The sequence below is a fragment of the Aptenodytes patagonicus genome, chromosome 1, assembly GCF_965638725.1.
Source record: "Aptenodytes patagonicus chromosome 1, bAptPat1.pri.cur, whole genome shotgun sequence".
In the NCBI taxonomy this organism is placed as follows: Eukaryota; Metazoa; Chordata; class Aves; order Sphenisciformes; family Spheniscidae; genus Aptenodytes; species Aptenodytes patagonicus.
In genome coordinates, this window is record NC_134949.1 from 123,701,549 (window position 1) to 123,989,906 (window position 288,358).

General features: G+C 42.1%; 6 protein-coding genes and 2 long non-coding RNA genes across 16 annotated transcripts; 4 read left to right on the forward strand and 4 right to left on the reverse strand.

Moving 5' to 3' along the window:
• Positions 1-63,814: 63,814 nt before the first annotated feature.
• On the reverse strand, positions 63,815-75,747 carry SETD4 (SET domain containing 4). Of its 5 annotated transcripts, none has more exons than XM_076353701.1 (11): positions 75,700-75,747; positions 74,924-75,026; positions 74,369-74,464; positions 73,373-73,410; positions 71,754-71,842; positions 70,623-71,052; positions 69,642-69,816; positions 68,871-68,952; positions 68,453-68,533; positions 67,302-67,425; positions 63,815-66,393 (listed from the first exon to the last, which is right to left on the reverse strand). In XM_076353701.1, the coding sequence occupies exons 2-11, from the start codon at positions 74,991-74,993 to the stop codon at positions 66,259-66,261; spliced, it is 1,320 nt and encodes a 439-aa protein (XP_076209816.1). In that variant the 5' UTR covers positions 74,994-75,026; positions 75,700-75,747; the 3' UTR covers positions 63,815-66,258. The 5 variants fall into 5 exon arrangements, with proteins under 5 accessions (XP_076209816.1, XP_076209808.1, XP_076209825.1 ...); XM_076353693.1 differs by lacking the exon at positions 75,700-75,747 and adding an exon at positions 75,567-75,614; XM_076353710.1 differs by lacking the exon at positions 75,700-75,747 and adding an exon at positions 75,321-75,439.
• LOC143167843 (carbonyl reductase [NADPH] 1-like) lies at positions 75,714-83,866 on the forward strand. 2 transcript variants are annotated; one of them, XM_076353735.1, is made up of 4 exons: positions 75,714-75,783; positions 76,849-77,168; positions 80,689-80,796; positions 82,615-83,866. In XM_076353735.1, exons 2-4 carry the CDS (start codon positions 76,883-76,885, stop codon positions 83,049-83,051), a joined length of 831 nt encoding a protein of 276 aa, XP_076209850.1. In that variant the 5' UTR covers positions 75,714-75,783; positions 76,849-76,882; the 3' UTR covers positions 83,052-83,866. The 2 variants fall into 2 exon arrangements, with proteins under 2 accessions (XP_076209850.1, XP_076209858.1); XM_076353743.1 differs by having other exon boundaries at positions 75,726-75,799.
• Positions 83,867-88,680: 4,814 nt separating this feature from the next.
• LOC143167874 (uncharacterized) lies at positions 88,681-90,581 on the reverse strand. Its single transcript, XR_012996615.1, has 3 exons — positions 90,365-90,581; positions 89,870-90,003; positions 88,681-89,774 (listed from the first exon to the last, which is right to left on the reverse strand). It is a non-coding gene; the product is annotated as an uncharacterized LOC143167874 (long non-coding RNA).
• A 470-nt stretch (positions 90,582-91,051) lies between these two features.
• Positions 91,052-145,188, forward strand: DOP1B (DOP1 leucine zipper like protein B). Of its 3 annotated transcripts, XM_076353766.1 has the most exons (38): positions 91,058-91,103; positions 93,130-93,173; positions 94,005-94,179; positions 103,756-103,937; positions 104,038-104,208; positions 106,664-106,853; positions 107,725-107,823; positions 108,571-108,694; positions 109,407-109,507; positions 109,962-110,076; positions 112,597-112,717; positions 113,207-113,326; positions 113,929-114,034; positions 114,521-114,712; positions 115,564-116,257; positions 117,764-118,032; positions 118,817-118,969; positions 119,997-120,097; positions 120,782-120,972; positions 122,705-124,319; positions 124,958-125,069; positions 125,691-125,879; positions 126,539-126,664; positions 127,285-127,419; positions 128,086-128,141; positions 128,973-129,077; positions 129,164-129,230; positions 130,578-130,719; positions 131,126-131,208; positions 131,438-131,547; positions 137,604-137,750; positions 138,173-138,234; positions 139,161-139,289; positions 139,799-139,935; positions 140,277-140,332; positions 140,833-140,982; positions 144,124-144,253; positions 144,931-145,188. In XM_076353766.1, exons 3-38 carry the CDS (start codon positions 94,042-94,044, stop codon positions 145,186-145,188), a joined length of 6,876 nt encoding a protein of 2,291 aa, XP_076209881.1. In that variant the 5' UTR covers positions 91,058-91,103; positions 93,130-93,173; positions 94,005-94,041. The 3 variants fall into 3 exon arrangements, with proteins under 3 accessions (XP_076209871.1, XP_076209890.1, XP_076209881.1); XM_076353756.1 differs by lacking the exon at positions 93,130-93,173 and having other exon boundaries at positions 91,052-91,103; XM_076353775.1 differs by lacking the exons at positions 93,130-93,173; positions 131,438-131,547; positions 138,173-138,234; ... (4 more) ...; positions 144,124-144,253; positions 144,931-145,188 and having other exon boundaries at positions 91,052-91,103; positions 137,604-137,697.
• A 117-nt stretch (positions 145,189-145,305) lies between these two features.
• On the reverse strand, positions 145,306-150,795 carry LOC143167879 (uncharacterized). Its single transcript, XR_012996617.1, has 3 exons — positions 150,420-150,795; positions 145,781-145,835; positions 145,306-145,377 (listed from the first exon to the last, which is right to left on the reverse strand). It is a non-coding gene; the product is annotated as an uncharacterized LOC143167879 (long non-coding RNA).
• A 36-nt stretch (positions 150,796-150,831) lies between these two features.
• Positions 150,832-182,269, forward strand: MORC3 (MORC family CW-type zinc finger 3). The gene is made up of 17 exons (XM_076353788.1): positions 150,832-151,006; positions 156,120-156,192; positions 161,906-162,038; positions 162,836-163,050; positions 163,329-163,476; positions 164,807-164,954; positions 166,173-166,304; positions 166,567-166,686; positions 167,117-167,214; positions 171,484-171,588; positions 171,699-171,821; positions 171,948-172,022; positions 172,890-172,932; positions 174,252-174,439; positions 175,036-175,867; positions 176,322-176,485; positions 179,727-182,269. Exons 1-17 carry the CDS (start codon positions 150,968-150,970, stop codon positions 179,878-179,880), a joined length of 2,790 nt encoding a protein of 929 aa, XP_076209903.1. The 5' UTR covers positions 150,832-150,967; the 3' UTR covers positions 179,881-182,269.
• A 1,590-nt stretch (positions 182,270-183,859) lies between these two features.
• Positions 183,860-204,469, forward strand: CHAF1B (chromatin assembly factor 1 subunit B). 2 transcript variants are annotated; one of them, XM_076353810.1, is made up of 14 exons: positions 183,860-183,926; positions 184,786-184,916; positions 188,769-188,901; positions 189,644-189,761; positions 191,307-191,410; positions 193,672-193,768; positions 195,468-195,552; positions 196,557-196,650; positions 197,277-197,346; positions 197,430-197,521; positions 199,005-199,167; positions 199,458-199,880; positions 201,380-201,471; positions 201,982-204,469. In XM_076353810.1, exons 2-14 carry the CDS (start codon positions 184,791-184,793, stop codon positions 202,092-202,094), a joined length of 1,710 nt encoding a protein of 569 aa, XP_076209925.1. In that variant the 5' UTR covers positions 183,860-183,926; positions 184,786-184,790; the 3' UTR covers positions 202,095-204,469. The 2 variants fall into 2 exon arrangements, with proteins under 2 accessions (XP_076209925.1, XP_076209935.1); XM_076353820.1 differs by lacking the exon at positions 183,860-183,926 and adding an exon at positions 184,025-184,066.
• A 25,357-nt stretch (positions 204,470-229,826) lies between these two features.
• Positions 229,827-231,352, reverse strand: CLDN14 (claudin 14). Its single transcript, XM_076328871.1, has 2 exons — positions 230,589-231,352; positions 229,827-230,440 (listed from the first exon to the last, which is right to left on the reverse strand). The coding sequence occupies exons 1-2, from the start codon at positions 231,293-231,295 to the stop codon at positions 230,296-230,298; spliced, it is 852 nt and encodes a 283-aa protein (XP_076184986.1). The 5' UTR covers positions 231,296-231,352; the 3' UTR covers positions 229,827-230,295.
• Between the last annotated feature and the right edge of the window lie 57,006 nt (positions 231,353-288,358).

The following is a 288,358-nucleotide window of genomic DNA, read 5'->3' on the forward strand; positions in this document are numbered from 1 at the left end:
GACTGTAACATGAAAAGAAAGCATGTAAGGCTCTAGGGTAGATATCCCAATAGAATCATAGAATCATAGAATATCTTGAGTTGGAAGGGACCCATAAGGATCATCGAGTCCAACTCCTATTTTCATGACATGTCTTTTGAGCAACGTACAAGCTAAGAAGAAATTATTGGACAAAAAATCTGCAAGCAATGGATAGGTTTAAGAAAAATCTTGATCAGTTTGCAGGTATTTCATAAACCAAAGCAACAGCTGTGGACAGATGATAAAGTCTGGTATCTGGAGCGTGCAGGAGAAAAGCTAGGGAAGAGGTACTGCTGAAACTCAACACAAAGGCTGGATAGAAAATTGAAAGTAATGGTCTGCCTCTTGGTCTTGCTGAGAAGTGGTGATAGCATCCATGTAAAAGGAATGGCTGTGTGAGTGGCAGTAACTCCCTTGTCATTTTTTTTCTCTATCTGAAGTACCCTGGCAAGGGCATCCTGAGGACAGGCTCCAGCTCAGGCTCCAGGCGAGGCCACATCAGCACCCCATCGCCAACATCCCAGATCCAGCTGGCAGGCAGCCCAGGAGCCGTCCATGAAGCCGACAGCTGATGTGAGAGCGGGGGAAAGTGCAGAGCACCCCAGATATGGCCACTCCACCCAAACTACTGGGCAAGGGAGAGGTACCCACACCAGCTGAAGGACTTGACTTTTTGACAGGGAAGAAAGGGTTGACAGAAGCCCGGAAGGGGCTTCGCCTTGTAAAGTTGAGCGAAGAGCAAGAGGAAGTAGAACTGAGACTCTGGAGACCTAAAAAAAGAGAGGAGTACATCCAACTCTGGATACAGGAGGAGTCTTGGAGAAGGAAAATTTGGGGCCTAAAGATCCCTGCTGAAGGACCCATCCATCACTAAATGGCCTGTCCAGCCAAGTAGGTATTAAGTCTGAGACTTTTCTTGTGTCTTTATCTTTTTATGCCAAAAATCTCAGCTATTTAGAAAAACATGTTTTTGTAGAATTTTCAGACATTTCCTTTGAAAAACAGTTGCTGTTTTTAAACATTTTTTAAAGTCCAAAAGTTCTAAAATATTTCCCCCAAAAGCTTTATTTTTACAGTTCATAGACTCTCTTCTCACAGCTCCATTTGTGGACATATTTTGTAAATTAATGTATTTAGCAGGGTGTAGCTGACAAATGTTAAGCATTTCAATCCCTCCAAAGTGACTTTGCACTCAGATTTTAATTAGAAGCCGTGCCAGGTTCAGGTGGAAAGCAATCTTTTTTTGCCATGCTTGATTAATTACATTGTATATAGCACTTCTCTGTGACTCCATAAGAAATTCCAGGTTGGGAGGTTAATCCATTGTCTTCAAGAAATCACAGCCAGGGTTAAGGCTGCTGAAACACGCAGCCTCTCTCACAAAAGCAGACGAGAGAGAGGAAGGCCACAAGAAGGTAAGATGCTCACATCTCCGGTTTCACACACTTCATGAGCTTTCTCCTTCCTGACTTGATCCGCGCCAGATCACATCCCACGTATTCTTCAGCCAGAGTGCAGAGACGCCGTGGGCCACCTCGTCGCGTTTACTTGTTCATGTTTGGCACAGTCTGCTGATTTAATAGGGAACCAGAGAGGTTCCCCTCCATAGCACTATGCACAAATGCTTTTCTAAATCATCTTATCACCAGTAGAGCACCAGATTGCAAAACTATGACTGCAGAAGACATTTTTCTGTGAAGCTCAATAAAAAGTCTTTTATTTTCTGAATTGTCCCTCCTTGCCTTCATTTCCTGCCTCCTTCAGAATATAGCCTGGTTTGTTTGCTTTTCAGTGAATGGGGGAAGGGAGTGGGAATGGGAGAAGGAAATTTGTTTCTATTTACTTGGTTTGATTTGATGATGTTTCCACGATTAACGTCCTTAAGAAATTTCTTCTTTCCTGAGGCAGAGGCAGCAAGGAAAACTGCTTTATTTGGGGAAATGCAGGGAAAGAAAATTCAGAAAAATGCTTTCCCTGGCCAACCATTATAGGAAAAAATAGATAATGAAACACCAAAGTACAGAAAAAAATGAAGTTCCTTTTGTTTACGTATAGAAGTATAAAAATAAATATCAAATGGGGAACATTTTCTATAACACACGGGAGGAGAAATTGCTTGAGAAATGGCTGGTGCCAAGCAGATCTCTCTGCTTGATGCGTCAGCAGTGTCCTGGCAGCAGCCCTTAAAAAATACAGTGCATATTTGTGTGCATTCAACACCCCCTTTGGGAGACCCTCTTTCTTCAGACTGCTCTGTGGGCTCTGTTCAGCACCCAACACATATCACAAGTGCAATATCTGCTTCTTATCTACTGTAGAGAGGTTACTAATGTCTATGTAGGTAACTCTTTCCTAGGGAAAATTAGCAGAGAGCACGATGAGAGACCCTGAGCACCTTTGGAATGAACCAGGGCTGTGGTGATAAAGCTGACCACACAAAAATGTGAATCCTCTGTGACAGAAATAGCATAACTCAAGGAAAACATAGTGCAGCAAAGTGTACAGACAGATTAAAGTCAAGACCAACACCAATACGCAACAAATGCAAAGCTAAGATGGCCATAGTCGTCTCCCAGAAGGGTATCTGCAAAGTCAAGGCACAGGACTATAGTTGAAATTAGATAATGTCGTAGGCAGTGTGGGTACTAACAAAACCTAAATGGTGGAGTGCTCAGAGAAGGTAGTTTTGATGGCTATTCTTTAAAAAAAACTCGTGTCTTTAATCCTGTGAGACCGGTGTTAACTAGTGCTGTTGACCACAAGCTACGTAACTCCCACTGCTCAAAGGGACCCCTTCCCAAGAAGAGAGCTTTTTTTCAGCTCCTTGTATGGTTTGTATTTTCTCACATTCAGAAATGGAAACATAAGAAGGTACTCTTCCTATCCTGCCCAGACTCACTTCTGATGCTCTACCTGAGGAATAGTCCAGGCTGGTCCCAGATGTCAGAAGTAATGCTCTTACATCATTTTATACACTGAAATGAACACACTTCTCAGCTGTCACAGAGACTGCAGGCGAGCTAAACTGACAGAAATGTTCCCTGTGTGTTGTGGACACCCCTTTGGGAATGCCCTTCTAGGCTTGTATGAAATGGGAGGGTGGGGGATATCGCCTTAAACCTGACCACTTTTTGACAAGCTGATCCTATACTTAACAGAAGCTTGGTAAGTGAAAGCACCATTACTTCAAGTGGTAATGGCAGCTGAAATTGATCTATTACGAATCCTACAAATTTGAACAGTTATGCTAAATGCTATTAAAATGTATGGAACCTCTTTGTCTTCAATTATTAAATGGAGTAATTTATGAAACTCAATCTCAATAACCTCACTGTCCTACTGGCCATCCCCGACGAAAGGAAGAGTAAATATAGAGAACAGTGCTATTGATCTTTTCTTAAAGGGGGAAAGAAGAGGATCAGGCCTGTTAACCCTTCGCTGCAGGAGAAAGTGGTTCATTCGTGGTTTCTTTTCCCCCCAGAGGTCACGTCCTTCCTTCATTTCTGGGGTCAGGTTTCAGTCTGACAAGTGGTAATTGATTCCGCTGCTGGTTAGACTGGGGATAAGTGGGAGATGAAGTTTCAGTGAAAACAAATAGCACTTCACAGGTCTGACCTTTCCTCTTTAAGCTTTTGTTGTGGTTTACTTGGGATGTGCAGCTTAAAGACTCTAAACCAGCGGTGTCTATCTCACAAAGTTTCAGATAGTCGCTCCCAAGCTTTTGGCCTGGAGTTAAAGCTGGCTTTTGTCTTTGGGTCTGCTGGCAACCCAGCATAAAAAGTGGTTTTTTTCATCTTCTTTCCCATGACTTTGCGTAAGACATGAGAACGCGGTCCAGCAGTAGCCATGACATTTTGCCAATAGGCTGAGGTTCACAGCTTAGGGTTTCAGTGTTCAGCAGTGCTGTTATGAGACAAAACATGTATTAAAATATAAAGGCAGCCACTGCTTCTCAAATCAAGCCATCCAAGGAGGTGGCAAATCTCTACCACCTCTTTTCTTGCTACAGCCCTCTCCTTCTACCAACACGGCAGACCACATATATGTATGGGTACACATACATATGTATGCTGTCTTGTGTACCTAATTTACTCTGTCATTTAAGCCAGCTCTGAAGCAGGTCCCTCTTGCTCAGTGTGCACTTTTGCAATACATACACATTTTGTCAAGGATCCCTGCTGGAAAGTGGCACTGGATTGCAGGACAGTGATTTCAGCTACACCCAGTTAATGAGAAACACTCTAATTCAAAAATCAAAAAGCGTCTTGACCTGCTTGTGAATCTTTATTCTGTATATAGCAGAAAGGAAAATAGCCTCGGGGGCTCTGTTCAAATGCTTCCAGTTAGGGATAACATTTCTCAAAAGTAAACCTCTTTATTTACAAGCATGTTGTTATTGCCAAAGTCAGCCTTTATTTTAAGGTGTTCTCAGAAGAGTGTACACAGCTTAAGTCTTAGCAGAAGCAACCAAAATGTTGCAACCCGTATGATTTGCCAACAGTAACAAGAAGTTTGCAAGAGGAAAGGTTTACTGAATCTTTTTTTTTCCTCTTCTCTCAAGTGTCCTGAATTTCTGAGAGCCCTGATGGTCCTCCTCCACCGCCTACAATTTTCTCCTCTGTCCCAGAGCAGCTGCCGTTCCCAGTAGCACCAGCTCCTCCTTTGGCGGGGCTGCAATCCGCTTGGCGTTCCTCGGCGCTGCTGCCGGCCCTCAGTGGTCTCACCCAGTGACACGAGGAGCTAGAGCCAGTTCAAATAAATCTGGGACCATCTGCGTGTCAGGCTTCCCAGCCCCTCAGCCAAAGACACATGCTCAGCCTTCCTCGGCAGTCACAGCCCTGCCACGAGCGTGCCTGCCAGGCGGGATCAAAGCCACATGGGAAGAGGTGGTAAGGGACGCGCCATGCGAAAGCATTTTCGGGGAGCCAGCTAGTGGGTGACCCTTTCCTTTTGAACAGGAGTGCAAAATGCCAAAGTCAGCATGCCAATGCCAGGAGAAGTGGGGAGGCTGTTGGATGTGCCACGGGGCAGTGGTGCAGAGGGAGCAGCAGGAGGCCAAGGGGTCCATGCAGGCACACAGGGTCCCCTGTGCTGCTGCCAGCCAGCTGTGGCGGCCATGGCTCTCTGTGGCTTTGCACCATCAGCCCCACCAGGCCAGGCCTTGCTATGCAGGGCTGCACTCTAGCCCCTCCACTGCCCCCAGAGGTAGATGTCTTCAGAAACTTGATTTCTCTGAGGCAGCTTGCAGTGTGCTGCAAGAGCCCTGTATATGGCCTCTAGATCTTTTGTTCTGCATCTGAGGAGCTTCCCAAAGGAGCTTCAATATGTTGAATACTTGTTTTGGGGTCCATACTGCCACTTTGCTCCTAGCCAAGAGCAAAAATATTCAGTACTTCTGCTTTCAACGATTTCTCCTCATTTCCCATTAATATTTTTCATTTACTATGCATGATAAGCCACAGACCCATGGTTGCCTGGCCTCTCTTTTATAAGGCCAAACTAGGGGAAAAAAAACCTACTCTTTTGCCAGGATGTCTTGAAAGAAAGGTCAGATACTGGCTGCCTGTGTAATAACCTATGTGAAGCAAACTCAGACTCATTACACATTGGTATTATTGCTTCATTTGCTATGTGGAAGAACAATATGCCTCAGTCACCAATGTTTTGGATGGTATATCCACCAACCTCCACCTCCCACCCAACAAAGACCCCCTTAGCAACTGTGCTGTCTTACTGGGAACAAAACTGCACGTCGGGACACGTTCCCATGCAGCCGTCCCTGCCTGAGCACGGTGGTCTTGAGGGAGGGCGGTGGACGAGTGATGCTAAAAATAAGACTCCCCACAAAACTCCCACGCGGGGTGTGTGGAGCAGCGAGGGAGCAGCAGCTGCAGGAGGCTGCGCCATGGTGAGACGGTCCTTCCAGCCGCCCGGCAAGAGCAAAGAGCAGGGCACATCTGCTGGGGGTGCCGGTCCTCGGTTTGGCCCAGAATATTCATATTACAATATGATTTGAACTGATTGTCAGGAGTGATTGGAAAAAGAAACAGGAAGATTGTGAGACTCTTTCCATGTTAAAGTAACCATAATCAAATAAAGTAAAAGAAAGTAAATCTCTGTCCTTTAATCTGGACAAAACCATTCCATAAACACTGGAATGTTTCTGAATTGTGCGATTGGGGCAATAATTTTTATTTAAAAGGTCTGTATTTAAAATATATTGGAGAAAGTGTACCAGCACATGCAGATACAGTAAAATGCATAAGATGAGGGAAAATGACAAGGACCTTAAATCACATGATCCAAATTGTGCATCCAGATGTGCCGGGGATCTTTTAGGCTAATAAAATCTGTGAGACTTTATGTATCATACAAAAGCTTTTATATTTGAAGGAAAGGGAATGAAAGGACATTCTGAAAACTATAGTCATAATTGCTCAGGTCAAATCCTGATCTATTTTAACACAGGCAGGGCTAAATCTAACCCAGGAAATATTTAAACATTTGCTATAGTAGTCCTGCATACCATGAGATACATATATTTTTAAATGAGCAGCACCAACTTTTCCATCCTGATGAAAGAGGAATTTAATTGGATTGCTAAAAAAAATAATAAACAGATGTAATAGAAAACATTTCTGAAAAGGAAATTTATGTTACAAAAAACCCTCGACTAATCATAAAGTGATGCAGCTTTGAAAGGAAATACTTTGATTGCATTTTTACTCCTCTGAGAAATCAGATGTTTGGAAATACCCAGGATTTTTAAAAAATATTTCCTGCTGTGCACATAAAACAGATTGTAAACTCAGGAACTAGGGTCTGATTCTTATCTTTTTTTTTTTACTCAGGTGAACCACCTGTGTTTCACAAGACTAACTCCACAAACTAAGATGGAGAAATTTCTGATTTTCATAGATGAGGAGCCTAGGAGAGAATTCACGGAATAAGGCTGGTAACATGAGTCCTATTTGTCTACTTCCCTGCTACAACCGCATTGAAAATAGTGCAACTATGTCAGTGTTTCAGTTCAGCAACACAATGCCAGCTGATTGCAATAGGCATTCTAAAGTAGGGGGGTATATAAATTAATGAGCTTTTTATATATTTATGAACCGGAGTTTTTCCCCACTTGCCTTAAAAATAAAGGAAAAAAATGTATTCTGCATCCTCTCACCAACCCAAATAGGAAGCAAAGTGATGCCTGGTGTGGTGTCCCGTGAGTTACCTTGGATTTACATCAGTATCACTGTGAGCAAAGTGTATTACTATGAGCAGCAAGGAAGTGCAGACAAGCAGGGACCAATAAAGGCAGGCATTCATACGTTCTGTTTTGTATTAATATTTGTCAGATGCTATCCTTCACACTTAAGTGAAAGGAGTAAAAGCCGTGTTGCGTGCGGTATGTTGTGTTGTAGCCGAGGAGCTTCCAGCCAACTGGAACTGTGTCAGGCTGAGGAAATGCAGCATTATTGTCTGAGCATGAAATGGTCTATATCATCACAAAAACTCTAAAAAAGGCTGTCCAGCTACCTCATCCCAACCCACTGGTTGTATACACTATCAAAATTATTTAACATACCGTGCTCCCTTTTTTAAGTATATCCTATCAATACACAGCTAAATAGAAGCAACAGCATTTGCCAAACAAGCTGGCCTGAGCCATCGTCCAAGGAGAAAAGTAAGAAAATAAACTGTCAGGTGATGCCTTGTAGTTGTTGGTAGCGATGCACCCAGGGTGGGAATGACTCGGCTGGTGACTCCATGCCCTGACATTTGTGACCAAGTTAAGCTGTTCACCTGCAGGAATAACATCCCTGAGTCACATCTGACTCAGCCCCAGGCTCCGCTCGGGTGACATGAAGGGCTGGTCCATGCCACTAGCTGGCTTGCAGGCACTTCCACTGCTGCCTCCAGGTCCAATAACTTACATTCTTCCCTGAGCCACGGAAAATAGAGGAGAGCCACAGTGCGGAGTATTCAGGCTACATTTCTGACACCAACCATATATCTCCTTGCCCTCACGTCTGCCCTGATGGCCGGGAGCAGGCTCTGCCCGAGCTCTGCCTTAGTCAGGGCAAGACGGGAACAAGCAATCTGTCATAGCCGTTCTTACCAATTCTAAGATGCTTTTGCATTGCCGAAGTCAAGAAATGAAAAGCTGCGGCCCGAGAATGACATTGAATGGTTTAGAATGTACCTCCTAAGAGAACAGTAATTAATATTCTTAAATTAAAAATTGAAAGGTCATTCATCATCTTCAAAATTCAAGCATGACTTACAGCTGGAGCTTACAGCTTCACACTCACCCCCATATTTTTCCTGTTCACACAAGACCCCTTTTTTAACAGCCTCCCGGTTTTGATGTTGGGCAAAAATCCTGGACTCACTGAAACCAAAAGATCTTCCCATTGTCTTTGGTGTGTCTCTCTTTCCATTTCAGGCCTTAAAAAAATTATTTGAAATCTGGAAGTCTGGACGAGGGAAGTTAGCGGGAATTATAAGTCTGACAAATGTTTGTCTCGATAAAGGCACCACACGCGAGACATTCAGAGCCAAGTGTTTCCTGCTTTACCATGCAGGCAAGGTGCGTGTGACAAGGGAGCAAGAGAAAAGCCAGTTCTGTGGATGACAGCTAGCAGCAGACTTAATGTAACCTCACGTACCCTCTTCCAAAACTGTAAGTGGCTACATGGAATATCCCCGGCTTCTGAGCCTTTCAGTCCTCCCCATCGATAGCCAGGCAGCCCAGAAGTGACCTGTGCACACGCTCATGGCAAGTGGCTGGGAAGAAAGACTGAAAAAAACTCCTCTGTACAACACAATCCACCTCCTTCTACACACAGGTGGCCTAGGAAAACGCCTTTCTCTGACAGAAAGTTGTGGAAAAAGGTATTACAAAAAGTGATATCCAAAACCATCTGAGTGGAGGAAAGCAACTCTCACTAGGTAGAGTACGAGCCAGATTGCAAAAACGTTTAGCTTTTACTTAGGTAATAAAATAAGGGGCCAGGACTCTAGTGATGAGTAGTACTAATGTGTTGTGTGAGGAACTGTTTTGGGAGAAGAAAACCTTCAACTGAATGTTTTCATAAGTGCTGTTGGGTTCAGAGCAGTCCTGCAAGCCTGAACCTTATTTGTATGTTTGAATGGAAGCTGAATTCCTTCAGAAATCTCACGGGATTATGAGATCTACGTAACAAAGAGTTTTATAGAGAGGTACAGCTTTCTTTCCATTTTGTGTAGAATAGAGCACACTGCATGAGCCCTAAAGACAGCAAACTCTAATAATACTGCAATAATAGAAATACTGAGATTTTGGTTGTTTGCCTGCAAGAGAAGAACATAGGGTGCTGCGTTATGACTGGCAGAAAAAGAACAGAAAGAGACCGTTATCTGCATTTATATCATTTTTTATTGGGGGGGGAAGTAAAAACATTGGAAAGCCTGAAGGATTCCAGGCAATTTATCACAATAATCTTTAGAATGGAATCATCCTGTCCTTCTACACTCCAGCAACAGATGGTTGGGAGATAAAGTATCTTTTAAAGAAGCAGAGCTATGCAGAAGACAAAGTATTACTCAGTGGTCTCTAAACCAATAGACGTGGTTCATTTTTAAAGATGCTTAAATTTGGTGATAGGCCATTGGGGAAGCTGGCATTTTCCTATTTATAAATATCTTTGTTGCTTTGACTTTTGTTCTACTTCTGGGTATTGCATCAACTCCCATAGGGAAGGGGCTGTCCTTTTTATATCCTTCTTAGATGTTTATTCAGCATCTGATACCGCAGAACAGGGCATTGTCAATGATGAACTCGGGTCTGACAAAATAAACTCTGCCAATAACCTTTGCCCATCTGTTGCCAAGGTCCAAGACACATGATGCTGCCCACTGGGGACCTGGCATTTCTTGCTCTTCCCCAGATAGCAAGAAGTGCAGTTTCAGGCTCTCACTGCTGCTCCCAGGCATGAATGTAGCAGTTCCAACAGATTTAATATCAAAAGATTTGGCAAAGTGCTTCCCACTTAGTCAATCTCAGTAAGATCACACAGCAAACCTCAGAATAAATGGAGTAGCCTGCCACCTGAAGTGCCAGTCATCTGTAATGCATCAGTTTCACTTGTAAAGACAATTTTTATCTTTTCCATACCCAACGTTAACCAAGTGAACAAAGTTCAGGGAGTCTTTTTTCAATAATGCAAAAGTAAAAAAGTAGCAACCCACCTGGCAAAGGGTGTACGCTCCTTTACTGTATGTGAAAAGGGTGACAAGAAGCACCACTGTAAGTTTGCTCTGTGCAATTTAGCTTTTCAGAAATTCTTCCAAAAACAAGCTCTGGGTTTAACATATATCGCACATATCCACGTCTATTTATCTACAACTCACAGTACATAGATCATTACAGTACAATATATTGTACTAGAAAGCTTTACATGATATGGTGTATAAAATTCTGACTTAACTACAATTTAATGTAGAAAAACATAGTTTGTTAGTTAGGAGACACTTCCCTAATTTGCACAACAAATTTGGTTCTGACCACTAAAATTAGCAGCTCAACTTAATGACCAAAAGGAGGCAGTGACTTCAATTTGACAACTCAGCTTGTCTTGCCTGCAGTGGTATTTTAATCCCCACTGGCCACATTTAGCTAAGTTAAGTGTGCCCCATCCTTTACATGATTTTTGTTGAAGTGGTAGAACATCATCCACGAGTGGTCTCTCTGCAATGCTCCTGTACGGAAGGGTCACAGGAAGAGGGTAGGATGAACAATATTGGGGAAGGCTTCACTTTCTGACCATCGGCACTGCTACAACCCAGGAAGGGAGAAGGAGCACGTTACACCAAACGCCATCAGGCAAGCCAGGAAACGAAAGCTGAGCATGCAAGGCCCTACCCAAAGCTTTTTGAAGACAAATGAAAACACGTCTGTTGCTTTGGACAGAAAAGCAAATATATCAAAACATTTTGGTTCAAGCTTTTAGGAGGGAAAAATATTTTTTAGCATTATTTGTGCATTCAAATTTATATCAATACAGGCAGTAGCTGTTTGATTTTCATGAACTTTCCAGTTTGGTCACCTGAAAGTTTACAGAAAGCATCTTTCAGATGTATGTAACAATAAATGGAGGCTCATTTATCAAAATATAGTTCAAGTAACAGCAGAATTAATTTCCGAAAGCTGGACCATTGACTTCACAGCCTTGGAGTGATACGACTTGACTTAGCTAACCAGCCACACAATTTAGATACCATTTGTTCACAGAATCATTAAGCCAGTAGTCTTCTGTAAAGATTCATCATTCTGCGTAAGTTGAATGTGTACTGTACATATATGGTTAAAAATACGAAGCCTTTGTGCCCAGGCTGGCACAAAAAATGCCCTCCAGAAATGCCATGCTCTGAATATCTTAATTCAGCTTCCTTAGTCTGTTGCTATGCTTTTTAACCTTTACTTTTTTTCAGAAACAAATCAAGGCAACCCCTTAAACTGATTTACACCTATGAAATTATTTTCTCTGCTAACTTATTCCATATGTTTATTCCCTTTTGGTGTAATTTATTTCAACCCAAACTCCTATCTTGCCCATATTTTCACATTATATCCCGTAATTTTCCACCTGTTTACTAATGTAAATAATTTCTCTCTACCAGCCTCGTCAGCCTTATTCCAATTTTGATGATGTATACCTTTTAGTTTGCTGGACAGGTGGTTAGCCATTTTACCAGTATCTTAGCTAACAATGAATTTAATACTAAAAAGGTAGATGGGTGTTCTGACCCAAACTGGGCTGCAAACCTTGAATTTGCAGGAACAAGAGGGTATCTACTCAAACACTTTTCAAGCAATGAAGAGCATTGATCTACATCAATAGCTAGATTTCATTTTTAAAGGTTACTTATGGCTGAAAGCAATTCTTAAGATGTGATGGATCACGTCACTAATGTGTGCACCTATTTTTTCAGGATACAAATATCTCTCTACCTTTATTCTCCTACACATGCCAACAATTTTGGAGCAAAAACATGATGGCTGAAAATACTGGAAGGCCACTTTCTTCCTCCCTCTCCCCACCATGCCTGCGACACCGCCACTGTCAAAAATAATGCTTTTCGTAAAGACAGCTCTAAATACGACACACACTAAGATTTTTCATGAGCTTTGTATCTCAGGCTTCCCCATTTTGCACAAATGACTGAAAAGTTTAATGTGTACGGGGGTGGGAATTCACACTGTAACTTTACCATAAAATCCCTCTTTCTCTTTCTCTCTCTCTTTTTAGAACACTGGGCCCCAGGGATAGATACGGTACAAACGTTTCTCTGTCTTTACCTATTTGCTTTAAGAAAATCATGCTACACCCCAAGAAATATCTTCTGAAAACTCTTTTGCTGATCCCCTTCAGCGTGAAATTACTGCTTGCATAAACCCAGGAAAGTAGTAACAACAATTATTTTTCAGAACAACATCTCAGTTGAATCAACATAGAACAATATCTGGAGACATAAAAACACACAGTTTTCGGACTACAATGCATAACTAGGTTGTTCCTCCCACTGATCGTATAGCCTGGTTTTGTAAAATGACAAACCATTTTTAGGTGTTCTAGTTTTTAAGTGCTCACATTGATAGACTTATCTAGAACTTTATCAAGAGTATGAATACTCAACATTTTCTAAACTTATATCATGTGGCTGGGGCCAAGGCCGTCTAATTACAGTCTCTAACCTATGATACACATCAAATACATGTTGAGATAGGGATACAAGGAGTTAGCAGTTCTAGGAACTGTGTCTTTTCTTTTATAGAGAAAAATGGCCATCCCCAATACTGTTAAATCAGACTTTCTTCAAAATATTTTATTTTCCAGGGAAAACAAGACTAGCATAACAACTTTAAAATGTTTTGCAATCTTTGTATTTGTTTTAAAAGAGAGTAAAAACTATCATAGCATGACACATGAATTATAATGAGATCTTTGAGACACATTAAAGTAACTATTGAATTAATAAATAATGTTTTTTGGTGAAAGATTACTTCTGTCTGTGCTGGTCACTGAAACCTAATGAATTTCAATGCCCAATGAAGAAAGGAAAAGAAATCCAGCTCATTCTGATGGTTTTGAAAAGTTGGACTAACAACTTGGACTAAATAGCACCTTGATAAATACAGAGAAGCTTCTAGTGTTTTAACAGAGATTTCCTACTGGCATTACCTCAAGGAAATTCAGAAACAAAGCCTGTGAGATATGTTAACACCAGTATTGCAATGCATAAGGAATACTGCTGACCCATTTTACAAACAGCCCCCTTTTTTTCATGTCATATCTGAGTAGGAAATCCAGGCACCAGGAGGAGTCTTTCTGTCAAATCATACTAACTCTCACTTAACAGGATCCTGACTTCTCCTTACCTTAACCAAACGACTAACACTGAGTAGTGGTTAATAAATCCTAAGTGTTAAAATAAGTCTCAGAATTACAGAATCATGTTAGCAGATGATAAACATCAGTAGATCATACTCTGAAATTACAGGCAAGCAGGCCAAGTTTCTAACAACAGTTCTCTCTGGAGAAACATCAAGGCAAACTCAGTTTGAGAATCTGAACTTAATTTTTCAGAATGTATTTTTCTAGATTATTTTTCATCTCCGGTATTTCACTTTGTGCTCTGCCCTTAAGAAGCAGATGTATGTTTTCTATGTTTTTCCAGTGACCCTTTCCCCAGTGCAGATTTCCACACAAGCATCAAAACAACCAGAAAAATATGAGAAAAAAAAATGAGCAGTGAATCACTAACGGGAGCAGTAATAGTCCTCTGGGATCGATTTGAACACTGAGAATGTAAGGAACCATAGGAACATATGGGATTTTTATGGAAAACCTCAGCAGGCAGAAGGAGCAGAGAGGGAGATGGTGGTGCTGTCACACCACTTGGTGTTGACAGTCCAGCAGATGCAAGGGGAGGCATGCTAAATCAGATTGGATGCACGGACGGAGGCAAAGCTGCACGGGTTTTTGAAAGGGAATGCAACAGCTTGAGCAGAAAAATAATTTTTCCAATTCAGGGCTACAGCTAAACTTACCATTCCTGTGAAGGTTGATTTACAGTTTGTTGGTGTGTAAAAGGAAGAGGAGCATGTAGCAATCACACCACCATGCAAGGGGAACAACACAGGATTTAACATAATCCAAATTCCAGACTTGGCAGCTCTTGATATCCCTGGTTTCAGACAACTCTAGGGCAAGCTAAATATTTCAGAGATAGACCAGAAAGTTCTGCATGCCGCTGTGTCTGCTTTTCTACTATATAAATCACTTGAAAGGAGGTGAAAAGGATGAAGATCAGTTGACTACAATAAAGCTTTCATGATTTACACATCCTGAAATTCTGGCTCACTAACTTTTTTTTTTTTACTTTTTTTCATAACTATTCATATCAGGATATTGTGAAGCCTGATTGTCTGTTATCTTGTTTTTACTGGTCATAGCAAAGTATAAACATCGCATTCCACTTTCCTTTCATACTTGCTCATTTACAGGCAATTAGAGGAATAAGAAAATTAAAAAACAATTGTCCCCCTTCCAGTCTCACAACTAAAGCTGTAGAAAAAGCAGCCTGGGACAGCCAGAGTGACAGTGCAAACCCAGCTCCTGAGTGGGTTGCTGTCATGCATGCAAGTGGAAGTGGCCGTGATCCACCACAGTCCTTAGGAAGGTAGCAGGGATTCCTCTCCTCTGCTTTTCAAAGTGCTTCATAATGATCAGCAAAGCTCACACATGACTAGAATCATCAATGTTGCAAAAAAATTGCAGAAGAGCTGCTATAATTTCTTTTGCTTGCCCAGTCTAGCCATCTTCTAGGAAAATACTGGGAGTCTTTCTGTTGCCTTAACGGAGGCTGAATCATGGCATACTTAATTATATTTAATCCCACAGAGTTTTCACCTTCTGATTTTTTTGACCTCACTAAGTTTGAGAATAATTCATCTACTAAAATGCTACCCAAAGAATTATCTGTGGTAATGTTTTCAGCAAGCTCCTTCATTGCTAGCCCAACAGCACTTTTGTTGACTGGGATTGAGACAAGATCCTGAGAAGTTTACAAACTCAATGAATTTCAATGAGTTTACGATACTTAGTTCCTTTAGGGTCCTTTGAACATCTCAAATGCAAGGTTTGGAGTCTTACCATTTAATTTTACTTTGAGCAGAGGAACAAATAAAGCATGGTTTCTTATAGATGTGTGCCCTTCATTCCTACAGCTTCCCACTAGGCTGCAGTAGCCCAATTTCTCATTGCATTCACTCTGTTCCTTGACTTTACTCCTTCGGCCACATCTGTAACTTCCCTCCATGCCAGTAGACCTTAGATTCATCCGCTCTCCCTAGGATGTAATTACTGGCTGACAACAACATGGCAGGGACCGTAGGCTGAACTGTGCTGAGTGGGCGGCTGGCAATCCGAACAAAGCATGTAACCGTGGAGTTTGTGCTGCGGCCCTCCTCTCAGTGGGGTATTAATGCAGATCTCCTCCACCCAACCTTAAATTTTCACAAATACATCATCTGTTTGAGACGTTAACTTCCTCCATTAATTTAGGTGAAATTCGTCCAGTTTTAAGGCAATGTTGTGGCTTAACCAAAACCAGTACAGGCAGACAGGCAGCATGGTTCCAGGAGCTGTCCTTGAGAAAACAACCCAGAAAATAGAACAAAAGCAACAATTCCTCATTACACAGGCTTTATAAGTTTAGCTAATCAAATCAGGATACCTTTTGCAGCCTCAAGCTAATATTAAATGCAGAACATACTAATCTTTTCCCATGTTTCAGAACACTAACTTGAAAATTCATATTTGTTATCATTTTAATACTTTCATTTAATTGCAAATGCTTGCCTAAAGTCCAGTAGCTTTGAACCTGTAGTGTGCATATTTGGCTTTATTCTATATATGTGTTTGTATCAACCTTTGTAACCAAGGTAGTAACACATGTAGAGCATTTTGTGTCATGTCAAACATCTGACAAGTGTAGCTTGTTCTTGCTCTTATCAGCTCTACACAGAAAAGTTGTACACCTGTTGCAATGTTTTATTGGGGTTAAATTGTTCTTAATATCAGCACACCTTAGATTTAAGTTAGAGAAAGCACATTAGAGATAATTGGAATTAAAGACAGTGAAGCCCAGGATCATTCTCAGTTCTTGCAGGGGTTTGTCCTGAATTCTCAGATCAGCCCTCAAAAAAAAAAAATCATGATTTATGGCAAAAGTCTCCATCTTCACAAAGAGCTTCATAGCTGCTTGCCTCCCAGAGATTTAAGTGAACATTTAGAAAATCTGTGTCCAGGTCAGTGAGTTCCCTGAAGATAAAGACCAAAGCATTAAATTTGACTAAGTGTTCCTTTTTGAAATGTCCTACAAGGTTTCTACCTCATGGGTAGAAGCAATGAATGAGGAAATCAAGAACACTCCTACATTAACAAAGGTAAGTCATTTTCACCAAAGAAAACTGCAAACTGTTCGTCAGCTCATTTCCTCTGCCAGGAAGGCACCACCAGCACAACCTCCATGCTGCCTGTGTTCCGCTCAAAGAGTTATTCTTCAGCTGTTCTTTTTTAAAAAAGGAAAATAGTGACATGGGAAAAGCTCAAAACTTTCACTGCATCTCCCTTAGTTTCTTACGGGAATGAAAGGAAGGCTGAAGATCTCATAGATGCACTTTCTCCTGTGAGCCTTTTCCTTAAAGATGGTCCAGAGATGCTGTGACAGCCCCCTTTCCTCCAGCATGGCATACATTTCCAGTCACAGGCAGGACCCAGAGGTGTAAGAAAATGGAAGACAAAGTTGCAGAAGGATTCAAAACAAGCTTAGGCTTCTTTTGAAGTTATGAAGTTTATGGAGGAACATACAACGGCTTTATTTCGTACAAACCAGCTTCTCCACACTGAGCACACAATTTCAGCCCATATAATGCCTTAGACCTTTCCAAAGACCTCTTTCACCAAATGAAGAAAAATCCTTGTGATGGCAAGAACTAATTTTCCCTCACGGAGGAATATAACTTCTCCCCGGCAACACTAGGAGGAATCCAAGCTCAGAGGAAAGTGCCATTCAAACCAGCTAATCTAACAATGACACAGACCTACATGGAGGACATATCCTTTACTCAAGGAGACATTGTTCTCTTCCTCCTGAAACAATACTCTCAATAGCAAAGCAATGTTTTTTACTTAAGTATTGTAAGAAGGATCCTAAGCCGTGTTTCCTTATGTATATTCAAGGAGTAACTTTTATCCCCAGGACAACCTCACTCATAGAATCACAACATTGGAGTGAGCTGACTTTAACGGAAGATCTGCATTTAGCCTGGGACTTCATACAAAGCTAGTCTTCTCCAGACAGCCCAGCCTTTCCTCTAAAACCATTTGCAATAGAGTACAAGTGAACCACTTCTTTCACTCTATGGCAAAGAGGGTTCCTGCTGCCTGAAACAGCCCCTGTGCTGAGCAGTCTACACAGCAGAGCTAAGAGGGTCCAGCTTTAGCCACCTCCTTGTTATTATAGAATCTGCCAGAATTGTGGGTATCACCTCACATCACAGCAGTAGCTCCGAAAGCTCCATCCCACTTTTAGCCTAAGCACCAGAAAGCACAAAGGGTGCATAAATAACAGGGGGATTGTTGCCCAGTGCTCATTTTAGAAAGTGGAAATCCCAGTAAACATTCCTGGGGCAAGACATGAGCAGACACGAGGGGCAAGAGGTTTGGGCACCATCCCATCCCCTCCTGCAGGGCTGAGACTGATGCCAGCAAAGCATGTACCAGGCACGCGTGTTGTGCATGCTCATGGCAATGCAGTCAAGCTGAAGAGCTAGTGGCAAGCATGGGTAGGAGTTGTTTATGGTCTCTGCATCAAGGAACACAGAGGTTTATTTCAGGTGGGATGGAGGGAGTTCCTCACTCCATAGTGATTCACAACTTATCTACACTCTTCTGGGTGATCGCTTCTTTCTTTTTAGAAATGTTATGAAAGCTCACCTGCTTACATGCATCAAAAGTCTTTAAAACACAGCATCAGGCCACTCTGAAATAAATGTAACTCCTTAAAATCTTATGTTCATCCACTCATGGTGTGCAAATGTTTCAAGGTAAGGGATGAAATGCAGCACTCTCAGGCTTTAAGCTGAGAAAAAAGATGTGCAATAACTCACCTGTGGGCAGCGAGGCACTGTGGGCAGTGTGCATGTCTAGTGAGAACAGCAGAGGCGGCATTATTTTGCCAGTCCTTTCAAAAGAGCACAGAAACCTGCCAATCACCATAGTGAATAGAGCTGCATCCTGGAGACACCACAGCACTGCAAAACTGCAGGATGCTCATGTGCCAAACACCACTCTCCACAGTGGGACATCAGCCTCATGGGCTGCACAGCTTTTTGACGTCCACTTTTTGCCTCCTTCTCTGAATGAGTACGTTCACCTAACCCCCTGCATCAGCTCTCCCCTTCAGCCAGTTACTGTTTCAGGGAGCTGCAGGCAGGATTCCAACATTCCTGTTTTTCCCTCCCCAGACTGTCTCTCTTTGGATGTATCTTTGGCTTTGTTCCTCTTCTGACCACACACTGTTTTGCAAAGCTCCTTCATCTCTCGGCACTTCAGAATAAACTGAATCTTTTACCTAACGTGCGGTGTGCACAAGGACAGGTATCAGGACAGTGTGAGACCACCTGCCCTGGTAAAAGCAGAGAGGAGTGAAGGCTTCCAAGGGCTCAGGAGAGGCACAAGGAGTAGCCAGCATGTCCCCAGGCCATGTCCATGTCTCCTACCTTCAGGAAAGGAGGCACGCCCCTGCAAGAGAAGCTGACACAGAGCCCAGCAGCGAGTGCCATGTCACCAGCAGCAAGGACAGATCCCCCCACTTAGGGGGGGAAGGAGGTGACATTACCAGTGCCCTCTCCTCTCTGGAAGAAAGGCAGATGGGTAGGGCATCATCTCATCAAAATCGCCTTGTGATATGGAAGGGCACGCCCTGAAATGCAGATCATTGCAGTGCTCAAGTTCCTGATGGGTACCTGCAAGCTAGAAAGCTGCAAAGGTAGCTTCACCAGCTCTTCACCAGCCCCTTTGCTTCTGGGTACCTGCCGACACAGCCAAACCATGTCATGATGCCCCATCCCTGGAAACATTCAAGGTCAGGTTGGACGGGGCTCTGAGAAACCAGATCTAGTTGAAGATGTCCCTGCCCACGGCAGGGGGGGTGGGCTAGATGACCTTTAGAGGTACCTTCCAACCCAAACTATTCTATGATTCTATGATGAGGGCCAGCACCTGAGAGTACCAAGGAAAACAGGAGGGAGCCCTGGGGAGCCCAGAGAGGCTATTCACCTGGAGGAGGAAGCACATATACTGAGTCTCTAGTCATCTGACTCTTGTCTTTTCACACGGTGCCTTTTCACATCTCTAGCACACTTTATAAAGAAAGGAAATGTTCTTCTGCAAATGACGTTTCTCACAGTTGTCTTTAATTGCTCATGCCCTCTGGATAGGAGTTTTTATTTTTATCCTTAGCTGATTGAAGTTGTGCCTAAAATCTCGGCCCCAAATTGCCCAACCAAGCAAAAGGCAAGCAAATTAAATCCATGCAAATAGTCTATTCTTGTTTTGTTATTATTTGGGTTGGTACCACATCCCATAGCACACTTTCCCATTAGCAGTGTCGGGAAAATGTCTTTTTAGCAGCCACTTGTGGGCCTGGTGTTATTTGTTTTGCTCCTAAATAGTATAAACATGTAAGAAAGAAAGATAGGTAGATTGACAGGCAAGTATCTGTTTGTATTTCTGCATGACTCCAATAGCTTTTTACATGCTTTAGCTTTATATACAAAAGCAAAACATCTGCTATCATTAAAGATTAATTAAAGAAACCGATCAACAGGAAAGAAGAGACACTCTCCCGTGATAGAGGAAACAGAACATCTTGCTTGTTCTCAGGATATTCCCCCCAAACCTCCTGATGCTGCCCTGACAGTAGGGTAGGCAAACCCCTGACATTTAAAGTCCCAATACAGGAATCATATGTGCACATACTACTCTTGGTTTCCCTGCAGGAATTACTCCTCCTATTTGATCTACCAGAGAAACTAATTGTTCTTGCAGTACCTCTGTCATCTACTCTCCCGGGGTACATGAATGAAAGGAAAGAAATATAAAATAATGGTGAAATGTAGTTTACTTTAAGCCCTCCAACATTAAATCCAGCTTTTATAACCTAATGTTCTTTTGCCTCTTCACACATTTTCATCTGCTGCTGTCAGCTGTTTTGCAGTTACAAAGAGCTTTCATTCCCAACACTGCTGCTTTTCCCTCTGATCCTTTTCTCAGTCTCAAATGAGAGCAGGGTTGGACTCATGAGTTCAGGGTCTGAGTGATTTCAATGGGAGAAGCATTGTCCTACTCTCAAGGAAATTATAGGAAATTCTTGCCAATACATCTTGCAGAGGAAGGTAGAAATCCCCACTACTGCTACAGCACATCTGTCCACAGCACAATCCTGTTGACACCAAAGCTCTCTTGGTGCTCCTTTTCCATAACCACAAGGAGACTACTGTGCAAGGCAGAGGAGAATCAGGCCAATATCATCAGGGCATAGGCACAAGCGAAAATGAAGACACTGTAAAAAAGGATGCAAGACAAACTTTTCCAATCCTTTTTTGCTTTTTATTCTTTGCAGTAAGCCTTACTGAGGGACACCTTTGGCAAGAAGGCACCAGGTGCTGTGCGAATGCATGGGCAAAGGTTCCGCTTGCATCCACAGAAAAAGCAAGAGAGATGAAGGAGCAGAAAGCCGAGCAGAGCTGCTGAAGGAGCCCAACCTAAGGTACTTCAGCAGGCCAGCAGCTGAGCGGGGTGCAACGGCAGCTAGATCTGCCTTCCCAGTCCTGCACCCCACTTACCTTGGTGGGGCAGGGCACTCATCTGAGAGTCTCAGATGAGCTTAGCTTTTGAGTAATGTTATCCTAGTGTTCAATAAAAAGTGTCTTCAGGGAAGCCTCGCACAGGAAATACCTTGCCTGGAGTCAGAGGACACAGGGAGGTGTGACTTTCAAGCAACAAACACTGGCTCCAGGTTTTAAAGACCTGAGATTCACCTACCTTTCTTCTCATACAGTGGACACATCTTGAACCATCGCAGTAGCTCAAAATTATTGTTTAAGGATCATGATCATAACTAAGATAAAGAGGAAGGAAGATTAAGAAGTTATAAATTAGGCACAAGTATGAGCTAAGGCAGATATATGCTCAGTAAAAAATACACATCCTTCTTAGACTAGCAACCAGTTAAGATGCTGGTTAGACAGAATAAATCTCCTGATAGGATTACACATTTTTTTTAAAAAGCTTCTAAACCATGGCACTGTTTTATGAAAACTGCATGTGTATATAGAAAACTTTCCCTTTTTGATACAATGTGACTGTTTATTTCATCAATGCTTTATTTATAGAGGTCTGCACTTGGCCTTACAAAACATCTATTCAAACACCAGTGACTCAGATTTTTGGGACTTTCCTGCTTGTCTGGGAATATTGTTTATAATACAAACATCTAGTTAATGAAATGCCATTTTCTGCGTGTCACTGACCTTTGTGTTCTGTAAGAAGCAGGGAAATAGAACCAGTCCTTCTCCTTTATTCTTGGAAATACAGAATGACAATTGCAGTGTTTCATTAGCAGATGACAGTGACAGATCCTGTTTTGATCAAGCACTACTTTTTCCACACATGCCTCTGCAACCAGAGAAGTTAGCACAGCGTTTTCTAAGTTAACACACTGCTTTCCCTGAAGTAGTAAGACCCTTATTAGATTGAACTGGAAACTGTGCTTCTGGGGATAAGGACTATCTTTTTTCCTGTTTTTACACTGCCGAATCCATTGGGGCACGTAACAAAGGTGGTTAAGAATTACAGTAATATAATATTATGATGTAAGCAATGACATTACATGAACACTTGAATTAATTACAAAAAAAAAGGATAAATCCTCTAAATTAGTTAGGATGCTTCACAACTGGAGCCCAGATTCAGAGATGCACAAAGAAGAATTTTAACTGCTCCTGTCTGAGACAGGGAAGAGCCCCTTTTTGACTCATCCAGCAAGTGTTTCTTCCCATGGGTGAGAAGGATCTTGTTTGGGAGCTGGGACAGAGGCGGTGTCTGTGCATCCCGTTTGTCTCTTTGAACACAGCAAATTCCTACTGTCACCACTGCTCTGTGACAGTGAGCCCCACAGCTTCACCCCACACCACTGTGCTGGGATGTTTTTGTTGACTGTAAAGCTTCCATCTGCTAGTTTAATTTGTGCTCCCCTCCTGCCTCCCTGCTTCTTGTATCAGAAGAGGCAGCAGCCTTGTTAATTTTCCTTCCAGGACTTCATTGGCTTTTCCGGTCATGGGTGCCAATTTTCCTCTTCTCTTAAATGTCTTAGTATTTCCCACTTTGAAAATTCTATCTCCTCTGACCCCTCGTGTTTTCTGTTGGAGGAAGAGCCTACGTAAAGGTGACAATAACACTGAAACCAACATCAGATTTTTTAGCATTTTATTATATTATTGTAATAGATTATTATATATTTTATATGTATCATATATATTATATTTTATTATAGTATATACAAGTGCCCGGACAGATCCAGCATCGACCCACATTGGGAAGAGGGCTGGCCGCTGACCATGCTGTGAGCAGAGCTGGGCCCTTGGTGTGCCTGGATTAAGGGGATGTAAAGGGGATAGGATTTGTGGCAAATGCCTCAGAAGAATCAAAGTAAAGCAACCATAACTGATTTATGGTGAGACAAGACCTGGAATGTGGAACCATCAAATTTTCATGCACTTAACACAAACCTGAAGGAGGACACATGGTACAGCCCCTGAATTGGGCTCCTCACAGCCCCTGCTTCCCCCCAGGGGCCACACATGTACCCCAAAGGTCATCCAGTAAGCAGTAGTTCCTACATACTCATCAGCAGCACAGCAGTCTCTTGGTTTACTTAGTTTTCCTAATGGGCTAAAGCGTAAGGGAAAGGAGCTAACTGCCCCCACCTCCCGAAACTTCTCCCGAAACCTCTCCAGTGTCAAACTGGGTTGTCATTGGCCAAAATGCTGAAAAAATCTGCTGCGGTCAGGATATACTGATAAACAGATAGACAAAAAGTTAGCATCCTCCCCGAAGTTCGGTTTCCACTGCAACCAGACCAAATGTTGTGAGCCGTTATGCTGCAGCAGTTGGAGGAGAAAAGTAACAACCAAGAAACGGCAGCCCGAATTAGCAGCCGTGGCTCTGCTGCTGGACTGGTAGCCAGTCTTTAGCAGCCCATGCACTATTGTGAGGATTTGCTAAAGGCAGAATATCCATTTGAAATCTAGCCAGTTAGTTAAAAAGAAGTCATGCTTTTAACTTCATTCACACCTCACACCAGATTCTGAGTCTTCCTGTCAGCACTATATTCTTCTCAGGTTTGTTTTTCTGGTTTTAAAACACCCCATATCATTACTACTGAAAGTTAGACATAGAAGAGGAGAAACCAACCGGCTGATCAATAGTCGGTGCAAAGAATAAAATGGATCCTTGAAAAACATGTGCCAAACACATAAATCAAATAAACTGACAAAGAGGAAGCACTCTTTCTGCACTCTTTCAGTACTCATATATACTCCATATGAAAAAAAAAAAAAACATTTAAAAAAATCAGCACAGGCTAAATGGGCTACTTTATATTGTACACTGTTTTGAAAATACAGAGCTTTATCTCACTCTTATGTTATCAGAGTTTCTCCAGTTCTTTCAGGAGAACAGAAAGTACTTACAGGCAAGGGTTTAAAAAAGAGGGAGTCTCTCAGATGCGTAAGCTATTGGTAGACAAATCTGTGTGGATACCGTGCTAGACAGCATGCTTAGTTTAATGCATGGTTTGGTTTTACGGTTCTTTCAATATATGGTAGAGGAAAGCAGCCATTAACCAACTCATAATTTGCCGGTAAGTCACCTGTAACCTGCGTAATGAAAAATAACCACATGACTAAAAGCACTGAATGAACAAGGATTCATCCATGCAAGTTATTTGCACAGTTTACTTACTACGTGCAGCATGTTACATGCATTCTTTTTGCTGCGCCGAAGACTGCTTGCAAGTGCTTAAGTGACAAGACATAAATTGTAAGACAAATGCTGGCGATGGAGCCGCTAGATACAAACACTGCTTTGGCGTCCTCGCAGAGCGGGAATAAACAGCTGTAGAACCCACTGGAGTATTATGGGAGCAGGAACCCCATGGGAAAAGTTAAAAAGAATACATTTTTTCTGAGGTTGTTCTCCTACTTGTAGCTAAACAATGTGCACTTAAATCTGCCAGTGTTTTCTGTGTTTCCATCAGCTTGTCTCCCATTGTTCATTATCCAATATCATTCAGCCTTATAACATCTAAACAAAACCAGGGCAGCAGGCATGACAGTTTGTTACTGCTGGTGATTAACTGCCTGGTCCCCGTCACCCCCAGGGAAAGCAGAGATTGAGCTCAGGGGAATTTCTCTAATTAATTTAAACCCTATAGGCTTAAGATATGCTTCTCCAACTGCCGTCATTTGGAAGTGCAGCGCCGTGAGCCAAGGGCACAGGGCTGGGAGCCCTGAGCTGATGCGGATATATATACACAGCATTCACTGAAAACTTGTTTTGAGCCTTCTCATATTTTCTTACTACAAAGGATTTCTCTGGGGGCTTTCTGACACTGTCATTGATCCTCTTCATGCCTCCAGCTCTCTGGGGATGACATTTAGCCCGGGAAACAGAGCCAGAGAAGTACTTCAGCACCACATGTCAGCCTTCAGAAGGCTAGGATAGCCCTGAGTTAACACACAGACTGGTGATAGCCCTGTGCACTACATGGCAAAACCTCCCCTTTCCCCAACATACTCATTAATGCTAATCGGGCACGGCTACTTTTATACACCTACACCAAGCACCAAGTATGCCCCATGGCATTTGGGAGGTAAATGATACTTAGCAATCTCCTTTAAGGTGGAAACCAAAGGAAGTGATTTTTTCCTGGCTACGCTAAAGCTTTCACTATAAAAGAAACTTTCGTACCTGTAACATGTGCCCCCTTCGCACCCTGTTAGGATCATACCGATGCTAAATATTGCTCCTGACAGAAATGGGTTATTTGTAGCCTAACCAAGAAAGGAGTGAATTAATGCCCCAAAGCCATGAGTTACTTCTCCTTTGTCAGACCGTCCTGTTCAGGCAGACATGAAATGAGAGCCCCTCGGCGCCAGCTGGCTGGAGGCTGCCCAGTGGGGGCCAGGAGACAGCCGCAGAGGGAAGGGGCATCCCTGGACGGGGCTCTGGAAGCGCCCAGGGGCAGCCATACGGGGCAGCCACCCCCTTCCACCGCCCCCGCGGGGACACCCCCGCGGGCAGCCCCCTGCGCCCTGCCACAGCCCCTTCCCCAGGCAATGCACACCGTGAAGCCCACCCTCCTCATGCCTTGAATCAGTCCAGAGTTCAACCCCTTTTTAAAACCTGGTGCACATCCTGTGCTGTACAGGAGGCTGGGGGGACTTCCAAAGCGTAACTGTGAGATAAATATGCAACACCATCGCAGCAGCTGGGCAAAGAAGGGTAACGTTCGTTAGGTTTGTTAATTATGGAAATTTTGCAGCTCAGTGCTTAATATTGAACAAATTGCCAGTTTGGGTCTGCACAATTACTGTCTGATTGATAAATACCTCTTTAATTGGCAAAGCTTGCGTGAGATGAACTTTTAAATCACAGCATTTCCACACAATACAGTGTGAAATTTCTTTCCTTTTTTTTTTTTTAAATGAGTCACAAAGAACTTGATTTAAGATATATTGCTATCTTCTTTTAAAGTGGAGTCAGAATGGCTGTACCATAGCCTAATATTGCCAGTATTTGGTGCCAACGCTTTGATCCATACACATGAACTGGATATAGACATAAGAGCTTACTAAACAAACTGGACAGAGTCCCAGTGGGAACACTCAAAAATGTATTAATCAAAGTCAAGCGGCAGAGCAAATTGAACCAGTTCATTAATTATGAAAATTCTCTCACGAAGTGACACGTTGTTAACTGTGTGGATACTTAACACATTTGAATCTGTAGACTTCTCTTCATACGTGCAAAGTTTAGTTATAAATGGAAGTTTTCTTTTTTCCTTCTCCTTGTTTGAATTTAAAAAAAAAAAAAAGAGCAGTATAAATATCATGTGGGCATAACTGCACACAGCATACTTATTGCAGAAAAGCGGCTTTGCAAAGGTGGGTGCATCAAAGAGTCAGGAGGCCAAGGAAAAAATGTTATGGTCAGCGATTTTGGGAAGCATACCCTTGAAGGGAAGAGCAGACAACCTGTCAGCTGTACTGTAGGAAACGGTGAGGCTCTACAAGCAGTCACCAGTGATTGCAAGGCCTTCCAGCAGCACCATCTACCCAAGCTGCTGAGCTATTCCACCCCACGCTCAGAGGCAGGGAAACTTGAGGTCTGGAAATGCAGGCAGGGGACAGTGACTAGGCAGCCAAGGATTAGGACAGGCAGGGAGACCAAAGTGGAAAATTTTGGCATTTCCCTGGGGCATCCCCTTGAATCCCCCATCCTCCTGTCCATCTTGGAAAGGGTCAGGCGGAGCCAGTGAGGGAGCACCAGGAGGAGTGACCAGGCACGTGGGGAGCCTGGGCAGAGAAGAAACTAGAAACCTGCTGGCGTTGCAGCGGGAAGGAGCGGGATGGCTCATGGGGGTGCCCCCTCCACCTACACCACAGTGCCCCGTGGTCCAGCAGCCGGTGTGATGACCCTGGGCCAGGCTGCTGGCAGGCGTCCACGTCCCCAACAGGGACTAACCCCTGCGCTTACACTGCCTCCCCACCTGGTCCTCGCCAAGGCAATCTGGGCACCGAAAGCCAGAGGGGGAGCTCAGGTTAGCCAGTTTTGCCCGTTTTGAACCAAAACTGTCCTTTAACAGAGGCAATTACACATATGTGAGACGCAGAATGACTTTTGCAGCGGTTGGTAAGTCACAGTATGGCTCTCTGTGCTTCAGTCACTTCATCTGTAAAAGAAAAAGAGCAACATTATCTTTGTAAAGCATCACACACCCTACTGATGACTAATGTATATAAAAACTATAAAAAAACCATGATAAACCCCACCTTTATAGGCTTTTTATTGGCTTAGGGAAAAATGACATAAGAGAGAAAGTGTTTCCTTACTTTGCTCACTAGTATACAAACTTCATAGGCAAATGTTTTTCAGTTGTTTGTGTTTGATAGATTCTGTTACCTTTAGCAGTCCTCTTAAATAAAGAGCAGAAGTCCACAGAGGCCCACAGATTACAGGCTAAAAACAAATGCCAGTCAATATTTTTTCCCTTTCTCCCAGCAATAGAAGCGAAACAGTTGCCCGCAGACTAAATTCTGGAGCAAAGTGGTTATTTTTTAGGGGATCTTTTGCTGAATATGGTCTCAGCCTCAATGACGAGAGAGAGCCTGAGATTCCCAGGAGGGTGTAAAACACATTTACTTACAGTCCCCTTAGAAAAGGAGAGCAATGTGAGTGTGCATTATCAAATCCTGTGAAGGAAATCATACTGGCGTTTGAATGCTGGGATTACCAGCCCTATAATACATACTTTTTCCTAGTTTCCCGGTCTTTAGGACTTCTGAACATCATGGACTTTAAAAAAAAATAAAAATTAGAAGAACAGGGTTTCAGATTTTTCTTGCCTTTCAGACTGATCCAAATAAATTATCTTTCTAGTGCAGGAAAGAAGAAACAAATTATATTTCTAAGGTAAAGAACAGTGATATATTAAAAGATTTGGATAGCCCAATTCAGCAAGCTCTTTCTGACAATAGCTGGTTTTGAGAAAAATAGAGAACCTGTTTTTTATCAGACAGATACAATTTAATTGAAAAAGTGCATTTCATTCAAAGTTTTCAGATTTATTCTGGGTATTTTCTGCTTCTTCTCAAGGTTTCTTCTGAGTCCTTCTCTTTTCCATTTTTTTGCAAGTTCCCTGCTGCCTATCACGATTTGTCCTGGTCAGAGATGTTTATTCTTTTTCTTCTCTCCTTTCCCTGTCCCCTGAGAGCAAATGGCCACTCACATATTTCTTGGTTTAGGAAATATACTCATCAAAAAAGAGCAAAACATTTTGTTTCCATACTTTTATCATGAGAACATGTAAGAATGAAGGAAAAGTACTAACTGCCATGCCTTGGCATTTTTTATAGAAAGACTCAGCCTCACTTCAACTAATTTCAGCCTTCCAGAAGTTAGACATTTAGTGAGCCAGCCATTTGGGCTTCCTCTATAGTCAACAGAGACAGGCATGTGCCCAGGTGAATTCATCCTCACGATCTCAGTCACCTCTCCTAGGATGGGATGAATCACATTTGCTAGAGCTGGGGAGGCTGCACTGCTGGCTTAGATTAAGCCTTGAGACAGCCAAAGTTTGGCTGGAGGATTTCCACCCACAGTGAATATACACATTATGAAAAATATCACTGTTTTTGACACAAAACATTCAAGTACATTTAAGCAAAACATGTGGGCATTTTAACTGCTAAGTCTTTGTTTCTGTATTTAATCCAAAATTACTTACATAAATGCTCTACTCCACACTTCCTAATTTTTTAAAATTGTTCTGTAGTTTTTCCTGAAATTGTATGTCTTCATCTCCAATTCGAAATTAAGTTTGAAGTTAAGAATTCAACATCTTGGGTGAAATAAAATTTACTTTTATTTCAAGTAGCAACAATCAATCAACAGCACAGCACTGTTGATTCATTATTATTCACTGAAGTACTCCACTGATTTCAAGACGTGTCACTGGTATACAAGCTGTTGATATGGGAAATATTTCAAGAAAAGGGCATGTCTCAGCAGTTAAAAAAGAAATGTTTGTCATATATAAGTCCAATGGTATGGGAGTTATGAATTGAGAGACTAAGCTTTGCTTAAACTTTGGCTAAGATTTCAAGCTTTGACTAAGGTTTAAGGAGCACTTCTGTTCAGGGAGTTCCTGAATATTATCTCCACAGGTATCTGGTGACTCCAAGGTAGAGAACAGTGACCACCCTTTTGCCTTTCCGAAGGACTACTCAGATGAAAGAGGATAGCTAGCCCATACTCCTTATGTGACCATAACCCGTTAGCCCAAAATCCTCCTGATGATACCCAAACAACTGCAATATTCTTGCAAAATCCCTTTTCTAAAACAGTAGCGATCAGCAATTAAAGAGACTGTTCGGTACATCTAGTTTATATATATTTAAGTATAACTGCTTTTATCCGGCTGTACTGGGAAGCATTCACATACTGGGAATATTAAACATGTTTTACTTGGGAAGCCACAGAGGAGAAAGGTCTCAGGAGGAATAGCTGACTCTCCAGCAGCCTGGGGGAAGGCGAGAGGTCCCCTGGTCGCATTGCGGAGCCGCAGTAAGGTCGTACCCGTTGTTCCTCATGGGCCATGCTCAGGTCCCAAGCAGCAAAGGCTGTTTGCCTAAATCCTCATTTCCGCAGAGAAAATAAAATAACATTTCCCAAAATATCTGAAGTGTTAAAAATTAAATTCAAATTTGGGGCGATGGGGTAATCTGCTTTGCTCAGTAGAGTCCATTAATATGGAAGGACACAGCTTTATCATGAAAGGAGGCAAGTGGGGGCTTTTTTATTGATAACATTTATAAACTGAGTGAAATAGCTCTTTAAGTTGTTACAGATACTAACGTTCTCTTCTTATACCTATAAAGCTGTATAGTTAAACCAGCCAAAACGACTACTAACGTAGATACCTAGCAACATCTAGTGATCAGATCAGGCTAATGCAGGAAAATATTAGGAATGAGCTCCTGCACAAATAAACTTAAGTCTGAGGCCGAAGCTAAAACCCTGATTTTATGCTCTTGCTTCATCAAGGTTTTGTTCTAGCTAAAAATCATTCCAGTTCTGCATAAAATGCACTAGTTTTAAAGTAGCCATTTTCTTTAATCAACATTCAGATTTTAAGAGAAAACTCTCTCTGTAAAAAAATAGTTTCCCAAATCCCACACAACTGAATGGGTCAAAAAAGGAATGTGAAATTATTGGAAACTGTTGCTACATTAAGAAAAAAATCTGCTTATTATACCCTGCTTTTAAGCAGCAGTGATGGTGCAGAACCATTGAGATCTCTGTGATATGGACTGAGAACTATGCTGTATCTTAATTTAGGGGTTCAGAATTTAATACATAATCTATTAAAACATAGGTAATAAGATGTTTTAAGCAATATGTTTAACAGATGGTGGCTACCCTGACTGCATGTATGGGTGCTGGAATTATATATAAGCAGCAGAAGTCTTCTTTCCTTTTTTTTTTTTCACTTTTTAAATATTGCTTTTATTTGATGGAAAATGTAAATGAGGGCAGAAAACTTTCTTCTGCTTTTTTTAACCAGTTCCACTGACCAGCTGTTTCCCGTATTAACTGTATCTAAGACCCGTGGGGAAAAATGTGCAATTCCTTGAGTAAACAAATTACCGGCAAAAAGACAAAAGTGGCAAATTTGTGACTGTGTACGTCAGCAATTTCAGATACAAATCTCTGGGGCCTAATCCTGAATTTGTTACACACTCACAAACCTAAGACCTTGTCGACTTTCGAAAATTAATGCCAACTAAGATAGAATGTAAATTTAAAGAAAAATAGCCCTTCTTGGATACCACCCCACATATACAACTCTTAGCTCAGAATAACAACGTCTTGTTCTCGATTAATTAGTGGTTTTCAAACTACAATAACCTTTTGAGGATGGCTCGCCCAGAAGGCACCCGAACACAGGCAGCGAGTCCTCTGGGGCAGACTGAACAATAAAAATCCCAGAAGGAAGCCACAGGGAGCCGGACTGGGAATATCTCCTCCCAGTGTGTGACAAATTCTTCCCTCCTGGCTTGGTTGCCCCATTGCACTCCTGGATGTTGGAGGTCGGGCCACAAACACGGTTCAGCCCCCAGATACGTAAAAGGCCCCCAGTGCTGCTTCACCCCACGAAGCCAAAGCTTCCTCTGGGTGATACGAATTTCTAAGTCCCTTCCCAAACCTCCACGTCAGGTGAAAAACCCCCAGGGACAACTGCTTCTTACCTGTGCTTAGAAACTGCAACTAAATGAGCACGGCTTGTCTGCTGGCTTTTCCACTGACTTTTTTTTCTGCCAAATCAATCCCAAAATGTGGGGCAGGAAGAACGTATGGAGTTGAGTGACTCAAAAAGATGGACAGGCACAGGCACACAATGAGGATCTTGGAGGCTTTTTGGGCTTTTTTGTATGAAAAAAATTAGAAGTGGGCATTCAATTCAAACGTGCTGAGCAACGCAGTTTCCTAGCATGGCTAATGCTTTGCTCACGTTGCTTTCTTTCAGTGGCCTTCAGTGAGTTTCTGCTTTTTCCCTGCATGGTAATTCATTTCTCAGTTATGTTTCTGTGCAAAGACACTAAAAGACAAGCTGATTTCTCCACAGTACAATCACGGCAAGGCTCCTGGCAGGAGCCTACTTTGGAAGAGTTTTACGTATATTTAGGAGAGGAACGATATGAATGACTCCCACATTGTCAGCCAGAAGGAGCAGAGCCACCTTTGTGTCCATCACTCATGTGGGACCTACCTGTCTGTGTGGCAAATACACACAGGAGTTGCGTAGGGGTAGCACTAACAGCACTAAAAGCTCAGGTCACCCCAATATCATCAGGCAAGAACGAATGTCTCATGACCCAAACCATGCAGGTCTGCATCCACCGAAACCCAGCACCCCACCAGTGGCAGGGGAAGCAGACAAGGCGGCAGAGGACGGGCTAGCGGTACGAGCCCTTTCACACTCTTACCTGAAAGGCAAAGCAAGACAAAGGAGAGAAAGGAAAGGGCTTTTTAAAAAGAAATTTTCTGCCCCCCCCCCCCCCCCCTTCAGGTAAAGCTTGAAAATAGGACACCGAAATGGTGTAGCTGCAGAAAGCCAGCAAAAGGAGTCCAAAATGTTTTGACCGTGGTATTTTTTATTGCTCTGCAGAAAGGAAAACAAAAATACTTGATAGTTACATGCCTGATGTCACAAGATTGCTACCCCAGTGGGGTACAGGAGAGACTTTTCTGTCTAGCCTTCCTCCCCTCCATGGGTTACCGACCATCCAGCCCCGAGCTTCCAAAACCATCCAAAACAGCCTGCTCAGCCACAGGGAAGATCCCCCTCAAGAATTAAGTAACCTGTACATTGCTACCCAAAATAGCTTCTGCTCCCTGAGCTTCTTTGTTATTAGAAATGTATCATCTTGTTCATTCACATCATCTCTTTCTTCATCTAGGTGTAAAAAATGACAGCCCAGGAGAAAAATGAAATCTTGGAAAGCAGTCTGAGGTCAGATTGTCAGTGTTGTGTGGATGAGTTGAGGTCAAAGACATCTTATGCCAGAGCACTGGACACCCTTAAATTCAGGCATTGCCTTGGCAAGACAGAAAAAGTATTTAGGGTCTGTTCCAAAGACTCTCAGTACCCTCCATCCACTGTGGGTGAAGAGCTGATTTTCCCAAATGATGTGTGCTGTATATATTTCTAAAGGTGAATGCATAGCCTGATTATCACTTATGTCATGGGGAGCTTTTCCTTCCCGGCCACATGAGGCAACTCATTAAACAATTATTGATCTTTTTAATTCTGGGTGAATGAAATAGAAAGTTCCCATGAAAATTCATTTGACTATTTAAATGAATTCCCTATGACTTTTTGAACACACGTTCTCAAAAATAATTTTACTGGCAAAAATGCTCACCAAGACAGCAACTCTCCAGTGAACACTGCAGGATATATCAGGAAGCAAATTTGCATGCACAGTCAAGAGCACCTGCACCAGGAACCCATCACTAAGAGGCAGTCAGGGGATGCAGGACTCCAACTACATACCATACTTGGTCAAACCAGGTACAACTTCAGGTTTGGAGTCTGCTCACCTGATCCTGGAGGGACAACTTGCATTTCTGCCTGTGATCCCTGACCAAGGGACCTTTTACGCACACAGTCCCTCATGCCACAGCAGGAGTCTCATCTCATGGATCATCGTGAACCTCCACCTGCTTCACGAGGAGCAGCCTGTGGCAGGGGCAGCACAGGACTGCTGCCCTTCTGACAGCAGCCAAGGCTCCGATTGACTCAAAACACTTGCAGAAGTGCCCATCAACCCTACGTGGGGCCATCCTCCACAGCTATGGGTGGAGGGCTCTCGATGGAGATCTGGAGGAGCAGTCACTGTGGGACGACGGGGCTTTGACAGCACACTGATCTGCACCAGAGGCTCTCCCCATCATTTCCAAGTGCCTTCTCACAACTGTACAAGCCCTTTCATGTACGCTCTCTGCTTGGATATCGCAGTTGATACTACCACCTTGATGTCCAGCCTTGAAAGAGAGCCCTAGAGGTTCCTTCTGCACATCTTTGCACATCCAATGAGGGACACAAGTCCCTCCAGTCTCCAGAAATTTCTAAATATGTGAAGAAATTTATCCTGAGGCATTTCTGTTATGATTTTGCCGAAATATTACTCAAAACCAAAGGCTGACTAGTCTGCCAGAACAGATGAAACTCCAGTTTTGGAGAGTGGGAAGATTCCCCTGGGTAGTTCAGTATAAAAAGCAGGCTCAAAAAATATAATGAAATGAAAATTCAGGTAAAAGAAGTATCTGAAATCTATGAAATCTAACTATTAACATGTATGTAAGATAAAATCTTTCCGTTAACCTACCTATTAAATAATATATCTGGCACAAAACTATATAGTCCAACCATGTAGAAAAGAAAAAAATTAGTTAATTATTGTAATTCTGGGGGGCAGGAAGGTGAAACATCTCAAATCCTCCCAGCCAGATGCTTTTCTGGTAATGTGAGGATATTCACAAACCTCCTTGCAAATGCCGTGCCGTATCCACATGTGCCAATTTTCATTCTTTCAAAGACTTCAGAAGTCAGGCTTAGTGCATATGAGTGCAGCTGATGCCTTTGATTGAGGATATCGTTATTACTGAATGCACTTCTGTCACATTTGCTCATCTGAATGCAACCTCTGAGGAGTTATCTGCACACAAGCTGCTTTGGAGAGCGTGCAGCGCAGACCTTTCCTTTTTGATATTACATGTGTTTGTTCTCTTGAAAGGCTTTTAGCCCTGAGGTAAGGATTAGACAACAATTTAGCAGCCTTAAAAGTCATCATAAAAAAATAGACTCAACTGTCATCTTCAGAAGAAAGAGGCCTCATTTGGTTTTCAAGGGTGTTGCGTTGTTTTCCACACTAGGGTTACTGCTGCTTACAGCAGATGCAAAACAGAATCGTTTTGGCAAACGAAGTCATTCTAGAAAACCCACTGCTGTACTGTCATTGCAACAGTCTCTTTTTTAATCCAGTGCTCATCACACATTTAATTTGTAGTTCACCTGAACAACAGAAAAAAAAATGTTTCAACCAACACACTTTGAAGTGAAACACCAAAATGGAGCCCACGGCATCACCAGCCTGGGCATCAAAAGCAATTCACGTCCAGTCCGGAAGTCAAAACCAATTTGCATGAATAGTCACTCCCATTGCTCTGGACAGAGCTCCCACCCCACCCCACCCCACCCCACCCCACCACCTAGCAGTATGCTTTTTTCTGGAGTACTGACTTTCTGCCGAAGCCCCTCAGATGACTGTATTTACCTTTGCACAGCAGAGATGTATTGCACAGCCTTCTTCAGACAGTGTTGGTGGTGCAAAAAGTGCACTTTTACACAATTTTTACACTGACAGCAGCGCACAGGCAAGCACAACCCAGGTATGTCTGCAAAAACAGGCTCAGGGTTTGGTGTGTGTGAAATATTGATATGAAATGACTCAACAACAATTTGTACATTAGAAACAGCAATTAGTGCAAGAGAAAAGGTACTGGTTTAAATCCATGACATGCCAAAAAATCGTGCTATAGATTAAATCAGTCATAAGTGTAATTAATACCCAGGTTTGATGCAGAGATACGTAAAGAAGCTATTAAGCTCGTTTATGGAACCAGGCAACTAAAAGAGTGAGAGCAGCCACTGTTGGTCAAAGCATCGGTATAGAGCTAGTACTGAGTAGAAACCACCTGGCTTAAAGGCATTTGGTTTTGATACAGAAAAAGGAGAGGTTAGGCTACTGATCAGTGGAGCTGGCTTTTCTTTTGCTCTTTTGCTAGGAATTTCAAGGAAGCAATAGCAGAAACAAATCTGAAAAGCTAACAAAAGCGGCAGCAAGGAAGCACCAAACAGGAGCTGTGGCAGCATGGTGCAGAGAAAAAGTTGAGAGAGTGAGTTTTTAAGGCAAGCACTGTCAGAAAAGTCTTGAATCTGTTGCAAAGATGCTACTCTTCCTTGATCCAAAGACATAAGAGATTGATTCAAGCCTCAGTTTCTAATGGAAAACACCTGGTGGGGCCCAAACTACTTCCCAAATGTCTGAGTCCAAAAAGGGGATAACAGGATATTCTCACCAACATTTGGGAGCTGCTCCAGAGCATTATTTTTCAGAAACCATTGCTCTGATCATTGTAGCAAAGAGGTAGACCTCATCTAGGTGACAAAGTTAGAAAGCTTGTCTCCCTTGGATCCTCTTGGTACTATCATTGGGGACTGACAGGCTTTAAACAGGCTCTAAATGAGCTCAGCAGAGGCTCAGCCCATGATGTTCCAGTTATTATACCACTGTGGTTACAGTTTGACATGTCATTAACAAGGTTTGCAATGAAAGATATATTTCGTTTCATTCTTTCCTCACCAAAGAACAAGGGGAATCCATTGTGCAAAAATCACTGGTTCTTCCTCAAAGTTCAGCCATTTTCGGAACAGTTGACCAGACAGCCTAGACTACTGCTAAGTCCTTTTAGCCTACAACAGGATAAAGATTTGCTTGTTAATGTTGCCACATTTTACAGCTAATCATGTCGTTAAGTATGTTCTGCTGCAATACTGCTGGGGGGGAAAAAGAGATCCTCCTTGAATAACTCAGGTTGGAAGGACCTTGGGAGCTTCCAGCCCAACCTGTTGCTTAGAGATCAGGCTGGACACAGAAACCCGTACGGGATTCTTTGGTCAGTACAGAGGCTAATCATTGCCGCAGCACTCAGCACATCATTTGCAGCACTCTGCAAAAGAGACCAGAATGAGTCAAAACAGCATAGCTCTGCAATTAAATACATGGAAAAATATGTGGGGAAGTGCAGGTTATGCTGCATAGGGTGAGTTTATCAGAATATGCAGTGCAATGAAAAGCATTTGTAGACTATTTCAAAGTAAAATTACTCCACTGGTGTTATAGGAGAAAATTGTTCTTATTTTAAAGTATATAGTAAGCTCCTTTGGAGGATTATTTTTCAAATTGTAATTGCAAGAAGATATATAAACTGAAGTTAAAGTATAAGGTGAAGTAACAAAAAAAGGAATAAATAAAAGAAAGTTTTAGGTTAGATGTATCCACCAGCTTACCACATACTACTGACATAGGAATGGAAATTGTTGGAGGTTAACAGTAGAAATTACTTGACCTTAAAAAAATAGATAAAAATATAAATAAAAAAACCTAGATAAAAGACAACACTTACTAACATATAGAGTTATGAACTTGAGGAGCTCATCATAATACACTAGCTGGAGCTGACAGCTTTCTGGTTCACACACTATATGATATAACCTGTCTTCCAACACCCAAAGAAATTAGTTTTGCTCTCTGCCGTGTAAGGCACACACCCGTCTATTTGTGTGCAGATATATGGATTCTGATATGAGGCCTGCTGAAATTTGTAAGAAGGCTCTTATTCATCTCAGTGGAGCTTTGGATCAGTCTGTAACTGACAGGAATTTAGACTTCATTAATATTACACATTGGCATAGTTGAAGATTCATATATTTCCACAATGAGCAGTCAACACCAAGCCCCTGAAATATATTTATCAAATCATATCTTTCCTATGACACCACTGCTTTCATATTTTTTTTGTTTTATTTTATTGCTGATGCCTTTTTCTTCTGTATGACTAACTGCCATGCTAGTAATAAAAGCTCAGAGTCGGAGGCACCCCATTAGCACGCTGTCCCTGACGGATCAGGGCAGCTCTGCCCCCCAGACAGTACTTATGGAAGAAGACTGAAGAAGCACACCTGCATCCTTTCTTCTTCCCTGAAAAGAAAATATCCATCTAGCCTTGCAAGATGTGGGCATTAATCTTTATGGAAATCTTATTACAATGAGTCGGCAAAGCTGCTATTATTGGTCACATGAACATTACAAGAGAGACATCTAAACAAAATTGGACATTTTGATTTTTAAACCAGGATTAGAGTTAGATTTCAGTGATTATGATTCCTGGCACAAAGTGCTCCAAACACCATATCAGCATGTTTTTTCTTTCCTTTCATTTATTAAAGCATCTAAATGAGATTTCATCATGCATGCATAGGGAAACACAATCTTAAGATAGCACTTAGGAAATGGTCTTCGTTAAATTATAATTTATTGAGCTTCACTCTATATTCCAGCTGTCATTAGAGAGATTGAAGTGTATATTTTCTGTGCCTTGTTTATTTTAAACATTCAGGATTCAAAACCGTATAAACGGTAGGATTTACTGTACCAAAACACAAATGCATAGTGTTGTTTGAGGTAGACAACGGAAGTCTCTGTATATGCTGCCACTGATACATTAACCCCGATTTGGAAGTATCCCACGTGTTTATTTCAGCCATCAGAAGCCTTCTTAATTTACAAGAACAGTTAGAGTTCACTTGTTATCCAGCTTTTTTCTTTCTTTTTTTGGGGGGGGTGCAAGATCGGAGTTTAGCTGTACATTCAGACACAGAAGATACTGTCTATAGTCACCAACGTGAGCAGTGCAGCAACCAAAAACAGTGCTTTGACATCATGGCGGAGAGATGATCTGATCCCAGCCTGGTCCTTGTACTTCAGGACACCACCTGTATCTCTTCTTCTGGGGGACCACCCACACCCTTTGCTCTGACATTGTCCCAGACCTAGGAGACCCTTTCCGGAGCTCCAGCCCTGCCTGTGGGCAGCCCGTGCCACCCCGCAAAGACAGCTTCATGAGTTCGTGGGGAGATCAGATATCCTTGTGCCTGCCCTCGGACACCTCAGCCTCACAGCTTCCCTTCAAACCATCTGGGAGGAGACAGTGCCCTACGGACACACTGGGACACCACTGGCCTTCAAGCACGGGGCACGCACATCGCCCAGCGTGCATTTTTCTGGGCTACCGCTAAGGGAAAACACCTATGCGCAAACCCTGGAAGAGTTCATGGGTGTTCCCCTGTTCAAGGAAATCACCTGGCTTCCCCAGTGCATTTGGCATTGTCAGCATGGTGTGTGTTTCCCTCAACTCACCGGTGCTGCCCTTCCATTTGGGAGATGCATATGGCCCTCCCATGTGCTCTCATGGGTCGTTTCAGACTCTCTGTGTCCCCCCACATCCTCGCTCCCTTCACAGGTGCTGCAAGCTTGCAGCTGTCCCCCACTCCCTTTCTAATGGTGTTGGCAAGGCAGGCACCGTGCGTGTCCGCACACCAGTGGAGACGCACAGTCCAGGTACCCTCTGCAGGGCGATGAACAGCAGCAAGGGGTCTGGCTACCAAAGCAGAAGGACCCTGAAGATGCCAAAGTCCACGCTACCATGGGGATGTGAGGGAAAACTGTGAAGGAGCTTAAAGAATGGAGGGAAAACTGGCAGACAGAAAGGGAAAAAGAGCAAAGAAAGCATTAAGAATCCATGGATAAGGATAGACTGAATAACGAGGACCCAAATATTATGGAAGAGCAGAGAAAGGCAAGAAATGATTAAACAAATAAAGCTGAAAGATGTGAAGGAGAGTATATGAATAAAAAAAATTAGAGAGAGAAAGGAGGACGGTAATGCTCAGTGAAACAAGGTCTAAGGAGTGGCTATTTTAGGGAATGGAAGAATTCATTCAAGGTCGATAGTCATATCCCCAGGCAAAGCCAATCAGCATTGGATGAAGACTTTGTATCACACCTACCCAGGCAATGCGGCACACTGTTTATGCAACAATGAGTCTCTGAGATCTCCTTATTGTACAGGCTTCCCGGGGAAGGGACATGCATATACCAGATGCTGCATCCATTATTATCAAGTTACACAACTAGAACAGCCACCTGAACAAGAACTCAAACAAAATGGGCAGTGAGGTTTGCAGAGAAACGCCTCATAAGAATAGGGCATGTTGTAAACAGATTGGTAGATCTGCATTTTGCTTCCCTACAAGACTTGACAAACACCTGAAAACTGATGCCTTACAAACTTCCTTTAAAATTGAAACCTGTCCTTTTTTTGATACCTGTCAAGTCCTGGAAGAAGGGTTACACAAATTCAGATACTGCAGGATTAGGATCAGACATTTCACAGAATACATTAATCCATGGTTTTCTTTTGAGCCTCAGTTTTAAGCAGCTGGTTCTGGCCTTGAGGACAATGTCCTAAAATATAGCCAGTCCGTGTATACAAAAATAAGGCTCTCTACCTCTAAAGGGATACACTGAAGAGGATGTTGAGTGAGAGGAATCTCGGAGGGAGGTTTGATTTTATTTTTTTAGTGGTAAAAGCATAAAGCATTTTTGTCATAACAGTTACCGTTATTTCTCATTGCGCTTGTGTATTCTTATTCTGAGTTTTTACTAATAAGAATGATAAATTGCAAATAATTTTTTACTCTTGAGATATTTCAAAAAAATAACTGACATTTAAAATCTGCATGCTTAGCAGGTCATTAATTACTTCATTTAAGAGTTGACAGGTCTCATGTCATGCTATATGCTGTTTTTCAAACTGTCACACCCACACTCTGCCTAAAAGCTGTTGAGTATAAGTGTCATCATTTATAATGCAAAAAGGGTATCATTGATTATGTCCTGATTATTCATCATAATGCTTTCTTTCATGTGTACTTAATCATTGCGGTTTCTTGGAATATGCAAACCTTTCAGGCAAATCTTTCTACAGAGCAATCCAAACAGCGCTCTGAACTGACACCAGCTGGGTAAATAGGGCTCGGGACTTTGGGAACAATGCGGCGGCACAAACCCCACCTACAGCCGAAGGAAGCCAGCTTTGGAGGGTGGGTCTCAGGAAGGAAGGACACGCAGGGTCTGCAGAGCTGAGGTCCGATTTGCACTGCTGAAGCAATGCATGGCACCGCGACCGGGTTTGCCGTGATGTCTTCAGGATGGCCGTGGCAAACACAGCCCTCTGTGCACAGGTAGCTTCTGCGGTTCAGCCAACAAGAGCAAAAGCATCAGAAAAACATAATGGTGAGATCAGGTAATGATTTCCACCAAAAAAATTATTTCATCACAACTATTAGGATGTGATTTTTCTAGGAAAAGCTGATGAAACAGCAAAGTCCATACACATTTGGCCTTCAAAGAAAAGGGACCATCCACTAGCAACTGGCTCACAAATCACACTGCTCCCCTCCTGAGGACTCCTAGAGGGTTTCTTTTACAGAGGAGATTTACCAGGGTGAGCATTTCCAGTAGTGACAGAGATATACACTAAAAAAGAAAGATGAACTATCATGTTCTAGGGCTTTACGAACCAAGACAAATATAAATGCCAAGTACAAACATCTAACCTCTAATTAACTAGTAAATGAAAGCTACCCAGTATATTTCTAACTATGAAATTTTTTAAAAATCACAACTCTGTGGAGCTAGAACTGTTTCTTGCTATGTTTTGGGGGTTTTTTTCACTAACAAGTGTAATGGTGATCAATACCTTCCTAGAACCCCGTGGAGCTACTGAAGTTCTCGAGGCTGTTGTTGCTGCCAGCATCGTACCTGTGCAAGTACAGACCCATTGCTTTGGAGCACCCGCGTTCACCGCTGTGCTGACGTGCCCCATGCCAAGGATATGGGACTCTCCACAGGCTGGAGCCCCCAGCCAGCATCATGGGCCATGCCCACCATTTTGGGCTCATGCTCATCCCGGAGCACCAAAAGTCAGAGCAAAGTGGGAAGCTTACCTCAGAAATGAGATCCACTGTGTTTGGAGCTCAACCTTTGCTTCTGCAAATGTGTTTTCGAAAGGAAGCTCAAACCTTAAAATATTTATCAGTTAGAGAAGAGCCCTGCGATCCCAAGTGCTTTCAGCCTTGGGGGAAGGGGCCTGAGGAGCCAGTTTTTCTTCATCTAAAAAAAGGGAGCGAGAGCATCTCTAAACACTGGCGCAGGCAATGCTTCAGCTGACGGAGAGGAAATTATCCCCAGAGGAGCTGTATTTCTCCTATTAAAAAAACCTTGCTTTTCACATCTGTGAGCATGAAGCTCTGGCTATTTGGCAGATGCCTAACAAAGCTATTTTAAAGGCAGAACATCATCTCGTGGGAATATCACTACGCGGCGCTAGTCAGAGCAGGAGGGAAAGGTTTGCCTTTTCATTACTTATGACCTGGGCACCAAGGAGCCTTGGCTCTCTCCTCTCCTAAACTTGCCAGCCGCCATAGTCAAGCGAGGGGCAGATACAACCCTGGTGTGATGGGGGGCAGGAGGGCAGCAGCTGCGGGCACAGGAGGAGGAAGACACCTGCCTTTTCAGACCCTGGGTACAGCCGCAGGCACCCAAACCATGGATGGCACCTCCACTCTGGTGTAGGAGGCAAGGAAAGAGGGGGACTTGGAGGTTTGATCCTACAGGAATCTTTGACACTTCAGGCAGGCCCAAAAATGCAATACCTCAAAGGGCAGTACAAGGAAATGAATATCATTTTAAAATGTTCTGAAGCATCTGCCATATCTTTACCAAAAACAATTAAATGGCATATTTCAAATTATCTTCCTATACTTTATTTGTCCTAAACAAGCCACAGCCTTATTCAGGGGTCAAGACTCTTTTGTGCTGAACTATGAGGGCTAAAAGAAATTGCTGGTGGGCTTCTCAAAATCAAGCTGCAAACAAATTTCTTCCTGAAGACCTTAATTAAACATTTTGAGCTGATTAATATGTTAGACAGGCCCGCACCAAAACTCCAGACCTGGTCACTCAAGGCTGAATTTGAACAAGGAAAGATGCAACCACCTAAAAAATAGGCTGTGGCCCCTTTCTTCATGAAAAAATGCAATTAATAATTCCTTCTCCAAACACCCACCCTATCAATGGTGAGTCTGAAGGCCAGATTTTTCAGCTACAGAAAGCTTTCCCCAGGCCACCTTGTAGACCATTTCACTTAATATTAATGAACTTTTATTTAAAACAGAGCTTGAAAAAATGTGAATTCCCTATTTGAATAAAACCTACTTAGAGGAAGAAATATGCATCCACAATACGTGTATATCTTTCTATGGGTAATTCTATAGTCCTCGGAGGATACGATAATGGAGTTTTCCAATTTTGCAGGGGAAAACTGAGACCCACAAATATTAAAATGTTGCCCCCATCCATGGAGGAGAATCAGGGAGCTGAGCAGACACTGCACAGTTTGCTACCTGATCAACTGGACTCTTCCTCCCTTGCAAAATGCAGTCTTGGGGACAAGGGGGCAAGGGGACAAGGGGGCAAGGGGAAGCTATTAAGGGGTCTCCAAAACATGCAGGCCAAAAAAATTCACCACCTTTAAACACTGAAGTTACTCAAGCAGTGTCAATGTTAAGATTAAAATGGAGAACAGCGTTACCGTTCATAATGGCAGAAAAAGTAATGCCGATAACATTATCTGTAAGGTTAATTAATGCATAATTGTTCCTTGGAAGCCTTTTTCTTTTGTTCCAAAGCAGGTTGTTTGCCAAGCAAACGCCAATAGATGTGTGAACCACCTACAGCAAATGTTCATACAATGAAAGTTTCAGAAGTGACTGGTGATATTTGCTCAGGTATTATTTTCAGCCACCTGGGCTGAGTTTACAAAGCGGGCGGGCAGCCATGCTATCTTTTGTGTTTCCAGCTTTTGTTGCTGAGCTACCACAACTCATTCCCAACAGTGAAAATAAACCTGGCTGGTTTCTTCCTCTGCCTGAACCTCAGGGCTTCCAGAAAGAGATCGTGTACCCGAACCACACGAGGGGACTCCCTTCCTTTGAACTCTTTTATGTGCCCAGGGAGAAGCTGCCTTTTGAAATCCACAGCAGCGGATTGTGGTCTAGGGGATGTTTTCCAGCACATCGAAGATAAGAAATGGTCCAAACAGCAACATCAAACCTCCAGTAAGTTTTCTCTGACCACATCTTCCTGTGGCCTTGAGGCCAGCTCTGATAAGCCAACATGGTTATGCTATTCCCACGTGTGAAGAATTAAGGAAATTATTGCGACAGATTATGGGTGCCACTCTTATTACAGAAAGCCATGACAATCTCTTTTTAAAAGTCACCTTCAGTGTGACTTTACAGCATACATTTCATAACAGGGAGGTAATAACTAACCTAAGTCCAGGAAAGGGTGGCAAAGGAGTCAAGGGCCAGCAATGCCGGGGGCTTCAGTCCAGCAGAGGAGCCAAGTTTTTCACCCACAGTGACTTGAAACAACTTTTAATACAAGCGTAAGAGCGAAGGAGAAAAGAAGCCTGGAAACTGTGCAAAGCACATGGATGGAGACAGCAGCCATGGCTGATAGGAAACACGACTGTTCCCTGCTAAGAGAGGATAAGGGAGAGAGCAAGGCAGCTGTGCAGAAAGAGACTCAGGTTAAACCATCATGGAAGTGATCAGAGGAGAATTTGCGGAACTGCATTCAGGGGTTCATTATTTTCCTTGGGTCTCTGTCTCTTCTGCTTTTCAACAGTGAATGCATCAAGAAATTTTTTAACAAGGCTAGCTATTCCTTAGTTTATTGTCACTTGAACCCAGGAGGATACAAATGGAACATCTGACCTGCCTCAGATGCAGAAAGCATCTTAATAAAAGACATTTGGAAAGCCTAAACTACATGCTCTAGCAGCTCAGTAGCTAGATAACAGAGTCACACTGCCGAGGAAAGGTACCAGGCACGTAAAGGAGCTCAGTGATGGCCCAGAGTAAGGGCACATATTGACTAGTCAATATCCAAGCCCAGCTTACTATAAATCATATAGGATTCAAAGGTTGGTGCCTATCACAACAGTTTTGGCTGTCCAGAGTGTGGGCTGAGGCCTGAGTTGTGATGCTATACGTACATTTGTTGACATGGTCATCTGCTTTGTAAAGAAGTATAAGATTGCCTTTGCTGTCTGCCTTCTGAATAACAAAACGGTAGTGATTTTGCAAAGTGAATCTCTTGTAAACTACAAGCATCAGCAAAAGCATTAAGTAGCCCTTTTCCTGCAGTTGTGCCTTGGAACAGGGGAAAAATGTCCTAGGTTGAAAACCAACCTGAAAGATTATTTTTTAAAACAGTTTTCCAGATAAATTTCCAGATAAATTTCACAGACATATTAAGCACTGTAGATCAAAGCAGTTTTCAGACACAGCCCATGTCACTGGGTGCCTGCAATGCCAGGAAACCTCAGAGTGCTTCATAGCAGCAGTGTGTCAGCACAGAAGACCCAGTCCTTCAATCTAAGTAGTAATTTTTTGCATAAATGAGAACTGAATTAAGGACACAAGGCCCTTTTTTTTACATAATTACAACAGATCAGCAAGTTAAAAATGACCAGGCTCTGACTCTGCACCGTGGTTTAATAGACAATACTCCACAGTGCTCTTTATGGACTTTATGTGGATTTTGGTTTTCAAGTGTCCTCAAACCTTTCTCTTGGACTAGGACACAAACATGCTCAGTACTGTACAACCTTAGCACACAAAATCCTCCCATGCTCCAAAATGTTTACAGCTGAAGTACAAACCAAGAGACATGCAGGCATGAAACACAAGGAAACAAGTGTAATTATTTGTAAGCAGCAAGGCAAAGGAGTGACAAGGAGGTGGCTTGGCAGATATAGGCATCTTGTCCTGTGTGTAATCTAGCTTGCAGTTAACAGACAAAGACCTATTAAAACCAGGGTAAGGTGCTGAAGTTGTTCCTGAATATCTCTGGGGCTTTTTGGTTTTTATTTGGGGGGGAGGATTTTGCTGCTGTTTGAATCTGATGAGAAATTGGCCCCATATCAATATGCAGATTATAAACTGAATGACAGGCAAAATGATGCCATTGTACACTCGCAGTGATGCTTTTGTTGAGCTGACAGCTACAACGCCCATAAGGAGATTGCCAAAGGGCAGCCAAAATTTTTGTTTGGACAGAAGGCGATGACCTGGATTAGGGAGATGTACCTCTGACTCATCAGTACGAAGATTAATGTTGTGTTTACAAGTGAGAATATCCTGGGAGAAGATGTAGAAGATTATTTCACAGACTCCAGGAGAATTATTTGTGGGGTAAGAGTCTAATGTTCAAAGTGAGTAAAATTATAAAAATTTGGCTTATAGAGGTACATCCAGCACAAAGAAAACTTCAGCAGAACAGCAGCAGCTACCTTTCTTAACCCTGCCACTTATTTGCCCCATGATCTGTTTGAGCAAATTCTTTATTATGTTTTATATTGCAGCAGGTACAGACAATTCATATGAGGCAAAAGGGAGGATGTGTTTGTTTTGGAAAGTGCTGTGGTAAATTCCATATTTAACATTACAATACCCAAAAAAAGAAAAAAAAATGCACTGCCCTTTTAAGTAAATAGCACTGTTGCCAAAATACAGCTAATGTCTCAGTGTATGAACTCACCCTTGGTCCTGACCATCTTCCCCGCCACCTGCTGCCACTTTCCTCAGCACTGGGATGTACAGCTCTCCACCACTGCATTGGGAAGGAGGAGGCTATTGACATGTCCTATCCAGTGAGCACGTTATCAGCCAGGGCAGCAGCTCTTCCATGTGCAGCGCCTGATAGCAGAGGACACGAGCAATCCTTTACTACAGAAAACCATGATATGTCATCAGAGATCTTATCATCAAGGAGTTGTTTGCTCTTCAGAGCAGAAGTGTGCAGTTATCTTCAAATATTCAAGAGGCATGTTGCCCACATCCCTTCAAAATGAGTGAAAACAGATGGAAACCTCAACATGGGAAGAGGCGCACTTGCCAGAGTGGCTTTTTCTCATCCAGATGCACATGTTCAGCGTGGTGCTCTGGCAGCATTGAGCAGTGGGTGGGCCACATGACTGGCTGCTACTACTTCAAGAGCTAGGGTTATTTTTTTTTTAGCTCAGGCTGAAGAAGTTGGCATTTTAAGGTCCCAAGGTCAGTACTACTCTCAATGACACCCTGAAAAGCACAGCATCTTCTATTCACAGAAAGAATGTGCTCTGCAGAAAATGGCAACAGAGCCCTTGCAGATGCTAAGAAACCTGCTTAAGATCCACACCATACACATCTTAGGGCCTTAGATACCTGCATGTATCTATCCCGTAACTGTTGCATCGTGCATGTGGCATAAGAGGCGATTGGCTCAGGATACTAGCAGGTCCAAAATATCCTGCATGTAAGCAGAGCTAAGACAAATGCAACTGCAGTATTCTATTACTGGACAGGGGTCTGCCTCTCACCATTTAGTGGTACAAAGTCAGGACACAGTAAAATGGCGTTTGTTCCATAGAGCTATAAAGTTTCATCCAGTGTTAGCATGCAACTGAAACATATAACTGCACTGTGGACAAGCACTGTGGACTGAGCAGTGCTCAGCTGCCAGGTGAACCTAGAGAGTGCCCAAATCCTGCAGACTGCACATTAAAACGTGTCATAGAGTGAGGACGCCCTGGCAATGCAAGAGGCATTGAGTTGGTTGTTTTGGGATTCATGCAGGCCTCTAGGTGTGTGCAACACGGGAATGAAATGCAGCCATCCTCGTCTGGTACATTTTAACCCTGCACAGGTTGCACAAGGCAGTATGAGACCCAAGGCAGTGCTGACCAAAATGCAGCAGCTTGTGTCAGTACAACTTATGGTAAGTACGTTGATACTGCAGTCAAAAGTTGTGTCTATGCCTTGTTGTAGGCATAACCAAGATAACTGCCAGGTAGCTAAATCCAGTTCTGATTAACTGGATAGCTAAGCAGGATGGAGCTCTAATCATCTGTGGATCCATGAGATCATTAACATCTCTAATGATCTGAAAACTGAGCAGCATCTCAGACCAGTGCTGCAGGCTGTTTCCCTGCACTCCTGTCAGCACTGGAGCCAGCACTGCACCAGCTCAGGTACGTTTGCAGGAGCTGTCATAACACATATCCCATGACTTGTTTCCTTGATACAGTCCTCTATAAATCAGTCAGAAGTGTAATAAAAAACATATCATTACAGTGAAAATGCTGTAAAATTCTTGTCTTTAAGACGTTTCTTTGGCTCTGTAAGTATGTTGGAAGAATAAGCCATGATGTCACCTTTGCTTTGGACTCTCAAAGGTGCCTAAGGCAATCAGGCACTCGACACACGTTGATTTTCTTTGGGCACAGCTCGCACAACTTTGAAAACCCCAGCTGTTGTGCTTTTCCGAGCGGATGTTTCCCCCTGGGAGTGTGACCGTGCTAGGAAAGGCACTGGCATCACACCTCTCGCTGTCTCCCAGTGCAGGCTTGCAGTTCCCTCACATCGCTCAGTGAGAGCCAACGGCGACGTTACAGTAAGCTACTTTTTTTAATTACTCTGCTGGTCTGTACACATTGCAAAAGTGTATCAACGTTGAGGTTTTCGTGGTAAGCTGGGAGAGGATTTAACAGCATGCTACTAGCACTATCTAACCTCAGTTGTTTTATCCCAACATGGCTGTGGTTTGGTCTTCAAACAAGCCGAAAGATAAGCAAATATCTGATGTGACCCCTCTTGCATCGTGTATATTTTATGAAAGCAAACAGCGCTGTGTAATGTTGTGATTCATACCTCACTGCTGAATACTCAACAGTGATCACTTCACCAGAACAGGTGTTGCAAGTGCTTTTATTCCTCCCCAAAACGAACAACAAATATGAACAACAGTGAGAGAATCCCACACAGAGATTGCTGGGGGCAGAGAGGGAGCGTCTGCTCTCCCTACAGCCAAAATAGTGTCCAGAGGATCCTGTACTGCTTTTGCTCCAGTTCTCACAGGCAGGCAACCAGACAAAAGACAGGTAAAGGTTACATAGTGGTAGACCTAGGAGATTCCTGTTCCCTGTTTAACAGGGGCACCCTATCTTCCTTGTCACTAGCACCCCAGAGTTACATTTCCATAATTGTTCATCTGGTTTCTTCTTAAAATAATGCATGGACTACACAAACAGGAGAATCTTATTTCAGAGAAGCATCTCATTGCAAAGGCATCCTGGAAAGAGCAGAAAAAGGCAAAAAAAATCATTCACGTCATTAGTAGAATCACACAAGTCAAAAACTAAAAACAATTGTGCATAGTTCTCAGCTCCCTTGAGACCTGACATTTAAATCTCATCTATATTTCCTGCAAGTCTTACAACAGCTTCTTAAAAATACGCTTGTCTGCAGCTAAATGATGAAGCACCAAATCCAAGCCATACACACCAAGAATCTTAAACCAGCTATCAGTTAGTATTTGCTGTTCTAAATAATTTCAAATTAAGAAAAGAAAATTTGAGTAAGAGACACACTGAGCCAAGGTTACTAATACGACTTTTAAAAACTTGCATTTAGGCCTCAAAACATCTGGAGGAGAACTATACGGCAGAAATAAAACACCATTTTGTTTTGAGATGGACTTTCAGGACCCTAAGGTCCTGAAATGCCACTGAAACCCACTGTACAGGTCATATTTCTCTTTTACATATTATAAGATTTTAAATTATGTGCAGTTTAAGGAGGACACTGTTACAGTGCCAGCACTTTTCCCTTAAAAGCTTATCCTGACTAAATGAAATTTGTAACCCAGAAAGGATTTGCCAAAGAAAGGCTCTTTAAGATTTAAATAATAAAAATGTTGAGCAATCCTTAAGTCTGTTCTTAAGTCACAAAATTGGACAGGTTAAGCAGACACAGGAGACTTGTACATTTGAATAAGTACAATTGTCTAGATAAAAGGGTAGAGACCACCAATTTCCAAACTGCGACCCTATCACCTGCTAACGTGTGGGCTCTGCACTGTATTTTTGGTCCTTTGGAAACAACTGCAGACCTGTGCCAGTTCTTCCTTTTGTTTTAACTTTCTCAAATTTATTGCAGCACCACAGTATTAGTCTGTTTTTCTGGGAAGCTATATTATCATTTCCTTTCATTCTGCCATGAATAATTCGATTTGTTAGTCAGAGTTCTCTCTCAAGTTAATCCTCTGCAAAATCAGAAACAAGCTATTTTACTGCTCTTGTTCAGCGTGCTCCTCAAGCACTATACTAGTCCAACCCCACGGACATCTTCCAGAAATTAGCTGTGATGAACTACCTCTGTTGTGAGCTGCGTTACTGAAAAATATAATGGCATGCGCACATTTTCGGGTGCTTTGGATAGAGTTTAGCACACAAATTATCCATTCAGGAAGTAGAAATCGCCTCCTGTGCCCGCTTTGTGGCTTACGGGCATATAATGCACCTTTTGTGGTTCTGGAGCTGGAAGACAGTGAGCAGCAAAACATACATTGCTGAGGCTACCATCTGGCAGCTTCTGAATATAAAAACATAGAAAGAAACGGCAATTCTGTGCAAGAACTAAGATAATTCGTCCCAATGTCCAGTCTCTGACAGCAGCCAGGACAGATGCTCAAGGGAAAAGTGTAAAACACAGAACAAGCATGATGGTCTCGTTCCAGTTTGCATCCAGACCATCGGCTCTGTCCTTGTCTTGACCCTTTTGGAAACCATTTCTCCTTTGGGCTTCCAGGACATCTTGCGGCAATAAGCTCAATAAACCAATTACGCACTACTGTGAAAAACTTTTCCCTTTTGTTTTTTGCTTTATAATCCCACTAGGCACCCCCTACTGCTTGTGTTTTGAGAAAGAATATTTAATCTTTCCCTATCTGCCTTCCCCATACTATTCAGGATTTTATGGTCTCCTATCATAACCCTTTCCTATCCCATTTGTCTGTTTTCCAAAACTTATGAAAATTGGCATGTTTAAACTTACTCTCTGCAGGGATCACTTCAGTCTCTGCTTTTCTCTTTACCTTTGCTAGTTTTGCTGTATTCAAGAAGTGATAATCAGAGGCGTGTGTTATATTATTTACATTATATTGCATTATATTATACTGTACTATGCTATATTATTCCTATCTAAAAGGAGGCATACTCATGAGTTATAGAGAGGCCGAAAAATGCTCTGTTCATTCCCTGTCCCTTTGCCAGTAATCTCTAATAGACTATTTGCCTTTTTGACTGCTGCTGAGCACTGAACCAGTATTTTCATATACCACAACCCAACAGTCACAAGGTGATACCAGTATCCTGAAGGCAGTCAAATCCGCAATTTAAATACCCCATTGACTTCAAAGAGTCTCAACAGAAGAACAAATGTGCAGTGGGGTGAGTCCATTCCTGAAGAAAGGGCTGAAATGTGGCCTGCGCATCTCTTAGCTCCTATTCAAATAGCTCGTGTTAGAAGGTAAGTGGAAGAACGGCTCTTCTGCATAGAACTGAATTTAACCCCAAATAGTTCGAACAGCCAGCCAGTTCTAGTTGGCATGAATTCAGCAAGAAGGACTCTGATTCATTTATTTAACCTTAAAAGGTCAGAAACAGTGCACAATAGCAGATACAAATGCTTTTTGCTTATTCTGACTATAAACAAACTGTTCTAGGAAAGGAGGAACCACTCCCTACCTCCACTTTTTTGTTCCTGATGGCTTTCTGCATGGCTCTTGAACACAGAAATTATACTGCAGAGCATGGACGTATATTGTCTGGGAGGGGCACTAAGATGAACTAATTCAATCAATAAAATATTTCAATCTGAGTTCAGTTGTATGCATTGTGATAGGGAGATGAACATTTGGAAGTGGACCCTAAAATAATCTTAAAATTACATGTATTTAATGATAAAAATATATTTTAGCTATTAAAACATGTTAAGAATTATTAAAGCAAGTAAAAAATATGCATTTGTAGAATTTCTAAGCTTTAAAATATGTACAAATTAGAGCAACTGACTTAAAAAACAACTTCTAATGACTGCCTCAAATCAAAGAAGTCTTGATCTTGGTTGGAACTTCAATGTGCTTTCAAATATAACTAATCAATTAATCACAGCCCAAGTTACAGGTTTTATTTAAAAGGCTGTTTAAAAACATACCCCATCATCTGGCACCTGCAGAAAGCTACATAGCAAACTCTTATACTGCGTTACACAAAAGCCGCCCATCATTTCTGCAGAATGCTTCTGCTGTGAAAAAGTGCATCACATACTCAGAAGTGATCATTCGTGTGAAAACTAAGACTAATGCTTCCGAAACCCTCATGATTATTGCATACACTCTTCTCTTTCCTATATGCCTCACAGTCACATCCATATCTTCCTCAGTATGGAGAACCAGCCTGTGCTCCTGGGCCACTCGTTTTCAGCACAGTGATTTCATTTCCTTCCTTCCCTCCCTCCCTCCCTCCCTCCCTCCCTCCCTCCCTTCCTTCCTTCTTCCTTCCTTCCTTCTCCCTTCTCCCTCCCTCCCCTCCTTCCTCCCTTCCTTCCTTCTTCCTTCCTTCCTTCTCCCTTCTCCCTCCCTCCCCTCCTTCCTTCCTTCCTTCCTTCCTTCCTTCCTTCCTTCCTTCCTTCCTTCCTCCTTCCTTCCTTCTCCCTTCTCCCTCCCTCCCCTCCTTCCTTCCTTCCTTCCTTCTCCCTTCTCCCTCCCTCCCCTCCTTCCTTCCTTCTCCCTTCTCCCTCCCTTCCTTCCTCCCTTCCTCCCTTCCTCCCTCCCTCCCTCCCTTCCTTCCTTCTCCCTTCTCCCTCCCTCCCCTCCTTCCTTCCTTCCTTCTCCCTTCTCCCTCCCTCCCCTCCTTCCTTCCTTCTCCCTTCTCCCTCCCTCCCCTCCTTCCTTCCTTCCTTCCTTCTCCCTCCCTCCCCTCCTTCCTTCCTTCCTTCCTTCTCCCTTCTCCCTCCCTCCCCTCCTTCCTTCCTTCCTTCCTTCTCCCTCCCTCCCCTCCTTCCTTCCTTCCTTCCTTCTCCCTCCCTCCCCTCCTTCCTTCCTTCCTTCCTTCTCCCTTCTCCCTCCCTCCCCTCCTTCCTTCCTTCTCCCTTCTCCCTCCCTTCCTTCCTTCCTTCCTCCCTTCCTCCCTTCCTCCCTCCCTCCCTCCCCTCCTTCCTTCCTTCCTTCCTTCCTTCCTTCTCCCTTCTCCCTCCCTTCCTTCCTTCCTCCCTTCCTCCCTTCCTCCCTCCCTCCCTCCCTTCCTTCCTTCCTTCCTTCCTTCCTTCTGTCCTCCCATCCTCCCATCCTCCCATCTCTGACACACTAGGGTGCACCTTTCAGCACTGCCAGGTCCATTGGCACAAGGCTGTTCCCCAGTTGTTATCTAGAGATGGACCCAGACTACCAAATCCAGGCTGACTTGAAACACTCCAAAACCTTCAGGTTTTAGACCCAGAGCCCTTGTTTGGATCCATCGCTGCTGCGCCCTTCTGCTTCTGAAGGATGCTCCAGCACCTCCGTGGGTCTACGTGCTTCCTCACATCTTTTCATTGACCACGTGGCCCCGCACGTATTGCGCATGAAGTAAGAACTTTCTAAGTGATCTAAGGCAGAGCTATTCTGCTGGGTCTGGCATCACGCCCTCTCCTTCTGGTGAAAATGTTTGACTGGCACTTTTTTTGTAAAAGACTGATCATTTCTCATGCACATCACTGAGTCCTCGGCTCCATGTGTCAACAGAGAGAAAAAGGAAGGGTTCTTTGTGCATTTATTGTTCTGCTGGTTGGTGACAAAAATAAAGCAAAACATTCCTGAATACTCTCACACAAGATTTACAAGAAGACAACAGTAACTGCCTGAGGATAATAATTAAACAAGGCCCACAAAACTTTTGGGGATAGAAGACTGTCGCAGCTTGTCTTTAATTTTGCTCATGATCTTGGATAGTTTTGTTAACTAATTGCACTATTGGCTTAGGAATCTCTGATGTGGCATTAATTTGGGAACTGTGGAAAAGTGACAATCATCAGAGCCACAGCAGATGTGGCTGAATAGCTCAAGTCACAGGCTGCAAAAATATGGTATTTCTTATTGAATTCTGCCCAACGAGAGTGGGAGCGTATCCCTACACACAGGAGAGAGTGAGCCCTCCTTGCGGATGAACAAGAGAGAAAAAACACCAAGTAATACACCGCACTAAAACCAGGCAGCAAAATTAACAAACCCCCATTTCCTATAGGTCTGCATCCGCCATTCCCAGCAGCCGGTGCCCCCGCTGCGCAGGGGGAATGGCCCCGCTGGGTTTGAAGCAGCCTGGCTCTGTGCACCAGGCTTTGCGCTGGGGTGCAGGGGGAGCAGGTGGAGGCAGCATGGCTGCTGGAGGGTGGCACCTCCACACCCCCCGAGCCCCCAGCAGCCTTCCTAACACTTTGAGGAGCAGCCATGACCTCAGTCAGCACCTTCGCTCCCCTCTCCCAACCTGTGAGCTGACTCTGCCCACTTGCAGCCCACTGCATACCCCGCAAGCACCCCAAGAGGGGCCCCTATCAGCCTCCAAACACCTAATTTAGCTGATCAGGTCTCCAGTTGCAACCACACAAGCCTTATCTGGCCTCCCCTGGCCAACAGCCCCACAATGAGTGCAAAACCCACAATCCTTCATGGAGGGAAAATAACTTAATTCATTTCTGGTACAAAATAAAACAAACACAGCATTGTTTCAAAATAAGCTGTCATTTCTCCCTCATGGGATTACACTATGTTTTGAAGGGTGTGTTGACATTTAAAAGGAAATTGTATGTATATGCATTTGTATATATACTGTGCACACACCCCCATCTCACTATAAGCGCTGTTTCTCAGAGCATCATCCATACGAATGACAGCATTTTGTTTAACTGTAGCAAACCAAGCCACACAGCACAGTTTTCTTGCAGGAGATAGCCAGGATTTTAGTATTTCATTCATTGCCAGTGATATAGCCAAGATGCTACAGAATACCTCAGAGCTGCCCGCAGCCTTTTCTTGTTGCAGAGCTCAAAGCCTCCATTTGTGGAATCAAGCTTCTAGCTTGCATAGAAAAATCCTTCTTTGCTTCTGATTATTGTAAAGAAGATTTGAGTTTAGTACAGCTGGAAACCAGAAGGTGAGTAAGACAAAATCAAAAATCAGCACAGCTATTTCTCATGTAATCTTGGCATTTTCAGGCCAACCTTACGATGGCAGGGAGGGGCAGATGTCAGGCCCTTAGGCAACAGCAAAGGTGCTCTCTGAATAAGTTTTCAGCAATTTTGCCTTTTCTGGAAAGACCTTGAAGCAGTGCTAATTTTCCCTGGTCCAGCAGCCAGCAGGAGATGGCAGAAGAGAAGACCTTGACGGCAGAGGCCAGACCGGCGGTGCCTTGTCGCAAGAAGAAGGGAGAAGTCATCCCCGTGGGGTGCCAGGGAGCCGGCAGCAGCAGAGAGGAGCAAGGCAGCCATCCGCCACTAGAGCAGCATCCCACAGAAAGCCACATGCTCGCTTGTCTCTTTTTTTTCTTTTTTGTTGAGAACACCATGGTACCACCAAGTCATTGCTGTCCTTCAGGTGGCTGGAAGAGGTTTCGTTTACTGCAGAGAACTGCTGCCCACAGGGCTTTGCATCAGTGCTGAGGGACCTCAGGCATCACGTTGGGATTTCAGATGCTTGGGAATCGCTAGGCCAGGGCATTAGTAACTTCTCCAGATGCCAGGCAGTAGGTTTGCAGCCAGTAACAACATGCTCATTTCCAGGACAGAGGGACACTTTGCACGTCTGATCTGTGCAGCCAAGCTGTTAGCGTGCTGCAGAATTAGCCATCGCCAACACCAGAGGTAAAAGGACCACGCAACGGGCATTTAATCATATACAAAACCAAAGTTAAAATGATTAAAAGATGGGAATCAGTTGTTACACTTTACATGCCACTAGGTTTTAAAATGCTGAGGAGCCCAGCAGTGGCATTTTTAAGAAGTGCTTGAGGCTGTCAGGGGCTCTGAGAGTTGCTACTCACCCGCTATTGTGTCCTCCGCTCCCTGGTATTGGGCTTTACTTGGCACTAGGAACATCCCAGCTCTGTGGACTTGAACGACGGTGTTAATGTGACATGCTATCTATCCTTTGTCTTGATGACCAAAAAGCACAGGGGCAGAGGTGGCAAGAGCAATAATACATTTGTACAATTGCATTAGGGGAAAGTTGATTTATTGCAAGGCAATCTTTGAGGGAGACATTATTCAGAAAGAAGACATCAGGAGAAATACACGTCTAAATACAAACGCAGATGAAATGCAATAGCCAGTTATCATTCAGAGGAGCTGAATCTTGCCAACAAGCAAAACCACAATAAATGGCTAATAAAAACGAATCTCTGTAAAGCATAAAAAAAATGTACTTCACCATTATGTTGTGGTTAATTCTCAGACAATACTGCAAAATAAGAGTGAAGTGTTACTTCCTGTCATTTAAAGGAAAAGAAACCCAAACACCAAGAATTCTTCAGGCTAAGGAATGCAGACATACATCATGTCTGTGAGAATCATAAAAAGATCAAATGTAATATTTTCTTTCAGTGCAGACAACTGCTTTGAGATTTTCCATTCAGGCAGCCTTGAAAACCGCCTCCAGCATTTGCCAATTACTACTGACAAATACCATTTGGTAGTGAGTGATGTTTTAAGTGAAATAAAACAGTGAAGAAAACTGAACATGATGAAAGGATTTTTTTTCTCCCTCTGAAGTGACTGTAAGTTATATATTCGCAAGGTAGGGTTTACGCTTCCTGCCAGTGACAAATTCCATGTGATGTTGAGCGTGGAGGTGAAGTTTGTTTGACAGTAATAGGAGAGGAAGACAAAACTCGTTTTCATGTTCTTTTAAGCAGTCAGATATTTTCTAGCTATAAACAAAGGAGGAGTTGCTAGTACCTCTGTTCCACATCATTCTTCATAATATAAGTGCACTAATGGAGAGAATGATTCTCTAATACTGAAGTGGTAAGAGTGCAAAGAGGGCGTACAGTGGAGCTTTCTGTCAGCAGCACTTGATTTACATATAAGCTGCAACCTGCAACCAGTAACAACCAGCGTATATTTTTTAAAATATTTATCAGTCATGGAGAGCTTCGAGACAGGTAAAAATAGCTCACGCTATATGACTGGAAGAGGTGTTTAAAGAATGATTTAAATAACCGACTATTAGTCCTCTTTTGACCTTTTCTCCTTTTAAAGACAGGATTGTGGTCCATTTAGCTCTACATTTACCACCTAAGATTGTCTCAGGTCCTTGAATCACGGTATCTGCTCACCTCACCGTCTCTAACTCTACACCCCACCAGAGGCAGGCAGGTGTCTAGGAGGAAGGACGCATGGTGCAGAGACCCCAAAGCCCAAACCCTCAGAGGTATCCCTGTCCCGATCTCTGCCTGGCCTGGGCTCGCACAGCATCACAACCGTGTTGCCTGTTGCCCCTGGGACACCAAGTTACCAGAAACTTGCCTCTTCCTCCCAAGGGGAGTAGCATCTTTTTCTAACTAGTACAACACTGAGTAGCTGCAGCAGCTGTTTTCTGAATTCTCCAAGTAATGCTCACATTTTCCCCCCTACTTGACGTTCAACAGTTGCATCTTGTCATTGACTTAGATTCAAATCTTACTTTCATCTTGAACCTGTGAGGAAGGCAGGGGGGAAACTCCAGAGAATGTGGGTACATTAAGAACATTTTTCATGCTGTCTCATTTTGCAATGGTCTGGGGTTTCTTTGTTTAACAATTCTCTGCACGTTTTCTTTAACAAAAAAAAATTATTTTGAAATTAGGAATGCTTAACCCATTGTTTTTCCAGTGCTGCTTCTTTCTTTTTTTAAGGTGAGGGGTGTGTTTATCCTCATCAGGTGAGTCTCCCAAGAATTTTGAAAAATATGTTAATAGTCAATGCTGTGATATGAATTTCCACCTACTTTTGATGTTACAGCTCAAAACTTCAGCAGGGATATTCCTTCAGACTCTGGGAAAGGACTCCTGCCTCAGGCTCCCTGATTATTCTCAGGGAGGCATAAACCAAGGACTCACTTGCCAGCAAGTCCCACAGGCATGAACATGGTGGCTTTATTGTGCACGTGTGGCCCAGGTGGCCAGAGCATGTACAGGTGACATGTACCAGACTGTGCGCAGGTGCAGATCGATTGCCTGGCACACATACATTAAGACCAGCATGTGCAGGTCTCATTGGACATGAAAAGCCCTTGCTGCACTGCCTGACTGCATAGACGTGGCTGGTCAGGCACACTCCAGTCACTGCTGCGCCAAAGGAGCTCTCTGCCTTCTGGAAGTCCCAGAGTAAGAACCAAATTCTGCTTTTTCCACCTGAACAACACTCCTTTCAGTAAAAAGTCAGGCATGTGGCAGCCTAACCATGGCACTTCAGCTGTGCCAGGTGCTGTTCCTCTATGGCTTTGCCTCTGTGCTTGCATTAGAGGAGATTAAGAGCTACCTCAAGAGTGAGTAGATTGAAATGGTGCAAACCCTGTGACTGTGGAACTTCCACCCACGCTGCAGGATGTTATCCCAGTCACGACTCAAGTGTAATGCACTTCAAGAGAGCCAAGGCCGGGGTATATGTCTGCTGACAGACTGAGCGGTACCATACCTGGCCACCCCTTACCCCGTCCAGCCACACTGCACAGAGGGGAATTTGAGCTCGCTCGCTCTCTCTCTCCCCCCCACACACACACACACACTCAGCTTTCCCCAAGTGCAAGAGTTCAACCTACACCCTGGTGCTTCCAGTGAAAAGGGTAGGTTGGAAGAGGAGTCACGCTCGCTGATCCTCCTACCAGGCTGTAGTAACTCCCCTGTAACTGCAATGCATTTTGTTCTTTTCTTGAAAAAAAAAAAAAAAAAAGAAAATAAAGCTTGAACCCACATAAACCGACTTCTGTCAGCAAGCTTTGGACTACAACTATGCCTAATGAAGCCCTGAGGCCAGATATTAAAGGCAAGGTGTAACTCCATTCGAGCCACGTGGAATTAAATCAGCATAAAACAGACATGGGATGAACGGATTTTTCACAGTTTTTGCTGGAAGCAGCCAGGGACAGAGACAATGTTAAGTCTCATGAGGTTCAGACCAGACTGATCTGCTGTGCTCCTCAGGGCCTGTGCCAAGCATACGTGGTTCTCTACCTGTATCTAGAAAGGGAACGGCCATTCCCATAGGCAGGGACTTCTTTGGAGGAGTACAAGCACCCATCATTGCCATTGTCTCCAACATAGTTAAGCTCAAGGTTGGGTTCAAAATTTCTGACTTTTTATTGTGATTTTAGCCTGGATGCCTGAGAAAACAAATCTCTGTATATCTCAACATGCTACTCTCCCCTTCCACTCTCACATATTTTCTGAACACATTAGCTGATTTCTATCAAATGTGACATAAAAGAGCAGTCTCAAATGCCACATCTATGCTGTCTTTGTGAATGCTGTTGGCTGTATGCTCAAAGCCCAGCTCTCTGACCATCCATACCATCTTAGCCTTGGAACATATTCAAAGGGGTGATCATGAGAGCACCCCATTTGAAATGCTAGAGGAAATCTGGGGACTGCTCATTGCTTTCTGTTTCCTCCAATACACATTCTGGCACGTATGTGTGTGTGTATATATATATACATACCTCACTAGACAGCTCCACACCCAAGAGCATCCCAGCCAGAGCAGCTCACATCCTCCAACTCCTATTCCATACAGCAGGGCAACTCCACCAGTGAGTGACAGTGGGAGGCATTACGTGTCTCTCCATGTCAGAGAGGCTAACTACACTGCCGTACCAGAAGCCTGACATGAGAGATTTCCCACCTGGCAACACTGAGGGATTCACACCCTTCTCCATCTGTGCATGACAGCAGGGAGCAGCAAGACACCCGGATGGACCAGCACAACCCAAAGGCTCCCTCTATCACTGCAGCTCTGGCACAAACAGCATTCTTTCTCCCCTGTCCTTCAGCCTAAGGCCCCTGCTCTAATACTGCAGAAAAAATGCCAAACCAGGGTTAGGCAGCCAAGTAAACCAAATAGCCCGGCTCCCATGAAGCTACGATAGCACTGGCTAGCCACAGCATGGCGCACACAGACACACACGTACATACTTGCCTGACGCGATACAATTTTCTAAGGGTTACTGTCCAAACTGTATGTTTACCCCTCTTATCTTGCCACCCCTTCCCAAAAAGGCACAGAAACGGCCACCCTGGCCACCACACCATTTCTGACAGAACAGCAGGACTGTCCAGTTATCTACATGAACTTAGAGGCAGAGAAAAGCCAAACAGGAGTGTGTGCTCTTTATTAGTGTACAAAACATCCCCTCTCCAGTGGGACCACTCTGCCCCTCCTGTCCTAGCCCACCCTTCCCCTTCCACCTCCACAGCCCAGCCCACACTGCACTCCTAGCAGGCCTTGAGGAGTCTCCCATGACCTACACAGTGTTTTCCCACTCCTGAGCCAGGGTCTGGCTTGCCCAACATCTAAGTACATCAGAAACAGTTTGGAGCAGCATGAGTCATCTTGGGATGGCATGGTCCTTTCTGATCTCTCGCCAACATCCCCTGCAGGCCAGCCCACCCACACCAAAGCATCTCTGTCGATGCAAAGTTCATGTCATGGGAAGGATACAGAAATTCACTGGCACTTTCTTGCTGCAAAGAGGGCTGGCTTCTTACAGATAGAGATACAGGCTCTGGATGCTGGCCCAGGCAGCATGCTAACAGACAGGCATGGCACCAGCCTCATGCTGAGAATGTCCCTCTGTCCTCTCCATAGTCATCGTTGCCTGCCAAGGGTCAAAAGAGCCAAACTGCCACTGCCAGCTCCTTCCAGAGCAGCCCCAGCAGGAGGGAGCTACTAAAATAGCACATCTAGTGCCTGTTGGATGTATCTGCAAGGGATACAGTGCTCATCTAACAATTTCTCCAGCCCAACTCAGGCATCCTAGTGGAGAGGTAAAGCACGGGACACAGCTGGCCCTGCCAGACTTGGAAGAAGTACAGGTATATGTAAAGAGGAAAAACATTCTTACACTAGAAGTGCACTGCAAATACCTGCCTCCTGCCATGCACAGGGTGGTACTAGAGCCCAATCTACTTCAGTGCTCTCAAGATTGGCATGTCGCAGTATGGTCCAGCACTGGAAGCAGAGGGAAAGAGCTAAGGAACAGGAGAGAGGGCTTCAGGAGAAAACAGTAGCTTTGCAAGCAGCAGGTCCCTCCACTCCTCCTCTTTTTAGCTGTAGAGCAACTGGGACAATCTGAAGGGGCTCTAAGGACATGCAGAGTAGACACACACTGGCTGTTTCAGAAGCCCCTGGGAAACTGAGCAAGGCAACAAACACACATCAAAAGTAACAAGCAGACAGAAGACACGAAAATGGGCAGTGAAAAAATGCACCGCAAAGGAAAGGGTCAAACATCAGCTTATTACTATGAGATACTAGAGAACTGTCACAAGGGAGAGTCCACAAAATCACCCTACACAGAGGAAACGTTTCAATCAGAGTTCAATCAGCCACATCAAAGGACATTATTGAAAGGGATCTGTGCAAAAGATGAATCTGGCCCCTAATCTCTGAAGAAAAAACACATGAGCAGACAGTTCTCCATTGCAACCCCACTAGCTAAACCATTAGGGTCAAGTTAACATAACAAAGATGATTTGAACCATTAGTTATGTCTCGGGTGACAGTTTCAGGGAAGAACGACATGATTCAACTTGAGAGAGGAGCAACTCCAACAAAGTTAAAATACAATAAAACTGAGAAAAGAGAAAATATTACAAAGCTTCTAGTTTCACTTGAAACCACCAGAGAGAAAACTACCTTTTCCACTATTTATCTAATACCAACCATGGTGTATCATTGAAGACAACTCTTTTTACTACTAAAAATATAATACACTAAATAGGATTATAATGCATGTGGATTTACTGTAATTTCTTATTTCTCCAGTACAGTTGCATCATCTAGTGGACAACACAGAGATTGCATTAGTTTTGCACTGGTTTTACACAATTTACTTTGGGGTTCATTGAGTATCTTTGCTTTTCCACTGAATATAGCTCATTGCAGTGCTTTCTAAAACTTAATTCCGGAATTACAGATATCCACTAAAACATTCAGTGGAATGAACTGGAAACGTATTTTTTTCTTTCCACTCCAACCTGCAGCAGACTGATGCCACCCAACCTTTGTTAGATAGGGATAAAATCAAGTTCTTCTAGTTGAATTCAGCCATCAAGCTGCGATTTCCCTGCTTTTGTACTGAAATGATAAAAATAATGAATTTCACACGGTTCAGATCCAACTGCTAGTCCAAACTGAGGGAAAATTTGTAAGCCTTTTAACAACTTTAGTTCATATTTGTTGTGTAAAGAAACCCATAAAGTTCTGTTGGGACAATTTCCCTCTGTCCTAGAGTTCATTATCTTCACCACTGTAGTCATAGATGCACTGAGTGCCAACAAACACTTCAAATTACGACGAAGTGTGGCACTTTTAGAGAGGTATTCTTTACCTTCTAGGTGGGAAGGGGCTACATACCCTGGGCAACATCATTTTTAAAAGCTCTTTCTTTGGAAATATCATCTTTGAAATTTTTTCATAGCGTACCTAAAAGCTTTAATTATGAGGGTATGAGAGTTGATACTCCCTTATTTTGTCCTGAAACAGACAGGTCTAAAGGCACTTAGCAATGATGGATGATCTCCACACATTACAGCTGAAGAAAACTGTAAACTAGAAGCCACTCTCTGTAGAAGATCAAAGAAAATCCGTGCCATATTTACATAAATTGACACAGGAAAGATACTGTCATGAGGTTTCATGTTTATCATTTTTCAGTGACTTCAGACTGCACTAAATCAACTTCCCCTCAAAAAAAAAAAAAAAAAAATCAAGCTGTGCTATTTCTGTCTCACGCTCTTATCACAAGAAATAAAGCTTCTCTCATTACACCTACCTAAACCCAGTGTTTTCACTGCAGTCACAGAATGCATTCCTACTTTAGCTCTCTCTGAGTAACACTGCACAAGCTGGAAGAGAATCTAGCTCACTGCCATGGTCTATACCAGGTTCATATTGCTAATGGTAAAAAGCTGGGGTTTATTCCTACTATTGCTGAGATTTGCAGATACGATCTGAAAGGAAATTTATACAGAGGGAAATAAAGTATGTCTTTCCACACTAAGATCACAGCTAAATCCCTTCTTAGTCTAACAGAGAGCCAGAGCCAAATGTTAACAGCACGTCACTAAAGCTAAGCGATTAAGATGTTTGCAGCTCAAAGGGGCTCTAGTTAAAGTAGAGGCTGAGAGTAAGCGTCTTCACTCTTTGAAAACTTGATTTAGCGTTCTGTAAGAAAGACAGCTGGAGAGCACTCCCAGTGCCGTTACTTCCTCAGTAGCTCTTAGCCCAGCTTAGGATGCCGTCTTGCACATAGTTTAGGTTTGATTCAAAAAAGAATTTAAGCTTCTGCTCAATCTCAGCTGGCAACTGAGCACCACACAGCCGCTCGCTCACTCTCCCTGCCCCCGGTGGGATGGGGGAGAGAATCGGAAGAGTAAAAGTGAGAAAACTCGTGGGTTGAGATGAGAATAGTTTAATAATTGAAATAAAATAAAATAGCAATAATAATAATTTTAAAAGTATATACAAAGCAAGTGACACACGATGCAATTGCTCACCACCCACCAACCGATGCCCAGCCAGTCCCCGACCAGCGACCCCCCCGGCCAGCTTTCCCCAGTTTATGTACTGAGCATGACGTCACATGGTATAGAATTTCCCTGTGGCCAGTTTGGGTCAGCTGTCCTGGCTGTGCCCCCTCCCGGCTTCTTGTGCACCTCCAGCCTTCTCAGTCGGTAGAGCGTGGGAAGCTGGAAAGGCCTTGACTTAGTGTAAGCACTGCTCAGCAACAGCTAAAATATCAGTGTGTTATCAACATTATTCTCATACTAAACCTAAAACACAGCACTGTACCAGCTACTAGGAAGAAAATTAACTCTATCCCAGCCAAAACCAGGGCACTAGGCATATATATACATAAATGCTGAATCATGACCTGTGTTACGCCGGTTTATTCCTGTTAAAAATCCATTGCTATTGATGTGTGTTACAAAAGCACTAGTTCCCATTCCATAGTTTATTCAGGCAGGATTTTGCCTTTGACGTTAAACACACATGGCTCTATTGAGAACACTTGCTACAGTGCTTAAGGTAAAGCTGGGGGCTTACTGCTGCACTTACATGCAAGAGACAGACAAGAAGTTCATGCTGCCTACTCTCCTGCACTGCCAGATCCCCTTCCTACACTCCCTGGAGGGCCTGTAGGAGTTGCAGAAATAGAGCCCATATTCAAGCCACCTGGTATAAATGTGGTCTATAGCGCAATATTGAAGCAAATAAACTTCTGTCAAACTAGTATCCATCTTGCAAGACACATCATACAGAAGTTGTTCTTAAAATAGCCATCTCCAGAAAAAAAAGAAAAAAAAAAAACCACCCAACCAAACATCTTTATCTTCTTTAACTCTGATACCATCTCATTATAAAATTATAAAATGAGAAACACATCTGTTCTTAGAGAATGAAAAAGTTTTTATTAAAAGAAAGTAAGAGGTCAAACAGTTCAACTGTAATCATCAAAATTGCAGGACATGTTCAAAGCGAGGATCCCTCTAGCCCAATACCCTGTTTCCCACAGTGTCCACCAACACCTTAAGAGCAAGCACAGGTCGAGCGTATATAATACCTGCCATCAATACCCTCCCAACCTTCAAGTATTTTGAGATCGGGGACTACACAAGACCAAAGTTGTCTGGCTAGCTGGTAACTGCCAATGGCTCTGTCTTCCATGTGTATGTGCTCTGCACCCATGTCAACTTTTGTATCCACATTCCTTAGGAACACCAGTGGATTTCTTACCACATTCTGTTAGTTTTGAACCTGACTTCTTCAAGCTTCCTTTGAAAGCCCTTACTTCTCGGATTGTGAATGCCCGGACACCATCCACCCTCTTCATGTCATCCATGACTTCTGTAGACCTTTTGGCAGACCTAATCAAAATGAATGGGCAACAGTCACCGGGTCAGGGTCTCAGCCCTGCTTTCTCTGCTGTAGCCAGGTTCGGTGGTACAGAAGGACCCTTAACGTGAGCAGATGAGAATTGCCCTCAGCGAGATTAGTAGAGATTGCATTCCCAAATCCAGACAGTCATCTCATCCCAGGCGGTACTTCAGAATGGGACCGACCAGAGTATAAAATATGGTGCCAAGTGACTTGCAGGGGTTAAAGCCACAGTTTAGGCAAATAGGAAATTAAGTTGGCCCAAAGGATGTAATAAATGCGCTTCTAGCTCCAGAGAGCACTTCCGTTCCTCTCCCAACCCATTCACCCTGCCCTCTGCTGTGAAATGTAAAGCAACCACACATTGTCAGCATCTCCAGATGAGCAATACAGAAAGCCTGAGAGCACAAGAGTCTCGGTGCACTACAGTAAACAAGGCAAAAAATAGCTTATTTTCAGAACTTCCTGAAAATGAAGTTTGAAACATCATGAAGATGGCACCTCAAAAGCAAGAACTTCTGTTTTTGGAAACTGAGTAACAGCAAACAGTTACACTTCTCAGTTCCCCCAGTCTTTTGAACCTAAACCAACATTTCCTTCTAGGTGAGGAAAGGTCCTTCTCAGAGCTCCACGTATCAAGACCGACGCAGACAAAAAAGCAGGGAAAACCCCTGGAATCCTCAAATTCAAGCAAGTTTACACAATAACATTCTTGTTCACAAGGTACCAAAGAAAGTCTGAAAGTGCAGTTGAGCTTGAATACTTCACAGTTTTCACTTGTTGCATTTTTTTCTTTAAATTATATCATTATCTAGAATGCCTATACTGCTGTATACAATTTCATTTATTTCAAAAATAGAGAAGTCTTGCAGAAAATGAACCGATATATTTACAAAAATAAACACTTTAAAAACACAGTTCTTAAAAAAATGCTAAAAATAGTAATGAAAAATTCTATGAAATGTGATTCCCCACAAAATGGAAAATAATCACAACCCAATCACAATTATAAATGAAGTTTACACAGCTTAAATAAGGGTCCTGCCCTGAAATGCCCTTTGAAGAAGTCTCTCTCTTCTCTAAACGACATAGGGAACTCAAGCTCCCTACTTAAGTAGAACTAATACTGAAAGGCAGCTCATGAGACTATCCCCTTGTAGACAGGATGGGAACGTTTCTCAGTGTGATCACCAGAACTGAACGGAAACAGAATTAATTGCCTGGGTGGTCTTCCAAACAAGAAACAAGAGTTCAAAGTGATAAATCCTTTCAGTTCTCATTCCCAGCAGGAGGAGTCAGAACAAGAACTAGTGAGTTTGGAGGGAACTTTGAGAGTAAAGGAGGGAAGTTCACACTTCCTTACGTTCAAGAAACACTTGGGCTGAAACTGTGAAGGGAATGATTTGGAGCTGGTCACCATAGGGCTGGTCTGTGCTCTAATCCGCATCTATTACCCCAGCAATGAACAGGCACTACATGAACTGCTAACTCTTGGGGACATGTACAGATCTCAGGGAAAAAGTAAAGGATCAGTACAGGGCAAATATAAGCGGCTCTGTGCTCTGCCTCTCTGTCAAGTGCACTCTGTCAATACACACTGAGGAGTATCTGCTTGACCCTATGATCCATGCTTTAGCCACACAGGCAGCTGTAAAGTCTAGGACTGCTGGAGCCCACAATCCTGGGGCTGCTCAAATTACCCCAGAAGCTGTTTTGCTCACAGCAGCGTGATTTGGATGAGATGTGATGAAAGCCACCTGTGCTCCCCCCTAGCATGTGGGCTAACCTTTTGCATTACTGAAGAAGGTCAGCAAAGAACAAAATAAGACTCTGGGTCCTGTGTGACCCTGTAAACAAAACTAGGCATATTCTGATGACTTTTTACATTATTCTTTGCTGCTCAGGTCCATTAAAACAGTTGAGCAAGGCACATCCATGGCAAATGAGCTCAAATCAGCCGCAGCTATCACAGCTCCAGATGGGTCAAGTTGTTGCCATATTCAAGTCACAAAGAATCTCAGCTGATTTTTGTAGTATCTTCAGATCTTCCAAGCGCAGTGCTTCTACCAAAGCCAGTTGTTTTTTGAGGTTCTCTTTGTTCCTTTTCAACTGGGAAATCTGAAGTTTATACAAATGGGATGAAATTACTAAAAATTCAGATTATTTCATATAGGACATGAACATGAAATTTGTGTAAAGCTCCTCTGTGGTAGGGATTCCATGAACTATGTCAAAATACAGTATTTTTTTTAACTTTCCACAAGAGAAACTGTAACAGTAAAAGAAAAAAAGAAGGGGAAAAAAAAGGAAAAAAAAATCATCACATGGATAGGAAGCAGACCAAAAACAAGGAGGGGAAGGGAAGGGAAATGGTTACCTGATATCAGGCTCCTAAGTCCATACTATCCTCAAGATGTTGCTCAAGACCAGATTCACCTCATACTCTGTGCATATACGCATTTCCTTTGCAGAAGTGTGGTTTTAATAACCCTTTCCCATGATAGCTATCCAACTTGACATTAAGTACACATGTTGTTTGCCAAAATTCAGAAAGGAAGGAGAGATTGTTTTTCTAAGAGTACAGACCTCCCTCACGGGAGGCTGGCTGACATGGGTAGCTCGTTGGGCTTGACTGGCTTTAATGAACACAGCCTTCACTTTCTGCAACAAGGCACTCATGGCAGGTCTGCAACGTCTAATGTGCCCACCTCATACAAGCCTGCATTTTCTTTTAAGAAGTAACCTCAACAAACACATTGATACTGTAGGCAGAGCAAGGTTAAACACCTTTCACTTGTTTACAAGGCTTCGTATAAGCTTTGTAACATGGTTCCTTTCTTTGCTGCAGCCACAAATTCTGCTGAGTAATTTAGTGCTGTCAGTCACCCTGGAAACAAATCCTATACCACCCCAGTGTAGTCAATTCCCTCCGTTACTCTGTTCTCACCCCAGAAAATTACACTGCTGGTACATTTATGCTAGGAGAGAAAGGAATCTGGGCTACCTTGTTCTTCCAGTCAAATTACCTGAAGAAGGACATGCTGTGTCTCCTCCATTAAAAAATGGCATATTTTTGCTGTTATATTCAAAGTCTGCTGTTCGTTTCTGGCTGAAATCACATCACCAAGCAGCGTTCTCCTCCAGCAAGTACTAAAACAAAAATGTTTGAACAACACACAGTCATTTGCTGTATTCCCCAACTGAATGATAAACTTATGGTTATGCTAAGAATAACATCGCTGGCATAAGGCAAGTAGGGTCAGCATACATGAAAAAGGCACACAGCATTCAGATATGAGACCGATCAGGCAAGCAAAAGAGAAGAGAGATTTAATGGTCTGGACCAGCAGTTCCAATCCCCCACCCCTACCCTTTCAGCCAAAGCCATGGTCTGCACTTAGACCAATGCTTCCAGTCTTTACTGTTCTGCCATGCTGCCACCAACTTCAGCAGCACCGGTGAGGAGTAAAAGCTATTCACTCAGAACTTATTAGCATGGCTTCTGCTAAACTTCACCTCACATACTGACACATTTCATGGGCTTGAAACCAGTACCACGGAGATTTATTTTTCATTCTTATCAACTTATTCCTCTCAGCAACAAATCTTTGAAGCATAAACAGCTTCAAACAAGACAAGACTTTTTTTTTAATTATTATTTACTATTACAAGCAAAGCCCAGGTAACCATTTTCTATTAATGCTTTTTAAGGTAAATTTGCCATTTGGAACAAATGATCAAAACTATGCTGACAGCCACTGGAAATGAATTTCAGCGATTTATTTGGTCCTAGAATTTCAGAAGCAGCCTGTGGAACACATGCTTCAAAGAAATCAAGCAAGGTCAATAGCATCTAAAAGTCCTATCAAACCAACAGGAAAAAGGTCTGGAGTCTGAACCTTAAAGTAATATCTCATTCTTGAAATAGAAAGGGAAAACAATGGGGTGTTTCTAGTGTTTAACACAAGAAAGTAAAAGACCAAGGCAGCAAACAGGCAATGACTTTGCATTATATGGTGTTCTTTGCCTTTCCTCTTTTCACTTCTCACCTGGAGGCAATGAGATAGACACAAGAAATCCAAATTGTCCCAGTGTCTCACGCACAGCCAGCAAAGAGCAAATAAAGGAAAATGTCACATGCACATTGTCTAAACATTCAAAAAGTACTGAAACTTACAATTCATCTGCTCCAAGACTTAACAACTTGAGGGCTGTGAGGAGTCTCCAAGATGGTCCATCCCACCCAAAGGTCAGATTTCTAAAAAGTCAGAAAGTATAGGTGATCTTTTACAGCATGATAGCTTTCTTCCTGACAAGTGTCAACAAGGGAAGACCTGCTCCTCGGAACTAGAGGACTCCTTGACTCCCCTTACTCTGCTGCTATCCACAGCTAGGAGACAGCCTGGGCCTTGAAACATATCTCAAGCTTTGCTATTGCTGTTTACCACTTCTACCTTCTCTCACAAACAGCAAGCAAATCAGTTTGTTAAATAAAACAAATATTTTATGCTGGATTTTGATACTAGAAGCAAATTTGACTCCCAGAAAAACTGAAAAGAAAGCTCACATAGAAACAAAAAACTCCAGATACCTACTCTAAGAAATCATGATCCTTTAGAATGGAAATTTTTGCATTTCTCTGCTTGTCCAGTGGTGGAAAATATTTGAGGAGAGTATCTGCATAAAAACACATTTTAGATATTTAAATAAATGGTAGGCAGAAGAAACAACAATCCTCAATTCTGAAATGACATTTCAACCATATTTTTCAGGTAGCTACAGGACAAAGACCAAAACCTGCTACATTTTGGTGAACTTTAACATAATCAAAAATGTATCTACTTCTCAAAAGCTACCGGTAATCTCCAGGATTGTATCCTTATAATGGAAATCCTGACTCAAACTGAAGTTATGAACCACTCTCAGCAACTTCAGTTTGTGGGGATCAGGACTTAAATCCTGAAGTCAATGGTACAATCTAAGACATCTGGTTGGAAGCTCTGCATACATGCTGGTAAGAATTGCAATTTTACAAAAGCAAAGATTCCAAAGAACACTTTCAATTTTAAAACTCCAATCCTTATATTCTATGCAGTTCAAAGTGGTATCAAACTCTATTCCAATTCTTGGAGATACACATAAATATCTTGATGGCACTAAAAAAAAATCATAATGCTTTAATATGCATTGTGCATATCATGCATTGTGCGCATATCAATATATGCAAGTGCATGTACTTCTTCCCTATCCTTTAGTTATCCCTTTTTACCCACATCTCCTGTTGAAGACAGACAGCATTAATATGCTCAGATGCTCTGCTGTCTGCTATTGTACCTTTCAATATCAAGACAATCTATATATCCAACCTGATGAGACATAAACACTGCTGTGAGGGTTATTCATGGTAACAAATCCATATTCTAGTAGCAGTCGCTGATTATCGTGAGGCCCATAGCAGATAAATACTTCTTCGTATTTTTTGCACTGTGAATTTGTCCAAATTTCATAGCTTCTTGTCTGCTCATTAAATGCAGCCTTTACCTTTGAGAAATTAAAAATAAAAGGTTTTACTCTTGGCAGGAAGACAGGATGAAAAAGGAATCAGACCTTGAATATTAAAACCCAACAGTATTGAACATTCCTCTAACACTGCAACAAAACAGATAGTGTTGCAGATGTCTGAAAAGACAATCCATTTGGATGATTCCACACCAGGATTACCCTATAAATACGAGTATGAGGAAGAACAAACATCAAAACCTTAGTCCAGAGGACGTGTCACCCACTGTGTAGACTTATTGCAGAGGCCCCAAATCCACAAAAAGATGGCTTCATGCAGAGTTGGCCACTTTTATGCTATCCCAGTTCTATGCTGGCACACAGTCCCTGACATAAGGTGGAACTGCTCTATACACTTTCCTAAGGCTGCCCACAAGCTTCAACCAGAGGTGAAGTAACACAGGGACCGTGTAACTCGAGATTTGTCTCAGGAGCTGAGCCTTTCAGGAGAGCAGAGTAGGGTTATGTTTACAAGTGGCTCTTCCCAATAGCTACCGTGGATGCAAATCTTACCCAGCCATTGTGGGCTCTCCCTGTACCTCTGCTTTGCTACATAAACTGAAACATTTGAATCATCTTTATTCAACTGCCTTGGGCTGAACAGCAAGCTCCAGGGTATATACCAACCATGAGTACTCAGCCTGTGTATGTCCTCAACAGACGATTTCCCCACTACAAGATCTCTCACTGACCTCCAGACACTCCTAATCCATCACTTAAATGCATACTGCATTGAGATAGTGCATTCACAAGTAAAGAAATTAAGTGATCTATTTTTAATTTCTTACCTGAACATTTGGACTGTGGTTTAGCAAATCTAAATATGGTGCCAATGCATAAACATCTGGCTCAAGAGAAAAACATTCCCTCTGTGAATGTTTCATGTATATTGTCCTGGTATTAATAGTGCACCAAGCCCACTCCAGAGCACTGTAGTTAAAAATAGTTCCTGTGTTCTCAGCAAACAAAGGCTGCAGGGAAGAGAAAAAAGCCTTGGAAGACATGTACAACTCGTGGACCGTCATTCTCTGCTCCTGGGCCTTCTTTCTTAATGGTTGAGGAAGAAGGCTTACTACATCGTGCTCCAAACAAACAGGGCAAGTGTATGTCTTGGGTAAAACATCAAGATACGGCTTCCACAGAGATTTCTCACCAGCATGCTTCTCTGCTATTAAAAATGTGCACAGTGCTATCAAAGGAGATACAGGAGGCTTCCACCTATTAGAAAATAAAATAAAAATACCAACATTGCAGATACACAGAGGTGAGATAGGAAATGGATGCAGCAGTATTTTATCTCTCTTCTAGTTCTTTTAAATGCTATAAATAGCTTCTATTTTAAACTTCTTTGTGTTTCACCTCCAAGTCCTTTTGATGATTTCAAAGGGGCTTTTGACTTCATTTTATTGAGAAGCTGTAAAAGCTGGTTTGTAGTAACAATTTCAGGCTCACCCCTTGGGTTGTTTTTTTTTTGGGGGGGGTGGGGTGGGGGGGTGGGGGAGTGGTTCAGGATACATAACAAGTACACAATGTCCAACATAGGCCTTTGTTCTGAATTTTCTAAAAAGCCGTGTTCATGTGACTGCTTTGCAACCCCATTTTATCCCCCTTCTCCTATTGAAGCATATTCACAAATTCCCAAGAAACCATTCATAACTGGCATCTAGGTCCAAGCTGGCTCTAGAGGCAGGTCAAGTTCAAGCCTGTACCATCCCTCCAATTCTGCCTAGCTAAAAGAGGATGCTCTGTGTCCAAACCTTACTTATCTGAGCATTCCACATGCATGAAAGTCCACATGAAACATTCATATAAGTTAGGGTATGCAGTTTAAAGCCCTACCACCACTTAGATGATTCATCTACTAATGAGCAACCCACAGGAAAGGCCAGCTCGCCCATAAAATGTCACTTTTCACTTACCTCATAACGTATTCTCCTAAGCAGCTACTAAGGACAGTGCCCGTGGTGAGTAAGCATTTCTCAGGCAATGAAATAATCAGATCCCCTGCCTTTGAGGGAGAAAAAAAACCACAACACACACAAAGAATAGTAAAGGTCAAGTGTAAATGACTCATCTACTACACCATTTCTGAACAGAGAGACCCTCCCCAGAGAACACTAACGTCAGGAAGCAAACAGATGTGATGTTGAACTTGATGGAAACTGCCATGGTTTTAAGACAGTCACAGTCCAGGGAAGGAGGATGACTGCAGTCAGTAGGAACTGTCACCTGCAGAAAGTCAGCTGTTCACAGAAAGTTGGGTGCCTGGCTACTCACTTTCTTTCTACTGAGATGTAAGTTAGATTAGACCTCACAAATACCTGAACTTCTATCAACATAGCAGTATGGGGTAGGGATAATTTAGGTCATGTCTATCCTGACCTTGTTTGCCAAGCTGCTGTGTGTTTAAATTAGCTTTCATGCTTGGCTTGAGCCATATGTGTCCATGCCTGTAGGGAGAGGACATGAATCAAGTCAATACTCTCTCCATTCCTCCCCTGAGTTTCCCTATCTTGCTCAAGCCCAGTTGAGCCTAGCTCTCATTTCACTCACTGTAGACTCCCAGCATTGTGGATAACCTGAGCCTCTGCCTTCAACTGCTGGCTCTAACCCTGAGCCAGCATGAGAACATACACTGTTCTCCACACATGATTTCTCCACTGCATCTCCTTCCTACCTCTTGCTATACTCTCTATTTTGCAAAAAGTGCTGGGTCTGATTCCCCATTATTTGATATACTATTCTCATACCAGTTAGGAACCTTCTCCAACAAGCCTATTTTCTGAGAGGCACTTTTCAGTCAGAGTTCAGTCTTTCTGTGCCAGTATCTGAAGGGCAAGGTATTTTTTCTATCATTCCCGTTTTCTGCTGGGAATGATAGAAATTATGATTCTATTAGCTGGTCTACCAACAAAGAAAAGGGCTATCAAAGTGAGGTTAAAGCCATGGTTTCACATTATGGTTAAGATAATCTAAAGCCCAATGCTGCTTAAAGTCCCATCGTTTTCCTCCATCCCCCTTCCTGATATGCCATTCCTCCCTTTGTACCAGCACTGGTCTGACCAAGGTGGGAGATTTCAAGGAGCAAAGCTATCAAAGCTAATATTTTTTTTGAAGAGAGAGTTTTCTGTTAGTTTAGGTTCCCGATGCAACTTACCACACGAGTGGGGAAGACTGCTACAGCCAGTGCAAAAGAAGCTGTGGGAGCCAGTGGCTGAGGGAGAAGGCATACAGGAGGGAAGAGGCCTGCTCCTTCTGGTTTCAGTTAGCCACTGATTGCCTTAAACTGAATCACAAGACTACATGCTAAATCTCTATAAATGAGTACAGGAGTGTCTTCATCCTACAAGTCATCAGGGTACATAGGAAATCATCTTACAGATATGCCAACACTGCAAATTCTGGTATTAGGCTAGAGATTACATTCACAACAGGGACCGTGAAGACTTTGCCTGCAATTTTGAGCTTTGCTTGTTGCAAAAGTCATTACATCTCAAAGAACCTGAGGAGCTCTTGCATTAGAATCAACATTACTAACCTGAAGAGCTTTTGTTGTCATCAATCCTCTTCCTGTATCTGAAGCAGGCACAAAGAGGATGCTTAAATACATGTATATATGTAAAATACAGGAGACTATGATAAGCTGCAATAAATTAACAGGCCAGCGAGGAAAAGCTCTAAAAGAACATACATTAAATCTTACAAATCATAAAAGCCAATTATGGATTGTTCCAGATATATACCTCATGTCTTTATTCTCTGATTCTCTTTTTACTTTTCAGGACCCTGTGAAAGCCCTTCCCCTGCATCCCCTGCAACATTTGCTGTCCAGTTCTAGCAATTACTCAACTTCTTTTCCCCAATTTTTTCTTTAAACACATCTTTCATCACTGGCTGCTGTTCTTGGTTTCAGAGTTTTAACTAAACTTTACAATTTCTGTTCACAATATTTTCTCTCTGATTCATACTACTCTCTCTACTCTGTCTTTAATATTGCAAGTTTTTTTAAAATAATCTACTTAAAGAGAAAAACTACAAGTATATACCTTCACTGTAAACAGTACTACATGAATCCCAGCTCTAAAATTATTTACTTTCCTGTATCACTAGATCTGCTGAACTTGCATGGAAAAAAAGATGAAGAAATGATAACAAGGTTAGGTTCTGATACCAGAAACGCTTAAGAGGTATTACTTTCTTCTTTAAAACTGTGCTACTAACACTTAAAATCTTGATTTCTACGAGGAATTCAACATAGGTGTGCATGTTTTGTAGCATACCAGAGTATTCTCATACTAGAGTTTTACATGAGAGCATCTTTATATAGGAAACAGTTTACAGTACTTCAGGCCTCCATACCTACTTGTTTACGTTAAATGACATTCACACGCATATACTAGAAGTCCTTAAAGGACTAAGAGTAACTGGCTTTTTTTCCTGATGCCAGCCAGTTGTGTGATTCAAAATGAAAGCAGGAATCTAACATTCTTAGAAGAATCAAATATGCACCACCAATAAATAAGTAAAACATTACCCCAGAATTGTGCTGGCCTTAAATTAGTGTCTTCAAATCCTCTGTCTTTCAGCCACTTCTTAAGTTTAATGTATTCCATCTTGTGACTGCTGTTGACTAAAAGTAAAAAAGAGGGGATTAATGCTATAAAATAGCACTCTATTGGAAAATAAAGGAAATTGAAAAATTTTACTGTATGGTCAGAAAAACTATTTTGGACATTTTAGTATAGCATAATAGAATAGCAAGAAAGGCCCCCCTCGAACTAGCTTAATAAGTTCTGGGCCTCTAGGCACTGGGAGCTCTCAGAACTGCAGGAGTTATTCAGCACAGTCCAGAGTCAAAGAATTTAAGAATAATGTAGTATTTCCCATTAGCCAGAAAAGAGAGCTCACAATATTCACCATGCTCTGCCTGGGACTGTAAACTAATGCTAGAATATTTGCATAGAAAAAGCTAACATTTATGAATGTTATTTTCTAAGCACACAGGTGTTTGATGAATATACACCACAAAATGACACCTTGACAAACAACTGGTTATTTTATTATTTAGCAGTACTTCCAGGGATAGTACCTCCATCCATAAAACTCTGCAAGTGTTTTCTTCTTCTCTTTCGACCTGTCCGGCCTCTGCTTTTCTTCATATTAAGAAACAGATTTTGCCTTATTTAGACAACCTGAATTAAAAAAAAAAAAAGTTACTTAAAACTATTTAAAGTCTTTCAAATACTGCATATTTCTTTTATTTCAATAACAGAAATCAGAGCACTGCCTGTTTAATAAGCTGCCTCCTTAAAGTTTAGAAAACGTACTACAAACAAACCCTAAACGAGGGTGGGTGATAGGGGTGAGGGAAGAGGGGAAGCCTTTACCTCCAAACATCATCTTGGCCACGGCACGGCCATACCCCTCTAAAGCCCTGGCGCTTCCCCGCCGCACGGCTAGGCCTCTCCCCCCCTTCCCGGTCTTACAGACAAAACCTCGAATGGCCCGAGCGCAGCGAACACCGCTTGGGACCGCCTGTGCCCCCTCGCATTTTAAGGCGGTGGAGAATGAAGAGTGTAACGAGAAATCCTGCCTCCCCTCGGCGGCACAACAGCGATTCCGGCTCCCGATTCCCTCGCGGGCTGAAATCGCAGCGGGGGAGAGAGCGGAGATGGGGACGCTGCCCGGTTCGCCCCGCCGCCTCACAGCCGCCCACCCGCCTGCCGGCCCACCTGCCGGAGAGGACGCAGGGACCGCCACTCCCGCCGCTGCCCGCCGCCGCCGCCGCCGGCCCCCACCCGACCGCACGGCCCCTGCCCGCCGCGGGAGGCGGGGCTCCCCCGCCGCCATCTTAGGTGCGGTCACCTCCCCCGCGCGGTGTGTGTCTGCGGCCAGCGGCCAGCTCGTCCTCTCCTCATCGCCGCGCAGAGCTGAGGAGTGAGGGGGAAGGTACGCAGTGCTGGAGGTGGGTGAGGGAGTGCCGGCTGCTCCTCCGGGCCCGCCTCGTAGCTCTTCGCTGCGTTCAGCCCCTTTGCGGGGCGCGGCGGGGGCGCGTACCGGCCGCCCGTCAGCGGCCGGGATCGTCCCGCGGGGAGCAGGGAGTTCCCTGAGGAGTCGGGCTTCATCGTGGCTCGCGAGTTTGCTTTGTGTTCCCGTTAGGAAGAAAAACCGGTTCTGAGGAGGTGGTAGTGAGTGAAATGTGCCGGTTTGCAGCGAGGTGAGACCTTGATGGTGAAGAGACCTTGATGGTGAACTGGGACGGTGGCTCCTGGCCCTGGTGAAGTCAGTCGGTAGCTTGGCAGGCTTTTAGGAGCTGGTTAAGATTTCAACCTCTGCTCGTGGTTAAGTTACAAGCTAATTTGGAAGACAAATAGCAATTAAGCCGAAAGTGAACAAAAACAGCATTTTAAGCTCGCTTTTATGGGGGAAATATATCTTCTTTAGATGTGCTATGTCTGCGAAAGAAAACCAGCAAGCAGGCTTTGTATTTAGAGCTGGCTGGTGTGTTAAACAGAAGAAACGTTGTCTGTAGTCAATCTATGGTCCGCTGTTTCCCTCTAAAAACGCTAGAATTGGTTCTCCTGCCTGACACTGGAAGATCAAGCCACTCCTCCCCTTTTTTTGAGCCTGAGTTTTTCAGCTTTGACTGCATCAGTGCTTGAACTGAACCAGTTGAATATCCTCAAAAGAAGGAAATGGTATTCCTGTACGGTGTATGTGCAGAAGAGCTTACTCCCATCAAAAGTTAATTTAGTACTAAAGATTAGGCATTGACTTTTTTTTTTGTAACCCAATCACTGGTTGGGCTTTCTTCAAAACAAAACACCAAACGTGTTTCTCTGCAAATACCTCGTGCTACTTTAGTAAGTTACAGTTAGTGTGCACTCTAATGTAGTTTTACATAATTCAAAGTAGAATTCTAAATAGGATTTTAAAGAAAAAACACTTTAATCCATTTTCAGATAGCCATCTTTGTCCATCTGGGTGTGAAATTTTCTTCTTTGTTGTTTGCAGTTGCTGTCACTTTTGCATACATTCAGAGAGGACAATGTCCAACGTGCCAGTGGCTGTGGTGACCGGGTCCAACAAAGGGATTGGATTTGCAATTGTGCGGGCTCTATGCAAGCAGTTCCCAGGGGATGTGTACCTGACAGCCCGAGACCCTGGCCGTGGCCAGAAAGCGGTGGCAAAGCTCCAGGAGGAAGGGCTGTGTGTGCTCTTCCATCAGCTGGATATCGATGATCTGCAGAGCATCAGAGCTCTCCGTGACTTCCTAAAGGAGAAGTATGGAGGGCTGAACGTGCTGGTTAACAATGCAGGGATCGCTTTCAAAGGTAGGAAGTGGACTGTTTGGGATATTCCTATGTGCTGCAAAGCTATATGGAGAAGGATAGTAGATGCTTGAAGGATTTTACAGAGCTGCTTATATGGGACTCCTGTGCTAATGGCATGCTGCTTTTTTGGCTGGGCAAGCTGCCTACCTTAAGCATGAGAGGGCAATGTGAAATGGCTCTTCCTCTAGCATCTGTTGGGCTAACTGTGCATGTAAAGATGCTTCCCTGGAGTATTGTATTTGCATCACATACAGAGAATGAAAATACTTGAGGCAGACAGTACATGTGAGCAGAGTTGGGTTTATTGCCTCAGTGCCCGTGAGTTTCACCAGGCCCATGGGAGTCCATCATCTGTGTGAATATCAGCCGTGTTCCTCGGGGATCTGTGTTTTCTCTCTTCTGCAAGCCTGTTCTATGCATTACCTGGTCAAGGATTCCAGCTGATAAAAAAGAACCTTTGGCCCTCAGTGATTTTGTCATCTTTACTTATCTTTAACTTTCTCAGGCCATTCAGTCACCTATAGAACAGTTAACCTAAATCTTGCTGTGCTGAGCAAGAAATTAACCCTTTCATCTTCTAGTGGACAGGAAGGCAGGGAAAGTGAGGAAGACACAGCAGTTGTAAGGCAGAAGAGTGCATTCTCCTTGTAGGTATTTATAAAAACAAGTTGAGAATCATGTTAGCTCCAGGTAGAGCAAATCACAAGCATGACTACTAGTTCATTTCCCTGCCAGTACAAACTTGTTCTTTCCATATTTTCTGGTTTTTTGTTGGTTTTTGTTTTTTTTTTTTTTAAATCTCCTTGCCTGATCTCCAGTTAGGACATGTAACTGTTCAAGCACAGTGTTGTGCTGACTCATCTGCTCACAGCATGAGTTAAGGAGGCCTGTCATGTAGTATGGATCAAATCTCACCTGCTGCTGAAGATGGAGTTTCTCATGTAGTGGGAGTGCAGCAATGGTGTTCTGAAGTCCAGTCACTGTATATTTTGCATGGTATTTTTCAGGAAGATTGCTTGTGTTCAAGATCAGCTTAATAGGAGGCAACTCAATATAATTGTCTGAGCTTCAGGATGTGCTCGAGATAGAAACATGTTAAAACCTTGCAGCAACAGTTCAAAGATTGTATCTCCGTCCATGCATATCATTTATAAAGCCTGTAGGTGCTCAGAGCAGTATTTCTTCAATTAACAATCAGGGCCTTAGCTCAACCTACTAGTGACAGTGAGTTTGAGCAAGACTGGGCTGCAACTACAGCAGTTGAAGTGCAGTGTGTTTTTCCTGTTGCTGACATTGCTGCAGCAAGATTTGCCAGAGCTCATATGTGAGAGATCTTAGATTTATCATTGTGGAGCCACTGAACAGATAAATGGGTAAAACAGTGTGACCAGTGGAGTTTCTGTTACTTTCTTTACTATGTCGTAGATTTTTTTTTTTTTTAATTCAGAAGTTGCTTCCAGATGTTTAGCTTAGACTTTCTCCAAGCTGACAACTTGCTATGAGTCAGCAGTAGGTCATACAATTAAGAAATGTGATAGAGGAGCCAGTTGTAACTGTTGTTGTGCAAGTATCTAGCACAGAGGCTAGACGATTTAACACCTGTGTAAGAACTTGCTGTGATGCTTATCTCATATTTTGCCTTTTATTCTCACTTCTGGGATTGGCGTTTCTACCCAAGCTTGCCTCTTGCCTTGCCAGGTTTCTGCTACCATCCCAGAATTTATGCTTTCCTTTCTTTATTGTAGTACTGTGTGTCATTGCTGTCTGTCAAAGATTAGATTTACCATTAAATTTAATTTATTGTTCAGTTTTTGTGCTGCACTACAGATAGTCCAGCAAAGTCCTTAGTCCAGCAAAAACTGTTCATGTGTGTAATTATTATGTACCCGTGGGTTGCCTTCTGGATGAGCTTCTCTAAGAACAGTCATTCTAGTAATGCTTGTTAAATCAAGGGAGTGTATATCTGTCAGATGTTACAAGTAATACATCTTGTTAGACAAATGAGTGGGTTTTGGAGTGTAGGGAAGCTTCGCTCTTGCAAGGTGGGTATGGAAGCAGGAGTTTGGAGTTGTGTAGGTTTTCAGTTTCTTTTCTTCTCTCACTGTCATAACTCTTGCAATAGCTCACAGTCTGGCTTCACGTCACAGATTTAAATGCAAGCAAGTGATTTGCAAAACTTGATGCCATTGGTGCCCGTTGTTTGAGAGTATAAATAAGTCGGCCATTAAAGCTGTGTTTTGCAATAAAAACACAACTACATTAAATACTAAATGACCTGTTACTGGTTCTCTTTTGAGTTTACATAGGTCTGGGCTGTGGAGACAAGTGAAGACCTGCCTAATCTATGTAGGTAGCCCTCATCACTGCAGAGATAGAGCCTGTAGCAGAAGAGAAGGAATACTGTTACTTTAACTCTTAGTTCCCCCTCAAAATGGAGGACACATAGCATATAGCTTATTGCTGAACCAAATTGTCAGCTGATGGCACATCCTACCCACTTTTGGTGGTGGCAAGCTGTCAATTCTGTCTGATGAAATCATACCCTTACGGTGCAGTTCCATGGTCTGCTTATGCTTACCTAAATCAGCTCCCTTTCCTAGCTGCTACTTCCCACTCTTTTGCTTGTGTTAGCACAGATCTGTCAGTTCAGGGGGTGATTTATGACGCAAGTATTTATCAGTTTTGGGGTTGGTTGGTTTGTTTTTTCAGTCTGCACCAAATCTTACCCCTGCATTCTTTTTAGAAGCTTTTACAGTGCTTGTTGCAATTTGGCACTGCTCTGACTTCAAGTCCCAGCTAAGAACCCAAGACATGACAACATAAGAGTCAGGATATAGAAGCAGTTGTCTGCCATGTTGTTGGATGTTAGTACCAGGGTGGTAGACTCTAACTTTTGCATCTTCATTGGCAGCATCCTAGATTCAGGATCTTCCCTTCTGATTTCCCGCCTGCTCCCTCCCCTCCCCTGGTATCTCAGGATGGTGGCAAAGTGCTGTGCTATGCATTTAAGAGGAGAGGGCACCTCAAAGTTTACTTGCATGTGGTAGTGGCAGCCCAGACTGAGCACTGGGTGTGAGTAAGTACAGGCAGGTCAGTAGGCAGGTTGAGCAGCACACCCTGTGAGAGCAGTCTTTCCTTGTCTCTTCCATATAAAAGGCAGAAAGACAAATGGCCTGTGGGTTGGCAAATGACTCTGCGGAGTGATACAACTGACTCTCCTGGGGCAAAGCTAAAGCCTTCAGCTAAGGAGGGGTGAAAACATAACTAGCTCATTATTATAATATTGCAGAGCTGGATCTTTTCATTAATAAGAATGTGAGTGTTAGTGATGTTGCCTTTTTTTTCTTATGTATTTTAATTGATCATATGCCTGTTTCCTAATTATCAAAAAAAAGAAGGAACTAAGATAAACTACCAAAACCCAAAAGTTTGGTAACTTCCTTTCAAACAGTAGTACAATTCTGATTTTTTTTTTTTTTTTTTTTTCCCCCTCTCCCTTGCTACCACCTCTTATGAAAAGTTCATGACACAACGCCATTTGCGGTCCAAGCAGAGGTTACACTGAAGACAAACTTTTTTGGAACCAGGAATGTTTGCACAGAATTGTTGCCTCTTGTGAAGCCTTATGGTAAGTGTAACATAACAAGTAGAGAAATAGTTTTATATGAATTTTGGTCCTCATTAAATGGGAGAATCCTGTCCTGTCTCAGAAGCACACTGCCCCATAGCAAGAGGAGTGCACCTTGCTGTACTGTAGGTAAGAAAACAGATGGCCTTTCATGACCCCAAAATGTGTCTACTGTGTATATTTGCATCTACCTTCAAGCCGGTCACACTTTTCTGTTATGGATTGAAGTGGAATTCTCATGGTGCCCTCAAGAAGACGTGAAGAACTTACCCATGTTCTGTCCATGATATCTGCCTACATAAATTGTTACTGCTTCAGAAAGGACCTTTAGATGATACAACTAGGATAAGGAAGTACCTAAAAACAGTGTTTTGGCTGAGTTTGATGTGACATGCCTGTTCTTGCTACTGCTGAAGAAACCTTCTCAAGAGGCTGTTGGTCTGTCTGATCACAGCCTTTGCTGTATGTGCAAGTGTCTAGTGATGTAGTTATAAATGGCACTTGACATGTACATTAAGTTACTGTGATTTGGTCGTGTTAGGAGGAACTGGAAGAAAACACTTTACCAAAAATGGTGAATAGAATGGACCGGGGTCAAAAAATAGATGCATCGATAATAAAGAGGTGTTAGCAACATGCAAATAATCTGTACTCGTTGGATGGCTGTCCTGCACAAAATGCTCCTGTTCTTGAAACCCGGGAGCACTGGAAGTGCCCTGGAATGCTACTGAGATATCACGGATGATTTGAAAGGAGGTTATTTGGATCCAATACCCACACCAAATCTAAGGTGGTGTGTTTTTTTTTTTTTTTTTTTAATTCAATTGTTTTCAAGACTTGTGATCACTAGATATTTTCATGGATATTTGGATAAGTGCTTGCTGCTATGAATGAAATGTTGTCTATACCAACATCTAAATATGTCTAGGTTTTTAAGAGAAAAGTCGAGTAGATGAGAGGGAAGTTGGGAACTGTTAGTCCTTAGGGAGGAAGGGAAGGATAGAGCAAATTAATTTGGGGGGCTGGTAGGGGAGAGAGTAAACAGTGCCAAAATTGCAATTTAGCCCTCTTGTACTACAAGTGAAGGGCAAATGTGTTAATAAAGTCATTAACAGAAAGGATTAATTTCTGTGGCTTTTAAGATCTAAATCCTCATGTGCGTTCCCTAGTTCGTCGCTGGAATGGCTGTGAACTAGCAAGAAAGAGGGAAACAGTGTAACATAATTTTGGGGAAGATGAGTGAATTACTGATTCAGCTGACTCATTCCTCTGTACTGAAGTGCTGGGAGATAAATAGCTTACTGCAGTTTTGCATGCTGGGATTTGTAAATCATCAGGTATTCTGTAAACAAGCTGATGGTCTCGCTGCATTAAGAACTAGATTGCTTTTGGTGAATTCTCTATTATTCTGGCTTTTGAGGTGCATTCTCAAGGCACTTTACTCAAGCTGTTGCAGAAGTGAAAACTTTTTCGACCAGAACTTTGAGAGTAAAGTCTGGCTGCCATTACTGAGAAAGCCACTTACTACTATGACTATGCCTACAGATTGTAACAGGCTATTTCCTGGGAGAATACCTGAAGTTCGATAGAGAGCTTTTGCAGGTTCACACCTTAAATTACCTCTGTAATGGAATTCACTAGAAACACTTGACATTGAGTTAACTGTGATCTTCCAGAAGCTCTGCAAAATAGCCCCCACAAAATATTTTACGGGTATTCACCTAAGTAGTGAATACATAACTGTAGAGCAAGCTCACTTCAGTGTCTGGGCTTGTTTAATGTGTGTAAAAGTAATCAGCCTTTATTCTCTTTTACCAGGTAGAGTGGTGAATGTCTCTAGTATGGTAAGTAGCTCAGCTCTGGGAGGCTGCAGCCGAGAACTACAGCAAAAGTTTCGCAGCGACACGATCACTGAGGATGAGTTAGTGGAACTCATGACCAAATTTGTGGAAGATACCAAGAAAAGTGTGCATGAGAAAGAGGGTTGGCCAAATACTGCCTATGGGGTATCCAAAATTGGTGTCACAGTCTTGTCCAGGATTCAAGCCAGGATGTTAAATGAGAAAAGAAAAGGTGACCACATCCTTCTCAATGCCTGCTGTCCTGGATGGGTGAGAACAGACATGGCAGGTCCTCAAGCCACTAAATCGCCAGATGAAGGGGCTGAGACCCCAGTTTATTTGGCCCTTTTGCCTTCTGATGCTGATGGTCCTCATGGTCAGTTTCTTAGCAACAAAACTGTTCGAAGCTGGTGAGCTTATGTATGTGGACCCGTGCAAGCGGTAATATGACTGTGGATTAGCCTATGCTCTGGTAGGGCATTTACCCCGAGCAGTCTCATCCTGTCCACAGCAGCAGCAGGGTCCTTTATCATTGCAATGAGGGCTACAGTTACGGTACTCCTCTGGGATTAAGTCTACACTAGGGTACACTTCCCAATAGTCTCCATTAGCCTGCTCACAGCATTGACTCCGTAGCCCAAAATCTGATTTGTGGGTGTTCCAGCCCAGATGGTACAGGCTAATTTGGTGTTGCCCTAATGCAGAGGTGCCTGACCTTGTTTACCTGAACTTACTCTTAATTAAAATCATTGCCCGCCCTTCTGGGAGGGCTGAGGAATTGGGATGAGGAAGCAGATGCCTTACTCTTTCTCAGCACAATAGATCTTTCTAGGGACCATAGTTGCTTCTTGAGGTTGTGCAGGGTTTCTTAAAGGGGGAGGGCATTGTTCTGAGATCTACAGTCTGACCGGTTTGGGGGGAGGCTAATAAGACCAGAACAGAATCACTGCTGTATAGAGATTCCTTATTATCAGTACAAAATGGAATTAGGTGAAAATAAAAATAGCAATGACATACCGTTAATAGAACCTAATCAGTTGGCTTTATTAATATGTATGTCAATAACTGATTGCTTACTGATTTGTATCCATCCAACTGGTTTACTCTGATACTAAAAGTTTATAATGTTTGAAAATACACTTTCATTTTCTGCATTTAAGTTTGTAGCTGGAATGTGTGATGTTTGGACTATATAAAGAGAAAATAAACTACAGAAGTGATATAGCAAAGTGTTCCTCAGGGCTTCCAGTTCATTTCTTGCACAGCCAGAAGTTTCCTTATTAAAAACCTGGATTAAGTGCTCTCTATGTAGAGGAGAAAATGAACTGTAAATGTTACAGTGCTATTACAGGATAGGACTGAAATTCATAATTATCATGGTAACCAAAACAAGTCATCCAAGCAAAATCACAAGTAGAGGAAGCAATGACATGGAGAGCACCAAATTTGTTTTCCCCTTTTAAATGTTGGTTATTGCATTTCAAATGCTTAATCTTGAAAGGTTGCCACGGCACTTCAAGCTGTAGAGGTGGAGCCATGTGGCAGCAGAGGCAGCCTGGGGGTAGGGCAGGGCAGGGCACCTGGGCTGCCCCAGGCTGTGGGGCAGCTGGCTGCCGGGGGCTGGAGTGAAGTGGGGTTTGGTCACCCCCAGGCTAGAACCCTGCAGCTCTTTCTCCACCACGTCCTGCCAGCCAGCACAAAAGCCATGGCGGGCGGGGGCTCCGGGGCCCTGCCCTGTCTCCCACAGCACAGCGCTGTGCTCTGCAGGGGGAGGCTGCTGCCCTCTTCCTCTTGCTGTGAGACACTGAAGGAGCTGGAAACAATTGCCTATAAACCTGTCATTAGTAATGACAAATCAGCAATGGACATGTCAATCAGGAGTCAGCAAGACAATGCCAAAGTGGCTTAGCTGACTGGGTTTTACGTTGGCTTCCCCTGGTACAGTTTGTGTTCAGGGAAGCCTTGGATCAAAAGACATTGGACATAAATCATATGGTTTTGGTAATCACTTATCAGCACAGAACAAAGGTGTGATTATTAGTTGGACTTTTAAGGATACAGTAGCTATTGTTTTTTATGAAGATGGAAGTATTGCCAAATGAGTCATGGCCCAGAGCTCACTGAAGAGCAGGATGAGTGCTGCCCCAAAAGTTCTCATATTAATCTGTTCTCAGTGGAGAAAAAAATCTGAGGCCTTTAGTTTAAGGGCAACAGATCAGTTACAAAATCCCCATATAAAGGTTTTAATGCATTTTATGTACTACCGACATACTGCCTGCAGTATGGTAGCTCCAAAAGCCATCCAGTTAATACAGTAACTTGACTATCATTCTGATGTGCAACAGAAAGAACCATGGTTTGTGTATGCTCTTCTAGTTGTGTTAATGGTATCTCAGCAAAATAAAGCACGGCTGTTCTGATTTAGTAATGATTTGTGCACGACTTCAAGAGATGTGGTCCTACAGTGGAGAATCATACCTAGTTCTTCATACTTGAAATGCTGCTTGAGTCGTTAAGTTTCAAAAGTTGCGTGCCCTCCCGGTTGGCATGTACAAACTTTCCAAACAAACCTTGACCCAGCTTTCATACGGTTTGTGCAAAGACTAGACTGACGTAAGGGTCCTAGGTAGGTTTACCGTAGCTGGATAGTATCCATTGTTAAATACAAAGTAGTGTCTAAGTATCCCCTGTGCTCTGTAAAGCTCCTTCTTAAGTCTAACCCAGTATCTGGGTTGTTTTTTTTTTACCTTCAAGCCAAACAAATTATAGGTTTGAAAGTTTTACAAAAGATGTATTTCAACTTCTTATATTAAGCTCTTTCACAGTGCTTGTTCTTTGTTAAACCTACTTACCCTGTTTCAGGGTAAGGAAGCGAAGTGGAAGATGGTGGCTAAGTAGTCATCTTCAGAAATGTCATTTCTTGTGGTGAAATTGATTATAATACAGACAGTTTTTTCTGGTATCAACAGAAAGAATAACAGGTGACAGATCTTTTCACAACCTTTGCAGCTGTGGTGCCGTACTCGAGTCAGGAGAATCAGCTGTGTGGATACAACCTCAGCTGTAGGAGGTGGAAACGAGGCAGAAAATATTGGCTGTTCACAGGACCAGTCAGAGTCAGGAAGGAGCTTATGCAGGAGAAGCACATCCCCCGGTGACACTGGTAGGAGGACTGTGTCCTGGGAACAGAGCTGGCACCGCGCGGGGCAGACTGCCAGGGGAGGGCTGTTTGCTGAGAGCAGAATCAGAGGACAGGCTGTACAGCGTGTGTGACAGGCTGGATCTTTGGACAGAGCTTGCATTGTTCAACCAAAATTTCTTTTTTTTTTTTTTAAGCTGCCTCCCTGCTTCTCTCCCGTGTCCGTTGTGTCTGAAGTATTTTGTTGCGTTCAGATTCTGGCATGCTTGCTGAGTGGTTATTGTGTAAAGTTTAAGGGTTAGGAAAAGGATGAAATAATAATGATCTGTTGTACTGTATAAAACTTTTACGCATGATTTACTGTTTTTCTTTTTACAGCATGTCACTACCATTTTTACTTTGGAATTTATTAGCCAAATAAAATGTCTGGCAATGCAGTAGCTGTGGTGACGTGAGACGATAAAGAAATTGGATTCACAATTGTGAGAGCTCAGTGGAGGCAGTTTCTTGGGGATGCCGTAGCTTGTGCAGGATGCAGTCAGGCAGCAGCGGCAAAACTTTGGGAGTGGAAGCTGAACTTGCTGCCGCATCAGCTGGATATAAACAGCGTGCAAGGCCTCTGGGACTTCTGAAGGAGAAGCTACAGACATCCCAGTGTGCTGGTTAACAATGCAGCCATCATTTTCAAAGGCTGTAGTAGGCCAGCTGTTCGGCAGAGCTTTGCTTTGGAAAGCCAGTGATCTGAAGGTATGGGGGCAATCAGTAGGGAGACTGGTCTGCTCTAAACCTTTTTGAATCTAAAGGGGATTACAACCAGGTCATTTCTATCTGGATCCCCTGCAAGGCTGATAACTATAGTGTGGGCCAGACTTTTGTATCCATTATGGTTCCACTGCTGTGTGGTGCAGTGCATTTGGTTTTCAAAACTGCACCGTAGACATGCCTAGAGAGTTTGAGGTCAGTTTACCTAAAAAGATGAAGAGAATACACCTAGCTTAACACATTGTTTCCTGAAATTTTCCATTTAAGTGTTTTCCTAGATAAATAATGAAGATGACAAGAACTCTTGAGAATTCATTTATGTCTATAGATAATTTTAATTGAACCCATCTCTTATAGTAGTATAACCCAACATGTAGGCAGTGTCCTGACTTTGAATGCTGTGGCGTTCCTCTCAGCCTAAAAATGCGTCAAGAAAATTTAGATTATATATGCCACCCAGTATTACTTAAAACACTTAAATGCAGAATATAATTCAAACTCGTCTCACGCTAGTATAGGAATGTTTTTAGCTTTTTAATCTCAAATAATGAAAAAAGGGAAGGAACAATAATGTTTTACAATGGAAATTCTTCAGTTTTTGTTCTGCAAAGATTTCATTTTGGAGCTGGCAATAAAAGAAACTGTCAGCTGGACAAAGTTCTGGTCTTGGAGGCCAGTTTTTATTGTCTATAGATCTCTTCACAAGGTTAGCTATCCATAGCACTTGCATCTGAACGAACAATACCCAATGTCACATTTCCCAGTTTGGATTGTTGTCTTGTCTTTGGACCTTGCTCACTGATCTAGAGTTGCGGTTACTCAGCACTCTTAAAATCCTACCCTGTCTCTCTTCGGGTACATACCCACATACTCAGACACCCTGATCTGATGGGCATTGCCTGTTTTGTTTGATTGGAGTTATACAGTATGTAGAGGACATATGGCAGTAGTGGCTCTGGTGGTGTTTTATTTGTGAATGTATTGTTTTAGACTCTGCTAGGGAGATAAAATACTGAAAGCAAGCAACTTGTTAAACTTCCCTCAGTAAATAATAGAAATGCTATATAATTTCATGGTAGAAATTTCATGTTTTAAATTGCGAGGGATATTTCTAAAAAAAAAAAAATAAATAAGTCTGACAAGTGGTATACGATTGGAGTAGACTTTTCCAGTACGAACCAAACAGATTTATCTCAACGTCACGTGGCAGTTAACGTGAACATTCATTAGATTGAAATGCAGCCTGGCTGTCTGCAGAAGTGATTACATCGGTAAATCTATTGATGCCATCCAAGGGCCAGGATTTAGCATGGGCAGTGCTGCCATGGTGCATATAACAAACTGCTTTATAGCCTTTCCTGAAAGGAAGTCCTGAATAGTTAGTATGATAGGCATGCTTTGAATTATCGTAACCTCTGATACAAAACAGCATTCGGAGTAATTTTTCAGATGATTTACCAACCAGCAGATTTGTAAGCACAAGAGCAGAGGAAGTGGATTGGTCTGGAGGTTGGTCGGTTTTGGCGCATGTTCTGAGCAAAGCTTCCCAGCAGGCTGAGCACTTCCGTGGCCTCTCCAGGAGACGCTCCGGTGCCTGCCGGCAGCTGACCTGAGACTGCAGCCGTTCCCTCAGCAGGAGCCCAGGAGGATCTCTCTCCTCCACCTGACTGCCTGGTTCTTTGAAAAACTAGAAGACCTCTGTCTTGTGGTAGAAATGGCAAATGGGTTCAGAAGTTAGGTGGAAATCTGAATGAAATGAATGTAGTTAGGCACCCACACATACAACTGGTGCAGTCAAAGAACACCAATTTGCAAGAAAAAGAACTTCTGAAGAGATAGCAAACCCTCAGAAACTAATTTTAAAATATCCTAAGTAACATGCTATATTTTAGGACATAAATGCCATGTGTTAAGGACATCAGCAAAAATACAAGTTCTTTGCTCAGTCGGGCACATATTCAGAAGCACTGACCTTCATTTCCAAGAACGAAGCTACGCTACCTTGAAAGTTACAAAACCCTATGTCATGGTTTAACCTCAGCCGACAACTGAGCACCACACAGCCACTTGCTCACTCTCCCCTCCCCCGGTGGGATGGGGGAGGGAATCGGAAGAGTAAAAGTGAGAAAACTCATGGGTTGAGATAAGAACAGTTTAATAATTGAAATAAAACAAAGTAGTAGTAATAATAATAATAATAATATACGATGCCAGTGATGCACAATGCAGTTGCTCACCACCCGCCGACCGATGCCCAGCCAGTCCCCGACCAGCGGCCCCCCCGGCCAGCTTCCCCCAGTTTATGTACTGAGCATGACGTCACATGGTATGGAATGTCCCTTTGGCCAGTTTGGGTCAGCTGTCCTGGCTGTGCCCCCTCCCGGCTTCTTGTGCACCTCCAGCCTTCTCAGTCGGTAGAGCATGGGAAGCTGGAAAGGCCTTGACTAGTGTAAGCACTGCTCAGCCACAACTAAAACATCGGTGTGTTATCATCAACATTGTTCTCACCCTAAATCCAACACACAGCACTGTACCAGCTACTAGGAAGAAAATTAACTCTATCCCAGCCGAAACCAGGACACCCTAAAATTTAGAAATTGAAACTTAAATTGATGGCATTGCAGTTTAGAAAGATAAGCTACATTGATGCCCATGGTACTGAATAGATCTACTGCCATGTATACCTAAGGAAAAGTGTTACATTCAAATGATCGAGTTGGTTTACTGTGTTAGGAGGAAGCCCCATCTGAATTTATAACCTGATTGGCTGTGTGCTCTAATACCACCCCATTTCTGAAGATTTGTCTTTTAAAATGATGACAGATCTGCAATAAAGCTGTAAATCACTGCAAAACATTTTAATATTTTGTCACCCAGATTTCCCACGGGTGTTACACATTTCCCTGAGGTTATTAATCAGGCCTCACATTTCTCTGAGGCCTGTCAGGCCTCCACGCTGGCCTCGGCGCTGCGGGCAGACGCTGACTTCCCGAATGGATGGGATGGGCTGTATGAAAGCTTGTGAACAACTGAATGCCAAGATGTTGTAGTGAGATGGCACGTGCTGAAGCTAGGCCAGCAGTGCTTTTTGGTACCTGGCCTGGCCGTTGGAGATGTGCACAACTAGGGAGTGAAAGCACAGGCGGAAGCCTTCCTGCCTTCCCATCTTGCTTCCGTCCTTCCAGCACGTGCATAAAGCAGTCTCGTTAGCTGCCAGTAGCCGTAGCTTTCATTTGCTAGAAGAACAACATGCCAAATTATATTACCAAAATCTAGCTAGGAAGGGGAAAGGTCTCAAGAAAATAAAAGAGTGTATGCATGTAAAACTTACTGGGGATCCTTGCTGAAACAGTATCCATCACAGTCTTAGAAGCCACAGTTTCTATTCTCTCATCTTGAATAGCTGAACAGGTTATTTTTCCTTGACTTTTTCAGCTGCTTTGAACTACCGGGATTATGTTCTGCCTGCATGTGGGGGGAAAACAAAAAAAAAAGCTGAGGTTAAATAGTATGCTTCCACAGTACGTAAATCCTCGTCTGGCAAGATCAGGTATTTTATTTTCCTCAGGTACTTTGCTAGTTTCTTTATTTGCCATAAAAGTACGAAAAATCTAGCACATTAACTTCCTTTGAAGCCTTTTGTGAAGAACAGAGGGCTTCTTATATTGGACTTGAGCCTTTTATAAATGTAACAACCGAATCCCCATGAAAGCTGCGTCTACAAAATTTGTCAAAAGCGCTTCATGCCTAAAACCGGCTGGAACAGAAGCAAAACTGTTAAACGTGCCTTTGCTGGCTTCCGTGTAATGGAGATGCTGAAACTTACTTCGCCTGGAGGAGCAGGTAACAGCCCTCGCTGCCCAGCTCCGCGGAGGGACGCCCCTACTTGCGGCGGGCGGTGCGACGCCCCAGCGTAGGGGGGACACGAGAGGTTGCGGCTCCGCGCAGCCGCCGCCTTGTTTCCCGACCGGCCGAGGCTGATGCACCAAGCCAAGGGAGCGGCCCGGGCGTGGCCCGCCGGCAGGGCGCCCCCCGACGCCTCCCCTGCAGCCCCGCGGCCGGGCGGGGTGCCGGCGGGGAAGGGCCGCGGGGACCCGGGGGCGCCGCGGGGCGGGGGAGCGCGGAGCTGCCCGGCCCTGCCCCTAGCCCGCGCCGCCAGGGGGCGCTCGGCGCTCGGGCCCGGCCGCCGGGGTGTACCATTTCCCCGCGGGGGCTCGCGGATGACCCGCTCCGGGCTGTAGCGCTCACCGGCACCGGCACCCTCCTCCCGCGGCTCGGTAGCGGGTAAAGACGAGAGAGGCGGCCGCTGGGCGGGGACACCCGGAGCCCTCCTGCACCGGTCTACGAGCTTCCTCCTCCCCCGCGCTGTATTCAGTGGTATCGCCCCGGCTGCCGGCTGCGGCGCGGCCCTCGCGGGGCGGGAGGTTTTGTGGTTTGGGGTGGGTTTTTTTGCTCCCTCCTGTTGCCATAGAGACTGCGGGGTGCCGCCCCCCGCCGGGCTGGGACACGTCGCCGCCGCCGCCGCCGCCGCCGCCGGTCCGGGAGGTGTGCGGGGCCTTTCCCAGGTACGGGGGTGGCGGGGAGGAGAGTGCCGCCGCGGCCGGGCGTGTGTTTGGGGAGGGGCGGAGGGGATACGCGCGGGCATCTGGGGGTGACCCGCCGGGGGCCGCTACGCGGCGGGGGCCGTCGGTGGCCCGGCCGAGGGGGCAGCGCAGCTCGCCGCCGGCGGGGGAGCCCGCCCTGTCGTCGCCGGTGCCGCAGCCGGCGCGGCCTCGGCGGTCCCTGCCCGGCAGGTGAGGCTGGAGGGAAGCCCCGGAGAAGCCTGGGTGCGGGGCTGCCCGTCCGCGGGGGAGGGTGTCCTGGGGGGTCCCCGGCCCGTCCCCGCAGGGCGGGCCCTGAGAGTGGCCCCGGTGCGCTGCGGCCGGGCCTGGCGCGGGGCTGCGTGCCCGGCCCCGGGGGCCTGCCGAGCCGCAGCCCGGCTCCGGAGCGATCAGCAGCCGACGGCGGGGCGCGGGTTGCCCGCTGAGGCCCCGCAGCCCCGGGAGGCAGCGCCTCGTCCCTTGGGATCAGAGGCAGAGCGCCCGCCTCGTTAACCTGTCTTAAGAGGATGCTGAAAGTTGATGAGTAACTATTAACGTCTCCATTTACTGAGGAAGTTTGTGGCGCGGGATTTGGAAGACGTGCCTGAAGGTCACTGGCAAGTGGCTTTTGGTTTTGGGTTTTTTTTTTTTTAATATTCCTGCCTTTGTATATAAGCACAAATACGATCTGTTGGCCATATTTAGATTATGGGATTTTTTCAAACCTTGCTGACATTAGCAACATAGGTACGTGAACGTCAATGCTCACAGTCATTAAGTCCATCACTGCTTTTCTGGGTGGGAATACACTATTCACCTGTCTATTCACAGCAAAGTCCAAAGAAAGTGTCTTAAGAACTGTATAAGACAGTTTTTCCCCCAATTGAAGTTTTATTAGGGTTTTTTTATTCCTTGAGTAGGTATGTTCTATTTTACCCTCAGAATCTAACTAGATTTTACTTAAGTAGACCAGGTTTTAATGCTACAAGAATGCTTTAGGACATGATTTTCATAGAATATTTAGAACCTCTTTAAGTGCTGTTGATAATTTGATTGATTCTTGTTCTCTAAGTGGATTCGTGCGGGTATATTGCATTTACAAATGAAGAAATTTGTTGTGTTCTGTCAGCAAAACGGCTGCCCAATTCTAAATGATCCAGACAAATTTCTTATTTATGAAAGTGGCAGCACTCTTGACTTGACAGAGAGCTGCTGGAATACTTCCTAGCTCACGCTTTGTTCTAAGGAGTATGAATACAATCCAATAGTCCAACGATTAAGGTATTTACATGAGATGAGGGAAATAGGGTTCCATTTCTTGCCCTGCCAGTGGCAGGGGCAGTGTCTACGTCAGATTACTCGTAATTTTTGTTGACAGTATATTGCAAGTTTGCCACTTTGTTAGGTTTTATGGGAGGGTTGACTTTTTTTTTTAAGTCCTTTTTGGAGCAGGGATAGCTGTATCCCAGATGAACGTTACATCCTGCAAGGCAGTGGGTTTTTTTTACTCTCTGCTGTGAGAAGCACTGCATGCATCCTGGTGAAAACAGAAAATTGAACCTTTACTGTAGCAAAACAAACAAACAAAACCAACCAACCAACCAAACATGGCCCTGATGACATTGTGTGATAATACTTTTCTTTTTTCTTTCATAGAGGTGGATCTAGTTGGATGACATAGAGTGGTTGTATTGGCAATGGCTGAATCCTCCTATCAGGGGAGTGCAAAGGTGGCTTAAACCCACCTTTAAAATCCTTTCTCTTTTTTGGGTGCATCCAGCATTTTTTGTTTCTTAGAGTTTGCTACCAAAAATCTTATATTGATGTAGTTGTTGTTGTTTATTAAAGTTAACAGATGATACGCAATTGTTGATTTGTTTTTTTTTTTTAATGCTGCGAGAGATGCCTGCTTTAAAAGAATATAGAGGACTACTTAGGTTTATTTTTGTGTCCTAACAGTAGGAAACAATGCAGATGCCTTTCAGAAACATTATAAAATATTTTGTTACAGGACTGTGCTTTCTTTTCTGTATCAGTGATGTAGCACGGATTGAGGTAAGCCTGGCATTCCTAAACCTAAGCATCTCTCTAAAAGAATATTTTTATATTAGCTAACAGGAGAACTAGTGTCATAGCTAGCATAGGAGTGAAGGTATTATTTTTCAGTACGTAAAATCCAACCACACTTGTTTCCCATTGCTATAAACCAGGTGTATTTTGGTTTTTTAATATAAATGCGTTACAGAATATGAGAAAATCAGCTCTGGGTAGCTTATTTTTCCTTCGTAAAAATATACGGATACTTTTTGGTGAAATAAATGAAGATTAGAATGCATGCCTTGACACTTTGGCACAACACCTTGGTCTTGTACTTCAGCATCTGCTGCTGACAAGTTGAGATGCAGAGTTCCTGAGAGCTCCTTCTGCTGTGGGCTGAGAGGCCCCTTCACGGGATTCCTCTGGGAAGTTGTATTTTGATATGAAATATTTCACATTCCACTGCTACAGGTAGCCTTTCAAAACACTGCACAGATGATAAGTTATGAAAACTATTTACTTCTCCCTAACTCCTTGTCAGCGCTTTGACTGTTTATAGTGAGACTTTATATTCCTTTCCTTTGTTATTGTGTGAGAGATCCATGTGCATGGAGGGAAAAAACACGTTTCATAAATAGGAAAATGTGACTGCAAAACTTCTAAAACAGGCAGTGGGGAGTTGGAGTCATGCCTGTTAAATTATTTTTAACTTTGTGTTGAAACTTGATCAGATGACCTGTTTATTGTGATCTGTCAGCGCTTCTACATATTTATTGTTATCTTACAGTACTTTAGGTTTGCCAGAACGTAAATGTGGGTTACCTTTTTGTAACTGTGTGCATGTTTTAGTTTACCAGGAAATTTCGCCTTGCTATGAGAACCGAAGATGGATCCAGAAGAGCAGGAGTTACTTGGTGATTACAGATACAGAAATTATTCTTCAGCGATTGAGAAAGCCTTGAGAAACTTTGAATCATCAAGTGAATGGGCGGATCTTATATCTTCCCTTGGCAAACTCAATAAGGTACAGTGTCACAGGAATATTTTTTTCATTTGTTTATTACTTTTGTATTGTTATTAACTTTTCTGTAACTTACAGTACTTAGCAAAATTGAAAATTCACTCAAGAAAAATATTAGTTCATAAAGGAAGGGTAATGGAAGCAGCTAAGTCAGTATCTTTTATATAAATGTGAGAAATGCTGGTAAAACCAACAGAGGTTTCCTTCAAATGGTATTTGTTTCATTTATACATGAAGCTAAGTTAATTTAGTTTTTGCACCGAAGAAACCCTCAGGATGCTGGTTACTCACTCTAGAGCAGCTAAAAAAAGTCTTTATATAGAACAGGAGGTCACAAGTTTTAGTATATATTCTGGGTCAAAGTTTATATTTAAAGATCACATTTACTTGACCATGCCCTTCCCTTGTATTTGGGGAAATAATTGATTTGCTGCTGGTGGTGTCTTTTGTATGACTGTGGAAAATACGGCTGAATATAGGAAAAAAGAAAAAGACTTTTACGGGAAAACACCTAGGAAGTGTATCCTCTCCTCCTGCCCAAGAAACAGGGTGTATGTTTTTTGTGTCCCATTTGGTCTCTTTTAACATAAAGCTCTTCCTGAGTGTACGTGGGGCAAGAGTAGTTACAGTCATTAAGGAAATAGGGGTGACAGGCGGCAGCTCCGGCAGAATTCATAAGGAAACATCTGTTGTTACCCGATATGCCTCACATGTCTTTGCTGTCGTTGCTAAACCTTAATTCTACAGAGTTTTCAAAGGGGAGGAGAATCCATAGAATTCTAGAATCATAGAATATCTCAAGTTGGAAAGGACCCATAAGAATCATCAAGTCCAACTCCCTGTTCCTCGCAGGACCACCTAAAACTAAACCATATGACTAAGAGCGTCATCCAGACACTCCTTGAACTCTGACAGGCTTGGTGCCGTGACTACTTCCCTGGGGAGCCTGTTGCAGTCACCAACAACCCTGTCAGTGAAGAATCTTTTCCTAATGTCCAGTCTGAACTTCCCCTGACGCAGCTTCGTTCCATTTCCTCGTGTCCTATCGCTGGTCACCAGAGAGAGGAGATCAGCACCTCCCCCTCCACTGCCCTCCTTGAGGAAGCTGTAGACTGCAATGAGGTCACCTCTCAGCCTTCTTTTCTCCAAGCTGAACTAACCAAGTGACCTCAGCCGTTCCTTGTAAGTCTTGCCCTCGAGACCTTTCACCATCTTGGTCGCCTTCCTCTGGACCCACTAATAGTTTGATGTCCTTCTTATATTGAGGCGCCCAAAACTGCACACAGTACTCAAGGTGGGGCCTCACCAGTGCAGTGTGGAGTGGGACAATCACCTTCCTCGACCAGCCAGCTATGCTGTGCTTGATGCACCCCAGGACATGGTTGGCCCTTTTGGCTGCCAGGGCGCACTGTTGACTCACATTCAACTTGCCATCAACGCAGACCCCCAGATCTCTTTCCACGGGGCTGCTCTCCAGCCTCTCGTCCCCCAGTTTGTACCTATAACCAGGATTGCCCCATCCCAGGTGGAGAATCCAGCACTTGCTCTTGTTAAATTTCATATGGTTGGCGATTGCCCAGCTCTCTAGTCTATCCAGATCTCTCTGTAAGGCCTCTCCACCCTCGAGGGAGTCCACAGCTCCTCCTAGTTTAGTATCATCGGCAAGCTTACTTAATGTACACTCGATTCCTGCATCCAGATCGTTTATAAAAACATTAAAGAGCACTAGCCCTAAAACTGATCCCTGGGGAACCCTACTGGTGACTGGCCACCAGCCTGATGTAACCCCATTAACTATAACTCTTTGAGCCCGACCCATCAGCCAGTTGCTCAGCCAACATATTATGCACTTGTCTAGCTGTGTGCCGGACAGTTTATCTGGAAGGATACTGTGAGAGACAGTATCAAAAGCTTTGCTAAAATAAAAAAAAACCCACATATACTGACTTCCCTTGGCCAACTAGATGGGTGACCTTGTCATAAAAGGAAATTAAGTTGGTTAAGCAGGACTTTCCCCTCATGAACCCGTGCTGGCTATGACCAATGACCGCGTTGTCTCTCAAGTGTTTTTCAATAACTCCCAGAATATCCTTCTCCATAATTTTACCAGGTGCTGAAGTGAGACTGACAGGCCTGTAATTACCAGGGTCTTCCTTCTTACCCTTCTTGAAAATTGGGACAACATTTGCCAAATTGAGGTTTTTTTAAGGGCAGCCATGTTCTTTCCTCTTCAGAGGAGAAAAGCTGAATATTGCTCTGGCGATAGGAGTTACACATTTCTGCCTTCACTGTTTCATCATGATTCCTGTTCAGTCAATAAAGAGAGCTAGAAGCCTTCAGAATGCTTCTCTCAAAAGGGAAAATAAGAAATAATTAGAGTGAGAGATTTCTTACCTCTGGCAAGAGGTAGGCTTTGATCTTTTATCTTGACCTCGATGAACATGCTGAACTGATTAACACCTATCTGAAACTCTTATTCAGGTACAGAATTGCCAAAATATGTAGCAGCATAGTAGAAACAAAGCAAAAAAGCTTTTAGCTGTTACATCACTCCATCTGCTGTGGTATTTTATGGACTTAATCATTTTAGGAGCTTAAGAATTGGTAGAGCAAATCATCCCCAGCGTTCATCTGCTTCTGTCTGTTATCTGAAAATAAGGGTGATATGTCAGGGGAATGTGCTGCCAAAAGGAAGATTGGGAAATAAGATGTCAATAGCTATTCTTTTAACTCCTATGATTACTTGGTCTTTTACATCCTAAAACATAAATGTTGTTGTTGAGTTCTGTTAGTGTTAGGGGGAGGGGGAGGTGTTTCTAACATAGGAGCCTAATTTCTTCTACAGTCAGTTCTGAGGGTAAATGAATGAGCACGGAGAGAATGGGTAGGAGGGAGGAGATCAACAGTATCTCAATGATAAAAATGTTTTTAAACACTGCACATGGTCATACTGAGGAACCTGGGTGTCAGTAACTGGTGTGCGGTGATGGCTATTATTAAACAAATGTGAAAATGCTGAGAAAGGGAGAGACAAAATAGGATGAGTAAGTTGAGGAGTTTCGGAAGTACTTTTCATGCTTTTTTACACACACACACACTCTCTCTCTCTCTCTCTCTCATATTTCTATAGAAGCTCAGTGGCATTACCTTTTCAATACAAGGTCTGGAGGAAGCAGCACAGGCTGATCCAGATCCCTTTGGCCTTGGCTGAAAAAAGTGATCTTGGAGCTCTTGCTGCTGTTACTCCTGGTGAAAAGAGACAACTCTGCTACTTCTTTCTATTACTACTTAGCTACCAAGGTTAAACTGAAGGTTTCTTCACAATTTCTCTGTTGCTTCTATGGTTCTGATGTTTCACAGTGACTTGTAGAACTGGGGAAGCAACAGAGAAACCGGTTGACTTTAATCTGAATGGTCAGCCAGATGGATCAGTTTGTAGATCTATTTTTTGTCACTTAAGGGAGATGAGCCTTATTTAACTTCACATGACTTCAGTGTGGACAGCTTCACCTTGAATCACTTTTAGACAGGGAGAGGAATAAGGGGTTTGTTTGGGGGTTTTTTATTGTTTTGTGACTCATCTCTTGCTATTTAAAGTAGGTCAGATGAACACTGCCCTAAAATGGCGTGTGTTCCTCCACCTTAGGGAGCCTGAGGTGCGTTACTGCAGTTTTGCCTGTCTTTTTTAGCTGACCTAGGCTTCTAAGGTAGGTAAGATTAAGCTCCCCTGCAGTGTTCTGAACAGAACTGCAGGTACCAAGTGTGAGCATGAGTGAAGGATGGAGAGTTGGCAGAATTTGCTAACTTATGCTACACCTCAAGTTTGTAAGGGAAAGGTTTTTGGGGTTTTAGTTGAAACTTACTCATATTCCACTTATAAATGTCTCTCTCTCTCTGTGCTTTGCTTCTGTTCAAGCTCTAGTTACTATAAAGCAGTCATTTAGTAGTTGCAGCCTAGGTTGCTCCATGCTTCAAGAAGTAGGATTATTATCCTCTCAGTATTGTTCTTGGATACAGCTTTGAAACATGTTTTTATTGTTTTTGCAAATCTGCATATGTTCACTGTTGGAAAGCACTGCTTTGTGACTAAGGTTTTCAGACGTTCAGTACAGATTGTTGCATCCAGAATACAGTAATCTTTCTCAATTGTCTTAGTGCTAAAATGTGATTACGCTATTGCAGATTTTGCCAGCTTGTTCCAATGTTGTAAAAGGATACAACTCTGAGAAATCACTTTGATAGAAAAAAAATGCTGGGGGGGAGGGGTGTTGTCTTTTTAAACCTAGAAATAGGTGGTGGTTCAGCATATGTGGCTTTATCAGTGAAATAGGTGATTTTAACATTGTTTTCATATCCAAAATGCTTGTCACTGTCTATGCAAAATATAAACAGATATGTATATTATATGACATATGTATAAAAGTATTCACGTAGGGGGAACTTCAGGCAATTGAGAGGCTAAAAATATTATCAAATTATGAAAATCCAAGTGCATACTTTGCCTTAGGGTTTTTAATCCAGATTATAGGCATATATTTTCCCGAAATTTTAACTCTGGGTGCAGGCAAACAGTAGATAAGTGGCGCAGTTTGCAAAATGAAGAACTGAGCGGTAGTAAATATTGGATTCCAGAGCCTGCTTTTGTAAGGAAACTATGAGAGGAAGTTTTCAAAAAAGTCTCTGAAACGTACTGATTCACAGAAGAGCACAAAATCTCACTGGGTTTTTGGCAAGTGAATGTTTAAACTCGCCTGTTTGTTCATTTAATCCGTACATATTAAAAAAAACCAACAAAAACCAAACAAAAAAGCCAACCAGCCTACCAAAAAAACCCAACCTGCATCTGTTTGACAAGACTAATGGTCAGGATTTTGCCATGCATATTGGCAGAAATACCTAGTTCAACAATTTTTCAACAGTTTTTGGATATCAGTGGTATGGAACTTGCACGTAAGCTTCACTAGTGACTGTTGCCACTCAGCCTGGCTGGCAGGCCAGTGTCCCTTTTCTGAGCAAGATGCTCATTTATAGTTATTGTTCACCATGAAAACAAAGTATTATAACATTTGGAAAATCAGTTGTTCTAGAGGGATTTATTTTATGCTTACAGCATGGTTGACTTGCTTAGTAATGATAGCAATATTTGCTCTGAAAGAGCACTTTCAAACTGCTTTTTATCCTTGGACATAACACAAGTGTGTAAATGCACAGATTAAAAATTAGTATGGTAAGAACTTATAGTCTTTAGTCTGCAATTTCAAAGTTGTTTGGTTTTTTTTTTTTTTAATTTGACTTTCAATAGAAAATAAGTATGTTACTTTTCGTTTCTGTAGGCTTTTCTTGCTTCAGAAACTTCAGGGTGAATATGATCTCAACCAAACACTTGATCTGTTTGGAGGGGAAGGGGAAAGAGCACAAAAATCATTGCAGCTGCACAACTATTGTTTGTTTCAGTAGTAACACTTAATGTTACAATGTGTCTGTTCTTGAGGGGACAGAAGAGGAGGATTCTTCTGAAATAGGGATTTACTGAGCATAGCCATTAATTACACCAGTTGCTTCATATGAGAACTCTGACTGCCATGGCTTTGTAACAACTGTTGGCTGAGTTACAAACACAAGCACCATTTGCCTTCTGTTGAAGGCAAGCCTTATATCTTAGAGAAGAAGGGAAGCTTTGCCTCCTAATTGCTTTATGGAACTTCACCACACCCGATGTGCAAATGCAATGTGCAGGACTAGGGATATTTTATACCTTTTTTTTAAATTTTATATCTTTTTTTCCCCCACTTTTTAATATAACTCCAACTCCTAGTTTACAGTTTCCTCACAACCATCTTTGAACTTCATGCTGCTATTTTTATGGAAGCTGGAGCTCTGTTTAGAATTTTTTTTACTTACTTGGAAAATGAATCAGTGGAAAATGGAATCACAGGCTCTCCTTCTCCCCTCTACTCCCAACCACTGTTGTCTAAAACAAGAATTATAGTATCTCCTAGTTGAAGATAATCTTATAAATTGATGTACATGCTGCCTTCTTCTGGAATTCTAGTTACGTAAATAAAATATTTACTTGGTTTGCTTCCATTTTTTATGTCTAGGCAAATTGATCTAATTGATGCCTAGTGGTGCTATAAAGCAGTGCAGAATGACTTAAACCAGTAACTGTGGAAATGCAAATATTCCTCTGTGTATGTGTGTCTGTTTGTTTTGTTTTAAGGCACATGTATACACTGCTGCAAAGAACAGATAGTCTTCCCTTTCTACCCTTTAGAGCCGACATTCAAAGAAACTCTGAGAATGCTTATGCATTAGAAAATGTTTAGTCTGTATAATGTATTCTCCAGTCAGTCATAAAGAAAAAGAACCTGTAAGAAGTTGAAAACTGGGCATGCACATGGACACAAGTCATTACTTTACATGTCTCATTTTTTCCTGACTTACTGATTAAAGTCTTTATTTTAAAAGCCAGTGGTAGGTCAAATACTTCCTGGTTTTCTGGGATTGTTGATTTCTCACTGATCTGTGAAAACCAAACCCTGGGATGATATATTAAGCGTGGAGTACTTGCTGGCAGTTCAGGCTTCTCAAACCAACCCTTACTAGCAGTTCCAGTGACATTTAACACTTCTGCCACCATAACTGCTCACGTGGAAAGCAGAGACAAGGAGGAAAAGTAGATCACGGGCGGGCTTCAGCCCATGTGTAAATGAAGACGGTCAAATTAAGCTCACAAGAATCAAAAGAATGGGTAAATAATAGATGTCGAAACCTGCGAGCAGAGTTGTCCATCTGCAGTTGTTAGTGTTGGATTCTGAATGTGGAAGCAATGGTTTGGGATGGGATCTTCATCTGCATACAGTGCGAATGATACCAGGCTTGCTATCGCAACATTTAACCTCTAACAGCTAAAATTATAATGGTTTTTCAGCAGTCCTAAATGTCACAGACAACTGATTCTTTTTTTCAGTTGTGGGAGCTCAGGATAGTTAAAAATCAAGCTGCTTAGCTTTGCCTGTCAGCTCACAGAAACTAATTAGCATTTGGAAATATGTATATTATCATGTCACTCTTATTTCAATGAACAGTTTTAGAGCCGTCTGCTAATTAATGTCTTTCAGCCCTTTTAAAATTCTTTGAGCCCTGCAGTTCTGTGGAAGCTGTTAAGAATCTGAACCTTTGAGCAAAGTAGCAGCCAGCCCATCTCTCTGCTGGAATGGCTCTTGGTGCAACCACAGTCTTCGAATATGTTGCAGTGTGGTTTAAAATGCCTTGCATCTGCTGGAAGATCAGAGACAACTGTTAACCAGGAACACCCACTCTTGAGAAGAATTGTAGTTTGTATCCGACTGTGTATTTCTTCAACCCAAGTCAGAAAAAAGATTATGTACTTTTGAGAAGGGAGTTTCATCTCGGAAATCATTCTGGTGTGATGGGCAGAAGCTCTCCTCAGCTTATGTAAGAGGATCATAATAAATGTCTTCAAATCTTGCTTCCTATACAGAGATGTTTTCTGATTCTTTAGGTGAAGCAGTATAGTTGGCACACGTACGTGAATGTAGTCTTATTCTAAGTTAGTCTCACCTGCTGGAATTTGGACATTGGAAGGTTTCAGAGTTACCCAGGAGAAATACTTAACACTGAGTTATCCCTGAATATCCACTATTCAACTCCTAATATACCTGGAGTATTTTTTCCTCTTCTGACTAAATGTTTTGATGTTTGGGGAAGGCGAGTTCTTATTTGCTGGTGGAGATTTACTTCACATCCTTAGGAAATGAAATAAGCCAAACGACACTTTTTATGAGATGACATTATTTCTGTAATGGATCAGATTCTTTGTGTAATAAACAGTGAATGTTTTCATTTTCTACCTAGCTGATATTTAAATTTTAACTGATAGAATATTAAGATGGTATTTGTTCAATCTTAAGATTGAGAGGAAAAATATTTACCGTTGGCATATTTTTTTGTAATTACCTTCTTTTATATATACAGAGGGTGTGGGCAAATACATACCAACCAATATAAACAGAATGTTTCAAAGTCCAGCTTTCAAGCAGTCTTCAAAGCTGTTACAAGTGTTAAGGATTTCAATCTTTAATATTGAAATAATACTACTCATGTAACATATGAGTAAATCTCTCAAATATAAAAGATGTAAAAGATAACTCCACAAATATGACCTGGTTTAGTTTCATATGTGAAATATTGCTGTATTCTTGGATTCTAGTTTTTAGTACCTATTAAAATGCAGATCTCATGCTCAGTGGTGGAGGGAAGGAAGGAAATTAATTGGCTCTAAATGGCATCTGTACTGTATGTATTTCAGAATGGTCTGACATTCCTATTTACTGTTGTTACAAACTCTCACCCTGGTTTTTTCTTGAGCAAGTTTTATTTACTAGAAGCTCTTTACAAACAGCTGGTCTCTCAGTTTAGGCAGGGCAGCAAATGGGAGAAATAACACAATAGTAGTCTCACAGATTCTAGCTTCTTGTGCCCACCAACTGCAAAGTCTTAAACGATAAGTTGCACACACCTTTGAAAGATGATGGGTTTTATCTCTTCCTCTTACTGCTGCTGAGAGTATTCAGCATTCAAGTGAATGCTGCGATCATTGCTGAACTGGTTTGGTTTTTTTCCTGGAAATGAGCAAGGACGGGTAGTTCACTTGTCTGCTGCTTTTTCAAAACCTTTTTTCAGGCAGGATAGAAGAACCTCAAGTTTAAAGTAGTTACGTAGGATAAGACCATGACTTAACCTTTGGGAGAGTCAAGAATTTGCCTAATCCTGAAAACATCCCAAATGTCAATCTGCAGTGAAACATCTGTTTGCGTTAGCAGACAGTGATCAAAGGCTAAAGTGCCATTTACTTGCAACTTCTTTTTTTAATTGTCTCTGAGTTGAAGAGACGTACTTATTTACCCTGCTGAAATGCATGCACGGTTCAAGGAAAAGAGTAATCTTTCCAAAGAAAGGTGCTACAGTTTGTTTTTTCCAGAGACCTGGCCTGTCTGCACTACTTAGTTAACTATGTCCTATCCTGAAGATCTTTTACTTATATGTGAATACAGTGGGAATAGTTAATAAAGCTTACTGAATGTAGCCACACAGAATTACAAATAACTTCTAAGATGTTATTGTCCCATTTAATCATGCCTGCTTTGGTCGGAAGGTTTTTGGTTTATATTTCAGCTATACATGAAATGAAACTTTATGAGGAAAGATAGTTATTTAATTCTTACTTTATTCCCTGCCCTTAAAAGCTGAGATGCTCTTCTTGTTACTTCCCTACTTCCCCTGGAGACAGGATAAGTGTACCCTGTCCCTGTCCTGTCCTTTGACTTCATTTTCCAGCCTCTAAGCAAAGTAAGACCAGACTTTTCTAGATTGTTCATGAGTGATTCCATATGAAAACTCAGTTGCAGAATTCTGCTGTTTCAGTGTAACAAAATGTATTTAAGAGAGAAAACTCTTGAATGCATTTAGTTCTTCTCAATGTGCTAGTAGGAAATCTTTGACATGCAGCGATCATATACATTATAGCTGTTTATTCTCATCTCCTTTCTTCCACAGGCTCTTCAGAGTAACCTGAAGTATTCTCTATTGCCAAGACGGCTGATCATCAGTAAAAGATTATCTCAGTGTTTGCATCCAGCACTACCTAGTGGAGTGCATTTAAAGGCACTAGAAACCTATGAAATAATCTTTAAAATTATTGGGACAAAATGGCTTGCCAAGGATTTATTCTTGTACAGGTAAACTTTTCTTTAAAAGCATATGCATTTCACAGTCTATTTTAATTAACTAATCTTTTTTTTTCTTTTTTCTTTTTTCTTTTTTTTTTTTTTTTTAAAGCTCTGGTTTGTTTCCTCTGCTGACAAATGCAGCAATGTCAGTGAGGCCTGTCCTCCTTGGTTTGTATGAGAAATACTTTCTTCCTCTCCAAAAGTCCCTCCTGCCTGGTCTTCAAGCCTTTGTAATTGGACTGCTGCCTGGATTGGAAGAAGGATCAGAAATTTATGACAGGTAAGAGCTAATATTAATTTAAAAGCAATATACAGTGTTTTTCTTTCCTAGGGAATTCTGAGGAAATTTCTGTCAGCTCTCTATATAGAAGGCTTGATAAAAGAGCTTCTAAGGGTGGAAGAATGGTGAGCCCCTGAAAGATGCAATGAATAGTGCTAAAGTAGAAAAACCCTTTCCCGTTCTATTTTCATCTCAGGAGAAGAGGATAGAAGAGGAAAAGGAGTGTTAAAAATAGATGTGCTGAGAGAAAGCAATAAAAACTATTTCTTAAAGCTCCTCTGAACTCCTAAATAATTAACCTGACTCCCCAAACCACTGCTCTGTTGATAAATTCTATTTAAATATTGTAGCATGAGAGAGCAGCTGAATTCTTTCCAGTCTTTCTATACCAGATACTTACCCTCAGGTTCTGAAAGCACGAGCAAGAGGCAACTCTTATAAAATCTATTGTGGAAAAATTATCTCTCTCACTCTTGGGTGCCCCTGGCAGTAATGACAATGGCATTCAGTACATTAAGTCGGGATCAGGAAGTGTGCTGAGAAGAGCAGCTCAGCACCCATTTGCGTAGTGGTTTTACTTCAGTTACCAGAACTGTTTTGTAAGATCTTATAAGAACTCAACCGCTGTGGGTTTCATCCAAATGTTTCTTTGCTTAAAGAGTCACTAAACGTTGCATTGGTAATGTACTTCCTTCTGTATTACCAGTCTGGATGTGCTGGCTGTTCTCTCTGCCCTTTTTGAATCTTAAATAGCCGTGTGTACACCTTAAAAAAAAAAAAAAAAAAAAAAAAAAAAAAGGCAAGATATGCTAGGCTGCGTAGATTACAGTTGATAAGCAAAATACTTCTATGTCTAATGCCCCTTTTTAAAAACAAGTATTAAATTGAAGGCTCATATCAATTGCTGGAGTGGCTAAGAGTAGACTGCACGTGTTTCCAGCTTGGTGAGTAGCATTCAGTTGCCAATTCCAGAACGTCAGATCTGTGGACAAGTATATACCTCTTATACATCTGCTGTAGAAACATGAATTTTAGTATGTGCTTTTTGTCAGGCAGGCTTATAAGTGATGGTGTATAGTTTTCTCTTTCCTACAACACTAGTTGCTGGGGACTTGGGGGAGAAAGGGGATCCCTTGGAACTAAGTCTCCGTCTATCTGAAGCCTTTTTAGGGAGACTGAACTTATTTTGAAACTGACTAAATTTGAACTAGTGAGTTAATGGGAACTGCAGATTAATTTCCAAGATCTGACTTCAGGTTTTATACCTTTTTTCCCTATTCTTGATGGCATTGTTTTCCTCTTTGCCTTGAACAAACAGGGTCACAGACAGGAACTGACCATATATTTCACTGTGAAAGATTTATGCTAAAATTAATGTTATTTTGTGAAATATAAAAATTACATGAGAAAGTCTTTCTTTAGTTTACTCATCATAATGATTCTGGTGCAAGAAAGATAGACCAAGATATCTTGTTGGAAGATGCGTTAGATTAATTTTAAATTCGGCTTCGTAAGAGACTCTCCACTGAATGTTTTCAGAATCTTCAACATTGAGGACTAACACTAATACATCCCCTGCTGTTCCCGAAAGTGGCAGAAGTACTAGCTCAGGTCGTGCTTCAGCCTAGACACTATTTCCTTCTTAAACACACACATATGCGTGAGCTTGCACACACACACAAAATGGAAAAGAAAAAATGGCTTGAGGGCTACTTTATAAAGAAATAGAAAGGAACATCAGATTTGGGGTTTTATTCCCTCTTCTGTGCTGGACTTCTTCCTCTTTTCTCACTTCTGCATTCCTCATGTGAGGTTTAAATTCTTAAGTTATAGTAAAACACTGGAGTACTGACAGAGTTGCCAAAGCAGAGAACGTGCCTTCAGTCATAGGACCTCCAATGTGATTGCCATTAAACTGATTTCAGTGTACCAATCCTGTGTGCAATAACTGACAGCGTGTCATTTTATCTCATGGGTTTTTTTGTTCAGTGACTTACAAATTGAGCCCACTGATTTGTAAGTACAAATATGTAGGATATCTTCCAGTTCCCAGACTGATAAAATTGGCTTTCAGAATCTAGCGTCAGCTTAAATTATTTCCAGTTCAGCATTGCACACCTCTCACTGTAAATATTTTGCAGTCAGAGCTACTGCAGTAATTTGGTCAGAGCTTAATGTTTGCAGATAATTACTGGGGAAGTTTCCAAAGTATGCACAGAAACTTTGTTTCAGTGAGTGTGCACAGTGACAAAGGGTTGAGTGGGTTTTGATTGTTTTCGTACAATCAGATGCTGGCCATCGTCATGTGAAAAGGGCAATACTGATAATACAAAGATGAGGAAATTATATAAATTATGTCAACTACAATACTAATTCTGCATATAATTGCCTTTTTATGGTATAAAACTGAACTAACAAAAATCTGTTTTCTCATGTCAAATATATTTCCATACAGAACAGATGCTCTGCTTGTGAAGCTCTCCTTATTGATGGGCCAAGAAGTGTTCTATGGAGCACTCTGGGGCAGCGTCCTGGTCAGCCCATCCATCAGGCTGCCTGCTTCTCTTTTTGTTGTCAGTCATATCAACAGAGACCTGTCTGGGAAACAGCAGAAGTACATGCTCGGCACTGATTACAAGCTCACAGTAAGTTTATTACACTCCTCGTAGAACAGTCTTATCTACCATAATACCAGCATACTAGCAGATTGTGCCTTCTCAGTATTAAATTAGAATGACACGCTCTTAAAAATGTTTTGGAGAGAGAGAAAGAGAGGGTGAAAGGTCCACACTGGAATTGCTTAATACCATTACTTCATGGGAGCATCTTACCTGAAATGTAGCAGAGAATCTCCCATACAGATTTTGGTTAGCCTGCAGAATGCAAGTCTTCTGAAGCTTCTGCAGTTTTTGGTAATCGGTACTGCATACAGCCTTAAAAGACTGACTCTGTTTCAAATCAGAAGATAAACCTGACATCTTTTCTCTACCTGTTCTGAATTTGCATTTAAGGTTGAAGACCAGCTCTTCTATAATACAGTATATACAAAGTTTAATGTGGATTTCTCAATGTGTTTGCAGTCCTGGAAGACAATTCTGAAATTTAGTATCTTTTTATTTTTTCAGTAAAATGGAAATATTCATTAGGTAGTAATTTATGTTAAACTTGACTGATGGAATAACTGTAATGCTAGTTAGAGTACTTTAATATCTGCATTTTGTGAGGCTTCACCTTCTGTCTGATAGCTGGTGATGTCACACTGTGGCATTCTGTATTGTTACAAAACCAAGTATTTCATAAGTATTAACGATTCTTTTAACAGTATTCCACAAAACTTTTTTTTAACTCATTTTGGGGGCAGGAGTTAAATGGCTGAGTAATTATCCTCTTATTTAAAAAAGATATTGTTCACATGTAACCGTTTGCTTTCTTTCCTTCTTGTGATTATTAACAGTGATTGTAGTTTAAATGTTGTCATGAAGTAAAACACCGTTGTGCTTTCTTTTCCTTTTACAGATAAAGTCTTTGTGTGTATCAGTATTGGATTCAAATGTCCTTGTGCAAAGAAACACTCTAGAAGTGATTCTCTTCTTCTTCCCATTTTATATAGCTTTGGTAAGAGGACTAATCTGGTATTGTCGCGTGCACACTTTGTGCGGGAAGGTGTCTTCTGTGAAACCAGTCCAGCTCCTACCTCTGTTATTGCCAAATGTCTGAATTTTGTACCTTCAAAATCAATGAGCAGATTTTGCAGTTTCTTGTTTCCCCATCAATTTTAATAGGAGGAGACTGCTGCTTCTCAGACTCCTTACAGCTAACTTGGTTTTACATCATCAAAATGCTTCAAATGAAGATGTGCTTTCACAGTGAATATTGCGTGATATTTGGAATGTGCTTGAAGTATTCAGGCCTGAGAAACTGCATATGGAAAAAATATCGAGCTCCTTTTTTAAGTAGGATTTCAGCATTTGGAATTATCTGCGCTAAATTAAGATACTTCTGTTAAAGACTAGGAAAGAAAGTGTTACTCAAAACGAGAGCTGTTCCCCATCGTTTCCGAACTTACCTAGTAGTATAGTCAGTATTTTGAAAGTAGCAAGTAATTTTAAGTCTTAATGCATAAATAACATAATGAAGTCTTTTGAGCTTAACTGTAGCTCTGTACCTTAAATATGAAAATGATCACAACTGTGTCAGATTCCCTCTCTTGAGATTTTTAGTATACGAAATATTTTGTGGTTGATGGCTTGTTGCCTTTTTTTCAAAACAGTATTACCAGTTAAAAAAAAAAAAACCCTCATTACCAATTTGACTTGTTTCAGTGTTCATAAACAGCTAAATTATCTTTGTTTTTCATCCTAGGATTGCAACGAAAGCACTATTCTATTGCACAGGACTGATTTAGTCTATATTCTGTCAGCAGCTACACAGACATTGTTGAGGAGAGACATGTCACTCAATAGAAGATTATATGCATGGTTGCTAGGTACTGTACAATATACAGCTATATTCAGTATTCTAAATACCAAAGAGAAAAAAAATCAGTGCTTAAAAATGTAATACACTTTTTCAGCAGTTAATGAATGATGATAAAGTGTTGTTTAGTTGCCATTTATTAAGCACCTGTTTAATAAACTTAACCATTCATTTGGCAAACAGGTCTTCTCTTCAGAGGTGAATTCATTTCACTGTCCTGAATCACAGGGTATCTGATGAGTTATTTCTGGTCCCGTCCACAGTTCATTCTGAAGTGGTTCAGTGGACTGAAAGGAGTGGGGTGCTATTTTAACCTTGCTCTTCTGGAAGTAATAGTCTATTGATTCCCACATGGGCTTAATTGTCAAGGAGGGGCTATAAGAGAGCTATAGCTTCTCCCCATCTGCCTCCTTTTAACAGCGTAAGAGGAGGCTAAAAGTGACAGGACAAGAGCTGCAGCCATGTAGTTGCATGCAGGCTGCCCTTGCTGACCCCGTGTCTGGATCTGGCCTTGGTTTTGATTTATGTTCAGTATAGCACATCTGGATGCCTCAAACTGTGGTATGTGGGCTGTCCTTGGGCAGTACATTAGTTTCAAGCAAAGTGTTGAAATGACAAAGGCTAAAAATACAGTGTAATTTCAATATTTGTATAAATGATGTGTGTAGTGCTCTGTACTGTAGTGTTTCTCTGTACTCCTGATGCCTCTGTTTATCTTGTAGGTTCTGATATTAAAGGTGGTACTTTTGCTCCAGACTCAACAACTTCTGAAGACCGTGCTATTTATTTCTTTGGAAAATATTCCAAGGATCTTTTGGTTGAGGTTGGTGTTCATTGTGTACAGATGTATTTATGATCCTTTTAAATGTTAGTGCAAACTGCGTCTAGAATTGTTCACTGTGCCACTTGGTTTGTCCTTCACTTTCTGTCCCTAAAGATAGCATCCTTTTGGTGGTTATTTTTTCGTCTTTCTGAATGCCTGCTGTGCTCTATTTATCCCAATATTGTATGTGCTTACAATACAAATGGAATCTAACGAAACCAAAGTGTAGCATCTTTGATGAACTACCTGAATTATTTAAAAATGCTTCTCTGAATAAGATCAGCTCTTGAGTACAGATAATGGGAAGATGTCATCGATTTGTCTACCCTGTATGGAAAATTGAAGTTCAATTCTAGTTGGTACTAAACAAAATCAAATTTAGAAACACTTCAGGTCTTAATAAAATGGCAATCTCTCTTTTACCTATAACATTTTGATGTTTTCTTTTTACTAGAGTTTGATTGAAATTTTACATCAGAAATTCCCAGAGTCTGATACAGAGGAACAGCATCAAGCTTATTTGAAACCCTTCCGCATCCTGATCAGTCTCCTTGACAAACCTGAAATAGGTAAAGTTGCTTGTCACTTCTGTTATGACTGCTAACGACTTACAACTTGGTGTTCATCGCCTTTGACAGTAGGACTCAAGATAACACCCTGCGCAATTCTTCCAAATTCTGAATATGTGTGCATTGTGTATTAGTGTGCAGGGGGCCATGTTCCTTGCCTTGGACCTGGTTCAGAACGGTGCTCTGGAGCAAGCACCCTCTCCAGGTTGTCTCTGGCTCTTCTGCAGAGCACTCCGCTGTGTAGCATGGACGTATCCTAGTGAGGATAACGCTCTTCCACGCCCAGAACCGCAATCTGAGCGGCCAGTTAAAAAGAACCGCTTCTGTCCTGGTCTCAATATTCTGCTCAATTCGTTCCTCGGAGCTTATTCTCTAAAATATTGTCAGGCCTCTTTTTGTTCTGTCTTATAAAGCGGCTTCTATCTGAAAACCACCGGTACTGCTCTTGCCTGGGTTTGTTTCCAGTGCTTGGCTCTGCTTGCGGGCCTTCCTATACACTTGCATCAGACTCTCATGACCGTGTTGCTTTTCCAGACACTGCAGTCCCACAGGCAGCTAGCCTATGGTGGTACTGCTGCCAAAGTGGGCATTACCACTTACCTGCAGGTGCTCCAGCGGGAAATAACCTGTTATGGGTGTGGGGAGGTAGGGGTGCCTCTGTCGGTGGCGGTGCCAGCTTGTGCTGGCCTGAAGCTTGAGACTTCATGACTGAGCTGTGAAGAATTTCCTCCTCTTCCCTGACTGTCACATGTCTATTCTGTTGTGTACATGAAGTTGCCAGCACCAGAAGGGTGAGGCTCTGCCAGCCCTTATTTTAAAGGGCAAGTTCTCCTTTCTGCATCAAAAAAATAAGCCAAAGTAACTTGACAGATTTTTAGGGTTTAATAGTATTCTGTAAGAACCGTGTACAGATAAATCTTTAGAAATTATATTCTGTTAATCTGACAGGTATGAGAAGCCCATGGACTGGTTAACTGATATTTGTTAGAAGCTAATAGTCTTAATGACTGACTGTATCCCAAAGCGTTGTTCTGGGTATTATCCTGGGCGGGGGTGTGATGTTACCATTGACCAAGCCTGTAGACTTAGAATAAAACTCAGGTACTGAGACTAAACACTTGAGTGGCAGTTGGTTTTGCAGGCTCCTGTATTCTGGTAAGCTTATCCTCTTTCATGGGTCAGGAAAGTCCTTTGAAGCACATTTCTGTTAAAGAATTATCAAAGCACTGTCAGGAAAAATGAGGATTCTGTATTGCTTGTCTAACAAATGAATGCTACCTTAGTAGAAGCAGTTGTTAGTCTGTTTATAAGACAGTGGTGCTAATGTTTCCTTCCACTGGTTTTAGCTGGGTTTTAGCTGTTTGTAAAAAAATCTATCATGATTAAAGCCTCTTATGTAAAGCATTTTTGTTTCCTGACAAAAATGCTGAATAAAGGACAGTTGACTAAGGTTGTTACATCATAAATTTCTTGATTAATCTAATTTAGAAAGTAGATGACAGATACTACCCTACTGTACGTTTTATTTGGCTGACAATCAGTGTTAATCTGACCTACAATAAAGGTTATTTAGCTGAACTGCATTATTTAGTTTAATCCTTCTGTTCCAGTCAGCACACAAAATGTAACTTCTTGAGCCTTAAGCCAATATGACTTTCACTTCCTTTTGAAATGGATTTAGCAATGCAACTTTTTGGGTTTTTTTTAAAGGTAGCAAACTAAAACATAAGAAGAATCTTTGACCTTTTCTGCTACTCTTAGTCACTTTAACTTTTTTTTTCCTTTTTAGAAGCACTCATTGGAATGCTTTATACACTACTTTTTTTTAATGGTTCCATGTTTAGGGTATTGTACTTATTATTTGTTCATGTCCTCTATAGATAATTTCAGATAAAACAAAAAAGTGCTGACCCTTGAAAACTGGGTGCAGTTCTCAGCACACACCTAATTTATACTTTCTTCTTAAAACTGTTTATAAATATGCATTTTTTATATATATTTAGGCATTTGAACTTTTCAATTTGCTGATTTTTCCAGCTTCTGTCCCTCAAAATTTAATCAAGGGATCACTATGTTAAATGTGTATTGGGAAATCTGCTTGTTTTCCTTATAGATACAGACGTCGTGATTATTCTTGGCACGTGAACTGCAGGTTTATGGTTATGATTATGCCCACTTATAAATTATTGCAGCGTAGGTGCCTTACGAAAGTGACTTAAGTGTAATGTAGAACTGGTGCTATGGCTTTCCAAGTATTCCTTTAAAAAGTTCCTAAAATGAACAACAGGTGGTATTTAACTAGAATTTTTAAAAAACAGAAATATTTAAATACATATTTAATTTAATTTTAACTGGAAAATCTGACATTTTAAAAAGCCATGTAAGCATTTTCTTCCTACTTGGGTGGTCGTGTTTTTTTTAGCCTAGCTAACCTTAATTTAAGTCTATACAAGTTTGTAACTGAGCTGCCTAGCAATCACTTTGGTGCAACTACTGGATTCTTTTTTCCTTCAATTGTAGGGCCGCAGGTCGTTGGGGACCTGTTCCTTGAAGTTATTAGAGCCTTCTATTCCTACTGCAAAGATGCACTTGGTTCTGATCTCAGACTTAGCTACAATCAAAGTGGCAACATACTTGCAAGGTATAACTACAAATTTTCAACTACGAACTGAAACTGTGTCATTTATACTGAGCTAACTTATTAAAACCTAACCAATTTAAGGAAATTAAAATTCCTCTGTATAGACGATGAGATTTTTCTGACTTCCCTTTTTCCCCACACACGCTTGATTTCTCTTTGATTAGCAGAGAAGACAATGAAGTACCCTGCATGTGATTGGTGTTGATTAAATCCAGTTGTATTGGCCAAGAATCAGTTTGGTGACAGAACTCTTAGCCTTTTGATTTTCAAAGTTGAAGGCTCGATTTCTTTCATCTGGGAGAAAGATGCTCAAACTCTAGCTATTCCAGAATGACTTAGTCCTTGATTTAAAACAGTCAATGTCTTTTAGCTTGTAGAGAAAGGGGGGAAAAGATTTTAGAACGCATCAGCTAATACTGTGATGTGCATGCTTTTAGAATCTTCACTGACATCTGTTTCTTTTTTTTCCTTTTTTTCCCTTTCACACAGTGCAATCAAAGAGAACAAAAACGCTTCAGAAATTGTCAAAACAGTCAACTTGTTGATCACATCCTTAAGCACGGATTTTCTTTGGGATTACATGACCAAATGTTTCGAAGATTGTTTCAGGTGTTTATGTTGTCAAACAATAGTGCTCCTCTTAAAAATACCACTTAAGAGCTATCTGTATAAGACAATAAAGTTTACTGAAGCACTGAAATTCTGAAAGGGACATAATACATTTTAGAATCAGACAGATATGTAAGTTGCATCCTAAAATAATTCAAGAATGCGAACAGGTGAACAATTAGACAGAAACTAGCAACCTGAGAACAAAAGAAATTACTTTCAAAATGACAAATGAAGGAGGAAACGGTTTGGGAGGGGAGGTGGAGAGGTCTTCCTTGGAAGAACAAGTGTTTTTTGAAGAAAAATAAAGATCTCTATCTTTTTATGTCTTTCTAAATGTAAGAGAGAAGATTATACTTTAAGTAGTAAGATCGTGTATAGAGATTCAATCTGAAAATTAGAAGCACTTTAGCATCCCACATGCTACAGTTTGGGTGGTTTTGACAGAATGTTTTGTCCTGCTGTATTAGAAGTCCCATTTTACTTTGCTTCAGAAAGTCTAGCTGTTCAGTATTTTGTGCTGGTTTTGATGAAGCTTTTTTATTATAACACAAGTTTTGATAGGAAAAAAAGCTTACAAAATAATGTTTCTCTCAATCCAGAAACAAATCCACACAGATGAGATATCCTTTTGAAAATATTAGCACTCCTCCTACAGTTTCGGAGCTCTGCACACTATTGGTGTTTCTTCTTGACGTGATTCCTTTGGTAAGGCAACCTGAAGTTAACTGCTTCAAAGTCTTCAGAAACTTAAAATCAAATAATTCATATTGTGATTGCCTAAAATGAAAACAGGCAAATTGACGTACATGTGCACATGCATGCTATGTCCTGCAAAGTGTAGTTTTATGTGCTGACTTACATATGGCTACCCGTGCTATTGCCTAGCAAAATGAAAATTGTTTGCATTTTAAAATATGGTGATTCTATCAAAGGAATGAAAAAGTGTACCTTTTGCTTCTTGGGTAAATAAATTCCTGGGACCCTTTGGTCTCCTAGTAGCTGGCTGACTATTGTAAGATTTTTAGGGTATGAGTCAGTGTTCGTCATGTAGAATGAAGAAAGAAGGAATAGCACTGAAGCAAGTTTGTACAGCTTAACCATTCATGAACTGACTTTATCAATCATCAGTGTTGCTAGACAGCTGAATAATAATATGTGATAACTATTTTAAACAATGCTTATTTATTTTAGGAACTCTACTCTGAAGTGCAGACTCAGTATCTTCCACAGATGCTCAGTTACATGGTGCAGTCTCTCCTGGAAAATATGGAAGCATTAGGTTTACCGGAACTCACTCACGCCTTAAAGACCTGTTTTAAGGTGCTTAGCAAAGTGCAAATGCCCCCTTCCTATTTGGACATTGAGACAGGAAGTGGAAATGGGGTAGGTGTTTTTCAACTACTCATAGAAGTTTAAAATTGTTAGTGACATAACTTATTTTAAAATGCTAATTCTCCTAACTTAAACCTAGATGATAACTGCAGCACTAAACATTTTTGAAACGTATCTTCTTTGGCCCCTTCCAGAGCTACCTGATGCCTTGTTATTCTTACTGGGTATTCAGTTCTGACTTTTTTGAATTATTTGTGACAGTGAAGGAGTATAGTCTTGTCTGAAACCAGGGCTATAATCCTACCTCTTGAGAAGAATGTGATCTTAATGGTTTTGAAAAGACACTCAGAATCGTGCAGTTGCTAAAGATTCGAGTTGCCAAATCAAGCTCAGCTTTATAGCTGGCTAGGTCTGCAAGGCTTTAAATTAATATTTTAGTTTAACACAATGTGGTATTATTTGTGTGCAAGAGACCATGATAGGGAATGAGGAATAGATGGCATAAAGCAGTCACACAAGCACAGCCTGCCAAAGTTTTGCAGTAGAACAAATGTATGCGTTTGACTAGAAATAATCCAACATAAGTAATACCGTTCTAGCTGTGAACTGATTTGAAGGAAACATTTCCATTTGCTAAGTATCTGTAGCTATGGATCTGTTGGTGTTTGATGAGTCAAGGTGTGAGGATTATAGAAGCATTTGTTAGGTTTTAAATGCAGTTGAATTGAACTGCTCACAAATAACTATGTCTCATTATTTTGTAAAAGTAATCTGTATCTGAAAATTGCAAATACTAGAAGTTTTTTCTATCACTGCTGTTCCCCAGTGCCTGCCACAGTTCTACATAGTTTAAAATGATCTATGCAGTGCCACATTAACCACATGAACATTTCTGGTTCTAGAGCCCAGTGAAAAAGGAGAATGTGGACGTAACCTTGGAGACTAAGTCTGTGCTGCAGGAGGAGGATGAGGCTCCATTCCCGCCCCTGAAGTCAGAAGACAGTGGCATTGGTCTAAGTGCTTCCTCCCCAGAGCTCTCTCAGCACTTGGGGGTGCCAACTGTGACCCTTGAGAGAGATGATGTCTGGAAGAAAGGGGGGAACATTCAGAAGACTTTGTATTGCATCCAAGAGCTGGTTGCCAAGTTTTCCAGTAAATACATTTTTGGGGTGCAGTTTCAAGAAACAAGTAACGAAAGCATCTCAGCAATGAATCTGAGTAGAAAAGAGAAAAAAGAGAATGGCTACAGATTACCTGAAAGTGCTGGCAAGAAAAGGAGCCCATGGGATGCAAAGCAAATCACTGTACCTCAGTTTAAACAAATGCTTTCAGACTTGTTCTCAGTTCGAGGGTCACCATTCAAGAACAAGAGTTCTAATCCTCTTCCTTCTGACCGCAACTCTGGTAATAAAAGGGAAAAGGAGGAAGAAGAGTGGGACTTAGAACAAGTGATGCTTGTCTTGGGACCCCTTAGAGGTGACTGCAAGGAAGCTTTCGCTGCAGCTTGTCACCTTTTGTTGGATTGTACCACATTCCCAGTCTATCTTTCGGAGGAGGAGATGGAACAGTTGTATCTCTCCCTGTTTCAGGTTCCTGGTAAGAAAAGATTCCTTTACTAGGCAACTTGAGCATTTGAGGATGCAAATAGCAGTGTGAACTTGGCTATTTGCAAGACATGTGACCAGGGCCAGTAGTAATGCCTTTTGACAGGGCTGAAGGCAGGTTGCATGTGAATTAAAGACTTACCCACATCAGCATGTGTTTGGTGTCTTGCGGTTGAGGGACAATTTTTACCAAGCTTTTTAAATTCACATTCTTTTGAAAGCTTTCACTACAAAACTTGTAGCTGAAGGGATGAAAAGGCATGGTTCAGGATTTTCAGGAAATCCGTGTCCCTCCTCCCCCCCCCCCCCCCCCCCAAAAAAAAAAGGGATGCGTTGGAGGAAGATGGGTGTAAGTGGAAAACTGGAGCTCTAAACCATAACAGAAGCAAAAACAGCTCTTTCCTTAACCCTCAGAATTCAAAGGAGTCTGTTGTAAGCTAACATATAAGAATAACCTTGTATAATTGGAGGGCCTGTTTATTCTGGGAATTCAAGTTCATTAGCTTTAGCAGGAGCAGTTATTGGCCTGAAGGCTAGTTGACAAGATAGGTTTGTAGTGAATGGAGAGGTGGGAAACTGGAAAATTGGGTTCTCTTCCTCACCTCACTACAAATTTCTGCTGTCTTCCTTAGCAAAGTGATGATAAGCCCATTATCTACATGGGTGAGCGATCTGCTTGACATGGACACTTATGCATATCTGCAGTGCCTTCCATGTGGTCAGCAATGTAGCTGTACTTAGAAGGCTTGCTTTCATAATTGTGTTTCTTTGGAATACCATCCTAGGATTATAGAAGTTTATTTTCAAAATTCTTTTCAACTGCACACCCTGGAGAATACAGTAAGGTTTAAAGCCAAAAGGAGAGAACATCTGATAATGAAGGTCTGGGTCGAATGTGATACAGAAGTTGTCTGATGTGGAGAAGGAGGAGTTGTCACTTTGTTGTGGTAGTAAAGCAGTTAAAACATTTGCTTTTGAAGCCAGACGTGTGAACTCATACTTCAGACTGTCTCCAGTCAAGCCTTAATAAAACTTTATCTGATTATTCACTCAGGAGAGGCAAAGGTTGCTTGACTTGATGTTAGCCATACCAGTTCCTTGTGTGCTTCGTGGTTTCTGAAATGCTATGCCTCAATGCTACCCGAAGGAGTATCCTTGGATCAACAGACCTCTGTTGTTGTTTTTGACAATGACAGCTGGAAAACAGCAGCTGTAAAAACTAGTTGTGAATAAACATAAACTGGAAAGCAGAAATGCACTAGTTACTGGGTTGCTGAGGTCCTGCAAGAGCTTTCTGCTGGGAGAAATAGGGAAAAGAATATAACTTGCTTTGAAGCAAGTCCCTTCTGAAGTAAGGGACTTGATGATAGCATGACAGTTGGATTTGGGCAGTCATTTTTGTCTCTTGGTCCTGTGAGCTCGATTGAAGAATTCTTGAAAATATGACCATAACCTTGAGATTATTCAAAAACTTTTTTCTCACTTATCTTCTGAGAAGGTTGTGATGCCAGCTTCCCTCTGTGGCTGAAGTCCTTAATGACAATATGCTGTTGTGTGAATGACTGCTATGTTCAGAACGTGTCCATCTTCACGCTGCTGGAGGTCATCAACCATTCCCAGTCACTGGCACTTGTGATGGAAGACAGAATGAAGCGGTACAAAGTGTCTGGCCACAACCCCTTCTTTGGAAAGCTACAGATGGTCACCCTTCCTCCCATTGCTCCTGGAGTTCTAAAGATCATCTCAGAGAAAACGGATTTCTACCAGGTGTCAATTTTCTTTTTCTTTTTTACGCTGAACCTCTAAGGATGGGGTGGGAAAGTAAATGTTATTTGCATGGATGTTTGGGGGCAGCATGTTTGTGTTACAATGACACGCTGCTGGTTTTTGCTTCCACAACCACTTGAAAGCAATTGCATTCTTCTTTGTGTGCTTCCCAACAGGATGTTCAAAAGTGGCAGGTTATTTTCAAATTGCTAGTTGGTTTTGTGCCCAAATTCTTGGGGGCTAGGTATAGTTGATTTCTGACTTGAAAGATTTGGTTTCATTAGCTTGAAAGCTACACTTTAGAGAACTTTGATACCACTCTAAGTTTTTAGATAAGAGGAAATGTTAGTGGGTGAATAATAATGAAAATATTCCGTCCTTGTTTTGAGTTTATATATTTCAAAGATGCTTTCCTTCTCCTGACCATTTCTTGATGTTAGTGTTGGTAAGAGGGTTGGTTCCAAGATCTTTTTCTTAATTACTGTGTTTCCAATTACTGTGCCTGACATATACAATCTGTTAAGTTTTGACCCAGAAAACAGGAGCAGAAATGCTTTTCTTAACTTCTGGTGCACATACATTTGAATTACCTGTCCTACTAGGGTAGGAGAGTTGCATTCCTTTACGTCTGAGTGTATGACCTGAATTCTTGCTCTTTGCTAAACTAAGACAATTTGGAAATCCCTTTTGGTAATAGAGGGCATTTATGCAATGGAAAGCTTTTAAGTCAGGGAAGAAATGGCTATTATTATTATTATTATTATTATTTGTTATTTTTCCCTAGAGAGTAGCCTGTGTGCTCTGGAATCAGCTAAACAAAGAGACACGGGAGCATCATATTGCCTGTGTGGAACTGTTCTACAGGCTGCACTGCTTGGCACCCTCAGCAAATATCTGCGAAGACATTATCTGCCATGCGCTTTTGGATTATGATAAAGTAAGTCCTGTATTCACTGAAGCCCCTTCATCACTGTAGAGTTGTTCCAGTGCTTCCCAGACTGCCTCCAGTTTCCTTCCACCCCACGTCTTCACTCCCATGGTCCCTCTGTCTTCCAGGAGTCCGACAGACTCTGTCCACGCCTTTACAGTTCCCTGGGATTTATTCATCATGGGACTACTGCTAAACTTAATCCCTGGATACAAGCTCTATCAGTCAATGCTGGAGCTTTTTTAGTTTCAGCCCAAATCATGTAGTATCTAAAAACTTGCAGTTTTTGTCATTATTTCCAAACTGACCCAGCTCCGCCAATAACTCTAAAATAATTTTATTTTGTGTTGATTTTATAAACTGCATATTCCAACAAAAGACTTTATCACCTTGTAAGTGTATGTCAACATAATGTTGACCCTGTGTCCACCTTAGTATTTAGTTCTCATAATAGGTAAGCTGTATTTTAAGTGAGCCAGTTACTAATTATTTTACTTGCCTAGTTTAATGACAGAACAGTTCTTTAATAACTTACATTATATTTGTAAGAAGTGTCTTGCACAATAGAAATTAAAACAGCCACCTTCAGTCTTCATTATTGTTTTCGTGTCTGCTTTTGAAACTTAAAAGTTTGGAAACCTTTTAGAAGCTTTCAAACAAAATTACTAATAATAAACACTACCTAATATACCAGTGTCTTCCCATTTGTCATCCAACTTTTAAACCTCCCTGACACCAAAACAAGACTAAAATGTTTATACACAAGAGTCCTGAAATACATTTTTGGTGTATTGGCATGTCTTTTTTTGCTCCTACAAACACTGTGGCTGTTAAGTTTTGGTTGTGCATTCATGGATACATGGCATTTTGGTTTAGTCTGCTGCAAAATAGAAAAGTGCTCTCAAACTACCTGAGAAGGATTAGCAGTCATCTACACAATAACGGTTGTTCTGCTAGAGGTTTAAAAGTCTCACTAAAATTTTACTTAGAGATAAATGCTGCAAAAAATACATATCTGTCTTGTTTCCTTGCAAAGGGGACAAGGCTGGAAGCACTGTTCAGATTCTCTGTCATGTGGCATCTGACCAGAGAGATCCAAGGCAGCAGAGTGACTTCTCACAATCGGTCCTTTGATAGGTATTTTCCATTTCCACTGGCTTAGTCTTACATTCATATATTTAACTATATCATGCTTTGTTCTGTTCTTTTTTCTGAGGTGGGAAAAAGTTCTCTGTAGAGAGACCAAAAAATGAGCAAAAGGAAGACCTTCAACTTTCTTGCACTATTACCTTTGCAAAGCACTCTGGGTGCATGGTGCACTTTCTTGTGTGAAGGAAGCTTCTGTAAAAATAGAAAGAGCTTCATATATGAAGAGTAGCTTGCAGACAAGTTTCTGCATAGCAGACGTTTTTTATCTTGGAGTGGGTTAGATTTTTTTTCCAAAAAAAATAGAACCAACTACTTGTGCAAAAAAAAAAATTATCTTATTTTAGTTTTATTTCCTATTTACGAGATCATAATCTCTGTATAAAATGAGGCAAAAGCATTAAGAGTCTTTCTAAATAAATGTGTGAAAGAACTTTAAAATATGCTGCTCTTCTAGAGTGTGAGTGTATGTATGGCCTTGCTTCTACAAACGCATGTGTACTTGACCTCAACTCCAGAAAATGTGCATGATCAAGCTATTGTTAGCAGACATGAGCCATTGGCTGGTGCTTACTTGAACATGCTCTATGTCTGTTCCCTGCCACTATTTTGTTGTTTGCATTAACTTTTTTAGGGATTTCAATTGTACTTCTTTGTTCTGATTTCTCCACTCAGGTCTCTGTTTGTGGTACTGGACAGTCTCAATTGTTCAGATGGTGCAATTGGTGCTGCAGCACAGGGCTGGCTGATCCGTGCTCTTTCACTTAATGATGTTGCACGGATTCTTGAACCAGTCCTGCTGCTGCTGCTTCATCCAAAGACACAGCGCACGTCCATCCACTACATCAAACAGAAAAATTCGGCAGGTAAAACTGTTTTAGGACTGAAACTGTAAGTGCTAACATAGCATTGCATACTCCTGAACACCTACTGAAGGTAGCCTCTGAAGTGCAATGGCATCCTATTACCCTGAGTTGTCTTGTATCAGTGCCATAGATTCCTCCTCATCTAAGTACCTCTAGTGATGCCTAAAACAGAGTTCAGGAGTAAGTCATGCTAGTTGAAGGCCTAATGATCCTTTCTATTACGGTGGCTGCACCTACACTGTTGGTTTGGATTGTTCCCTGCTTTGCTCTGGGATCTTGTCCCACACTTCTCATTGCCATTCCCAGATAATCCACACTGCATGTATGTTCACTGTTCACAGGATCCCTTCTTGAGCAAAACTAGGTCTGCAACCAAAGGAAATCCAGGAGCAGTTTGGTGACTATGTCAGTCCAGGAACTGTTCCAGTAGGCAGGATGGACAGGCAAATCTCACCCTCTCCGCCCAGTCTTGCCCCAGCACACCATGCACCCTTATACCAGGTTTCTTTATTCAGAATATTTTTTGTTAATGATTCCCTCAGCATCATGTTAAAATAATCAGACAGGTTGTGAGGAACATCTTGCTGTTTAGGACACACCACACAAAAAAAAAAAAAACCTGATTCTGCTAACTTCTAAAAATTAAAATATCTTTGTCCAAAGAAGAGCCATCTCGATTCAAGAGGATAGCTGAGCCCTTGTGGCATACGTCTTGAGGTATCCCAGAGCTAGGATGTAGAAGGAAAGAGAGATGTTTGGAATTGAAGATGATCTCCAGCCACCCAAATTTAGGAATGTGGCAGGGCGTCTTTACCTTGACAGGCTAAATTTGACAGCTGGAAGATGTCCATTTTAAGACCTGTAATGAGAACCATTGTGAACCACATATGATCTGTGTGTCAAATGTGGAATAGACAAGTGTGAGAGAGACCTGTGGGGAGCAGCTGAGGAAGACTGAGACAGGTGTGGAGCCAGGGTTCGCTCCAAGTGCGGAGTACTGCGAAGGCTGGCAATCTGTTGAGGTTTGGGATTGCTGGGAGTGGTATGGATATAAGACACTCTGCACCATTTGGCCCAAGTAGGCAAGGTTGTTTCCTGGAGCAGAGCAGGAAGACAGTGGAGAAGTGTCTGGTAGTTTTGTGTAAAGAAACTTCCGTGTCACCTGTCTCATTACTGTTAACCTAGCTGTCGGCTTGCATAATTGTCTTTCTGTCTTGATTGGCAAATAGTTAGATGGCAGATATTTATAGCATCCAACGGAACCTGTTTATTAGATACTATACAAACACAGAGCTAATATATTCCTTCTTTGTTCCACAGCATGTAATCAAGGAAAACAGCTCTTTAAAAAAAAAAAAAAAAAAAAAATTCCTCTGTTGCTATCTTTCTCATTTCTCTCCTGATCTCAACAAACATTTTATGCTCAGGAAGCATAAAAAAAAATTGTCACATCTAGGGAGTCATAGCATAAGAGAAACAGTCCGTGCTTTATGTTTTGATCCTATTCTCTTGCGCTTACAGTAGCTTAGGACCGTTCTACCACTTTAAAAAAGATAATTCTTGCCTTAACCCAGTTTTTTTTTTAGCTCCGCTTGTTACAATTAATAGTAGACTAGAGCAGTGTAGCTTTTTAACCTTTTTTTTTCTTACAATGATTTATTCAATATAAAGCATGTTGTGTGAAATAGACAATTATATGCTCTTTTTGAAAAAAATAAAATTTTTTTTTCAGAAGATATACGTGATTGGCTTTGCAAGAAAAAGGCCTCTTTCAAAGAGTCTGGCATCTCTGAGAGCAATTCCGAGGAAAACCTTCCACTGAGCCAGTTTACTACCGTGGATAGAGAAGCAATTTGGGCAGAAGTGGAAAAAGATCCAGAGAAGTCAGAGTTAAAAACTGAACAGTCTGAAAACAGCGGCTATTGTAATCCAGTAACTTCACATGAAGCAGATGGTGACCAGGATAATAGTGAGCACACAGAATCAGCAGACACCAGCACAGGCCATGACAGTGAAAATACATCCTCTTTTTCTCCTTCTCTGGAGCTGCAAGAAGTGAGCAATGAGGACAATGACAGTGCTGCAACCGATGGTAGAGAGACCACAAACCATGTGAGTTCTCTCAATGCGTTCCTTGCTGAAAGCTCCAAATCCAGTGTAGCACTAAACCTTGTGCGTGCTGACTCTGAGAGGACTCATGCATCAGAGTCTCTGTCGAGTGATGAAGAGGTGGACTTGGAACTCCAGGAAATTACCCATTCTAGGTTGCTCAAGCAGCAGAAGGAAAAACAGGAGATGATTGAGGCTCTGTTCAAACACATGCTGCTATATTTGCAGCCTTATGATTCTAAGAGGGTATTGTATGCTTTTTCTGTTCTGGAGGCAGTGCTTAAAACAAACCCTAAAGAATTTATTGAAGCTGTAGCTAGTACAAGCATGGATACCAGCTCCACAGCACATTTGAATCTTATTTACAATCTGTTAGCTCGCCATCAGGAAGCTCTTGTAGGGCAGAGTTTTTATGGCAAGCTTCAGACTCAGTCCCCAACCATGTGTCCCCATTCTCTTCTAATAGAATTGCTCACTTACCTCTGTCTCAGTTTTCTGCGCTCATATTATCCATGCTACTTGAAGGTCACACACAGAGATGTGCTTGGCAACAGAGATGTTCAGGTAAAAAGCGTGGAAGTCCTGATTAGAATGATGACGCAGCTAGCTACCATGGCAAAGGCAGCAGAGAATAAGAACGTAGAGTTCATACACAATTTGCTAGGAAGATGCAAAATTCAGGAGTTTGTTCTTCTTTCTTTGTCTGCATCTATGTATACAAGTCAGAAACGGTATGAACTGCTTATGGCAGATGAAGTTGTTAATGTTCCTGAAGAAGAACTCTTTGAAGAGAGCCTAATCAATTTTGGGCATGATCAAATATGGAGCGAACACCCACTCCAGATTGAGTTACTGAAGCTCTTGCAGGTATTGATTGTCTTGGAGCACCATCTTGGACAGACTCATGAGGAGCAGGAGAATCAGCCAGACCTCTCTAAGGAATGGCAGCAGGCTCTTAATTTCCAGCAGGCTATTGGTGCAATGCAATATGTCTATCCACACCCAATAACTTCACAGGGATTATTCGTCTCTGCTGTGGTTAGAGGACTGCAACCAGAGTATGGCTATGGGATGCATCCCACTTGGGTAGGCTTAGTCACATGCTCCCTGCCCTATTTTGGGAAGTCTTTAGGCTGGACTGTGGCACCATTTGTTGTACAGATATGCAAAAACCTGGATGAGCTTGTCAAACAGTATGAAAATGAAGCTGTGAAGACATCTGCAAAAACATCTGCAAGGTAAGAGGCGTCTGCAGTGTGGGATTTGTTATGCTGAAACTTTTTTTGAGTTCTTCTTACCAGAGTGTAGTGCATAGTAATTTACTGTTTTAGCATTGTGGCTCCCAGAGTTTGATCCTCAAACCCTGCTGCACATGCAGGCATCTGTCCCTTGAGCCCAGCTGCGGTGGAGGCAGTTTTGTTGCAGCAGGGCTCGCTGCGGTTGCAAGAATGACCAGCAGCTGTCATACTTCCTGTCCCCCTCTGCCTGCCATTCAAGTAAAAAGAAGTTCCCAGTTTTGAAAAAAACGGAGGATTTTGGAGGACTAACTGGGGAGAGACACCCTGGAGAAGAAAAATACAGTGATGCTGTTCAGAACAGGCAGTAAGTGAAAGGACTAGGAAAAAATAATTGGACATGAAAGATTTATGGTCAGGTGGGGAATAATATCCTAAAAGATCTAGACAAGGAAACAGGGTTGTTCAAGCATAGTTTGTGAATCCTTTGATTTGATATTCATGTCTGGTCATTCCAGTATTCTTTTAACCATCAAATAGAAACAGATTTCTACTGGAATTTGTAATCAAGGAAATAACGCTTGGCCTGTTAACCCTTTTTTTTTTTTTTTCCTTTTCTTCCCCTTCCCCCCCCTACAAAGCTTAACTTCTAAAAGAGAAAATGTTACACCTGATTACCCACTAACCCTTTTGGAAGGTCTGACAACCATTGGTCACTTCTGCCTTCTGGATCATCCTAACCAAACTAAGAAGGTAAGTGCTTAATGCCTACCACTCACTTGATGCCTTGGCACCAGTTCATCAAAGTATACATCCCTTTTTCATTCAGAGGTGAATATAAGTAGTCAAGCGGCACTTGCATGAGAAGATAGCCTTAGAGAAGCCTTATAGCACACCAAAAGAAGTGAACTAAGTAGAAGTGTAAGGGAGGGGGACTGAACTTAATTTTTTTTATTTGAAGACAGGAAAGTTAATTTTAAGCAGAAGATGTTAATGATGATCTTGGTCACGCAAATATTAGTCCTGTGTAGGTTGTCTACAGTTGCTCTGTCATTAACAAAGTCTTGTATTTTCTTTTGAGTTGATAACATGCTGATGTGTTCTCTACAATTTTTATTCCTATAACATTTGTCAGAAGAGGATATTACGCTAACAATTTCCTAGACAGATCAATTCTCTCTGTGCCAAAATAGTGAACAGCAAATTCAGTAGACTCTAATAGCAGCAGTATATTTCAGAAATAGAATGGCTGAATTATTTTTGAAGTTGTCATTACAAAAGTTGACTATAATTCTCCTAATTATAGAATAAGAGCAGTCACTCTGTGGTGCATAATATAATGTATTTTAATATTCATATTTTTGTTTTTTCTAGTCATCGTGTTTAGCTGAACCTGCAAACCTGAGAAATGCTAGGAATGCCATTTTGGAAGAATTGCCTCGCATTATTAATACCATGTCCCTTCTTTGGAGCGTTATAAAGAGGGAAGACTCTCAAAAAAGACCAACTGACTTCTTTGGAACAACTAAAGGCTCCTCTTCGGTCTACTTTAAAGCAACCAAAGTAGGAGTTCTTTTAAACTGCTGTGTATCTCATCACCCTTATCATCCCCTCCCTCACCACTGTATTTTACATAGAGTTCATAGGAATAGTTTTGCCATTCCCAGAATTATATTGGGCCACAAAGAATTTTTGCAAAACTCTCATGAGCTACAGACTTGCACAGTACCTACCTACAAAAGTAGATTTTTCCCTGTTCTTTTTGCCCATCTGCACCCTTACCTGATCTGTTTAATGTTTTGCTTTTTCTGTGAGCTTCTGTTAATAGCTGCTGTAGAGCCAACCGCCTCTGAATTATCTGCACCTTCTGCAGGCAATAGAACATGTACCTGAAGGAATAAAAAGACTAGACTTTTCCCTTCTCTGTGGATATTGGTAAATCATAGCAGTGAAAAATATCTGTAGAAGAGAGAATATAACACAAGTTATTTTTTTCTATTTTGCAACCTGCTTTCCAACAAATGTGCCTTCCATCTGTAAGAAGGATACACTAACTCCTAAATAAATTATCAAAACTAGTCTGGCTGCCAAGTATATAAAGAGATTCTTTTGTTGTGTATTTTCTGAACATCTTGGGAAAAGGAAGAATGTTTTACAAACTATGAGATAGCCTTTGCCTTGCGAAGTTTAGCACTGACAGTTATTTTCTTCCCCCTTTATAGACATTAAAAACTAAAATACTGGACTTCATGAATCCATTGACAGCACAACTTGGAATCCAGTTGATGGCAGCAATTGCAGCAGTATGGAATAGCAAGAAACCTCATAGGAGTCAAAGTAAAATCAAGGTGAAACTAAAGAAAGGCACCCTTAGTTTTCCAGTGTAAAGGCAAATGTTATATTTATATGATAAGTTCTAAACTCTGGGTTTGTTTATAGATTCTTTGGGGTTTTTTACATGTGATGACGTCAAGCCACTGAAAAATCTGAAACACTTTTATTTATACATAATTCCACAAAGCATCAGGACTACAATTAAACCTAAATCAGTAATCAAATAGAGGACAGTGTGGCAGTTTGTCTGATAGTAACAGCCATTTTTTATTCAATACTGGACTGTAATCTTGGGATTGCAACTTGCCAATTATATTTTAAAGACTGTGGATCAGCTCCGTTTCCAGAGGAAGGTTAGAGTTGTAGTATTCTCTGGAACTAAGCATTTATTCTGTGTAGAACACCTCTTTATTTTCTGCTTTCATTTGAGCATAATGAAGCTGTTTTCATGAAGGTGTTGGGAGAAGATCTGTATATGACAAATTGTTGCGTGCTTGATTTAACTTGTCTAATTTATGTTTTGTATAAGTATTGATATTTGAATAATCGCACAAAAAGCTGTTTTTTCAACTTCAAGTTTTGCCTGGTACAGTGATCTGAGTGGTGTGTCTTTTGGTTTTTTTTGTATTTTCAGATTCTTCCAGTGGCTAGTGCATCTCAGCTTATTCTTGTGGACTTAATATGTGCACTTAATACATTGAAAATTGACACTATATTACATCTAGTCAAAGAGGTAGTCAAGAAACCATCACAAATCAAGGGCGAAGAGGTAACCATGAAGATAATTCCGTTTTCTTAATATATTCTATTCTGGATCTATTCCAATGTGTCTTCTAAATTTTGTTAGAAGGAAAGTTTGGGCTTTTTTCTAAATGTGTGATTCTCTTTTGCTCCTGAATAAGTTATGTTTTCAGAATGTGGGTTTCTGTGTTTTGATCCATCAATGTAAGTAGGTTCTTCATAACATTTTGCTAGAGAAGTTGCTGGTAATGAAAAGGTGTGGGGTCCTCCAGTACCAATGATGATGACAATTTTCATAAAGCTGCCGCAGATATACAACTCAGTGACGCATTTCTCTCTCTCTACCCTTATCTGAACAGTTAGAAATACTTCACATTGAGTCTGCTACCTTCCAACTGGCTTTCAAGGAAACCAGTTTTGCTACCACGCATGCCGTGGCAGGAGCTCCTACAGCTCTCGATAAACTGTAGCAGATATTCCAAAGTAATGTGACTGCTTCTGAACTAGGGTCCTCTATTAAATCTCTGAATTCCCTCTTACTGCTGTATAGATAGTTTTGCCATAGCTGGTCACCTGTTGGAGTACAAGTGGCTTCTAAGAAGGGTGTGTTAACCATTGAACACAAGTATGCAACAGCTGGGGCCTTCTTTTTTTTCTGATGGCAAATAATTGCAGTTTTGCTTTTATTTTTCAGAAATCTTCTCTTGCAGATATTCCAGTGCTGCAGTTCAGTTATGCTTTCATTCAAAGGTAATTTAGTCATTATAAAAGAGAATTTTCTGTTTGACTCTAGTTAGGATAACAGCCAGCATCACTATTTTTGCTTTACTTTGATCTTCGTATCACAATGTCACAGAACACCTTTATATAGGAAATGGTTATTGCCACTTCATTGTTAAGTAACAGACAGACACAAAACAACTGGGCTATGACATTATGTTCCATTGATCTGTTGATGATGCCAGTCTGAAAGCCTCGTTTCATACTAATAGAGCAACATACTTCAGGCATCTCATTAGCAAGGTACTGGTACAATTTCTTATGGTCTTTCTCCTTATCTGTTCTGTGTTGCCAGATGAATGGATAGAGAACTTCTCAATTCAATAAAACTGCTATGGCTGCAGTCTGTGCTGGAGATGTAGTGGGTCAGGCAGTTGATTTGGAAATATTCCTTTGATCAAAACTCTTCTTCACATACTTGGCTCTCCTCATACAGAAGCCTTGGGATATATCAGACTGTACAAATACTGTATGCAATAAGCTATGGAGATAAAGTAAGCTGGCGTGCAGTGGAGTGGTTAGCGAAACTTTATTCCTTTTCTTCCCCCTGAAGACGCAGCCCTCTTACAGTGCTGGCTGGCATACTGCATGTGCTGCTAGCATTTACTGCTGCATGCATATTGCCTGTGCTGCCGGATGTTTATACCACGCTGTTGGATCAGTTAGGAAGGGGCAGGATATAAAGGACTGATCCTGATGGAAGCTTTTAGGCCACCAAGTTACCCATGTATGTTGGTTTTTTGTTTTTTCCTTAACTCTAACTTCAGACTTACGTGTGTTTTGGTATTGTTTTTTTGGCAGGCTGCCTGTATCAGCCCTGCAGGAGAACTTCCAGCCCTTATTAGGACTTCTCAAAGAGTCTGTGCAGTTGAATTTGTCTCCTCCTGGACACTTTCTTCTTCTCAGGTACTGCTTAAGAGAGAAGGCAGCTTATAGATGCATTGAGTAGACCTGTCCAATTACTAACTCGGAGTGAATTGATTTTCCCACAGCACTCTGAATGACTTTGTGACTAGGACACCTACTCTAGAAAACAAAAAAGACCAAAAAGACTTGCAGGTACAGTGTATACATTTATACCTTTTAGTTCATAAGTCTGGCACTGTACATCTAAGTACAAGTGGAGATGGCCTGATCTGTGCTTTGTATCTGAATTCACCCGTGCTTTTAGAATGTGTGAATGTGCATCCACACATTGTGGCTTAGGCCTGGTAAATACGGAAGACTCAAATATGAGAGACATGATGCACAGAATGTCTCTAACAAAATTTTGTCAAAAATGCATGAAATTGCAGTGGTAACTATGGACTTTTCAAAGGTGTTTTCCTTGGGTAATTTTATGATTTTTCTCAGAATTTAAATCATAACACAAGTGTGATGTCATGAGTTCATATCATATGTGTAAGTATTGAAATCTCAAAACTATCTAGGAAAATTAGTAGCGTAATTATCCTTGAAGCTCATAGCTGTGTTTGGCAATGTAAATGACTGTCAGCTCACCTTTTATGTAAAGAAGAGGTGGAGTAGAGCAGGATTCTCTTCCTATACTGATTGTGATTTCACCAGAACAGTTTAAGCACTACCCACATAGGTGATTTTGGCTCTGAGCCAACATAATGCTACCTGTGAGGCAAGACAGTGTTATGGTTACTTTAGTGTGCCAACAGAGAAATTGTCTCCACTTCTGCTTCAGACACTGGCCAGCAAAATGACGATGATGGTAAAAAGACAGTTTTGCCGTCTTACCATCTTACAGCCTCTTCACAAGTGACCTCTGCTTTGCTTTGGATATTTGGGATTTGGTTTCCTTAGAGTGACCAGCTTTCATTTCACTGGGAATTAAATATGCTGAAGGTGACTATGCACATAGTTTGATGCTGTGTCTTGCTTACCCCTAATAGAAAGACTGAAATATGAACAGATGGATTGCCATAAAATAAAACCCTGCCTCACCTAATGCTGTGCCTCACTTAATGTTCTCCAAATATAAAAGGAATAAAAAGGAACAGTGTTCAAAACAATAAAGGCATTGGTATGCCACTTCTGAGGGACTGAACAATTTAGATCATGTCTTTGACAGATGACAGCTGATGTGTAAAGTGTGGCAGGACTGAGGCCAAATTGATACTATGTTAATGGCTTGCATGGAAAATCATGACTAAAACCTCCATGATAAGCTAACTTAAAGTTTTTCCTGCTTCTCGTTTTCTTGCCTGTTCTTATTTGAAGCGAGCAGTAGGTAGTTATCTTGAGAGCACAGAGAGTTAAATCGGAGATTTACGTTTCGAAGAGATAAAAGTGCCTACTTCTGATCCTCCTGGCATGTTCCATATAAAGAGGACTTCACTGGATTGGCCAAGTGATGATAGCTTTCATCTGATGCCACGTTGTCTGGTTATGTTATAGGACGTGACCCAAAAAATCTTGGAGGCTGTAGGGACTGTTGCTGGTTCTTCTCTGGAACAGACTAGCTGGCTGAGCCGGAACTTAGAAGTGAAAGCTCAGCCTCAGATTTTACTAGATGACTTCAACATTGAAGATGTGAACGGTAATGTGATTTTGTCTGACTTTCCGCTGCTTTTTCTCTTCTGCTTAAGTCAGTGAAGAGTACAAGGTGTTTGGTAGTGTGTAGTTCACATGAGAAGGGAGTAATACAGACAAAAAGTAAAACCAAAAGTCTGCATTATCCTCCAATAACAATGTCAACCTAAGCGGGTTTAGTAAATATCTGCAGATTGTGTATAATACAGAGGAAAACTTACTGCAGGTGCGTGCAATACATGCGACAGAACAGCATGGGGCATGAGGTATGTCATTGTGGCAACATGTCTGGAAGCATTTCACTATAATACCAATATGCAAATAACAGTTGGGTTTGGGAAGAAAATTAGCAAACAGCAAAATTTAAACATGTCTTGTCTGAAGGGAAAACTAAATGATTTTGCCTCTTTTAGATACATCAGTGGCACCATCTTCAATGGTTTCTGCCTCTGCTCCTTCGATATACAGTGTCCAAGCTCTTTCTCTCCTTGCAGAAGTAAGTAGGAACAGGTTCGTAGTTGCTGCTCTCATCTGTGGGGTGGTTGTTTATTGATATTGTTGAGCAGAGGAATACATTAGGTTTTCCTGGTAGATTAAATGGGAGCTTAAATCTTTATTGAGGCATCCCATGTGCACACACATTCTAGCCTGAAATATGGCATGCTTTCCCCTTTTGTCAGAAATACCAACTAAAGGTTTAAAGAGACATTCTTTTCATTTTTAAGGTTCTTGCTTCTCTTTTGGACATGGTTTACCGGAGCGACGAGAAGGAGAAAGCTGTGCCATTGATTTCACGTTTGCTTTATTATGTATTTCCTTATCTACGCAACCACAGGTGACTTCTCTCTCTGCACATGTGATTTTTTTCTTACATCTGATTTTTTTGACCACAGTGTAAGACTTTTGCTTGTTCTTCTTCTCAGGAGTACTTAATAGTCAAGGGGAATTGTAAGAGTTGGAGACCTGAGATACAAAATCTCGTATAAATAATTCTCTAATTTAGTCGCCAACTGTATAGGACAGAGAAGTATGTTCTCCCCTTCCCGTACCATACAGTTGATCTTTTGCTCTAGAAGAAGTCTCATTATTCTCATTAATAAGTGAAATTTTCCCTAAGGAAGGGCAACTTCCTTTACGAGCCTTAGACCTGTAAAGCTCCTGTGCTCAGACACTGCTGTCCTGAATCACACCCCAGAAGAGCTTCTCTCTCCACTCACTGTGGAAGACCTAGGGAGTGAGGCACAGTTCGTTAAAATAAACCTCTGGGAATACTTTTCACCACCCTCTTCCTGCTGTTCACACACACATGCCTCCCAACTGGAAGAGCACAGGTAACGAGCATAACTAATTGGTGTTCGGGCCGGTAAGATTTTGTAACAACTATTTTGCAAAGTTGCTCAGCTGTAGAGTCACTGAGCCTGTCAGCTGTTCTAAGTTCTCTGTGCCTTAGTTTTCCGGTGATCTTACAGCTTAAATGAGCCGTCCTCCACAGTAGGGTAATACAAAACTTCCCTTTTGGGAGGATTATCTTACATATCCAGTAAGTTTATGCTAATAATGCTAAATCCCTTCTCGGCGTAGACATCTAAAAGTAGTCTGTCAACCCTGCCGTACCAAATGTTTGCAGCATTAGGGACATTGCCATGCTTTGCATTAAATGGTGGTTTTGTGCTTTTAGGGTGTTTTTCCTGACTGTTCTTTTTCCTGTAATGGATGATCAGAATTCAGGATAATACTTGGTGGCTATGTTTACATTAGCAATTTGATTAGAGCAGTAGTGTAGTTTTGAAGTGAATCTCTTGATTTGTCTCCATTTATGAAAAGCTGGTTCAGTACTCCAAGCAGTTTTAGTGCATGAACTGAATTCCTTTTGGAGGAAACTAATAGAAGCTCCTATACAAAAGTGACCCAACAGGGCTTGCTAATTCCTGACTGCACTGCCATGAGGAGGTCTAGCACATACATACCAGATGTGCCAGTATTTGTTTGACAGAAGGCTATCAAACTTGGGATATCCTGAAGCTGTTCTTGTGAGCCAAGTTATCCTGCCCTACTACTTGCTGTCCACTGTGGGCCCTCAGCTCTTCACTGCAACTGATACCTGTCTTTCTGCTGCTTCTTCCTTATCCTTCTGTGTTTCTTCTGGCATGTCATCCCTTCCTACTTTATCTGCCCTGTTGCTTTTCTCCATTGCTGAACGCTGTTGCTTTTATTGTCCTTTACTATCATTGCTTTTCAATTTCTGCCCATCTGACACCTACCTTTTCTGCCTGTTGGGGAAGAAGGGCAACAAGGAAACAATGCCACTGCTGAGTCTTTCCTGTGAAGTGGTCAAAAGTTTGTTGGTAGTCTGGATGAAGACCGGGACAGCAAACGGAGATAAGGAACAGCACAGCAGACATGTGCCCACTGCAGAAAGCTAGAAGAAATCTTCAGGTACCCGCTCACTGCCAAGCCTGCAGCCCATTTCAGCTCAAGTCTGAGGGCCACCATGCAGTAGTATCTAGAGGGGTGCATGCTGTCCCTGAACCCTACACGGACAATCTGGGCAGGAGCACATCCAGGGACCCTTTTCATCCACGGACTCCTTTCCACACCACAGCAGGCTTCAGGAGAGCTGTTGGCTAAAACCCAGGTGTGTGTACAGATTTCCATGCTCATTTTAATGGTGACTTTGTGAGTGAATTAATTAATGCCTTCATTTTTGGGGGGAATTAAGGTATTTTGTTCAGAGCAGCAGTGTAGCTGTATAAATCATTGCTCTGACCGCAAGGGTTGCTTTGTCTTTAGAAGCAGTTGCCCTGGGACCATGAGATGTGAGATAAATCTTCCACATATTAGTCACCTGTGTCAGAAACCGTGGGTTGTGCCTGTGGACCTGCCTCAGGCTGGGCAGAGTGTCAGCTGTGTGCACAGCACCTTGGGATAACACAGCCCCCTCTGGGCTTCTGCGATAAGAACATGCTGCCAGTGCCTTTCCTTCCCCCACCAGGCAGCTGCAGGCTGATGGTCTGGTGCCGGCAGCGTTCATTCAGACCATGAAGCAGTCTCTAACTGAGGAGCCATGGAGTTTTGTGGTGACGCTTAATTCGCTTTGCATACGAATAAGCCAAAAATATCACTGGCTGTCCCACCCTTGCCCAGGCACTGGCAGTGGGCGGCAGTAGTGCAGGCTCCCCAGCGAAGCTTTGACTCCACAGGGCACAAGGCACAGTACTGCCCTTGTCCCTGGTTGTGGCAGACAGCTTGCTGCGGGCACTCAGCTGGGGCCATGCATCTCCCATGGTAGTAGGGTTAAAAGGGACACTGTCACATCTGCTGACATGTTGTTGCTGCTCGCGGAGCTTTGAACCCATGTCATGTCCTAACGTTATCCAGCAAACTTCTGTGTTGGGGCATTCTGAGTATTGATTGCAGGTGGAGGGACAGGCCGTACTGTTGTGTGTGTCCCCTCAAGCACACAGGTCTAGGTCATTACTCGGTCTGGGCAGGCAGGAGCATGGCATGGAGCACATTGAGAGCACACACTGACAGAAGGCCCTCTCTGTGCTCAAAAGCCTTAACCCTGGCTCCTTGAAGAAAACCAGAGGCTAGGAGGAGGAAGGCCATAGGCAAGAAACTATCTTGTATCTTCACAGGCACTCGGGGACTGATGGGTTTGCTCTTCTCTCCTCCACAGAGTCCTCTGAGAAGGGAGTTGCAGCGATGTCCCTCCACCTTGTTCCCATGCTGCTGTGGGCAGGAGGCAGTATGCACCCCACGGGGCTATCTTTGAGCACCCAGAGGCCAAGACAGCACTGCAGAGGGAGGAAGATGACAGAGGCTGTAGTGGAAAGGCATCTGCAGGATGCTGAGCATGACTGACATGGCTCATGTGATACCAGACTGGTAAAAGCTTGGGAGCAGGAGGCTCTGAAGAGGTGGGAGAAGGACAGCCTCAGCAGGAGGACCAGTGAACTATCTTCCCTGGCAGTGGTGGTTGCTGGGCATTTGCTGGAAGAAGCAGCTCTGCCTGCTGCCGACCCTCTCATGGCTGATGCCTGGGTGGACAGCAGAGCCCCCATCCGTGTGTGCAAGTCAGTCAGAAGGGTGAGGTGTGGTAAGAGGCATGTAGACTATAGTCTCTATAGGAGGCTATAGGACAGGCCCTCTCCTGTCCTCTCCGTTCCCATCAGCATTGTGTTAGTTAGGCCTTGTTGGCCAAATTCTGTTAATTTTGTCTCTGTATAGACCCTGTTGGCCCACAGGGGAGTGTACGTGGTTGTGTTTGTCCTCTCCTCTGTTTCTATTCTAATAAGGTACGAGCTGTATTTCCCCCAGGAACTGAAACCTTTTGTTGTCTGAGCTTTGTGACAGCTATTTCTGTTTAGCTGTAGGTATTCCTCCCATCTGGGTTTTTGGCCTTTACTTAAAGTTCCCCTTTCTGTGTATGTTAAGTAATGGAAAGAGGCTGTGGGATGGACAGCAGAGCACTGGGCAGGTCACAGGACCCATCATGAAGTAGAAAGAGCGCAGCATCTCCCTATACTCTGCCTAGTTTTTCAGCCAAAAGCATAGGTGTGGGAGAGATGGGTGATATCCTCTGTCAGCTAAACAGTATAACCCTTTTCCCACAGGGACAGGAGGAGGGAGAAGAGAACGTTTCCTTGCTGTGCAGGCTTCCTTCTATCTTCCAGGGCCTTATCAGCTGGTCCTGCTTCCTCAGCCTTCCTCATGCATTCCTCCCCCCCCTTTCTCCCAGTGCTATTCACAGATGTCTTGGAAAGCAAGTCCTCCTTTTTCTAGCAGCTCCCTGCGAAGTGGCAGGAAGCAACGCTCCCCTTCCTTTCCCTGCTCGCCCCCAGTTCCATTTTTCTGAGTTGCAGCTGCTCCTGCTGTAGCAGGTATCGAGCTTCCCCTCCTCCTGGCTGCTACCTTTTGGCTACTATGCTTTTCTGAGCAGACCAATCTATACTGAGGCGTGGGAGAACATCACCCACAGCTCGCGGGTTGGGGAGGGGAGCGGGGATTGTCTCAAGTGTTATTTGGGTCACAGTCAAAACCACTAGCCAGTATACAGTAAAGAGCAAAAAAGGATATAGAGGGTCAGGGAAGATATAACTAGGCATGCCTAAAAGGCATGATGGGTTGAGTGTCACTGGGAAGTGAGCATTAAAGACAGCAAGCCTCCGGGTGCAGCACGGTTTGGAGACATTTCCATGCTCCCTCTCAAGGGAGATGGATTAAAAAGGATGCAGAGAAATTTTGGGAAGCTGTTCTTTTCTATTCATTATATTTGTGCATTTTCCATTGTATCTATTACAATGTTTTCTGCCTACTTCACCCCTAACCAAGTCAGTCAGATTCTTGATCTATGGAGCGTATGTCACTCTTGTTGACCGGGGCATATTCCATTGTGCACATGCATCTGGTGCCCTCACCATTTGCAGCAGATATGGAAAACCCTGCATACAGCCACCACTGAAACTGTTCCTGGGAACACTGGCATCATGCTGCCGTGCTTGGCCTGCTGCGAGCCAGTGGCTGCAAGCCAAACGCTCGTTCCGTCTCTGCCTCATGAGTGGAAACGGCACAGGTAAAATTGGCGTGGACACCACTGCTGTCAGGATGTCCTTGTGAACTGGTGCAGGGGATAAATGACAACTTCTGCAATGCAAATGGAGATCTGAACGCCAGGAGTCAGCCAGCTTTGCTTTTTTTTTTTTTTTTTGCGCAAAGAAGATACTACCATGTCCTTTGGTCTGAGACTGATGGTTCAAAAGACATGGGCATCAGAGTCCTGATGAAGTTGCTGAGATGCCTAGAGATGTCCCTTGATGGTTCTCCAGTGTCAGCCTGGCAAGGCCAGCAGTCCTTGTGATCTGTGTAGCCATAACCATAACAAGATGGTCACTGGTTAAGAATGTGGAGCCCCCATCGGGCCCAAAGATGGGCTGTATGATTCTCATGTCACTCATACACGCTGCTCAGCAGTTGGACTGTAACCTCCAAGACTGTCTTCATGCCTCTGTCCTCCCCAGATCAGCAGGAGTTTGGTTGCAGGGCTTCGTAAAAAGGCAGTAGCCTCCCCTCCCCACGCACCTTGAAAACACAGGGGCTGCTGAAGCCTTCTGTGAAGGTGTGGTGCCAGCTCACAACAGAAGACCTTGACAGCATCCCTTCTCAAGCAAAAGTCGTGTTCCTGTCAGTCTGAGCACCACCTCCCCAACCTGAAACCTTTGTTCAGCCATGGGCAAAGCAGTGACTGTAACAACGATTCGTAGCAGGATGCTGTTTGGCATCTGTGTCTTCAGTGAAACTGAGGTGCCAGAAGACAAGCATCAGTTCATGCAGGGTCCTTTCACCTTGCTCTTACCAGTTTCAACTTGAGCCCCACGCTCCTTCCCTACTGTGCCTTGCACAGCATGGTGTCCAAATTTGGAGTGGGATGGTGTACAGGGCAGCACAAGGAGAAAAAAAGCTTGTGTGTGAGATTTTTATACAGGTGATGACATGAGAACTGACACATAAGTGTTATCTGGGTGACAGATGAAGCCTACTGTGGTACTTTCTAAAGGGGTTTGCTGACAAGGATGCAAAGTTTATTGGAAACCTTTTTTCGGGGAAGTTTTGAACCACACCTGTACTGGAGATAGGCAGTACCATGCTGTGACACGTCTAATCTGAAAATATCTCCCCAAACCAGGTACACTGGAAATGTGAGACGCTTCTGCACTAACTGTTTTGATCTACTGATCTCCTGCTGCTCCGAGTTATGAGCTGATGTAGACATAGCCTATTACTGAGACAATTTGGTTAGGAGTTCTGGGGAACCCCGGAGTTTATTTTCTGGTTACGTAAACTTAACTTTAATATATATATATATTTATCATTATTGTTCTTTTCCCCCAGTGCCTACAACATTCCTAGTTTTCGTGCTGGTGCTCAGTTGCTCAGCTCATTGAGTGGATACGCCTATACCAAGCGAGCCTGGAAAAAAGAAGTTGTCGAGTTGTATATGGATCCAGCTTTTTTCCAGATGGACACTTCATGCACTCAGTAAGACATGAGATTGTAGGACTCCAAGATTCTATTCTGAATTTGCAAAGAAAAGCTTTAAAGGAGAAGGGCTCATATTGGAAAGAAAATTCTGTTTAGTACTTTCTTACAGAATGTAATAATGTTAAAAATGGGTCTCAACAACTAATTCTATGAAATGCATTATAAGCACTGAAGTTTTCATTATACTGCAGAAGAATAAACTTGTCTTATGCCGATACTCCCCTTAGCAATTAGGGAACTGCATACAGTAGAGCTGGAGGACCTAGAATGCAGTATGTGTTAAACCAAATAAGAGTGTGCGTATTGGATATCATTTGGAAACTGTTTCCTTGTATGGAATCTTTGACCAAAATATTTTCTGAGGTGAATCTATACCAAAGGTTTCTCTGGTTATCTAATTCCTTCTATATCTTATCCAGTTGGAGATCCATTATTGATCATCTTCTAACACACGAGAAAACTATGTTTAAAGATTTGATGAGTAAGTATCAGCTACTGATAACTTATTTCTACATTAATTTGAAATCTATTTTCATTTGAGCTATTGGGTACATTTTTAATATAGTAATGTATCAATAAAATGCAGACAATGCATCTGCATAATTGAGTATGTTGCCAACTTTATTCACAGCTAAAAGCCGTCTTCAGTTAATTCTGTATTTTGATCATGTCTAAAACACCCCATAAGTTTTTTTTTTTCTAGAAATGCTAATGTTGGACTCCTGCATTCACATTTTGCCATAATTTTAAGTTGCTGAATTGTGACCTTTGCAGCCGTTCCCTGTTAGAAAGCAAGGAGGCTTTGGCTAACTTTGCAGGTGTCTGTATACTGGCATCGAGCTGTAGGAATGTGGTGCACCAGTACGGCAAACCTTTGAGCAATGTGCTTTGACCTCTAATTCAGGCTTGAGGAGAGTGTAGAAGAAAATGGGGGAAGGGATGGGATAGAACCCCTTAAATTTGCGTGGAGCTTCAAAAGAAAAAGCAGCTTTAGTCTCTTCTTCAGATCTTTTAAAAGAATATTTGAAGGGTTACAGTGTGAGACTAATTCATAACACACTTTTTTTAACTATGTATTTTTAAACTAATCTCCTTTGTTTCTCAGTAAGTCTTAAAGCTCTGAGATCACTCATCTATGGATTTAGGAGACTGAAAAGAGGGGAAGATTCATGCACTTAAGGGCAGAGATGGGTTTAAAATACTGGACAGCCTCATTGGAGCTGCAGTGCTTGTTTCATGTAATTTTCCTGCTAGCGTGAGCAGATCTGGATCAACACCAGTCTATTATTCCAATTAGTAGACCCAAAGAGAGTTTTTCTTTTTAAAAGATTTCAGGACATAGGAATTATTTTCAGCCCAAAACACAAGAAGCCTTTATATAGTAGGTAATTCATATCTCTGTTATAGATATGCAGAGCAGCGCCTTAAAACTGTACCCAAGTTTTGAGCAAAAAGCAATGTTGTTAAAGCGGCAAGCTTTCGCTGTCTTTAGTGGAGAGATTGATCAGTATCATCTCTATCTTCCATTAATACAAGGTAAGATTTGTAATTTCACCTGCCTTTTTTTTTTCTCAGCTGTAACACATACATAAATTGTGTAAGAAAGGAATGTCACCTATTTTCCAACATGCACTTCCATTTTTTAAAAGTTTTTAACAAAATTTATGATGCTGTGAATCTCTGAATTCTAACAAATAAATAATCTCATTAAGAGGGAGACAAGAATCTGGGTTCCAAAGCCTTTGGTCTGGAAATATAACTAGAAACATGATTATTTTGTGGCAATCTTTCAGCCACTCTTGAGCTGTTGTTCTCTTTTAAATGTCAGTTTTGGCAAAATTTTGTCCAATATAAAACCACCATGTCTTCAAACTTTTTCTGAATCACAATTTTGTTAATAGAGTGCAAGGGACTCAACCCAAAACTGATGATAAAGCACAAATTTTGTTTTGCCACCTTCTACATTTTTTTATTTCCCAAAACAACACATGTTCAGGAAAATACTACTTTTTTTTTTCTTTCTACTTTTTTTATGTTTATTTCAGAACGACTGACTGAGAACCTCCGTGTTGGGCAGACTTCTATAGTTGCCGCACAGATGTTTCTCTTCTTCAGAGTTCTTTTGTTAAGGATTTCTCCTCAGCATCTAACCTCGTTGTGGCCAATTATGGTAACTGAATTGGTAAGGAATAAGTAGTAATTTGAAACTAATTAGTGTGTGTTTTTTCCCATTTCACCTTTTTCTTCCTCCCAAATACACTCCCTGTTTGAAAAAGGGAAATGTTTTCCTAGTTTTACATTAGTCTGATAATTTGGGAAAAGAATTAACAGTCATTAGGAGATACCTTTTTGATTAATTTTGTTGTTGTTGCTAATGTAATCTCTCACGTTTTGTTAATTTGTTGCAAGTCGTAAGAGTAAACTAAGAGTCTGTGGTTCCTTATACTATGTGAAGCATATCTTTTTTGTGATTGAGTTCTATGAACATTTCACCATCCCCACAAATAATTCATTTCTTTAAAGATTCAGACATTTCTACAGCTGGAAGAAGATTTAACTGAGGAAGATGAACCATCAAAGTAAGAATTACCTTTTGTCTGATAGAGAACTTGTGAAAGCTGGTAACAATTGGGCTTGTTCTGTATCTGCAAATTTTTATTTATTTATTTATTTGATTCTCTGCGATAGGGAGGAGACAACAGGATTTTTTGTTATTGCGCTTGTGTATTTCCGGTACTGATGAATCATAGTTTAGGAAATTTTTTTTTAGCAGCTAAAATAGTGGTATGTTCAAAAAACATAAGTACCACTTATTAGTTGCAAACAAAAATAGAAGAGATGCTAAGTCAGCATTTGAGTATTTTAACATGTTGACATTTTTTCTGAATATTTTAGATTACTTTTTCTTCTAACAGCCTTTTATATTAATTACAGTGCTCATACAGAATAAAAATAGTTGTTGTTGCGCACAGGCGCAAGTGCTCGTTTGTGTAAATGTACACATTTCTCTTCTGCTGAGTGAAAAACATCTAGTGGATTTATGTTTTAATGGTACATTTCTTAATTGTAACTAACACAGGAGCAACAGCAAAATAAGCAAACAGAAAGTCTCAGGTGATGGCAGTGGATCTGACATACAGCAGAATGAGCTGTCCTTGTACTTATCAGCTTGTAAGTTTTTGGACACAGCACTTTCATTTCCACCTGACAGGATGCAGTTGTTTCAAATGTAAGTCCTCTAATTACTTCCCTGTTCTCCAGGTTGTTACCATTCTTATCATAGAACAGTTTGGGTTGGAAGGGACCTCTAAAGGTCATCTAGTCCAAGCCCCCTGCCGTGGGCAGGGACATCTTCAACTAGATCAGGTTGCTCAGAGCCCCGGCCAACCTGACCTTGAATGTTTCCAGGGATGGGGCATCCACCACCTCTCTGGGCAACCTGTGCCAGTGTTTCACCACCCTCAGCGTAAAAAATTTCTTCCTTCTATGTAGTCTAAATCTACCCCCCTTTAGTTTAAAGCCATTCCCCCTTGTCCTGTCGCAACAGGCCCTGCTAAAAAGTCTGCCACCATCTTTTTTATAAGCCCCCTTTAAGCACTGATAGGCTGCAAGGTCTCCCCGAAGCCTTCTCTTCTCTAGGCTGAACAACCCCAACTCTCTCAGCCTTTCCTCATAGGAGAGGTGTTCCATTCCCCTGATCATTTTCATGGCCCCCTTCTGGACCCGCTCCAACAGGTCCGTGTCTGTCTTGTGCTGAGGGCTCCAGAGCTGGACGCAGTACTCCAGGTGGGGTCTCAGCAGAGCAGAGGGGCAGAATCACCTCCCTCGACCTGCTGGCCACGCTGCTTTTGATGCAGCCCAGGATACGGTTGGCCTTCTGGGCTGCGAGCGCACATTGCCAGGTCATGTCCAATTTTTCATCCACCAGTATCCCCAAGTCCTTCTCGGCAGGGCTGCTCTCAATCCCTTCATCCCCCAGCCTGTATTGATACTGGGGGTTGCCCCAACCCAGGGGCAGGACCTTGCACTTGGCCTTGTTAAACCTCATGAGGTTCACGTGGGTCCACTTCTCAAGCTTGTCCAGGTCCCTCTGGATGGCATCCCGTCCCTCTGGCGTGCCAACTGCAGCACTCAACTTGGTGTCATCTGCAAACTTGCTGAGGGTGCACTCGATCCCACTGTCTATGTCATTGATGAAGATATTAAACAGTACCGGTCCCAATACGGACCCCTGCGGGACACCACTCATCACTGATCTCTGTCTGGACATTGAGCCGTTGACCACTACGCTCTGGATGCAACCATCGAACCAATTCCTCACCCACCGGACAGTCCACCCATCAGATCCATACCTCTCCAGTTTAGAGAGAAGGATGTTGTGGGGGACCGTGCCAAAGGCCTTACAGAGGTCCAAGTAGACGACATCTGTAGCCCTTCCCGTGTCCACTGACGTAGTCACTCCATCATAGAAGGCCACTAGGTTAGTCAGGCAGGACTTGCCCTTGGTGAAGCCATGCTGGCTGTCTCGAATCACCTCCCTGTCCTCCATGTGCCTTAGCATAGCTTCCAGGAGGATCTGTTCCATGATCTTCCCAGGCACAGAGGTGAGACTGACTGGCCTGTAGTTCCCCGGGTCTTCCTTTTTTCCCCCTTTTAAAAATGGGGGTTGTTTCCCCTTTTCCAATCAGTGGGAACTTCACCGGACTGCCATGACTTCTCAAATACGATGGATAGTGGCTTAGCAACTTCATCTGCCAGTTCCTTCAGGACCCGCGGATGGATCTCATCAGGTCCCATGGACTTGTGCACCTTCAGGTGCCTTAGACGGTCTCGAACCAGATGTTCTCCCACAGTGGGCGGCTCTTCATTCTCCCAGTCCCTGCCTTTGCCTTCTGCAGCTTGGGTGGTATGGCTTGAGCTCTTGCCGGTGAAGACTGAGGCAAAAAAGTCATTGAGTACCTCCACCTTCTCCATATCCCGGGTAACCAGGTCTCCCATTTCGTTCCAGAGAGGGCCCACATTTTCCCTTGTCTTCCTTTCATCCCCGACATACATATAGAAGCTTTTCTTGTTGCCCTTGACGTCCCTGGCCAGATTTAATTCTATCAGGGCTTTAGCTTTCCTAACCTGATCCCTGGCTGCTCAGACAATTTCTCTGTATTCCTCCCAGTCTACCTGTCCTTGCTTCCATCCTCTGTAGGCTTCCTTTTTGTGTTTGGGTTTGTCCAGGAGCTCCTTGTTCATCCATGCAGGCCCCCTGGCGTTTTTGCCTGACTTCCTCTTTGTTGGGATGCTCCTGAGCTTGGAGGAAGTGATCCTTGAATATTAACCAGCTTTCTCGGGCCCCTCTTCCCTCCAGGGCTTTGTCCCCTGGCACTCTACCAAGCAGATCCCTGAAGAGGCCAAAGTCTGCTCTCCTGAAGTCCAGGGTAGTGAGCTTGCTCTGCGCCCTCCTCGGTGCCCTAAGGATCTTGAACTCCACCATTTTGTGGTCACTGCAGCCCAGGCTGCCCTTCAGCTTCACATTCCCCACAAGCCCCTCCTTGTTGGTGAGAACAAGGTCCAGCATAGCACCTCTCCTCGTTGGCTCCTCTACCACTTGGAGAAGGAAGTTATCATCGACGCGTCCCAGGAACCTCTTGGATTGCTTATGCCCTGCCATGTTGTCCCTCCAACAGATGTCGGGGTGGTTGAAGTCCCCCATGAGGACCAGGGCTTGTGAGTGTGAGGCTGCTCCTATCTGTCTCTAGAGGGCCTCATCCGCTCGGTCTTCCTGGTTGGGTGGCCTGTAGCAGACCCCCGTTGTAATGTCACCTGTCCCTGCCTTCCCTTTAATCCTGACCCATAAGCTCTTGGTCGGCTCCTCATCCATCCCCAGGCAGAGCTCCATGCACTCCAGCTGGTCATTGACATAGAGGGCGACACGCCCTCCTCTTTATCCTTTACAGTAATTCCAGATCTATTTTCTTCTAGACTTAATTTTGCCATCAGTTCTTTTTACAAGTGCAGATGTTGATACTCAGAAAAATGTAATTTGGGGTATTTGGAAAAATAATTCAGTCTTGTCAGTGTAGGAGGATTTCACCATCCTCATCAGGAGGTTCTCTAACTTGGAAAAATTGGGAGAAGAGAAAGAGAGACTGTTCTTTGTTTTCCCTTTGCACAGACTTGGGAATTTTTTGGAGCCAGTTGCACTTAAAAACTGACATGATAGTAACTCCTTGTTCATTAAGTTTGGCTCTGGTAATAGCGTAATATTATAGTTACGACAGCTCTTTCTGTAAATAAACCTGTGCTCCACCTACCTATGTATGATCCAAACAAGGATTTTTTCTGCCTGTCGTCTTATCAAGTAATCCATTTGTTTCAGGTATAAATGGGCATTTGTCCCAGAGGTGGACACAGAGTCATCTACTGTGACCTCTTATCTGGTAGAAAATCATCAGGAATGCAGACCACACATTATAAGAATCATGGATCTGCTGAAGATGAAATATGGGGTAAAGAAAGAATGCTTCACTTGAATCTTTTTCTTTTTTTTTGTTTTAATCCATTAACTTACTTTTCTAAACAAGTAACAAGATTTTAAGTTAGGCGAGAGGTTTTTAGATATTCTAATAAAATTCATGAGGCTTTAAAAAATTATCTGCCTGCTTTCACATATGTATCCTGGAGATGTCAGATTGCTTTTGAGTGTGAGGGAACAATAGGCGGTTCTCCTATTGTTCCCTTAAATCTGCCCACAACCACCCAGTGAAAACAATTTGTCTCAGACAGGACCGGTATTTATAAAAAAGAGCATGCTGTACTTTGTCAAAGAAGTTTACCATAATAGCCTTTTAAATTACCGCTAAGGTTTCATATTAATTCTTCCAGAAAAGGAAATAGGGGCATTTGTATTTCTCAGAGGTACCTCTGTATTCTGTTGTTGTTTGATATGTGATTCTGAAGGCTAGTCCAAATTTGCAGTCTTCTGAACGTGAGAGACTTTAATGGAACCCCGAATCCAAATATAGAATAACTCGGTATACCATCTACACAATTTATATTGTGGTACAGTTGTAGGCTGTGGATCTCTTAGTATGAAAAAAGTGTATAGTACAGGGTTCAAACAAGCCATAACAACATTGTGTCTTAATGCAAAACCTTTAGTACATCTTGGTTTGTTTGCTTACAGGAAACAAACGACACTGAGGGAATTTCCAAGAAGCACAGATTTCCTCTTTTGAACTTCCGCTCTGTATCTAGCATCACCCAGCTTATGCCCTTCTTCAAGACTCTGTGTTGCGCATTTACAACAAACGGGAGTGAGTCCCAGAATTCACATACTTCTGCATCTCTCTCTGTGGACTATGTTGGCAGTAATGGCATAAAGATCTTGCAGCAGCTTGAAGAGAGTGTTGAATGCGACTTCCTTGAAAACATGGAAAGTTAAGCCGCACGTCGGACGCTTGGCTCGTGGTGAATAAATAGCGAAAAAAGGGAAGACTTTACTGCAATTCTTCTCTTCTTTTTTTTTCCCCAGTTTTGAAACTACATTTTGGGTTTTCTTCCTGCTGTTGTGGAGTGCTCTTCAATAATCCAGGCTTCTGAGTTGGTGTTAAAAAGCAGGATTCTTCAGTTCCTGTGGGGGAAAAACAAAAGTACAGTTTAGTGGTAATTTATCATAGTTACTGTATTCTTTTACTTGTTTTCAATGTGAAGGATTAAAGAGATTTTGTAAATAAAGGAAGAATGTTTTTGACTTGGTGAAAGTAGCAACTGTACCATTTATCCAGTAACTTCTCAAATGACTATTTTAAACTGCTTTTGGAACTGTGTTCTGAAAGTAAATTTAAGAAAAAGCTAATATTGCATGTCAGCGTACAATCAGTTTGCAGACAAGCCATTTCCTGAGGTTAAAGCCTGCTTCTACTTCTCCTTTCTTTAACTTGTCCTAAAACTTATCAACTTCTAAACAGATCACCTAAATTTCAAACAGATGTATTTTATAAGTCTTAGCATTGTGCAAATAACTGCAGACTTACCATGTTTGTAATTTCAACTCTGTACTATAATAGCATTCTTCAGGATTAGTGATTCCTAAATAAAGACAAACACATGCATAAAAGACAAACCTATGCAATAACATTTTGTAATTTGCATTACTTGAGGGGTTTTTATCTTAATTAATTGACTAAAAATATTCTAATTCAGTTTTTTAATTAAAAAACTTTGTTCTTTCAGTGACTAAGTTCACTTTGCAACTTCTGAAATGCAACTAAATGAAGATAATTCTGTAAAAATATAAATTGCTGTATACCAACAGCCTAATTAAAATGAAAATTCTTTTATTTAAAGAACACTTTTTATACAAAAGAATGTATTTGGCTGTTCCTAGGTGTTAAAAGAGGTAGGGAGATCATCATAGTGCCATGACTACAGTAATGTTCAAGGTGCAGCTTATTTCGGAACTGCACTGCTACCACTGCAGGACCTGGGAGAGAGGGATTAGTTCTGCCACCAAACAGCGCAGCTGCATGTCTGAAGGACACTTCTGATGGACAGCGGAGAAGCACCATCGCAGCAACACATACAACAAAAGGCTTAATAGAATGTTTTTTTAAATGAGGAGGTGGACTCCACTGAATTTTCATATTTAGTGGATTATCTGGCTGAATTTGCAATGCTGATTTGTTTGGGAGGGGAAGTTTATCATATTTTTCATGGTGAAAAGCTTTGTCTGCTTTTTTTTTTTGTTGTTGTTTTACACACACCTTTGCCTCCGGAGAAATTGGTTTTGTAAGATCCACCTGCAGACTGGTATGTGCTACCTGTGTTACTTGGAACATCACAACTGAGGTAAATGTGCTGGGTATTGGACTTCACTCACGGGTTTGCTAATTAAAAAAGGACATAGAAAACGTACAGTTTACTGTCACTAGGTTGTGAGGTCAGGGATTATTTTTTTTTTTTTTCCAAAACTCACGCAAAAAACATGGAAGGCTCTTCTGCAGTGTTTTCTTACCTAGATATATGAAGTTTTCATCTTTGGATTATAAACTAAAATAATGAAACACTGAACAACATGCATTACTATGATAATACTGCAATGCTCTATGAAGATAATACTACAATAGGCTTATGCTAAACTTAACTGTAAAAATGCACATAAGCTGTTTAAGGAAAGTGATAGACTGAAGTGTAATATTGTGTAGTCACTAAGAATGTGAATTATATGTATTAATATAATTTATTAATGATCTCTAAAGCTATTGGAATGAGCACAAGTGAAAAGTCATCCTTTTAAAGCATTACTTGAAAATTGGAGCAGGATATTTTTAAAATGGTTGTGTTCGTTACTTACATATCTTCAATAATTTTTAAAGAGAATATTGTTAATACTCAGGATGATTTGGTAGTTCTACCTTCAGCTTTCTGGTGGTTGCATTCCATACTTGGGTATTTCCCTTAAAATCCTGATGAGATGCTGTCCAATGGGCTATTAAAATCTAAGACAACTTTTTGCCATCAAACTTTTTGTTTTACGTTCTCCCATAAGCTATAAACCTGTGTCTTCACATAGTTTCCTCGCTGACTGGAGGTGGTGAACCAGTAACTTAGACTGAGGGTTTTGTCATCCTTCCCCTTGAAAGGGAAAGTCCCGTTCTGGCTGCCTGTACTTCAGATGTGCAGGGGATCGGACATCAGTCACTTCCCCCCCTGCTGTGGTGGTGACTTTAAAAACAGAATCTGTGACTTAGGTCTGTGTAACTCACTAACTTCTAAGATGATCTTACCTTCTACAAAAATACCACTTGCTTCTAACTCCTGCCTTCGTACATACTTTTACCTTTGTCCTGTGGTTCTGCAGATGGCTGCTTTAAATGGCCTCAGATATTTGTGACCTGCAGAGTCCTTTCACTGAAGCAGAATCTAATTCTTAAGAAGAAAAAGTTCTTCAAAATTCAGTATATAAGCAAATCTTGTATCATTATAAATAGGGTGTGAGTAAGGAGGAAAGGGCTCCAACTAAAAAAAGTCCTACTTGGGTGGTGGAGGGGCACAGTTACATAGGCCTAAAGCTATCTCTACCAGTGTAACTTTATTCCTTTTCTGTATGGGACTAACTGTAGTCATTTTAATTCTTATGCTACTGCTGTTAAATCCACATGAAGGAGGAGGGTTGTACTGCTCTAACAGTGGTACTGCCAAAGCAGTATAACTTCACTGTAGATGAATCTGAAAAACTTTAGCCTAGAACTCGGTATCAAGAACAGGAGAGAAAATGCTTTTGCTTTGCTGTGTAGTTCTTTCTTTGCTTGTTTTCAGAATAACCAAGCTTGGCTTTCTCTTTTGGATACTTCAGCTTTGAGATAGCATAGCCACAGTGCATGATACACAAAGGGAGAAGTATTTAAATATTCAAAAGGGTTTCATTTTCCTGAAGGAAAAAAATAGTAGGTGCAACCAAGGTAACTGCCAAAGAACAGCAGAACTTGAAATACGGAGCATTAAGTAATGGTTAAGTGTATTCGATACTATATTTGAATGTAATTCTTCTAATAATATTAAATGTTAATTTGAAATACCTTTACAAATGCAATTCTCATTTTTCAGACTACCTTTACTGCTCTCTCACCAACTTTTTATCTGATTCTGTAAAAGCTCTCAAATTCAATCTCAATGGATGACGGCTCTGTACAGAACTCCATAGACCTCAGTTTTTGGATCCCAGCAGCAGTGGCTCTGTGCTAGCCCCTACACTTGCCTAGCGAAAGACTGCACCACTGCCTCCCTCATCCTACCATCACAGGCCCCTACTGCTCCAGCTTGTACGTCCCTATCTTTTTGCATTCCTGAACTTTCCACCCTGGGATCCCAGTCCCGCGGTCTTGGGACAAGTTTTCTGGATTTGTGTGTCTGGAAGAACTGTGTGGAGCAGATGGAGGAAGCTGCTGCTGCTGCAGCATCAGGGGATCATTGATGACCGCCAGGCACTGACCCCCTGTACAGAGGGGAGCGCCTCTCCCCAGGAAATTAGGGACTGCTGTTGCATAATGCTTTCTCTGTGTGCCAGAGCTTTCCAAACTTCAGTCGGTACGCTTTTATATGTTCAGGGCAAATGCCCTGAAAGTACTGCCTTTTCATTTGGAAGAAAGAAAACTCTTCCATTCAACTGAGCTTGAAAATCTAAGGCCAGAGAAGTACGGTTTCGATGACTTTGTGAAAGCTGCTTTGCGGATTTCATCCTTTCTCTGTAGTCTGTACATCTTTTGTAATGTTGTGTGATGTACCTTGCACCTCAGAAGCTGCTAATCATAGAATCATTTAGGTTGATGTTTGATTACACTGCATATGTTGAAAATCATTGGTACATGCTGTATGTATGCTGGGAAATACTATAGCGTAGCAGCTAGTAATACTGAAGCACTGAATGTCTCTCGAGTCTCTGCTTAAAGAACAGCAGGGTTGGCCATTTAGGTTTGGCAGTAACAGCAAACCTCCATTTTTTGCAATTACTGTCCCAGTGCAGCTCCCCTACTTAAATACTGGTTGTCTCCTAGTGATCAGTTCCCAGAGTTTCAGGTGAGGCTAACAGCAGCCGCAATTGCTCCGCAGATAGGGTCGTTAGATCCCATTTCTGCAAACAGATCAAAGGAATGGAGGGAGCAGGCAGACGGGGAAAAACGATTGATCAAAACTGATGACACTGCCAGAATGAGGCTGAGGTATGTCTTCCATGATAACTCCCCGAGCAGAGGCATCCATGCAGGCACAATGCGTTCCTTGCAACCCCAATACTGTCATTAGTCTCATTCATGTTGGTGGGCAGGGTTGTGAGGCCCCACCTAGGCCCGGGGGAGGGGGGAAGGCTTCTGTTGAAGATAGGAGGGGAAAGCATTTCCCTCAAGGTCTGTCGAAGGCTGCTCCTCAACTAAAGAGTAAATGGCCTGTAAGGTTTCAGGCACCATGAATTATCTCAGGCTTTTCTTTTTATTTTCTCTTGCAACGTGTACCTACAGCTCTGGGGGTTTTGTGGTTTTTTCTTCTATCTGTCCACCACCAAAATCACAGCTCCCCTCCAGCTGTAGAAATTTGAGATTACAGAATGAAAAATTGGGAGGACAACAAAAGGAGCTAGAGAGCAATGCACAGCTAGCTTGTAATAGACACTAGGGAGCTTCCCAGCTATAAATGTGTGTAAAGCAGTTGGGTTTTTAAAGTCCTCCAGGAAGAAAACCAATAATCTGGGCTTAAGGTAAGTAACCACGCACAGCTCAAAACACGTGCCAATAGCTGAACCATAGTAATTGTAATGAAACACCTGAGGGATTTAGTTCTGCAAGTAAACAGCATGTGAAACATGAATTCTGGCCTCTACTCCTCTTGCAGAAGAACGCATGTTACTTGTATGCAGCTCTGTAGAATACAGGTCGTGCTAAACCTTCCTGTTGAGACTCCTGTTACTTGTACCAGGCAGGCTCCTTCCCACGTTCCCAACTGCGGTGAAAACGTCTGTTGTAAATAGTGGTACTGGAATCCGACCGCACGCTGCCTTTGAGGAACTCGGGGACCCACCGGAGGGGGGCAGCCGTGCCACCGCGGTTCCGCAGGTGCACCCGACAGCCCGCCCGAGGAGGGCGAGGGCGGACAGGCCCCTCTGACCGAACCCTCGGTCCTCACCTCGCGTTCCGGGGCGCGCAGCCGAGCTCGCTGCGCCAGCCTTAGGCAGACGGTTGTCGGTATCGGCACTCTTCCACGTTACTCCGTGTTAATTATCCATTTAAATGGTGTTGCCGCCGGAGAACCGGCATTACAGCTGCGCTCCCGTCAGCAGAGCGGCAGCCCATCCCCGCCGCCAGCGGAGGGAGCGCAGACCGGCAGCCACGGCCCCTGCCGACGGGAGCTCTGCCCAGAGGGGCGGCCGCAGCGTTTACCCGCCCCCGGGCTACGCCGCTCCTCCCCGCCGCCCTCAGGGAAGCGGGATACCGTACGTCGCACCAAGAGAGGGCAACGCCGGGATCGCTTCACGTAGGAGCCGCCGCCTTCCCCCAACAGCCGCCCCGGCCCGCTTACCCTCCCTCCCTGAGAGGGAGCGGCCTGGGAGCGGGCGCGCTTAGCGCCGGAAGCGTGCGAGGAGGGGGCGAGGCGGAAGTGCGGGCCCCGGGCACTCCCCAGCGCCTCTCCCGCCCCCGACACTTCCCGCCCCGGCTCTCGCTGCGGCACAAAAGATGGCGGCGAAAACACAGGGCGGCATCCGCCTCAGCGCGGTGAGTGGCGCGGATCCCCGCGGGGCGAGCCGGGGAGGGCTCCCCAGGGGACGGTTTCTCTCCTCCCTCGGTGGTCCCCGCTGCGGGGGGCGGCGCGGGGGCGGCGCTGTCTGGCAGCCGGGGGGAGCGGGGGCGCCTGTGCGAGGCCGGCGGCGGCTGAGGGGCAGGGCGCTCTGGGGAGCTGCCGTGCCGCTTGAACAGCTCGTCGCTTTGCCTCGGTGAAAGCGGGGAGCGGGAGTCTGCCCGGGCTGGGGGCGACGCCTCGCCTCTCCGGGAGCAAAAAGTTGTCGGCCAAATGTTGGGAAGGGCGGGCTCCGGAGCCCTTCGCCTGGAGTAAACCAGCGCCTTGCCTCAGGCTTTTCTCTCGTCTTACGCTGTCCCCGGCAGCGCCCTTACCCAGCCCCCGGCGCGCTGTGGTCTGGTCGCTTTACCGACGAGAAAAGCCGCGGGTACCAGCACCTGCCGGCCGTGCCGGGCGAGCCCCGCCGGCGGGAGCGGGCGGGAGCCGCCGGGGGGCCGCGGTCGCCAGCTCCCGGGCGGGGTGCGTGGCAGGCCGTGGGGGCTCTGTCATCGACCTCGGCACAAAATGAGCTGGTCTAGCTCAGGCTGTGCGGGAGGGGAAGTTACAGTCTGCGGGTGGGTCGGGTTGGTTATTGGGGGCGGGGCGGGGTTCACAGTCTGTTGTAGTGATGTAGTTGGTTGCGAACGTAGTGACCTCTAATTGGAAGCTTGTAACTTAAAATCTTAACTACCTCTTGCAAGAGGCCTAATTACATTTTAACAAGGGTGATGAACGTGCATGCAGTTAAACCCACTACTGCATCGTGCTTTTCAGTCACAGTATTGCTCGTTGCTCTCCTTTTGTGGCAATTGGTCATTTCCTTATTTGTGCTGATACAAATTAAGTTAAAGCTACTTTTTGAGTTGTTTGATACATCGCTGATGAAACAGGATGTTTTTTAAAGCCCTTTCTGACTTCAGCTATCTATGCCTGTAAGTCACGCTTAAAGTTACAAACACCTGGTTCGTAACTTTACTTATAGAATAGTGGAAAGAAGCTGGATCGTTACAGTAAGTAACTTGTCAAACATCTGAGTGGAAAACACATGTTAATATATTCTCAGCACTGCTTAAATTACCTTAATATAAATTGCCATGATTGTAGAGGTTAGCTGTAAATGTCATCTACTTGAAGTTCAAGAATTACATTTTCATTTCAGGTCTTTAATTCTTGTAAGTTTTTTAAATCCACGGTTTGTCTGATATATTTTATTAGAGAAGTGTTCTTGTTTAGATAACACAATGTTTAAAAAAAAAAAAAAGGAGCAAGGTCTCCCTTTGTTTAATGCTTTGTTAGTCTTCTCGAGGGGAAAAATACATCAGCATTAATAATCAACCTTTGCAAAAAAACTACATATCACAAGTCAGACTGCAGAGTTTAAAATTGTTCTCAAGTTGAAATCACTTTGACAAGCTGAACTCTTACAGATACCGATGAGAAATCTAAGCTAAAGTTGGTACAGTTGGTAACTTTCTGAATTATTTTTAGGATGCTGTTTGGTTTTGTTTGTCAGTAGTCATAACTGAAAGTTTACATTCAGTCTGTTTCCAGTGAAAGCTGTGACTTTTGTAGGTTTTCGCTAAAGAAGTGAAGCAGCTGATACAGTTTTTTAACAGGTTGTGTCCTACAGTGTAAAAGGCTCTATTTTCTAGAGAACAAGAGAGAGCTGATGGCCACAGTCTTTTCTGTCAGCATCTTTGGAAATATGCTGGGTTTCACCAAAATGTTTCCATTAATTTCAGAAGCATATATAAACAACACAGGCAGTGTGAGCAGGCCTGGTAACTCATTCCCACGCTGGCATTTATCTCCTTCTGTTGCTCTGTAAATTTTTTGCTCAGTTGCATGATGAGACAGATCAGGGAAGTGATCCAGGTTAAAAATAAGATTTAAACATTATTTTTGTTTTGGATCAGCTCCTTCGTGTGGTTCATGTAAGTGGACTAGCATAACTGGGAGGGAGGAAGAAAGAAGAACATATCAGGAAAGAAACAAGCAGCCAGGTGGGATAAAAGCAAGAGGGGGAAAATGGCAGTGGGGTTGTTTCTCAAAAAGTTGTAAAATACTTTTATAAGACAAGACAGATTGTTCAGTGGTAACTTGATTTGTGCATGCCTTATGCTCTGCAAGGGATGGAAGAGTTACAGTTTTGTTGGAAAATTAAAATTCCCAAAGCTGTCTGTTGTTTTTGAGAGAGCAGCTGCTTTATCCTGAAATATTTGCTGGTCAAAATTGTAGGAGATGCTCCTCTTATTGCAGCTGAGTCTTTTTATAATATGCAGTTCGAAGGAGGAGGGGATTTAGTTATATCTCCAAAAAGGATTTGGCTGTACTTGGTCTCAAAAGAAAAAGTGAAACTAACCAAAACCTGCTTAGTAACAAAATGTATTAAGCCCAGTGAATAAAGCAACTGAATTGTCTCACTGAATCTATGCTAACATAGTCGAAAGTGAGCGTTCACCAGGGAACTAACTCCTTCCTACTGCACTTACTGAACTTCAGTTATTCATGAGCTAATTAAAGTGGTGGCTTGATAAAATGAAGTGTTAGGGGACAAAATGGGCTCAAATATTTCCTGATGAACTCATCAGGAAATGAGTTGCTGCTGACAGCTGGGTGTGTTCTGAAGCAAACTACGAAGGTAATGGCCTTATCCACTATTCTCCATTTTTTTTAATCTGGTTTTGTCATGTGCCCTTGTTTGAATGCCTTACATGAGCAAGTGGTGCTGTCTGCTCTGAGGTAGACTTTCCCGTGAACTACCCTGTGGGATACTCGCTCACCTTTTGCTGGGGGAGATATTAGAGCCAAGAATCAGTTTCTTACAATTCCTGTGTTCCAACCCATATCTTCTCATTTCATATAAACAGTTCACAAGTTCCCAGTTCTGTTTACCACCTTCCAGCCTTTCTCAAGACCTTACCACTTGAAACAGCAATCCAGAGAAGATCAGCATAATTCTTGTGTTTGTTTTGTGATCATGTCAGTGTTGGTGATGCTGAGGTTCGTTCTTTTATCAGCATTGTCTGGTGACCAGTGGAGGTTCACAACTGTGAACTCATGCCTTTATCAAAACTACAGTCAGGGCTTTTCACCAAGTCCATATTGCTGAGGTTACAATGCCAGTAGTAACTCCAGAGGTCCCAGTCTGCCTGGGTTGTATGGTTGGAGTTTTTCACTGGCTATCAGCAGAGAAATATTTTAGCAGAGTTGAGCAGATGCTGAATGCATGAATGTGTGCATCTCTGTGGTGGGGTTTTTTGAATGTTAGTGTTTATGTTTTGACAAGGAGGGATTTCAGGTGGGGGGAAAAAAAAAACAAAACCAGTTGATTCTTATGTATTTTGATCATGAAGCTTCGAAAGCAAAGGAACAAATGCTGCCAGCACTGTGAAAGGTTGAAGTGAAGAGAATGATACAGAGATCTTAAGATCCACTGAGTTACTGTATGGCAGAAGAAGAAATCAAAAGATCCTTTTAACCGTGTGCCATGGAATATGTGAGGTTTCCATTAATAGACTTGATGTCATTTTCTTCTTGGATTCTAAATCATTTGTAAGTATCTGTTAGGAATTTGAAAGGGGCACAGTAACTTAGCCTGACTCAATTTACCAGATTTTATAAAACTGGAGTTTTAAAGCACAGATGGCAATGAAGAACGTGATATCTAGTCATACTTGTACTCTAGCTCGATGGAGAAATGCAGGGATTAAGTTGCAGTCTGAAAGTGTGTCCTGTGCTCTTATGACCTTAGAATCAAAGTGAGGTTTCTTGGCAACTTATGTCGATCTGAACTAGGGCTGCTGCCTTAACTCCTGCTCTGGTACCTGGCTCATGGCTCTAGAACCTGCTTGTAGCATTATTCCTTTTCGCTGATAAATGACTTGGAGACTTGAAGTGGTTGCTTGCTTTTATTTAGACTTTACTAACTATATAAAAGTGCTTGTCAGTGTAGTAGTTCCATAAAATTTATGAAACATGGATATGTACACACAATTTTTAAATATTTTTCTGATATTTTTATATCTTATAATGTGGATTATATTATGGTTTTTGATGTAACTGCACTGTACAAGGACTATTCCCAGCATTATGAATTCGTAGATACTGCTTTTTGTGCCATCAACATAACTATGCCAGTGAGGCTTAAGCATATATGTGCAGTGGGTTTGTGTTAAAGGTCTTGTAAAAGTATAATCACAGATATTCTCAGTGGTAATGCAAATGCAACTGTATTAGTTTCAGCAGTTAAATTTCTTCAAACATTGCATTGACAAATCCTTAAGTTATATAGATATTTAGTTCTGGTTTTCCTAGTCTTTTGATCTAGGTGAATATATATGAACCCAGGCTTTCATAAATTACTTGAGAATACTTTTGTCACTGACATCTGTAAGATACGTCCCATAAATAGGTACTTTATTTGCATATTCTCATCTGGTCCTAGTAGTGGCTATGTTCCTCTGGTTACATCTTATCGTAAGTGAGGATGAAATGTCTGAGATCGAATTGCTAAAAGCACAAACCACTAGTTGAGAGAATCTGACAGGTGATTTTGATCAATATGGGCAAAATATCAATGACATTGGACAGTAAGCCACTGAGTATATTAGGTGCTGCTCACTTTTTGGATTAAGTTTAATACTCATGGTTTAAGATGTACGTTTTTAACATTTGAGAGCATGTGCTTCTGTTACTAGATTTGGACTAAGGCTTTGATGTTTTCGGTAACCTAGCATCGGTATATAGCAATAGTTCCTTATATTTTTATAAAGATGAAAAGAGTTTGATAGGATGACAATATAACCCATGCTCAGAATATAGTATGATACTGTGCTGAATTCTGTATTGCTCTTTTGTCTTTAATAACTGTATTAATGTTCCCTTTAAAAGGTGTTAGTATGCAAATATTTAAAAGTAAATTAAATTACAGCCTTTTGGTAGTGTTGTACAAAACAGCTTCATTTAATGTTACTTTATTTAATGTACTGTTTTCTGGCTTGGTATCATTGAAGAGTGCAAACTAATGCCATTGTTTGTGGTTTATTTCAGCTTTGTCCAAAGTTCTTGCATACCAACTCTACCAGTCACACCTGGCCTTTCAGTGCAATTGCAGAACTTATAGGTATGTGGATCAATAGTTTGCCTGAGTACTTGATTGTAATACTTTTTTCTCCTTGTAAAACTTTTTTCCTTCAGGTAGGGGAACAAGTTGATCCTGTTGTTACTGTTCAGAATCTTACAACTTTTTTTTTTTTTTTTTGGTACAGTCAGATTGACTTTTTTCTTAACGGCGTAAGTACTACCTGACATCAGTTCCAGAGGCCTTGTAGGATTTGCCAGTTTCTTCTAGTGAATTTATTAAGGATTGCCAAATATAGAAGACTCTGGACCAAGTGAATTCCTTCTCGTCCACCAAATGCAAGCCTACTGCTTTTTGCTGTTCTCAGGCCCAACGAGTAGTAAGGCTGAGTGTACATTCCAAAGATGTGCGTGCACACTTGCCTCCTGTACAGACACAGCTGGCCACAGACAGGAGGACAGTAACTTTGAAAGAACCCACATAAACACAAGCAATGCTCGAAACGTGAACAGCACAAATGGCCTTATCCTATTCCTGCTTCCTGGCTAACCAGGTTTAAAGTTCATTAGTGGCACATATGCATACTTTCACTTGCTTATCACTCATGCTTGCCCACGTTTCTGGGTGTTTTGCCAAGACCTGGGAGTCCTTCCAGTACCTGCATCCTGGCCTTCTTACCAGTCTCTGGCTTAGACCTTGGATCTCAATGGTTGCTGGTTTCTTCCAACTTATTGGCTTGTCCAACTTGAAGTTTGCTAGCAGAACAAATGCGTGCAGGCACACACTGAGAATAGAGAGCACACTCACACAGGAAATAGTTAGAAATAGTGTTTAGTAAGAACGTACAACAGGGTAGCACAGGGTCCAATCATACAAGCATACTGACCAGCAGCTAGCTTGCACACAATCAGCCTTTGTTATTTGCCGCCCCCCACCCCCCGTGCCACATTATACCATTCTTCTCCCATCCGCTTTAACCTTTCCCTTTTCTTCAATGCTTCCTCAAAATATCCAATAGTAATTTTTGCACATTGTCACGGTACCCCTCAAACATCCTAATTTTCTTCTTTTGGGTTACCAAGCTTCTGGCTGAACATCTTCAGGATTATACTTGGGTGGTTCCTTTTAATGGTCCATCCGTCAGTAGATGGAACTCCTAAGAGTTCTGTTCTTTGTTTATTGTCTCTGTCATCTGCTGTTAGCTAGGGCTTGCGCTATCTGTTTAATTTATTAGCTCCTGTTGATCTTGTCTTGCCTCTGATTTTTTTGAATAGCTGTTAACTGGGCATCTTCAGAGTTGCTTGTTTTCTGAGTTAGGGAATGATTAGCAGACTTTCTTTAACTGGTTCCTCAAAATAAAGGTGTGGTTTGGAAAGACTTGCCAAGCTTATCTAGCAGTTTGCTGCTGCCAAAGGGAGCAACTCTTCGGGTCACACATTCCTTCACTTCCTGTGCATGAGTTCTGCTGTTGCTAATCCAGAAAATTAACCTAACAAAAGAAAGTAGGAATTTTTCAGCTAGATAAGGCCAGAGATGTCACAAAGGAGGAAACCAGAATCACATGGCTGCGGGAAGGGCTGGCTGGTTTGGGGGTAACAAAATACTGTCATTTCAGCTGTTTTATCACCCCATGCCATACCGGGCTAGAATGATCGTAGATGTGGTGTGCAAGGCATGCAAACTTGTCTTTTTCCTTTGCCTCTGGTTTGTCATATGTGTTGCTTTAACAAAGCTTCAAAAGCATTAGTAGCAACATATTGGTTGTAAAGGCTTCTAGTTAGTCACGTTGATTTAAATTTAAATAAGTTTTGTAATCTGTCTTTCATGTGAGATGTAAGGCTATACCATATGCCAAATATAAAATAATGTAAACAGGGTTACATATGGAGGCCTGAATTTTAGTTTATGCGAAGTTACCTAAAACGGTAGTGGTCTGTATGCTAAAATCTGCCTTTTAAGCTTTAGTCCCTCCTGTCAACTTTTTGCTGGTTATATTGCTGGCTTCTCCCATTAGTCCTCAGGCAGATTAAATTTAGGTGAACTAATGGTGATACTTGGAAGAGGGTAAATGGGACATCTAGAGAGAGTTGGTGAGCTAGCAAATCAGAAGACTTGTACAAAGTATGGTCTTAGAAGAATACTTGCAAACTTTCAGTTGTACTTGAAATGTCCTCTTTTGTTGATGCTGAAATATATTTTATGAACTTTTTCACTGTGGATGCAATTTGTACTTTATGCTTATAGAAAGCAAGCTACCAAGCTGTGATTCCTTTTTATAGGCTGCAATGCTGGCTTGAGCTGTTTATTTATGGTCCTCAGCTGAACCTGCAAAACAGGCAGTGAGGCAGGGGCACCGCCTCCTGCTGTGCCATCACATCCCACCCCTCCTCCTCTGTCTGCTTTCCCCCCCTCACAAATTCCATGAGTAGCACAGTGCTGGGGAAGGGGGGAAAAGAGGTGTGAGAAAGTGGTGTTAGGGCAGATGAGATTTAAACTAGCTTTGCTGCCGAGAAATGTTTGTGGAGCCATGGTTTCCGTTTCACTTGTGGTAGCAATGCTGCAAGCTCTTTCAAATCCTGTAAATAGAAAGTTTCGTTTAAAGCATTTTGTACTTCCCTTCTGTGAAAGTCATACCTTCTTAGATTTGAAGAACTTGCACTAGCAAAATACATATTTGTGACGCTCAGCTCTGTTAATATGGAAGTGATGTGGTAGCAGGGCAACAATAATTTTTTTTCAACTAAATCTCCTGCACCTGTGGAGTCAAATTCTAGATTTCACAGAACAATCTGGCACGCAGGGAGTTGGGCTTCAGGTTTTTTTGCCTGCATTTTTTTAGCGTCTCAAATTTTGATTAGCTGAAGTTGTGATAGTATTCATAGAATCATTAAGGTTGGAAAAGACCTCTAAGATCATCGAGTCCAACCGTCAACCCAACACCACCATGTCCACTAAACCATGTTCCCAAGCGCCTCATCTACACGTCTTTTAAATACCTCCAGGGATGGGGACTCAACCACTTCCCTGGGCAGCCTGTTCCAATGTTTAACCACTCTTTCAGCAAAGAAATTTTTCCTCATGTCCAATCTAAACCTCCCCTGGTGCAACTTGAGGCCATTTCCTCTCGTCCTATCGCTAGTTACTTGGGAGAAGAGACCGACACCCACCTCGCTACAACCTCCTTTCAGGTAGTTGTAGAGAGCGATGAGGTCTCCCCTCAGCCTCCTTGTCTCCAGCCTAAACAACCCCAGTTCCCTCAGCCGCTCCTCATAAGACTTGTTCTCCAGACCACTCACCAGCTTCATTGCCCTTCTCTGGACACGCTCCAACACCTCAACATCCTTCTTGTAGTGAGTGGCCCAAAACTGAACACAGTATTCGAGGTGCGGCCTCACCAGTGCCGAGTACAGGGGCACGATCACTTCCCTACTCCTGCTGGCCACACTATTTCTGATACAGGCCAGGATGCCATTGGCCTTCTTGGCCCCCTGGGCACACTGCCGGCTCATATTCAGCCGGCTGTCAACCAGCACCCCCAGGTCCTTTTCCGACAGGCAGCTTTCCAGCCACTCTTCCCCAAGCCTGTAGCGTTGCATGGGGTTGTTGTGGCCAAAGTGCAGGACCCGGCACTTGGCCTTGTTGAACCTCATACAATTGGCCTCGGCCCATCGATCCAGCCTGTCCATATCCCTCTGTAGAGCCTTCCTACCCTCAAGCAGATCCACACTCCCGCCTGACTTGGTCTCGTCTGCAAACTTACTGAGGGTGCACTCAATCCCCTCATCCAGATCATTGATAAAGATATTGAACAAGACCGGCCCCAGAACTGAGCCCTGGGGAACACCGCTCGTGACCGGCCGCCAACTGGATGTAACTCCATTCACCACAACTCTCTGGGCCCGGCCGTCCAGCCAGTTTTTTACCCAGCGCGGAGTACACCTGTCTAAGTCGTGAGCTGCCAGCTTTTCTAGGAGAATGCTGTGGGAGACGGTGTCAAAGGCCTTACTGAAGTCCAGGTAGACCACATCCACAGCCTTTCCCTCATCCACTAGGCGGGTCACCTGGTCACAGAAGGAGATCAGGTTGGTCAAGCAGGACCTGCCTCTCACGAATCTGTGCTGGCTGGGCCTGATCCCCTGGTTGTCCCGCACATGCCTTGTGAGCGCCCTCAAGATGAACCGCTCCATAATCTTCCCCGGCACTGAGGTCAGGCTGACAGGCCTGTAGTTCCCCGGACCCTCCTTCCAGCCCTTCTTGTAGATGGGCATCACATTGGCAAGCCTCCAGTCGTCCGGGACCTCCCCCATTAACCAGGACTGCTGACAAATGATGGAGAGCATCTTGGTGAGCTCCACCACCAGCTCCCTCACCACTCTTGGGTGGATCCCATTCGGCCCTATAGACTTGTGAGCGTCCAGGTGGCATGGCAGGTCGTTCCTCTCGGATTATGGGGGGTTTATCCTGCTTGCCGTCCCTGTCTTCCAGCTCGGGGGGCTGAGTACCCTGAGGATAACTGGTCTGCCTGTTAAAGACTGAGGCAAAGAAGGCATTAAGTACCTCAGCCTTTTCCTCATCTCCAGTGACAATGTTCCCCCCTGCATCCAATAAAGGATGGAGATTCTCCTTGGCTCTCTTCTTGTCATTAATATATTTGTAAAAACATTTTTTGTTGTCTTTAACGACAGCGGCCAGATTGCGTTCTAGCTGGGCTTTTGCCTTTCTCATTTCCTCTCTGCATGACCTAACGAGATCCCTGTACTCTTCTTGAGTTGCCTGCCCCTTCTTCCACAAGTGGTAAACTCTCCTTTTTTTCCTGAGTCCCAGCAAGAGCTCCCCATTCAGCCAGGCCGGGCTGGTATTTCAAATCTGATTTCCCAATTAAAAAGCCTGCAGGTTCGCAGCAGGTAAGATGTTGTTGCAGCCATGTATATTAGCGATGCGCCCTTGTCTGCATTGCAGACAATAACCTAGCCTCCTGAGAGCCAGTCAGAAGCAATGTTTGTGTGGCTGGGAGAAAGTACATATTGCAACAGCTGCTTGGGAGACAGGAAATGAGAGTAGAAACTTGTCTTGGTTTTGTTTTCTATTCTCGCATTTGAGCCACTCATCTCCACCTGAATTTCTCCCTGTATATTACTGTCATCTATAACGGCTGGGAAATTGTGTGTTGTTTTCCAGGCTTTGATGCATCATCTATAAAGAAGATAGTGTTTTAGGAGACTTAGGTTTTAGTGTAATTTAATAAAGTAAATTATTAAAAACTATGGCTTCTTGCTTCTGTGCAAAAGTTGACTAATATTCAGTGACTTAGCTGAAAAACTTCTATCTGTGCCAGCACAAAATTTCTGCAATTGCGTTATATACCTAACTGCGGAGCTGAAAAATGGCTGCAATTTTAGAACTCCGTTAGTTTAGCATGTGACTCTTCAGGGTCATAGGCCCATGGCTAGGGAACTACATTAAGCTGCCATATTCACCAAATAAACATATGTGCAAGCGTAGCACCATAATAAAGTTGGGGACAGCTATTCCATATAGCTGGCAGTGTTGCAAGACTAACATTCGGCAGATTGATTATGTATGTATTCCTGCTAGACAAGGCTCTGTTGTGTGCTACATATGGATTTAACTAACTTTGGAAGAGTTACTATCTGACATCTTCACTGGAATTAAACACTTTAAAATATGTTCACACTTAAACTGTTTAATTTTTGCTTTTTAGTATCCCACCCTTGTTTGCTTTCTTTCTCTTCAGATAATGCTTATGATCCAGATGTGAGTGCTAAACAGATATGGATAGACAAAACAGTGATAAACGACAATATATGCTTGACATTCACTGATAATGGAAATGGTATGAACTCAGAGAAGCTACACAAAATGCTAAGGTGGATAACCTCTTTTGCAATTTTTTTCGTGTAGAAATTCCAGATTCTAGTTCTGTTATTGCTCAGCTTATTCCTTTTTCTCATATGTAATCAACTAATTTTGTTCATAAACTTAACATTTCTGAAGGTGATTATCCAAGTGAGACTCTACAATAGACAGAAGCTAGTTAAACTTTCACACAACTTTGTCAGTGTATTTTTATCTCATAATTTCCTTTTATCCTTTCTGTCAACCTTCCCATTTAGAGATTTTAGTATAAATCTCTGGGTTTAAATTTGAGCAAGCTTGAATTCAAACTGTTATTTTTCTTTTTCTGTTAGGTACCATAATTAATAGCTTGCTTGCTAAATTCTGTGTTCCATATACAGTTACCTGGTTTACTTTAAATGTGATGTGTAGTTACTAATGGAAAATTTGTAGATCACACATTTTCAAGCAAGTAGGGGGGGGAAGCTTTAGGGGTTTTTCTTAGTATTTATTGTGAAGCTACAGGATAACTATTAGAATCCTGTAAGAATGCTTATTGCGTAATTCCAGACAGGTGATATTTCTTTTCCATACTTAAAGATGAAAGTAAATTTCCCTGAATTCTTGCAGTGTGATTTTAGCAATGTTATACAGGTAACTTTCAGGATTTTCTTGACTGTACATTGTTTAATTGTACAGTAGTCTCTCGTCTCTAAAACAAGAGATTAACTCGTGTTTAAGTCTAATTTGGTAAGTCTTGCATGCATCTTTTGGGTTTTCAAGTTTTACAGGGCTTTTTACACTCTTCTAATGTTTCCATATGTTTCAGCTTCGGCTTCAGTGAGAAATCTGTGATGAATGGCCGTGTTCCAGTGGGACTGTATGGAAATGGGTTTAAATCGGGGTCCATGCGCCTGGGAAAAGATGCAATAGTCTTCACCAAGAATGGAGAAACCATGAGTGTGGGCCTGTTGTCTCAGACTTTCCTTGAAGTCACAAAAGCAGAACATGTCATGGTTCCTATAGTGACGTTCAACAACAAACATATCCTTTCAACAATTTCTGAATGAAAACTTGTGGGTACATGCAAAATTTGGATGATAATATCAATAAAGGAAATCTCATTGTCTAGTCTTATGGATACCCTAAGTAAATTGTAAGATGCAAGGAAGGCTATAATTTGTTAAGGCCTTTAAATTTGTAGGAGCTCTGAGATGTAGAATGAGAACCTGTGAAGTGAGTACAGGATGCTGTTGCAGAAGTTTCCTCATCTTCTGAAAGCTTACTTCATCCAAAGTTAGTCTCCTTAACATAATGCTTACGACAGATAAATGATCCAACAGAATCAAAAAACAGCCTGAAGGCCATCTTAACACATTCTTTATTTTCTACTGAGGAGAAATTACTGGCAGAGCTAGATGCTATAATAGGGAAAAAAGGAACAAGAATTATCATTTGGAATCTTAGAAGGTAAGATGAAGTCCAGTCTCTTATATATCTCATTTAGTTTATATTATCTTTCAGTGCATGCAAACATACAAGGGGTTTTTTGTAGAATAATTCCAAAAGACTGTGGGCAGTTTGAGTCTGGTTTCCCAGTTACACCTAACTCGCATGATTGAAGGGCTGTAATGTTGCATAAGAACTGTTGCTAATATCTCAAGTAACATAGCAGAAGGAAGGAGAATGTAAAGGACTTCATGTTTTCCTTTGATAAGATACTGTTGCTTTTGCCAGAAGGAAAATTTAAATAGATAAATTATAAATCTGATATTTCAGACCTATGAAATTATGAATGCAAAAATTCAAACAAAAAAATATTTGTATGTACAGGCAAGTATTAATGGCTTTTTAAGTTTGGAGTCAGCAGTGTTCTTCTGTAGGGATCTAGACCTTTCTAAACTTCTCAACTGTTACCATAAAATAAATAGAAATCCAAGTACATAAATACAGTTGTGTGTATTTGTCTTATTTGTCTACTTGCCCCTGGGATTGTGGACGGCAGTATAGATTTCCAGCCTCTTCTAGCTTTGACTTGCTTGTTGCTTTTTTTTTTTTAAACAGCTGTTGCTGTAGCAGTGGCAGATGGGTGTCATCACTTCCCATCTCCTTTCCCTTTCCTTCACATCTTTGTTGCTGCCTTATTAGCAGGGAACCTGTCTGATGGTCTGTCCAGACCATCTATTATTTATAATATGTTGCAATCAAATCTACTTTAAAAAAAAACAGAGCTGTTTCAGTATTAAAAGACTTTATTTCTGGAATATTTGTGCCAACTATGATGTATCTCAATGTTGTGCAAAGGTACTGCCAGCATACTGCAGTGTATATCTCTGCAACTAATTACAGTGTATACATCTGGTGAGTAGTGCAATAAGAAATTGTGATAACTCTTGAGTTGGAAAGCTGTGGTGAGTGTCACTTTTGCAGCACTAAAAATCTTAGGAAGGCAATTTGCAGTGTTCAGAAATTTTGCATTTAGAAGGAATGTGTGTCTTGGTCCATCCAGAATTTAAAGCTGATACTGACTGCTTTTATTTTTGAAGTGTGACCTTTTTAGAATTAAGTTAGAATTCATGAATGTCTCGCTATCACTTCTCTTGTATCCCTTGGATATCAGAAAGGAACTGGTGAACTTTTTTTATGTGAATTTTAGCAAATCTGTGAAGAAAACCACCGTGGTTCAAAGGAATTCCCTTTCTCTTGCATCTTTGTGATACCCGCTGGGTGTACCACAGTATCTTATTTCATGTTGGCTTTTTCTTTTCATAATTAGTATTTTTTTAATCTTATTTCTTAGAGATAAAAATGAAAAAACAGAATTTGACTTTGACAAGGATAAATACGATATCAGAATTCCAGAAGACTTAGATGAAACAGGCAAAAAAGGATATAAAAAACAAGAGAGACTGGACCAGATTGTTCCAGAAAGTGACTACTCACTGCGAGTACGTATAACATTTTTTAAAATTTATTTGTTTGTTTATTTTTGGAAGCTGGAGGGTATATGTTTTTGTTTTAATATAATGTACTATACTACAGAAGCGTTTGGGGGGGAGGACGAATGTCAGAATTTAAATGTTAGGGCAATATGTCAACATTAATTTTGAAAATTGAAGGTGAAATGTATTTGTGGACTTGTGTAAACATTTGCTGTTTAGAAGAGAATTACTGGGTTTTATGTAGTCTTGCAAATAACATTTTTGCTGTTTAAACGTAGCCAAAGGAGCAAGAAGGAAATGCAGTCAGTAGCTTCAGAAATTAAATAGGGATGTGTGTGGTTGTCAGCAGGGTAAACATTCCATTGTAGTGGAGGTATACATGCATATAGTACTGACGCTATGCTCATGTGAATCTTTTAAAACAGATTGGTTTTGGTTGGCAAAGTGTCATTTCTAGGTTTCAAAAAGAGGTACAGGAATTGGGAAGCAGCTCCATTGTTTGAATACATGCATGCAGATAGGGACAAGGCTTTTCTGTAGGCTAATTGATACAACCCTTGTCTCCACTATTGATTCATAAGTTTTGAAGGCTTCTTTTTGTAAGAAAATGCATCTGCAATTACTAGGTGTTCTGGGCACTTCTTGTGGATAATATTCAGAAGTATTATTCCAGTTGAACTAAAACCTTCAATTATTCTAAGACTTTCTGAAGTCCTATATCCACTTCAATTATTAGAAGCTGTAAATATAATGATAAAAGAAATGCAAATTAAAATTCAGATCTACATGTTTATAAGAAGATTGCATAGCTATTATCAAGCTATGATAATATGCAGTCATTTGGAATAAAGTTAACACACTTGCTTTTGTTTGTAATTTTAAAGTTTGTAGTAGAATTTTTAAGCTCTGAATAGGGGATAAGAAAAGAGAGGCTTGTGTGTTTGAGAGCTTTTTTAGTGGTAAAACTTCATCTTCAGACACCTGACTAACTTGTCATATTCATAAAAGTTGTCCTTCAATTGGTATTCATTTAATTTGTGATATATGTATGCTTATTATGCACACTTGCATTTCCTATTTTTCTGGATTCAAGTTGAAAAAAACCGCATTTCATACAATTAATTAAAACTTGAGTTCGTCTTCCTAAACCTAATGCCTTGTAAAATATCCATATCTTGAGGTTTTGGGGTTTTTTAATGACAGGAGTTACTGTATGTTTTGTAGGCTTATTGCAGTATCTTGTATCTGAAGCCAACAATGCAGATCATTCTGCGAGGACAAAAAGTGAAAACACAGCTGGTTTCCAAAAGCCTTGCCTTCATCGAACACGATATATATAGGCCAAAATTTTTGAATGTATCCTTTGCTAATATTTACATCATTGCATGCTGAATTTAATGATGTGATGTTTTATGTAAGCTGTCTGCATTTTGCTGGGTATGTTGCAGTTATACTCGTGATTTTTTTTTTTTTTTTTTTTAATAAAGACATACTGAAGGAATTACCTCAATATAAAAAAAAGTAAGTTCCAGGACCCAGTTTAGAATGAACACTCAGAGTAACTGTATTTTTGTGTTACATGAGATTAACCAGATTTTTCCTTAATATCTGGTAAAAGGCTAAAACAGTGAGAATTACTTTTGGATTTAACTGCAGAAACAAAGATCATTATGGAATAATGATGTACCATAAAAACAGACTCATCAAAGCTTATGAAAGAGTTGGTTGTCAGTTAAAGGTAAGAAATTAAAGATCAAAAATATTTTAGCATCTTTAGAAACAATTTTCATTCAAACACTGATTTTAAAAAAGAATACGGATGGAAACTAGGATGTTGATGTATCCTTTATAAAACCACCTTTTTTAGTTTGTGTAGCAGTTAAAAATTGTATTAAATTGTATACAGTTGTTTTAATGTTTGTTTTTGAAACTAAGCTTGATACACAAAATATGGGTCTAAGCATTCCTTTCAGGACAAAAAGAGGGGTTGAACAGAGGATTTTTTATTTAGGGGGTTTGTGTCGAGAGTTTCTTTTTGCAGAGGAGTTGTAAGCCAGAAAATTGTTTTTACCTAGTGTATATATAGTTTATAATTACCTCTGACAAACTCTTGCAGTATTAGCATAGAATATATGTTGTTTTTCCTGATGTATCTTAATTTCTTATAGGCAAACAACATGGGTGTTGGTGTAGTTGGGATTATTGAATGCAACTTCCTAAAACCAACTCATAACAAACAAGATTTTGACTACACAAATGAATACAGGTAAATGTATATTAAGTAGACTTTCTGTTGAATAGTGTTGTTCACTGTGAAATACTTGACAATAAAGGCTTCTTCTTTTCTAAGTAGTAAGAATAAAAGCTTATGTTCCGTCATTAAACTGCATGACTGTTCTGAACAGTAGGGGTGGGATGTTTGCATCTACACTGGTCATACTGCATTCATTGTGCAGTCAGTAAGTCTAGAGTATCATACACATCATTTTAAAGCAAGTGCCCTAAAAGTGGTTGGTTGCAATTCTGCTCCTCACTGATTGTAAAATGAGCACGAATAACTCACTGAGATGTGGATATTTGTATGGCGTGTGACTAAAATTGCGATACATGAATCCACACTATTAACTTTTTTCATAACAGTTTTTGTTTGGTGGTTTTTTTGGAAAAGCTTTGCTGGATATTTTTGAGCCCTTCTTTTCAATTTCTTTCCGAAGAGTGGACTTGAATGCCCTCAAATTCTCTGCTACCTGATAGAGCATTTAAAATACCTGACATCCTGAAGGCAGCAGTGATTTGGGACATTGCTTTGTTTCAGTTTTTATTTCTAACTCAGGGTTGCCACTTTTTCACATATCTGCATCCATCCTAGCAGTCAGTATCTAGTGTGATATTTCCTGTAGTTAAACTGTGAACCAGATGGGGAATCTAGCCTGATGTAAAATTTTCAGAGATGAAAATTGTTTTTAAGCCAGGTGAATTTCCTAGTCTGTTTACCCTGCTCTGCTGCGAATCAGTTGTGCTGGCACTGGGGAAGGAGGCATGTGGGGGAGGAAAGGCTAGAGGGGATGAGTTACCTAAGCAGTTTTCAGGCTGAGGTGTTTAAAAACTGTCCAGGGAAAATTTCCTGAATATAAACCTTGAGAATTGTTCCACTCTGTATTACTTTATTTCCTTTCATCATGACAAGGCTGTTTTCTGTGCTGCTTCATATTAAGGGATATTAGGAGCGGCCACCTCCTCCAGCAGCTCTGTCCCAGGACTCCCTTGAGCCCAGCCGGGGGACCCAGGGTTTCTGCCCAGGCTGAGGGCCATGACTGCCACTTTCCTGTTTGCAGGTTCAACCAGTAGCAAAGCTGAGTGCGTGTCCCAGAGAGACACACACAGAGGACACTGACATGGCTGGTTACACAGACTGCCACAGACAAGGTTCACCTACATATAGGACTCAGATAAAGCATAGACAGCCAAGTCTGTCCTTCCTCCTAGCGAAGGCACACAGATGACACTCTGGGTTCACAAGCACATGTACACTTGTGGATCCCCTGAGTACCGGCACGGCCCCTCTGTCCTCCCGGTACCCCTGCCTGGATCCTAGGCCATCTTCACAGGTCCCCTACGTGCTGGCTAGTGCAGTTTGATGTTTGCTAGCAAACATGTGCACTCACACACTCATACCACAGGCACTCCATATTCGCAAGTTCCCCTGCGTATACTAGCACAAATCCTTGCCTGCCTGATACCCCTGCCTGGACCTGGGGCCTCCTGTTCACTGCTGAGTCCAGTTTGGAGTTTGCCAGCAAATACACATGCACACCAAGACACCGGGACTGGGGAAGATGCAGACACTTGTCCCCCTGCCAGCACCAGACACATGGGCTGTGACCCACAGTCCTGCTCCAGCTGCCAGTGCTGAGTCCCTCGCTCATGCTGGTCCATCCCAGGAGCTGGTTTTTGGGGGACACACCATTCCTGCCTCAGTGGGTGGCAGCTGAGACCCCCACTTGCTCCAGTAGCTGACACCACACACCTGGTCTTGACTCCAGGAGCTGGCACCAAATCCACTCACACACAGATGCACAGCTCTCACCAGCAGCAGGCACTCAGTCCTTGCCATACACATACACATGGGATAGAGAATGAGATTATGTAGAGAGTTAAAATATTAAATAAGAAGATACAAGAAGATAGGACAGACTGCAGTGATCAGGCACAGGGCTCAGCCAGACATCTGTACTGACCGAACCTGTTTTACATGCAACCAGCTACTTTTATACTCTTTCCTATCTACCCCCCTGCTTTGTTCCGCCCTGCTCCCTCTTCCCCGTGCACATTGCCTTATCAGTTGGCATAGTTCCACTGACCCCCTCCAAACATCCTGCACCCTCATGTTTGCATCCTTATCAGTTGCAAAATCCCAGTTTGCCTGCAGTTTCTTGATAGCCTGTCAATTAGTGTGACTGACCAGGTTTATTTCTGGTTATTGTCTTTGTTAATGCTAATTGGTTAGGTTTTATGACTCTCTGTGTTTGTCTCCTTCCCTTTCCTTACCCTCCCAACTGAAAAAATAAACATTCTCACACTGTACATATCCTTACCAGTTAGTGTGACTGATGAGGTTTGTTTTTACCACTACTTCCCTTGTCGATCGGGTTTGTCTCTGTATGTTCTTGTTTATGGCTCCTTTGACCATGTGCCCTTAAAGGAGGAGGCACGTTCCTTCTATGTGCCCTAACACTTGCTTTCAATGTGGACTTAGAAATTTAGGGTATTGACTTGCAAACATAGGTGGTGTAAACTTTGGCAGGAAAAGTCATTACCTTTTTCAAGCCGCATGTTTTGCCCTTCAGCCAGTTGTGGTTCAGCTTCCACTGGCAACCTGAACTGTCCACAAGGCCTTTACTGAATTACTGATTTATACGCAGCTCTGCATATAAAGATAACCCAGAAACCACACCAGAGTGCTGTAATAAACAGAGCTGTTAATTGCAGCAATTGAGGGGCTATAGCATGGTCATTCCTGCTGTTGAAACAGCAGCCCTCTGGAGGAGGAGCAGCAAGCCTGATAGCTGCTACAGCCACTACGGTTCAATCCGCCTGTATCTTCGGATGGTACCCACAGTTTGTGCTGCTCTTTGCAGTGATATTGCCAGCTTTAAGCAGTTCCTGTGTTTCTGCCACCATTGTGCTAGCACAGCCGTTAACGAGAACACATGGTAAAGCAGATCAGGGAACTGGTCAAATTGGAAAATAGCTCTTGTGTTAGTTTTTTCAATACAGATGTTCCCTGAGCCATTTCCTGTGCGATGGCACTAACAGTTCCCTTGGCAGAGGGGGAGGAATTAGGAACGCTGTAGGATAGTCATTTGTGTTGACCAAGGTTTGCACTGTATTCCCACAGGCTGGCACAGTGAGCGTTGAATGCTTTTTACTTGTTTCTTTTTAAAAACACTTGTAATGTCATAGAGATACTACACTTGAAAGATCTTTTATAAAGGCTTTTTTGCAAAGACTGATACAGGTTTTCAAAAGGTAACTTTCCAGCCCAAAACAGAAACATAAAACTGATGCTGTGATTTCATGATCAGCGTAAGCTGACCTGCTCTTCTTCCCCCTCCAGAAGAGAGACGTGATCCCATCCATGCATTGCTGCTCATTTCTGCCCTTGTGGTACTTCCTTTTTTTGGCACAGAAATTCATGACTTGGGTTCAGAGGTGATCTAGATCAAAACACTCTAGGTCAGACTAGTTCACTGCACAAACGTTTGTGTTAGTTCAAGGGACGGGGTGGTGTAGGTGTTGGAATAAGCCAGGCAGGGAGGGACTGACTTTCAGGCTCTGGTTACCCAGCCACTTCACTCTGACATAAATTTAGCATGCTGACAAGAGGCAGTCTTACCTCTACCTCACCTGTGGGGCTTGTTCGTCTTCTGCACCACTCCCTCCTGTGTGTGCCAGCTCTAGTAGTCGTTGAGCTGCACCATGAGCCCTGTTCAGGAAACTAATCCAGCTAAAAATTAACCTAGGCTAAGACTGGCCTGCTCCTTTTTTAGCAGCATGTAGACTTTATACTATATTAAAGTGATCATATGTTTGCAATCTCCATGTAGTATTGTTGCACGACAGCTTAGAGTAGTCATGAACCTGCAGTTAATGGATGTACAGAAACATCAGCCAAATACATAGCTAGGTACTGGATTGACAGAGGTGGTTTTGTACTTGTTTCTTCTATGAGGTTGAACTGGTGAGCTAGCTTCAGGGTTTGCACTGTACATTCACAGCGCTTCTGAATTGAGCACTCTTGATTTCAGTCTCTTGTCTGTGCTCCAACTCGTATTTCCAGTAATTTCTTTGCTGACAAACATGTCTTCACATGATTCTAATTTCTAGGGTTTTCTAAATGCAAAAAGCTTACTGTTGTGCAAACAGAAATATTAGAGTGGTTCATATGTTTATTCTTTCACTGTAGTTTATAAAGGTTCTTTCTGTGGTAGGATTTGATTATTTAAGGTGGTCTTTTAAAAACTTTTCTTTTTAGACTTACAATAGCAGCATTAGGAGAAAAGCTTAATGATTACTGGAATGAAATGAAAACAAAGAAAAACGAAGAATATCCGTTAGCTTTGCCAGTTGAAGAGATACAGTGAGTATCACTTCTAAATAGAAGGATTTTACATACTCTTATTACTGTTTTACACTCAGTCATGAAACTGAACTTTTCATGTGAAAGTTCTGATATTTTTTCCATTACAGAAAACAGCCTGATCAGACATGGGTACAATGTGATGCATGTCTGAAATGGCGGAAGCTGCCAGATGGAATAGAGCACTTGCCAGAAAAGTGGTACTGCTCACTGAACCCTGACCCACAATTCCGGTAAAATTAGATTTCGATGAATATCTAAATACTGCTTTCAGTTCTTATTTTATCACCTGTTATAAGCATGGATGTTAAGCTCTTTGTTGCGTTGTTGGTTTCCCCCCCCCCCCCTCCTTGACTCAGGAATTGTAATGTGCCAGAAGAACCAGAAGATGATGACTTAATACATCCTACATATGAGAAAACTTACAAGAAAAAGTGAGTACTAGAGACTTTCTTACAAGTGTCTCAACACTAGAAAAGGAATGTAAAAACTAAATGCCCTTTTCTGTCACCTATGGTATAATTGCAACTCTTCTGGGAATATATCCAGCCAGAAAATAGTGCCCTGAAATCAAGACTTGATCGAGGCAGTGAATAGATAAATAGCACTATTCTTTTCTCTGTTATTAGCATGTTGGCATTACATTCAAATTTCTCTCTTTGACTTAATACCTGTTTGCCCTCCTAAATCAAAATTAGGAAAGTCATAACGACAGGGGTCTCTCTCATGTAATAACTACTAAGGAGAGCAATGCAGCAATTGGTGTTCAAGTACAGCTCTCAGAGGGGCATTGTCTCATAGTAGTAAGTGGCATGAGGATAGTTTAGGATGTGAGAGAAGCAAGCTATTAGGGCTGTTAGGAGATCTTGTCTAGTTAACTTATTTTCAAGGTCCATGTTGAAGCAGCTGAATACCTCAATACATTTATTTAAGAATAAGAAGATTCTTAGCTAAGTTGTATGGAAAAAACTTATTTGGCTAATTTTAACTAATGCTGGCTAGCATTCTAGAAGTGGGAGTTTGGGGTTTTTTCGATTTTTTAAAAATAAATCTTAATCTGAGAGAGAACTTTTTTGAAGTTAAGCTAACTTTAAGCTATACTAGCTTCTAAGTTTATGCAGAAAATTTTCATTCAGTAAACCAGAATATGTTCATTAGAACTTTATTCTGTCTAGCTGAGATAAGGAGTATTGTGTTTGCTTTTAGATTCTGAGGTTGGTTTGGTTTTATAATGAGTTAACATTTCGAATCTAAGCTCTTTTTTTGTGGTTGTTTTTTTTTTTTTCCTTGCTGCTGTGCAGAGACAAGGAAAAACTGAAGAAGCGACTGGAGTACGGCCACCAGGTAACTTTTGAAGTTGATAGGAAACTGACTTTGGTAGCAGAGTTGTTCTTGCTGGCAACAGTACTATGCAGTTTGATTGAATAGGCCAGGCTTTGAGTTAGAGTTTGCTTCAGCTAGTGGCCAACTGACTGGTTCAACATCCTGTTTTGTTTTGATGGCTGTACAGGTTATACTCACTATTAGTAAATGAAAAATCCCCCGTCTTTGCTGTCCAATGATGGAAAATACACCATTGCTTTCTCTGTAGTACTTCAGAAAGAGTTTGAGAGGGACAAAACCCTCTCACAAAATAGTGCTAGAAGAGATGTCAGTCACTCACACCTGTTTTTATGGCATGCCATCTAATTATTGAAAGTGGATTTGTTGTAGAGAGATGTGATGAGGATATGAAAGTAAAGATGCCCTTAAAATTGGGGTGGGGATGGACAGACTTGTAGTAGCTGTACTTCTGCAAGGAGGCACTCAAATTCACATTAAATGCAGATTCAAGTCAACATGGTTGAATGATGAGAATGTGTAGATTGTAACTCAGAATCAAATTTCCTAAGTGTGATTTAGCACGTTACTTTGAAAGCAACTTAAGCTAACCTAAGATCACTCCATTTCTGGAGAAGAGACTTTGCATATGCTGTTTTAACCTACATACTTCACTGTATTATTTTTCTGCCATTACTTTTACCCAAGTACAAAAGTAATTTCTAAAAGTAAAGTATTACTCATTTTAGACAAACTGAATTAATTATGAGCAGCTTTAACAGAGATGGCTGTCCCATACTTTGTGTATGATGTTCAGACTTCAGACAGATACAGCTTGGGAAAAGCTCTTGCCTGAGATTCTACATGGTGCTTTAAAATACCTGTATCTAGAGAAAGGCTTGTAACATCAGAAAGCTGCTTTCTGACAGCAATAAATCTGTGCATGGAGAGGAGTGTGCAGCTGGTGTACAGCATTCAAAGTCCTCTGAGAAATCTGCCAGAAGTCTGTAATTATGATATAGAGCTTGCTGCTTTCTAATATGTTGTATGTCTTAAACCAACATGAAGGAAATACTTCACACACATCAGTAGAGTTTGGGGGGAGGGGTTGTGTGATCATTAAGTTAAGAAAACTGGGGTTTGCAACGTGGAGTCTAGTTAGCCTTTCTTACGGCAAAATACTGAGCCTGGGTTCAAGCAGATCCTTGTAGTATGCATAAGAAATGCTGGTCAGAACTCGAGGTGTTGGCAGATAGGAGAGGCAGATAGGAGAACTGTTTAAACCTATTCTGAAGAATCTACTAATGTCTGTTTCTTTTCATTCTTAACTAATATTGTCTTAGATGAATAATGAAATGTTTTTAAAAACACCTGCTTCTTCAAGTAAAGACTTCAAAACATTCTCAGCTGTTAGTGGAAAGGAAGCCGTTCCAAGATCACTTTTACCAGAAACATCAAATGCTTCTGTCAAAAGACCTCTGCTTATTTTAAATAGATCGGTATCTTCACCTCATTCCGATTCTGATAACAGGTTAGTGAACCGGTACAAAGTAGATTCCTATTTATTTCCAAAACTAATAACTTGTTAATGAAAATTATGGTGTTGGGTGTAGTCCCATCTTCAGGTGATAGCTGCCAAAATTCATATGTCACTTTTGGGAGTATAGGAAGCAGCAGGTTGGTTAAAGGTACTTAGAAACCTTGTGAAGTACAAAAGTGAATGCAGCAAAAAATACTGTGCATTGGCAAGGAAAATTGCTTAGTGGTTTGTCTGTTGAGGAGGAAAAGACTGTATTGTGTTAACCACGCTCAACAGTATGTTCTCCTTAAGCTCTGTTGGTTAAAGAACGGGTGCGGGGGGGTGTTCCTGCAAATACTGAGTCTGAGTCTGTTTCAAAATAATGTGTGAAGGTAATAATTTAGTGTGTGGATGTCAGCCACTTGTTTTCACAGGAAAGGTATTTACTCTGGCCACACATCTTAAAGTACTATGCAGGGAGACATCTCTTTCTAGTTATTGAGTGGTAGTTTTTAATAGTGCTTACAGAAACACTAAACATAGTTTGAAACAAATGACTTTGCAGTATTTGAGCAATACAATAATCAGTTTAATATTTTGCTTCTCAGTCTGAAACGGAAGACACCTGGTTGCGTGACACCTGTGTCTTTAAAGACACCTCGATTAAATGACAAAACATTCAACAACCATGATGATGATGATGATGATGAAGATGTCATTATTTTAGAGGAGAGCAGTACTCCAAAGCCTTCAGCAGATTCTGATGTTCCTGTAGTAAAAACTGAATGTATTAACTTGGATCAAGAGAAGCAGAAAGAAAACTGTGATGTCGGAGAACCTTGCAGTGCAGCTACTTCAGAATCAAAAAGTGAACAGTTGACCTCAGCGACACAGACAGAGCTCCCAAACTTAGTTGTTAAAAAGGAAGAGGTGGAAGATGACACCGATATTCAAGTTCCCAGGGCAGAGATGGAAACTAAACAGCACAATGTTAAAGATGTTTCTGAGACATCTGTAGATCTTGGAAATGAACTGAAAAATCAGCTGCAATTATTAAACAAAGAAAAAGAAATGTACCAAAACAAATGTGAAGTATTAACCAAACAAGTAGAAACACTGGAACAGAGGATTTTAGAAATGAATAATAAGTACGTAAAAAAAGAAATGTGCCATCAGTCAACTGAGACAATTTCTTCATTTGCAGAAGAAAATGTTCATGAAAGAAGTTTGGCAGAAGTGACCATTCTCTATGAACAGGCCTTAGAAGAAATAGCAAAACTAAAGGAACAATGCAGTACCCTGCAGAACTTAAAAACTGAATGCAGCAAGTGTGCTGATGGTGAAAATAAAAGCGAGGTAGATGAAATTGCTGTGCAACTGGACGATGTTTTCAGGCAACTGGACAAATGCAGCATTGAGAGAGACAGATATAAAAGTGAGGTATGTTTGTTAAAACAGTGATATTCTTCAAATTAACAATTAATTGTTTTTATTTTTTAATGGGTGTTTCATAGCAGTTCTAGTACACAGTGTTGTGTAGTTCAGTCCACTAACTAATCAAGCCACCTAAAAAGGGGAAGAAATACTGAATTAGCCTAGGAGCTTCTGGTTTTTTGCTTCCATAGATAGAAATAAGAGAACTTGAGAGAGACTGCAAGGCTCCGAGTGGCTCTGACTGCAAGACAAGAGAGACTGAGCAGGCTTAGAGGGAGCACACATACAGTGGTTCAGCTGACAGCTGGCTATTTTAAAGCAGTTTGTCATATCTTAAAATCTCACTGAAAAGTTAATTAAAAACAGTCAATTTAAATGATTTAAATCTGTATAAGTTGTCTTTATTTTAATCCACCACAATTTTATTTGATACATAAAATTATTTTTATTTACTTGCCAGACTGAACTACTAGAAGTGGAAAAAAATCAAATTGCCTGTCAATGTGAAGAACTCAAAGCAGAAATCGCACAGTTAAAAGCTTCAATTCCACAAGTGGTAGCACGTGCAAATGATTCTACCACCAGTAATGTAGAAGACTCTGTAAATTTTTCTGATGGAGAAAGGTATCAATTTTGTTCTTTCTAGACTATATTTCAAGCAAGATTCTGGCTGGCTGATTGTATGTGAAACATCTTGATGAAGGTCATGTCTGATAATCATATAATAAAATGTGATGCTTGGAATTCTTTTCTACTGCCTCTTGTGACTCCTAACGGTAACATTTTTTTTATCAAGTGATTTATTTAATTTTTTTTATGATTTAGGTATTTGTGTGAGCAGGGTTGGCCATTGCACAATAGAATGCCATACTGACACTTCTTCAAATACCGAAATGTTACATAATTTCTAGATATGACTTACAGAACAAGGAGAGAGAAAGGAGACAGGAAAGAGGGTGATCATTAGCTTATGCTGTGTAAATGAACTTCACTTTTATATTCTATTTTTCTTTCCTGGATCAATAGTACTCTACTGAAAAGAGTTTGGGTTTGGTTTTGAAACTTACTTTTCCTGTAAGAACTTCTTGCTGCAGACCAATCCTATGGAACGAGGTTGTGTCCAGAGTGTATCTTTGAACTAAACGAGAGTTCAAGCTTACAAATAGAGAGCTTGCAGCTCTTGGTTAATAGAAATAGCAAACACACAAAAGAAGTACACGTACCAGATGGAAGCAGGGATGAGCAGTCCAGCAGGAATATAGGCACACTGCCTGGGCATGTGTGAATTGAAATGAATTGAAAGCCAGAGCTCAGCTGGAGTTAAAACTGGCAAGGCCTGTGAAGGGGAACCAGAAGGGCTTCTGTAAGCACAGTACCAGCAACAGGAGAACTAAGAAAAATGTGGGCCTGCTGCTCAGTGGGGCAGGTGCTTAGTAGCGAAGGACATGAGGTGTGTGAGGCACAAACTACTGAGGTACCCAGTATCTTCTTTGCCTTGGTTTTTACTGGTAAGGTCTGCCCTCTGGCCACCCAGGTTCCTGAGCCAAGTGGTAATCTTAGGGAGTGAAGCATTACCTGTAATAAAAGGTGACTGAATTAAGGGACCATTTAAGCAAATTCGACATACGCAAGTCCGTGGGACCAGATGAGATGCATCAGAGGGAGCTGGCCAATTGATGGAGAGCTGGCCTTGTGATGATATCTCCAAAACGTTGTGGCAGTCAGCGTTCCTGGAAAAAGGCAGTCGTCATGCCCCTGTTTAGGACAGGCAGAACTACAGGCTGGTCAGTGTAGCCTCAGTCCCTGGGAAGACCATGGAGCAAATCTACCTGGAAGCCACCTGCAGCCCTATGATAGTCAAGGTGATGGGGAACAACCAGCATGGATTTACTGAGGGCACATCGTGCCTTTGCAGCCTCATTGCCTTTTACATTGAGACGACCAGCTCTGTGGACCTTCATTTTAGCAAAGCTTTCAACGTGGGCTGCCATAATATCATGAGAGTGAAGTTTGTGAGGTCTGGTTTGGATAGGTAGACTAGGAGGTGGGCCATAAAATTGGCCAGACTGCTGAGCTCATGGATCAATATCGAGGCCAGTAATGGTTAATGCCTTCATTAATGGCCTAGATAATGCAGCAAAATTAACTCAGTAAATTCATGACATCGACTTGGAGGGAACCATTGATACTCTGGAGGGTAGGGCTGCTGTTGAGGGACCTTGACAAATTGGAAAAATGGGCTGAAAGAAACCTCCTGGAAATTCAACAAAGGCAACTGCGAAGTTCTGCACCTGTGTTGGAAATACCCCGTGCAGTTGAACAAGCTGGAGACTACTCATAGGAAAGCAGCTTGGAAGAAGATGGCCTGTGATGCTGGTGGACTAGAAGTTGAATGTGAGTCAGCAGTGCGCTCTTGTGGTGGGAGAACCCAGTGCCTACTGGGCTACATTGGCAAGAGTTCAGCCAGCAGTTTGAGGGAAGTGATTCTCCCCTGCTGTTGGGCATTGTGAGACCAAACATGGAGTATTGTGTCCAGTTTTGGGCTCCCTGGTATATGAATGACACTGGCATATTGGAGCAAGTCTACTGAAGGGCCATCAAGATGGGTAGGGGCCTGGAGCATCTGCTACAGGAGGGGAAATAGCCTTACAAAGAGTGGGTTACCTTGAAATCCTATTGCTCTCTTCTGCTGCCTAATGAGAGGGTGTAGAAAAGACGAAGCTGGCCTCCTCTGCTCATGAGCACAGTGATAGGATGAGAGGCAATAGACGCAAGCTGCAACAAGGGAAATTCTGTTGAAATATTAGAGAAAAAAAGTGTTCACAGTGAGGGAAGTCAAACCTTGAAAAAGGGACCCGGGGAGATTGTGGAATCTCCCATCTTTGGAGATTTTCGAAACAGAAGAAGGTCCTAAGCAACCTGATCTGAGTTAGCCCTGCTTTGAATGTGTGTTGGGGGGGCGGGGGGGGCAAGAGGAGGGGAGAATGGACTGGATGATTTCCAGAGATCCCTTTCAATCTAATTTTTTCTGTGGTTAAATCTCCCCTTTATCTGCCAGCATTTCATTTTTTTCATACAGCATCTGACTTGTGCTTCCTAAAAGAATTAGCAAATATATGCAGGACTTACAAGTAACTTCCACCACAAGTCCTATTGGGATATGATGGCACTGTGAAGGCTGGCTGCTGGAGATGATAAAGGAACTGATGGTAGAAGCAAACGCTCAAGAGAAGGGATGGGTGATTTGGAAGCAATTCGATCAGGAAGAGGACAGAGCAAGGGGATCCAGGAAAGAAAGCAAAAAGAGGAGGCATAGCATTTTCCCCGTACTATAACTCTTACCTTATTTCCTCTTTGTATTTTAAAGCCTTTGGACAAACCACTCTTTCTTGACTTCTCTTCTTCTCTCTTCTTTTTCTCTTCCTTTGTTCCCATAGGTTGTAGTAGTTTGTGCTTCTAAATGTATAAAAATACTGGGGTTTAACGTTGTTTTGAGAAATAAAAAGGTGGTGTGGGATAAAGGATTGTGGCAGTGCCTATTTGCTAACTTAAATAAAAGCATTCAGCAATATTTCTGATCTGTTTTGGGAAAGGCAGAGTTTACTTTAGCCCTTGGTATTTGTTTGAAACTAAGGGAATGTACACCTTCAAAATTAAAACTCGAGAGGCTCAGCTTTGAAAAACTGCTAGATTTTGAAATTATCTTGATGCAGCTTTAATTGCGTCATTTTTTTGTTGGTTTATGGAAGTCATGTATGGAGTCTTTCCAGTATAGAGTATTAGCCCAGCTTTGTTAAATAAAGTACTGTGTATTTGAACGTAAAACTTCATCTACATCTAATCATATCTAATTATTTCTCCACAGCCTGAAACTACGCTCTCTTCGAGTCAATGTTGGACAACTTCTGGCTACAATCATGCCTGATCTAGATTTGCAGCAAGTAAATTATGATATTGATGTAGTAGATGAAATTTTAGGACAAGTTGTCGAACAAATGCATGAAATCAGTAGTACTTAATATCTTAAGACTTCAGCAGACTCTTACTTGATCTTCCATTATAACCTTTGTGTAGGTTCAAAATTGTATATACTGCTTCTTCACTTTATATATTTGACATAGTTTGATCAATAAGTGTATATACTCTACGCGTTTAGATGTTCCCACAGATGCAGTGGGTGTTATCTTCGCTTCCTCTTAAAGGAACACTGTCAATATTGACCAACCCTGATGTACTTAATTAAGGACTTTGCTTTTAAAATGTATTTGTAATTAAATTTGCAAATATTTTTATTATTAGGAATCTTAATACTTTTCTACAAAAGCTTTTTCGTTGACTTTTGATCTTATTTAAGCATTAATACTTGCAATTATTTCCTCTTCTAAAATCTAAGTAGTGGAATATATTAAAAATGCAAAAAAGAACCTTCCTTGACTTCCCTCTCAGAACAAACCTTAGTAGTGTTGTTGTATACTACAGTATTGTTTCATTGCTATCAGCAATGTTGTGTGTTGCATTAATGGGATAGAAAAGTAACTAGTAGATGAAAGTTTTGGCCATATGGGTAATATTTGTGTTTTACTACCAAAAGAAGAAAAATTCTTTAAGGGCTTTATCCTGAAAACTGATGATACTTTGACTCCCTTTTGGATTTTTTTGGTGTCACTAAAGAACATTATCTGTACGCAGTTTTGCAGCATAAACAATTCCATGGGATATGGCTAGGATATTTCAGCCTTTTCAGTGATGGAAACCACATGCCTGTTTGTCCTGCCCTTGCTACTTGATTCTTGTTTCCTACATCCGAGGACCTGGCTGTATTTGAGCACAGCCAGAGGGACCTTCAGTTCTACCCTGTAGTTCCCACTTGAGCACAGCAGTGCTGGTTCGCAAGTCCCAGGTATGTACCAGTACACGGCTTCGATGGTCAGATTTCACACACAGCTCTTGCCTGCTTTTTTCCAAGTCAGAGGCAGCTGGTGGAATGGGAAGCATCCTTGTGGACCATTGGAGGAGAACAAGCTGGGGTGGCATATCCAAAGCTAGGGTGGGATGCCTGGGCAACCTCTACTCTGCATCGAATGCTGCCGCTTGAGACCTGAAGGCCTTTTTTCAGGGAAGCCCAGTGCTGAACAGGATTGACACAGAGGTTCTGCGATGTATGCAAATGCTTATATATGTTATCTCAAAAAACAAATTGTTGCAGTATTAAACATACAGTCTGCCTTGGAGTCTTTCAGGCTGAGATGCGAGGGTGATGAGATTCGTCTCTGAAGCTTGCCTTCCTGTCAGAATGTACCGTGCTGAGTACGAATGGGTCAGACTCCTAAATCCTTGATTAACGAGTTGAATGGCAGTACTTTGAAAAGGAGGCACACTTCCTTATCTGTGGTGGTAACAATCACAGAGTGAGCTAAAGCTGAAAATGTTAAAATATAACTTGTTTATGCTATCTAGAAGTTTAGACACCTTTTATTATCGGCAAGATAGAGGAGTCCCTCTTTTTTTCCCCCTTCTGTTTTTTTTCCGTAAATGTTTTACAGTGACTCTTAAGCCACTAGTTCTATGCTCTAATGCTCGTGCAAAAACTTCCTTGAAGAAATGGTACCGAGAGAAACCGATGTTACAATGGTGACAGTATTCTCAGCCAATTGCATGTTTCTCTTTTGAAGTCAGCAGGAATGAGAAGAAGGGTGGCAAAGATAGCAAATCCACCTTTTACTCTGTGGTGGTATTTGTCATCCGAATGGTGATCAAGAAAAATGGTTCCTGCTTTTAAAAAAAATTAAAAAAAAAAATCATGAAATAGCATTCAATACGTTCATTCCTAGGAAGTGTCTTTTTTTATAAAGCCAACATTTTTGGCTTTTGCACTGCTACTGTCCTGACTTAATTAGATTATGTTCCTTTTATTTGTAGTTCAGTCATTTTCTTTCGATGGATGGTATTTCAATTTTAAGATGCTATCTATTCTAGTATGCCAATAAGGGTAATGCAATACTGTTGTACTTTGTAATGGATAAATTTGAATGTTTGATTTTTTTAAGAGGTGGCTGTAATATAACTGTTTGTATGACTTTTAAAAAGTTTATATTTTCCATTTATTGGTGTGTAGTTTTCCATTTCTTAATCATTATTTATTATGTTTCATCAGACTCTGTAGTTGAATTTCTTATAGATAGCTGGCAAAATATAGCATATATCTGTATTAAAAATGGCGCATTTACACTGTACATTTACACTTTGGAGAACAGTGGGCTAATGGAAATGGTTTTTATTTACTTGCTAAAATGTATTTTTTGTAAAAAATAAAAATAACACTATATAAATCTGAGTTTGCAGGATTAAAATTTGTATGTGATCAGATGCGATGTTTCTGTTTATAAATAAATCCTATGCAGAACGGCTCATGTTTCTGGCTTATTTTAAGTATTCGGTCTTATGAGAAAGCTGGCTCAGTCTGGTTTTGAGCAGAAGACTTGGGCGCAGCAAGCGTGCCCTCAGAGCAGGTAGGCATCCTAACTGAGCCCCAAGCCGGCTGGCTGGCTGTGCTGCTTGGGACGGTCGGTTTTGGGCGGGGAATTCTGTCACCCAATTACAAGACTGTTACTGTGACAGGATTTGGGGCAAAACTGTGTTTCAAGGCGTCGTTAGAGGGTGGTTGTCTCCGTGGTGCTAAGGCAGAAGTGATGGGAACGCAAAGGTAAAGAGTAGGGAGGTGGGACCACCTGCCTCTTCGGGTTGACGGTAAGCTCCTGGGTCGGATCGGATCAGCTCTCCTCGTGAAATTTTACCCTTAGGCTAGTTGATCAGTTCCCCAGCATGAGAGGCTCAAGTTCTTTCAGATAGTTTTGTGGCGGAGGCAGGCCGTTCCTCCCTGACCAGTACTTGGTCGTCTGATACAGACGACTGATAAATAAAGAGGCTGGAGCGTGCAAGGCATTGTTGTGGGAAGGGTTGCACCGGTACGGAAACGTTCTGGCTGTGGAAAAAGCAGTGCTGTTACAGTCCAGGGTATGTTTTAACTGAATTTCAAGGAAGTTCCTGGGTTTAATATATGGGTGTACTTCCATGCTTTCTGCTGCGTGAGTGACATTTCAAACCAAGCGCAAGGACTTGCGCTGTCCTGGCTTTCTAAGCCTAGTCATACTTGCATGGAAATCCTCATCGCCCTCTAGGTAGAAGTCCTCTTTCTTTTGAGAAAATAAAAATCTGTATACAGTAAAACTTCATTTGTTCTCTTCTGCTTTCTCACCCGTCGTGTTAGGCAGTGTAATAACTGGTGCGGTCTTCGGAGTACAAGTTTTGGCTCTAACCGCGCGGCCAGTGGTTCTTTCCTCTCTTGGCATTGGGAAGACGACGAGAAGCAGCATAGCCGTAGGTGGTGGGGGAAGAAGGAAAAGCAGATGCCGGTTTCCAAGGATGTAATTTTTTATTCTTATTTCAAAGGGAAAGGTTTGCATTTGAAAGAAAGGGGAATTTCGGAGATCGGTTGGCCCTTTGACCCATTCTAAATGTAAAAACATCTCAAATACAGCAATGCCTTTTTTTTTCTTCTGGGGAGTGGGAGAGCTTTGGGCGTTTTTTGTTGTTTCTGTGGGGTTTTTTAATTGGGAGCAAGCTAGGGCAGGGCAAATACATCCTAGGCAGAAGAAAACGCAGGCAAAAATCCTAGCCAAAACGGCAACACGGCCGGGTTCACGCATTTCCCCCCCGTTTTGCTTTTCCAGCGGGGGCGGGCAGGGCTGCCAAGTGCTGCGACAGCCGCGCGGGCAGCTGCCCCAACCACCCGCCTGCAGCAAACCGCGAGCCGAGACCGGGGGAGCGGGGCTCCGGGCGGGCTGACCGCCGTCCCACCCCGGGGTGCCCGCGGGTGCTCGAGGGGAGCAGGCGGGGCCTGGCGGGGCGCCGCCTTTTCGCCGCTCCCGCCTCCGGCAGGGGGCGCTGCCGCGCCGCCGGGCGTCTCCTCAGCCGGCGGCGGGCAGGCCGCGCGCAGGCGCGGGGCGGGCCGGGGCGGGAAAGGCGCGCCCGCGGTAGAGCCCGGCCAGGCCGCGGGGCGCTGCAGGTAGGGGCTGGGGGCGCGCGGGCAGCTGCCCCAACCGCCCGTTAGTGGCGGTTGGGGCGGGCGGGGCCGCCGGCGCCCCGCTGTGCTGCCGGGAGAGGAGCCGCAGCGGGAGCCCGGCTCTCTGCGGGCGGGAAGCCGGGGTACGAAGTGGCGGGGAGTTAGGGACTTAGCTTCGGTGCTTGCGGGGCTGTCGCCAGCGAGCGCGTTGGGCCCCGCGTGGCTGATCCCCCTCAAGGCGTCGGGCATCGCCAGTCCCCGGCGGCGGGGGTGCGAGGCCCCCGGGGCTTTGGGGAGCGGCCCCTGCTAGCGGTGCCGCCCGGGGAGCGGCTCTGCCCTTCCTCCTGCCCCCGCCGGGGCCTTCGTGCCTTTCCTTTGTTTTGGCTTCTCGGTGCTTCGCTGCTGGTACAGAAGTAGTTGTTACCCCGAGGGCTGGACGGGTGCGCCTAGCGCCAGTCCGGCGCTGCTCGGCGAGGGCTCACCCCCGCCAGGAGCTGGGGTAGGGCAGGGCCAGGGCAGCCGAGGGAGTGCAGGCATGCCCCGGGGCCGAAAGGGAGAAGCTGCCGTGTCTGCCCTCGGGATTTTCTGTTCACTGTAACCCTGCCCTGCGCTTCTGTCACAACATTTAATTCCACTGAGAGACATGGCTTTTCTGCCCTTCTCCTGCAGTGTCTAGGCAGTAACTTTAGCCATAATAAATCACGGTACTTAAAAATGGTCTTCCTTAAACCATCGTTCTGTCAGTTTCTGCAGTGAAATTGTTATGGGATCTGTCTGCAGTGCTTGCAAAACCTGTGCTAATTTTGATTGCCTTAGTCATAAGAAACAAGAGTTTATCCAGTATTTGCTCTGTTTTCTTCAGCAAATATGAAGGTCATCACTTGTGAAATAGTGTGGCATAATAAGGAGCCTGTTTACAGCTTAGACTTCCAACATGGAGCTGATGGGAAGATCAATCGACTGGCCTCAGCGGGTGTGGACACAGCCGTTCGTGTAAGTTTCAAACCTGTTTGTTTTGGTTTTGTAGCTGTGCAGAGCATGAAATGGTCTGTTATCCAAGGTATGAGATTATTGGCCTGTACGTGATGCTGGTGGTGGATGGTTTAGGGAAAGAGTGTGAGATTGTACAGCTATATACAGAATGACTATTCTCCTTGCGTACTGTCCTTGAGTTCTGCTGCTGAGTGTTGAACTGTTATTTTTAGAAAATTACCTGCATTAACTGGTGGATGATACTCCTGAGTAGTAACTGCTAATTTAGGGCACAGTCTTGTGGGTTAATGAGAAACAACTGGTTTTAATTTCTTTACGTTCATCAAAGTTGAATTTTATCTGCTATTTTATAAGTACTCACTCGGCAGTATGAGATCTTTCTACAGCCCTTTCACTCAGCTTCACATGCAACTCTCCTAAGTAATTTTGTGTTGGTGTTAGCAAACTTTGTTAATCAGTTGTTCATCCTTTTGAGAATCACTTATCAAAATGTTGAATAGCACAAGCCCCAAAAGATGTGGCTGTAAGATTCACCTTTGCAAAATGAGGCAATTGTTTACTGTCTTCCAGATTCTTAATGCATGTGAGGACTGTCTGCATTGTTCAGAGATCTCTTGGTTTCTCTGAAAGTGTTAGCCCTAGTTGGAAAGCTTTGGGAAACTGCACTGGGTGAACCACATTCTTTTTATCTGTATGTTAGTCAACTCTTTAAATAAAGTTGGTGGACAAGTCAGGCACAGTTTCCTTTGCCGAGAAATACATTGACTCAATTTTTTAATTTATTTTTCTTTTAACAGCTTCTCTGTATGGAAGGTAGACATAGTGGTCAGAGTTTTTTGGGTCACCGTTAGAGCACTTCTGAAAAACTGACACATTTGCATCCCCTGTTTCTTGGAGCTGGGAATGAAACAGAGTAGGTTACCCATCACTGCTGGGCTGTTCATGTCATGTTTGAGTTCCTGTAGGTGACTTTGGTATCTGGGCCTGGTGATTTTCTGTAAAAAATTGGTTTTGTTTGTTTACTAAAGTCTCTACTGCTAACCTTTCACTTTGAGACAGTTCCTCAAACTCATCCTGAAGGGTTCCAACCTGGGACCCTCCCTATGCTCCTTAGTAATGAGCTCCAATGCAAAAAATTCATGTAGGTTTTCTGCTATGTGTGTATGTACCTGTCTATCTAGTTATCTGTCTTTGCATCATAATTTTACATTTTAATTACCTTTTGGGCCTGCTCATGTTCTGTCAGGCTTCCATCATGTGATATATTTGAAGAAGAAATAAAAAATATTGCCATAAGGTCTAATGAGATGTGTGGAATAATCACAGACAAAGAATAAGGTTTTCTTTTTGTATTACTGCTGCATTTTCTTCTGCATAGGGAAATGCTCTGTTTTAGCAGAGAATTTGAGTTATAAAGATCAGGTCTATACTTACAATTTGGAATGCCTGGATTGGATCTGGTTTTGTTCCTCAGGATCCTCAGTGCAGTATTTTGTGAAACATGCCAGTATTTGTTAATGTATTTATTAGCAAATTATTATGAATAGTAACTGCTGTGATATGTGCATGACTGGAATGCCTCCTTCTTTTGGAGATGATAAATGGGATAAATATCATTAAAAATTAGGGTTTTACTCCAGTAACTGCAGCCAAAACTTTTCCCTTTGTCACTGGCAAATTGAATTCTTACATGACAGTGTATGCATTTCAGGGATTTTGGCTGTATATATAAATTACTGAATAAATATTTAAGTCATATTTATAAATATACATGCTTTAGGGCCAGAAAATTTTCAGTGTTCTTTGACATAGAAGATACTGCTGCTGCATCTTCTTTCGGAAGACAATTGCATAAGGAGGGAAAGCTGGCAAAATTACAAACGTCTTTATTCAGGCTGCTTCATTGTTTGATATGTTCCTATCAAGGCCTGGTTGTTGGGGTTTTTTGGTTTGGGTTTTTTTCTGAGCTGAATTGCATCCAAGAACAGATTATTTGAAACACCTAATGGGATTTAGCTCTCTGTGGCCTTAGTCCCATGATATAGGGACATAACAGTGTTGCTCTCGTGGCTGAATTGGGTCACAAGTAGAGCAGTAGGAGTGGCATCACTATGCCCTGCAAAAGTGAGAACAAGTGGGATCAGGAATTCCTTAAGCCAGCATTGCTGGAAGAGTGTCCATGTCATGCAACTGTCTTAATGCTGTGGTTATGATTGGTGGGGAACTGGAATTATTACAATTCTTGCTCAAATCATCTGTTTGAGACTGGTAAATCCATTGACCTTCAGGGTGTGCTGCAAAAATCTTGAACTTGCTCAGACTTCTAAAGAGAGCTAATACGTTGTTTTTTCTCCTGTAGTAATCGGGTTTGTTTTCAGACTGTTACTATTTGTGGTTGACGGATTTGTTAACAAGATACTGTAATTCCATACTGTTGAATCATTGTATTGATCAGGTCCCCTTGAAGCTAGAGGTTGTTAATGAATGAAGACAGAATGATGTCATGTGTTTGGGTTTTGGGGTTTTTTTTAATTTATTGGAAATACTCAATAATATATTTCATCAGACTAAAAAAAATACTGCAGTACAATTGCAGCTTGTGGTGGGTTGACCTTGACTAGCCACCAGGTGCCCACCAAGCCACTCTATCACTCCCCCTCCTCAACAGGACGGGGAGAAAATACAATGGAAAAGCTCATAGGTTGAGATAAGGTCAGGGACAAGGACTAATTACTGTCATGGGCGAAACAGACTCAACTTAGGGAAATTATTTTAATTTATTGCCAAATAATAACAGAGTAGGATAGTGAGAAGTTAGAATAAAACTAAAAACACCTTCCCCCCCCCCCCCCCCTTCCTCCCAGGCTCAACTTCACTCCCGAATTCTCCACCTCCTCCCCCCAAGCTGCGCAGGGGGATGGGGAATGGTGAACAAGTTCATCACTTGTTGTCTCTGCTGCTCCTTCCTCCTCACACTCTTCCCTGCTGCAGCATGGGGTCCCTACCACAGGACACAGTCTTTCACAAAGTTCTCCAACATGGGTCCTTCCCACAGGCTGCAGTTCTTTGCGAACTCCTCCAGCATGGGTCCTTTCCGTGGCATACAGTCCTTCAGGAGTGGAGTGCTCCAGCATGGGTCCCCCACGGGGTCACAGTTCCTACCAGCAAATCTCCTGCGTGCCGTCCTCTTCACAGGCCACAGCTCCTGCCAGGAGCCTGTTCCAGCATGGGCTCTCCACGGGCTTCAGCTTCCTTCAGGGCACATCCACCTGCTTCAGTGTGGGGTCCTCCACAGGCTGCAGTGTGGATATCTGCTCTACCGAGGACCTCCATGGGCTGCAGGGGGACAACCTGTGTCACCATGATCTTCTCCAGGGGCTGCAGGGGAATCTCTGTTCCAGCATCTGGAGCACCTCCTCCCCTCCTTCTTCACTGACCTTGGTGTCTGCAGGGCTGTTTCTCACATTTTTCTTACTCTTCTCTCACAGCAGCTGTGTGCAGTGGTTTTTACCCTTTCTTAAATATGGTATCACAGAGGTGCCAGCAGTGGGACAGTCTTGGAGCCGACTGGAACTGGCTCTGTCCAACATGGGGGCAGCTCTTGGTATCTTCTCACAGAAACCACCCCTGAGGACTTCTCCCTGCCCCAGCTACCAGAACCTTGCCACATAAACCTAGTACACAGCTGTATCTTGCAGAGGGAAAATTTGTGGTGCCACTGCAGCTTTAGCTCTGAAAGTTTCAGATAAGTTTAGAATGACTGCCCAAGGAGTAAACTGTGGATTACTGAACTGGTGCATATATATTACATCTTGTTCCTGAAAAAACTCTCTGTAATGCTGTTGTAACTAGATATGGAAAGTGGAAAAAGGACCAGATGGAAAAGCAATTGTGGAATTCTTGTCCAACCTCGCCCGCCATACCAAAGCAGTAAATGTTGTGCGCTTCTCTCCAAGCGGTGAGATCCTAGCATCTGGAGGAGATGGTGAGTAATAATGTGTAATGAAGCCAATATAAAGAAGCTATGTTTATGCATCTGGTGAGTGAAGGGGGAAAAAAAAACCCAACCAAATACAGGAACTTTTTCGTACCCCTCTAACACTTCCAGCTTTAGATTCACATTCTGATTATAATTAGTAAATGCGGGTCATGCAGTTCCTAAGTAACTTCTCACTGGCTGTGTGTCTGAGAGGCTCTTTTCTGGATATAAAGTAATTACTATCCCCATTTCCCAGATGGAGAGGTTGAATGGATTACCTAGTGTCATACTGGGAAGCTGTGGCAGAATTTGTAAATTAAGGCTCGTCTGTCCAGGGCCACGTGGGTTCTTCAGTCACAGTAAGGACAGTATTAGATAGGCGTGTGCTCTCTGAGACAGAGCCAAGTGTTATCTGTCTTAATGGAAGATTTTTCAGAAGCCCAAAGTGCAGAACCATAGCCAGCTCTAATCAAAAGCAGATTGAAAGCTAACCATTTAACTCTCATCTTACACCTGGATATCTTAATCTTTTTTTAATTAGATAATTAAATAATAATAAAATACATTGATTAAAATCAGTAGCTCACACTGGAAGCTAAAGCAGTCTTGCACCTACTCTTGCCCACCTCAAAATAAGAACTGCTTTTCAGGTGTCTTATGTGAGATAATTGTAACGTTGAACTAAATGTAATGCATTAACAAAACAGTGAGCGGGAAAGAAAGAAGCTTCATATGATTTCTTCTACAGATGCTGTTATTTTATTGTGGAAGTTGAATGATAGCAAAGAATCAGAACCATTAGTTTTTCAGGATGAAGATGAAGCTCAGCTCAACAAGGAGAACTGGACAGTTGTTAAAACTTTAAGGTAGCTTAATATTTTATGAGTGTGTTTTCTGTTCAGTGTTTTTGATTCCCCAGTGGCTTTTATCATCTGATACAGTCTTCTGTTCAGTGTGTGTTGAACTTCAATGCTGTCTAAAATTCGCTTGCTCTAATATTCATACTTTTATTGTCTTTTAACATTTTTTTTGATACAGTGCCAACCTACATCTTCTGTTAAGGCAGAAGATTTGGCGTTTATGTGACGTAACTGACATGTTCTGAAATTGGTTCCTGAGATTTGCAGTCACTTAAAGCTTAGCACAGAGATATATAAAGTAAATGTGAAGTTTTATTTACTAGCTTTATAGTGGAAATTTTGATCATTCTTAGAGCAAAAAGCATCAGTATATTAAATGATTCATGCAGTTTTGCCAGATGATAGCTGTGAGGCTCGACCGATCTTCTTCAACTAGTTCATTTTAATAGCTGAAAATCTACAGCGTTTGTTTCAGGTGTACAATGGTTAATAAAATATATACACTGTGCCTGCTAAGACTAAGTAAGCATTAGCTGATAGCGCCTAAGGCGTCAAACCACTGCTGGCAGTTGGACTACAACAGTCTTCTGTTCTCACTCTCAGCTGAAGACTGAAAGAAATTAGTAGTTCTGGACTCTGAAATGCATTTTGGATGAGCAATATGTATAACTCTGCCTTGCTTTCTGTGTAGTATCTGTTAAAAGTTTTGGTCTCTATCTGTCTATACTGATAAAACCATTAAGAATTTACACTTGTTTACAAAAAATAAAAAACTCTGCTATCCATAACTGATACATTCCTTGCAACTGCTGAGGTTTATGTGAGAACAGTTTCAAAAGTGCTAGTGGGATTGCACGAAGCACCAGCATGATCCTTTAGGAACATTAGAGTTAATCTCTTAAAGCAAGCAAGCAAACCCAATCCCCCTTTCCTAAACTTGGTGTTGCAAATGTTTATTATTAAAGTTACCACGCTGTATGATAAGTCTTCAAACTACAAGCAATACAAATTGTTTTTGATGGAGCCCTTCTAGGTGGTTCGGAATATCTTGCAATGTTTGTTCAACTATATCTAAATCAACCTTAATTTTCTATTTCATGTGGTTCTGCTGAGTATGCATGTTTGTTTACTGCTTTTATAAAACCCATTAATATGCAGGAAAGTTTTCTTGAATAGTGACACTTCCTAATTACTCTGGTGTAGTGTTTTATTTTCTGTTTGTACAAATCCTAGAAACTTTCATTTGCAGAACTCTAGGTACAAATTCATGAATTGCTTCAAATGCAGTGTTTTCATTGTCTATGAAAAAACTGTTGAAAAGGGAGACTTATTTTGAGTAGAAGTAGGATGTGCTATTTTAAAATGTTCTACTGCCTTCTGAGTATGGAAGGGTTTTTTTTAAAAGCTGAAGGTCGTATTGTTCATTTCACTTCAATGATACTTTATTTGCCTCTGATTTTTTTTTTTAACCTAAAAATGTACAAAACTCACTTTTACATGTAGCTATTAATTTTTAAATTAAGAATTGGTTTCTTCTCTTCTGGCTTCTAGAGGCCACTTAGAAGATGTGTATGATATTTGTTGGACCTCAGATGGAAATTACATGGCATCTGCTTCTGTAGATAACACAGCTATAATGTGGGATGTCAATAAAGGTAAATGCTACGTTTATCACTTGCTGCTTCAGTCCTGATGGAAGTGTCTCATGGTATTTATCAAAAGAGTTGAAAGCATCTTTTTTTGTGAGAGAACAGCCCACTTAATTGCTAGACTTCTGGGATTGTGAGGCAGATAGCCTAGCATATAAAGATACCCTCAGGCCAGCAAAATTTACACGTAAGTAATCTCTTAACCTTGGAGTATTCAGGAAGTAAACTTCACCCAATGTTCCCCCCCCCCCCCCCCCCCCCCGACTCCTACTCAAGCAACTTGTATATTACTTACTCCGCCCCACACCCCAACAAACAAAACTTGATTGGTATCAGGTAACTAACTACCTAGGTAAAAAATGGGAAGCGAGTATAGGATGCAGGCTCTGTTTCACAAGATATGACATATTTTTTTTTAGGCTCCATTCAGCAAAACGCTTCTGTTCATGCGTATCCCACTGCAGTAGGTTTGCTTGTATTCTCCAAGAAAGGCCCATTTGTAGAAGTTCTGGTAGTAACCAGCTAGGTTAGGTTGCTTTACAATGGCTTAATGTTTTCTTATTAGCAGTGTAATCATTACTTTTGCTTTTAATTTAATGTGGAAATACTTAACTTTCTCTCAAGTTAACCTTTTATCTCACATTTCTAATATTTAGTGTCTAATTAGGAAAAATAAAGTAGAATCCAGTTTAATTTTTCAGTGCACGCACGCATGAAAATATGAATGTTCTGCTGCTGACATTTTTGTGTTCTTGGTTTGGGTGCTTAATGTGCCTCCCATCCGAACTGTCACATATACTCCTTTCCAAAAGTTTTTACCATAAATACATGAATGTTCAATTAAGAGTGTGTGCTCAGAGCGTAAGTATGTGTAGGGGCAGCGTGACCAAATGTCTCTTGCATCTCAGACTGCTTGTAACAACTTTAAAGGGACATATCTATTAGACTTATTACTAAAAAAAGCTGGATGGCCTCTTAAGCTGATACGTTACTTATATGTAATGTCTTCCATTCTCACTGCTTTCTTTTAGCATGCAATTAATGCCATGGAGGGCATTTTGTGTCTTCTAGGCAGAGAGACAACTAGTAAGTTGGAAGTAAGAAGCCATTACTGGAAAACGTAGGCTTTGTGATTGAAGTTGTAGGTATGTTGAAGGAAAGAGTTTCAAGGATAGCTTCCAGTAATACCCAGGTTAAAAGATTGCATGGTTTTAAAAAAAAAAAAAAAAAAATGGCTGGAAGAAAATCAATAGTAAAAGTCCATGGGGCTGTTTAGGACAAAGAGAACATCACTGGCTTAAGAAGTCCTTGAGGTACAAATTGTTGGCAACTTAGAGGGTATCCTGTAGAAATACCATTACGTGTTTGCTCTGTTCTTATACTCTGGCATCTGTTGTTGGCCACTAGCTGAAACAGAATACTGCAACAGAAGGACTTCCGGTATTATGCAGCACGGCCTCAACCCTTTTTGTGTAATCTTTTTGAAGAGCTATTGTCTTTGAAACTTGTCAGCTTATAGTATTTCTTTGCAACAAAGCAACACTATACTAATATAAGAAAGACCTCTGTCCCTAGTATTCAAAACAAAGTATTTAATGAGTTTATCTGTAACTTTACCTCATCACAATGGTTTGGATCTGAGATATTCAACTGTGGAACATCAGTGCAGTCAGGGAACTGATGTGTTTGAGAGATCTTCATGACAGAGTAAGCTGTGGAAGAACTTGAGTTAGCACTGCTGTAGAATTGTTTCTGAAAGCTGCCCGTGTGTAAGCGTCAGTCAGCATTATGTAGTATATTTTTTTCACTGCCTGCTCAGCAGGGTAGGTGAGTTTATACAGCCCTAGATAGGAGAGCCTGGCTGTCTAACCCCAGCTGAAAGTTATGTTTTAACGCTGGAATTTCTGGCTCAGTGTTCAGCCAAATTCAGTTAGCTGTTGAACAGCTAGACTTGCTTGAAAATTTTTTCTAAATCACAAAGATTTTGAAATATACTCATCTTGCATGTTTAATGCCTAAGCCAAGCTGCTTATCTGAGTTAGTTTGTAGGGAACAAGCCTTAAATTGGCATGTCATAATTTACTGTACTTGTGAAGATTCTAGAAATAAAGCAACTCTTTCAGATACTCTTATCAGGTACCATCAAGTTAACAGTTTGTGTGTTTAAAAAATGATTTTGAAACATTTTGTCTTGTTTTATTTCTGAAATGAAGAAATGTTTTAAAACACATTTGCATTTAGAATCTGGAAACTGTTTGTAATTTCAGGACAGAAGGTTTCAATATTAAATGAACACAAGAGTTACGTCCAAGGAGTAACCTGGGATCCTCTAGGCCAGTACATTGCAACTCTGAGTTGTGATAGGTGAGCTGTTGGTCTAAGTGTTTTGTCTTAGTGCTCTTTCTTACTTGAGGATGAATTAAAAGCAAGTGTATGGGATAAATGTGACTTTTCTTTTAATTTTATTCAGATTGTTCTGTAGGAAGGTTGATGTGAAATTAAAACGATACTTTAGTTAATCTTTTGCTTGTGGTAAATGATTCCTGAAGTCCGAGTGTCCTCTAAGCAGCAAATAAGCTTACATAAACTTGTGTAGAAATTTTTCTTCAGGAAGTAAGTTTTCATGGTATTGATCATTAGAGATACCAAATACATCGTAAGGGTGCTGTGTTCTCTGGTTGATAATGAGCTAATAAGTTCATCCTTGTTGTTTTACAGAAAGATATAAGCAGGTTAAGAAATCAGTTAAAATGTTTTTCCACTGATATCTTTCTTTTGCCCTCTCGCTCCCTCCATTGCCAACAGCTTTGTAAGTGACATCATTAGGAAAGCAAAACACACACTTCATAAACTTGGCCCTTGTCATAACTTTGAGTTGAGCTTAAACTGTTTAGGGCATGTGTGCTGCTCTGAAGGGTTTGCAGCTGGCTAATAAATGCATGTCATCTGGCACCCGCTGCAAAGAAAATTGCTGTAATAGTGGAAAAGTAGTTTTGATTTAAGATTTGCAGTAGGCCTAGAAAAATGGTAAGTTAATGGTGACTAGGTCATTGTGACCCTCTGCCTTCTGATAATCAATTATGTGAAATTTGTGTGCCTTTATTAAAATGAACAGCAGTGAAACACAAGTAATAGAATGATGCACAAGTTTTTCTTGGAGTGAAGTTGCAAGCGAGGGCATGAACTAATCTGAAGAGGGGAAATCTCCCACCCCCTCAGGTTTCAGACACTTTTCTGCAAACTTAGTGAATAGCATTGGCTCAGCGGGAGTCTAACAGGAGCCAGGCCAGTTGCCAGGACTGGGCAGCCACCAGCCCGGGGTGGGGAGACCTCTTCCTCCTTTTGGCAGACCAGCTTAGCTGTATGACATCCAGAGCCAGTAGTTCCACAACTGTCTCAAACTGTCTGCCACAGCCTTGCCTTCTATTTTCTCTTCCTAGCTCTGTCCAGAACTCTTTGTGGAGCTGTTTCAGCACATTAAATCAGCAGAAAGCTGTCTATTTTTTGTTACGTTGGTTTTCTGCCAGCCTAACAAGCCAACGTAACTCGGTAAAGGTCAGAGCTGGCAGAAAGGAGGGGATGGTGGGACAAGCAGTTGGCTTTGCTTAGGCTACTGGCTGTTTCAGTGAGATGAAGTCAGGGGAGTTCCAACGTTCTGTACAGAGACGTACTCCAGTTTCATTTATTCCAAAGGAAACTGAAGCATAGAGATGTAGCTAATTGTCTTTGAGGTGAGTTCCCACTCCACAGGAACATAATGGCTACTACAGCACAGGTAGGAATGGCGTGGCCGATCACTGTCCGCTAATTCCCTCATTCTTCCACGAATGCCTATGCTGGCACTTCACAAACCTTACTGAGTCAAATAATTGTCAGTGATCCACTGGTTATTTAGCCATCAAAACATGTCCACCCGGTGGTGTCTCCTGAATGGAGTTACAGTTAATGTGTGATTGTCATTTATATTTGGCAGTCCTGACTCAGAAGTGAGGTGCCGTAGTGCTGTGTGAAACTTGGGGTGAAAGGAAGCTGTTCGTAGCTAACTGTGCTCTCCACCATGTAGGGTCCTGCGGGTATACAACACGCAAACCAAGCGTGTAGCATTCAATGTTACCAAGATGCCATCCGGATCAGGAGCTGAAGGAGAGGTACATTGTTCTGCTACTAATGGTACTGGAGAATGCACTGGGTGCTATTTTATGTGAGTTGTTCTAGTCTATGAAACCAAAGGGGCAAATATTTTCCATTCAAGTAATCACTGTATCAGATATTTTTGTCTCTCTCTCACCTTTGCATTTTGTAAACAGAGACCGCTTCAGGTTTCCTCGAACATTAAAGAAATGACTAAGAACGAACACTTGCAAGTTCAGCTGATTAAAGTAGTAACACAATGTCTTTGGTTGTAAAAGTTAAAAACAGTGTGGAAAAAATATTGTGCATAGTGAATTCTTAACAGGAAAAACTTCAAACATGTCTGTCAGTAGCTGTAAGTTTATTGCTATGTATTATCCATTAATAATATTTTAAAGTCAGCAGCCTGAAATTTTCAAAAAGGTAGTCTGATTTTTAGGAAAAATATGAATTAGTGAAAATTTAGGAAATTCTCTCTAACCCTAAGAGGGAAAACAAAGAGCTTTTTTCCCCCAAACAGTTCTAAGTGATAGTAAAATAACACCTCCAAGCTGGCTATAACCTTTTTAATTCCTTCTATTCCTTTTCTTTTTTTGTGAAAACATTTGTAAGTTTTAGACTAAAGAACAGGCCTGAGAGAGGGTGTTTTGCCATTATAGAAGTTCTCTTTAAACCTCTACTATTAGAGTTAAAATTAAATGCCTAAGTTCAGGCTTTTACGTTGACTGTTAAATAATGTTGTTCTCCAGGTTATTACTATTTTTTGATTACTGGTCTAATGTGACTGCTCTTGGAGTCTTTTGATTAGTAGCTGAAGAGGGATCAAGGACTATTTTTCTTGGCTGTGAAGAATTTATAGCACAGCAGAAAGTGAGTTTGAAGGTGCTGTGGTTTTTAAAACACTTATCTTTTATTTAAAAAGTTCCATCAGGTTGGATTGTACAACTGGATGGTTTTTCTCACTTGAATTCCAGCTGACACGTTCATGGCACTTTGCACAATCATATTTTCAATGTTCCAGGCTAGGAGCTATCGGATGTTTCATGATGACAGCATGAAGTCATTTTTCCGCAGGCTCAGTTTTACTCCTGATGGCTCCTATTTACTCACTCCAGGTATGTGAGAATGTGTACTATAACTTACATTGTATCTGTTATGCTCTAGTTTGAATGTGCATCAAGATTGCTTTCAAACTGCTAGGGGATGCTTATTTGTCTTAATTATGCCATTCCTCATTCTTCCTATTGAAGAAAATAGAGACTCCATATTACTCTTCCATTAGTAGTCCAGAATATCAACTTTCTCCTGTGAAAAAAATTATATTTATGGCATTTTTCTGAACTGAAACATGTAAATTGCGACAATACAGCTCTGTTAAAATAGAAATGAAGAATAATGAGCGGTTTCTTTTGAGTGGTTTCTCTTTGTTTGTATCCTTTCTTATGAACATTCTGCAGTCATAGTAAAAATAACATTGCAAGGAGGGGATCAGTTTGCCCATATAAGCACTGCTTTTATAGATGTCTGGCAACATCAAAAAGAAGCTTTGAGGGGGAAGTATATAAGGGAAACAAAACCAGCACTAAATAAATATTTGGGATGCCTTTTTAAGTTGTGTTCAGGTTGCACAGCTCTTGCCCAACTGACAGGCCTAATTCCTGAAATAGAATGTTTATGGACATAAAGTGTGTACTCAGTACCTTTGAGTTGATGAGTAATGTCTTAACCTTTATTTTTGCAGCTGGCTGTGTTGAATCAGGAGAAAATGTAACAAACACCACGTATATTTTCTCCAGAAACAACCTTAAAAGGTAGAGTTTAATAAGATCAAAATATCTTTTTATTAAAAAAAAAAAAAACCGCTGTTTTCTGAAATACTGATTCTTTGTAAAAGGCCCGTGGGTCACCTGCCATGTCCTGGAAAGGCAACTCTTGCTGTTCGCTGCTGCCCAGTCTACTTTGAGTTGAGACAAGCATTTAATAAAGGTACTGTAAATCCTTCAGGGAGTATGATTTTACAGCAAATATGTGAAAAGGCCAACGTGGCTGTTTACTATTTTATGCCCTAGCCTTTTAACATTCTGTTAAGATAGTGTTGTACCACATCTTAGAAGCTGTTTCCTGATTCTAAGACCCTGAATCCACCTTAAGTACCTTGTGAGTAGCTTTTGATATTGTGGATAAACGTTCTTACTTGGCCTCTTAGGCTACAGAAACACTGTTTAATATTTTTTTAACTTTTAACCATCTTGTGTGAGTAAAAGTAAATAACTTGGCTTAGCACTAAAGGAGTGGCCCAGTGAAATGTTTTCTGTTAGTCTCAACTACCTGCATCACAGAAGCACCAGAGAGTTGGTGTAGTTTGCAACAACCATTGCTGTTTATTCAAGGAAGCCAAACCTGAAGCAGTGCTGGTGTTACTGGCCGGAACAGGAGTTCCGAGGTGGGGAAAGGATTGTATGAAGTTGCATGAGAACTTACCCGGAGATTGAAATCCAGCCTTATTGTGAGCCCAGTGGGTCCAGGAGTGTTTATATTTTAACAAGACCAGTCTTACTCTGGTGAAAAGGCAGAGCTTTGCTCCTTTCTTTAGAGGGTCAATCTGTAGTATTCCTTACAGGATTTAGAGATCACCTGTTGTTGTGTTCTGTTATTTTCATTGTCATCTTTAGATCCATCATAATAGTGTGTTGCAAAGTAGGGAGATGAGTGTCTGCTGTTGGTCTCTGTAGCTCCTCTAAACGGAGTGTTTAGTTTCTGCAACATACACCCAGAGAAGTGAAAATCTAAGACAGTCTAGAAATCTATAGATATGAGTATGTTACATTATGTTAATGTTAATGGCCTCTCTGTTTCAGTGTGCAGCTTCCATAATAACTGTAGAGCTGAACGGGAGCCCTGTATACTAGGAATTTCTGAAAGCAGCTAGCTAGCACTCAGCTTCCAGTAGAAGTTGGAATAATCTGCCCTTACAAAGAACTCATGTTGCAATGATAAGACTAGCTAGGAGCTGAACCCAAGATAACACAAATGGAGCTATATCCATTGTTTTGACTGAGTCATACAGAATATAATGTGGTGGTATAAATTTGTCGTGACCTTGATTTACACTATATCCTAAGGTGTGTTTGGACTTTTATACTCAAGTGCATATAAATATGCTGAAAAATTTCAGCTGGAAAATATATGACAAACTTTACAAAACAAAATAATAGCAATCCAGATGGACAAATTCTGGCCAATTTCTCTGTCTTAAGCTAAGGCAATAGAGGGCAAACTTCAGGCAACAGAATTGTTAGTGCTTGACATTAAACTTTACATTTTATAGAAGCGCTGTCTTCTCAGCTGTTACCTTGATACTGATTAATAATGAAATCTTTATTTAGATTCATGACTAAGCTAGTGCAGTTACTACCTTGCAATTAATAGAAAAGACAATTCTCAGTGTGTTCATTTCTTTGCATTCTAGATGAAATCAGTCAGAAATCAGCTCCTGCTCTATTTAATCTTCCCTATCGATTGGTGTTTGCTGTTGCTTCAGAAGATTCTGTGCTTTTTTATGATACTGAGCAGTCCTTCCCCTTTGGTTATGTTTCTAACATACATTATCACACCCTGAGTGACATTTCATGGTAGGTAATTGTTATATTGTTAAGATTTGTTGTGATGGAAATGTCCCTTTTACATGTTGAAGTTCTGCACACCAGAGAGATTAAATCAGATGCGAAGGCCAGAATTGAAGATCTTTTGTTCATTTGGATTGGATATCTTTCACTTGACCGCAGTTTTATTTAAATGTATACATGTACTTGGGGAAGGGATGAGGAAAAGTCAGGTACAGCATGTGTTATAGATGGGAGGGTGAGGGTTGAAGAAAAGTTCTGACCTTTCCTCTTAATGGAAAAAAACAAATCACAAATAGGTCCAGCGATGGAGCCTTTCTTGCTATTTCTTCCATGGATGGATACTGTTCATTTGTTACCTTTGAGAAGGATGAACTGGGAATACCATTGAAGGAGAAGCCACAGATAAATGTCAGGACTTCTGGTGCAACAGAGAAGAAAGTGAAAAAGAGCCAGTCGCACAAAGTCATTTCCCCAGGCTCTAGGCTGACAGAGGGGACTCCTCCCAGCAGGGCCACTGATCCCAGCACTCCCACCCTCCAACCTAGAACACCCACAGCTGCCGGTAAGGACTTGCCTTCCACACCTGTTGGCATAAAAAATGTTCCAGTCTCATCCTCAGATGAGAGGAAGATCAGCCAGCCAGCCAGCCAGAGCACTAAAGTAAACCAGCCCAGGAGGATTACTCTCAACACTTTACAAGCATGGAGCAAAACACCAAGGTGAGATTTATATTGCCATTTCCAGTCATAAGTATGAAGGCCAAGACAAGCTGTGCTTGGGCTACGTTTAAAGGGTTGGAGTTTAGACATAAATTCCCATCCCTGTGTCTTGGTTGTAACTGTCTTGACATGGAACTTTTTGTTCCAGTTATACTGTAGCTGAAAGGTCAAAATGTTTCCTGAATCCTAAATATACAGCTTTTATATATCTGTCTGAAATGTGAGGCAGTAGCAAAGTTAACCTGACCATTGCGCCTTGTCCATGTGGCAGCAACAGGTGTCTGTCTTAAGGTCCCATTTTCTGTGCAAAGATGGTACCTGAAGCCTTCAGCTGACAAGAGCTATTTAAAGACTTTTCTGACAAGAAATATTTTAAGAAGTAAAGAGTGCAAGTCTAGACAGGCCCTCAGTGTTGCACAGTCATGGGTGTGGGACTTAATGCATTGATTGAGGTTATTTCCTAAGGTGAAGATCTAGGTTTTTAGAAATTGCCTGTAAGCCATGTATTGATTGTCAAACAGCCTGCAATATAAGATCCTGAGCTGGTGTGCAACAGTAAGGAGACAGCCGTGCAATTAGAGATCTAGATCTTGTCAGCAAAACAAGGCTATTTTATAATTAAAGGAAATTATTACAACTTCTCATAGGAATGTTTTAATTAGTAGGTGGCTAGGGAAGAAGTGATGAACGAGAAAGCAGGATAGTAGATTTCATCCACAACCGCAAAGAAAAATCTTGGAGATGATGGCTTTCTACACACGGCTGTTCATCTGTACTAGAACTAACAAGTCAAAGGGTTGTAGGTTGTTGAAAGTGACTTTTGCCTGGAGGGTGAGGTGACTGATGGAGCTAATTAATCTTTTTCTTTTGGAGAGAGAGAGAACCTGTATTTAATCGTATCAACTGATTATGCTATGAGTGTCATCTTGTAGTAGCATGCATGGTGCTACTTGTAAGACTTTTTTTTTATGGTTCAATCCTCTGCTGCTTTTGCGCTTAATTTTTAAGTGCCATCCAGAAGAGATTTAGCAGAAGAATATAGATTTGCAGTAATTGTTAGTGGACCTCAGCGGGCAAAATAATTCCCTAGAGTTTTATGAATCTAAAATGTTAACATGGACAGGGCTAGGGAATAGTAAGCTCTTCCAGTGGAACTGGAAGACTTACCAGGTGCCAAGAAACAGGTTAAAATCCCTGCCTTTGCAGCCACTCTTAATTTTAAAATATTTGATCAAGACACTGTGCTCTGAAGGTGAGTATCAAGCATTGTGCCACGTATAACATATGCAGAAGTATTTTCTAGTGGAAAAGATCACTAGTGGTATTTAAAGTACTTCTAAAAAATGCTCTGTTCAATATATAACAAGAAAAAAATGCGTAATAAAGTATATCTAAACTACATTTAAATTTAACTGATTCTATCTGACGTAAATCTTTAAATAAAGTATTTGTGGAAATGATGGCTTTAAAGCAATTGAACTGTTTCTGCTCTTTTAAAGGAGAGTAAACTTGATTCCACTGAAGCCAGATACGCCAGCCTCTGCATATACAGATACAGTTCCTTTACCTCCTTCCTCAGAACAGGAACATGGTAAGCTTTTGTGGCTGTTAATATCCAGCAAAGTCTTTTGCCAATCAGTTCTTTCCATGATAGACTTCTGTAATAAGCTATAAGCTTATAACACAAGCACAGTCAAGCACACACCTAAACCTAGTTGCAGATTCTAAAGCTTCTTCATTGTCTTGGTGTGTTTGAAAGGTGCTTTTGACGATATGAAATGTGTTCTCACTGTGGTTGCTCTTGGGCAGCTGCTTATGTGACAATATGTCACTACAGTTTTCATAGTAATGGGCACATTAGCTGACACTGAAACCAAGAAGAGTAAATTCACTTGGATGTAATGTCCTCCAAGTCCTACAGGTGAGTTTTAAAGACCCTTGTACTTTCAGCACATCATTGTTTCAGATGCTAGACTCTCAAGCCACGGTTGTTTTGGTTTTTTTTTGGTGAGTGCTGCATTGTTTGTGATTCAGCAAACCAATTTACTTTCTTAATCTGGATTTACTTAGCTCAAATGATTTTCCTGTCTGCCTGTTTCAGAGAGGCCATTACCGTCTGATGACAGCCTTCAAAATCCCCCAGCATCAAAACGTCCTAGAACTGAGGAAATGTCTCTTTCTGCATCTGCTGAAGATCAAATCAGTTGCGATTGAAAGAAATAAAGCCTAAGCTTTTAGTAGACTCTTCACAGTCTGAAGGCGATGCAGCTGTATCTGAGAGTCCTTTTCTTTTTGCAAATGTTAAAGCCTCAATTCCTGATTAAAGTACCATATGCATATTTGACGTAGTGCTGTGAAGAAGGAAGCTGGCAGTAGAAGATGCAGGTTTCAGGAATTTGTAGCTTTGCAGAAGACATAGTTGGGAAGTGACTTCTAATTGCGTTTCTACTTCTTGAAGACAGCATTCTTCAAGAAATGCCACAGTTTAAGGAAATCAGGGAAATCTGGGTATTGGAAAGCCATACAGTAACTTAAGTGTCTCCATCAAAGTCCCTAAGTTGATGTTTATAAAGTATTATGTCTTCCAGCAACCTGTCTGGCAAAAGAATAGAATTTTTAAGGACTTAATCATAATGATTTAATGTGGTTTAAGACAAAAAAAAAAGAAACTGTTTCATTCAAGCATTTCTTGGCTTATATGTTTAGCAATGTGCAGAATAATTCATGCTCTCCAGTGCATGTGGAATGGAAGCTGATGTTCAGATGCTCTGAATGCAGCAGCATACAATATGACTGATATGGTTGAAACAGAAATCAGAACTTGTAACTGCAAGAAAGCAAAAGGAAGAAACCCTCTGAAGACCTGTTATAAGCATTAAACAGCGGAAGAAAGTTCTTAATTGTTTAGTTTCTGTATTTTAAAAAAATGCAGACATGAGATTTTCCTGAGGCAGCAGGATTTAGTATACAAGTTTCCCCCTTTTCATTTTTCCAAATCTTAAATCCCTTAGCCAGTAAAACATAATATAAATCCAGTGTATATTAAATTTCTAAACGTTTGTTTCTTTTTAGCATTTAATACTTGCTATGTAATTGAACTTAAGACATGCAGATTGAAAACAATGAGACCAAAATAATTGAAAATCACTACACTTGATTTTCTGTGGTGTGCAGACCTAGCCTCCAGAAGTAGAATGCTCAGCCACAGTATTCTGAGCTTGTCCACTTCATTTTCTTTAACGTCATGTACTTGTTTTTAAAAAGTAAGATAATTCTTAAAATGCGAATAGTCATTCTAGCTGATAATGGCATGTAGAAGTTTTAAACAGAATTTTCTCTTATGACTTAGCCTATTTGTCTATCATTTGAAGTTCTACAACACACAGGAGGGGAAAGCTGCAATTCACATTAAAGCTCTTTGACTTTCATTCTTCCCTGGATTTGGTGGGGTTTGAGGTGTGTAACTTACTTCGTATTTGTTTTCTGTCAGTTTCTAAGAAAGTGGACTAATGCTTTAGAAAAGCAGAAATACAGATGTTTCAGAAGTGATTCATAAAAATAACATAAGGAGGAAATATTAACAAATACCTATGTCGGAGTGTTTCAAGCAAATGAAGTACGTTGCCTACAATTCAATTTCAACAGAAATTAATGAGCAAAGAGTTGTAGGAAACTGACTGTGTCTTTGCTTTCAACCACTGAGATGAGAATGGAGCTTCATTAGACTTAACCAAACCTGTTTTTTCTTCTAGTGAGGAATATAAAGACTCAATTACCAAGCAAAGCCACATCTAAAACTCTTTCTCCCAAAGGTTTATAGAGAGATCTAAATTAAACCTTGTAGAGCTATCTGAATTGATAGCTAAAGCAGATATTTGTAACTAACATGCATTGCTGGACTTGCTATTTTATGTTTTGTCCAGTTTGAGTTACAAGAATACTGGTATTTCACCTTTTTGTGGGACAGTGACCCACTTAGTACAGTACTGCAGTGTTTTGTTTTGTGCACTGCATAGGATCCTTTGAATTCATACTTCTAAATACTAATTGCAAAGCTATCCTGATAGGTATTCTCAGACCTCTCCTTTTTTTTTTTTACACAGTGTATTTCAATGTAAACTACTCTGTCTGTTGAAAAATAGTAGGTTAGGTATATTATTTTAGTGTTAATTGGCATATGTGGTCTATGTGATCTTCAGATGCAATTAATTGCCAGAGTATTCATCTTTATTTCATACCATAACCATTCAGGTGACATCCATGTTTGTTTATATGGTCGCTTAGCTTATTTTCGCTCTGCCTTGCAATCTAATTGGAGCCGTAAGCTTAATGTGGCTTCCACTGCTTCCGTCTGGAACTTACTTCCTCATCATGATACCTGTCAGAATGCTCTACCTGGTATTTCGTCTTCCCTGATAGGGTTTTTTCTTTCCTTTAGTTCTAGTTGTCTCTTGCCACTATGATTTCCTACTTCTCTGTTTATTCTGTTACTACCTTGTTGTCAAATTTATACAGCACTAGGTTTTTAACCTTTTTCTATAAATGGATGCCATCGTTCATATAATAAATTACTATCTTTAACACTGTGACAGTCAGAACTGTAGATTCCTCTTTTTTGTGATCCTTGTTTCAGTCTCCAAGGGGCCATCCCCACATAACATTCATACTTAAGACACTGAAAACTATTCTCACACTGTTTATAGAAAGTGGGTTTGTGTTTTGTTCTCAGTCATGCACTAGAGACTGCTCCAAGACAGAACGTGCCCAGTGCTGTTTCTATTCTTTCTTCATAAGGTGATGTATTACATAGACATAATTCTTTCAAGGGTGCTCTTTAGTCCAGGTTTGACTTAAATGTTAATTTTAATTGGCCAGCTGAAGTGTTCGTAGTTCAAATGGACCCTGAATTCATATTCCAACTGTGAACGTGGTGTACGTGTCATCTTCTTAGGTCACATTTTGCTCAGTGCCTTCTGTAAGGATCTAATCCGCTCTAAGGACTATTATCCTGCTTGTGCTATCTTGATGAGATAGCATTATGGAAAAACGCCCTGTCTACATCTTTTGACCTCGCAGCAGTAAGAAGAGGGAGCTGAACTCATAGAAGTAACTTCTGTAAGAGGCAGCAAATTGCTGTTAAACTCGGGGAACCGCAGAACTCTTCATTTGGGGTGTCCAAGCCCTGCTCCCATCAGCACATTTGGTACCAGTGTATGTCAGTGTCCCACAGGCCAGTCCCCTGAAAAACCAAAAAAAGAGCACAGTTGCACAAAGTCATTTCCCCAGGCTCTAGGCTGACAGAGGGGACTGCTCGAGCAGGGGGGTTGGACCAGATGACCTCCAGAGGTCCGTCCAACCTCACCCATTCTGTGATTCTGTGAATGCTGACATTTCCAGTTTGGCGTACTTCGAAGGAGAAAGTGATTCAACACTTAAGATGGAGAAGTTACTTACTAGTCGTGGAAGTCCCTTGAGAGATGTGGTCTTCATGTGCCATTTCTTCCCACCTTCCTCAGAACCACATGGATTTTGCATAGGTGCATGAAGCATAATGAAAGGTGGGGAGTGAACACATCCACCATGGCTACTGCACAGATGAAGTCTGTATTGTCTGATAGTGTAAGTATCAATGTGGACTATAGATCTCGGAGAGTTCAAGTTACAGGCAAGTGATCCTTTCCCTTTTTCAGACTGGTTTTCTTGCATGCCTTACGTGTACTTACTTCTCTGTCTTGATAGTAGATCTTTTAAAAGGTCATCTTTATGTCTCAATTCTGCATACGTACTTATTTAAATATATGTGTCTGTATGTATGTGTAATCATTTTTCCACGAGAGAAAAACGGTCCGTTGGTTACCTTAAACCATGTGCCTTTTTTTGTAAGTTCGGTGAGGGGCTGAAAAAGCCCAGGCTGCAGAAGCACAAACCATGGGACTTCTGTGTAAAAACAAAGTGCAGAGCGACCGCTGGATGTCACTCTTCTAACGGGATTCCTCCTCCTGGGCCTATGGGGAAAAAATGCCACCAGCAGCAGGAAGGGGAAAGAAAACACAGTTTTCCTTTTAAAAACAAGTTGTAGGTGAATCTATACAGCAAATGTATGTTGTCACCAAATTGTTTTTATTGTTTCTACAAGTTTCCTCCTAAGATAACGGGTTTGTTTTCTTATGAATGACATTTTATAATTGACTAAGGAAGGTAAGTCCATACCATGGTAGCCTTTCTCTGGTGGGAGATGTAAAATGATAAACCTGAAACGCCACATGCAGCCCCGAAATTTCCAAGAATGTCTTAAGCATCATTTCTCTTGAAAAGCTCTTTGAAGAAGGAATGGGAGGGAGCTGGAAGGCATGTGAACCATCTGGTTAGTATACGCTCCAGCTTCAGCCAGCTTTTGATTGTCTTGTCATGAGTTCCCAAGTTGTGATACACAGATTGCTACAGGTACACAAAGTATTTCAACGTCCAGGAACTGCTGCTGCCACCACCAGTGCTAGCACTTACCGCTCTGGGTGGGAATTGGCAAAAAAGAAGAGAAAAATATTTGCATGCCCCACCCATAAGTCAAAAACCAGTCAATCGTGTGTCCGTATAACAATACCATCTTATCTGTCCTAATCTGTTTTAAAAGGTTGCACTGCCATGTTATTTGTCTTCCAGCCCATTAAAAGGAAATTAAAAAGATGAGGGCAGAGTCACACAAAGCTGCTGGTGTCTAGGAGAGAGTGGCCGTGAGGGTGACAAGTGTAAGGGCAATACGCAAGCGATCCTCACACATGAACTGTGTTCTGTGTGCAAGAGCAAAAAGATGTACAACTCCTTACTTGCGTGTCACTTTTCATTCCTGCCTGGAAAGACACTTCTTGCTGCTTCCACCATGTGTCAGGTTAGTGCTGCCCAGTCAATGATCTGTCTTTTCCATTGTTGAGTTACTGCTAGTTAGAATCATGAGGATCTCTTGCTCCTTAACATATGTGGACATACCACCTTAAAAACCAAATACTTCTGTGAGCCACTGAACTAGTGAGGCCTTGTTTCATATGGATATATAGCTAATTGCAGTAGGGGTTGCAGCTTTTTAGATGGGGGAGGATTCACGACTGTCTTGCTCCTGGAAAGACTTTCTAGTGTATAATAATGGTTAATTTCTAGATGGCTAGACATCATGCTCCTGTGCTATTGACGTTAGTTTTAATTTTTCTTCTATCCAGCTACCTATATTAATACATCTTGTAATTACTTAACCACTGCCTTTTTGTCAAAATTTGGTTGATATTTGCCTATGCATTCAAAACATAATCTCTGTATTGTGTATGCACATTCCCTATGTTTACATAAACTTCATGTCTTATGAAGGAAAACAGGCTTACCAAGTAACTATATTGCGTGTGTGTTTTCTGCTATAGCAGTTGCAGGATCGTGAAGAAGAGGCAGACTGGAGTTACGTGATAGTGCATGGTATCATAAGTTACGTGATAACGGGATTTGCTACTTTTCACACTGCTCTTTTCTTTGTGCTACTATAAACGATTTTTCTGTTGCAGTTCAAAGGCTCTAGATCATTGCTACATGGCAATAGCAAATTTCATTGTGGAATTTATGTAGACAAATCAGTATTACAAGCACGTATGAAACTGGAGAGAGGTCATTCCCAAACATAGCATACAAGGGCTAGATCTTCAGAAGTACTAAGAGCTCATGGGGGGGTTGGCCTAGATGATCTTTAAAGGTCAGGTCCCCCCCAACCCAAACCATTCTATGATAAGTAGAGGCTGTGGACTGATGTGTTGAGCAGTACTGTTTTGTCAGTATCTAAAAGCTCCTACAAACAGAAGGTACAGCTTTTTAATATGAAGAATTATATGGAAACGGGTTGTTTTACCAGTCCACTTGTAACTCGCCTCATAGATAATGAATATCTCTCCTATATTTGTCCGGGCAAATATAGGAGATGTGCTACCTCAAATCTTGTTTGATAGATGAGGAACACCATTGAGTACCTTCTCCAAACTTTAAGCTTCTGTTTGGACAAAGTGGAAATACCCACAAGGCATTGAGGCTACCAGCTGGACTCTTATCCCTCTGTATTTCCCTGGGGTGAGGACAAAGCTCTTGGAACAACAGGCAGAAAGACACTTGTAGCAGCCCCAGATCTGTAAGTGCTCCCTGTGCACTCTGAGTCCAAAAAGGAAATCATGGTCAGGCAGATGTGAGACAGTGCTCCTACCCAGTGGTACCTCCTGATTTTCTCTTTGCCATATGAGAGGTGGGAAAGGGCCTTAGTTGTTGAAAAGGAGAAGAAGGGTGTAGGTAGAAATGGAGGTGGCTGGGAGAGGAAAAGTAACCAGTGTGGATTAAGTTTTTTGAGCTGGGATGTAGAGAGATATTTGAGGGTTGGTAACTAAAGGAGAAGAAACTAGCAGTTGGGAAAAAGAAGTAGGTGGGGAAGCCGAGAGTGCAGAAAGCCTGATTAGTGGTAGGTGGCAGGGAGGGAGTTTGGTATCATTGGGAGTTCCTGTGTAGGACTCTCAGCCCAGTGACAATCCTTTTTACCCAAGAGCACCTAGTTTCCCAGGTTGGGTTATAGTTGTGTTACTGCTTTTTTTTTTTTCTTCCCCCTCCCTGGAATGGGAAGGCTCTTTTCTTGCCACAAAACTCTTAGTTTTGCAGTCTCCTGCCAGCAGGTGACAGCATTCTCCAAAACTAAGCAAACTGAGCAGAAACCTCTACTCCAGACTTATGTCTACTTAAAGACATTTCTCATCATCTTTATATCTTTTTCTTGTTTGTTTTTTTTTCTAAAAAGTGATTATTTTTCATCCCTTTCCACCTGGTGAAGAAGAAAACTTGAGAATAGGCTTCTACAGGAAAGAGTTCTTTCAGGAGGAAAATACAACAGGCTGACTTCAATCAAGAGGTCTCCTCCGTGCTGCCAGCAGTGAAACAGAGCACAGCCTCTCCTACTCCACTCAGCAGCAGCGTGTCAGGCAAGTCTGAAGGCTTTTCTGGCGGGAGCTGGCACTGCAGACTCCAAGCAGTTGACCTTTGATTAGCCAGCGTCCTGGGTTGAGGTGACACATACCCCCAGGTTGCAGGAGCGTGAAAGACTTGCTGCACACACATCGAGCAGAACCTCTGGCTGTGGGAGCAACCAGCTAAAGGTCCTGGTAGTCTTAACAGAGAGACTGACATGAATTTTGGTATTGAGAAAAGTCTACCAGGCAAAGAGCATTTAAGGTGCAAGACGGTACTACATTCACCAGGTATTTTTGCCCACTCTCTGCCTTGTTCCAGACAAGCCTGCTCAGGAGATCTCTCAGCCCTTCCTTGGCAGCACTTATGCTGCCAATAAGCTCTGAAGCAAAATTCCCACATTTGGTACCAATTATCATTCTCCCTGACTAGCCCGGAGCCCCACACAGCAGGTCTGTTCTTCCTCACATGCGGGGTTTTGGGGCACTGCCATTTTCTCAATGCTGTTTCTTTGGGGAGCTGGCAGAGCTGCTTGTTGCAGAGAGATGGCTTGTAGGTGCTAAGATTGCCCTGACCTGGCTGCTCAGGCCTTGACCGAGTGGCCTTTTCTCTGCCACTGCGCTTTCTGCTCTCCTTCCTCCCTCTTCCATGCATGAGAAGGTCTTCCATGCGGTCTAATAATCTTTCTGCGACCCGTTGAGCCTCCCACCAGCATGGCCTGCCCCTGCCTGCCCTGCTGCCTGAGTGCTCTGGTGTCTGGGCTGCAGGTGCTCAACCACCAGCAGAAGAGCTGGAATGTGCAAACGGGGAGCAGTTCAGTTTTCCCCCTGCCGGTTCCCTTTCATGTCTGCCAAACCAGCGTACGCTGCTGTTTTTCTTGAGACTGACAGCCACTTTCAGCCAAGTGATATTGCTGAGAATCTGGCTGCTTATTCCCTCAACTGAAAAGCCCAGAAAGCCATGGCCCTGAGGCCTCTTGGCCTGCAACCTAAGAGGGTTTGCCTCTTAGAGCATGAATAATTAAAAAAGTTCACAGATTTCTTTCTGTCTGGAAACTGGTCATAAATCGGGGCTTGTCCAGGGACTGTGAAAACCTGATCCTGCTCTTGAAAGGAGAAGAACCTGGTTTTGTCTTTTAACAGGGGAGCTGTTGGTATCTTTCCTGTATGGACTGATCGGTGTTTGTCTTAATCCCCCAAAGTCTTCATGTTTGGAGTTTGTTTGTGCTCCAGTTATTTAAAACCGGCTGTCTGCAGCGACATTAGGTTCATTCTATGCATCAAGTACACATACGCATGCATACACACTCTTCCCTATATGGGCGTTCTTCTTTAATATTTTCCATTTAAAATGTTTTTCTTGCTACGAGTTACATTAACCAGGAAAGCTTAATTTTGAAGGGCCTTATGTCTCTGACGTTCTTCTGTAGATTCTTCCCTCGCATGATGTGATTCTTGGGCACAACAATGATGATGATAAATAATGTCAGCTTTTGTATCAGTATAAACTTCTCCTATGTATTTAGCCAGCAAAAGTAAGTAAACAAGCTGGGCAGGCATTTTTGTTTTGATTTCAGCAAAGCTGAAATAAGGAATTCTTAAATGTTGTTTGCTAAGGGAAATGGAAATAGGCCAGATTGAAATGGGAATGGCCATGGCTATCTGTGTGATCTTAGCCTGTTTAATTGAATGAGTTTTAAATAGTAGTTTGAGCTAAATCACTGAGTGCTGCCTCCTGCATGCCTGGAACTGCAGGAGCCTTGTGGATGTTTTTTGTTTTCCCTTTTCCTGGCACCAGTGGGGTTGCACCAGCTGGATATACTTACAAATAAATAGCGGGGCAGGAAAGAAGGTATGGATTTACTCTGCAAGTAGAAGAGAGATAATATGTTGGCTGTGTGCTCCAGTATTCTAAATTTGAGCTTTGACCCCGTGAAAATGCTGCATCTCTGCTGTATGATCGATCATTACAAGAAGGCAATGTCTGGAGCCAGCAACAAGCTAAATCAGTGTTTCTTGCTTGCATACGCGGTAATAACACAAAACAGTCTTCTGCAATATTTTGTCTAGATACAATGTGTGTAATTTAAAGCAGACAGTACAGTAACAGAGATGAGCTATTGGTCATGGCAATATACCTCTTGGAATGGTGAATCCTCTCTAGTGGGGAAGGGTACAATTGCACTTTGTACCTAGATAGTGTTCTTCAAGAATGTTGGAGTCCCTTGCAAACGCCTGGTATGTATTAGCTGCTGGCGTAGGTGCTGGTAGTAAACACACTGTTGCTTCTATTTCACTCACCGGTTTCCCAGAAATAGGGAAGCAATTTTCAAAATGGCATTGGAAGTTTGCAACAACCTAGGAGTATTGTCAAGTGTATTCACGCTTCTTTATTTCTACAAAATTTGCAAATCTAAGTCATGTTCTTTACATTAATTCCTGCCAGGAGCTGAGATATCTTATCATGTGACAGGTTTTGACCTCATTTTTCGTAGATGTAATATAAAGAATTTTATTTTTCTAACTAGCTAACAAAGCAAAATCCAACTCTTCTGACGTAGGCTGTGGAAGTTCCTTTCCTCATACGTTTTTTTAGTCAGTGTAGAAGAGCTTGTTGTGATACTGCAGAGAATGGAGTGGGAGGGGGGCGAGAGAGAAAATGTAATAAAATTACAGAAAATAATAAATTATTGTAGCAGTCATAAGATAAAGTAATTCAGGGCTTTGAACATTAAAATTTTACTTACAAGCCATTTCAAATATGAAGGGCATCTAAACTGACTACCTGTCCTTTTTTCTTCCTTCTTGCTTTCTGCAGTAAGAGGTGATTTTCACTTATATAGTTTCTGGTTGGATAACTCAAGGTTAATTTTGGAGTGAATTTTTAAATATGAGCTATAAATCCATGAGGATAAGGGTCACAGTGAAGGGGTAATATAACCTTATCTATTGTACAGACATTCTTGCTATATCAATCATTACTGTAACAAAGGGATAATTATATTCTATAACAGTAACAAACAATGTTGCCTCTTAGTTTTAACAGCAGAATTCAGATGCAATCTGCTTTCAGGTGCTTAATAAATTCAGGATCATGCCTGAGCGTTTACTCAAAGTAGCCACATGATGGCAATATTGCTAATCTTTAACTTTATTAATTTAACCAACTTGCTAGCCCTGTTTTTGATTCAGAATAAGGTATGTAATTCTACTAGAATACTGAAGTTCTCTGGTTTTCAGAGGAAAGCTTTCTTTCACGATTTGACTTTATATACATGATACGTGTTCTATATATGGCCCGTGGTTACATCCCTGACTTCAGGGGGAAAAAAGTGAACAGCGATACTGCTTGATCTGTGACACCACGTAGTCATAAATGTGCTGTACTATGCGTGTGGGTGATGCTGAGGCTTTGGAAGCATGCATTAACCATACTATGGGAGAGTAACAAAAGGAAGAAAGGAAGTATGAAACAAAGGTGTTTTCTCTGTAACTGAGGACACAGAATTTTTTACAGTCCATCGTTTCTGATAAGCCCCGTGGAGCAATTACTTTATGAATTGTGTCACAAAGGTATTTTCATTCTCTGTGTTAAAGAACATGCAAAGCTCGGTACGTACCCCCTACGCTACCTGGCCAGGGGCGACCTCTGCAACCCCGCATAGCCCACCACAGGGTCAGGGCCTGCTTCAGACTGTCCACCAAATGACTGCCAAACACAAGCGCCTTTAGAGTCCCCAGCATGAATGAGGGCAATGTAGAAGGGCTTATGGCAGAGGCTTCAGAGGAGGATTGGGGAAAAAAAGCGGAAGACACCTGTGGCCTGGGAAAGAGAGGTTCTTGCATAAGTGGAGACATGCCCGAGAGAGCATACCAGCACAAAGGGCTGGTTGCTGAAGAAAGGGGGATAGAGAAAGGCACACTGAGCCAGTAGTGATAACAGTGGGGTGACAGCAGCAGGGATGCGTGGAGGTAAACTTGGTTCTGCCCAGAAAACCATGACACTGAAATCAAGCTGCTTTATGAGGCGCTCTGTGGGTTTCAGCTCAACACAGGCAGGTTTTTAACAGGCAGGAGGAGAAAATGCTACTTTCCCCTTTTTTTTCTTTTTCTTTTTTTCTTTTTTCCCTTTTATGAGCTGCAGTGGAACCTGTAAAAGGATTGTCCCTAGTGAGAACCAAGCAATTTCTGAAATGGTACAGCTATAAAACAGGAGAACAGGATCTGGCACCAGTGAAGGAGCTCAGCTGAGTTCAAGCAAGATCTTCATTAATGTCCTTCGATTCTTGATGTGATAAATATGGGCGAGTTTTGGTGGAGACTGGAGGAAAAATGTGTTCTTTTAGCCAAAGTAACTATCATCTTGACAAACATTTTGCTGGATTGTTATTTGAATGAATATTTAATGTAAAACATGCAACCTGCTCTAATAAGAGCGCATTCATAATTTCTAGCATGCTAGTCCTGTCCAAAATTCACTTGGCTTTGCTCTGGGTAAGGGATACCTTAAGAAGGAAATGTTGGACTGCAGCTACACTTGGCTGAAGCACACAGTACAACATGAACAGCTGTGGAAGCCAGATTTACTGCAATAAGTGAGGCTGCTAAAATCCTGACATTACTTTGATATTTTTTTTAATGAAAAAGTCCAATATAGAGTTTATGACTTTTCATACAGTTATTTATTTTAGGAATAAGAGATCTGCCAAACACAGCAGGTAGTTAATACCCAATTCAGACTGCATTTAAATAGGAAAGGAGCTATTGGCTACATCCTTTGGGACTCTGTGATTAACCTACAGGGAGCTGTAGGTGGCTTTTTCCACATGCATTCAGATGAAACATGAGTTGGAGTTGGCTGCCATTGAATATCTTGAAGTTTAAATCAGATGTAGCAGATAATTCAGCTTATCCTCTGCTGAAATATTCCTTTCCTCTGGACACGAAGATAGGCCCACTGTAGATGGCATCGAGCTGGGATACAGATTCAATCCCTGCCTCTGTCCCGGACATAGGGTGTGTTACCCCTACTCAGAAATAAGTGTCGTCGTGCTCTGCCACCATCTGGTGTCTGAGCTGCACATGGGTGCTTGGTGCGAACTACAGCTTTCGAGCGTAGCTCTCCATGAGTATCCCACGCCAGGCAGCAGTTGTTTGTGCCGAGCTCCAGAGGCCCTGTGTTTGGCCCCTGCTGTTGACTCTGGCGTCTCAGGCTGATTTGGGGGATTATAGGGTTCAGTCACAAACCTGCTTCATCCTGCACTGCGAGGGGCTGGGGATGGGTGTCATTGGTTAGAGCTGAACAGGCTTGTCACTCTTTAAAACCTCGCTAGTGAACTTGCCAGCATTCATCTAACTCTCCCCTTTGCTCAGTACTCATCATAAAAAAGCAGGGATAACAATCCTCACATCCCGCCTGAGGGTGCTCTGAGGCTAAATCCATCAGTGTTTCTGAGACTGCCAGTGATGCGGGCCACATAAATATCCCTGTAGATACCACAGGACAGGATAATACCTTCCATATTCCAAGTATCTCATAGGATTTCCTAGGGGTAATGAGTTAAATGCTGATGGTGCAGACATTGTGTACAAATGTAGCAGCCATTAGGCGTTTATTAATATAATGCGATAGACATCAGGGCTTAGCTGCTAAACCTCTTGTTGGGTAGGACACTGGAGCTATTTGCTACTGATGTGACAATCCATTCAACAGGGCTTCTTAGGAGCTTTTCTAGTCTAAGATCACTGTTCAGTTCTTATCACAGGAGCTCATTACTTTGTTTCTACTCTATCAGACCCAATCAGCAAGATTTTTAATTCTTTGTCTATCCATTATAATAGTAGTTATAACTGTCAGAGAGATGGCCTGAACAAGCTTGGCAAAGTTTTAGGTCCCTTGATGCACAGAAGTGTTTCAAAGCCCACACACAAGTCCAGATATAAGGGTGTGGTACAGCAAAGTTAAGACATATTATCAAGAAGTTTAAGCTATGTTCTGTATTTTGCAGATCTTTATAAATAAAGAGAGAGAGAGAGCGCTACACCCATGGTGTAAAAAAGTTATGATTATTAACTTGGCCATCTTTGATGTCTTGAACCATCAGAAGAGAGAATATTTTGTAAAGAGCATGGAAGAAACTTTTTATCCAGGCTTCCTTCAGAAATGTCATATCTGCTTATGCTGAGTTTTGTTCTTAAAAAAAAAAAAAAAAGCTAAAATCTGTCCAGTTCACTCTTCAGCAACTGAATTAAATCTTCAACTGGTCAGTGCTAGTTTGCACTCTGTTAAAATGCAGTGCTGATCAATCCATAATTTTTTGAATAATGTTTTCTGCCCAAAAGCACCCTCAGTATCTGACTTGAAATGTTGCTTCTTTCAAGCTTCTTTTTTCCCAACCGGCAGTGCAACATGCTTGCCTGCTGTTGATGAAAGGAAAAGGAAAGTTACAGTGTTTAGTATGTGGATGTAGAATGGGTGCTTCATTGTTGAGGAATAAAATATCAATTCACAAAAGCCAATAAATCCATAAGTTTTCATCTTTAAAGAGTTTATTATCTAGTTCAAAAATGAACTATTGCATGGGAAGATGAGTACAAATTACCTAGGGAATGGAAGAATCAAGATACAGAATGAAGATGGAGCTTCATAGTATATTTTTCTTAGAAATGTCTGTTAATCAATAGTATTTTACAATACAGTAGCAACTTCCTGCAAGCATGGAGTCAACCACATGATTTCATCTACGTTGTACATTTTCAACATTTACAGTTTGATATATGGGTGTCAACCATAAATAAAGGAACAAATACTAGCATTAACCCTGGTGACGTCTGATTGCTAAAGATGGATCAAAAATAATAATAGTTAGTATGTGAAATGAGTTTGCAGCCAGAATGTTAAAAAGCTGTACAAACAGCACAGATTTTTTAAATGAGCACTTTTATCCAGCCTACCAAATCAGTGAAAGAATGTGCAGAGGAGCTAGAGAAGTCAGGAGGGAACCAACTGCAGAACTGATTCTTTAGATCTATTTTCTTCTGCTTGTCTTTGGTGACCCATGTTTGTCATTTCCCTTGCATTACCTGATTATAAGTTTGCGTGGTAAAATCAATAGGGCTTTTTTGGTGCTCTATTTAGTAGCTAGTGAAACCATCAGTTAGTGTCTGAGAGATGCAGAAACATAAGCTCCATTCTTCACCTCTGAACGGTGTGTGAGATGACCCTATAATATCCCAGAAACTCTAAAGGTTAAAATTTAGTTACTTGTTTAGGCAGAGTGAGTGGTTTACTTCAGACACAGTCTAGGCATAAAGGTTTGGGAAATCTGACTATGCAACGTATAGGCTGATATTCAGTATTTATAATATACTTGTTACTATGAATATATCTATATCATGAACGTCAGTCAACGCATATTCATCTTGCTTACAAAGCAGCCAACAGACCAGAGGTGGTTGGAGAATGGTTAACTGTAACAACTGAACTTTGACAAACCGCTTGCCGAGATGTTGCCTGGGACTGACAGGGACGAGTTTTTTCCCTTCCTCTCAGGAAATGATGAAGCTCACTAAGGAGAAAACAAAGAACATAAGTGGCCAAAACACATCTTCAAAATGTCTTGCAGAAGTAATAGAGGAACCTTTAGACAGGGCTGGGGAAAGAGAAGCAGACCTTGCAGCAGATTGTGTCGACAGAAGTTGCCACAGGACTGGCCACGTTGAGAGAAAGCCTGAGCTGTATGCCTAGAGACCGTAAAACCTCCTGGGGAAGAGAGGGCTAATGTGAGACATCTTGTGTCCGCGAAGTGTGAGCTTCTCTAATAACCAATATTCTCCCGTTTTGGCCTTTGAAGCAATGAGACGTTCAGAAGTTCTGTTCAAAGCCCATTGCTGGTTTTATGGGTCAGCTTGTTTGTGTCTGCCATGTAACTTCTGCGATGAGGCAGCAAACTAAAAGCCAGAAGACTCCTAATTGCTTTGGGATTCTGGGATAGGATGAGTTTAAGCTGTGGGAGGAACCTGAGGTGTCATTGCTGGAGTCCAGAGACTGGAGGTTGTACTGTGTACTCCAGCGCTTCAGGTGTGCTACTGGACACAGGATCCGCAGTGCAGTAACATGCCAGGAGATCCCAAATGAGGGTCTGTGGCTGGATGCTGCCGAGACTCCAGAGGCTGGATGGCCTGAGAACTGCAAAGAGCTTCACTGCACGGGTAAGGTGAACGGCGTTTCTGGTGGGGCACTTGTCAGGTAACGATGCCAAGAGTTATGTGTGAATGTGGATCTGGAAGCACGGTGTTTGTTACGTGTTCAAGTTACTAAATTAACACTTTTGTATTACTGGGGATGGAAATACCTTTTCCTCACTCCTGCTTTTCTGCTGCTGGCAACTTATATAACTATAGCTGCAAAGTGATGATTTTCCCTCATTGTAGAGGAAGCAAATACCAATTCCATAAAACTATAGGAAACACTAACAATTGTAAAGCTGACTCACTGAGCTGACAGTGCTCACTGAAAGGAAAATATTTTACTAAACTGTCCTGGTTTCCAGGGGGTTCTTCTTCAACTTCCTTCCAAGAGTGAGGAGACAAAAGATGGTCTCACTTTGCATACATGATGTAACCCAAATCTGATATAACGTTATCTGATCTTTGCAGTATAACTGATTCTGTAAACAAAATATTGAAATAAGGGTATTTTCTGCATTCTGTTTAAAAATACATATTAAAGATAGGAAGCTGAGAGTGTTAAAATAAACCTTAACTGCTAAAATAAAACTTTCAAACAATCTGAACAATTTAAGCCACTTAAACAAATGTTCTTGATTAATGGCCAATATAAGTGAGAGCTCTTGTTGTCTTGGAGATTGCTTCAGTGTTGGTAATATTACCTTTGAGTAATGCATCTACAAAAAGAATGGCAAAGTATTTATGCACTTAAAGGTTTACATGAATCATTACAGTACTTCCCTTCTATACGTGCTTGTAATGACAGTGATCTTTAAACTTCTCAGAGAAAGCCAACTGTTCAGATTAACTGTATACAAAGAAGATTATAAAGTTGGGATTTTTTTGTGAAATAGCCTTGACTGCAGCGAGGCAAAGAATGGTGATGCTTCTTTCACAAACACAGATTTGGTGTAAGAACTTGGATTTTACATCACGCAAGTTTGAAGAAAAGAAGGGAACTTGAGGTTATGTTCCAACAACTACTTTTTGGTCTCTTTCTTTCTGTACTCAGGTCCTTCATAGTTGACTTCAGCCACGCTGGCTAAGTAAGTGGAAGTTTCCATAGCCTGTCTGAATATTTATTTTAATTTTTGTTCTTGTGTGGTTCCATTTTTCTGTTATTAACTAGATCAGACCAAATCCTCAACAAAACAACGTCTTTGACCAATAACCTGACAAATACCTTTCAGTTCCCTTCTGTGCAATTTACTTTGTTGAATTTCTTACTGTGCAAATGTATGCTGTGTTTGTGTCCAGTCCTATCCATGCTCAGTAAGCATTTCAACTTACTTACGGTAGTTAGATGCAAATGTGATGTCAACTAGTCAGTGGTGGCTACAACAAAATATCTGAGCTGCTCCGCTCAGATTAGAACTAGAGGACTGGATAGTTTGTATGTTGTCACGATGCTACATCTTTGTAAAGGATATTTAGAATGATGTCTCTGACCCGTTCTTTCGGTTTTTTAATTTTATTTTCCCAGTTTTGAACAGTTGACAAAGATTTTGTTGCATTCTATTTCTCTACCTTGTCAGTTGTATCTTAGAAACCTGCTGAATTTTTTTTGCCACTGTAGTGGCAGACCTGGATGCCAGGTGACCACCAAGCCTCTCTATCACTCCCCCTCCTCAGCTGGACAGAGGAGAGAAAATATAACTAAAGGCTCGTGGGTCAAGATAAGGACAGGGAGATTGCTCACCAATTACTGTCATGGGCAAAACAGACTCAACTTAGGGAAATTATTTTAGTTTATTGCCAATCAAATCAGAGTAGGATAATAAGAAATAAAACCAAATCTTAAAACACCTTCCCTCTACCCCTCCCTTCTTCCCAGGCTCAACTTCACTCCCAATTTTTTCTACCTCCTCCCCCCAGCGGCACAGGGGGACGGGGAATGGGGGTTGCAGTCAGTTCATCACACGTTGTCTCTGCCGCTTCTTCTTTCTCAAGGGGAGGACTCTTCACACTCTCCTGCTCCAGCGTGGGGTCCCTCCCATGGGAGACAGTCCTCCATGGACTTCTACAATGTGAGTCCTTCCCATGGGCTGCAGTTCTTCATGAACTGCTCCAGCGTGAGTCCCTTCCACGGGGTGCAGTCCTTCAGGAACAGACTGCTCCAGCCTGGGTCCCTCACAGGTCACAAGTCCTGCCAGCAAAGCTGCTCCAGCATGGGCTCCTCTCTCCACCAGGTCACAGGTCCTGCCAGGGGCCTGCTCCAGCACGGGATTCCCATGGGGTCACAGCCTCCTTTGGGCATCCATCTGCTCCGGCATGGGGTCCTCCATGGGCTGCAGGTGGATATCTGCTCCACTGTGGACCTCCGTGGGCTGCAGGGGGACAGCCTGCCTCACCATGGTCTTCACCACGGGCTGCAGGGGAATCTCTGCTCCGGCACCTGGAGCGCCTCCTCCCCCTCCTTCTTCACTGACCTTGGTGTCTGCAGAGTTGTTTCTCCCACATATTCTCACTCCTCTCTCCGGCTGCAGTTGCTGTTGTGCAGTTTCTTTCCCCCCTTCTTAAATATGTTATCACAGAGGCGCTACCACCGTCGCTGGTGGGCTCGGCCTTGGCCAGCGGCGGGTCCGTCTTGGAGCCGGCTGGCATTGGCTCTATCTGACATAGGGGAAGCTTCTAGCAGCTTCTCACAGAAGCCACCCCTGTAGCCCCCCCGCTTCCAAAACATTGCCACGCAAACCCAATACAGCCACTTTCTTTGCAGATGTATTTTGGTAGCATTCAGTAGCGGCTGGGGGGGGGGGGGCTCTCCATTTACATAGATTGTGGTTTTTAAGCTAGTTTTAAACATTTTAAGTGTTTTCTTTGAGTTTTTTGACTCTTTGAGGTTTTCTTTAATTGTTTTTCTCTTCCTTCATCTTTAATATCCACTAGGCATAGCGTGTGATGAACAGAAATTGCATACTGACTAGCAGCTTTCAAATTTGTTGCAATTAGAGTAAGAAGAAACATCTAGAGAACTCCGCACTGTGATGTGTGGAAATAAGTCTAGGCAGTAATTCCTAAAATTATTCTTCTATGCTCAGCCCGCCCACCTTTGGGTTTTGGCAGACAAATTTCCTTCTACAGGTCCTAATCCCTGTTGCTCATTTAGTGTGGCCATTGATTCCTCTCACTAGCCGTGCCCGTCTGTCAAATCACTGCTGACGCTATCCATTCCCTAAGAAAAACTAAGACCTTTTCTTCCCTATTTGAAAAGATTTTTTTAATAGTCCCTCAAGTTTTGTATTTAAAACTTTAGTTGTCAGATAAGAAAATGGGAAAGACTCTTCTGGTTTATTGAGTCCAGCTCCCTTTGTCCAAGGGAGCAATGTCCCATTATGCCTTTCATTAAGTGACCATGCTCCATTTTAATATCCATTTGATTGCTTGCCCTTGCTAGTCTTATCAGAAGACTAGTCCAGATATTCATTATCTGATAGCAGCAAACATTTTAATTTTAAGTAAGATTTCTTTCTGGCTAGTTTTTTCTTTTGCAAACATCATCTCTCTACATTCTTGTAAGGAAAGCCTCACCTAACTTTATATCTTAATCTTCCTTTATTAAAAAAAAAAAACCTTTCAAATAGTTGCTATGCTTGTGGAAATAATTGAGAATGATACAAACATGAAAAAATCTAGAAAAAAAACTTAAATCCATGATCTTCCAACAGAAACCCAATAAATTATAGTAACTATGCTTTTGTGCCATATCACTCTTACATTGGTTGTGGTACTGAGGGACAAGGTTTCTAAAGAAAACCCTAAAGATTTTACAACCATGGTACAAAATGACCCGCTACAGTTCCTTTCACATATGAAAGATTTGTGAGAAAGTACAGCAAAAAAGGTAATACCCAACTTATAGGTGCCCAGAAAGCCTGCTGTTATAAATGCACATTAAAAAACAATCATTCAAATAAACAGGAATACACATTAGAAAACCTAGTGCACCACATCATTGCCAATTACTGTAAGGAAAATACAAAGCACCATACAGACGTTGCCAGAAACATACTGAGTTTTTGTTTTTCATTTAGAATGATTCCTTTTAAGACCCCAGCAAGCCCAAAAAAACAGGCTCATTGTCTTTGGGTTTCATTACTGCGGCAAGGACCGAGGAGATGACTCTGGTTTGCGTGGCGCCGGTGCCATTGCAGCGAGCAGCCGGTACCTTTCCCTTGTGCTGCTGAGACCCTCCAAAAACATACTGTAGTTTGCAGGCATAATGGTGACGATGGCATTCATTTAGGAAGAGGCTTTTCCAATACGCTCAGGTCTGGCTTAATTCTCAACGTTTTGCCACGTCTGGCTTTCACAGAGGGTGGAAGTTGGCCAATATGCGGAGCATCTCACCCAGTCAGTTCTTGATGTTTCTACAAGATGTGAGCATCCCTCGTTTGGCCACGCATTGGAGCTGGGGTCCTTACCACACCACTCCTTTGTGGAAGCCCTGCGCAAGGAAAGGGCAGCTGGCTCCAGGCAGCAGTCCTCACCATACGGCACCCGCCTGCGGCTGGAGGAGGTGCGGGGGGAGCGCTCTTTCTAGCCGGGGGCATTGCAGGCAGGACGGGGCATCTTCTGACTCTGAATGGGAGCAGATTTCCCTCTGTACTGACCAACAGCTGCTGTTCAAAGGTTCGCTAATTTGGTCACGCGTAATGAATTGTGTGACGCTTCTTCCCTGCTCCAGACCGTACTGTTCTTACTGTAAAATAGAGCTTTTTTACAAGTGGACGGCATTTTCAGTGCCACTCCTAATTTCAGAAGGATTTCACCAGGTACGTGTGTATATTTATTATGCTAATAACCAATTGTAGTTAAGTTTAAATTGTGCGTAACTGGCCTTAGTGTTTCTGGCATGTGGCCCATAGACTGCAGTGATCATGTTACTGGAGTTACGAATTTTCTCTTTGCTTTGTTATATTGAAATAGCTGTGTAATGTAACTTTTAAAGCTCAAACATACTCAAAACAAGCGTGCGTGAAGAAAATCTGAGGTGGGGTGGGTGCAGCACCCGGGTTTGCATTTTCTATGTCTAAACATCTAAAGAGGCCTGTCTTTAGTAACCTGTAACACAAAAATAATTTGTAGTCCATACCCATAGCATATACATTTCATAAACTGGTATATAAGAGTACATAGTGATCAATTTAAGGAAATTTTGTGAAGCATCCATAGGCATAATAGGGCTTCAGTCATTTCAGATGTGAAAACTAAAGCTGGTAAAATACATACATACAAATAAATGAATATATAAATATGTATATAAAAGAACTTTAAATAAAACCATAAAACAGCTTTGGAGAATTTTTCGAATGTTTGTGGGTGCTCTTTTTTAGTTAAGTGTTCAATGTGAAAAGAATACTGAAAAACGCTGGGTTATTGACAGTTAAAACAAGAATAAAAAGCAGATGAAAACAGCAGATTCATATGTTAGGCAATTAAAAACCAGAACAACTGGGCGTAAAAAGCACAAATTAATAGTTTTGGTATTTTTCATTTGGCTCTGGCCAAAATTCTGTTGGCCACAATATTGCAGAATTGGGCCTTAAATGCTTGCCAGATCACCAGGCGGGCTGAGCAAGAACATCACAGTTAAAATGTACAAATAAATAAACAGCACTGCTCTTGTCTTCTTAAAAAATGCTATACAAGATAGCTCTAATAAAATAACTTGTAAAGAGGAATACAAGTGAGAGGTAGCTGTATCAGATAAATCTATTACTTTGTGTAGTGATCAGATAATGTTTTATTCAAAGACAGCAGTAAGGAACCATAGAGCACTTCTAGGTGGCCTCTCTAAGCACTTTTACCATCTGATAGTCTTCATGCACCAATAATTGTATGTCTTTGTAGGAGTATTGGAATTTTTTCAGCCCAGTTAAACTAAAATCTCAGACTGAAGACCACATCTTTCTTTTTCCCTGCCTGTCTTGGGTGATTTCAGTTTTCTTTGCTGTAAATTGAGTCATGTGCACTGCCCTCAGCAAGTTTAAAACTAGAAGGGAAGTAAGCTCATAAGCTAAGCATCCTGGAGAGTCTGGAGCAGAGGAAACTGGGAACAAGAGAGAGGCCTGTCATGGGTAGGAAATGAAAAACTTAAGAAATCGGTGAAAAACAGAAAGACAGAGGCAAGAAACCACGTCATCCCCGGTACTGGAGTGAGTTTATTTTCATATTGTCTTTTTAATGCTCTCCTACTATAGTCCTGTCAGACACAGCACAGGGCACAGCTCTGCAGGTAAATACAACGACACTGCAGAGCTATGGAGATGAGGTGCTGCCACTTACCTCTTCCAGGAGACAGGATTACAGGTGTGATGTTGAGGACAATGCTTTCTCCAAAGCCCCTGGCTAGCAGCAGAAAGACAACATCAGCTTGGCTGAATCCTGCAGTTTACTCCAGCCCACAGTTGGAGCACAGGTCTCTCCAGACAGAGTACATTGTCACTTAGGCAGAGCCACTGGCTCCGAGGAATCAAGGCACCCAAAACCTGTTTGATGCACCTTGCCTCCTCTCCCCCAAATATCAGGCAGACGTTTGATTAGCAGCATCCACCGCTTGCGATAACAAAATTAGAAAGAAACAAAAATAAAATGCAACCTTAGTCTGCCTCTTATGGTCGGGTGCAGGTCTGATTCCCAAGATACATACCAGGTTTTGGAGCTGACAATCCACCTTCCAGGCATTACCCTGACGTCTTTATTCCTTCAGCAAACCTAACCTTTAGCCAGGAGGTGGGAAGATGGCCAGGCACATATAGCCCAACTATAAAGGGGGCACTGTGCTCTAGTGAGCCCCCCTGGAGGTCTTTTCCCTCACGTCTCTCATACCTGCATTTTAGTTCCTCCAATATTTAGTTTTAGATCTAGATGCAAAGGCCGAGAGCTTCTGTCTGCAGCCAGGCACTTTGGTACTCACAGGTGATTTCTTTGTTTCAGCTCACAACTTCTCTGCTGTGGGAAATGGTAGCTACACACGTACTTCTTTCACAGACTGGAGATCTTAGGTGTTTAATGGCTACTTCCCTTCTGCTAGCTTGCTGCCGTCTCTCTCTTCCCCCGTCTCCTAATTTATTAACATTTGTTAACATTCATGTTAAATATTGTGGAAGAAACCCTAACCCTATGATCCCCAGCTCATTACCCGCTTCCTTTAGAGGTTGCGTCTGCCACATTATCATCAGTGAACCAAGGAACAAAGAGGTGGTTTTCCCTAGGACGTAGCTGTTAGAAGACACTTGCTTCCACCCAGTTTTTACTGAGGTTTCCATGAGACAAATGCTGTTCGGCACCCTCACCAGCTACAAAATCCACCTTCTTTTCAAAATACTGAAAACAGCAGCAGTTCTTTGCACAAGCAATTGAGTTCTAACTCTGTTTTCCAAGGCTTATTAATACTTCTTGACTTTTGCTCTCCTGTGTTTTCCATATAACAAGTGCTTAGCCCTTTAAAATGTGAACAAATAAAACAAATAGGCAGCTCACTGCAAAGTGGAAGTGTGGGATTACTCTGTCAGCTTGCCCTTTTCTCACACTGCGGGCCTGAGAGCAATTAAATGAAGCTGACATGCATTAGGCAAGGCAGCCTAATTGAGCCTGAATTGCTAGGGAAGTGACGATAGCCCAAGCCAGTATGGATTCGAGAGCACCCCCATTAGGGAGCGTTGATCAATACCAGTGATTATGACATTTTAAAAATAAAATTGATTGCCCTTGACCGGAGTGGAAGGGAAAACTCACTCATACATGCCACCAGATACAACTGCTCTGTTCAATATGAAACACTTTGTGAAATGGCCATTGCAAATCTTTCCTTGTCGTCCCTCTTACAGGGGCAAAACTCCCATGACTTTGTCTCTTTGCTCTGGAGGCCTTTTAGTTAAAAGCTCTATAATAGACTTGGAAGTATTGACAATAATAATAAGCTTATGGGTGAAATTCTGACCTCACTAAAGTCAATGGAGCCAGAATTTCACCATTTTGTATATCCACACACCTATATGAAGTATATACATATGCTCTTAACAGATCAAATCTGCACATTGATTCACTCTTTTTATTCACTCTACTTTCTAACAGTTTGCTTACCAAACATATTTTAGGTGTGAGCTAATGAAATGAATGGATTTTCCTCATGCTTAAAGCATAAAATAAAATTAACAACCTTTTCCCCCCAGGAAGCCTTCTTCAAAGGAAAAAGAGGGAGGTCAGTATATCTTGCCTTTCTTCTCTGTGGAGCATTTTAAGACCATTCAGATGTTTGAGTTTACGGAATACCCTCTTACAAACTGGCAGGTTTCTCAGTGAAGGGGGACACCTCATCTAGATCTACTGCTTGGGAGGGCGGGAGAGGAGGAGAAAGAGGGGTAACATGACTTCAGCTGAGCTTCTCCGATTTATGCTTGGTCAGGATCAAGCCTCACTAGGTTCAGGCATGTCTTCTGATGTCATGGGCAGAAGAACAGGAAAGGATACGAATTAACCTGGGAATCAATATGACCAGGTGCCCATTTGGTGGTAAGAACAGGAAAAGTGGATAATCAGAACACGTGGGCTAAGCTATATTAATTTCTTAAGAAAACAAGTGAAAAAGGAACGTATCTTTCTTTTATGCTGCACAGCAAAGCAAGGCATGCAAGGAAGAGATAATATCTTTTAGTAGATCAGCTAGGGAGAAAAATAAGGATAAGCTTTCAACTCTTCTTTAAGCTGCTCCTGGACCTCATGAAACACCTTACCCTTGCCTATCTTTCTTACATACACAAACCATCTTGTGGGATATATGGCAAAGTAAACAGTAAATTAGCAGTAGATATTTACAGGTGGACACAGAATTTCCATTAACCTTAATACACTGATGTGAAAAACCTTAATTACCAGCTAATTGTAGGAATGGTCTGATAACTTTTGTCTTAGATCAGCAGAACTTCTAATTACTGAATTTAGTTCATTTCCTCATCTTATTAGTTAACTCAGACTCATTTCTTGAAGAAATGAGTTAAGTTTTGCTATGATTTATCAGTTACCTCACTCCAGTACTTGCACTAGGCATTGTGGAAAAAACAGAACAAAAATACCAACCAGTTCATGACCCAGAGAGCTTCTGTCTGCCCAGTGGCTCTGTCTGGTTTTGTGACAGTGAAGAGCACGGTGCATCTCAGGCGCTGGTTTTCGGGGCAGCTGTGCCCTTCTGCTGACCGACCGACTCCCTGCTGCCAGAAGGGGAAATCCTTGCTCACTTACTCCAATCCTTACTCCTCCTTTCCCACTGCTCCTGCCCTCCCCGGCATCCCTCCTGTGGCTCTCCTCACACCTTTTCCACTAGCAAGTTAGCTAGTTAGCTAACTTCAGTGCCAGAAAATGATCCCATTCTTTGACGTAGTTGTTTTCTGCCTTTTCAAGGAGTTAAACTGATCCACAGATATGACCAAAGTGCAAAGTGGTGGCTGGGAGCTGGGGCAGCAAGGAGGGGGTGGGAAATGGGATCTTACAACTTCAGTAGCAGTGAATTGCTACATCAACTCATGGATCGTGGTGGAAGCTCAGTCAGTATAAGCCACGGTTGAAACCTGTGGTTCAGGTCTGCAGGGCACGAGCACTCTTGCTGTATCCTACATGTAATCGACCAAATTTAGATCTAGCTGATGACTTCCAGCCTGGGCAGCATTAAAACTCACTGATGGATTATGTATTCCTCCAGCACCACAGTGTTTTGAGTTCTGCTGTGCACAATGGCAGGCTTGAACACAACAGTTTCTTCTAAAATCAATGTATTCCTATACTTCAAGCCAAAAGGTAGATCACTTTTTCTACCCACCTGCCTTGCACCTGAGGAAGGCCTTGGTCTACCTCTGTGCCCACCTCAAACCTAGCCTTCATGTCCTTAGACCAGTCTCTTCTCACATCCTGTTGGTCAGGTTCCTTTCCTGCAGATGAAGTTGGTGGGATACTGTTTTGCGGGGGAGCTCATTATTTTAATCCCACAGGCTCAGTAATAACAGAATGGCACATTTTCTTCCTTTGGTCTATTAGCCACTTTCTAGCAGCAGTATTAGAGGTAACTAAAATGTTTTCTTCTCTTCATTTCTTTTGATTTGTATTTGGTTGTTTGTGATGCCCTGAGTCAGAGTTACATATTTGGCATATTCTGTGAGATAATATCAAGGCCTGCCATATTTTCGATGGTAAAATCCAAGGTGACTGGAGAATGGATAGTCCACCAGCCCTGAGGGAGGACGCCAAGGTGGGAAGCAGCATTCTTGACCTCATCCCATCCCCACACGATGGTCCTGGTTAGATGCATCTTTGAAAGAGCTCCTTGCAGCCTCGGAAGCTGCCAGCCTCTCTGAGCCCAGCCTCCATCCCTACCTCAGATGCCTCTACCTCTACCTGATCCTGCAGCGCAGTCCCCACTCTCTCCCTGATGTTGCAGAGCTAACCACAATATCCTCTTGCTGCCAAATCCTATCCTCCACCTACGCCTCCCTGCCAAGTCTCCCACCCCTTCTCCTCCAGGAACGTCGCACTGAAGTTGATTAAAACGTGATGTGACCACAATTACACACAAACAGTGCCTGCACTGCTAAAAGGAATTTCTGCCCACCTGGATCCCTTCCTTGCCTCCCCTCATCTGTCGTTGCTGCTCCACTGGTGCCTCCACAGGCAGGGCAGGATGGGACTCTGCAAAAACCCAGCGGATGCATGCAGGCAGAATCAGGCATGTGGCAGCCCTAATCCATTGCCCTGCCCGGTTCCCCTGCTGCTGAGTTATAGCTGCCCAAAGATCATGTTCCCATAAACAGCACCTTGGTGGTGGTCCAGGAAACTCATCCCCTTTCCTTGACACTCAGTCACTTATTGATGCCACTGATGACCAAGGGATTACTCGGCAAAGGAGGAGCGGTGGGGACTCACTCCTTGGCTAAAGTCTCAGAGCAGTGCCTCATTGCACGGGGTGTGCATGACTGCCAGGGCAGGCTCCACGCAAGTGGAGAGCGAGGTCTGGCCACCCGTCTGCGTGGCAGCAGGGGAGTAGGGGAGGAACTGGGGTTATCATCATGTACGTCAGCCTGGGGTAGCTGCAGCCAGACCCCTAACACTGCTAGAATGGATATAACTTTTGTTTCAAAGGGCAGCTTTGAAAAAAAAAAGAAGCAGAAATTTATGTCAGTTTTAGCATGGAACGAGATCCACTGGTTTACAGCCCCCTGTGAAAGAAACCATTTCACTCTATTGACATCAGAGTACTTCCAGGTATTTTTGCCAGGACTTTATAAACCATTCTTACTACTGTCACGTATCCTACTTGGCTGGGAATTTGAGCAGTAAGAATAGCACTATACATAAATATTCCCACTGCACAAACATCTTGGCAAGTGAATTAATTTATCAGTATATAGCAAACATACTACCTAATGAGACACAAGCCCATTTCCTGCACTTGGACTTGTGTTCCAGCATTCATGGCTGTCCAAAGCCCTTGTTCAAAGTTGATATTGTAATCACTTGGCTAGATCTATTGTAATGTAAAAACAGAGAAAACCCTACACAACTGACCACCTTCATTAGGCTACCTCTCGTCCTAGAAAGGCATCCCAGAAAATCCGTAATGGACTATGAACAGTTTGACTCCATCTTCTCTAAGAAGCCATTGTCAAAGCAGTTTCTGTCCATTCCTTGCATCTCAGACTCTGTTATTAAGATGTTTGCAGCATCAATGAAGTTTCTATACAATTTTTTTTTCACATCATATGTAATAGCTACAGTTAATAAAACATGAGTTTATAATCAGTAGTTACCGGTCAATCACCAAAGCCTGTCCCAGATCCGTTTGTTATTGTTGGTCTCGGCAAATTGCTTAGAAATGCCATTTTGTTTTTTAAAAACAATGATGATGGTAACTTGCATCAGTGCTGAAAAACACTCTGTCACAATTCAAATCGACATGAAAAAAACGTCCAGGTGATCAGCTACGGAAAGGAAGGTTCAGAGTGAAACCAGGGGAAATATCGAAAGGGTCCCAGCTCTGGAGGTGCTACCAGGTGATAATGTAACTGAGACGGGCTTTTTGCCAAATGAAATATACCACGTGTAGTTGCCTCGCAGTTCTTGGAAGTATTTTTTTTTAACCCTATTAAATGTCAGTGTGTTGGCCCATATGTTGCTCCAGAGAGACCTACAGCTTTCTGGGGTTAACAGGAGTCTAGTGCTTTTATTTTTTGTGATGGTTTTATACCGTCGTATATGTTGCACTGGACTTCACTGTAACATGAAATGGAGAGAGCTGGGGTTCTTCGTTCATTAGTTTGTCTTTTAATTGTTTGAACACACTGTGGAATGATTGCATTTTGCAAGGATTTTAGAAGTAAATGTCTTGACTTTGTACTCCTCCTGACAGGCAATGGTTACGGTCGTGAGTGTAACCTTTGCTGGCACGGAGGCTGCCTGGTGCACCGAAGCCTGGCAGAATGGAGGTTCCCCAAATGCCACATGGAGTAGATGGAAATATACTTCCTAACCCTAATGCACCTTCAGTCAGAACCACAGGCAAAAACCACCAGGACTGAGCCTAAGAAATGAATACATTTCATCACACGGTATTTGGGGATAGAATTATAGAAATTGTTTTTCTGACCTATATAATGCATAGATTGTACAGAATGCTAAATCTGCTAAAGAGCTAAATGCCCATTCTACGGCAAATTCTGATACTTAATTTTTTCTTTTCAGTTTTTTTTTTTAATAAAAATTTAACATCGAATGTCTAGGTTTTTCTCTTACTGACATTTATAAAAACCCAATTCTGATCCACTGAAATGGTTTATTTCCATTATGATGCATCGTTTTGTTTCAAAAATGTGCTAAAATTTTATTTTTATAAGGCCAAAACATTGTAGTATAATTTAAAAAATTGGCTATAACATACTGTCAAATACATGTCATGAAATTCATATTTCAAGGAACTATAAAAAAAACCAAACAAAAAGTTAAGTCAAAGCAAAACTAATACCTTTGTCATAACGAAACATTCATGCATTATGGAAATGAGAAACGTAGCAGACAATCACTGCTGAAAATCGCTGTCTCTCACCATTAAGTTCTCTGTTTTAGGCAAAACGGCGTCTTTTGTTGGAACACTGTTCAAATAACAAGTTGTGGCCAGTTCTGCTTTGGTGCTCGTCGCGGGGCAGAAACTACAAACCAAACCATTACTTTTAGGAAAACTGCCCTTGAACTGCCTGCCTGCAAAACTCTAACGGAAAGTAGGCAGGTATGTACCGTCTCTGGAATATCACAGCCTCCTTTGTATTTATTTTCCAGGTTTTGCAACAAGCAGTTTTGTGTTCGCATTCTTTCTTTCTGCAGAAAGAAAGAAAAGGAAGAAAGGAACAATGGTAAACTTTGTATCGTAGCCCTTATAAATTAAAAGTTATCTTAGCTTTGTTTTATGCCGTGCACAGAAATTATAAAGCAGCTGTGTCCCGCAGGCAAATCTTGGGGAACTCACACATAGTCATTTAATCTGTAGCCGCTATGGGAAGCAGATGTCAGGGAAGAAGCATGGTTTCCCTTGTAGACAGTTGGTGGTCTACAGGAGGGAGCAGTCCTTCTTGCGCTGCTGGGCTGCGTCTGGTAAAGTGTCTCGTTCCCGTGACACTGGCTTGATGTGCACAGCAGAGCGCCGCCGAGGATCGTCAAAGATGCGGAGACGAAGCCAAGGTAAAGAGCTTGACCTATCTCGTACTTCATCCCGCTGGGAAGCATGGGGTTGTAGAATTCTGTAACTACATCGTTAGTGGTCCAAGAAACAGGTACCAGGCAAATGAGACCAGCCAGGATGAAAACGATCCCCCCGGAGACCGCGATGGAGGCTTTGGCAGAAGTCCCCTTGGCACACTGTGTGCACTTCATACCGATGACAGCAATCACGCATGCCAGCGCAGAAAGGACGCAGGAAATTACCATCATGGCACGAGCGGCTTGGAGGTCACGGGGCAGCGCCAGCTGGGAGCGGTGGACTTGGCACTGGTAGATGCCGGTGCTGTGCCAGACGCACTCCATCCAAAGCCCTTTCATATAGGCTACAGCTGTTATAATATTGGTGCCTACATGTGCCGTTCGCCACCAGTGTGGCAGAATAGTAGCAATTAATGTCCCAATTAGGCCGAGCAGGCTTAGAGAGAAGCCAAGTAACTGAACAGCCGAGCTTGCCATGTTAATGTTTGTCCTGCCTAGTTCTCTTAATAAAGTACCTCCGCTTGAATTCCTTCGGAAAACACTGGCTTTTCTTGGAAGATATGCAGCTGTTTTACTTTGACACCTTCTGCTCTCCTAATAAAAGGTAATTGAGGAAAAAAGGAGTTAATTATTGCCCAAATGCATTACCTCTCCAGCCAGTAAGGTGCATTCCAAGTAAAGTTAGGGCAATAATTAGCATAGTTATCGCTGTTAATCGTACTTTTGTGGAAGTAATGGGAAAGTAAGCTTCCCTCTTCACTTATATAAACAGTCTTCTATTGCCTGCTGGGAAGTAAACTCAAGACAATTTATGAAATGGAAAAAGATATTTTAAATGCAAATATTCCTCTTCCCAGCAGACTATTCAAAAAAACAAACATGATTTCCTTTTTAAAGCAGAGAATTAGCTAGTGTTAACACTTGGAACGAATGAGATTTATAAAGTAGGGAACTGCAGGTTGCTTTACACGATGAAAACATTCCCAGAAGGTCATAGCAGGACTAGGAAAACAATAAGGGTGTATTTGCTCAAAGTAGGGAGCAAAGAGAGTGATTTAAAACCTGTGGAAGAGGATAACAAGTATTGGATTAAAGTCGCTTTCCTGACTTGCCAGTATTTCTTGAGGTTGAGTTTTAATAAAGCAACTCAAAGGGGAATAATTTTCATTAGCCTCTGTGGAGTTTCAGCTTATGATTTCAGGTTGTGGGTGAAATGACAGCACATGAAACCAGATGTACATCATGGAGCTTCTGAGGAGCAACACCTTCACAGTTTGGTCACGTATAAATTCTAGCTGAAATACACGGAATAGTAACTCTTCCTTCTGTATAAATCACAGATTAAGTGGTCTTTTCCAATGGCTGCCTTGCAAGGTCTGTTATACATCATGCATTTTGTGTGTGGGCAGAAACCCGATATTTTAATATATAAAATAACTTGCATCAAAATCCAACTTGGAATTCAGAAACAGAAACAAATTTAGGCTCCAATTCTGCAAAGACCCATGCATGTGCTGAACGCATGTTCGTAGAAGAAAGCATAAGTGTTTGCAGGACTGGGCCTTAGCAGGCAAAGGAAGGAAAACCATCTGGCCAAACTAATGAAGACCATTAGAACAACAAAATAACGCAGAGGGAGAAAAGTGAAAGCTGGTTTACATTCCCCTTATCTCACCAAGGAGACAGGAGTGCTTGAGGTGTGCATCAGTGCCAATATTTGTCTCCAGACCACATGGCAGCATGCACCAATCTCTGCATAACAGCAAGATGGGGCATCTCTGCCCAAAACAACCAGAATCAGCCTTAGACGTTGTGCCAAAAGAAAGGAAAAAATTGAAAAGCGCAGGGATTACATGGGCTAGGCAGGGCAACAACGCAGGCTGAGAGTCTTGTACTTACACATGTTCCTTTTCTTTTGTTTGGAGCGTGTCTGCTGTGCACAGACATAGGATGGGGAGGAATGCGATGTTGGACAGGATCTGCAGAGAAGTACCCAGCCCTCTGACTGGAAAGGAAGATAAAAACCAAAGGCCGGCTTTGCTTTAGTGCGGCAAGTTGTAGGAAGGCATTTTCATAATGTTAGGGCTTTCTGGCCTTTCAGATACTCTGTACATAATGCTTAGATGAAAATAACGGGGTTTATGTGGTTTTTGAAGTAAATTGCCTAATTTGCAAATTGTAAGACAAATGCAGGGGGTTTTATATCAGAAATCATTGTTCCAGGTAGGTGCCATGGGATCTCTCTCCATCCTGCCAGGGAAGATCACGCTGCAGGTTTCTCCCTTTGTACCAGCTATCAGAGAGTATTGCGATATGACAGGACACAGGTTAGGGCCAAGCACAGCACAGAGGAGCACAGCAATAGTAAGCAAATAGTTATCTCCAGCAGTACTGAACATTTGATTTCTATTCCCACCGCATGCTGGGTAAGAGCTCTAGAAGTCCTCAACATGTGTTCACCTTCTAGATTATTTGGGTTTGGCTCATATATTAAGCATAAGGAAAATTAAGCAGTATTTTCCCTTTTTACATTACTGTTTGTTTCCTGTGAGGCATATCGTTGTTGTATCTAAGCATGCCACACACCTTAGAGAAATTATGCTGGTAATACTCCTCCAGGATCAGGGAGATCTAGACATGGCTTTGGGGCACAGCAGGAAGACAAGGGACCTATCCAGGTCGCACAGGAAGTCTGCAACTGAACTGGAAATGGAGCTCAGGTCTCCCAAGCCCTAAACCCAGCACCATCTTTCACATCCCTGGTCTCTGCCTGGTCTGACGGTCCCCCACTCCCTTGGTTTTTTTCCCTGTGTAGATAAGTGGAACTTGAGATTATACTCTATCCAATTAATCAGCCCGCACATTATATCTGTATATTGCATTCAGAAGAGTGCTCTAGGTTACTCTTGTATGTTTGCAAATAGGCTTTCAAGGTCAGGCATCAGGCTTTGCAGCTAATCCCAGGGAGAACGGGATATAAAAAGTAAATGTGATTTACACCAACCAGTCACGGGAAATGGACTCCCAATTTAATGGAGGTCAGAATACTCCGGGGCTTGGCAGCAGCTATTTTTAGATATCATTAAGGTGTTATTTTTAAACGTTAGCCATTAAAAGCCTTCTAATTTAAGAAACCGGTGTTAATTAGCCCCGCTTGCTTGGCATCATGTTTTCCATGTGCCTTTCTCAGCGGATGCCAGCTGCCCCTGGTGCTCAGGAACGCCTTAACCGCTGTGGACCAGCCTTCCCCTCTCTGCTTGCAAGTGGCAAAACCAGCAGTAACTTAACACATTTATCTCCAAGAACATCAACGGCCTTGTTAAAATGTCTCACCTTACAGCTTTGTTCCTAACGGGTTAGGTGAGGAACACGACCACCGCAGCAGGATCAGGTGAGCGGCTGGCTGGATGTTTCTCGTGGGTTGACCTAGTTAAACACAAGAATGAAAACAAGCCATTTTTTTCTGCATGGATTGTGTTTGTTAATATTTTTTTAGAAAGTAAGGAAACCAGAGCCAGCCTTTGTGGGGCAGCAAAGACGGCAGCTGTCTGGGGTAAAAAATGATGAAGGTTGGTAAAATGGCTGCTTACTTCTAAGGGGAGCCAGTAGCATTACTGCCCAGTGCACAACTGCCAGAGAAGGCAGAGACAGCTTTCTCAGAGTATGCTGCTGAAATGGCTCATCTCTGCCTTTGGCTTGCTCAGCCAGACACCCACATCTCGGCTGCTGTGGAGTACGTGAGATGCAAGCTGCTTCTTTCAGGGGAAGCCCCTTTTAGCTGCAGTGGTGTCTGTTTGCACCCCCTCCAGCAGCAACACCAGCAACCTCCTGGGCTCTTGTCCAAGCTCATCATCTCAGATAAATCATTTTGTCTTCATCCACTTGGTGCAGTTTGGCCTGTACCGGCGAGAAACTTTGAGCCGGCTGAACTGAACCCCTGCAGCAGACCTGGCCTGATGAGTGCTGTTACTTTGCTGGCATACAGGAGGTGATGGATCCCAATGTCAAGAGCCCATCACTGGACCAAGAAAAGAGCAGGACAGTGTGTATGCTTAGCCTTCATGACCTTCAAAGCCCATCTAAGCACTGAGTGGTTGTAAAATTATGTGAAAAATTGTGAAGAGAAACAGTGAAACTATTGAATTTCCTTGCTCTGCCAGCTCATGCCAGCTTTATTTTTATGAGCACAAGGGTTGGAAAGACAACTTTTCCATACAAACTTTAGTTTTGCCTAATGCCTGTGTTGTACAGGAACGGCCATAGCTGGGATAAATCCTCGGTTGTGCTTTCCACTGGGCTGTATCACAGCTGCGTTAGTCTTGGGAGACATGGCTCCAAAGTAAGCTCCAAATAAACAGCAGAAACTGATGTCACTAATCTGGGTATTTACCCAGGATTAAATGACAGATGCATGTTTTACTGCTGTCTCTTTCATTGTTTCTCATTTTACTATTTCCCTATCCGTATCGGTCTTAGCCTTTTGTTTCTGCTCTTTCCAAGACCTTCCTCCAGACCTGTGAATTGCTTCTTCTCATGCAGACTATGGCTGTGGTACCTCTCGTCCCCTGGGCCGCGGACAATTCTGCCAATGGATTTTAATTCAGTAATTTCAGTATTTCTCTGCGCACCCTTACTAACCTATGTTTTCACTTCAGCCCCTCAAATTCCACACCAATTCTCTCAGAAACACTGAAAATCTGGCCATTTCAGCCTCTGCACGGGGAGTGCAAAATGGCGCGATGTGGTGATGTCCTTTACAGATATCCTTACCAGCCGCAGACCAGTGGAGAGTCAGGCCTGAAGTACTCCCTGTTGTGGACCTCAGCTGAGCCAGGCCCTTACGTATACACTAATTTTGCATGCTTGCTTAATCTTGCACAGCCTGAATGATTAAGGCTGGGTCCATGTTTAAGTGCCAGCTGGATCAGAGCTTTAAGGCATGCTCAGGTAGCACGTTTGCCAGGTGGCAAGTGAGGTTACCCGCTCCAACACTGTGAGTTCGGCCGTTTCCCCTCCCCAGGCCCTTTCATTGCTAACTCCTGCTGAAATGGTTTTAGGGAAAAAATTGGCTGGCACTTTGCACTCAGTAAGAAGAGATGCCTCCTTGGATGTGGGTGCGGGTAGGTAGATCTGAGAGGAAATAAGGCCCGCCAGTCTCACAGCAAAATTATTATTATTATTCCTCCCCCTTTATTTTTTTTAGAGAAGAGATTAGGAAATCAATAAAAGTTTGAAAGGCACATTGTAACCAACCCTGATCCTACACCTACTCCCACCCCTCTCTGTGAAACAAGTCCTCGCGGCAAACGCTGACATCGATCACTGCAGCGCAGCTGCTGCTCTGCCAGATGTGCAGGAGGAGCCTTAACCCCTCTTCAGATCCACAAAGCCTCCAGGACTTTCCTCATGCGGCACTATTGGGTTGTAACTGGCCTTGTGCCACCTCGTTGTTTCCTTCTGCATGGACGGGATCCTTCTCACAAGCGCCAGGGCTATCTGCCTGCACAGCTTTTCAGGTGTCTGTCTTGGCTAAGGGTGCTGTCAGCCGCCAGTGGTACTGCCATTCATTTCATGGCTTGCTCCTGCCTGAGACCAGTCATACATTCTCTCTACATTACAATTATCTCGCTTTGAAATACTCTTGAGTGGACCTCACATTTTTTTCTATCACAGAAGTATTTAACTTTTGGGGGTCTGTTATTTGGGGGTTTTCTAGAGGTGCAAACCAAAAGATTCATCTTCACCCTGAAATTACGTAAAAGTCAATAGACCTGGAAGAACTAGAAAGCCCACAAAGAAAAAAGGATCAGGTCCACGTTTTGATCCCACATAATTTTACTCCCCAAATTTTGGAGTCTTGTCACCACAGTCCTCCAGATAGCCAGTGGCTGAGGTAGGTACCTTCAGAGAGAGGTTTAAATCATCACTGGGATGAATCACCCTCAAGGGCTGCTACCTGCTTTTAGGGGTCGATAGGGGCATGTGGGAGGAGCAGGTCTCCTCTCCAAGGTGCTCCAGGCAGTGCCTGATCCCAGGCGTCAGGGATGAGGACTGCAACGCGAAGCAGTTTGCATGGCATGAATAGGCAACAAGGTTAAGGGACGAAGGGACACTAACCAGAAATGGTATATATGTATATGTATATATTTCCAAACTTGTACATGTAGGTATTTCCAAAACTGTTCTTCTAGACTAGACCTTTCAAAAGAGTCCTGTGATTTTGAGCAGCGTGGGGTTTGGATGCTTAGCTTGAGAAACCTTTGAATGCTCAACCCTACTCTATGGTAGTCAGATTTAAACTCTAAGAACTGGGAAACTTAAAATCGTTTGTCACATCTATAACTGGGTCTCAATGTCCTCCCATAAAGTCTGTTGTATGGAAAAAAGAATGAAAGGACAAAATTATCTGAGAGCTAAACTGTGATTATATTAAAATGATTGATGTGTTCAGACAGAGAGATATATGCATATAAGTATTTGGCTGGCACATGAACAAAAGCTCTTGTGCTTGGACCACTTGCAGCTCACATGATCTCATTTTTTACTGAATGTAACCAAGGTTATTAGTTTTGAATGATAATAAACATCCACGATGTGGTAGGGGCTCTTCCATATAGTATAACATAGAGGAGGATATGATGAATGGTACATTTATAAAGTGTACTCTACATGCAATGTGGCTACTTAATTCTGCCCTTTATTTATAGTATTAATGTCTTAAAAGGGCACTGTAGCAAATATACACTATAAACCTTCATTTCTTTTCAGAAAGTCAATCCTTTCACTGAAATTGGTTTACTGAATCTAGGAGGCGTTTGTTTGCTTGTGGGACACTGCTAGATGAGTCAGCTTAACATGCTAGAAATAATGGGCTCTTTTCTTACATGTTGACTGTGGCTTTGGAAGAAACTCTGCTGGAGTTATCAGTACCTGTCTGGGTAATCTTAATTTGGATCCATCTGCAAACACACAAACATTATGAAGTACTGTATATATACATGATAAAACAGACCTTTTTCCTTTAGAGCCCATCCCTCCTTTGGGCTGCAGGAATGGGTTGTATTCAGGGAAGTGAGATGAACAAGGCTGCTGTCAGGGGTGTTTTATCCACATTATTCACAAAGCTCCTGAGGAGTGTCGGGCAAATCACAGGTGCCAGATTTCATTTTCAGGGGGTACCAAACATGACAAGCATAACAATTAAGAAATTCAATGGGAGACAGGACAAGGTAATGTGCTATGAAATACTCAGTACTATGAAAATCAGGTACGTGGTTCCACTTGCCAAACACTAAACATTGGGGGACATTTCTGGTCATTTCGGCTTTTCTTCTCCACATGCAAAATGGAAATAATTTCAACCGAGGGTAAATGCATCAGTGTTCGAAACACTGAGGTTTTACAGACCACAAAGCCGTTGCTCTAAACTTAGTATAGCATTTTATTGTAAGCTAGTATACAAGGAAAAGGCAAGATAAGAGTTTATCTCAGTATTTATGCGTGGTACTGGTATGCAAACAAATCTCTGCAAAATAAGGAGATGTGGGAACCGAAGCTCTAATTGTTTGTGTACCAGTGTCTTTGTGGACCCTTTTCTTCCAGAATAAAAGTAGCCAAATCAACATCAGAAAGTCTCCCCATAGCCTCGTGTTGGAAACAACCATATCCATTTTTGGAACACGATCTGCTGGAACCAGGGAAGTCTGTGCGTAGGCTGGCCTTTTATCAGGCCCTCAGATTAAAAGGCCACCACATCTGCAGAAAGGGTTGCAGCCGGAATGACGCAGAACTTGCGGGGGGCTCTGTGCCCTGGAGGATTCCTGTCTGCAAGTGTGAGCTGGTGAATTAATCGCTGCCCAGTCAGATTACGAAAGCCTAACAGCTAAATCAGAGTATTTATTACCCATACCGCGAGATGTTGGAGCCATTTTAGACAGAAGGTCAGAAGCCCTTGGGCCAGGCTCTCAGCTACCATAAATCCATGCACTGTCACTCAGTGAAAGGAATGGAGCTACACCAATTTACACCCACACAGTATTTCGCTTCTGGGAGCTTGGGAGGCAGAGGTTTTGAGCTCTGTCCCCGCGTTCACATGGACGCAGCTTGCTGGCTACCTATTGTATCCGAGTTATTAAAATTTATGACTGGAGGCCGTTGTGCTTGCACAGCCTGCCAGTTGCACGAGCGTTTCCCTCCAGATTATTCTTGGGTGATTTTGCCCAGTCAGTTTTTAAATGACTCAAGCCTTGCAGTTTCTAGCGTTTCCTGTGGCGGACTGCTCTACAGTCTGCTACACTTCGCAGTTCAGAAATACACCCTGAGAGCCAAACTAAATTCTCCTACTCTTTCTCCCAGCCATATTTCCTTGAATCAGCCTAAACAAATTACCTCGTTAATGTGTATGCCTTGCAAATACCTATTGAGAGTTATCATACCTTTTTTATTATCCATGTCTCACCTGGGCTCTCTCCCTCTTCCCTTTCTGTCCCCCGCTCTCGTGCTATTTACATTACTTAATAGTGCTTAAAATAGTTTTCAGCCCAATTTAATTCCGTCTTTGTTGCAAGGCTCTGTGATGTATTGCGCTTTATGCTGTCTTTGCCCCTTCAGCCATTACATAGACTGATCTCAGAAAGGGATGGTGCTACTCAGACTGGCAGCAACCCTCTCATTGCAAAATCTTCGTGTTTATTGCTCCTGGTCAGTGTTATCCTATGATGCAGGTGGTTTCAGAAACTCCTTCCGAATAGTTGAACCATTACTCTGTTAAAGACTGAAATCAAATTTACCAGGTTGCCGGTAGCATAACCTGCTAGGTGTCTGCATCTTCCTCTCATTCCGAGGTTTCCTGATGGCTTTCCAGAGGCGATGGCTGGCAGCGCAGCCAGCCCTCCTCTCCCAACCTGCTGCCTCCAGGCTCAGTCCCGGGGGCATTAGCAGTCCCACATGGAGAGGTCGGTGCTCTCTCATTGAAAGATCTAAGGGATAAAATATGCGCCATCGCAAAACCTGAAATAAGATCTGGGCTGCCATGCTTCACTCAGCAGCCACAAAGCAGAGGGAGGAGGGGGAAGGGGAAGGCCATTTGCTGGATCTGAGCTAAGCTGCCCGGAGTCAGCAGGACATCTCCCCATGATTTCCATGCACATGGACTCAGGGTGCCCTTCGCCTCTCCCTTCTGCCCCACTCTTGGCCCGGTAAACTTTCATCCTAATCGCCCACAGCCGCATGGGCATTCGCAGTCCACTCACATTTTTTATTTTATTTGTTTGCCTTTTTTGGTTCCCATGTTTCTGCCAGGAAGACTCCCAGACAGAAGTACGGGCAATCTCTGAGCGGTGCATCCTATATGCATTATATGTGTATGTTACACAAACTGCACCTAGCCTGAATAGATGGCCAGCACAAGGGACTGGTGGCACCTGTGCTGCCTAGGGCATTCGCATGCACATGGTGCCCCTTGCCCAGGCTTGGCAGACCCCAGGGTTGTGGCCGGCAATGCTGCTGCGAGTGCATTTCTGGACAGACGTTCAGCAGCCCCAGATCAACAGCCAAACATCCCCATCCTTGCTTACACAACATTTGGGTGCACTGTAGACATAACTGAGAACAGGTTTGAACTCACTCGTGTTGCTGTAAATGGAGAGCAGCTCCCCCAGACTCCGTCCCATAAGCTGATGATACATCGGAATCAAACCCCATACAAAGATCTTCTTCTCCCTTAGGTGTTTGCCTTCGGACTTGTGACACACTCGTGGAGATTTTACGTAAAGCTTTAGGTCCTCACACTTGCATAGCTTAATGGGAGACACACTTTATTCCCAGGCTGGCTTAGTTCCATTAACAAACAAGCTGACAGCTGAGTAACAGAGAGCTCAAGATGCTCGTGACTTACTGCACAATACCCGTAGCACTAAATGTAACGTAAAAATCGGTGGAAGCACTGAGTACAAAGTGTCATCTTTCCTTTGAGCTGAGCATGTGTGGGACTCCTCACTGCCACGCTTTGACCCGTATTTGCTTTGATAGCTATGTCTTTGGTCGTGTGTGAAATTCTCCCCGCATTTTTTACACTTTCATTTGTCTTTCAGGGTGACATCAGAAAAAATAAGACCATCGGCCACAAACTCATTCATCTTTCCTGTAGCTCTCAGAGTGCTGTAATTATTTAACTTCTTAAAACTTTCACACTCTTACAACTCTCATAAAGTAGTTATTTAACTCTTGATATTTTCTCCCCAGCTGTGATGATTTAATCTAGCCTGGGTTTTGAAAGACTCAGCCAGGAAAATCCCAGAGCGCAATACAGCTCATTTATAAGGATCAGAGTTTCTGTAATACCAAGCCTGCGCTCCACTCTACATCTGTCTTATCTAAACATTACCATCACACTGTATTTAGGTTTTCACGGTAAGTTAAACCACGACACGTAGATTTGAGAAAGTCATACATCTGGCCTGGAAAGATCATTCTGCATTTTAAACATTTTGCGGAACAGCTCCATCTTATTAATTCAGGTAGAGCACATTTGTTTTGGGAGGTTTAGTTCTCTTGCCAGCAAGGGGGAAGCACTGCGGTCTCTTTACTACAGAAGTTCTTACTTCTCAAAAAAAACCCAAAAAATTAAGTCAGTTCTCTAACTATATAAATCATAGCCTTTCATAATCACAAAACTATTCCGATGTGAGAACTGTGTTATAACACAGGTGAATTTCACTTTCTTTCCCAGTGATGACTTTCACCCATGAGTGAGAAAAGAACCAAAATAACTCAACAACACAACAGTGACATTTTATGTTTCAAAACTAAGCCCTCTGAATACCAAGGCCAGGAAATTCTTATGATTAAGATGTCTCTTACAGACATTAAATACCCAATATAGTTTACGTTGCTTATTAATGGTCAACAAGAATACTTTAAAGTTTATATTTAACACAGATATTGCAAGTATAAACTTCTCCCACTACATATATTTGCTATTGCTGAGCTAACATTGAAAGACACGTACTAACTTTTTAAATTTCCTGACTTTTATGATTGCTCAATTTTGCAACCTTAACATTATTTTGAAACTAGGATTGTGTAAAATTTTCCCCAAGAGACTAAGAGAACTATGTGCTTTTGAAACGTTGCCTTTCTGTAGCTAATTTCCCTGGTTTTGCTGTTTTTTTTTTTTTCCAACTGAAAATCTCGCAGACAGGAGCAAAATCGCAGGACCTCAACAATAATCAAGTGTGTTTCTAGTACCCTGGTGCCTTAACTTTTCTGCATTTGCTGGGTGTTCGTTCTACGGTGCAGGTGTACATCTGCTATGGATCACAGCCCTGTCCAGGAAAGCACTTGACATCACTAGAACCACTCACATGCCTAAGGTGAAGCACTTGCTTAAGTGCTTTCCTGGATTGGGGAATATCTTTAGAGATATTTAAACTTGAAAGGAAATTGAATTTAATTTTCCTATCGATGCATGTGGGATTTAAACAGGTGATGAATTACATCTAATGGTTGCTAGCGTGCATATTCCCTGAACATGAGTGGGAAATTAATCCTTTCTGTCTACAAGGAATCATAAAGTAGCATAATAAGTAAGAAAAATTGTGTTCGTTTAAAACAAAACATGGGTCGTTCTCAGTTTGTACCCAGGTTGTTTTGCATCTCAAGTTAAGAATTTGTTTCTGTGCCCAATGCTGGCTGGTTTTCTGGGGGTGAGCAGATGGTGGGACCTCTTTTATTAGCTGGTCTTTTTAGGTGAAAATTCTCCCCCTGTGAGGTGGCTTAGCAAACCTGTACAATATTTAAACAGGATTAAGCAGTGTCTGAAGGCTAATGCTGGCTCTCCACAATGAGCTGGCTTTTTACCCCTCATAGGCTGAACGTGAAATCTGAAAGCGAAGGAAGGGCAGTGTCCCTCGATCCAACTCGGATGAACCACGGCATGGTGCAGTGCCAGTAGGCACCTGCTTCTCACATAGTACGTCGTCCTTCGCCCTTTGCAGCAAGAAGGGACTGGCCACTCTACGCCTGATTGTGATGAACTGTTTTATTACTAACCTTAAACGACACATGGCTCTAGACTTAGAGCAGATGTGTTAACCTTAGGAAGTCACCTATACAAATGTGACTAAGAGTTGCGGTAGAAAATCAGTATCTTTTTAAACAAGGGCAAATCATTTGTGCTACAAAGAGCATAAAACCTTGTGGAAGCAAAGGTCTTCCAAAGGGCTCAGCATCATACAGGACAAAATGATTCATGCTGCTGGTAGCCTGGTTTTCAAAAATATGTACAATGACGGGGTATTTAATTTGGGAAGTACTGGGTGATGCAGGTTTGTTTCCTTTGAATATGTCTCCCTAAACCATGTGCCAACATCTTTTCCTGCGCTGATGAATGTATCTAGTTTAGGTGCTGAAAGGAACAGGAGACACTTTTACTGTATTCCAAAGAATGGGAAATACCATTTCATAGGTTTATTTTTCATTCATTTAGGTGCCGTCCGGTTGACTGCTACAGATGCCTCTGTAAATATCTGCAAAGGAGGGACCTTTTGGGAACTAGAGGCTGTTGATATACTGTGCCCAGCAGCCAGAGCCAATAGAAATAGACCCGATGTTCTATATCTGTTTTCATTTCTTTCTTGTTCCAGTGTAGCTGCAGATTTTTTCCCTGGCTCAGAGGTGAGCGGTGCCAGCAGCCAGTCTGGGTCAGTCTCAGCCCACAGCGAGCCCTGCCTTGAGTGGGCTGCAAGGTCTGCAAAGGGAGCGCGCGGTGGCTGGGATCGTCCTGTCCCTGGGAGCAGCAGTGCCCTCCCCGCTCTCCCGCAGCTGGCTGTGCTTCGGGAGGCAGCGGAGGTGACTCTCCACCCGCTCCCAGGGAAGGAGGAGAAACCTCCCGCGCTCCAGGTGCCGTCGGGCTGGCTAGTGAGAAGCCAGGGGCATTGGCAGCTCCTTAAGGCAAGGGCAGTAAAAGCACTGCATGGCCCTGGGATGACATGTGAGAATCAGCTAGAGTAAGGAATGTTTTTTTTCCTTTTTGCTAAAGAACTAAAAGATTTTAAGACCTTCCACTTCTTCCTTTATTTTCAAAGGAAAAAAACAAAGCAGCAACCCCTCTTTCTTTTTTCAGTCTCTCCCTGCCCCACAAAATGAAGGTGTTGTTTCTGAGCAGTGTACCCCAGCGTGGACCATGTTTTTCTATGGTAGACGTTATTTGTAGTGTCCACTATTACAATGACTCAAGGATTTGACCATTACAGCATCACTGTCTTATTAGTATTATTATTACTGGTCTCTTACTACTATTTCCAAGGTGGCGATACACTTTTCAGAGGCAGCCACATCTTCCGAGGACTTTATCAATGCTCATTACAGAGATGGAAAAAAATACGTTAGTCTGCCTGAGGCTAACACAGCAATTAACCCGCTGGTGCTTCCTTGATGCAGCGATTTGTAATGATGAAAGCTCCAGACCTGCTGGCTCCAAGGAGTTACTTTTACTGTATCAACTTTTCACATGTAATAAAAAGTATAGCCACATGAGAAAGTGAACTTACCTGTGTACCCCCAGGTTTCAGAGAGCAAAAGACTTCTAAACCAAGGGATGTGATTAGGAGAAATAAGGAAATGAAATCACTTAATGGGAATGTGCAGTGCATAGAAGGAATCAATAAATAGTTCCCAGGAGTTATCAAGGGCCGTTTAATGCTTTTTGGACCTAAACTATCTAATCCCTATGCTTTCTGTTTTATTTGTTCTCCATTCTACCATTCATCCACTCCTGTAGTCTGTCCCAACAGTGCCAATAGCTGAGGTTTAGGAAAGAGAGGAAAAATAGGAAAAGCCTATAGAATTGCTTTTCCAGAATACTGTCCCTGCAAGCTGACGATCACAGATTTCTTGACCCTGAAATGTTATCTTAGTGTTTCACCTTAATGACTTTTTCTTTCATTATTTTTTCCAATTACTTTTTGAACCCATGCAAGTGTTTAATATCAAGTGTCCTGTGCCAGAGGGTAAAGCACTCTTTTTTTTCTTAACGTTTTGAACCTGCTATATCCTAGTTTCGTTGTATGCCCCTTTCTTCCTATACCAGGATAGTCATTCCCTATTTAATGTCTCTGTGCTGCTCATGACCTTGTAATATAGGTGCAACTGTGAGGACAATCCAAAACAATGGAGTTCAGATCTACATGATATCAGGAGATAAAAAATGGTTTGGCTTTTCATAGTGAAACTGCATTTCCACCTATTTCTGTTTTCCACCATTTTCCACCTATGCAACCTGCAGTTCTCAGCATAATAAAATATAACAAGCAAGAGTTCTTGGCAAATGGAGGTAAGTTATTTAATGCCTGTTGAGAATCTGTCCCCATATGTTTAATAAATGCTTTCATTCAATAAATGTATACTCAGCTTTAAGAAACATGGAAAACTACAGGGTTTTTGCATCAAGTGCCAAGATAATAATAATCTGGCAAGTAACTCTTTACTCAAAGTAGTAAAAAGCCAGTGAAGCCAACACTCACTGTTACCGCTATAATAATAATTATTTGCCGGTGACCACCAGTCTTCAGTGAAAATTTCAGGTGCCTCTGGTATTTTTCAATTTTTGCTAAGTGCCAGGTGACTCAGGATCCAGCCCTGCTGCTCTTTCTCACACTGAGTTTTATCTGATTGCAAATTAGCCTCAAAAGACTTGAGTCAAAGCAAAAAATGACTCATGTTGAGGAACAGCAGCAGAATCTGATCCTGTGTTGCTGGTCTCTAAATGATTTTTGAGTAGCCGGCACCAAGGCTTTACATATATCTTTAAAATACTGGAGGTCTGGGTTTACTACAAAACGTTGTTTTAAAAAAGTCTTATGTTATTTCTATTAGATTCTGTTTGTAAAAACTACATATTCTTAGGCTGAAGAGTGCAACTCCTGAAACAAAAAGTAAATTACAAATTCAGACTTCTGGAACTGTGTAACTTCCACTGAGAAAAAAACTCTGAAACCTCACCAGCCACATCTGTGTATATCACCATTCAATTATTATTGTTTTACTAAACTGCAAGTAATTTTGCCTTACACCCACTGGTCCAGGGGAAAAAAAGTCCTTATTGACAATCAGTGATATGGGGAAAAAGTTAAATCAATAAAATGAAAAATTATCTGACAATAATTACAGTTGCAAGGCTTGCTTCTGGGCACACCATGAAAGCACTCTGAACTTCAAACCTCTGTTATTATACCGCTCTGTTTCAGCTGTAGAGCAATCCACTTTGGTCCTGGGAGTACCAGATGCTGAAATAACTTTTCGGAAAAAAAATATACTAAAAATATGCTAAAAGCAAAAACTCAAGAAGGATTTTGCTTGAGTAGGTTTTCATTACCATGGAGCTCCTTCTCAGAGAGGAACTGCAGAGAGAGGCACACCTGTGAGAGAGAAAACAAACCTCCTAACCCCTGGCTGCCTTCAGGACGCAAAACCAGAGACTCATACGCAGAAAGCATTATACTTGCTGCCAGCATAAATCAGAATAGATCAACAAAATGGCACCATTTTTAACCAGCTAAACAAAATGTATATGCACTTGAGGATGAAGAGACCAGAATTTATGCAAGGCTCGTGGCGTAGCAGGCACCGTCACTTGTAAGTTGTTGAGTGCCTGCTGAAATCGATGGGAGTCGGGGGCATCGGGCACTTTCTGGGTGCGAAAGGAGAGGCCACTACACTAGGGGTCTTTCTTTTTTCCCTCTCTGAGCACGTAAGAAAAATTACCACCTACTCACCAGGAGCAAACAGCTCAGCAAAGCTGGGGTCGACCAAGACCCAGTCTTGCCTCCTAGCTGGGACCCCCGGCTAGGGGGAGCCAGTTGCAAATCCCTCCATCGCTGTCAGCAGCACGGGAGGGCTCTCGTCCACAGGAGGATGCACACAGAATCTGTAATGGCTCACTGAGTGACACACAATTTGTAGCTCGCTTCCAGGTCCTCAGGCAAGTGGCAATAGGTCAGTAAAAGCTTTTACCATTGTTTGTTTGGAATATAAATTCTTCAATTGTACTCATTTTAAAAATTATATTGTCAGGTGAGCAGAAATATGTTTCAACAGCTGCCGTGTGGAATACAGCATACTAAATAGATGCTAGCTAATGTGTCTGGGGGGGCTCCCCGCCCTGCAGTGAAAAGAAAAGGCTGTGTAAGTCAGGCTGGGCACACAGGGTGTGTTAACACAGGGGTACGTGCCTGCTCTCTCAGCCCAAGGAGAACTGAGGCACATTTGCTGTAGGGGAGTCTTTCTGCGTTCAGCTCAGCAAACACAATAATATTTACTCGCTACCTGCCTACAGCCGATCCTCGATCTCAAAGAGATTTACAGAAGAAGGTAGATAGTATGACCCATGTCATACAAAAGGAAAAATGGGGGTATGGGGATGTTTGGTCACACAGCAGATTGGGAGGAGTGCTTGGAACAGACTCCCACATTTCCCGTTTCCTGCAGAGGAAACTTCTCCAGACAGAGCTGAGATCCCTTCTGAGGGCATGAATTTAAGCCCAAATCTCCTTAATCACACCCTAGCAGCAAGTCTTCAGGACAGGCTCCGTGATGTGGTCTCAAATATCAGCAAAGTGAGAGAATATGAGGAAAGCAAGGCTTTGTGCTGTGACAGTGGCTGCCCGTCGCATTTTGAGACTGTGCGGCTGCATCTTTCACTATCTGGGAAGCCTACCAAAAGAGAATTACAGTAATTGAAAAATGTGGCCAAGAGAGCAAGCATTGCTCTTGCAGGATAATTACAAAGTAAATAAGGGTGCATACAGCATTTGCAAACTACAGACATTAAAAAAAAAGGAAAATAAAACTACTCTCATGACACATCCAATACACACCTTTCCAGCAAGAGCTCAGAATCGAAAATAACCAAGTTAATAATACTAGAACTAACACTTTCAGATTGCATTCTTTCTAATACACACAACACAGATACATACTAATCACCCTACTCATTTGCATTTTCTCTACATTACCTGTCTTTTCAACATAGGACACCTTCTGAACCCAGAGAGGGATACCACTTGAATCTCCACCACAAGAGCTCAGCTGTAAGATATCAGTGTGTTGATGATAAGACATTCCATATTTAGTGTGGTCTGAGCGAAAGGCCTCACAAGGTACTCTAAAATGCCAGAAGTAGGCCAGATTTCAAATCCATCAGTACCACCTTGCAGTGACTCTCAACTGTCTGAGTGATGACTGTTTCCATAAGTGTCAAAAACCATGTAAGGTTCATTTCAGAGAAAAACTGCCAACAACAATCTGCAATCAACAATTTGAAAAGCTGCTGAAATGTGCTGCATTATCAAGGATCCATGACACGCAGCCTACAGGAGCTGGTGGGACCTCAGCAGCAAGCAAGAGGTCTATGCTGGCACTAGAAGAAAGCCAGCTGGTGGGAGTGACCCGGCCCAGACAAACAGGTGCCTTTTCCAGAATGGGGCAATCTGACACCAGGGACTGACCTTATATGCCATCTCAGAGGTCTCACAATAAATAGACTCAGGCAAAGTAGTTCCCATACCTCTTGGTTTTCTCTCAGACCTTCAGCTGTAAAATTCTTCAGAGTCCTATCACCCTTCTCCTGTTTGTTGGCTGTGTCAAACCATAAGCCAGGAGAACAATTAATTATGGGCCACCACTATCCCAGCAGCCTTAGTCCCCCCTCTTTCCTGTGCCCTGGCAACATTTTTCCTAGCTGTCTGCAGTCTGAGGAAAGTTGAAAACCAGATACAAGGAAGTCTCTTCTGGAGAATAACTGGGAGAAAGCAAATGGGTGTAGCAAAAAGGGAGAAACGAACAGGTCTGCAGGAGCTGTGGTTTCATCTCTGTTGGAAGGACTGGCCCTCCTGCAGCTAAGATGGATGTGGACCTAAGGCTCCCATTGCTCTTTCTGTTTCAGGAAACCAAAATAACAACAGGAACACCTAATTTCATCTGAAACTAGCCAGGAAATTGTGCCCCTCACATTTGGATGTGGAACTTGGCTGAGTAAACTATGCTTTCATCACCTTCAAGTTAGACTATTGCAAGCAATACGTTCTCAAGCTGGAGTTAACCACAAAAAGGCACTCAGAACCTGTAACTAGTTCATGAGACTTGTCTCATGAGTCGGACATGCCAAAGAAAGCACTTCACACCAGTGCTCTGCACTCCCTCTGGACTCCTGGTCCAGTTAAACAACAGGCTTCAAGGATCTTGTCTTTCAGCTGTAAAATCTTGAAATGGCCCAGGCATGGCTCACAGTCCATCTTTCTTCCTTCTTCCTCTCTCTATGATCAGTAGGGACAGCAGTTAACATTTTCCAAAGCACCAAATGAGATTTAGGAACCTTTATCTTTTTACATTGCTCTTGCTTGAGCTCCTACATCTCTCATACATTTCTGAAAATGTTATACACACAAGGACTCTGAAAGTCTAAAGTGCACAGATCTTATGTGTAGGGAAGAGGCGTTCCCAAATGCTGGGCTCAACTTCAAAAAGGAATGTGGTTTAATTAAAAGCAAGAACTTCGTATCCCATCTCCCCGTGATGTACTTGGCATCAGAAACCAGGTGATAGGCACTTTCCCTGAAAAGAGATAAATTGAAACCTCCCCCATCCTCCTAAAGCTCAGGCAAGATGACAGGTTGTTGATTAGATTCTCCCTGGAGCTGACTCACAGCCCCACTGCGGAGGGTTCAGTAGTTTATTTGGCTTCTCTGCTTCATGCTGAGAAAAAAAACCAAGAAGTCCTTTGTGTGTGGAAGTATCCCAGAAGACAGGGGATAACTTTTTCCAAAACAGTTAAGTACTGTAGGAGCTACAACCTTTCCATAATAGTCCGTACCACAGGATTCAGCAGGAATATTCACAGTGTGCTTCTCACTGTATATTTAAGCAGCAAATACTCCATAAAAAGTCCAGTACACACAGCAAATTCTATTCTTGTTTTCTTTAAATTCAATCTTTTTTTTTTTCATTTTCAATTATCTGGAGATTCGACTGAGGGAGTAATGGATGAACACATAGAGGCACACAACTCCTCGTATTGAGAAGAAGTGATGAAAAGAAAATAAAGCTCCTTGTAGGTGAGGATTGTAGAACTCGGATATGAAGCAAACAGTGCTGGGATAAGGAATAATGAAAGCTACTGTATGGGAGTGAAAAGGGAATTTGATAGGACATACAGAGCCCTCGCCACAAGGAAAGAGGATGAAGTTCCTGAAGCAGAGAGGTGGGAAGGGAGATGTGCAGCATTACAAGGGATAGAGGGCAAGAGCTCAAGATGTGTGAAACACATTTGGCCTGCAAAGATGTACTCCCTCTCCCCCGGTTCCTTTTTGTAGTTGTTCCCCATGACTCACACCTCTCTTTTTGCCTCACTCTCTGGGTCTTTTCCTCATATAGCATGCTGAATTTGAAACACCTTGAAAACCAATGGAGAAAAAAGTATCACCATTGCCATGGCTTAAACTGAGTAGAAAGAAATGTAAAGGACAGACTTCAAAATCAACAGGATACGTTTCCAGGGTCCCTATCAGAAAGGTGTTTTGATTAGGCATCAAAACCTATGCATGATTGTATGAACCTGAAAAAAGGGATTTGCCATCCTGCAAAATGGCAAGGAAGAAATAGTAAGTGCTAATCTCTCTTAGATAAGGCTGGTATGGTAGAAAAGATTAAACCCAGCATATTTCTCCTGCTGCATAACTGCTGTCTTTTGATTTTACACCGTACCTTTCATAACAACTTGTTCAAAAAAACTTTCAAGAGTCTTCTAAGAAGCGGTTTGGATCTAAGCAATTCATTTGTTTTGAGAGTCAACTCTTCTTGTCTTACGCATGTGAATAGTCAAAGGGACCCACCCTGCAGTCCAAGAAAGCAAGAGTTTTACTCTTTAATGTAAGCCCTGTGACTGATGGAACTGACTTGCATTTCATACGCTACATGTTGTCACGTTCCACATTTGTCCTAAACCCCTCTTTTGCAGTCCGTTCAAAAAACTCACTTTAATTCAACGAGGAGCAGACAAAATTTCTTCTACCGTATTTATTGTTACTGACCAATACTTCACTATACAAGTAGCAAACTGAAACTAGTACAGTAACATAGCAAAAGCCGGGACCTTCTGGGTTGGTTTCCCATCAGGGAGTGCACATTGGTGTTACAGAGGTGGGTAGAGCTGCCTTACAAGCCGTTGACCCACGCTCCGTTCCCAGCTGGTGGAAACTCATGGTATCTTTCTTGCGGTTACTTTGTGACCAGTTTAGCTTTTGGGGGGGGATGAGATGCTGGTGGGAGGGGAACAAGGAGGGCAGCCGGTGGCACAGAACCTGAGTATTTTCTTTCTACAGCTTGTTTCATATAAGCTGTAAGCTTCATTTTGTGACTAGAAATGGTTACAAATAGATTATGGGCAATTCTGTCGTAGGAAATTCAGCCCCAATACCAAGTCAGGTCTGTGCGGATCTGCCCAACATTTAGTTCAAGAGACTGAGGCAGAAGACATGACCCCTTGCTTTTTGAAAAAGCTCCCCCAAAGGACAACTACATCACAAAACTAACAACTGCAGAGCTTTTCTTTAAGGACAGTGCGGAGTTGGTACGCTAAAGAACTTACAAAACTAAGTGAAACAGCAGCATATGGTGAATTCTCCCATAAAAATGCTACTCACTGCGAGGATGGGCAGAATCTCACCTGGTGAAAAAAGGTGTGAATCCTGTTGCTTTGTAATGGACATCACTTTGAATGCAATGACCAGAAAAGATTATTACTGTTTTAAGAAATGCCTCACTGCCAACAAAACAAAAATGCCAGCCTTAAGGCTGCAATTGACACAGCACACCACCGCGTGTGTCTAAGGACCATAGCACAAACTGGAGTCTGCTAGACACACACCAGTAGTGGGTAATAGAAGTCGTCTGTGTCAAGCGAGGTTCCAGCAGCAGCTTTTTCATATAGTCCGCTGTTGCTGAAGCCAATGGGAAAGGTACTGTTGCCATAAGCATCTAATTTTCTTGTTCAGAACAATTTTGGAAAGCTCCACTTCTCAACGACTGGCATTTGTATGGCATCCAAAAACAAGCCATAGGAAAGAGCACTGGGCAATTTGCTATGAGGCCTGCCTCTCTGACTTAATGGATAGTGAAAGGATAATGTTCCAGCTGAATAATACTTAACATCGTTCTGGGTTTTGTGTGACTCATAGCAATACTTTGTTGGTTGTTGAGTATTGCAAATGGAGGCTTTGAGCCAGTTCTTTATAAACAGCTTATTCTAGCAGCATAGTGCTGATAAGTAGTGCTAATAAGGGAATCTTTACAAGAATGCTAAAACTCACAGCCTGGGATTGAATTTATGTCCTCAAACACTGTAAGTGGATCTTTCTATATAATAAGGGCTTTTACAAATCACCTTCTTCCTCTTGGGAAAAGGAGGAATACGAAAAACCCCTTAACTACCGCTACTACTAAGCACACACTTCAGTTTGCTTTCCAACAGGAAAGGATTTAAGGATCTGCCTCTTCTTTCACACAAATTAATTATCATCTCTTTTATCTTTAAGCAAACTTAGAATAGACCCAAGGAGAACTACAAAAATATTATACTGCAAAGGCAATATTGACATAATTTTTAAAGCTGTAAAACTCAAGCAATATGGAACGAAGGTTGAAAAGCTGTCTTTACCACATCGGTCAAACACAGGGATTTATGACAGCACTTGCTGCCTGCAAAAGGAGGAGCAGGGAATAATAGCTCTTACTCAGGCTCATGATGTGTTATATTCTGGGGGATGAACAGAAATAGTGGGTTTGGTTTTCTTTCCCCTTACTTTCTTCTGAGACTAACAATGAAAGGAATTAAAGTCTTCTGTGCAGGATCTGACTGGTTCAAGTCTTTTTCCTCTTGCACCCTTTATCCAGGTATGTAACGATAGGCAGTTAAATACTTCCATTAGCACTATCTTTGTAAATAACTTTAACCACTTACATTTATTTTAAGCGTGCACATGAGTAAATGTGCTGATGAACAACTGTTCTGTTTCTACAGAATTTAGCACAATCTTGAATATTTCATACCAAACAGAAAACCTCAAGTTTTGCAGCAGGTGTTGTTAGCCCACACCAAGAATTTCAATAGAGAATATTGCAGGAAGATTAGATGCAACATGGGAGGCACCTGAAATGAAGTTCAAATGTTATTAACTTTTTTTACAGACCTTGTAACCTTCAAAGGTTTAGAGTCAAGGCTACAAGCAGGTAAAGAGAGGTGTCCCCATCTGTTTGGGTTGTTAAGATGGAGCGGGGAGAGTCCCCAGCTCTGCCTCACTGGGAATTTAAATGTGGAAGAGAGTGGGGAGAAGCAGGTTGAGACTTAGTCTTTCTATATTTGGGGGAAGGAGGGTTAGCAGAGGGAGGGTATAGACCGTGTGAAAAATTATGTCATTTACTCACGTCTGCTTGTAAGGGCTCCAATTAAAGTAGGAGTTTTGAAGTTCCCCAGTCTTCCAGCTGTGGCTGCCTTAACTGAGCATAGCCAAGCTGCTTTGTAGCTGGAGTGAAAGCTCATGTGCGTACGGTATTGGTTCTCAGGTCCTTTTATGCTGGATAATGTTTGCTTTTTGTTCTTCTCAGAAGAATCTGAAAGCTTTGTGCCCAAAAGCTTACCTCTTTTGGGGCAATTAAACAGGCTAAGTCCAAGGAAATTTAATGGGTTGTTTGGTTTTGGTTTTTTTTTTTTTTGTAAGTAGTAACCTGTGGTACTTTTGTTTCTTAGGAAGCTGAGGGTTTTTTGAGTAACTGGCATATGAGTTGGCACCTATGTTCAGCACCCATCTCCCTTTGAATGTCCTGTATGGCTCTAGGTGGGCTCCTGTGAAGCTGGATTTCTGCACCTCTCAGGACCCCCTGTCTCACAGGACGGTCCCAGCCCTCACATTACAGAGGACACTTGGCCTGTAACAGGGTGAGCCGCAAGTACTTGTATTTTAGTAAGAAGTGGGCCCACTTTCTTGTGAAACAAACCTCAGTGAGCATCCCTGTGGTGTCTCTGTGCAGTAAATGCAGTTCTGCTGCTGCCTTTCTTACATTGGAAGCATTCATAGGGAATGTTTTCTCTGTCTAGCTGCTTATTTTCATAAAATGCTTAGGAACCTAGTATCTCAGATGCTTCTGCTCTCTCAAGTCTGGTTGAAGTTGGCTGATAAATTCAAAATTAATGTGGAGGAAGTAGTGCATAAGCAAAGTGACGGCATAACTCTCAGGGGAACAAAACTTCAGTGTGTATTTCAAACATGGTCCCAACTGCTCTCTGTTACTATACGGGAAAAGTAACATCCAGGTCACAGGTTTGTACCAAACAACGATCTAACAGACAATGATTGTAATAGACAAATGCAGCCTCGCTGATGACATTTGCTATTTCAATCATATAATTATGTATACAACCCAGGAACTGAGATGCCATTGTGTACTCATTTTCTTTAAGTGAAAGAAGTTCAGCTATTACTTAAAAAAAAATACAGTCTGAGTAGAGAGGAGAGATGTGCTGATCTCTCAGAGGCTTACTTTTGTATTATGTTTGCCTCTAATATAAAATTGTTAACATATTCTTTCCCTCCCATGGAAGCATAATAGCAATATTAAAGCCAGTTTTACAATTTTCATCCTGTATTTAAATCCTCCTTCATCCTGCTTGCTTCTTGTATGAGATTTTTTGCCTGACCTCTTATACAGTATATATCACTGCTCTCCAGCCCTCTCTCACAAATAAACATCCCACACCTGTGAGTGGAATTTCACCTGGGCAGGAAAAATGGAAACTTCTCCTAATGGAGAAGGGTTTGTGCATGTCTCGCTGTGCCACCACCACTCTGAGGTGCATTGCTGCATGACTGCAAGCAGTGAGCTGAGCAATATGCACCACCGAGATGTTATATTGAATAGACTGCACTGGCAGAGAGCTAGGAAAATAATGGGATGGGGTTCAGGTTACTGCATCAGCACTTCCCTCAAGCAAAAATGTGGGCCGCTGGATCTTAATAAGGTAGACGTCCCTATTCCCCTTCACTGGCTTCTGTAATAATTGTAGAAAGGTAGGCAGTTTTTTGTGGCTCGAGAGTGTGAATTTAATATCCTCAGTTCTTGAGTTCCCTTGCTAATTACAGCTCACTTCATCACTGTGTATTGGAAAGGTAAGTTTTACCCTAACAGTTAAATGAGAGTAGGAAAAACTATCACAAGAGAAGCACAAACCAAAACTGCAGAAGTAGCAGACTCACAGCACCTGCTTCTGCACTCTGTAAATTAATAAGTTCTTGGGCTTTATTACAGGCTGGCTCTGTTTAGGTTAGTGCTTGGCAAAGATGTGTTCAATATGTATTCAGAAGGAGTGTGTGAATCGGTTTTCTGGCTCCTTTCAAACAGTTTCTGCTAGTCAGAACTGTCTGCACACATCCAAAAGCTAGGAAGGCTCCATGGACCTTTGGCAACATATGATGTGAAGTGAACAAGAAAATGCACTCTAAAAACTGAAGCTTGTACAGAAATAATGTGAATATTATGTGACAATTACTGCAAAATGAAACTTTGCACATCTGTGCGTCTTTGGCCTGATTTTCATTTTGATGTAGAGGACAGTGTGCTTTTTGTCTTTCCTTCTTTAAAAAGTCTGAACCTTTCACTGCTGGACCTAAAATTCTGAGTAAACTTCTGATGTTGACTTCTGCAGTCATGGAAAGGAAGCTGTTTAGAAGCAATCAGTAAGGTATCAAAAGATTTCATCTGCTAGTGCTATTTGGTTACAAACAACAGGAACGACGCCAAACAGTTAAAACAGCCCTCTGTGTTCACAGCAGGCTAGAAAAGACTCTGTTTTTTCTTAGATGAAAATAAAACAATCACTGTCCCCTCTCCCTCCCTGAAGTCTCATACCTTCTAAACACACGATGTTGCCCCAACTTTGTTCCCATTTATTAATAACTTGAGGTGGGGGAAATCTTCATTTGGAGCAGCACTAAATAAACATCCTACTCTTATAAACTCAATTGGTGCAGGAGCTGAAATTTTTTTAAACCCTCGTTGATTAAAGAATCCTGACAGATACATAGGCGAAGCTTACATATTTCATTCTACAAATAATCAACTTTATATGCCTTGCTTCAGAAAACACGACAAACAAGCTTTGTTATTCATTCACTCTCATCCACGCGTTTAATAGGAAAGACAAGAAGTGCCTGTTTTCTACCGCAGTGACTTACGCTCTCTGTACAGCTCTCTGACGTCCCGGCAACTTGCCTCTACACGCTTCAGAAACATCAGCACAGAAGCTCGTGGTGATAATCCCTGGTGGGCTACAAGTGCTAAAGGGTAATACCATCACACACTTGATTAGAGCTGAGACGTATTGCGTCGCGAAGGGAAACAGTATACCTGCTGCTGGGAAGCCACAAGCAGTGAGTGACATGCTCACCCAGTAGGGCTGTCCTGCTGCATGCTGAATGAGGAGCTGATCCGCTGTCTGCACCAGCTGGTTTCCTACAGGACTCTCTCATATCATCTGACATGGATCACTAAGAGATGCTGCGGAGGACAAGCCTAATAACTACCAGAGGGCGGTGCTCAAGGAGACCTTGAAAGCAGGAATTAGAAACACATCTTTCCCACTCCTACCAGTTTGATGCCAGGGACAGCAGTAGATGCCCAGAGCCTGGAGAAGGAGCACAGGTCAGCAGGAGAGCTCCTGAAGAGCAGCACAAAGGAACTCCAGCCAGTAAGACAGCTTCATCGGGGGCCCAACTTAAATGCCTCTATGCAAACACACGTAGCATGGGGAATAAACAAGAGGAGTTAGAGACGTGCACACGCCTGCAGGGCTACGACCTTATTGGCATCACGGAGACGTGGTGGGATAGCTCCTGTGATCAGAGTGTTGGGATGGAGGGATACAGGCTCTTTAGGAAGGACAGGCAGGGGAGATGAGGAGGGAGTGTCACCCTCTATGTCAATGACCAGCTGGAGTGCATGGAGCTCTGCCTGGGGATGGATGAGGAGCCGACCAAGAGCTTATGGGTCAGGATTAAAGGGAAGGCAGGGACAGATGACATTACAGTGGGGGTCTGCTACAGGCCACCCGACCAGGAAGACCGAGCGGATGAGGCCCTCTAGAGACAGATAGGAGCAGCCTCACACTCACAAGCCCTGGTCCTCATGGGGGACTTCAACAACCCCGACATCTGTTGGAGGGACAACATGGCAGGGCATAAGCAATCCAAGAGGTTCCTGGGATGTGTTGATGATAACTTTCTTCTCCAAGTGTTAGAGGAGCCAATGAGGAGAGGTGCTACGCTGGACCTTGTTCTCACCAACAAGGAGGGGCTTGTGGAGAATGTGAAGCTGAAGGGCAACCTGGGCTGCAGTGACCACAAAATGGTGGAGTTCAAGATCCTTAGGGCACCGAGGAGGGCGCAGAGCAAGCTCACTACCCTGGACTTCAGGAGAGCAGACTTTGGCCTCTTCAGGGATCTGCTTGGTAGAGTGCCAGGGGACAAAGCCCTGGAGGGAAGAGGGGCCCGAGAAAGCTGGGTAATATTCAAGGATCACCTCCTCCAAGCTCAGGAGCATCCCAACAAAGAGGAAGTCAGGCAAAAACGCCAGGGGGCCTGCATGGATGAACAAGGAGCTCCTGGACAAACCCAAACACAAAAAGGAAGCCTACAGAGGATGGAAGCAAGGACAGGTAGACTGGGAGGAATACAGAGAAATTGTCTGAGCAGCCAGGGATCAGGTTAGGAAAGCTAAAACCCTGATAGAATCAAATCTGGCCAGGGACATCAAGGGCAACAAGAAAAGCTTCTATATGTATGTCGGGGATGAAAGGAAGACAAGGGAAAATGTGGGCCCTCTCCGGAACGAAATCAGAGACCTGGTTACCCGGGATATGGAGAAGGTGGAGGTACTCAATGACTTTTTTGCCTCAGTCTTCACCGGCAAGTGCCCACAAGCTGCAGAAGGCAAAGGCAGGGACTGGGAGAATGAAGAGCCGCCCACTGTGGGAGAACATCTGGTTCGAGACCGTCTAAGGCACCTGAAGGTGCACAAGTCCATGAGACCCGATGAGATCCATCTGCGGGTCCTGAAGGAACTGGCAGATGAAGTTGCTAAGCCACTATCCATCGTATTTGAGAAGTCGTGGCAGTCCGGTGAAGTTCCCACTGACTGGAAAAGGGGAAACATAACCCCCATTTTTAAAAAGGGAAAAAAGAAAGTCCCAGGGAACTACAGGCCAGTCAGTCTCACCTCTGTGCCTGGGAAGATCATGGAACAGATCCTCCTGGAAGCTATGCTAAGGCACATGGAGGACAGGGAGGTGATTCGAGCCAGCCAGCAGGGCTTCACCAAGGGCAAGTCCTGCCTGACTAACCTAGTGGCCTTCTATGACGGAGTGACTACGTCAGTGGACACGGGAAGGGCTACAGATGTCATCTACCTGGACCTCTGTAAGGCCTTTGGCACGGTCCCCCACAACATCCTTCTCTCTAAACTGGAGAGGTATGGATCTGATGGGTGGACTGTCTGGTGGGTGAGGAATTGGTTAGATGGTCGCATCCAGAGCGTAGTGGTCAACGGCTCAGTGTCCAGACAGAGATCAGTGATGAGTGGCGTCCCGCAGGGGTCCGTATTGGGACCCGGTACTGTTTAATATCTTCATCAATGACATAGACAGTGGGATCGAGTGCACCCTCAGCAAGTTTGCAGATGACACCAAGCTGAGTGGTGCGGTTGACATGCCAGAGGGATGGGATGCCATCCAGAGGGACCTGGACAAGCTCGAGAAGTGGGCCTGTGTGAACCTCATGAGGTTTAACAAGGCCAAGTGCAAGGCCCTGCACCTGGGTCGGGGCAACCCCTGGTATCAATACAGGCTGGGGGATGAAGGGATTGAGAGCAGCCCTGCTGAGAAGGACTTGGGGGTACTGGTGGGTGGAAAGCTGGACATGAGCCAGCAATGTGCGCTCGCAGCCCAGAAGGCCAATCGTATCCTGGGCTGCATCAAAAGCAGCGTGGCCGGCAGGTCGAGGGAGGTGATTCCGCCCCTCTGCTCTGCTCTGGTGAGACCCCACCTGGAGTACTGTGTCCAGCTCTGGAGCCCTCAGCATAAGAAAGACACGGACCTGTTGGAGTGGGTCCAGAAGGGGGCCACAAAAATGATCAGGGGGATGGAACACCTCTCCTATGAAGAAAGGCTGAGAGAGTTGGGGTTGTTCAGCCTAGAGAAGAGAAGGCTTTGGGGAGACCTTCTTGCAGCCTATCAGTGCTTAAAGGGGGCTTATAAAAAAGATGGTGGCAGACTTTTTAGCAGGGCCTCTTGCGACAGGACAAGGGGGAATGGCTTTAAACTAAAGGGGGGTAGTTTTAGACTAGATATGAGGAAGAAATTTTTTATGCTGAGGGTGGTGAAGCACTGGCACAGGTTGCCCAGAGAGGTGGTGGATGCCCCATCCCTGGAAACATTCCAGGTCAGGCTGGACGGGGCTCTGAGCAACCTGATCTAGTTGAAGATGTCCCTGCCCACAGCAGGGGGGTTAGACTAGATGACCTTTAAAGGTCCCTTCCAACACAAACTATTCTATAATTCTATGATACTATGATCTTCCCACATATAAATGTTGTAGGCAGATCCTTTGCTTAGGAGTAGTCTTGTGTCAGTAACCAGCTGGTAGTACATGGCCCAAGCTGTCTAAATTTGTCATGGGAGAAGAGGTGTCAGAAAACAGAGTGTGCCTAAATGTTTGGTGGAGGATGCAATGCTGGAACAGGAGCATCGAGTTCAGCTGACTATTTACAGTCTCCTAGAGACAAGGAGCCTGTGAGTTTTGGGCTGGTGGTCACCGAGATGGAGACAACAGTGCAGCTGGGCATGACTGGCTAATATGGGGTCCCTTCAGTCTAATATATATCATTAACTCCCTTTTTTACTTACAGCAGTATGCTTTACAGCGTAAGAGTTCTGCCTTCAGTGTCGGACCAGGATGGTTAATTGATTTTCCTATCCCACTCTGCCTCAAACCCAACACCAGAGCCCCTGGTTTTTTGTAACATGAACTTGGAGGGACGTAGCTAAACTAAGGAAGAAAGTCATATTAGGAGTATGTAACTGAAAGTATTTTACCTCTGTTTTTCCTTGTCCTTTTCTTTTGCTACATTCCTCTACAGGGAGCCACTTTCCTTTGCAGGAATGTATGTTGGGTTGGCTATAGCCTTTGGAGTTGTCTTTTCCCTCTCAGACCCCAGAAGGGGACTTGTCAACTGCACCTGGAAACTAGGTGGGAACTGTGGCCAAAATAGAGCTGAGGCAAGGAAGAGGATCATCTTTTTCTCTGCTAATGCCAGAGCTGTTTCAGAAACAGTACACTTTGGGCGTGTATAAATATTCTTCTCCAGACCCTCCATTTTTCTTGGTGTTCTGAGAGCTGGACGTGACGGGGATGGAGTGGGAGGAGGAGAAAGGCTGCAAAATAATTTGGTAGTATAGGGCAATCTTCCTCCCTTTGGGAGCTGCTTCTGCAGAAATCTGCAGTGAAGGTCAATCCCTCATTGGCACTTATGAAACACTATGGGTATAGTGGTGAATGTCCTTGAGGAATAAAAGTTTTCTTTCCTTCTAATCCCTAATTCTTAAATATGTACTTTCAATGGGAGAAGACAAAATGGCCTATGTTGTAGGATTGGACCTTGGTGAACATAACAGCTCCCAACCCAAAAAGCATTGGAAGGCTGCCGGGAGCTATGGTTCCTTGTAGACATGGTTAATACTTCCCATCTTGGAAAACACTTTATCTCCTCAAAAAAATGAAAATTACACTTTCCCTTCCCATATGGAATACCTGGCAGCTTCTGCTTGTTGGGGCTTGAAAAGCAAAGCGGCGAGGAGGGAAACGCGACGAGAATTTCATCTGGCCTCAAAACCTTGTGAAGTTGGGGATGGATGCTCTCTTGTCAGACAGCAGTGCGTTGCTGAGTGGGAGCAGTAAAGCCGAGAGTCTCAGCGCAGACTTCAAGGCCCCTTCTCAGACATCTGCCTGATGGTTGAAAATGAGCGGCTTGTAAAACGCTTCGTTGCACCGTTGGTTTTTTTTTTTTTTTGATTGGTGCAAGCACGGAAGACAACCAAGTACTTTCCCAAATACCCACTAGATGTCAGTGTGCTCTGCCGGTTCAAGTGCCCCCTGCTCCCGCCGCAGGTCCCGCCGTCCGCCCGTGTCCCTGCCCGCACCCGGGAGCGCCGCTGGGCGCCGCTCCCCGGGGCCGGGGTCGGGGCCGGGGCCGGGGCTGGGCCGCGGGGCGCAGCCCTCCCAGGCGGCTGGGCGATGCCCCGGAGCTGAGCTCTCCTGCCGTGAAGCTCCTCCGGTTTTCAAGGGAAGAAACTCGGGCGGTTCTTGTGTTCGCGCCTTTGGGAATCAGCAGTTGGGGCTGTCAGATGGATGCGTGAAGACTTGGTGTTGCCCTTGGCTGGTTGAGTCTCATAGATGCGCACCCCTTCCTAAAGCAAATGGGGTTGAAATGTTAAACTGCCTTGGGGACGTCGCAGACATCAGTATCTGAATTGGAAACTTGTTTGTTTACCACCAGGCCACATCATCGTGAAGCATTTATTAAATGACTTATCCAATATTCTTCTTGAATATGAGGCTATAAATTTTCACTCTGTTTTGTGAATACTGTCATCAGTAAAGATCCTTTAGGAAGTGCCAAGTCTGCAAAAGGCAGATCTTTGCATTAGCCATTAAGCTGCCTATCCTTGCCTCCCTGGACAGGTCACAGCTGTTTCGGCCTGATGCGTTTGGTACAAATCATTCCAAAGAGAGGAACTGGCCCAACATTGAATCCAGATGTGGGTTCAGAGTCACCCAGCCTCTCCATCCGTGCTCACAGCTGTTGGAGCTTTTCTAATCCCTTGTTCTGGGCCTATCTCAATTGCAGACGTTTCACTCTTGATTTCTTTTTAAAAAATAAAAAAAATCTCTGCCACTAAATCATCAAGTCTTGGCAGATCTATAAAAATTTACTTGTTATACTGTTTCAAGGGACTGTCTTTTGCAAAGAATATTAATATTCCTGAGGTTTAGTATTCAACAAAAAAATCTGGAACAAACCATTGTAGGTGATGAGGCAAGAGAGAATGCCTCCTTCAGATGTTTGATATACACCTGAACTGTAAGTTTGGCAGAGCCTTCGCAAAGCCTGAACAAGTAGGTCAGGTATTTGAGCGTTTATCTATTTTATTTATTCCGTGATGGATGTACAGGGCTAGCATGAGATTTTTTTTTAAGGGAAGCACAGTGCTCTTCAATGTAAAGCAGATTAGAGGATGTAAATTAAAACTGAAATGCAGCAGGGAATCCAGCGACAGCTTTTCCTAGGGTAAGCCAGATATCCACCCTATTGATCTCATCATTACATAAAACAATATTAGGAAAAATTTCTTAGCTGACTAGTCTTACTGAACCGTGCAAGAGTCTCCCCAAGGTGACGTACTAGGTCCCACTGCCTGACTCACTGAGTAGTGCAGCGGACAAACCACTAGCAAACTTGAGGAACAATTCTGGGTTGGCAGAGGATGGACCAGATGATCTAACAGTCTTTTTTTTTTTGATGTCTCTAAATTTGGACTGAAAAGCTTTCTGTTTCAGCAAACAGCAGAGGTATATTACCAACTATTTCTAGAAACATACAATTTACCGTACTCTGAAACATATGGGACATTAGGAAAGAATAATTCCTTAACATATCTCATTAAATCTTGTTCCTTCCATGAGGCATAGAAACCTTCTTCTGCCCATCATAAGACTGATATGTTCATTTTTTTGAACTCTGAAACCCTTTGTATGTGTGTGTTACTAGCTACATCAATCCACAGTCATATTGCTGTACAATTAATACAATACAATAATATTTCTTGTTCCTAGTGTTGCTGTGACATGACTTTCCTTTCGGGGGATTTTCATGCAGGGGAATCCTATGAACTACATAGGCTACAGATGTTGACTTACAGGGTCTGTGAAACAGCAGATATTGGAATAGTTATGAATAATTATAACAATAAATCATAATTGTTGGTAAGGTCAAGAATGGACAAAGTCAAGCAGGAGAAAGCATAATAGTATTGTTCACTGTGTGAAAGGACTAATGCTTTTGTGACCCAAGGCAAATTGTCTGCTCAGACTTACTAAACCCTGGTAAGTGGTGATAGCATTGAGACCCAAGCTCAGCTGACTTCTCATGAATTGCCCTTGGGTTGCTGCCAAAATGAAATTTTCTGCTTCTGAAAACCAATTCCAGCTATTGCCAAGAATGGAGGTTAAAATGGAGAATGGAGGAATTTCACAGCCCTGTGGAGTGCCGAGTCAGCCAGTGATGGGGCTGCTCAGGAAAGCTACTGGAGGGCAGAGGCTCTTCTAATGGCTGAAAGCACAAATATGTGGATTCTGGGTTTGAAGAAACTGTATTTGAAACTCTTTGGCCTGCACCTTTGACTGGAGGACTTGCTAGAGGAAGTGTTCTCCTGGAGGAACTTAGACATTGCACGAGAGCAGTACTCTCCCATCGTACATTCAGTTTATTTGTTTTGAATCTTAATGATAGCCCAGGAAAGTGGAAATCAGCTGAAACCAAGTGGTTTGCAGTGGGATACGTTGCCTGAGGACAATGGCTGGGAGACAGCTATTCCTCCTCACCTGGTAGGCTTGTACCTTAGCCGAGGAGCTCCAGTTGAGTGCTGTCTGCGCAGCTGTGCTGTCTGCGCCTGTGGAATTTGGGAAGGGAGAGGGCACATGCACATGGAAACAGCTGCTCTTAAAAATCTCTGAAGTAACTGTTTATGGGAGAGACATAGAACATGTTGAATGCCGTCAGCAGGGAAGAAGTGAGAAATGGAGCAGATCTTGCCCGTAAGCTCTCTACTCATGTTCTCAGATGTCCATCCAGGATCTGACTCCCTGTAAGGAGCTAAGAGATTTTTATTTCCACTCTTTAATTTGGAGTAATTTACTTTAAAATGGACAGCTGATGCATCATGGCTAACCTCCCCTTATGCTCTCCCTGAAATGCTTCTTGGAACTATCATATTGCACTATCTTAGAAAGGACGTGTTTGACAAGCCTTGTGCAGCACCCTGTTTTAATCTGCTCTTGTCAGCCACCACTTCAGCTAGTTCAAGAAGATTTGAAAAATCTTTGTTTACATGAATCCCAGGCGAAGAACCCTGATCTCTCACACGTGTACACAAAAATGGGAGGGGTGTGTGTGTTTTGTTTGGGTTTTTTTAATGCTGTATCCAGTTATAAAGCAGGCAAGCTCAATGGGGCTTGTAGCACATACGTTTGAATCTTCAGTTAACGAGGAATGGAAATGGCTGCTTCACTCTGAGACGTCTCTCTGCTTTAAAACAGCCAAATAATCTTCACAGATGTCTGTTGATTGACTCCTTCCAAATCCTTTTGGTTTTTCTACTAGCTGCAAGCATTACTTGCAAATAAGTTCTTAATGTCACCTCTGGCCTGCATTTGATCAAGTTATTAATATACAGCTCCTTCTAGTTAGGTAAAAGAAAAACATCTTGTGACAGGGAAAACAAAAGGAAAAAATGTCATTCTGCTAGCGGGGTGAATGACACCATTTTTCTATACCAGCTAATGTGTGATCTTTGTATGTCCTTTCACATCGTTGGTTTGTTGTAGACTTGCTCATCTTCCCCACCAAACAGCACTTAATCTTTCATAGAACTTCTTTGGGGCATTGCTTAAGCCCTTATATTCCACATATATGTAATGAGCTCTGAACATTTTGCTACCAGAAATATTTTGTTGCAAAAATGGATTTTTATAACATGCTATTAGTGGCCTGTGACCACAGCTGTCCTTGGCCATGCTGCATTGTCACAGTCATATGGGTGACAGCAGTCAAGTAGTTGAGCTGGTCAGATGCTTTGAATAAACTTTTAAAACGAAAAAGGTTGGGCTCTTCTAGGTTTCAAAGTAAGAAGAAGAAGACCTCGCCTACGTTTCCCCATGACTTTTATTTATTTATTGGTCACAGAGATGGAGAACACCAAATCTTGTGAAAGCAAAACTCTTCAATTAACATTTTCACAAAGGGAGTGAGTGGTAGAAGTCCTTTTCCACCTGTGGAATGCCAAAGTTGCTCTGATTCTGCAATCTCTTCTCCTGCCCTTACCCTTGCAGCATAAGGGGCTCTGTCTTTGCAGTACAGTCTTCTCCTTGCTTGCGGTTTGTGTAAAGTAGTTCCTTGTAGTTTGGGGGCTGGAAACAGCATCAGAAGGGAGTGGGGCAAGGCAGCTGCTGGGCTTCAGCAACACTCAGTCCTGCAGAGGCTCCTGTGAGGCAGCTGCTGGGGAACACAGATGGTAGCTGCACCGCATCTGGGAGAGCATGCAGTTGTCAGGATGATCAGAAACCAGGAGAGCGGCACAAGGAGGTGGCTTTTCATTCGGAAGACTACCGGCACGGAGCGTCTCACTGACTTAATTTGCCCAGCGTGAGCCCTTGTGCCCAATCTTGTACGCTTCAAGCATTTACTGCTCTGGGAGGTAAATATTGTTTGATATTTCTTCTGGTTTTACCTTCCTGTGCTTGTTCTCCATAGCATCATTTTCCTCAGGGAAAGGTTAGAGGTGTACATGGACATCTCCCCATCCAGTTTTCACACTCCTATTAGGTACAACTCCTAAAATGGTTTTCTCATTGTGTATAGACTGTGTGCCATCGTGGAGCGCCTGGCACCCTACTCAATCCAGTGACCTGGCTGCACTGCACCACAGCTCTCCTTTGGCTTACATAGCCAGGTTTTCTTCTCCTAGAAGTGGGGTGTGGGGCAGGCTGACGTATACCTTGGTCTCACCTGATTCTGGGTGGTGTAAAAGCCTAGCCAAGGAGCTCCCTGGACTCATAATTTAGGAGCAATTCCAAGTCCTGCAGCTGAGAAACAGCTTACATGGCTCAATTCAAAACCTGTTCTCACCTGCATGGCCTGTTTCCCTGTGCTTGTACAGTGCACCAACAATTTTCTCTAAAAGGCCTTGTGTGAAAAAGGTCCATTTTTTTGTCATAGCAAGAGCCTGAAGCGAAGAACTTTACCAATAATGTTTCATTTAAAGAAAAATCCATTTTCTTTTCCTAATAGGAGCAGAGCATCAATCTTAAAAGTTGGCTTGGATGAGAATACCTGAATGCTGGCTTTGCTATAGAACACAATTTCTTAAAAAATAGCACTTCAAAGAATATGGAGGAATATCATTTGCAGCTAAACTGAACAGTAGGCTAATAACGACAATTATGAGTTCTGTGATGCAACATGGGTTTAGAGACTGTGGTGCATATTTAGTCATGTGGTAACTAAGCCACCTATTTCCCCCCTCCACAAGAAGTGGCAAACTGACTATTAGTTAACTATTAGGAAAACAGCTTTTATATCAATAGGAGTTGCCTCAGGGTATCAAAACTATGAAGAAATCTATAGGTGAAGATCTTATATATTTTTTTTAATAATTTAATCTCCTCACGGGTTATTTGAAAAGTAAAACGTAGAGTTTCTGATTTATTTTCTGAATAGTACCCAGTCGATAAAGCATGTTATATTACAAGTCCCAGAAGTCAATATGCCTCTTAAGGTTGGCAGTGCCTGTTAAATACACAACCAGTCAAGCTGTATCACCCAGAAACATGAGAGAGTAAATTTGGCACTGGTCTCAATTTCAGTCTTAAGAATTGTAGCACTATGGTCTTCTATATTATCTTAACAGATACCAATCTGGTTACAGTTTGTGATCAGGATTATGCAGAAGTCTCCTCTGTGAGTAGTTTCTGAGGCAAAAATTCAGTTCTTGTTTGGGTTATTCTTAAGGGTTATTGAATAATTTTGAAATGTAGTGCCAGCTTTATCATCAGAGCAATATTCTGCAAAGGGATATAGGCACATGTGAAGGTGTAATGCTGTAATCATTGCCTTGCTGTGTCTAAAATTGATAGTTACTTGTCCATTTTGTGTGGATCTTGTACAGAAACTTGCCAGTCATATCGGTTTGTTATTGAGGACAAGCCTATACAGCATGGCTAAAGATTGCTGAGGATGAAGGAAGCAAGGGAGCAAAGGCAGCTGCAGAATCAGTCCTGCTGACTAGCAGGGTCTAATTCCTGCTTTTCAGCAATCCATATGCCAATGGAGGAGGAGTCACAAAAAGAAACCACATCTCTGAGGTATAGCAAATAATCCTCACATTACATGCTGAAATCAAGCCTGTTTTATTGTGATCCTAATCTCAGTCCACCACTTCCACATCTAAACATTGTGTGCACGTCTGTATAGAGGACAGCTTCCTGCACTGACCAAGGGCCAGTACTGCAGCAGATAAGGAGCGTGAGCATGCTCGAGCTGTATTAATCTATTAACTTCACATTTTCTGTCTTTTTTTTTAAGTGTTTGAGTCTCAACCTAAGCAGCTATTCAGACTGTTGGCATAGTTTGAAGGTTCCTCAGAGGGTTCCTCCTTTTACAAAGACCATATTACAAACATTAAATCTGTAATTATATACAAAATTAGATGCTGGGCATAAAGCCTATCTCTAAATCAAACTGGCGTGAGGCAGGGTGGTGTTACTGGAACAGGCTCAAAATCAAGTTATGAACCATGACTTGGCTCAAATTCTCTCCCTAGTCCTCAGTCATTAGGTTTGATATATACAGGAATTTTGCAAGGACACACTGGAATTTCCAATTTATTTTTGATCAAAGTATCCGTAGAATGGGACAGGAAAGTTCTAGCAATTCAGAGACAAATTCTGTTATCACTGAGATTCCTTTAGGATCACAAATATAACTATTCCAATTAAATTTGCTAATAATTGTCTTAGGAAATGTGAATTTGAACCTTTCTGGTAGATCAGACTGACACTTAATTAGGGTGCAGCTACATTAGTGATCTCCTGATCATTGCCACTTACCACGCTTTGGCTCACAGCACAGAGCAGTCTCTGAGTACACAAACTGGTTTCCTTTTGGATTAAATGAAACCAGACAATGTGTTCCAGTGTTGCTCTTAATGGTCTCCAATTATTTTTGCATATTCAACCCACAGGCCCAGACTGAAACTAGCCTGAAGTAAATTCCCTTGAAGCATGTATCATCTGCACATCAGATACTCAACACCATTTTTTCACTCTATAAATCCACTCTTATCAGGCCACATGCTTGCTAATGTAGATGTAGCCTTAGATTTGCAGTTTGAGAGTTTAAAAAAATTGCTTGGAGAATATTTCTGAGAGGTCCTCAGATTCAGCAGTATGAAGCTCTTGGCTATGGAGCCGTATGCCTTTGGGAGCATTTTGCGATTTAAAAGCTGTCTCTAAAATACGTAGAGTTGTGCTGTGGTGTTTGTTCTTAGAATTTGCTGAAGATTGAAGGAACCAGAACTGAAGTTTGAGTGTGTGCATTTGCAGGTTGTCTCTTTTGACTTCTGCTTTGCCACTGGTGCCTGAGAAGCACAAGACTTCAGTATATAAACAAAGCTTAAAGGGTTGGATAGAGAGGATAAATGTCCAAAAATAGAGGCTGTGTTGAGCAAGTGGCCACATCTGAATATATAGCAATTCGCTTTCTAAAACTTCTGGTGTTCTTGTATCATCGAAATTTTAAAAGAAAGAGATAGTTTGTAAAAATATACAAATCCTTTGTATTTTAATGGATGAGAAAATATGATGGGGGAGAGAAGCAGGGGAAGAAAGTGGACAAAAATGAGGGAAGTAAGCACTTGTACCTTATGGTAAACTTGCTAAAGTGAAAAGTACAGGGGCAAAATAAAAAGACTAGAGGCAAAAGCAGCACTTTGCTGCTTTTTTGTGTGCGTCTGAATGCAAACAGAGGTAACACTCCTTGCCCTCTCCCCAGTTTTTGCTAGCAAATATTTGAGCTAGTTAAGAGTCAAATCTAAGCATGGCACGGGGTACAGAAGCTTTTGGACAAATCAGTCAGTCAAGTCTTTCTGCCCATGTGACTAGACATCATCTTGAGCTCTTATACATGTGAAATTCCCTGGTTTATGAACTAAGCAAACTGGGTAAAACAGCAGGTGGTTCAGACATTTAGTCCTTCACTGCATATCACCCAAAACTTTTGTGGGCTCCCCATACCATACTTAGCTATAGTCAAGCCATTTGCCAAGAAAGTGCAAAGAGTGTTTCCTAAACACGATTGCTATACCCTGGTTAATATGTGCTCTGTGGAAATATCTCACGCGCACTGGGAGCTGGCTTGTCTTGTGGGATGTTCCTGCATGTGTATGATGCTGTATGTGCTCAGGGTCCACGTTCAAAGCCTTCTTTCTGCAGTTCCTTGCTCTGCTACGCATGAGTCCCTAAACAGCAAACTACGCTGCAGCACAAGCCTGGATTTTCTCCTAAACTGAACTATCCAAAACAGAATCCATTCCCAAACCATCTGTATATGCAACTGCTATTTGCTCTGAGTTTATAAATAAATCAATAAATAAATAAATAAATAAATAAATAAAGTGATAAATTTCATGTCTACCAGTACCCATATGCTTGAATACCATTGCTCTGCTAAACAAGGCTTTTAGGCTGTGTGCTCTTTGCCTTGCCTGCTCTCTTTCAAATCTTCATCACGCATATGTAACCACCCTCAGACTGTGCAGAATTGGGCCGTGTGTTTAAAGGACTTCCAGGATTTTCTCTCTCGTACCTTAAATTATGGCAGCAGTTAGGATTGGCTTAAGAGGTGAGATGAGCATCCAACATGACTCACCAGAAGCTCTACCGACCCTGGTTTTACCCGTTTCAGTAGGCAGTTAGGTGACATATTGAACTACGTCTTCAGCAGACAGGGATGTGAAGTGATGGACAACTTTATTTTTGTGTGCTATTGCCACCATCAGGAGATCAATCAATGTGCACCACTTGCGAGCAGGGTAGCCTCAAATTTACTACCTGATTTGCCATTCACTGAGGTATTTTTAACCTTTTCACGTCAACTTGCTCTGAAATAAATAGAGGCTGAATGTACACTTCTGGTCAGGACATGAGTCTTCTGTGAAAGGCTGTGGTTAATCGCCATAAGGGGCTGCAAAACCGAATCTTTTTCTCTGTGCGGTAATAACAAAATGCCTTTAATTTGGCCAAGACTTGATTTTAATAACTTGTCTGCTAAGTAAAGTCAGTGTAGATTTAAAAAAAAAAAGAAGTCTTTGTTTTTCCACAAGTTCTGTGATAACTTATTAGAATAACTCTAACAATTACTACTGTAATTGTGTAAAGCTGGGTTGTTCATCACAGATGTGATAATGTCATAGACCTGGACCACCCCGTCAGCTTGTCAGCTTTAAAATATTACTCCTGGAATAATGAAAAATTGCCAGCTTCTCAGTATGGCTTTTTGATTTATGGGTAGTTCCTTGGAGATTGATTAGTTATTTTGTTTTGTTACCTGGAATGAATGATGAATATTTTAAAAAATACTTAATGTTGGATCCAGCGCAAATGAGATAATTTTACAGTGACTTGTTTAGTTGTTTCCAGAATAATTGGACATTATTACCTGCCCACCATGCGTGAACTATAGGTCTCTGGAGGGGCTAAATAGCTTCAGTTGATGTTTCCTTAATATTTCAATGTAGTTCATCTGCACTGTTCATACAGGAGCTTTTACCAGATGGTTAACCAGCCCTGTAATGACATTTCACATTTCCCGTCTATTACTCACCAATGGAAAATGATACAATTTGATTCGCTGTTCGCCGTAACTTATGACTGACTCACTTGTGTACCTGTACTAAAGAACCATGGCCAAGTGGCCCAGTGAGGTTAAATTGAAAGGGAGTTTGCTGTTACCTTGAGTGCAATCAGTACTGATGTCTACAATATTGAAGCAAATAACTTGCTCTCTTTTTTATCATTTAAGAACAAATCCTGGGAAACAAACTGAGCTTTATCGGGCTTTTCCTGAGATGATTTGGCAAATAAGACAGTTGGATAGCTACCCCGAGAGTGATTTTTTAAAAATTCATGAAGAATTCATTATGATTTGAAACTGCTTTTAAACCTCTGGCTCTGCAGGTAGAGGTGGGAGAAGAAGTAGTAGTAGTCAGCTGCGAGGCCATGAATAGCTGACCTTCATTTCTGAAAAATGTACTATTTGTTCAATTCCTAAACACCAGGGCACCTCTATCCCCTCTCCTTTGGCTTCCCTGACCGCGTCTGTGTTGTTTCAGCCCCTGCAAGGCAACCTCCTGGAAACCAAGAGCCGCCTCGGGGCATTGCCCACAGCAGGGAGGCACCACCGCTCTCTGTCTCCTCAGCTGCTGGGAGACAGCGGGGAACAGAGGTCATCTTGCCTTTGGTGCTTTTTGGGCAGGGGGGACGTGAGGGCAACACGTAATCCAAACTTACCTTTCTCGCCACTGGGCAGTTTTTTTAATAGTTTGTTTTTACTGGAGAGTTTCATTATGCTGCTTTTACAAATGGACCTTTTAGATAGGTGGTGTCCTTGTGTCTGATAACCTATCGGTATTTTATTTGTCACCAAAGATCTTCAGCATGGAGGGGGTAGCAGAAAAAGGCCACTTTTGAAGAGACATTCAGAAAACTGCTGTTTCAAAACATAATCTTGCCTGTGTGCTGTCAGAAGTTGCACACCAGGAGCTGCATCTGTAGGCAAACAAAAAGACTGTTTTCTGTTCCTGTTATCCTTGTTATTCTCCTTTGAATCCACACTCCTCTATCTTCTTCCTTTTCTGTCTCTTTAGCATTTCCAGCTTGACCTTGGTATCTCATCTCTGGGCTGTTCGCGTTGGTTGAAGGTTCCTACACCCATGTTTGTTCTAACCAGTCTAGTTTTGCAAACTCTTGTCTTTTCTATTTGACGTCCATCCTTTGGCAAAGTGAAGAAAGATGTTATTGCAGCAATCAGTAGCCTTTGATCTGTTGGTAACAGCTCTGAGGACCGGCTAGTGGAAAGGCACCTGGGCTGGACCCCTGGGATCACAGAGCCCAATCTCCTACAGCTACGAACAAGCATGAAATAGCAACTTTGTCTGGAGAGCCAAAAAAAAAAAAATACTGCAAACCCCAAAATGCTCCTCAAGACCCTTTAGCAAACTTCATAAGTAAATAAAAGAGACGCGTAGCAACTTCAGGTATTACACTGTGTCCCAAGAAGAGAATGAGGACATCACCAATGGCTTCAGACACTGCTTTAAGTGGAAAAGCTTCCATAATCTGAAGATGTGGACCATGTATTGAGCTGGCAAGGAAGGGAACCCTGCAGTGGGAAGCCTTCCTCGCTTTCTGGAGCTTGCCCAAATTGCTGGGTTGTCTCAAGAGCTCTCCACTTTTTAGTAACCTGATCCTACAAAAACCTTTTGTTCTAACATTTCTTTCCTGGCTAATGTCTGCTTTGCAATGTGGCTACTTGACACGTGGATTACACTTCTATCCAGTTTTCTTTCTTTGCTCATTAAGTGTCTGGCCTCTTAGAGTTTTTTTGACTTGAATCTTTGGGATCTTGCTGAGCACAGCTATCTGTAGGAGTCTTTATGATAAATGTATATGCTAGGAAATCTTTCCGTTATGATGGCAAAGAAATGGGTGTGGGATGACTGCTGATTACTATTTGAATTGTGCTACTTTATTGTTTCCGTCTGTGTTATCTCCATCCCTGTCTTCTCCTTATAGGCTCTTTGGGCCATGACTACCTACTTACTGTGTGTACTTTACCAAATGCCTCGTTGGAGTCTCTAAGTGTTGCTGAAGTCTGTTATGAAAGTTTGACATGGTAGAAAGCAAAAAGAAGAGAAGACCATATTCAGAGTTGCACCATATTATTTTGATGTCAGAAAATCAAACTGAAAGGAGACCCTTTTTCCACTTTTCTGTTAAAAAAAAAGTTCATTTTTATTCATAAAAAAGGCTGCTTCTTTAGCTGGAAAGAATTTTTCCCCTCTCACTAGGAATATAAATAATTCGAGCAGAAGAGAACAGAGAAGCCACATTAATCATGTATGTATGGATATATTTTATTTCAAAATTATTTTCTTAAATCTAAAAAACATTCATGACTGTCTTATTCAAGTACAGTAGTTTTCATAATATAGTGGACATATATAAGTATTTATTTCTTTCCTTAGAGACTTGGGTTTAAAAACATTTTTCTTTTTAATATCCAAAATTCATGTAAGGTTTAGGATTGACTTAGGTTGAAGCCATAATTCTTAAAACGCTTGTGCATATGCTTGACTTCAGGAATGTAAGTCCCAGTTCAATAGAACAACTTTGTCTAAGTTATATGCTTAAAGAAGATCAAAGCCTGAACCTAACTTTCCAAATAGAAGTTACAAACATCAGTTATAATGATCTAAGCCATGAAAAAAAAAAAAAAAAAAAAGCCTTTTTAAAAGCAACTGCAGTTTCAAATGGGTAAGACAGGATAAACTGTAGGTGAGAGGTGGAGCCCAATCTGTGCTGGTCCTGTGAGTTATCCCTGCGTGAAAAGCAGCTTTGCAGAAGAAGTGGGAGGCAAAGCAGGGCAATGGAAACTGAGAGAGATGGCAGAGAATGGAAAAAAGCTGAGCTCGGCGAGGCTCAGAGTGTTTCCAACACTTTCAAGTGAGTTTTAGGCTGTAAAAAGAGGTGGAGAACCACTGCTACACATAACACTCCTGACTGCTAGTTCCTTTGCAAGCGCAACTTTGCCATGCTCGTAAAAGCTTCAGTAAAGATCCCATTGCACCCACTGAGAAGGGTTGGTAAAAAATTATTTTGACTTGAGAAAATTGCAAGGGCTTGATAGCCATCATTTGGAGATGCACAGCATCTTGGCTGTCTTTACCCGCTCTTTACTGTAGCTCCAAGCAAAGCAAGACGGCTGTAGAGCCTCTGTTTGGCTCTGCGGTGAGAAGGGGGAAGGTTTCCAGAGGCACAGAAGGGGATTAAGCAGACAACCACTGCTGGACATCCCTGGTAGAGAGACATCCTTTCCTTTTTTTGTCGGTCAGAATTTTTTCCATCTGCCTTTTCCACAGTGACGGCACGGTGAGGTTATCGGAGAGTTCATGTGGCTGCTAAAGAAGTTCAGGGCTGATTTAAGGGAGGGGGGTGCTGGAAACTTTGAAAAAAATTAATTTCCTGTGGAAATATGTTTTGTGTCTTGGTGAAATACCAGGACCTGAACATGCTTCTGGTTTTAATAAAAATGTTTAGGACTTGGGTTTTGTTTTTTGTCAGTTGAAGAAAATTCAGCCATCTCCACTACAAAGCATCTTCTCCATGTGAAAGAGCAGATGGAAAGTTTGGTTTCCCAGATGGTGTCCAGGGATTTTGCAGTAATGGATGGACATTTTAACTGCTCTCCCGTGGAGATCTGAGCCGTACGTGAAGGAGGGAAGGCAAGGTTCCAGAAGCAGCTACCGAGCACCGTGCGCGGTGGTGGAAATGGGGAGGCTCCAGAGATACAGCCGGAAGGAAGAGTCACTGGATGCGACTGAGGGAGACAGGCGAAGGCTGGAGGAAGAAGAAAAGGGAGTATCTCTAAAATCATGCAGCAGCAGGAAGAGTATTTAAAGGAGCGGAGATGAGACCACACAGACCAACAGATGCTGTCTGGGATGCCAGTGACATCCTGGAGTAGTGGCACTCACCCAAAAAATTGTTCTCGTATTTGTCTTATTGCTGTAGCCTTTATCGCTAACACCATCCACATATATTTCAGTCTGTGGGGAGAGAGACCATTATTATAACATATCCTCAAAGCATAGCAGTAAATATTTTCTCTACAGCCTTTATAATGCACACAGAGCCTTGGTATAGACTTGGATGATGTGCTAATTTGCCGTTTTCTTGCAGGGGGCTCCCTGGGATGGGCTTTTCATCAGCTCTTCCCCCACCACTGCTGCCCCCAAATTGCATTTATTTAGGCACACAAAATACTGAACCCCTTTTTTTTCCTAAACATTTTCAATGCAGTGTGGGCAGTAAAAGATTTTGAATGCTACGGGTCATGCAGTGCCATACTCAACAGGAGTACCGATTTCTTAGTTCTTTATTAGAAACAACCAAATAAAACTTGATGAAAAATATATTCAGTTTATTAGTTTGCCTAGTTCCTGAATGCCTATTAGCAATTTGCAATTATTTAACACTTACTTGTTCTAATTTACTCAACAAATATTTTAGTGTTTCTTGCAGTCATGGGATTTCTTGAAGAGTTTGCTATAGACTTTCAGTACTTCATATTCAAAATTTGAAATCTATAGAGCAGATGAGACTTAGCACTTAAATTAATGTATATTCTCTGTTACATCGGTAAGCAAGTGCAGCTTTTTCAATTCTGGTAGGAAATGAAGAATTTGAAGCCTCTGAAGGTTTTTATTTCCCAATTAAAGAAACACTTTTTTTCCTTTTTTTGAAGAATAAGTAGCAAAAAAACTGAGATAGGCATGTACTAATCTGTAGTTAAAAATTAAAAGCACAAGCCATTTCCTTCTACACCTTTCAGAGCTATAGTTACAAAAGTCACTGTAAGATTTGTTGGCTAAAAGCATGGAGTTTCAGCACATTTACAGGGAAAGAGAGTGTGATAAGTGTAATCACATTGTTTCTGGGTTGTCCTTGCCGTGGTTGAGATGCATAACTTTGAAAATCCTAGCTTGGCTATGCAAGTTATGGAACATCATCTACAGGGTGGAAGTTCAAATGTGCAAAGCAGATTTTCAGCTGGTGTGAACTGTCATGGTGCCAGTGAAATAAATAAAGTTTTGACAGCCCATATTAGCTGAGTTCGAGCTCCTATTCTGAGGTATAAAATTGGGGAATGCCAAAGAGCAGAAGTCAGAAGGATGATGGAATCTGTTTACAGCAACTTGTTGCAAAATTCATCCGGGCTCAGAAATAGATACTTTCTATTTTTAAATTGTGGTAGTACCCGAAAACCCAAACAGACCAAGGTCCCTGTTCCTACCCTGTATCTGTAATTTCTCAAAGAGACAGCCTTTGCCTCAAGGAGTCTGCAGTCTAAACATAAGACAAAGGATGGGACAAGATACAGAGGCATAGTGAGGCACAGTGATTTCCTCCTGTTTCTGCAGCAGGTCAGCATCAATGCCAAAAGTGGAACCGTCTTCAGGCTGCTGGTGCACTGACGTGTCACGCTGTGGACTGATGTTGTGTACTGCCAGTGCCAGTTTCAAAGCCCATTGGGATACAAATGAAAAAATGCTTAGGTAGTTGTATTTTAGATCACTCACGTTGTTATCTGGGGACATGAGGGAAAAGAGAGTTGAAATTATTTGCCTGAAGGATGGTTTTGTTTTGCTTTATTACTGCAGTGTTTAATAATTCTGAAAATACAGGTTAATGCATTGTGAACATGTTCAGATCCTGAACTGGTAGAACTGTATTTTAAATGCTGCAAAATGAGAAAGATGTATTTGGTGTTGAAATATGAATGGAGGAGAAAAATCTCTGACTTCCAGCCATCAAAGTAAGGTGAGATAATTTTACTAACTGGAGGGGTAGGTCCCTGATAAACAATTCCTGCAGGTGTTCTGCCAGGGGTTTCTCTCCCTGACGTGGAAGCCGTCTCACAACACACTCGCCAGAGTCATTGATGTGATAATATGTATTTGTTCTTCAGAACCATTTTGGTTTTCACTCCTCATTGGCGAGCCTAGAAAGAAATTCTTGAACACACACCCCCCCCCACCCCCCCACACCCACCCCTAAATAAATTGTAACTGCCTGAATGATCTCTTGTGGAATTTCTATGTCAGAGCAGACCAGTGGTCCTCCTTGTCCATGCTCATTCTGAGAGTGGTCAGGGGCCAACAGTATGAAGGAGCTGCAAAATATCCTAGCTCAAGCTGTTGATGTAATAACAGCTCCTTATTACTTAGACCTTGGCTTATGCCCTGAAATACAAGGCTCTATATACCTTCCAAAATGTGCAAGTCCTCACTAATGCACCTCTGAATGTTTTTATTATTCATGTAAATCACAGGTGACATGCTGAATGGAAAAAAAAATTAGCAGCTCTAAATGATAAACAAGTTTGGAACTGAAAAGAGAATGAATGAATGAAAAGCCTTCTGGCCCAGGGCAGCGTAGGGACTGTTCTGCGAGTCACTGATTTTTTCCTGAAACGGTGAAGTGCATCATTATGAGGTGAAGAAGCTGAAACGAGAATACAGGAAAGAAAGTGTTTTTTATAAAGTATAAAGAATGGCAGGTAACTGTATTTTGACACTGTGTTTTATTATAGTAGAAATTATCCTATTATGTCAGTTCTTACGAAAGTTCATTACTGTAATACCACTACTGTATTTATTTTTATGAGGAGCAGACCAATCAGTGTGTTAAACAGCTGTTTTGATCATTTTCAAAAGTTTTTGAGTTTTTTTAATCCTGAAAAAGGGAAAGTGCTGCTGTCCTGAAAATATCTAAGATTTGTTAATGGTAAAAAATGGGATAAATGGTAAAGTTACTGCATTCATCAGTCAACCACCCCAAAACATTTGCAACTGATTATATATTTCAAAACTTGGCTGGGAGTCGTGAGGTTCCTTGTAAGCAACATGCTGTATTGTGCAAATGTAGGAAAACTAGAAGGTACTTCTGAAACATGCTGAGAAAAAAACCTTTCTTCTTGTTTTTGTTGTAATAATAATAATAATAATAATAATAATAATAGGACAAAGGTATGGGAATAGGTTTTGACTGGTAATAAGCCATTCTAGGAAGACTGCAAAGTTACAAAAACTAAGACCATAATAAAAATATCTCATGTATGTGCCATTTCCTATTTTATTGCCTACCAGTTGCTGTTAAACCATGCTCAGGTTGTCTTTTCCTGCTCTTGCTGGGATATTTATCATGAGAATGAGGTGCCAGAACCTGAAGGCTTGTCCTAGGAGAGAGAATAGTCAGTCAGGGTTTATTGCAAGAGTCTCCACAAATGGTGGTCTTTGAGTCAAACACATTTTTCTTCCTCCTCTCTTTCCTTTTTGTGACTCACGTCTGGTATGTCTTGGCTTCTTGAAAAGGTTTGCTACCCCACACATTGGACATCACTCATCCCTTTCCCCACTCTATTACACCTTCTTTCTCCTTCCTTCCCCTCACTATTGCTCTTTCAAGAATGTCAGACTCCCATCCAGACTTTGTACAGTAAGCACTTTTTTCTTCCTGATGGTCGGTCGTGCCCTGCTGCATTGCCACCAGCGATGGAAGGAGAAAGGTGACCTCCCTGGACAATAGCCATGTGTATGTCTCACTGCAGCATTTCTTGGACACTGGGATCTGGGATGTTGCTGTTTTCTGTCTGTTCTGCTTCACTGGAGGAAGGTTTTAAATTGCTGATACTTTTTAGGTTGCACCCTTCCTATCCTGTGCTGTTAGTAAATTATGCTGCCATTTCTAGTCCAAGAGGGTGGGATCAGGCTTGGGACATACTTCACAATTAGAATTGTAAAGAATATTTCAAGGAATATGCACAAGATCATCTGTGTATTGGAAATATGTGGGATTTGCATGTGCAGTTGTCTCTGGGTGATTATGACTCAACTTTTGTTACCCATGACGCATATTTTTTTCATATAATTCTCTTCATCAGATGCATTTTTTAAAACTCAAGGAAAGGCTTTGTCTATTACTGTCTTCTTTGAGTTGGACTATATTAACCAGATGTTGTTAGACTGGTATTCCGACCCTGTGATAATTTATTATCACTTGGTGTTTTTTGTTTTGTTCCCCTTTGCTCAGGTACTCCTACTTCATTAAAGCGCTCTCCAGTCCCCTACTTGTTATCTGTTGCCTCTGGTTCCAATCAAATCCCCATTACAGTCGCTATAAGTATTTTCAGTAATATCAGAATGCTTGGAATTGAGCCCCAATGAAAAGAGAAGCAGACATTAGTGAGCTAAAAACTATGACAAATATTGGCTCATGGAAGTCACAGTCTTACTGCAAAAATAACCCAGAAAAGAACAGGTTTGTAGCTTTCAGCTCCTTAGCTTTTTGTGCTGCAGTAGTCATGCCACCTGCTTCAGTTTGGGTTTTTTTTTAATGTGTGTTTTGTATTCCCCTCCGTATTGGGCAGCTGGTTTTACTTGAAACTTCACTGAATTGTGGTCATACCTTCATACCACTCTCATCTTATTCGGAGGGGCTAGTGTAAACACCAAGCTGGAGACCTGGTGTGTAGTCCTTTTACACTGTATAGTTTCTCCCACTGTCCAGCCACAATCTGACCCCTGTTTTTAAGCTAAGACACTGGCCTGGCCTCGAGGGAGGGAAGCTGCAGAGAAAAGAAATGGTTAGCACTGCAGCCATGCCCGGGAAGCTCAAGTCCAGGCAGAGCTAGCTTGCTCATAACACGTGAACTTGTGTGCCACCTTTTGCATGGTCCATGCAGACATGTTGCCTCACTATTTCATTAGCCATTAATAAGGAAAAAATTAACAGGTCCAAATGCAGCACAAGGCGATCACCTACATTAAAATTAATAAGTGTAGACAAAAATAGTCTGGAAGGTAATGAAGAGGAAGCTGTTTCTGAGGAAACCTTTGCTCCTGCTTAGGCTGTACTGATACATCAGAGATTTCTCCAGGTCTCTCCATGCTAACTTTTGCAGTGCTCGTGGAAACTAGTTTAAATTAGTAGTTAAAATTATAGGGACATCACAAGTCACATTTCAAATGAGGAGAACATATTGGGAAACGTTACTTTTTAAAAAAAAAATTACTAAGAGAAAACATGTCCAGTTTCTAAAATGCACCCAAACTGAACTTAATTCCTGGATCATGACAACTAGAAACTAATAACAGGTATCTTATATCCTGTCTCTAAGAGAGCTTGGTTTAGACAATACATAATACATGCTATTGCATATGTTGAATAGCTTCCTAGGCTTGGTTGTTATGTCTTTAAGGCAGTTCAGCAGCAAAAATGCAGATAAATGCAATTTAATCAACGTACCTATTGGCTAGAACAAAGAGTAACAGAAACAGATGCTTCCAGATTCCTCGTATGTATTCTGTGGGGTTTTTCCTTGCACTGCATCCTATAGGTACTGAACTTGAGGAACAGGATATGGAACATAAGGCTATCATTCTTACTAACACGATTACAAAAATCTTATTGTATTAGCAGCATTCCAGTTTTGGTTACAGAGTGCTTAACTGAATTAGTAAGTTTTATTTTCATGTGAGATACTATCATTATTTAACTCTGTAATTTACTATGAAATCCTTATTGCTTTGTCACAGGAGTTTTATGATCGTTTTTCTTAATATTAGGAGTTGCCTTTGCACCAAGGGACCTTTTTTTTTATTTAATCATGGTCTTAAGAGATTTGAGACTTCAGGGATTAATAAAGTATCCCCAAAATCATAAAGCAAATCACAGCATACCAAATCATTTCTCCTTTGAGACCGGTGCCAAATATTTTCTGTGGTGTTCCAGTGAAACTGGACACTTCCAGCCCAATGGCTAGTAAAGTCAGCAAAGAAAAGAAAAGAGAGTGACTATGTCACCAAACTTTTATTTTCAGTGCATAGCTGGAATTTCAACCTCTCTGCACAAGTCCTTGCCATTACAATTTATTAGATGTTTTATGTAGCAGATTTTATTGAATGATTTAGGTAGTCTTGACTTGATCCTTTCCAAATGTGTTCAACAGTATTCTGCTACATGCAAAAGCGTTTTTATATTCTCACTTTCATGTAACTGAATCTCTGAAATCTAGATAAAGTTACCCGCCTGCTACATATACTGTTTTACTTTCAGAATTAATTTGGAAAGCCCTGTATGGCCTGGCCTCTGCAGCCCTTTCCAGAAGATTTAAGATTATAAATTAGATTGTCTGACGTGCGTCGGCATTTCGAGCCGGAAGGCATGTGTCTGCCAGCAGGAAGAAGAGGGGCACTGGAACCACCAAGCTGACTAAGAGCTATTAAGCTCCTGGGAGTGTGAAGGTTAGGATAAAAGGAAATGGAGAATATTAAAGATGCAGGAACTACATTTTCCAGAGCATATCTTGATTCCATGGTGTATTGATCTGCAGTCCTGGATTTCATCAAATGTAATACCTCATCTTCAACGCGCTCAGGGAAAAGGACGGGAGAGCAGGGGAGGCAGCCTGAAGCAGCTGCTCTCCACTAAACCCAGGGAGTGGCTCTGCTTCTGTAGTGAGTGTGTATTACAAATCTTTTGATTTGCATTCAGACACATCCATATTGCAACAGAATTTATAATCTTCATTCTGAAGGAAAGGGAGAAGCTTTCTTCTCCTAAATCATCTTTTAACAATAATTCCCCTAGAAAACCAGTTTTGATGAGATATAGAATCCCTTATGGCACCCTGTACCTCTTTTGAGAGCCACCAGAGCCAGATCAATGGATACTTAAAAAAAAAAAAATGCTGCTTCAAAATACAGGGATGGCAATTCATGTATTTTCAGGTGTTATGAATCCCTTATCTAATAGTAACTCCCAAATCATAATGAAGTTAGAGGCAAGTTTTAATCCATTCTTAGTTGGTTTGCTTTAAATTATTTTCTTGTCATTCACACATGTAAATTTGTTAACTTTATACATGCATAGTGCATGTACATACATCTGCACATATTCTGCATGTCAATTTGAAATAACATGACATTATTTACTGAGTTACATTTCCATGAAAATTTTATAGCTTTTTTTCTTCCTACCAAGGACATCATTCTAATTTTCAGTATAACGGATGAAATTCCTGTTATTTGAAGTTGCATGGTGTAAACAGTACACATCAAAGAACTTTCTTGGACATTATCAATGCTGTCCATTTAATTAGTAAATCTATAAGCAATGGGAAAACCATTCCTATAGAAGCCTGAGCTGAAGAGAAAAACAATTCCCATTCAGTTCTGGAAATCAGAATCTTCTACAGAGTTGACCAAGTGTCTTTGCAACTTGGAGGATGTATGTTTGTTTATCAAATGTATGTACCTTCTTACAAGGATACCTGTTTATGTGCACATAAGGGCCACTGCAGACCGGAGATCTGTCTAGCCTGGTTTCCCACCTCTGTCAATGGCCACTAGCAGATGCCCAGAAAGTGTAGTGCAGTGGGGTAATCCCAGAGGGACACGTACCTGGGCCATTCTCACAGCCTGAGGAAAGTCTCCAGCTCGGAGACTTTTTGAGTCAAAGGTAGCACCAGCGTTGTGCTTGATGAACTTCCCTTCCACTTATTTCTCTAACAGACCTCTGAAACCATGTTAGTTTACGAGCTCCCACAAAGCCGCATGGCAGTATGTCTCACAGTTTGTCTGCAGGTCATGTGAAGAAACACCTCCTTTGTTGTGATTATAACCCTGGCTGGTTTTACCCTTTTTTCTTGTATTACAGTGGCAGTCAATAATGTTCCATATTCACTATCTCCACATCACCTAGAATTTTATATATGGCTTCTGTAAAGTTAACTCTTTTATTATCTTCCCTACTCTCCACTCACTCATCGAAACTAGATTATGGTCACTCCTCATGTGGAGACTCTCCCATATCATCTTGACCTTCTCCGAGCCATCTCTAGTTCTGAAATATCTGCCTAGAAATAGAGGCTAGAAATCAACATTACCCCTGTAATCAAGATGCAGGTGTGTTGTGGGTTTATCTAGAGACATGGTATTCTGTCATGATATTCCTTTCCTATACTACTTGCTTTTTGACCACCACTGAGCACTGCGCTGACTATCAGAGCTCGGAAATCTTTTCCCTGAACAGTAGTAGATAGTCTGAAAACTATCATTTTATATGCAAAACTTGCATGGCTTTTTTCCCAAGAGTATTACTTTACATTTCTCTGCAGCCAGTTTAATCTGCCATTTTATTGCCCAGTTACTTAATATAGTGAGGTCCTTCTGGAGCTCTGCAATTGACTTAGCTTTTTAATATCTTGAATAATTTAGCTTTGATGCCAGCTTTGTCACCTTACTCTTCATCCCCTCTTCCAGCTGATTTCTGAAGAGCCCCGGCCCTATAACAGAAATCAGAGGAACTCCACACTTGACCTTCCTCCTCTGAAAAAAAAAGATAGTTTATTTTTTCTCTGTGTTCCTCGCCTTTGCATCAGTAATGTAAACACGTCACAACCTCCCCTCCCCCTCCTGTCCCATGGCAATTTGATTTTCCCTAAGAATACTTTGGGGAAAATTTTGTTGAAAACCTTTTGAAAATCCAGGCAGTCTACAGCAACTGTGTCTCCTTTGTCCACATTTGTTGTCTCAGGTAATTCTAAGACATCTGCAAGGACATGACTTCTCACTATAAAAGCCATGTTGACCCTCTCCTAAGAAATCTGTTATCCATTTGACCATTTATGCATGTATCCACTAATTCTTTTCTTTTAGTTTAATGTTTTGATGCAGAATTGATAGCAGCTTTGGCTACTTATCTCCCATTTCTGACCAAAACTCTTCAAGACAATTTGTAAGTTTCTATTTCTCACTGAAACTCCTAGTGTCTGTAAACTGAAGAAGAAATGTGAACTCCATTCCACATAAGCTCTGTCTAATATACCTCTAATATGAATTTACAAGACCAATTGAAAACATAGGTCTTCTTTCTCTGTTGATGCTACATTGAGGTATGTATGCAAAAAACTGTTAAATTCAAAGGAGTGTTGGACATATTTCCTTTTCCGCTGGGTATATCTAGACTATCAATCAAATATGTGTTGTTGAACTAGCCTTAAGAAATTAAATTATAATTTTATTTGTATTTGCTTCCATGAAATTTCCTTTCCAGTTTAACATCTAAGCAGTAATGAGTCTAATAACCATACTTCTATGATTCAGCTGTTTTATCGGGTTTTATTGCGGCATTGGATTCCTCCAGTCAGAAATGACCAAGTTCACCGTGCTGAAAGGGTACCTGCTAGGGGGTAGAGAAAGAAAGGAAAATGGGAAATTATTTTCCACAGCCAGAATTTGAGGGCCTGACTGATCAGTGCAATAAGATGATTATGTGTAGTGTATTCTCCTTTTTCTGCAGCAACGTTGGTGGCAATGAGTTTCTCTTCAAAGATGGAAATTTTACGCTGAGGGTGGTGAAACACTGGCACAGGTTGCCCAGAGAGGTTGTAGATGCCCCATCCCTGGAAACATTCAAGGTCAGGTTGGACGGGGCCCTGAGCAACCTGATCTAGTTGAAGATGTCCCTGCCCACGGCAGGGGGGTTGGACTAGATGACCTTTAGAGGTCCCTTCCAACCCAAACTATTCCATGATTCTATGGTTCTACTAGCAGTAGTGCAAAACACAGGAGAAGAAAGTGTCCCTAGCTTAAGTTCAATTAGAAAAAAGAGAAAGCCAGAAAAGGGACATGGGGAAGACAACGTTTAACATGCAAGCAGTAGTCATGGGGTGGTCAAACAAATGCATTTTGCAGCCCAAATAGATTTTGTCTTTGTCGGGCATGCTTGTTTTGAGTTAAGTGCTCCTTGCCTCTTCTAATACATAGCTTATTGCCAATTAATCAGATTTCATGTAGGTCTTTTTATCATAGTGGCTGGAGGATGGTGATGTTGCAAAACTGTTCCCAACTGCTACTACATGGCTCTGAAGTAGCATTAACATATATGTAGACCTCTTGTAAGATGCACATTGCAGGTAGTCAACAGCAGAGCCCTGGGCAGAGGGGGGAAACAGTAAGAGGATACATCTGGAGTATCCAGGATCAGAACAATGAAGCTCTTTGAAGACAAATTGAAGAATCATAACTGGATTCAGTGGAAAGAGTGCAGGGGAGGGGACTTCAAGCTGTGATGCGATTTAGCTAGCGTAACCTCAAGAAAATAGTGATTTATAAATGGCAGGATCATGGGACAAATCCAAGGGATGTTATTTACAAAGCCTAACCTTTCTTCCCTTGAAATTGTGGTAAAACTTCTATTGAAAAAAAGCTCTATATTTCTGAGTTTTCTTACACTGCACTCTCTGTGGTGATAGACCCTACTATTTGATTCCAGCTGCTGTTTCAAAATAGACATGATAATATACATGACTGCACTTTTTAAATACCAACATTTTAAGAATCACAATTGATCAGAAAACACGGTTTTTATGGAAATAAATTTACTGTGTCACTTAATTCTACCATGCTAAGCTGTTTTCTGTTTAAGCCCTTAGTGTATCACTGTGTACAATGATAACAAAAGACAGGTTGGCATATCTTTATCTTAGAGTTGTTCTTTCCAGTGAGTCTGGTTGACATGCTTAAGTAATAGTAATGCTATGGGTGGTGTTTTTATGATTCTAGTATTAAAGTACATTGTTTGACTAGTGCTTCCTCTTCTGGAGCAATGAAATTTTCAATCTAAATGAAACAATCTTCTACCTAATTACATTATGCTCCTCTAGCAATTCTAGAGAGCATACAGAATAACATTAAAGGCCTAAGGATTTAATTCATGAAGCCAATTCTGGTCAGAATGAGCAGAAATCTGAAAATTGCTTTAGTTTCACTTTTTGATTACTCTTTAGCAACAACACTTGACAAAAACACATTAAACAAATGAAATATAAAAATAACTTGTAAAGGCCTTGGATTTTGAAGTTGTAGATAGTCATCACTGTGATATTAAAGGTGACTTGAAGCACAAGCATACAAGGAAGATCTTGAAAGTATATAGTCTACAATTCAAAAGCCCTTCCAGGCATTTTGAAGATGGCAAAAATTATTCTTAAAGTATCCTCAATGATTTCTTGATTTTTTTTTTTTTTAAATCTTAAATATTTGCAACAAAGAAAGTAAGATTTTTTTTATGTTTCAATGTTTTGGCTCTATAACTACAGCTGATCACCTATGTTAGAAGGAAAGATGTTTGAACTCGAACTGGGAAATCACACTTTCAAAACAAACTAGAAAATGTCCAGAAGCCATTCTGGTATGCTGTGGTATTCATTTCAAGTAACCAAGGTAAGACTCTCAGTTTGTGGTGGTAGATGTTTATACTTTGGTGGGATAAAAATGGCCACCTTCTCCACAGACTTCTGTCAGTGGGATGTCATTTGCAAATATATTCACCACCCATGTCTATGTCTATTGTTCAACTCCTCCTTTATTTCACTAGCAACATTTCTTATCAGCGTATTTCCAAAGCACTTCTTAATTATTTGTGGTTGCTAGTACCTCCCATTTTTGTTTATTTCAAGTTACTTGACTTCCGGAAGAAAATCTATGTATTCAGTTATTTTGGAGCTCTGCCTTAAGGGATGCAATGTGAAAGGGATAAATGTCAGGTTTATCAAAAACACCTCCCTTTTCAGTTGAATCGAAAAGCATGCCAAACGTTTTCAGTATTTCTTGTCTTGCAATAAATCTATGCATCATTCACTTTTACAATTTTGTTATATTTCAGTAAATTATGACTTTTTTGTGTGTTTTTTGAACCTTTCCAGATCGGGCATGGAAAGCTGAGGGCTTAATGTGAATATGGCAGGGGGATGTTTCTGGAAAAAGCTATAACATTGTTTTCTTCAAGGCCATTGCTGCAACCTCATATATCGCGCATTTTCTGCTAGAACTTGTATGCCAGGTCAGCTTATTTATCTTCTTAGTTGTCCCATTCTATTTTATTTGGTGGTGGAAGGGATGAAAGAGAGAAAGAGAGGGCGAGAGAGCAGTTTAGAGGCTTCATTATTGCTGTTATTGTAATGAAGTGTTTAAATGAAGTGCTGGCCCTTTTAAGATACCATTTTCAGCAACATAAATACAAACGATCCTTGTGCTGAGTATAACCATTACAAAGAGTACTCTCAAATGATTATTTAAAATAAACGTGCAATCTTTTATTCACTCTGAAGTTTATACATAAGAGTAATTACTCTGGCATGAATCTAAGTAGTCCCTATCAAGGCATGCACTAGTTAGCATAGCTGGAACACCGTTATGGATTGGTAGGGCTCCATAGTCTAAGCCTATGAGAAGTTGAGGCTATCTGCCATGAAACTCTTTCCCAGTCTAGAATAGGGCATTGGAATCAGGTCTAACACACAAAGGAAAAGTCAGATTTGCCAGAAGTGAAAGCAGTAGCCTGAATGCTTCCCTTTAAACCAGTGGTAAATGTAATTTTAACTTAACAGAAGCAGAGAAGGACCGATTCTAAGAGACCTTGATGATCCTTCCTGCACTCCATTGCCAGGTTTGCACACAGGTCTGCTCTTTTGTTGCAATTACTGATTTTTCTGGCGTGTGGAAAGTACTAAGAGCAAAGACTGTTTCAGACTCTTTAAAAACAGCATTTACAGAGTGTATTTTTAACTTCTGAAGGATTCCACACGAGGCTGTGTCACTGAAGTAGAGCAGCATTTGTGGCGGAAAGCAAAACATCATCTACACAACTGAAAAACAGAGATTGCTTAGATGAGAGATTTTTCTTCTCTCCTGGAACGTGGAATAGGAGAGGATCCTCTGTAACCCCAGCCATGCCTGTATCAAGCTATGTGTTTATTTCTATAGAATTCATTGGGTTCCTCCTCATGGGGATGAGATGGTCCCAGTTCTAATTTGATCCAGAAGGACCCTAAATCTGCTAAACCATTTGAATCGCTAAGCCGTGTCCACGTCTACTGAAATGTTACAGAATTGCAAGAACAGATTTATTTGAGGCAGGGGCCTTCCTGAGCACTGAGTATCTCTTCACCCCACAACTGCAGCAGTTCCTTCTCATATGATATGGGAGACCTGCTCAGCTTTGCCATTCAGATGGGGGAGTATCTGCTTCAGTAGTTGCATACTACCTTTCCAAAGCATACACTTGGGGGGCAGGGGGGATCAAAGAAAAAAGTCTCTTTCCTCTAGAACAGTCTTATCCCAGTTCCCCATAGCAGTGACAGTGGCAGTGATGGACAATTGCATGTCCAAATGAGAGATGGTGCTCTTCTCCTGGTTGTTAATAGCTCTTAAATCTGAAGCACCGATCTAGTCTACATCACACAAGCGGCACGTAGAGGCCTTGGGTGTTTGCAGTGGTAGAACCTGAACTTGCTGAACATCCCTCAGGTCCTGCTGTGTAAGTTGGGGATATTTTCCTTAGCTCTCAGGAGTGCTGTGAAACTAAATCTGTCAAATCTTTCCCAGCAACTTGCCTATTTCATAGAAGATGCTTTAGACATCCGACATACCATGAGTGTAATTTTGTTATAAAACTCTGTCATTTGGCTAATATTAAAATAAAATATTTTCTCTGTATATTGCTCAGCAACAGCATCTTCTCTTTGTCTGTCAGTATTCAATAAAAAGAACCTTTAGCACTTACCACTCCCAAAATACAGGATGTTTTGCTCTACACTACTAATCCAGTTTTATTGCTCCATTTCTTCTTGAATATTCTGCCCCTCCTATGTATTGGCAATGCATACTGACTTTTTGATGAAGTTCATACTTTCTGTGAGATAGTTATT

Bases quoted from the DNA above. Each gene is read 5' to 3' on its own strand.
- LOC143167843 (XM_076353735.1), top strand. From the start codon at position 76,883: ATGTCCAACGTGCCAGTGGCTGTGGTGACCGGGTCCAACAAAGGGATT. The intron at 77,169-80,688 runs GTAGGAAGTGGA...TCTTATGAAAAG, and splicing joins TGCAGGGATCGCTTTCAAAG to TTCATGACACAACGCCATTT. The intron at 80,797-82,614 runs GTAAGTGTAACA...CTCTTTTACCAG, and splicing joins GCCTCTTGTGAAGCCTTATG to GTAGAGTGGTGAATGTCTCT.
- CLDN14 (XM_076328871.1), bottom strand. From the start codon at position 231,295: ATGGCAAGCTCGGCTGTTCAGTTACTTGGCTTCTCTCTAAGCCTGCTC. The intron at 230,441-230,588 runs GTGAGTTCCCCA...TTCTTTCTGCAG, and splicing joins TACAGATTAAATGACTATGT to AAAGAAAGAATGCGAACACA.
- MORC3 (XM_076353788.1), top strand. From the start codon at position 150,968: ATGGCGGCGAAAACACAGGGCGGCATCCGCCTCAGCGCG. The intron at 151,007-156,119 runs GTGAGTGGCGCG...GGTTTATTTCAG, and splicing joins GCGGCATCCGCCTCAGCGCG to CTTTGTCCAAAGTTCTTGCA. The intron at 163,477-164,806 runs GTAAGATGAAGT...CTTATTTCTTAG, and splicing joins ATCATTTGGAATCTTAGAAG to AGATAAAAATGAAAAAACAG.
- CHAF1B (XM_076353810.1), top strand. From the start codon at position 184,791: ATGAAGGTCATCACTTGTGAAATAGTGTGGCATAATAAGGAGCCTGTT. The intron at 195,553-196,556 runs GTACATTGTTCT...TCAATGTTCCAG, and splicing joins GATCAGGAGCTGAAGGAGAG to GCTAGGAGCTATCGGATGTT. The intron at 196,651-197,276 runs GTATGTGAGAAT...TTATTTTTGCAG, and splicing joins CTCCTATTTACTCACTCCAG to CTGGCTGTGTTGAATCAGGA.
- SETD4 (XM_076353701.1), bottom strand. From the start codon at position 74,993: ATGAAGAAAAGCAGAGGCCGGACAGGTCGAAAGAGAAGAAGAAAACAC. The intron at 73,411-74,368 runs GTAATGTTTTAC...TGCCTGCTTCAG, and splicing joins AAGGCCAGCACAATTCTGGG to ATACAGGAAGAGGATTGATG. The intron at 68,953-69,641 runs GTTGGATATATA...GTTTTTATGCAG, and splicing joins CAGTGTTTATGTCTCATCAG to ATACTCTCCTCAAATATTTT.
- DOP1B (XM_076353756.1), top strand. From the start codon at position 94,042: ATGGATCCAGAAGAGCAGGAGTTACTTGGTGATTACAGATACAGAAAT. The intron at 108,695-109,406 runs GTACTGTACAAT...TTTATCTTGTAG, and splicing joins ATTATATGCATGGTTGCTAG to GTTCTGATATTAAAGGTGGT. The intron at 120,098-120,781 runs GTATTTTCCATT...TTCTCCACTCAG, and splicing joins CACAATCGGTCCTTTGATAG to GTCTCTGTTTGTGGTACTGG.